The following is a 276,952-nucleotide window of genomic DNA, read 5'->3' on the forward strand; positions in this document are numbered from 1 at the left end:
CGCTCTGCTCCTCTCATGCCAGCTGACATAAAGAGCGGCTTAAAAGAATAACTTCTCTGTCTCTCCATGTCTTTCTCATTTCCCCCCCCCCGCTCCCTTGGTTTGCATCTCTCCCCCCTCCCCCACACGTCTACATTGCTTGACTTTGGACACAGTGCTCATGTGTGCATGTTTGGGGAGGTGTAGGATGGTGTTGGTGGGGTAGGGGGGGTGGGGGGGTGGGGGGGGGGTTACATCCCATAATCACCAATCAGAACGATAGTGGGGGCAGTTGTCATAGAAACCTCGTGCACGGCTCATGACGCCCCTCCCACCCCCCTCCACACTTGCTGAACAGCATATCACATAATGAAAATAATATCATTTCTGAGTCAAAAAGGAAAAAGGAGGGGGTGTTGGGAAGGGAGATGGGGGGTGGGGGGGAGACTACAGACCATAATAGTGCTACTGTGCTGTTGGTTGCCATGGAGATGTTGGTGGTGGCGGTGGAGGGAGGAGGGTTACAGCCTGGGTCAGATTACAGTGTAAGTTAAAATACATACCATAATATTTCTTGTAGCCCCCCCCCCCCCCCCCCCCCCCCCCCCCCCCCCACCCACCCCCCACACACACACACACACAGTCTACGTTCCACCTTTCCCGGCCTGCACTTTGAAGCTGCTCCAGAGAACAAAGTGCAAATGGATTTGATCAGACCCAACATGTCTGCCACATGAGATAACACACGGCGGCAGCGGAGGTAAAACAAAGAAAACAGAATAAATTAGATCAGGGCGTCGTGCTTGTCCACATGTCCCAGATGCACCAGATGCTGGGTGATGTTGCAGAGTTAAAATCTGCACCCTGACCTTTTTATCCACTGTCATGTTTCCTGTGTTATTCCACATTGAGAGTTGTGCAAATAACTAATAATACATCTAGCGACAGAAAGATAATAACGAGGATTTTGTTAATTGGATGGCTGAACAGTTTGTGCGGGTTTCAGCTATTTTATTTTCTTCTTCTACATCTTCCACTGTTTCAGCCACTTTTTATGCGAGCTTGCAAGTGCAAGTCTATATTGCTACCAGAATCCAACCAGGTATTGTTAGGTCCTGAATGCTTCCAAATCAGTGATGACCTACACGCTGCACTGTCCCTGAACGCCTCCCACGTGGAGCACCAGCACAGACTGGCTGCTCTCACTACTGTACATCTTCCCAATGTAGACACGATGTTCAATTCTCAGTGTTAAGCCTGTGCACAAAGACAAATCATAGGTCCCTTTAGGATGAGAAGACATGTCCAGGGAAAGGGGGACATTTTTACTGCCTTCCCCCTGCTCTCTACAGCCCATCCAGGGTGGGATCATTGCCCCAGTTTGCTGTCTTACTGTTCCATATAAAAGTAGTGAACCTGGCAGCAGGTAATATTGTTGCATTAGTGCTGGCTCACGGTAAGAATAGAGGCAGTTTTATTTCTGAGACCAGTAACCTCCTGGGACACTTTTCCTCAAACGCTGGCGAAGAAGCAGCATCTACAACCTGATTTAGACTCAAAGCCGCTGTGCAAAATGGTCACCTTTTGATTCCTGCAAGCAACGTATTCGTGTGATTAGATGAGCAGGTTGAAGTGCAAGCATGAAGAGTCGCAAGGGGAGGTGCGATGGGAATTAGTTATGCGGGTATTTGATCATAAAACCAAAGTGAATGTCGATGTCAGTGTCACTAGTTTAATAAATTATGGAGATGGCTGCACATTTTCAGTCTTTCTGGTCGCTCAGGCTTCTCCGTAAGAGCTTCTGAAACCTGGAACATGTTACCAAACATCATCAGACAGAGCTCGGCCTTGGAACAATCTCCCTTCTCCTCCTTTTTTTAATTTTCGATGTTAATATTGGGGTTTGTGTGAAGTTTAAATCCTTTTCCCCAGAGACAATATCCAATTGTGGGTTTTCAGAAACTCAGAGAAAGAGTTTGGGATGGGTTTGCAAAGAGTTTGACGATTTGCAGTTTTTCCTCTTCTTTATTTAATGAAACACCGAACATCTGCAGATTGGACCAGCAGGTAGTTGTTGCTTAATTGCCCAGAGATGGAAGCTTTCTTTTATACTCCTCGCCGCACTTTTGCCTGGTTCCAGCAGAACCTGCCGTGAGAGCAGCGGTCAGCTGAGGCAAAAGCCAAACTCCAGTTGTGACACTGACTGGAAATGAGATTTCTTGCCACATCGCCGACCAACAAAGTGCAGCTTTCATTTTCCGTTACGTAAAGTGTAAAGTGATTACGGTCAACTGCGTTGATGAATTCAAAAATGAGCTGAGATTTTTATCAGCACAGGCAGACGCTCTAAAGGATGCAGTTTGGGCAGTAAACAAGCAAACTGCTCCTCAGTAATTTACATTACAGGGGACAAAGAGAGTATTGTGCTCGCTGTGCCGCTCAGAGAGTTTGCCAGTGAAGTTTTTTTTTTTTTTTTTTTTTAATGATTTCCCAGCAGCCTCCTCTCTCGGGACTCGCTATACCTTCTTGTATGTGAGTCACTTCTGCACCTGAAGATATGCACTGTTTCCCTGACATACATAGGCTGTGCACGGCGAGCTGTGATGGCGACGCACGCGCGCACAGACACAAAGCCTGCACGGAGTGGGGGAGGGAGGAGGGGAACCGCTGCACACAAAAACAGGCATAGGCCAGACCATAATACTCCCCCCCACCCCGCCCCTCCGCCTCCATATTTCACTGCCTCTGCCCCTCCCCCCTGCTTGACAACACAACATCCCATAATATCCCTGCCACCTACTCCTTTCTTTGCTGCTCGGCCTGCCACTCCATAATGATCACACTGCTAATTCACCACCTCTCCGTCTCTCTCTCTCTCTTAGACCCCCACCACCTCCACCACCAGCAGCATCGTTTCCTGTCTTATAGGTTCCTGAAGCACAGACTACAGTATATATCTCTCCAAAAAAGAAACCACTTAAAGAGGCTCAAAATACCCAGCCTTCCTATGTGTGACGTCCTCGCCAGCTTGGGGTTCCTCTCTCGCTCGCTCTCTCTCTCTCCCTCACCACAGATTACCACAAACAGATATGAGATACAGCTTGTTTATTTCATCTGAACCACACAGAAAGTTCACAGTGATGCATTTTTCGTCGCTTGTTTAGTACAAAATCAAACTGAAGCCTAGAGACACAAAACAAAACGGCTTCTGTAAAAAATATTTTTTAATAGTTTTTGTAGGCCGTCAATCTTTAATTGAGGGCAAAGCCTGAGCGTGATTACTGTTTCTTTTTTTTTCTTATATTAACAAAACACGACTTCCAAAAATGTCCCACGATGAGCATGAGGGATAAAAAAAGAAAAAGTCAAAATGCCAAGAAAGTTCATTCTTGACCTCGGGAGGAAGAGATGGGAAAACTGGAGCTCTTGGTCATATCGCACAATCATCCAAGGGTTCATCCACTAGTCATAAAATGTTTGCAAGAGCAAATACGTAATGTGTGCATGTTTTTGCTCATAACTCATGACAAACAGTGCAGAAACAATATGCATTAATGGGAAGAAAATACGCCAGATTAAAGAGAGTGAATATTCACTTCCCATTGTTTTCTCCTAAGACACAGACTCTGGAAGTGAATCAGCAGTACAGTCGTTTGACCGGATTTATGGCCAATAAGTAAATAAGTGTTTGGCTGAACTCTTTCTTCACTGAACACATGCCCTTTCTTTAAAACAAAAACACAGCAGTATTTGGAACCTTGCACGTCTTTGTTTTTTCCTGATATTAAACCCACATCAGACCTGCACGTATTCTCCAGCTGCAGTCACCGTGTATTGTTCATGTTTGCAGCTGCGTCACAATGTCAAAGTCGCGGTGGAAGGACATACGGAGCTGTGCGTGCTGATCGGTGAACAAATCGATGACAACCAGAGGCTGATGGGGCGTGAAGCAGTGACGTGGACAAGAGAGCTGACAAGACTCTCGTGTGTTGTGATTCGCGGACACCATCTAATCACATTTTGACTAATTGCAACCAAATTCGATTTTAGTCTCATTGATTTGTCACACACACAATCAACAGCCTGTCACCTGCCAGCTACACGCGTATGTCTTCCGTCACGTCACTTTCACCTTTTCCTTATCGTAGGGTTTCTGGGCCTCACGTGCAGAGTTAACCCCGACCCGTCTCACGCCATCACGAAGGGGGTTTTACAAATCCATGGCTTATATTGGCAGCAGAGAACTGCTATAATGGATTAGTAAACATGGTTTGTCAAATATTAAATTTTTTGTCATATACTAAAAGGATGCACTGCCATGAAAACATAACAATTCAGAATTCAGACAGTATTATAGATACTATAACACGTCCACGTGTCTCCATCCTGGTTACTGTTTATCTGCCTCTGTTTACCGCTCGGTTTAATTATTAGTTTATCATTATTAGTGTATTAGTGTATGTGTCCCGTTTCCCTCTTTCTCCAGCTCAGATGTGGTTTAGTTTTAGTTGTCCTCACTCCTGTGTTTAGGTTCATGTTTTCATTCTTAGATTTGGTTTACTTCTCACCTTTTACTGCCTGTGTTTTCCTGTCGTCTGAGTGGAGTGATTCTCTGTTGTTTTCTCTCCCAACTCCCCACAGGAAAACCCCCTTTAGTTTGAACCCTCCTCTTGCCGTCTCCTTCCTCGGGTCCTCAAAAAGCTCGTGACACCACGAGCTGCCAAAATTAAAATCAATCACAAACACGAACCAAATTTTAAGCCCTGAAAAGTCGGGTGCCCACAAAATCTCACCAAAACACATCACATCAGATAATGACGCTTGTGACTGAAAGTAGCAATTCAGCTTGTTTGTCTACAGATAACAACTCCATGAGATAAAGAACATACTGTATGTGGGCGGCTGTACAGGCATGCACCAGTAGCAGGGAGGCACAATATGCAAGATTTATCTGTGTTAGAATAAATAATGCACATTATTGCTCTTAATTTGTCAATGCATAATGCAAATTTCGGGGTTTTTGAAGATACTGTGTCCGTTTTACCAGCTTGAAAAACTTTAATACCACAGTCCTGCACTCAAGTGTTATGTAAGTACTTAAAGCTATACTTTGTAACTTTTATTTATTCTAGTAGCAATGTTTTCCAAAACGTATCATGGTTGACAGTTACTCTGCATTTGACATACATTAAAAAACATGGAGGTGAGTCAAACTGTTTGACTCTTCTCTCCAAATTTTGCATTACTTTGTGCATTAGTTTTGCATGTTGCAATGTAAAATTTGACTTGTCTCATGGACTTTAACTGGCGCCAGTATTCAGCTGACTGATTTTCACTTAATGCAGAAATATAAATGGACAGTAATTGGTGGCTGATAAGCGTGAAAAAAACAAAAAAACAAGTGTATTTATTTTGTTTAGTAAATCGTCTAAAAAGTACAAAACCACTAGTAGCAAGGAACTTTGCAGTCAATTACTCGCTTTAATGCCAGAGTGATGTGATGTATACAGACTGATGTATACAGTAGGAGCAGGTTGGAGTATTACGTTTAGTGCTGTTTGTGTTACCATAACGACACCATTTATTCTTATTTATGTCGACTCTTGCATGTGGTCCAATTGAAGTGAAGAACAAATGTGACAGTAAATCAAAATTCTAAACAACAACACACACTTAAAAACGTCCAGTTTGTGTGTTTTGACTTTTTTCACCTTAGAGGCCTGCGCACACGCACACACACACACACACACACACACACATGAGCCGCCATTTTATCTTACCCTGTTACCTTCTTAAAAGCACATATCCATGCACTCGCTCACTCTCGCTCATGCACACATTAAATGCTCGCACGTCTGCGCAGACACGCACACCCAGCCCCCAGCCAATCCTCTACACACACATGTAAATATGCACACACCCTTTCCAGCACATACACATATACCTCCTCCTTACACGCACTTGTGCACGCTAGCACACACACACACACACACTCTGTTCCCCTCCCCCACCAATTCCATACCAGGGCACGTTGTGACAAAACAAAGAACACCCCATAATACTCAGCGTAGCACAGTATGCATGGTAACCAGTTATGTTGGAGATGAAGCCACTGTGTGTATAAACACACATACACACATTTATGTCTGCAGCTAATGCTCTGTTCATACAGAAATAAACACAATAAATGTACACACAATTACACAAAAACATTCTACAAACCCACATATACACACACACCTCCCACACAAACACACACATACACACGCAGAAGAAAACACCCAGACACACAAAATTACAAGCTAAAGGGTACAAGTCCACACGCACAGGCAGCCACATGTATACACCCCAGAAACACGCACGGACACACAAAAGTACACGTCCATTTCGTACTAATGAGGAGGTATAACTGTATGAACAACAACACTGAGGGACAAAGACGCACAATCAATAGACAAAAAAGTATACACTCCAAACATTTGGATGGACGGACACACATATTAGCATAAAGTGTGTGAACACAAAACGATGGGATGGACACACGACACTCAAAAACAGACAAATCTAGAGTGAGACAAACACACACACACACAAAACACACTCCATTTTAAAGATAACAAAAGGCATCAGACGCACGGACAACAAGGTACACACAAAAACTACAACACGCACGCACAATAACACGACAGTTTACACTAAGCCCAAGTTAAACAGAGACACAAAATTACACACACATGCAGTAATTAAACGTGTGGTATGATTACAAAGACAAAGAGACATTTCACACACAGAGACACACACACACACTGAGAGAAGGACACACAATTCTTTCCACGTTACAGGAAAACCACACAATTCATCATACAAACAGAAACACACAAAACTGAATAACAACTGGACAAACAAAACTACACACAAAGCGTGCGAAGTGATAATAACTACTCTGACAGAAAGAGACAAAGGAAAACACACAATGGATTTAGGAAATGTACCCAGAAAGGGGGTTAAAACATATTCAAATGCTTAGTTTTAGTTTTATATTTTACTTTTTTTTTTTGTCACAAAAAGCCAAATTGTGGTTGAAGGATGTAATAAAACAAAAGTACAGGTACTGTAAATACACAATTCATGATACGACTACAAAAACAGACACAATTGAGACAATAAACTGAACTTAGAGCAGAGACACACACGATGAACTCACAATGATCAAAACCAAACAAAACACTATAATATAGAAGCTTATAGATACTTTTGAGAGATTTGGCAACGAAGGGAAGTAGAAATATTTGGCATTGTGATTTTTAGGTCAAATGCACATTTGTGGCGCTGGCCATGTGTGACTCCGTCGTAGAAAAGCTCAGATCTCCTTGGGTTTCATCCGGTGGAGCTCATGTTCAGGTGAGAACTCAGATGACACGCTGCGCCTCAGGTTTCCAGCAGAACACCGCTGACCAAGCGGCACCGTGACAGCGGAAAACATGGCGTCCGAACTCAAGTCAACATGTTGTTCTAAGTAAAGAAGATCTTTGTCATTGTCACGTTATGACTGGAGTCAAGGTCTGTAAGGTGGCAGTGTGTGACACTCTCAGGCAGCTTTGTGGAGTCCAAAACACAGCATCAGCTGCACCCACTGAAATATGCAATAGCAACTTCATCACATTTTCTAAATTAAATAAAAAGTTTCATCAGTTAGCGCACTGATCAAAAGGAAGCTTTCTTTTAGTGCTCTGAGAGTCTCTGAACTAGTTCTGAAGCAGAGAAACAAGAAGGCTGCATAGATGGATGTGAAAACATAGCAGCGTGGACGAAACAAGACATCTAGAAACATCCTCTTGAGCTATGGGAAGTTATTATTTGCTAAAATATTATAAACTACATGATAAATACAGGCAAAAAAATAATTCACATTTTAAATGTTTGTCATTCTTTTGTTTTATAAACCTGTATCTGAACCTTGTGCTTGAAAATATGATGAGGCATGAAATATAAATAAATATGCTTTTCTTGTTTTTTTAAAGCCATAAACAAAAGTAGTGTGTTGAGTCAGAATAAAGAGGCTCAACAATCTCTGTCATGTTTCCTTGCTTAGGCGAACTAAGTGTGCACGTATATGTGCACGTGTGCGTCCTCTGAGAGAAGAGCGAAGAGAAAATAGGAAGAGGGAGGAAAAAAAAGAGAGAGGGAGGTCAGATTTCCATCTCCCCTCCTTCTTCTCCAAGCTGGTTGCCCACGGCAACACACTTATAATGAGGTCAGGTGGGCATCCAATAATATTCACCAGCCAAACCAGTGAGAGAATGAGGCACATTGGGACAGACAGCCGTCAAAGTGTCAAAGACGGAATCAGCAGGAAGACAAGATGGCCGCCGCACGAAGGCTATAAATTCATCAAGTGACACAAAGCAAAACTGAAACTGATCTGGAGTCAGTCACTTCAAAGCATTTATTTAATCAATTACCCAGTGGTGAGGTACATTTGGACGGTTTAGTGACACTTAACAAAAAATAAAGTTATAAAATGGTTAGAAAGTGGAGTAAGAAAGTTAAAAATTTGAAGAGCTGTGCACATGAGCATGATTAGGAAAAATCGAAGACATTCTGGATCCTGATTCCAGTTTCATAAGACATGTTCACAGCATTCACACTGACAATGAACAGCATTGACATCCTTTTTGGACTTTTATAACTAAGTTCGCTGTGGGACAAATCATTATTCATTTTAAATGTCTCCATGCTTGACTGGAGGGGACATTTAACCCAGCTGAACTCACTGTGTACTTTTGTGTACGAGGAACATGATTTTCTTGGTTGCTCATGTGTCACATGCGGGAATGGAAGAAGTATTTTTAGCCATCATTTGGGTAAAACTACTAATCATGGTAATGATGTCATGAAATATGTACAAAAAGTACAGATATAATTACTGATACATTAACACAGTAAAACTTTATTGTAACCGGTTGACGTATCGCTTTAATTTATGGGTTTTAAATGATCAACTAAAAGCAGGACGGTAAAAGTACAATATATATAATTACTATTTCTTTTCAAATAGTTATGCAAATGTACTTTAAACCTGTATTTCTAGTATTTTTACATACTCAATTTCAACCACTGATGTCATGGTGACATACAAAAGTTCCATCAGTGTTACAGATAAAATCGTAACGCAGTGTTTGCAGGTCGGTTTCCTCTAAACGAAAAGCAAAATATGAGGCCAAGAAACATAGATCACTGAAACGGTGGGGAAACCTCTGTGGTGTGTTTCAAATATCAGGTGTGTGAAAATGGAATTTTTCTAAAAAAACAAATCAGTGCAGACTAAATAAATGGAAACCAAATGATGACGGAGGAGGAAAATACGCCTAAAAGTCCCAAACTGGGATACTGTAAATGTTGGCCAAACAAAGCTCAGCTTGTACAATGATCATGACATGGCAGTTGAATGTAGTCTGTTTTTAAATGTACTTTATTTTTTTAATTTTTATTTTTTACAGCGTAGCTGCCACTGAACATGTAGCAGCTTAAAGAGCAACTTCAATGAAGCTCTAAAGTCCTAACGTTCTAGTTGGATGAGAAAAAACTTACATCTGCCTTCCCTACATTTAAATATCTCCGCTTCTGCCTAAAAACAAAATATAACTGATGATGAAGATGATCATGATAAACTCCTCCAAATTATAGTTAAAAAAAACAAAAAACTCCTGAAAGGGTTTTTTTCAGATGATGTCCTCTCAGTATTCGTACTACAGAAGTTGCAGTTTTGGTTACCCTCCTCTTTCAGAACTCCTCCTGATGACAGTTGCAGATAACATCATCTGGAGGAGTTTTTGCAGTTTAGATTCCATCTTCTAACTGAAACTACTGGTCGACATGATTTTCCAAAACCCCTCTATACGGTACATTCTGAGCTACTGAGAAACTCCTCAAGGTGACAAAATGTCAAAGCCGACAAGTGCAACATTTTTGACTGTATAATATCTTAAAACTGATTATAGGTATAAAAAAAAGAAAGAAATCAAAATGATATACTGTGATAAACTGTAGTGCTTTTAAACATAATTACACATCGGAAAACACAGAAACGGGTTTTAAACAACCTTTAGGTTCTGACGTGGAGAGATTAAATGTGGGGGAAATGCAGTTGCACGTTAAAGAAAACCAAAAAAATGACCCCACTTTTGCCAGATTAACACACAACACTGGAAAAAGTTGTTAATTTTCATAATGCAAAACAGGGATATCATCTTTATCTTCCATTTTATAAACCTTGTTTTTGTGAGTATTTCAAATACTAAAGTAAATATTTCCAAAGTGATTCTTAGCAAGTTTTAGGAAGCAGCTTTCAGTGGTTCAGGATGTGGAGTTTGTTAATAATATTATTGATAGTTTTTGTTTTTTTGTGTGTGAAGGCTTTGGATGATGATTGTTTTGTTTTTAATCTAATAAATCTTTATGCCTTGTTTGATTACATTTTACTCGGTGGGAAGGTCAGTGGTATAAGCGGCCTCTGCAGTCACATTTGTTCAGTTTTAGTGTCTCCCCCCCCCCCTGCTTTTATGCAGTTTTTAATGCGTTTAAACTAGACAAAGCCAAGAAGTTCAACATGTCGGTTCAATATGACGTACGAATTATAGGAATAACAGTGGTCAGAAAGTGTTGTGAAATGATGAGTCATGATGACACAAACCCAAACACCTCAAAGATTTACCCCAAGTGATGAAGAGGAGGATGATTTGGGGGGGAAGCTGAAGAAATAATCAGGTATTGGTGCTATCGTCAGTCCTTTGAGCAGACAAAGGATCGAGTGGCTCTGATCCTCCATGCCATGTCGGCATGAAGGATCCATCTTAGACTGCCAATCAAGATGAACACAGCTCATTTACATACTGTATCCACTCAGGCCTATTATAACCAATGGAACAGCTCCCCCTAATGTTCACTGCGGGGAACTGCAGGGACTCTCCAGCGTTGGTATGAAGGCTCTTTACGTTTATGATACTAAAAGTTAGCCGCTTACATATTTCCTTGTTTTGAAGGAAAAGCAAACTTCATAACATGAAATTAATATGAAAGTCTTGTTGAAACAAGTTAAGGTTGTAAATGAATGTCGCAGCTTGAAACTCTCATCAGCAAATCTGAAGGTCAACGAGTTTTCTTCTACTTAGAAGAATCTGGTTGGATGAGTAACGAAATATTTCGAGCAAGGACGAAAAAAGTCCAGTTGACATGGCACAACCTTCACATAATCAAACCTGAATGACTTAGAATCTTCCCATTTTTAATGACAGAAAACATGAAAATGCTTTTATAGGAAACATCATTTTGATGTTATTCAGCCCTGTATTTCTTTACTGTACTTTCCATTTTTTTAGAATATAGTCATCAGTTTCATTTGGCTTCCTGACATACAAGACAAAACAATGAAGTTATGAAATTCCTTTAAAGTTTTGTTACTGTAGTTAAAAATGTGTTGTCCTTGTCATTTCTACCAGTACAAGTAGCTTGTATCATTTTCATCTTCCTTTTAACTACTTTTATCAAAATATCAAAACTAAAAATATGACAAGTCAAAAAGTTAAAATGGAACTATAGAGTAAATTACCTTTTTTGCAAAGGCAGTCTGACTCAAAACCACAGCATAATTTAGTATGGACCCAGGAAAGAGGAGGAAAAAAAAATGTGGCTCAAATAAAGGTTCAAAAGAATAAATTGAGTCAGGCTGAAACAACATTCAAGTAATGATTTTATTTCCCAGCACCCAACAGTTCCAACATTCATCTTTCAATACGGAGTTTTCGGAGTATTGCTTCAGCATCGTTATTGTGCTGTCTTTCTGCCATAGAAGCTTATTATCAGTAATGTTTCAGTTTGACAAACCAGGCCATGATTATCACTCAACCGTCAAGTAAAAATATCAAAGGAAAAGGAAAATAAAAACTCAAAAAACCTACAATAATGTCCCCCAAGAAACAATAAGGAGCAAAAAAAATATATAATACTTGTAATCATCCACACATTATCAGAATAAACCATCATCTCTACAATAATTGAGGAATTTTAGTTTGTTTGAAGGAAGAATACGCTCAGTTTAAGGACGTAAAATGTTATCTTGTTGGCCCAGAACAACCAGTGTCACAGGACATGAAAGATTCCCCAACTTTGAAAGCAGCCTATATATATATATATATAACCTATAATGATTTTTGATCATTCTTCTATTGTTTCATTTTGCTGGAACACATGACCTCTTAATCATAAACAAAGCTCATTTGTTTGCTGGTAAAAAAAAACAAAAAAAAACACCATTAATCATCACCATCATCTATGTCGGGGTTCGCTCACGTCCACAAACACGGATTAGCCTGAAACGACACAGATGAGCGTCTCTAACCTGAGCGCTATTCGCCTTTACAGGCCTCCAGGAGGTGATAACAGACCAACGAGCACTTGAGGTTCCAGTCAGACCAGGAAGGGAGAGAAGCAGGAGTGGACGAGGACGTCGCGTTGTGAAATGTTTGCTCTTTAGGCACATGCACTACATCATTAGCCGTGACAGTGGGTGACATTGGGGTCACTGTATCGAAGACATTGCCCCTGCAACCCGGCGTCACTGTGCCATCTTTAAAAGATTCCCCCGTTAGGATTTGCCACATTTTTAAGCACTAAGGCAACACAGTTCTTGAGCAGATAAAGAAATACTTTAAGGCATTTACAGTGAATTATGGTGGCAGCTGGAAATTTCAAAGCACAAACCTGATTAACCACGTGGAAGTCTGGCACTGACGGTTTTTGTTTAGCTGGGTGCGTTTGTTTACAGCTCTGCCATCCCTGTCTGAGCCCGCTGCCGGGTACATTTTTGCCACATTAAACCTGCTGGACTTTTAGCTCCAGCTAAAAAAAAAAGGTTTGACTAAGTTCTTGACTTCATTGTCACTTGTTCAATCGTTGCATTACTAAGTACTACATGCAAAGTCAGAAAAGCAGTAAAGAAACCGTTTGATTCTCTTTCTGCGGATTTGGATGAAGTCAGGTTACAGTCACCACCGGTTTGCAGAATACATTCAGCAACAGCGCTGTTACAGGATTGTTGCTCCCCCCCGATGGTCCACTGAGGTGCAGGGGGTGGCATTTAGCTGGCTCACATTTGTAAAATGACACTGTTTCCTGAGGACTATGGTCTTTTTGTTTCACCGGCTCCAGTTTTTGTTATTTCAGTCAGACTAGCAGGCTGGTAACAACAAGTTTTCTCCGTGGAATAGATATTATTTCTCAAGGCAAGCTGATGTAATCCAAATTTGGATAATAATATAATTATATATTTTTTTAAAAAGTACTTGTTGAAGGACAGACACTGATTTTACATTTCATATTACTGCACTGCAAGCAATGTTATCAGCTTCCCAAGAACCTAGTTCCATGACCCAACAATTCAACAGCAAAGAACTAGCGGTGACGAAGCCTGACTGTCGCAGCGCTTCAATGCACTTTTTGTCGGGGCCAACAATCAGCATTTGAACACTCTGCGTGAGCGTGAGGTACAGTAGAAGACCTAGGACTGCAGATACACATGACCAATGCTACCATGTTCTCTTCTCATGCACCGATTTGCTAAATTGAACAGCCAATAAGAGCGGCCTCTCTTGCCAACCATACAGGTGTCTAGTTAACATACTGAATGTGCTAAAAAGCCAACAACTGGGGTCCAACTAGCGCGGTGCAGGATACAACCCGAAAAACCAGGACAACAGAAGCTCACAGATGGCTGCTGGTCTCTTTGATGCATCATGGCCCTTAATGACACTGGTTTGATCTTAGTTTGTCTAAAGAAGTGTAATCCTGCCCCTTAAATCAGATGTGGAAAGACATTTATCTACTCAGGTACTTAAGTACTATTTTGAAGTACTTCAGTACTTACTTGAGTATTTCTATTTTATATTATGTTTAGTTACTCCCCTACAATTCAGAGGAAAATACTGTATTTCTACTCCACTAATAACGTGAAAGCTTTGGTTACCATTCGCAAATGTATATTCTTAACAGTTGTCATCAACTAATAAAAGGTGATGTATCACTAGGGGTGAAGCAGCTGTCCGTAAATAAAGTGTCGGTAGTAACACGCAGTTTCATGTTAGGTTTTAATAAAAACTAAAAACCATATTTTACATCTTGGAAAGAATGTTTCAAAAAAATAAAAAATAAAAAAAAAATCTGGATTAGACTCGTAAAAACAAATTTAAAATTTATCCAAACTAGACCAACTTCCACGCGTATTTCCAGCCTTCCCAAACATGTGTAGCAGACCAAGTTCTGTACAGGCTTGTTCCTCCACATCATTTTGGGCACATTGGGGAACAGTTTCTGTAACCGCGAATCCATCCACCGCTTGGATCTTTAAAGCCTTTCTATTGCGCAACCTGCCTCCTCGTATTATGAAACCCTGTTTCCTGGTTAGTGAGGAGTGTTGTTCTGATGTGTTAGTCATATTTTAGCAACGCGTATCTACGATGAAAATAAAGCCTGTCAAGAGCCCGTCCGTTCCAACACCACACCCACGTTAAGTCACTACGGCTGAAGGCACTGTTTAAACATGTGTCTACCTCGCCCACATTCACACCCCCCCTCCCCTCGAGACTCCCCGTCCCCAGTCTGGGTTCATCTCTTCCCCCGGCCACCTGCAATTCCTCCTGCTCTTGTGGCGTCTATAGCAGGGTGCAGCGCTTCTTGGGTTTGTTGTCTGGAGGCTCCAGAGCCGCCAGGATGGCCTCGTCAAAAACATTCTTTAGTCCCCTCTAAGAAAGACACAGAAAGATGGAGACAGACCGAAAAGTTACATTGACAGTGTAATAATTCAAGCTTCAAGCCTACTTTTGTGACCATCTCTGAGAGCTTTGTTAATTCATTAACACCGTTGGTATTTACTGTTACTTTTTGATCTTTTTATATTCATGTTATCAACAGTTTTTAAAACACGTTTTTTTTTTTTTTCCTATTAGTAACTCAGTTGGATTGATGCCCAGGGGAATCAGTCATAGTGGAGTTCTGAGGCCAAGCTGGAGGCGACAGTTAAAACTGGGAGGATACAAACCTTTCTTCAACAGTTGCTTAAAAGCCAAAGATCTAAAAAGGAGTTTGGATGATGTTCTAGGGTTGTGTGTGAATTTGTGTTGTTGAATCTCACAAACAGTGCACCTGGACACCTACACCATCATCAGCTTAACTGAGTTCCCTGACTAATTACCGGACACACCTGCTTTGTTTTGAAGCTGTTGTTTCTTTGTTACCTATGCATTTTCCCCATGTGATGCTTTCAAAATAAAAAGGAAAAGCCTGAAGATTTGCGATTCATCTCCTTTTTCCTAGAGCTTAATTAAGACCGTTTTATTATTCGTTTATGTTGCCAGCAGATTTTTACGGACACCTCTGTTCGTATTCCAGCACAGCGCACGCCGCCAATAGCCTAAATGAATGGCATTCTCTGCAGCAACAAAACCACTGGTGTGTGCGTCAGTGAAGTCGGTGACGCACATTTGTGGTACAGGACGGCGTTTACGTGCACAACAAGAAGAGCAGGTCCCAGCACGAACTGGGCTGGCACACGAAGCTGCATTCACAAACGCCCAGTGCCATTTGCAACAGCGTTTTAGGCACCTGGAGGCAACAGAAAAAGGAGACAAATCGTGACGTCTTTGGCGTTGTCCTCTTCCGATGCACCTTTACTCAAATGTGTTGACTACAGGTGCATTTACTGGGCTTTCTCTCGTGTACACCACAATTCAAGGCAGTTTCAGGTGTCAAAACACCACCTTAGTGGGCGTTTAGCTTGAAAACACTCGTGTTAAACAAACCAAAAAGGGTTAATCACAGGCCAAAGACATTTCACAGTGGTTTACTGAAGTATAATTTTACCGCCTCACTGCAATGAACGGAGATGGCTGCTTTTTTTTTTTCCATGCCCGCACAACAAGTTTAATTATATAAATACCACATCATTTCTTCTCCAAATACCTGTGTAAGAGCTGAACACTCCACATATTTGACAGCCTTGAGCTCTCGAGCTAGTTTCTCTCCACTCTCACAGGACAGGGCGCGCTGTTTGTTCTTGGCCAGTTTCTCCAGGGTGTTGGTGTCATCTCTGAGATCCACCTGAGTCCCGACCAACAGGAAGGGGGTCCGCGGGCAGTGATGTGAAATTTCTGGCACCCACTGTGAAGAGACAATCAATTTTTTGGGGGGGTCAAACTTGAACCTAACTTCAAACACAATTGCTTTTGTCCTGTACTGGAAAAGTCAAAGTTCTCTGCCACTTGCTATGTACGTCTTAGAATGTGGACAGTCCTTATAACAGATAAATATATACAATAAACCTGAATCTGTTTTTAAAGAGCTGGAAGAGGAAGGTGGTTGAAGTCCATCTTTGTTTGAACACCACTGAAAAAAGACTGGCTCAAAATACCTTTAAGCTATTAAAGGACAAACACAGGAAGACACTTTAACAAACCTTCTCTCTGACGTTTTCAAAGGAGGAAGGCGATACGACAGAGAAACAGACGAGGAAGACGTCGGTCTGAGGGTAGCTGAGGGGTCGCAGTCTGTCGTAGTCCTCCTGACCTGCAGGGGAAGACCAAGAACGATTCAATAAATAAAACCGTGATTAACAGCCAACAACAACCAACCTGGTGAAAAGAAACTAAAATACAACAAGTCCTTTACCACTGTAACAGAAGCTGATGAAGGTGAGAAATCCCTGTGCCATTTAAAAAGCCTTTCTAGCCAGCAGCTCTGAATACTACAACAAATACTGCTATACTGCTAGATTACTGTGTTTTTACTCCTGCTGCTACAAATGCCAATACAAACCCAAAGAGACATAAGAAAACTGCATTCTTACCCGCAGTGTCAAACAGTCCCAGAGTGTAGGGCTCCCCACCGATCATCACCGTTACTGCATAGTTATCAAACACCTGAAGGAGAGAAAGACAAGAGAGGGTGAGAAAGGGGGGAAAGAAACGGTTGAGGGAAGGAGAAATATTCAAGACTCAAAGAACTTTATTGATCCCACAGGGAAATTACGTTGCCTTTTTTCAGCTGATCTCCACAAGAAAAGTAGCATAAAGCACCTCAAACAAAGCACATAGACAAACAACCAAATACAAACTACTGAAATACAACCCAAAATAAGATAGATGAGGTAAATAACAATTTACCTTAAAATAAAGTAAATAATAAATTGTCCATTTAGACCTGTCAGGATAAGTTCAACAGTTTAATGGCCACTGGGAGTAATAATCTCCTTGACAGGGATCAGTGCTCCTCTGTGCAGCCAGCACACGGTGGAGTGGGTGGGAGGGATTGTCTGGGATTGAGAGGAGTGTGGACAACATTCTCCTCTCAGCCACAGCATAGAAGATGGAGCTGGCTACCACAGACTCAGAAAACAGCTGAAGCATGGAGCTGCAGATGTTGAAGGAGCTAAGTCACCTGCAGCCTGCTCTGTGTTTTCCTGTAGAGTGATGCTGCATTATCTGACCAGTCCAGTTTATTGTCCAGGTGGACACCCAGGTATTTGTACTCTGAAACTACGTCCACCCCCTCTCCCAGTATGGCGAGAGGATTGACAGGAGTCATGAAGTCCACCACCAGTTCATTGTTTTTACTAATGTTGAGCTGGAGAATAATTGTGCTCGCACCAGTTAACAAAACAAAAAATTAAAAAGGAAGGAAAAATGTGAAACAGACATAGCTTCAGAAAACCAAAGAGTGAGCACATTTCAACATGCACGGCCCGAATTACAGTACAGTAAATTCAACCAGGCCTCTGAAGAAGCGAAGACCAGACTAAAGGTTTTCACTTTAAAAAAAATAATAATAACTGACTGCAATAATCTGAAACTCGTGCTTTTGGGAACATGTAAGAACAACATGTACATACACGATTCTAAGATGTGTTTCCTCTTTGTTTGCCCTCAAGCTCAAACCAAGATTACAAACAGGAAAACTTGTAAAATGAAATCACGATAAATTTGTCAGTTATTTTATTAATTTATACTTATAAAAGTTTCCAAAATGGCCTGGATATAGTACAAAATTTAAATAAAAGCAGAAAGAGATCATTTATAAATCATTTAAAACATTGGTTTGGAAGTATCACCAAGCCAACACATCAGGTATTCATTGCACTCTCTAATTCAAACTGAGGAAAATATTTTTTCCACATTTCTCAGTTTTAACATTTGATATGTTGTCTTTGTACTATTTACAATGATACACATGTGTAGATTTTAAATAGTTTGGAAATCATTGTGTGCTGCTTTTTCACTATATTTGATTTAGCATCAAAACCTTTTTAGATATAATTTTGTTATTACAAAACTGGGGCACAAGTGTTTTAATATCAGCACTCTCTCTTTTCTGGCCCTGGATGTGAAAAGTCAATGGGGGAAATAAAAAAACAAGATATACACAGACGTTGAAATGTGCAAAAATTAAGAACCTACAATTTCCTCTGAAACAATTAAAAAAGTATATTAAAAAAAGAAAAATGTTAAGAAATAAAAACTATGAATATGACTTTACTTTTGATTGTGTTGATTTTTGACAACAGGATATTTTACATGACCAGATCACAAATAAATTGACTACAGTAACATTTAGACGGTTTCCTCAAAAGTCTTCCATCTTAATTTTAAATGAGATATTTAGCCAATTTTAATTGGGGAAAAGTATCAACTCCTTGGTTTGGTTTTGGCCTTTTAACATCTACTTGTTCAGTATCCTGGTAATGACTGAACTGCCAGTTCGTTTAACATTAATCTTACATAATAATCACATTATTCTGAGTTTTATAGCGGGAATTAGGCTTTTTTATTGGGCTTGCAGCATCAGTATTGAGGGGCATAGCTGTCAAGCCATTGTCAATATTAAGTCATCACAGAGCTGTATGCACAGACATGTTCCCCGTAAACAACAGGACGCAGCTTATAGGAGAGGAAAGTACTGTACGTCAAACATCAGACACACGGAGACAAGCTGGTATCACTTTCATTTTTAGTCAACTAGTAGGTGCCAGGAAACATAGGCTTTCAGCATCCTATGTCTAGGCCACAGAGGTTGTTTGGGTATAGACCTAAACGTGTCTGTAGGAAATACTTTCTGATGGCTTACAGGTTGAGAACAAGTAAAAAAAACTGTGAGCGTTGCTGGAGTTTTGTTTCCTTCATCTGAATACCTTCTTGGTGAATCAAGCTGGGCCAGACATTTGTGGTTTCTATAGGACAGCATGATACGCTCAATTACTGAAAACAGGCATAACTCGCCTGGCCACATTCACGGTCTTGTGGCGTTATTCTTCAATCAGATCAGTTTATGATTTAAATAATAATTTTACCAGATTTCACATTGCTTACTTTAGACCACAGTGTATTTGGGGAACACACAAATTCAGCTTTAATGCCAGAGTTCAAAGAGAAAGGACAACACAAAGACACCAGCAAATAACTCTCAGGGCAGCTGAACAACATGCAAACAGTGGTGACAACAGATGAAAGGTTGTTGGAAATTAATCATCGGGACAATATGAATATGTACAATACATCCAACAACTGTACGGACAATTCACTATGAACGACAACTGACAGCCAGGTCAGAGCATCACCAAAGTGAATGGGGTTCATCCTCTGGCAACCATGAGTGTCTGGAACCAAATATCAGAGCATACATCCACTACAGTTTTATTTAATTCTGGCCCAAAGCCCTGGGAGGACTAATTAGTATTTAATTTAGGCTAAAATGGCTCTAATTATGACATAGTTTTGTTTTTTCCACATTAAGAGACAAGAGAGATCAAGTTATAACACATACACAGGCACAGAGCCCAGTATATTACTGATCTGTTCAACTTCAGACAGAACAATTGTGCGGTATGTTGAGGCATGCCACACACACACACACACACACACACACACACACACACACACACACACACACACACACACACACACACACACACACACACACACACACACACACACACACACACACACACACACACACACACACACACACACACACACACACACACACACACACACACACACACACACACACACACACTTATATTTCAGTAAAATACAAACTACACAGACCTGCTTGTGTTCATACACACATCCAAATTCAGTTTGTGACAATGTGTTTTGGACAAAGCTCGGACAACAGAAGCTGCAACACATCTGATCAAAAGTGCTTCTGTTACTTTACATTACAATTGTCCAGAGAAAATGTTCTGGATGTAGCATTAGATTATGGTAAGGAAATAACACAATGCAACAGTGATGTGAAACACAAACAGTGAAGTTAGACAGAAAGTTTGTGCATGTGTATTTCTGCAAAAGCTGTTTTTCACACTTGAGGAGACAGTAACATCTTCCTCTAAGGTGGGGAAGGAGGCCCTGAACTGTACAAGTACCAGCAAAGGAAATACATATGAGGATTACGGCACAAAAACACCTAATCTAACTAAATACATTCAGATTGTTCCAAGTGTGGGTAGTTTAAGGTCAAACTGGCCGTTCTTTTAACGTAGACTTAGGTTGAAAGGTCAAAGGCATGTTGTGATGTGGCTGTTACCGAGCACAGAACAAAACAGACAGGAACAGGATGCAATAAAAACCTAAAACAATAGAACCATGCTAAACCCCAATTGCTCAGTAGAAGGTAGGTAATATTAGATTGTAGGTCATGAAATATTAAGACATTTTTCATTCATTGTTACAGTAAGTGTTAAATGTAAAAGTTGTATTCTTGAAAAACAGTATATTATGGATTTTCTCGTTGATATCAAGTATTTTATGGTCAATGATAACTGTGCTGTGTTTAAAGTTCCACATCCACTAAAGCCAAATGTAAATCAACATGTCTATTACATACATGGATCCATAAGGACAGTGTCAGGCAAGTTTTAGTACAAGACAGAATGAACTAAGACCTTACCAGGGGTATGTCCTAACGAGGAATCGGATTTTCCTATATTAAGCTGATCTTCAAACACCTTCTAAATATAATTTGTATAGTTATAAATGTGAATATTATTTATTAAATATTGTTTTTTAATTGCTGGGACATTGGGTCTACCTATCCTTGGACAGACAAAAGTGAGACTTCATGGAGTCTGAACTGAGTTCAGGTTTGAGTTTCTTTTCCCCAGGGTCTGTTACAGATCTCTACTGCGACTGGTGTGAGACAGTTGCTTCCTGCTAAGTAAATGAAACAGCCGACTAGAAATGTATTGTGCGTTTGTCCTAAGTGAGCTTACATTAAGACGGTAAAACCGCACAGCGTCTGCCCTGCTTCTTTCAAAAGCTGATGCTCTGACCATATAGAGTGGAAGTCATTTGTGTTTCAAATAGCTAAATGCTCTTTTACATTCAGAAACAAAAACAAACAAACAAATAAAATCTAATACCCACCAAATGAACAACTAGCCAAATATTTGAAAATAATCCATTAGTGACAGTCTCATATGAATTTATTATTAACGAAAATTAAACACTATGGGTATTAGGACCAAATGGTTAAAAATGGTGGTGGGGATGGAGATGTGAGAAACACACGGACAGAAACGGGAAAGGAAGTTAAAGCTAAGTCAGCACAGTTCGTTCTGCAATCCTTTCATCAAACTGTGCTGACTGTTGGGCAGAGATGGGGTACACGTAGAAAACAGGAGAAAATTACTCATCAGTTTGCAGCCACTGGTCGGTGAAGCTGCCGATCAATGGAGGGATCTCAGATGTTTCCACCTAATTGCTCCTCATCAGACGGCCGATCGGTCTCGTCAGCTTTTGTCTGATTGAGTTTGCAGGCTAATGTGACACGCCTGGAGCATGCGTTACATAAATTGCAGAACTATTGGGGACGCTTCCTCATCATACAGATTCAGTATGATTCAATTTAAGAGTAAAAATCGAAACAAGGAGTGTAGGATGAGACTCCGAAGGATCTTTTCTCTTACTTGCATGTCTGAAAGTAGGCTAACCACACTTCCTGTCCATCTCACAGTACCATCGTGGACTAATTTGATCCATCACTAACTTTATATTTTTAGCAATGACAACAAACCCAAACATAAAGGAACTATACTCAGAAAAAAAAAGGAAGTCCTGCACCAGAATGTTGCGGTGGAGGTCTGATCTCAAAATAATGTTTGTTACATTTACATGTAGTCATTTTCATACACATACACATTTGGTGTTTAATGTCTTCCTCAAGGTAATTTCCACATGTGAATGAGGAGCTGGGGACTGTTCCACTTCCTGAGCCACAGCTTACTGCACTCGGAGTGAATGTACCTTTTAGAAAGCATCCTCACTTTAACTTCAGTGCCTCCTATTGTGTAAAACCCACCGTAACACACATAGCAGGTACCAATCGTAATAATTTACCCCGACAGAGAGAACCAGAACGTTTGATGTTATACTGGCTTAAAAAGAGATCACCAACAACCCCACGAGCATATAAAAACCTTCAAAACTTCATTTATTTAAGTCTTTATGCTGGGCTAAGCTTAGCTGCCTTATATTAGAAAACTCTGATGAGTAAGAGTGCAAGGCACCGTTGGATCCGAACACAAGGGCAACAGCACTTTTTATCTCGGAAATCTTCTTACCAAAAGTTAATAGTGGCTTTTTTAAAATACTTATATATGTGTGACACCCTGGCTTCTAAAAATATACTTGAGAAACTGTGCAGGAAATTCTTTAATTGTGCATCTGTGCAAACATCAAATAAAGAATTTGACTTTACATTTACACAGGAAGTCTATAAGCAGGCTGCAAGTACGGTTTTGGTACTGGGGTGTTTTTGTACTTTGAAAAAGTCTCTTTAGTTTTTAGTCAGTCAGATTAGTGCTAAGGTAAACTAGCATCTCTATTCAGTCTCGACTAATTATGAACAAGGGTCACTTCCTGTGAGACAGAACAGTAGCGTTGGGTGTTAACAGTAAATGGGAAATCCTGCCTAATGCTGGTTTTGTAGAATGTCAGTATCATGACGATTTTGATCCGTTTGCTGCAGTTGTTTGTCCGGTAATGAGCTACTCACCGTGGGGACGTATTCAGAGGGAAACTTGTTGGTAGTGTAGGAAATGAGCAGGCAGGTCTTCCCCACTGCGCCATCACCCACCACCACACACTTTATGGTCTGCATCTGGGGAGGGGGAAGAAGGCAGGGAGTAGAGGAGAAATGTTGGATGGAGAGGAAAAGAGAGCGGTTGAGAAATAAGAAATTGCTTAAGTTAAGACTGATGTCCGGGTTAATAACTTTTCATTATCGTGTCATTAGTGCTACAAAGTGCTTGGTTAGACTTGTTGACAATTCAATATTGTTTGTTCATTTTAGACATCGAGTACTTGTGCAGGTGCCCTGTGCTACTAAATATGATATAATCTAAAAATGTGTTATTTGCTACATAAGGTTAAATTTAAAAAATAAAATAAAATAAAATACAATCTCCTGCCTAATACATACAATGACTGAACCAATACGCGTTTTATTTTCTGATCTACTCTGCCGTATTTATAAGCTTCAGCAGTTCAGATGAGAGAGATTATCTACATACGACAACTGTTCCCTGGGTTCTTCACATAGTTTAAAAGGTCTTAAAGCTCAGTTTTGGTCTCATCAGACCAACCAACCTTCTTCACTTGCCTTCTGGCACATTTTAGCTGAGATATTCGTGATAGATTTGACTGGTGAGGAACCCCAGCAACAGTTCTTTTACATACAGTCTTTTCCACCTCAGCAGCAGGGGAGTCAGACATAGTATTGATGGCATCTCTCTGTAGGTTCTCGCACAGTTACTTCGTTTTTTAAAGCCAGCCTGCCTAGGAAAATTTATTCTTGTGCCATATTCCTCAGTTTCTTAATGATGGATCTAACTGTATTACTTAAGACATTCAATGGCTTGTAAATTTTCTTTTGTATCCACCCCCTGACTAGAGATAAGGATTCCTATTGTTTTCATGATCGTGTTTTTCTGTGGCACATATTTGTCTGTCAACCACTTTGATTAAGGAAGTGATCAATTACTAATGCGAATTATGGACATGGCAAACATAGAGTATGATTTGAGATCTGTAGACAAATATAGAAATGAATTTGTGTTCTTTGTCATGCACGTCTCAGTAGCAGCTAAATAACCGTAACCTTCCGTCCTTTGGCAGTTTGGTTAGGACAGCGTGACGGCTGGTGAAAAGACTAAGTGTGAGACGGCTGATGGAATCAGAGGTGAATATGTAGCCCAGTGTTTAGTACACACTGTCTGCAGGTCCTGTGACACTGAGCAGGCCACATTTTCAGCGGCTGCTTCATTAAGGGAGACATTGGTAAATGGGTATATGATGGCACCTTATCACTGACCCCTTGTTTGGCCGATTTGGCAAAGCTCAGCGGAACTCTGACGAGTCAAGAATAAGTTAAGTGGTCGTCTGGAGGGATGATGACACCAGTTATGTCTATTCTTTGTCATTCTTTAGGCATTTTACATTGGCATGCAGATTATTTGGCAAATTACTGGGAACCACACATTTCAAATGCACTATTGTTTCTTAATTTGCATGGAACAAATCCTGTTTCTTAAGAAACAGGTGATTCCCGTTATTGGTTCACCCTTAATTTTTAATGAATAAACTACACATTAACACGAACACCGAGTAATAAGCAAAAGTTCTTCAACTCCATGGAGTCTCACTTTTTCAACAGGCACTAAATGATATAAAAGTAAAGGTTAACAGATGATTGCAGCTAAAAAAAAAAAAAAAAAAAAGTTAATGAATGCGTCCAAAGTTAGAAAATCCAGTGTCATCAAAAATAATTACTACAAGCAGTGTGACAAATGTCATATTCGCCATGTATTAGTCAACGAAAGGTGACACTATTTTAAAAGTAAACCACAAAACATAGAAGCTAAATGCAGAGATTTTATGTGAACCGACTAATTGCTTATTCGACTAATCTCAGGCGTCGCTTCAACACTGCTGCCAACCGACAGGTAAAATATCACATAAGACGTTCATTATTTTTTTAATTTAGTGAACAACACAATGTATCATATCCAAGATTACGGTCTTATAGTCACTTCCGCATAGAAAACTGTCATAGTAACTTACATAAGCACAATTAAAAGGTCTTTGTAACCGGGGGGTTGATTAACGTTGCGCATTCAAAGTCATAAAAGGATTTATTCCGATCGCTGTTGACAGCGTTTGTACGCAAATCACAATCAAATCAAAGTCCAAAAACAGTCCGAACTACTACGAAGCTAACGCTTGCTAACGTTAGCTCGGTTCTTTGGTAGCTAGTGTAAAGTTACATCCGCGACACCCACACCCACAAGTGAAAAAACAACGGCTGTTTGAAAAACAAAAAATAGAAACTTCACAATGAAACAATAAAACTAAAAGTTTCACGGCAACATTATTAAGTAGCCTTGTAAGTTGTTTAAAAGAAAAAAAAAGACAAATGTTAGCCATTAACTTTGAGCAGAGATTTAAAAGCCACGCTAGCCAAAGTTAGCTACGGGGAAATCGTTTGTTTTGACAGCTGGCGGTTAGAACTGGCAGTTAGCTGTCGGCCGGCGACAGTTGCTGTTTTTACAGTGAGAAGAGTGACTCTAAAGAAGATCGTAGCATCAAACTGGTGGAATTTAGGGTTAGAAAGAACTTATTGAGAGCAGCTCTTACCGCTTGTGTTCTCGGCCACTGGAGTGTTGGTGAAATGATGCAACGTTCAAGTGCTTGCTGTAAATTACCAACTTTCCTCCCGTGCGGAAGTCGGACGACAAGTGGTGAGTTCACTTCCCTCTGTATTTATTGTTGTTACAGTGTGTCACGTCTTACCTCCGAAACGCAACTGGGTACACGCCCCCCATTGTCTACAAACAAACAATTCCTAACCCGCTAAACAGCGTACGGGAGACGAAAGTTGCAATAACAACAACAACAGCAATAATAATAATAATAATAATAATAATAATAATAATAATAATAATAATAGTAATAATAAAGATTAGGATATCATTACTGTGAATGCACAGTATTTTAAAACCTTCATTTTATGCAACTGAATCTTCTGACTTGTTTTAAAAGTTAAAATATCTCCTTTATTTGTAAAAATCAGTTCCCACCATTTGCTTCTTCTTTTGGTCCACGTTAATTAGACAACTTTTAATGGACTATGGGAACATATTACGATAGGTCCCAATATTTAGCATTTATAAGCAGCATAATATTTAATTAATGGCTCATTACACAATTAAACGTGGCTCTAAACAGGTGAACATTGTTTAATTATGAACAAGTGTTCATCTCCAATTTGGATAATTAATCGATAGTTAGTTAATGATTGTTTTATCATTGAGTATAAACTAAAAATGCCAAATCTACTTTTTCATTTCATATTTTAAAGTTTTATCTTTTGCAGAGCTGCAATGATTAGTGAATTGATTTTTTTCTGTTGATCTTTTCTGATTTGTAAAAACGAATTTCTCCTGTAGGCAGCCAAAAGCGGGGACTAGTATAATAACTGAGATTATTTGACATTATTGAATGCATACATTTAGATTTGTCACTAAAATAATCTTGAACTTATCATCACGAACGTTACAGCTTTTCTACAATCTCTCTGACTCAGTGTCTAGTCGACCACCACAGACGAATAAATGAAGAAATGAAGAGCTGGTTTCTCAGTGACCACCAGAGGGGGATGAATCATCCTGTGTTTTTGATGGGTTTACTGAAACGATTGATTTTGGATGCCTAACACAACCCAAGGCTGAATGTGGGTTTGCCTTTAAGTTTCAGGTTGGATTCTCATCATGCAGCATATATCTTTTAATTTTTGACCTTGATGTTTTAGTTTCAGGTGACAATATAGCTAGTAGTGTGTCAGCATCCCTTTTAAACATGCACACAAACTATACTGTAATTTGTTTTTCTTTTTTTTTTTCAGAATAAAATTTGTTTGCCAAGGGGCCAAATGAAGGAATTCAGTTTGGTCCAGGTGTCAACGGAAACCCCGTAACACAAAGATTAAAAGATTAGCAGAAGCATAACCATAAAGGTGTCAATGGGGGGATAGTGAATATCCAAGATTGTGTGTAGTGGGAAACAACAACATTCATGCATAGAAACATGGCAAACTATAGATGCAGAAATTATAGTGAACAAACTAAGTGAATAAAATGAGTGGCCGGTTGTCCACTGGGCACTGGGTCAGCTGTTCAATCCCCAGCTCTTCCAGTCCAAACGTCAAAGTGTCCTTAAGGAAAACACTGACCCCCAAGTTGCTCCTCTGTTTGTGTGTTGTCCCTCACTTGTAAAAATATAAGTGCACTGTCAACTGCTTCATCTGTGATAGTAACTTAACCATCATTTTTATACTATTTAGCATTTTCTCAAGAATCTAAATCTGCAAAGTCACTAAAGCTGTCAAATCAATGTCGGGACTAAAAAGTATATAATTTTGCTGTAAATTGTAGCAGTAAAAAGCAGCATCACATTTAAGCACAGTAAGAGAGGGAGGGACAGGGCAGGCGACCTTCACTGGTAATGCAGCAGATAATGAGATAATTATAATGCAAGGTAATTCTCCATCCCCCTTGACCCCTGATTGGCTTCATAAGCATTTTATCAAACTTTGAACTCCTCATTGTTCTTTTTCCCTCTTGTCTTTGTTTCCACCTCCTGCTTTGTCTCTCATCTCACTCCATCTTCACCTCCCGTTCTCTCCCTCTCTCCCTGTATTTGTGTCTCCATCAGTCGCTCAACCGTGGATAAGTGGGAAGATGGATGTCAAGGACGTTGTGCTGCTTGTCTCCCAAAGATAATCCCATTGAACTCAAGAATTTAATTATAGATTATCTCACATTCACACACACAAACACACACACACACAAACATGCACACAGGTGAACTTCTGCTCCTCCCTGTGCACAAAACATACCCCCCAAAATATAGTAATTGGTATACACCAAGATAATACTCACTGATGCGGGGACATTTGGACTGCACAGCACAAAGACATGCAGCCTCACACACCAACACACACACTGGCTCCACTCTGTCACTGTGCATCAGTGTCACCCTCCAGTCGGCATTAACAGCTTCACCAGTCTGGTTTTCGAGCAGCAGGCAAGCAGCACAACATGATTTGCTGTAACTACAACAGGATCCTTGTGCAGGAATTTTCAGTCACACTGACTGTTTTAGTTACTTGGCTTAAATGGCTTAAATCGCCTGAACACCCATTGTTGTAATGACCTTACATAATATAAGTTAATGTTGACAACAAATTACTGCGTTTGCACTGCCACCCAGTAAAATAGAAGTTTACCATGGCCACAGAACATGCAGGTTTCTGACACCCTTTCTATGAAGGTTGACCTATTTCAAGTCAGTACATAAGATATGATAACGTTGGGTAACCATAGCAACAATGTGAAAGCACAGGTCAGACATCGGCTTCCCACTTTGAAAGTAGATTTATTTGAACGTTTATTTTCTTCTCATGTTTTTGTGCTTGAACCTACGTTATCTAGTCAATTTTGGACCTAATCCTACCAAGATCTGGGTCTGTGTTTTTTTTTAATTCATGATAAGAACCTACTGAACCTACTAGAAGGTGGAAGGTTTCCTACTTAACTCTAATCATGGGTTGATGAGGACTGAATACCTTCCAGATCAGGTGAAACCTTGAAACATACTGATCATACAAAAAATAACAAATTCTAATTTAAACTTTCTGGCATTTTTATCCATTGTATTGCATTTTCATCTGTTGCATTCACACAATGCTTAGCTAACTAAATCAACTATACTATTCTATAAGCTACCAATTTCTGATCGTCACCATTTGTAAACACACAGCCGCTTTAGGTGTGTGCAACCTGTTATGTTGACACTTGTGCAGTTTTGTGAAAATGACTGCTGCAGAAAATGTCATTTGAACCGGATCCACTATGGGCAGAACAGCATCTTTACAAGTCACAGCGGGAAAAAAAAAAAAAAACATGTTTCTGGATGTGACAGTTCTGTGGTTTGGTCGGCTAAGACACAAAAACAACCGCTTGTGCTTTGGGTTAAAATACCTACTTCACTGAGGCCTGATGACTGGTGGTTACATGGTTACAGTGATAATTACTTATCCCCAAAGGTTAGAAACAGATCGCAGTGCTGGTTACAAGAAACCAGTGTAAGCTGTTGGAAATGGGAAACAAGCAGCAGTCTCTGGTGTAAAAGTGTGACGTTTTGTTAAACCTGCCATCCACCCCAACGTCCTCTCTCTGCAGAATCTGTCGCTGCAAAATCTAACTGCACTTTCTCCGCCTTTTCTCCTCATAAACAAGAATCATTGTTTATTTATTGGCTTATTGTTTCCTGCGGCCGATTTACTGCCGGTTTCTGTCGTGATACTCAGTGTGTTTTTTTGGCACTTGATGCTGTCGCTGTTCCTGGGAGGACAGTCTTCTGTCAATCCCGATTCGCAGTCTCTGTGAATATTTATCTCTCTGCAAACCAGCAAGTGTGACCTGCACTTGCTTACACTGATCCCCATTGTTTCTCCCAGTAGACTACGTCTCTATTTTTATTCAACTTAAGTTCATCTTGAATACTGAGATTTAATCATTTTAGAGTTATAAAATTACAACTACATTTAGAAGCATATCGATGTAAATAAATGATAGTAGTTACATTATGGCGACACAGTTATTACTATAGGGAGCAATTTTAAGACATGGACACCTTCTAAAAATAGTCACGTAAATATTGTGGTAAAACATGATGTAACTTGGCTTTGCTGATTACTTATGCATTAGCTAACAAAGGTTATTTTAGTTAGAGAGAGACACTGATGAGACACTGAGCAGCAGAGACAGAAGCGACTCACAGTTAGAACGTGGCTCTTATGCTACAATGAGCTTGATTCCCAGAAGTTACATATTGTGGCTTTGGGTAACATTTTGAACACTGGGCCAATTACACCGAATTTCTGTTGATTGGATTTGATAACACTGCAGAAATTCAGGTGCCACAGCGTAAGGCCCAAAAAAAAAAAATAATAAAAAAATGACAGCAAAAGTCATAAATAGCAGAACTAAATAAACCTGGAATAAATATACAGAGAGGAAACGGCGACAGCACATTGACTCCTTACGTCAGTGCATGTGCACAGAGTCTGCTGTGACCCCTGTGGACTCGGGCAGGTAATAAAATGTATGTCACGCATATATTTGTGGACACAAGGACACGAAGAGCGTGAACTGGCCTCGACCCTGGTATGAAAGCCACTGTTCATGTGCATAAAAGCCCAAGTAACACGTTTCTGTGTAAATTTGAAGAAACATTGTTACGGCTTGTCGTTCTTCCTCGACCGCTTGATCTCCCAGCTGACAAGTCAAAATCCGATTGATTTGTTATGGCTCATTATCTTGTCTGCTTTCAAAGACATTGCTGCTGCTGCTGCACTGCTTTCGGTGCATGTGTGGCTAAATGCTCGGACACACACAGAGCATCATCATGTCGGAGTGTGGTGGAGTAGGATGGATTATGTAACTGTATATATGTCGACTGAACCCCACTGCAGCACCACAGCAAGACAGGGACACACACACACACATAGTGAAGCAGTCCTCTCTTCATCTATTTTTACCTCCTCTGTCAGCAACAAGCCTCTGCACCCTGTCCTTATCCCTTCATCCCACCCCTACATCCATCTCCTCCTTGTTAATTAACCCTCCTCTTCTTCTCCTCTTGCTCTCTTCATCTCCCTCTGAGTCATCTCCCCTCCCCCCCCACCACTACACATCGCACCCCCTCCTCCTCGCCTCCTGTTTTCCTCTCCCTCTCTCTTGCCTCTCTCGCTCTCTCTCCCGCTGCCTCTCCGGTATTTTCTTGCAGTTGCCGTGAAGGGCAGAGCATACACACAGACAGGCAGCAGGTAAAGGCAGGAAATCCTCTCTCTCTTTTCCTCACTTCATCCGCTCAAGTGGTTTTTGCGTTTCCTTTTGTTGTCTTCGTATTCTTTGATGCCACGTTGCTGCTCAGTGCAGAACGAATGCAGGAGGATGCAGCTTGTGTGTTCGTGGGTGATAGAAATGTATAAGTTAGGGTGCTTGTGTGTGTGTGTGTGTGTGTGTGCAATTATGCTTCATGCAGATTTTGTGGTGTCTTTGAAAATGTATGTGTCAAGAAATAGAGAAAGCTTGTGTGTGTGCATATACAGTACCATGTGTCAGGTCCAGGTGGTTCTGTGTGTGTATGAATGTGATGATGTATCTATGCCTGTAAAATGTGTGTATGTGTGTTTTTGTGTGTGGACATATTGGGGCTTGAAACTATGAAGTTTATACATTAAGATTATGGAGAACACTGATGACTGATTAGAATAAGCTTTAGCTGTGGAAGAACCAGTTGTGGGTTAGTTTGTGGGTTTTTTAGCTGTTGAGATATGACGTGTGTGTGAGGGGTCCACATTTGAGTCCCTGATATATCACGTGTCAGTGCATTTATTACAGCTGTAGGTGGCTGATGTGTTTTAATATGGCAGCCAACATAATATGTGTGCATGTGTGTGTGTTTGCGTGTTTGATTTCTTGCCAATGTGTGTATTTTTGTGTTGCTTGGCTGCAGGAACACGTAGTGTGTCTGTGGGTGTATGTGATGGGATGCTGCAGTCAATTAAGGATGAGTCCTTGTTATATCGAATGTGTGTATGTGTTAGCTGTTAGGTGACTATTAATATGGCAGCCGTAGGAATGTGTGTGTGTGTGTGTGAGAGGGTGGCTCAGTTGTAGTATTTTTACAGTGTGTGTGTTTATGTAATTCCTTTTGGGAATATGACAAATATGGTTGCATCCTTGGTATGTCCAGTGTGTGTGGACGCGATGCTTGATGATACAGCGAGCACAGCGAAGTGTTGAGCGTGCGTGTGAGGAAGGGAGAGAGAGTTTTGTATGAGAGTAACTGTGTGTGTGTGTGTGTGTGTGTGTGTGTGTGTGTGTGTGTGTGTGTGTGTGTGATATTGCTACGTGCAGTTTCTCCTTATATCCTAACTATTTTAGTTTGTGGATTTGTGAGACGATTAAGGTCATTTGAGTGTACGTGTGTGTTGTTTTGGTTCATGCATTTCTCATACTTCTTGGAAAACAGTTGTTAAATGTGTGTATGTGTGTGAGCACACACACCCGTGTTTCAGCAGCAGGGACACTATGTGGGATCTTTCAACTTTAATATTTTAAAGGCAAAGCATTCTGTACACACTGCATGTGTTTTGGCAGCGAGGATATAACGCTGAGGTTCTTGGTGTATGTGTGTATGTGTGTGTGTCACATGTGCGAGTGTGTTAAATGGCAGATTTGATATCGGAATCTTTGGCAACGCTGTGTGATGAGTGGGCGAATGTGTCTTGTGTGTATGTTTGTGTGAGAGTACGTGTGATAATCATGAGACGATGCTGTGTTTAATGTGTGTGGAAATGTGGACACGTTATATGTGTGAGACTGCTCCACTTCCCGTATGTGTGTGTGTGTGTGTGTGTGTGTCTCCCATACACTACATGCAACCATCAGCCTTCTGTTTCCTCTCCTCCTCTTCCCTCACGTCATCCCCCCATTTCTCCTCTCCTCTCCACCCAAAAGGGTAATTTAATTATTTATCTCTCTCTCTCCTCCCCTCCCTGTTCATTTTGTCTTCCATCACTCCCTCTCTTTCCCCTTATGTTTTACATACAATACTTATTTATTTCCAATTCTCTCTTTTCCTTGTGTCTACATACGTTCACTAGGACATGGGCTAAAACAAAAGCTGATTTTATTTTTCATCTTTCTGTTAGTCTTTTTATCAGCATGGACAATTGTAATTTACTGTAAAAAAAAAAAGATGATTGGGTTTGTTTGTTTTTTGAGTTGCTTTTGAGTTTGTGAGGTGGATATTGAGATGGTTATTTCAGGCTTGTTCGACCTAGTGGAATTTTCTAGTTGTTGACTGACAGTTTCCGCGCTTGAAACCTCAGCAGGACACGAAACTGTTAAAGCTGAATCATCATCACAAAAGATAAAGAAAGAAGAAGTGAATAAACCATGTTTTTTTTTGGTTTGGATTTCTGTGATGATGGATAATGAAGATTATATTGAGTGGAGTTGGGAGGAAAGATTTATTGTTATCATTTTGGAGAAGCCCCATTTGTATGTATGCAGTAAAATGGGTCTTCAATAATTGAGTCAAACCAAGTTTCAGCATTTCCCACTTCTCTCTCTTTACATGTACTGTATTTTTATGTCCTTCCCGCTTCGTCTTCTTTCCCCCTCACCCCTCCATCCTCTTGACCTTATTTCCCCATACACAGATAGATCCAATCATACATGTTGTTCTCCCTGCTCTCTCTCCTGGTGTTCCCCCCTCTCTCTCTCTCTCTCTCTTCCTTATTCACTTTCTGCACGGCTCGCCCACTCACACGCTTCAGTTCTTCACTGCTGGTGTATTTTCTGCTTAGCACTGCAGTCTCTGATAGGTGTGGTGTGGTGCGTTCATGGGTGTCCTACCTCTCTCTGCTGCTGCCGCTGCTGCTGCCGCCGCCGCTGCTGTAGAGCTTACGTAACACGCAGCAACGTGCACAAACAGCACCGGGCCAAAGACACAGACAGAGACGGAGAAGCAAGATGAGAGAGAAACAGAGATGGTGGCCGATTGGAAAAGCCTTTTCTTTTTCAGGAGAAATTAATTTACTATAATAAATTACATGTACAAAGTAACATGAAATTATATTGAAATGAAATTCGTCAACCTGCAGTCAGATTTCCGGAGAGTTCATGTAAATTCTGGAGAAATCTTTTGGTAAATGGAGCGAATTAGTTTTCAGTGACATTAGTTTGATTACAATATTTATTACAATAACATCACTTGAATCATTTGGAGCTTGACCTGATTGTGTGTTGAGTTGAAATCTCTGACCTTAAGAGGTGCGTTTACTGATTTCCAACATGCATCTAGCTTGGAGACTTCATGTATATCCCTTCCTTTATATTTCGCTTCAGCTTGCCTGTGATACAATAATGCGGTTTTCATTAGATGACATCACCTGAAGTAGTTGTAGTTGCACTACTGATGATGTCATCTGGGTGACTTTTTTTCCATAGTTTTTCTCTTCACATGATACGTATAGAGGGCTTCTTCACTACAGACAATGTCAACTGAAGGACCTTTAGTCCCGATGATGTGATTTTGGACGTCATCTGGTTGGTGTCAGAGGTTTACCACCACTTAAATACAAGTACTCCTCAAACTAGAACCACAGGAAGCTCTTATAGGAAACTGTATGAAACACGCAATTCTGTTAGAAAAGTTTGAGGTAATCTGGTAAACGAGTAGCTTGAATGCATCTCGACAGAAACTCTTTATAGTGGCCGTGTTGTAAAGCATAAAAATGTGGACGTTGACTGTGTGTGAAGCTCCACAGAGGTATTTGGAGCAGAATATAATGTAGAAATTAGTTGAGAGTCTTGCATCCTTTCTTAACTAGTGAGCATATAAATGTATGTGTTTAAACTGCTTGCTCTGACACAAGACGCAAGCCAAGAGCAGAAGCAAAAGAGCAGAAATAGCCCAGTTTCTGATGTAACACTGTTGGCATGTGTGCTGCTGGACTCAGGGGGGACTGTTTGGAAAAGTGCAGTACTGCAGGGTGGGGCTTCAAAACAGCATCAAAGAGAGAGAGACTGAGAGAGAGAGACACAGAGAGAGAATGTCAGTCAAACAGCAATCCCCTGATTTTGAGTGGGAGGACGTTTCTCTGTTTGAGTCAGTCACCTTATCTGCTTTTTCTCAACCTACACAATTTGCTGGCACTTATTATGAATGTCAGAGCTGACTAAGCACAAACTGGTAGGTAGCTGATGTAGAGCAACGCTATGAAGCAGGTTCAGTGCTACACAAGGGGAAATTTATGTCCCGGTGGAAGAGAAGAGTGATGACTGGGCGGCTATAAAAGAAAGATCAGGTAGCATTTTATGTCTTCTGGAGTTTTTGAATCAGAGAAACACGAGCTAAGAAAGGACAAACAGCAACATATGTATATGTCTGTGTTGTTAATGTTACACTGACCGAAAACATCTAAGACATCGACGCTAAATTTGGCTCCTCGGAGATCAATAGTATCCTACAGTACAGAGAAGAGGTCGACATAAAAGGCCCATTTGTTGCAGTGCTGCATGTCGGGATCAGTGACAAGGAGGGAAAACACCCACAGAGTAGATTAGTATCGGTGTGGTAACAGTGAGGATGGAGAACATTAAAATGGCAAATAATGGGGATGGTCATCATCAGAAGAGTGTGTTAACAAAGTCGTGGCAGAATAATGAAAATTATATCAGTGCAAAGGTTTGTATCTGCCTAGAGAAATAAAATTAAAACAACTTCATTTCTGATGAAGGAACATTTGTATCAGCTACTGGAAATACGATGTTTCCGGCGTTTCAAAGTGAAGGGGGCAGAAGTAGCTCTGTCATTTGTTAAAAGAGCATTTGTTGTTCAATCTGCACCAAATGGGCAGATGCCTTCTCTTACGTTGGCGCCACAAATGTGCAGATGGTGTAACACTATGGTTTGCTCTAAACAGCCTAAAACACTGAATTACTCCTGTACGAATGTAACTGGAGACCAAACGAACTGCGGTCTGCTGTAGGACAGTCCTGTGTTTCCTTGACCCATCCCTCCTCCTTACAAACGTCTGTGTGACAGTCTTATGTCCAAAGCAGCCTCGAGATCAGGGGAAATCAATCCAATACATCATATTTTTACAGAGGTGGCGTCATTTTGCCCTTTTGTCTTTCGTGACAAAAAGTCAGATAAAACCACGTCAGTACTGCAAAGCTGACACTAAAGCCTCTAAAGGTTTTCATTTCAAACAACAGAGCTCTTGTGATAAATTCTGTTGCTGTCCACTGGCCTATTTAGGCAAACGCTCGTGTGATTGAGCTGTTTGAATTGCACCCAGAGATGCATCTTTCCTCCATTAGTTCTGCGGGATCAATCTGTGTTTCCTGAGAGATGCGGGGGAGGAGGAGCAGCAGCAAACAGCAAGAAGTAGAGCGAAGACCCCACTGTACTTTAACTGTGAAGCACTTTTACTGCGGGGTCGTGACAACCCAACTGAGCCAATCAAGGACTCCCATCACCCTTACATTCATTTTATGAATCACTTTTATTTGGCTGTGTTTTGCTTATTCAAAATCGCTAATGTATTAGGCTGGAAGGAGGCCAAAGAGGATGACGTGTCACTTTGAAGCATTTCAGTGAAAAGCAGCAGCATGGATCCTCCACAATATGGCAGAGTGTCCTGAACGAGTCATATTAAATGTACTTGACTAATTATTTTAATATTTTTTTTTAATAGTAGCCCCGTTGTCTCTTTGGGCTGCAGCCGGTCTTTCTCATTAGTGTTCAGTTTTTCATTCGTTTAATTTAGCTCCTCTTTGCCACACTGCTCTTTTGAATGCACTTTTTAGATTTTGCAGCCATGGTAAATGTCGCTGTGAAGCCTCTTTGACTGAGATCTTCCAGGATTTACTGTCCCTGGCATTTTGTTTGCAAATGGTCCGGGCAGTTTTACCAAATATTTGCCAGTGGCAGCTCCCAGTCAGCTTGAAAGCAGTGGCACGGGGATCTATAATTTACAAAACCCTGTGGCGGAAGATTTCTACTGCAGTGTGCCTCCAGAAACTGCAACCTCATCGCGTATGCGTGTGTGTTTAATGTAAAAATAGGTCTTTTCACCCATGAGGTCGCAGTTATTGTCTCTGCACCTGTTTCTGTTCAAAGTGAAGCTGACATAAACAGCATAAATGTCAACCACGTTTCCAACGGAGTTCACGATGAACGTATTAAAAGATACATCACTTTTTTTCACAGTCTCCTTTCCTCTTTGCGTCTCTCAGGATGTCGATCGTCAGCATTGTTGCCAGAGAGATCTTGGACTCTCGGGGAAACCCCACTGTGGAAGTGGACCTTCGCACAGATAAAGGTGAGTGCTGACAGGCCTGTCTGCAAATTTCCGAGTCCAAAAACAAAAGCAAAACTGTGTGAACCGGTAGGACATCAGCTCAGTTTAATCTAATCAGAAATCTTGGCAGTGCATCGGCATCTCTGGTTCAAATTTAAACATGCTGTGACACCTAACAACATTCATTTGACCTCTGTTTGAATCAGTCACGTCTTAGTTACAGTTGAGTGTGAAAATAAAAATTTTGTCATACAAATAAAAATTAATCATTAATCATCTTAGTGAGTTTTAAGGTGGAGAAAAATACCTTTTAAGCACTAAAAACAACTTTGTTTTTATGAGTCTGATAAGTAATAAACAGAATTACAAACATTTAAAAAAAATATGTACATAAGCATTGATTAATAGGTGTAAATATCAGAACTATCAGTGTTAGAAATGTGTGAAACTTTGCCTTGTCGTCAAACTAATAGCTCAACATTTCTCTTTCTGGTGGAAAGACAAACGAGGTATTTAGTATTATTCTAGATCCAAACAAGTGTATTGATCCCAAAGGGAAATTGCGTCTCGTCTGTCTGATTAAAGCTAGTTTAACTCATCTTAGCACAAAGATTGGAAACAGTGGGAATGACTTCACTTCTACCAGTGTATCTAAACCCCACTGGGTGACGTCCTCTTTGTCTGGTTTTTTTTGTAATCTCTTAGGTCTGTTCAGGGCTGCAGTTCCCAGCGGGGCGTCCACAGGGATCTATGAAGCTCTGGAGCTCCGAGATGGAGACAAGAGTCGCTACAAGGGCAAAGGTGCGTTCAGCGTGCATGTACTGTATGTTAATATGCGTTGAATAGTTCTTCACAAAACGCAACTCAGTGACGACAACAAGACAGAATGATTCAAAAATGCACAGATGGAAACAGAGCTGTAAAAAGCTCTAATAATGATATCTAATAATATTAATGCTAAGTTTCCAAAACACACAAAAAACATATTAAAAACATAAAGTGGCAAAATTAAATTAAACATTAAAATGACACAATGAAAATGTGCCAGACCCACCTACATAAATCACAAAGATCTACACATTGTGTTTGTTCTCACATACTTGGTACATAGTAAGTAGTAATCTCAGAAATACTTTATAACGCAGGTTTAGGACAACAGAAATATTTCTTTTTACTTCAAGTCACCAGCTTTGACTTTGCTTCTTCTTGCTGAGAGTTTACTCATAATTTCCCTGATTCCTTTTTCTTTTTGCTCTGCTTCAGGTGTTTTGAAGGCAGTCGGGCACATCAATGACACTCTGAGTCCTGCTCTCATCGCTTCTGTAAGTCACACAAACATCACTGCAATTATTCAGTGGCTGTGTTTAAAGTTACAGCGTCTGGAGCCAAGACATAAACCATGAAGCTATGGATTTGGGGAGTCAGGTGCCTTGAAACTGTAGATAGTGGGTTTTGATTTTAGGAGGGGAAATGTTTTTTCCCCCATTGTAGCATTTAGTCGAGCTGAAAAAGTCGAGTTTGTACTGGAATGTGAACAACATGACTTTGTGCAGATTCAGTTGATCGATCTGCAGATGACTATCACATCTGGATGCGCAGGCAAGAAGCTGTGAGAATATGATAAAATCCACGCAGCTATCGCTGTAGAAAGCTGTGCGTGTGTGTGCGGGTGTGTTAAGAGGCTGTGAAGGAAAGATGATAATGTGTCTGTACGAGAAAAAAGTGTGAGCAAGTGAAAAGTGAATGAAGTGTGTGTTAGCGCCTGTGTTCCTGGGTGTTTGTAAGACATTTTGCAAGTGTGTGTGTGTGTGTGTGTGTGTGTGTGTGAGTACAATAGTAATGATTCAGATATCCGGAGCAGTTCAGCATGGGTAATTTCCTTCAGTAGCAACAGATGCTTAGCTGGGAAATGAATCTTGTTGATCACTCCAGCAGGAGAAATCAGATCCACGCTCCTGGACATCGCATCAGAGCACGTCAGCAAGGCAGATCTGCACCGGAGAGAGAATGGAGTGACGATAGTATCTGATGAAAAAAAAAAAAAGGACTGAGGACAGAAATTGTTACATGTTATTAGTGATTGTGATATTGGAATGTATAAGTAAACTTTGAATATTTTTAAAATTAAAAAATTACAGTGTTTGTTGTATCTGAATGACTCTCAGAACTGGCTTGAAGTGTCTGGACTTTATAAAGATTCAAAGAAAAACAGGAATCATATGGAAAATCCAAACCACCACCATCATCAGCAACACAGTTTGTTTAAAATGGGCTTATGTATCACTCCTCCTGTCACACTGTACTCAGAAACATTTTATTTTATATTTTCTACCTAAACAAAGTTTGAGTTTGGTTTCTACAGCCGCCTGTAATAAAATGCACGTTTAAAATATGTCATTCCTGTGGATTGAACGTGATATATGTTTGGTTAGTTTGCAATTTTCAAAAAACTTGTAAATTTGGAGAAAACACAACATGAATTGCGGCCTTGTGACTGTAGGGATGCTACAGTTTACATCCACACGTGTTCAGACCCACAGTCTAATCAGTTAATCTAGGAATCGAATTAGAAGTTTGCGTCACATGAAGGGAAATTCTCTCCAGGAATTGTGTTAATGAGAAGTTAGGACAGACGGTCAAGTGACCTTGATCTTTGACATCCAAAATCTAATCAGTTCATCCATGAGTCCACCGTGGCAGAAGCATACAAATGATGGGATTTAGCTACATTTAACAAATTAGACGTCTGGCAAATAGTTATCAAGAATGAAGAACTCATTTTTACTGTAGCATGTGCTACTAAAAGGAGAACTGACTTAATACTGATGCAGTATATTTCTCCACGTCCGTGTGCACATATCGTTACAGTGTGTTACTCTATTTGTGTGTCTGTAGGGCATCAGCGTGGTGGAGCAGGAGCAGTTGGACAACATGATGATTGAGATGGACGGCACAGAAAACAAATGTGAGTCACAACAAAGATGTGATGACTAACACTACATCATCGGGTCCACGCGTCTGCATTTCATCAGCTCAGGCTAAAAAAAAAACAAAAAACAAATCCTTATTCCAACAACATGTTCGAATAGCATAAATACAAAGCTAATATATGGCTGTTCCAAAGCTGAATAAATAAATGCACTGGTCATTTATTTAAATCTACAACCATGCCAATTAATCTTTCCCAGCAGCAGCTGTGGAGGTAATGGTGCCGGGGGGAAATTCATTTCAAGCAGTACAGGAAACCTGTCAGACTAAACTGCAGCTACATGTGTTGTGAAAAGATTTGATCCACTTTCTGTCCACATAAAAATGTGTGCAATCACTGCATAGTCCAGGGAGAAAGGCCTAGATATATGTAGATATGGAGATATGCAGCTTTTGTTTTAATTTAGCTGAGTACAGTTCATAGTGAACACTTGTCAATTAAAACATTTATTGTAAATCATCAGACATTTACATGTCTGCGTAACTGAGGCAAAGACAAAAATCTACTTTGACCTTGTTACCTACGACTCTTGTATGAAGTCGTGCTGCTACAGAAGTTCACAAACTAGACCTGAGTTAACGTGATTAAAATGATTTGTTTCGCGCTTCCCGTGTTCTGTCAAACAGCTCAGTTCGGGGCCAACGCCCTCCTGGGAGTGTCTCTAGCCATCTGCAAAGCGGGTGCAGCAGAGAAAGACGTCCCCTTGTACCGCCACATAGCCGACCTGGCGGGCAACACAGAGCTGGTGCTGCCGGTTCCTGTAAGTCCCAAAGTCACCACACACACAGTGATGGGAAGATCTGCGTTTTTGTTCCAAATCTGCCATTTTATCTTTATGATGATAAACCCTCACCAGTTTCCTCAAATTTGCATTTCTGTACAACTAAACAGCAACTAATGTAATGATCAGAAATGGTTGCATGTTGCAAATATGTTGATGCTGAACATAAAATTTTTTTTTTCTTTTCCACCAAAATGTTTGATCTTGCAGAAGAGCAATCAACTGTGAGTTTATTAACTTTTAAACAAAACCCCCGAACTTTCTCTAACCTTAACCAAAGTTTTTTTCCCGACAATCAAACCTGACTGTGGCGTGTTACATGCACGTAGTTGGGTTTGTTTTAATCACGACCTATTTGTACTGTAGTTAATACAGTAGCTTGCATCACAACATAAATAATATATTTTTTATAACATGTGTTGCATCAGGATCAAATAAGGAACACACTGACTGCAGTGCTCTTTTTTAAAATAAAAACACAATGTTTTCATTGTCTTGAATATTTGTTTCACCAAACATCAAGGAAAATATTAAAAAGACACGTTTTTAAAAAGATTTCAAATGCACATACAGTTAAACAGCAACTTCAACAATTTTCAACTTGCTTCCTATGTAAATGTATATTAATGGTTTTAAACTTTCCTCTGATTTCGCTATATCAAAACATTTCTCTGCTTCAACATAATCGTAACAGAAGGTTGCTCCAAGTGATGTCATCTGGAGGCTACTTTTCAGTTGAAAGTAGAGAAATATTTTAATATAGGGAAGTCAGAGGGACGTTTAATGATATTTATTTACATGTTCTACCCAAACTGGAACCAAAAGAACAAAGTAAAATATAAATGAATGCATCTTTGATACTTTTCTGAAGTTTTCATGACCCTTAACTTGTGCTGCAACGTAATCTAGAAGAATGAAAGGTGCATTTTGGGATTAACTTAACATTTTTGGTGATGATTCACAAAACAAATGCCCTCTCTGCCTGTCAGGCCTTTAATGTGATAAATGGAGGATCTCATGCTGGAAACAAACTGGCCATGCAGGAGTTCATGGTTCTTCCTGTCGGAGCCGAGTCTTTCAAGTAAGAATTCGTCTCCTAAGGATGTGAAATGTTTAAATTTTTTCTTCAATTAATATTTAAATTACAGGAAACTTGTTCAGTTTCTTTGTATGGCTCAGTATGCCTTCCCTCTGTCTTTCAGGGAGGCACTAAGGATAGGATCAGAGCTGTACCACACACTGAAGGGGGTGATTCAAGAGAAGTATGGCCAGGATGCCACCAATGTGGGGGACGAGGGAGGATTCGCTCCCAACATCCTGGAAAACAGCGAGGGTGAGGAAACACTATCTGCACATCTTCTTCTTCGTCTGCATTCACACAGAGAAACTGAAATTTATGTTGTAGTAGACAGATGTGTCCAGAGAAGAAGCTTTGGGTTTGGATTGATTAGCAATAAAATCTGACATGAGATTTCACTAATGTGAAATGAAATGTTTGCATCTTTACTGCATTATCTTTGACTGATGTTCAGGGGCTGGATCTTGTTGAAGCAATAATAAAATTATACCTCATTGTCTTTGAATGATGGTAGTTGGTTTTCAGGCTGTACAGCACCAACCAGCTCCACAAATTGGGAGGGTTAGGGACGTCTGAAAAGTCCAGGGAAAGCAGCTACTACATTACACCTAAAATCCTTATCTCTGCTCTCTATTCTCTGACTCCTTAGCTCTGGATCTGCTGCAGACGGCCATAGAAAAAGCCGGCTTCACGGACAAAGTGGTGGTTGGGATGGATGTGGCCGCCTCAGAGTTTTACCGCGAGGGGAAGTACGACCTGGACTTCAAATCGCCACCTGATCCTGAGAGACACATCACTGCGGAGGAGCTGGCTGACATCTACCAGGGCTTCGTCAACAACTACCCAGGTGGTAGTTTTTGTCGGTCTATGGCCAGAGACAAACTGTCCTTCATCAAAATATTGTTTAGTAACTTAAGTCATCCCTCCTTCCCAGTGGTGTCCATTGAGGACCCGTTTGATCAGGACGACTGGGAGGCCTGGTCCCGGCTGACAGCCCAAGTGGGGATCCAGGTTGTTGGAGACGACCTGACGGTGACCAACCCTAAGAGGATAGAGAAAGCTGCCGAGGAGCGAGCCTGCAACTGCCTGCTGCTCAAAGTCAACCAGATTGGTACCGTCACTGAGGCCATTCAGGCGTAAGTTTACATTTGTTTACAGTTTTAAAAACAGTTAAAAGTTCTTTATCATCAGGAAACATCCAACTAGTCTCCGAGTGTCTGGGAGACAGTGGGACACGTATTATTTTTGTGCAGCCAATCTGAGGAGGAAATGAGGGAAATGTTATGAAGCCCGAGCAGGTCAGCTGGTGACTGGCCCAGGAAGGTCATCCATCTTAGATGAGGTGACACAGACGCTTGCAGAGAGACCTGCTGCTTTTATAATCACACACTCACAAACACACACACACACACCTATAACCACACATACACACACCAGGCGATCACTTCTCACCTCCCTGTCAACCATGTCCACCTTGTTGCAGACATGAGGAGCAACAAAACAGACCTTTACAGGAGATAAATAAAGGACAGGAAATGAAAGGTCTTTCACATGAAGTTCAGCTGTTAATCAAATGATTTCCTTGCAGTTGGGTGTGGTTGTTGTGTACATGTACAATTTACTTGTGGATGTTTCTGTGTACTCTTACTCTTTTGAGGCTTTGAATGGTGACAGTGTGGCTGGGTTATCGCACACTCGAGTAAGAAAGATTAAATGATACTAAAGTTCACATGAAAAACCTTTCACTGCTCCCTGGGCTTGATGAATTTTTAAAACCTCAAATTTGACTCTAGGCATCAACGCTTGCCTTAATTTCTATGTTAGCAGCAGGTTCATGTGTCAGACGAGCCTCAGTTGCTAATAAGTCATCATCCGATTAATGAACCGTGGTCCAGCCAGCTGGAAACAAATGGACACTTGCACGTCGTAGTTATTCTTTGAGTGGCTCCTTGTTCCCGCTCCATGGACATGATGCCCAGCTTTGCTTAAGGGTGAATCATGTCAGAAAATCTGTTCGTCCTCCAGCGTACAGCACACAGTGGAGTCTCCGAGGAGAAACGCCCGCAGTAGCTGTTCACATTCAACACCTAATCAAGATCTTACACCTCACAGATTTGTGCAATAGTCCTCCGTGGAAAAAGCTGTGTATTGTTTCAGCTCCTGACATCATAAGGTTTTATTTCATTTCTAATTTGATTTGAAAAGAAACTGTCTCTGATTGTCAGATGTAAACTGGCTCAGGCAAACGGTTGGGGTGTGATGGTCAGCCACCGCTCAGGGGAGACAGAGGACACCTTCATCGCTGACCTGGTGGTGGGGCTCTGCACTGGACAGGTACACACACACACACACACACACACACACACACACACACACACATTATAACGTCTTGGCAGAATAAGAGTTCCTTCTGCATTGGGATTCTTCTCCGTCTCCCTCTATGTTGCAGATTAAGACCGGTGCTCCCTGCAGATCTGAGAGACTGGCCAAGTACAACCAGCTCATGAGGTCAGTCAGTGAGCCGCCCATATAATCTTCCTCTCTCTCTGTGTGTAGACCTCACACACTTCTCAGAGCTCCTCAGTTCACTTCAACTGTTTTTTTGGGGGGGGGATTATGTTTAAAACAGAGTAAATAAGACGGCAGAGCACATGGACACAACGGCTCAGTGTTTCTCCTTTAGGCGCTTTTATTCTCTAAAGTCTAAAAAAACATCGAAGGTTGTAAGATACAGTATATTAGTACGTGATGCACTTTTCCATCTAATGTCAGAATTGCAGAAATCATAGCTTCACATCAGGAAATCGTAATGGCACAAGGTCACAAGGGTTAAAGCACAAGTTTGGTAATTTTACAAAAGTAATGCTATTATCGTTAATAATGGGATGTGATCGCCACACTGGTTCAGAGGTTTCTTCATACCGATTCTATAATAACGATCTACTGTATAATTCACGATGTGTAAATTTAGAAGAAAATGACCCCGACAGATTTTTTTCTTTTCCATCTTTGGGTAACCTTTTTAAAAAAGTGGACCTCTGTCTCACCTTTTGGTGGTTTCCAGTCTCTTTAGTTTGTGTTTGTTCTGACTGAACTTTGACTTGCAAATGTTTCGCAGCACACTCTAGAATAATAAGAGAAAAAGAAAGAAAAGACCAAATACAGCTCCCCTTTTGAAAAGAAATTTTGGAAAATGGTTGCTTCCATTCCTCAGATGCAAGCGGTTGACTTGACGACACACAGAGGACAAGCGCATGTAGACGACAAGTCATAAAGACTAAAGAATCCAAAAAATACATGTCAATTAAAATATCTAACAATATTGGAAAAGGTCCCACATTAAAAATTGTGCTGATTTCTAACTACTTTAATTTGGGACTTTTATAAGAAAACTGATTTAAACTGATGTTTTATTTTCTTTTTCTGATCACGTTTTTTTTTTATCACATTTTTATCTCCGTTCTTACTTTAGCTTGACATTTTTCTGCTATAACAAGACTTCATACAAACTTTAGAGTGTAAACTTTGTCCTACACCCACTTTGAATCTGTCTCCTCCTCTGGCTTCAGATCTGAGGGCAGGTGCCCCTCAGGTGCCTCCTCTGACTTAGCTTAGCATCACGGGGCTAATTGACGTGACAGGCATCAGCAGTGCTGGTGTCACCCCATGTGTCCGAGCCAGTCAGCGGCAGAGGGAGGGAAGAGTTTTGATCGGCTCAGCGGTGTAATCCCATCGGACTGCTGAGGAGACGCAGGAGGGGTGGAGGGTGGAGAGATTTACACCGGCATTAAGCAGCGATAAATGCTAATCAGTGCAGTCAAGCATGCAGCAACACACATGCAAGCAGAAAGAAACAAGATGTCATACAGTGACAACTCTGTGAGCACTTTAAAAACCTCCTAATAGGGGCAGTGGAATTAAATACATTTAACCACAAGGGGCACAAACTCGGGACCATGCTGGTGGTGGTGAAAGATTAGAGGTTGGTTTTGTGGTTCAATAGCAGCTTTAAACGGTCAGAAGCTCCTTTGAGAAAAGCAGATAAATTCAAGTTTAACAGCAGTGGTGGAACAAAAGTGACGGCAGGATTCCATCTCATTTAGAGCAAAGAAAAAGGAGCATCATCGCCACCATCACAGCGAGCGACGCCTCACCATGACACCAGCACATTGCGACCTCAGCAAAAACGAATGTTGACAATGCGGTTTGAGAATATTCCAAGCGGCGTTTATGTTTCTTTTTGGTTTGGAGCAGCTAGTGTGATAAAATAAGATGCAAACAGGGGCCCTGTAGGTAGAAACCTTAGAAAGGCTGCTACAGTGACTGTGGTGTGAACATATCCACCACTCTTGAGCCTTTAAAGTGCCACATCACTGATTTTCAATCCAGGGGATGTAAAAATTGTTGCCCATACTACAGCATCCCAGTTGTGTTCATCCACCTGCTCCTCCAGATGATGTCATTGATCTTGGACAGAAATGTCTTCACATAACAATTTCTCTTTACAAACTTGGTCTGTCTTCCTTTATTTTTTGCAGGATTGAGGAGGAGCTGGGGGACCAGGCTCGCTTCGCAGGGCATAACTTCAGGAACCCCAGCGCCCTGTGAAACTGACATGACTCACACACTCGCACACACACACACACACACACAGACACACACACGCAAACGGACAAACACGGATTGAGCCATGTACAAAGAAAGAAAACACTTATTCATCAAAAACAAAAAAGCCAAGCCAAAAAAATAAAAACATAAAATATGCACTGACAGATACTGTATGCACACACACAAGAGTATGCAGACACTCGCTCATGCACATGCAGGGCAATACTCTAAAAGTTTAACATTTCTAAGCCAGACATGCACTGTTACTGTAGTTTTAAAGAATTAGCTCATGTACAGCCAGAGGACAGAAGTGCAGAAAGATTATTATTCTTATTGTAAAAAAAATAAAATAAAAAGAGACGAGAGATATAAACATCTAGGCCGAAAGAAATCCGAAAAGTATCTTTCAACGGCAGAAGAACCAGAAGTTTCAGGGACTGGATGAAGAAACGTATAAAACTACACAAACACCTGAACACTAACACACTCAGCTGGATCACGCTCACTGCACTGCACCCATTTCTGTCTTCTCTCTCTTTCTCTTTTCGTCTCACGTTTCTTCTTGCCATGTGTGTTTCTCACTTTTAATCCCCCTTTTTTTCTCCCTGCCCTGATGTGACTCTTATTATTTGTCCTTCATAACGAAAGTATGAATCTTTGTCCTAAGCTGAAAAAGAAAACAACCTAAATCCCTGAATCCCTTTCGCTCCTTCGGTTCCTCCTTAATGTCCACACAATAGCTGTGATGAAAAAGAAGAAAGAGAATTTAAAAACATAGTAAACACCAAGCTTGTCAATGAAAATAATGTGAAATTATGTGAAATAAAAGATGGGAATTTACAATTTCAATCACAAAGTTTTTTTTCTGTGTTTTTGTTTGTCTGTGTTGTTCATGAACCTGCTTTACACTATGTACATCCACTCGTAGCTCTGCAAAATCTGCATCAGTGCATCCAGACACTTTTATTGTGCAAATAAATGAATTTGCAGCCACATTTCTCTCAGGTTAGGTGTTTTCTGCAAGCTGCAACTGAGGGCCTGGTGACTCAGTGGTAGAGCATTTCGTTGGGATACAGAAGGCTGCGGCTTGGGATCCCACCTCACCAGGTGTGGCCCCACCCAGCCACCAAGGGAGACTTTGCTGCTGTCCCGAGCACGGATAATATGGGAGGGTTGCGGCAGTAAGGGCGGCCGGCGTAAAGACACATACTTAATCAACGTGCGGAAGACGGTCCACAGTGTTGACCCCTGAAGGGACAAGGCGAACGCCGTGGATTTGTTCAAAAAACTGCAACTGCAAGGATGATGCAATGCAGTGTGTAATGCAATAAGCTGCAGGGAGAGAAAAGGATATTTAAGAGTTGGGAGGGACCACCTGAGCAAACCATGGGATGGTTAAAGTGCTGCAAATTGCTTCCTGAACAGAGTCAAAAACGGAAGGGTTGGACATTTAGAGTCAGTCCACAAACAGACCGATTGGCTTTTAACAGTCCTGTACTTTAGCTGAGTCTAGGTTTGTGTTCATTTGCTAACTTCTCGATTCGTAATAATTCTCGATTTGAACCCATCAGCTGGCTGCGTGTCCAGCTCCACTTTACGCATTGAGATCTCTGCAAGGATCTGCAGCTTCCTAAGTCCTAACAGGTGAACAAAGGTTGCAAGTTGATTCATTTTACTAAGTCTCTGCGGATTAAACCTGTCAGTATCATCTGAATGTGAGCTTCAAGGGATAAAAGTAAAGGAGTTCACGCAATCTGAGCCAAACATTTACCTATATCTGATTTCTGACCTAGACATAATGCACAATCTTACATGTGCCTTCATTTTCATGTCAAAACTTATTGCAGGAAAAATCTCACAATGTGGTATCAGACATTTGGAACTCGAATAAAAGGATAAATATTTTTTTTAAAGAGTGTGTAATTATGAGAAAGTGAGTCAAAATGATATAATGGGATAAATGCAATGTGTTCCTTTAAAGGATCGACAAGAAAACACAACATTAATTTGTATTTTTTCCACCTCATTTAAATTTTATTTGTTCATCTCTTACATTGGTCACATACCCTAAGCAAAGATCAGCCAGTGCTAAACATACAGCAGCAAAGTGAAGTATTAATACATATCCCAGCTACTGGTGATGACTTCACTTTAACAGTCCCTGACTCTTCTAAACAACCAGCAGCAAGTCAGACTTTGTATGCATATTTATTTTTTTTTATATTTAGGTATATTCTGTCTATAGCTTTGATTCTGTTAAGTGATAGAATCCATCAGTGATAGGCTTTAACATTACAACAACATTAATAGACGCACAACAACCGGGGCTGAGCAGTTACCTCAAATTGACAGCAGATAACAAGAAGACACTGAAAGGAAACTGTGCTGATGCCGAAGTTTTGAATAATTCACAAGTTTGTCCCAGTAATCTGAAAAATGCACATTATACACCTTTGAATGTGGATTAATTCCAGTGGTAAATAAGAAGAAATTAATTAGTTAGCTCTCAAATTATTGCTAAAAAATTATTATTGCCAACCTTCAACAACACTGCTTAAAATTGTGCTAATAGTGAAAACTAAATATTTGACGACACAATCTGAGATATACAGTAAATGACAGAAACACAAGGGGAAAAAAAAAGTTCAGCAGTACCACACAATCACTTGGATCAGCTTGTGTTTTGCAGAATTAAGGTGTTGGTCTGTGGGTGAGTCAGCCCAGGCTGCAGACACGGTGACACACGTGTGGACCTAAAGCCCACCGGGGTTGTTCCCCCTATTGGTTACGCTGAAGCCGTTTGCGTTTGTTAGGCTTGTGCATTGATGATGTCGACAAACTCCGGCTTCAGAGAAGCTCCACCGACCAGGAAGCCGTCCACGTCCTCCTGAGAGGCCAGCTCTCTGCAGTTCGCTCCAGTTACTGAACCTGCAGGACAGAGAGGGATGAAGCGTAGGACATTAAGACAGTGCAACACCATGTATGCTAAACTAAAAATGTGATTTTAATTAGGCATGAGCCATTTGCTACTGTGACAGACACATGATACGGCCACAAGGAGTCACTAAAGGCACCTTTAATTATATTCTGGACTTGAAAGGTGCAGATCCCTGAAAAACGTACTTAAGTGTATTTAGTTATGTCTACTTTGACTTTTGCTCAACTACATTCCAGAGCAAATGTATATAATTTTTCCTCTGCTACATTTCTAATCAAAGTTGCCTTACAATCACATTTTTTTAAAATTGAAAATTAATCAACAGTGAGATTGATGAACTGAGGAAATTTGTGTTCTTGGCTTTTGAAGGAAACAGCCACATGCACTAGCGAACGTCCACTGTGTTTACTTGGATTAAATCAAGTGCTAAAAAATTAAAAAAAAAAAAAAAAAGTTTAATGAGAACCACAGACCTTTAAACTCAATTTCTGGGGCTTTTTAATTGTGCATGTCTTCGCCTTATTTCCAGCTCTCTGGACATTTTCTCAGTGGTTGTATCGGTGTTTTATTCTTGAAATTACAGTGCGAAGTTTAGAAATAAAACTGGAAAAGCTTCAGATCATCAAACAGCTTTAACCCATGAGTTAGTTCATGTCCACTCCACCAAAATCGAACAGGACTGGTCCACAGAAAAGGACATGGGGGGGGAAAAAAAAGTCAAGGACTTTTACTTCTAATAATTTAAGTAAAATCTAACTCATGTATTTTACCTACTGTTACTAGAGTAAATTTTTGTTTGTGTATTTGTACTTTGAGTACTTCTTCCAGCTTGCTGTCTTCTGCTCCTCTTACACGTCACTCACACACAAACACATTATTTCAAAAACTCGTCTTTCAAGTAGGTTCTTGTCTGAGGGGAGTTCCCACATTTATCATCCAGGGTGGTTTTTGCACCTCAACTGTACCAAATGACAACAAAGAAGGTGAAGGTAGAGGGAGGGTCGCTGGGATGTAACCATCAGGACCCTACAACCCCTCGTTTCTGCATCAAGGGGGATGTTTGTTGTGGATTCACAACATTCAGATATGTCGCAGTTTATGTCCGAAAACAGATTACGATGAAAACCGATCACTGACCTCCGTAGATGATGCGAACAGAGTCGGCCACGTCGTCCGAGATGTTCGCTCTGAGCCACGCTCTCAGCTTCTCGTGAACCTCCTGAGCCTGAACACACACTTCCATCACTTCCAAGGAAATTATATTGGCAGACTGTACATTCATTTCTCAGAGAATTTTAAAAATTAAGCCTTGACCTTATTTACACGTTTAAAGCTTGAAATACACATAGTTCCATCAAACTACGTAAAAAATAAGTGCAATTTGAGGTGGGAATGTAAAAATGGACAAATATGGGACAGGAGATGTTTGGATGTGTCTGCACAGGGTGGAGGAAATCCAGACAGCCCAACATTTCTACTGGAGAAAAAGATTAGGGGTAATTTCTACAATGCCCCAAAATGTATATTGGGGTAAATGTTTGCAAGTCTTTCTTTCTATATTTCAGTTGTCTCACAAACAATAAAGGAGGCAGATGTTCTTATTTTGTTTTTCTAAAACCAGACTACAGCCATGTTACCGTAATAGTAAAGTTTGCCTAGCTAAACGTACACTTACCTGTTCAGGTGTGGCTGTCTTGCCAGTTCCGATGGCCCACACGGGTTCATAAGCCAGCACCACTTTCCCCCAGTCCCTCACATTCTCTGCAACAGAACGTCCAACCGTCAGAATATCATTTTGAAACTGTAGGTTCTGATTTCAAAGCCACATTTATAACTTGTCTAATATTCTACATCGCAGTCAAATCAATGAGCTCACAACTCACTGAAAAATAGAAAATAAATAATCATGAGCTGAATATTAAATCGAGCCTATCTTTCTGCGGTTGTCTCCTCTACAGAGTTTGAGACATAACAAGGAAAAGTAGGTTGTAGTACAGTACAAATGTCTTTTGATTAAGGCAGAGCAGCTCTGCAGAGATCGGTTTTACTTGTTTCTGTGGCCTCTGAGAGCTGATGGTGATGGCTGATTTCTTTAGTGGCAGAGACCACTGACCCATTTGCATTTACAAATCAGCGTGTAGCCTACTTTCAGTAAAAAAAAAAAAAAAAGTAGGTCGGTGTGACCAGGGAAAAGAGCCAATATACAAAGGCCGAGGAACTGGCTACAAAAAAAATAAATGAAGATAAATTTAACCCAATCTTTAAATGATTGTTTTCTGGCCAATTGTGAATAAATCAAAAGATATTAGAGGCAATAGAACCAGGACAACATATCAGATTTGTCATTTTATTCACAACCCCAAACCTAAAAAAGGTTGAGAAGAGGTGAAAACAACCCATATTTTATGCATAATAGAACCCGGACAACATATCAGAGGTTTTACCATTTCATGGAAAATATGAGCTCATTTTGAGTTTGATGGCAGCAACACAAAACACAAAGCTGGAAAAAGTAATTGCCACAAATGAAAAACAAATGGAGGAGCTTTGACAAATAATTAGGTTGATTGGCTACAACTGTAGAAAACCGTTCAACGTAAAATTGCTTAAAAAATCCCACCATCTACATTATACTATAATATCATCAAAAGATTCAGAGAATCAAAACGCACAAGGTCAAAACTGGATGCGCGTGATCTTCGCGCCCTCGGGCGACACTGCATTTAATAACAAGCAGGATTCTCTACTGGACATCACCGCACGTGCTCTATCGTGCATGGACATCACAATTGTAAACGTCACGCTGTTCCAACTGTTTCGACATATGTCGCTGCTATCAAATTCAAAATGAGCTCATATTTTCCATGACATTGTAAAATATTGGTTTCAACATCTGACATGTTGTTTACGTTCTATTGTGAATAAAATATGGTTTGATGGAATTTGTAATTCGTAGCATTTTGTTTTCGTCCACATTTTACACATTGTCCCAACTTTTCTGGAATTGCGGTTGTAAAATTGGACTTCACCGTGTTTTAAACAAACATCAGTGCTGATTAATTTTCTTCAACTAACAAATGCTTTAGTTACGTCAAAACAATGGTGCAATAATTCAGAAAAAAATTAATTCTTGTTAACAATAAAAACATCAACTTCTAACTAATGGACGAACGAGTCCATTACAAGCACACGCGCCCACGAAACAAGAAAAGGAAAGTAAACATTTATAAGTGAGACCAAAAAAAAAAACAAAAAACTAAACTTCTATTGTTTTTTGTACCTGCAATGACCTGCGTCTGAGTGTAGACGACTTCTTCTGTGGTGCCGGCCTCGCGCTCCTCCAGCTTCTCCCCGATGCACGCGATCACACCCAGATCGCTCTCGAGAGCGTGAGCCACCTGAAAAACCAACAGCTCAGAAATGTATCCGATGAGCGAAGGCTGTGACGATTCACAGGGAAAATAAAATATACACTTCAACACATTAAAGTAACAGCATTACACAGAGAAAACACAGGAAAAATAACTGTATACACTTCGGTGGGATACAGTTACAAATTCGCAAGATCCTGGAAGCTTGTGGACAAATCTGTCTTCATACCTTCTGACTGTGTGGTCGAGGCTGGAAAACAAAGAAGCTACAGGCTCTGAACCATTTGTTTATTTCCCGTTTACAGAGTCGCGACATCATCATCATCGACCACCAACTGCTCTGTCTTGCACCTCTTGAAACAAACCCCCTTTTTCTGATACGACTTTGCTTTGAGGTTTTCTCCTCGACTTAGATTTTTGCTGCCTCTTGTATCTCACTTTGAATTAAAGCGTCTACTGAATGAAGCGCACACATCGGACAAACATCTCGGGAAGTTGTTTCAAAATTTAAATTTTTGCCGTATTTGATTTAAAGTATAAGAAATTCTGACCAACGTTTAAGCTTCGACTTTGAAACAAACTCCACATCGCTTCTAATTAGCACTTTTAGCAGTTTCTCATTATCCAGCCACAGACCTTCAGTGAATGTCTGCTTGATTTGTAGCTTTGTGAGCTTCTGGTTTAATGTCATTTATTGGCGGTGCAGCGCAGACAGTAGAACAGCACAGCGGATGGACTTCAAGTCTCATACTAGACAGATTAAATTGCAAGTGGCTCGATTTGTTATTGTCTCACCTTCTGGCCGATCAACTCATCACTTTCCCCAAAGACATGACGGCGCTCAGAGTGTCCCAGGATCACCCAGTCCGCACCACAGTCCTTTATCATAGCTGGGCTGCCGGGACGGGAAGCAAGTTAAAATCAGCTGCTCACAAAAAAAAAAAAAAAAAAAAAAAAAGCCTTATATTTCAAACTGAACCGAGATACCTGATCTCCCCTGTAAACGCTCCCTTGGCCACCTTGTAACAGTTCTGGGCCGCAACACCGATCTTGGGGTCCAGGCTGGACCGAGCGTAGTCCAGGTAGATGGAGGGAGCAGCACACACCACCTCTGAGAACCAGACAAATGCCCGTATGTGCAACTGTAACTTCAAATGTGTTTCCCTGTTGGGATTTTTTAAAAGCCGGCAGGTCCCAATGCAGCGTCTCCAACCCTCACAAGTTTAAATAAGTTTTTTTTTTTTGCATCTTAAATACTAATTAGCTTTAAGGAAAAAAAATAAAAATCCCAAACATCTTGAATGAATGCAGCCATAAAGTTGTATTTATTTTTCCACATTATAAGTCGAAATCAATTCATAGTCCATTAGCCCCCCTCCCCTCCCCTCCCCTCCCCCCCTCGATCATCTAGTTATAAGTTGGCTCTTGGCTTCACATTTGTGGCTCCACCTTATTTGAATAACCGTTCACCTAAAGTTTACCTGTGACATCCTGTCCCGGTTTACCGGATGTTCCTATTAAACTGAATTCACACTACAGACAGTAATTGGTCAGACATCGAATGAAAACAACTGCAAACGAGCTGACACGGTGGGGCTTACATGGGTCACTTGTGTTTGCAGAAGTCCCGTTTCATCATAGTCTGACCGTGTCCTCCAATAAAGTACAGATACCAAGCCTTACTGAAGTAAATCTGGATGGGGCCTGTACGCGACTTATCCGGATCACGTGGCTCCCAATGTCACCGTGTCACCCGATGGATCAGCATCCATCTGAATCCTGCCTTATCACGGACTTTTCTGTACCTGCGGACTCTTGACATCCCTGCCTTACCGGTGTCGTCGGGCAGGCTGGCGCTGTTCAGGGTGCCCATCAGCTCTCCCAGACTCTCCTTGGTGCCGTTCATCTTCCAGTTTCCGCCAACGAAAAACCTCCTGGACGCCATGGCCGCCTGATGGTGACTGATACGCGGTGAGAAGCGATGGAGGAGGCCCGGAGAATCAGCTGCTGCGGAATGACTGTGTGTGGTGGTGGTGGTGGGGGTGGGGGGTGGGGGGGGTGAACGTCATCCCTCTCCTTCTCCTCTGGGTTTACAGAGCCCATCGGGGAACTTTGTGGCGCGTTACCGCCACCTGCTGCTCACACGCTGATGGATGAAGGCAGGAGAAGCGCTGTAGGTCTTCACCCAATTACAAGAAAATAAATGTGCATGAAAAAGAAAAATATGCCTCAGATTGATAAGTGCAACAAATAATTTTAAATAAAATTAAATTGAAGTTAGACTGACCCATAATATATTAAGAAAGACAAATAAATAGAAAACACACATGTATTGTATGTCCTGTATGTACAAGTAGTATTTTGCTCTTATTATTATTGTTATTATTGTTAGTAATTATGCTTAAGTTATTTTGTCATTTTATGTTTTTAAGTTTTTTTAGGTTTTTTGCCTCCACTCATGTGGATTTAGGCAATTTTCGTATTTGTTCTGTATGTAAATGATCTGCTGTTGAAGGCCTGTTCTTTATTTCCCCTTTTGGACGTATGCAGATGTACATATACGTAGAAACACCGATATATGACAAAGATAACACACAACTCTACAAGAAAAGCGCCTATCTTAAAAAAATGATGATTTTGTGTCTAATAGTTGATGCTTTGTGTCTGTTTTCCGTCATTTTGTCCAACATTTGGGGCTTTGTCTCAGTTTCAGCTCATTTTGCATTTCTCTTCATGGTCTCAGGTCGGTCGTAGATTGTTTGTGATCTTGCAGGTATTTTTACTTATTGGGCATCACTTTCTAGACGTCTTTTAACTTTCTAACTTTAAAAAAAAAAGAAATATGGTACAGAACAGTAACTTCAGACCTTTTGTCCCCGTCAGGACTGTTCAGTAATCAATCCGTGCCCATAATTATTATTCGCCACCATATAAACCAAAACATTGTTTTCAAAGCTTTGTCCTTCGGAAGAATCTGTTATTAAACTATTGTTTTCCTGATCATGTTGTTGCTATATACAGATGTGACTCATGCTGCTCGTGTGTGTTGCTAATGTTCCTCATGTTCAGGGACACATTTGGAAATTCCTGTTGTATTGTGCATGGACAAGTAATGATACTGATGAACATCATTTATTACACAGGGTGACGCTTTACAATCACACACGCACAGAATTTAACATGGTGTTAATGCAGAATTCTATGTTTATTAGAAAGATTTTCAACCCACATGTTGTTTTTACAGAGGTGAAGTGTAAAAGCACTACAAATTGCAGCTGCTCCCAGGGGAGAAAAGAAAAGTTTTTAGGTCATTACAGCGTTTCACAGCTCAGACTATCACCCAGTCTCGCGTCTCACCGGCCTGGATTCATTTTTCAACCTTCATTCGTCAGATTTTCTCAGTGAGACAGGGAAACAGCAGCAGCCCTACCAACATATTCTGTGGATATGTGCATCCCCCCCTTCCCCTCCCCCCCAAAAAGACACTGTACATTACCTCATCACCCTAATGTGTCAGGCTATAAATTACAAATGTACATAACCATTTCTCTTCTAAGTAAGTGAGGGGCTCCATTCCACATCAATGATCTCAAAGACAATAAAAATAAATCCTATAGTCTTCAATATTCACCTGTTCTTTCTGTTATTGTCAAAAATCTAAGTGTGTATTATTGAAACTCTCAATAGGAGCTTAATTTCTGCCCCTTGATAAATGTGCTATTTTTAGGTTTTTATCATTTTAATTTTCATTGTTCCAGTAGCAATACAACTCTCACATGCAGGACGAAGCATCATGCTCAGTTTACCTGATGTAATTTATGCGATGCAAGTTCTCGTTGTTTGAATACACAAATAAAGAAGCGGTGGGAAGATGAGAAAGAGAGGAAGATCAGCGTCAGCTCTCAAATTTGTTCCTGCCTCATTGTCTCCTAGTTTTATCTCCTCTTCTCTTTCCCTATCTTCAAACTTTTCCTCCCTTACTCGTCCTCCTCCTCCTCTTCTCCTGGAGCTTCTCGTCTGCAGGGGCGACTCAGTTCCACAGTTTGAGGAAGCTGTCCCAGGATCCTGTGCACACGCCCATTCCGTCAGCGGGGACGCCAGTGCAGCTCACCCTGTTGTCGTGGCCGGACAGCACACCTGGGGGAGGAGAGGAGAAATCAACCAGTCAGACGAGGACTGAGGCTCAAATTAGGGAAACTCCGTCCTCTTGCACATTTCAACTGCAACTTTGCTCACTTTGTTTTATTTGAGCCATCATCCCACACACAGGTGCATCAGAAAGGAATGATTTAAACAATAAAACATTAAAAAATAGTCACTCAAACATCATTTAAATAACTTAAATAACCATTTACTACGTTTTTCTCTTGCCTACAGTCTTGGATTCACTAATTCCTCTGTTGTACCGTAGGCCTCTGTTGTGGCTCGACCATAACTAAGAACACTTCACAGATACACTGCTACACTGGCTGACATGTTTCTTTTTTCGAAAAGTCTCAATCGCTGTATTTTTCTCTAGCAGACATTAACCCACTCGCTCCAAATCTGCTTTTCTTTGCCCGACATGTGAAGAAGAATTACCGCGACTCTAATCGGTTTGGAGAGTATTTATTAATGATCACAGCTTTTGGAATGAAATATATATGTCACCCAGAGGAGCAGTGTGTCTGGCTGATGTGCTTTCTGTAGTTTTTGGACAACAACAAAGGTCCACAGCACAGACGAGCAAGCAAGTCTAGTTGCAGTATACTTGTCTTAAATGTCATTATTTTCTCATTGATCATGTCCTTGGTAAACTTTTGGAAACGCAGCTTTTCCCTTTAAAAAATCATTTATTGTTTTAAAAATAGATTTACAGCAGGCGACTCAAGGTTAAATCAACACACTGTTGATTTCCTTTGTACAGCCCAATGGCTGGTGCACGTTCCAAATGCTTGTGTGATTAACCACCACTCACCAACTTTTTCTCCCTTCAGGGAGTCCCAGATGTGGCAGTTGAAGTCATCATAGCCGGCAAAAATAAGGCGGCCGGAGTTGGAGAGAGCCACAGACGTGACGCCAGCGTTCAGGCTGGTATCCTGGTAGCCGATCACCTCCTGGTCGGAGCGCAGGTCGTACATCTTGCAGGAGCAGTCATCGGAGCCTGTGATGATTGTGTGTCCGTTGGGCAAGTACTGATGGAGCGAAGGGAGACGAGACATATGTGGTGACGTTTTAGGCCAAAGATATAAAAGGTGATAGATACTGTTGTCTTTCATAATCATTTAACAGCAACAATCTGCAGACTTTTTTTAAGCCAAACCTGTTTCCTTACAGGCACCTTTCTTTAGTTTTGACGACCTTCTACCTACTAGTAGGTCCACTTGTTGTTATCCTGTCCTATGTTTCACCTGATCATTGCTGTCATGGTTATACTAATAAATATGGCATCTTAGTAGACCCATAATAAACACGGTTTAGGTACAAGACCAGTCTGAGTTGGGTTTAGGAAAATATCTGAGTGATGATGATGTTAGTGTTAAGCAGGAAACCTACCCCTGCACCCTGTCCTAGACCCTCTATACCTCCTCTCTCTTTAAACGACATCATCACCAGTCACTCCTGCTTCTGTTTTATTTACAACAATCTCATTATCATTTTCAGATGACTTCACTTGGTGGTAGAAGGTGGCCCACTGATAATTAAGGGCTGATAACAACTAATAACAGCCCATTGAAGGGTGTCTTATTCTAAATTAGCTCTATAGGTGCTATAGATTAGAACCTTTGACCCCAGGTATGAAGGTACTATCATGTCTGATGTGTACTGGTTTGTAGAATCCTTACAGCGATGGCATTGATGTCGCTGGTGTGTCCGCTGAAGGTCTGCTTGCAGGCCCCTTCCCTTAGGTCCCACAGCTTGGCCAGAGAGTCGCAGGCTCCAGAGATGAAGGTGTTCATGTCGGAAGAAAGAGCCAGCGTCATGCAGTCGCCAATGTGGTTGGTGAAGACGATTTTCTGTTTGCCAGTTTCTACGTCCCACAGACAGCTGCAGAAGGGGTGGGGGGATAAGTCATGATGGTGATTGATTGACAATTGGGTCGAGTTTTGTTTTTTTCCCGCTTTGAATTTTGAGACATATCGGCCTGAATGAAAAGGCTTTAGCACATGTCTCCACACTCACCAGGTGGTGTCACCAGAAGCTGTCAGGATCTCAGTGTCACTAAGGAAACGGCAGCAGGACAGGTAACCTGGATTGGAGAGAAAATTGTTTTTTAATTTTTTTCAGTGACGTTGACATCAACTGCTCTTTTGGAGGCGAAATGGCGACAGCGAGTGACTCCACCCCCTCACCTGTGTGTGCATCCAGTTCCCGGAGAGTCTTGGGGCTGGCAGCCTTGATGTTATAGACTGTGCAGATATTGTCCAGACCACCGCTGGCCACTAGGTTACCAGAGGGTGCAAAGGCAACGCTCATCACCCAGGCTGACTTTAGCGGCACAGCAACCAGCTGGGAAGTGGAAATTTAGTTCAGTTGATTTCCCACCTGCTGCACATAAGGTTTAACCTTACATCAGCTGACTGAACCTAGTGTTCATGGGCTGTACATGCAAAATGTACAATCAAACAATTTTATCACCGTCATTTATTTCTTTTCACTGAATGTCAAACCATAACTGAATACTTAGCTCAGCACTGAAATCCAGATGGATCTAAGGGGCGAAAATCTCAAACTAATCACAGATTCAAGAGAAATCGAACAACCACTAAAACACATAGAGTTAAATACACACTGTTGTCTAATACCAGAGGGAGTCTTTCATAAACCTGACATCTGTTTTGATTGTATTAGAAAATATATTTCAGCACCACAAAGAAAGAACTTTTACTCTTCGAGGGCAGAAGGGAACTCGATCTTACCTTGTTCCCTGTGAAGGTGTCCCAGATAAGAAGCTTGCCATCCTGTGATGCACTGACCATTTGTCTGTGATGGAAATGAGAGAGCCACGGTGTTTAAAGAGCACTTCAATGTTCTTTATTTTTATTATAGAGACTAAGGGAAAAAAAAGAGCTAAATTATCACTTGTTTTGCTTTGCTCAGTCAATATGTTGATTTTCTGTCTGTTTAGTAGCTGACGTGCTTGTAAAGAACAAATCTCTCGACATGACCTGGAGCATTAAAACTGCTAAATAAATTCCAGCACTTCACTGAACCAAAGATAATCTTGCTGGCTCAGTGTCACGACACGACAGTTTAACGAAGCCTCACCTGGAGTCAGCTGCCCAGTGCATGGCATAGATTTTGGCCAGGTGACCCTTGAGGTTCTTCCTGAGCTTCAGTTGGACTCGGCCCACAGAGGCAACGCCGCCCGCTGCTGCTGCCATGTTGGTGTCATTTACAGCCTTACGGGCTGCCTGGAAATCAAAATTATGATGGAATTCAAAGCCAGTTTCCTTTCAGCTCACTGGTTTCACGATTTTGATGTTTAAGCAGTTAACAGATTTAGAGCTACACAGATTTCGGCTTCGTAGTTTTTTGCTGAACACTGCATATATCAAATGATAAAAAGAATCTGTGTGTCTCTTTATGGGTAAAGCAAGCTCACCTACTTCATTTATTAAAGCCCCAGTAGATCATCGGAAAATCGTCTGTTACAAAACTGTGAACGGCTTTTTCACGCTTCCATCTACAACAGAAAGTACTGCAGGAAGTGCTCACCTCAATCTGTGCACGGAGGGAGTCACACTCCTTTTTGAGGGCATCCATTTCAGCCTTCTCAGCTGCCATGGCAACAGTTGTTGGGGGATGTTACAGATGGAAAATGAAAGTTTCAGTCTAAAGAAAAAAAAGGAAAAAAGGAAGAGGGGTGGGATTGAGTTGTTTTGCACCTATAGGAGTTATTTGCACAAACAGCAGAACTGACAAACTGAGTAAACACATCTTATCATTGTTCTTGCACCAGTCACTCATCATTCTTTAATTCATGGGTGTTGCATCAGAATTCACACCCCCAAGGAACCTGTGGGCATCTCATCTTCATTTTCTGCTATTTTTCACAGCATAGTGTTGTGTTTTAGGATGTGTCACAGATTTGTTTTTTACCATCACATTGTAGTGACTGGCTCACACTGTAATCATCTTCAGCTGTGTGACATCAGCTTTATTGGAGGGTGGTTATGTGCAAGGACGTAATACAGCCCAATATAGCGAGTTCCCAGACTCCAACAGCAACAATCAGACATAATTTGGTTTTCTAACAGTCCTGTGTGCAGCAGTTCAGTGTGTGTTCCTAATACTCTGTAATTGGATACTGACGTCTGACTAATTTAATGCTCATTAGCTTCTTGCTGGATAACAACCTTTTAAAGCCAAAACTTTACAATTCCGCACATGAGGATACTACGTTTTAAAGCCCCAGAACATCACTTTAAGCTTGGACCAAGACTAGAAAAATTGTGTTTCACTGAAAATGAACAAGGACTTAAAAATCCTGGTATTCAGGTCTTTTCAAAAGTTGCAGCTCTGACTCCTGTTATTATACGTGTACTGTGTGTGGAATTAGTCTGCAATATTTGAGGCAACGCCACTGTTTGTAACAGGACAGGAGCTTTGCAGAACAATTAATAAAAAACGTTCTTAATATGATGAAATGTTTAGCAAATTTCAGCTCCTTAAATGAAATGATTTGTAACTTTTTGCAGTTTTATATAGTTTTCCAAATTTACTACACAACACTATAAATTCCTCTCACGCATTCCCTCTATTTTGTGATTCTGATTGGTTAAAAGAAAAAATTCTGCAAAAGGGGAAAACCTGTAGCTGCAGTCCGACGTATACAGTAGATTCTGGACAACGAGGTTAAAAGAGCATTAATCAGGAGAAAGGTTCAGCACAGGTAGCAGCTTAAACCTGTGACAGGATGAAGGATGGAGGGTGGAGGATACAGGGGAGATGGTATCTGCAGGAATGACAGCACTGTGGTCACTGCACGGCTTAAAATCCTGACAGAAGATCTTAAGGGAAGCTTTACCGGCCAAATCTTCTGTCATCCGATTAGAGAGGGTGAAGAGGAGGATCTGTTAAAGTCAAAACATCAGGAATCTCCCTCATGTACTGCGCTGTTCTTATGTGAAGGAGACTTTAGTGCACTCGTGAAAAACTGTGCAATGTTTTTCACAAGTCAAAGCACAACTGCAGCAGAGAAACCTGCAACATGGGCTGGATGAGGTCTTGCATTTAGCCTACTGCTGCCACATGTGAGAAATCAATCCTGTAAATCTAAAGATCACCTCCAAAGGGTTTAAGACATCAAGATGTGGTCCTACATGAGAGTGATTTTTGCAACCCCCCCCCTAAAAAAGGTAAACTCAAATAGCGTTAAGTGACTTCTGGATGTAGAGCTTAGAAATCAGTGATAAAACAGGGCTTGCTTCTCCAAAAATGCCTATAAATGTCCAAATGTTCATGGCTTGCAGTCTTGCAGTTGTCCACAAGTTTCCTTTTAAAATAAAAAAAAAATAAAGCAAATAAAAAAATCCACTTTGGTTTTGTAAAAAATGTCCCACAATGAGATGATGCAACTGACCGTAGCTCCAGGAATCACCTGCAGAAAGAGCAATTAACGACACGCAAAAGATGAAACTCACCTTTCCGCACACAAGGTGGGCCCTTCTCTTCCTCTGTGCTCCCCGCGTTTGAATCCCAGGGTGCACGACAGGCTCACTGGTCCTCTGACGCTCTTCCCCCGACGGACTGCCAGTAGCTCACTGGTGAAAAACTATCTCTTTGTGTCTTCCCTTTCCTCCACAGTGAAGGACAGATGAGGATTGGTGGGGATGAAGGAGATAAGGGATGATGGGATAAAGCTCAAAGATGGAAATAGAGAGGTGAAGGAGACAGAGAGAGAGAAGGGAGAGAGGGAGCTTGCTGAGGGGAGGTGAGTAAACCGATTGGAGCGAGAAAAACAGGTTATGAGGTGGGAAGCGAAAGGGAACAGATGGAGATGAAATGTGAGAAAATGAAGAGGAGTTTCAGGGGCAGTGAAAAGAAGCTACAGGTTGTACATGTGTGAATGCAGCAGCACACTGTTTCTCCAGTGAATCCCGATTCCTGTCATGGCAGTGGGTTTTTAAAATTGTTTTTATGAGCCTGCAGGGACCGGGTGGGATGGTCTGGGGGCGCAGGGCATCGGGGTGAATTGGTTTGGCCGAGCTAATGAGCTGAGCCCAGTTAATCAGGGCCTAATGGGATATCCGGGAAGGGCCAATCTCGTTAGGGAATCAGAGCAGGTCAGGCTAAACGTGCGTCACACATGACACACAGCGAAATCAGTGACGGAAAGTGGATCAAGAGTCAAACGCAGAGTTTCTCCTTAAAAAAAAAAAAAAAAAAAAAAAAACGAGAGGAAGAAAGCACGAAGAAAGAAGCCTGAAGAAAACATGAATATAACATTTTGAAGGGACCCAGAAAATGTCAAATCAAACATAGAGACAGAGACAGAGAGAGAGAGGACACATGCAGGAGGTCACAGGTACAGTAATTGGATGCCGATGGAGGAAAGCGACAGGACAGAGAACAGGTATTGGTCTTCGGTGAGAGGGGATCTCGTCTGATCCGCCCCCCTTAATATCTGGTAGTTGCAATTTCAGGCTTGTGGAATAATAAGACAATAATTTTGTTTTGTGTTACGCTGTTTGGTTTCGGTGTGGACTGTTTGCATTTTCATCTTTTTGTACATGATTTGGGTTTTGTTGTGTAGGTTTATGGTTGGTTGATTTAGTAATGGTCCATGGTTCCTGCTAATGTAATGGAGAAAACACACACACACACACACACACACACACACACCTGAAAACAGGTGCTCTACTAAACAGGAGACACAAAGACAACAAGCAGCACTACTCTCAGCTCACTGAAGAAGATCTGATTATGCAAAGTCATATTGTTCTGCTTGCACAACCGTGACCCTAAAACATGCAGAGGGAGGATTCGGGGTCAAAGCAGCGTCGTGAACAGCTCATGTAACAGCTCCTAATTGAGTTGTTTAGCAGGAGATAATGAGAGCAGGCCAGTAAACATCTCACGGACAGGGGTGAACTCATGCAGCACAGCAGGAAAGTTTAGTGTTGGACAAACTAAAAATAATTAGAAAGTTTAACTCAAGAGGTTATGATGATATCAGCTGAGTCATCGAATGTCTTCTCTTTGATTCACATCTTTTTTCTTGCCTTGTTCCTCACTTGTAATTCGCTTTTGTCATCGTCAGTTTCACTTCTTGTTCCAGACTATTTTGTAGTCCTCGCTTCCCAATTGTGGTCCGTAACTTCACCACAATGAGTCCTGATCACTTTCATCTGTGCCTCCCTCAGTCCCCACATACGCCTCCATGTTTTGTGCACTAATTTGACAGTGATTCTCCAGCAGACCTGCCTGCTCTGCCTAAACACCTGGACCCCCTGAAATGCCCGAACCCCTGTTACCCTGACTAATTCTGTATTCTTGGACTCTGAATTCTGTCTCTGGGCCTCATTGGGAACCTCCGATTCCATTTGGCTTCCGACTTTTTGACAAGTACATTTCTGGAAATTGAGATTTGGATTGTGTTGAACTCTTTGATGTTTGGATTTGGACCTTGTTAATGTCTTGGGTCATTGGATTGCTATTCTGAATCACTCTGGATGTTTTGGACTAATTCTGGAATTTTGGACACTGTTATTAAATTTGGATTCTGTGACCTGAACTTGTTCCCACTGACTCATCCCAGCTCTTCTCCACCCACTATTATTGGTTGTCCTGCTGTCTTTCTCGCTGTCACTCTTCCTTTTTTTGACAAGCCACATGGACACCGCCCACATGGAGGGAAGTCATGCACCAACCATTCTCCTCCCCTGCTACCTGAGAGCCACACACACCTTCCAGGCCCAGACCTGCGATACTTTGTAAGCCTCATATCTTCATTAAACTACTTACCTGTAAATCCATTTGGAAACTCACCCTTTATCTCTCCTGTAGATCAGGGCTACGGCGCTATCTAGTGAGCCGGAGGAATCCCTGCAAGCTCTCGCCACATTCATCCTGTTGCCCGTTGGTCAACTTTATCCCCATTAAACCTTTTATGCACTGAGCGATTTGTGTCTGACCATCTTTCAGTCCTCATTATTTGACTAATCCTCACAGTTTTGGATTAAAGCATCGGCCAGATGAATAAATGTGGGATCTATGGTTCCCCTGACCCCTAAGAACTCTGAACATCATGCCTTTTTAAAAAATAAATAAATCTAAGAGCAGTATAGATACTTTTAAAAGGTTTAGACCTCAAGACATGTCAGTTTGCGTTAACGCATGATCAACATTTTCAAGTAAAAATTATCAATTTTGTTTGATTATAAAAACTACATTTGATAAACGAAGAAGCCAATTCAGACTTGAAATGTTGGATTTCTTCTTACGGAATTAAATGGAAATCCCAAAGATAAATAGCGAAATTGAAATGCTCGCAGAGTGAGTCTGAGTCTTCGTGCAGAGTAGAAAATGGTGCATGCATGCAGTGCAAATACAGCCTTAACAGTACTTTCTGCAACATGTTGGCAGATATAAAAATGAATTCTGCTCCTAATGTGTGTTTAGAAATCACCTGTATTCCAGCAGCTTTAGAGGACATGAGTCTGATGACATTTACAGAACACTTGTCTGATGGGGAAATTTAAAGCCAAGTGGTGCCAACGGTGAGTTGGTACCATGCAATGAGCATTGGATAATAGTTTCCTGTTGACGGTTGGCTGGTTCTGGCACTGCCACACTACCTCTGTGCACAGGCCTTGTTACTGTACTGCAGCTCTAGCTCAAGTCTCGTCATCACTGGTTGCATATTGTGCTGATCCACTCTTTGCCCGCATGCATCATGGGTCGTACGCTGAGAGCATCAGTGGAGTTTGATGGACTCCAACAGGGACATTTAGATTAGGACTGGGACCATTGTCAGTAACTGATGCAACAGGTTTTGGCTCAGGACTAGCGACACAGCCATGCAGTCATAACTGGTCGCGTGGTTCACACATTAGGTCAAACACACAGATTTAAAGCCCCACAGAGTCTATGATGAAGCATGTGTTCAGTGTTTAAGCGAGATATCGAATTCTTCACTGCAGCTCATGTTTCACTTTTATATACACAGAAGTTAATGCGTCTACTTTTTATGGACTCTTGTAAAGGTTTTACTTTATGTTTAGCGAGTTCCCCTTTTTGTTTGAGTGCAAAAACACATGCACATCCGAAAAGATGCTACTGTAATCTACTTAGGAGAAATGTAAAAACATGTCAAATTATTTTTCAGTTTTTGTTAGTACAAGTATCACGGGCCTACATTTCTTTTGGTTCATAATGACCATGAGGGGTCCGTCCACCTACCCGTCATCTATAATCTTCATCATAATCTTCTGATTAATTGGGTTGGGTTGCCATGGCAGTAGCATTAGTCCAGACATTTACCAGCCCCTTCAGTGGGCTCCTGATGTATTCCCAGACCAGATCTTTAGCATGTTCTGGGTCCACCCCAGGATCTTCCCCTTACATAGGATGTTAGTCTGGAGTTTTCCCTTTGAGCATATATTTAAATGGAAATTCGTTGTTTGTGTTTCCGTGCTGTGCTGCAGATTAAAACACCAAATTATCTTTTGACTTAGAGAAACTAACCATTGAACTGTGTGTGGATCTGTGAGTTTATTATGGTGTGAAAACATGAATTTTTAATACATAGAAACACATTAAAGAGGCAAAGCAAGGAAGCAACCAGGAGACTAAATTGACATTAAAGTCACTACATAGGTAAATGATTGGAGCACAATGAATAACGAGCTTTGCACACCAGAACGACAGACCCCAGACTTTGATCTGAGCGACCAAAAGAGACGTGGACTGAACTATCAACCCTGCAGTTTCGTGGATGACCTGCTTTAACCACCTGAGGCACAGGCTACAAGTGGACAAACCAGCAGAGAACAGGTTCAGGGACTGTTTTTCAAAGCTGCTGGTTTTTCCGGGTCACTGTCACTGATTCCTGTCCCGACATTTTCTGCCTCTAAAGGTTCAACCTTCTAAAAACTCAAACCTCTCGTCTGTGGTCTTTGGTTCACTGTTGGATTTGTTGCTGGGACAGTATTTCATCGAGTTATTAAAGATCCTGGTGTTGTCCTCTCTCTCTCTCTCTCTCTCTCTCTCATTAAGTCTCAGCCTGTAATCCAGTCTAATGAAGTGTGACAGATGAGAGCTAGCTGACTTCCTGATAACTCCCTCCTGGTAACAAGCTCAGGAGGAAAGCAGGAGTATGAACCATGCACTCAACATAACTCTGTGGTCTTGCTTCTTCATTCAGGGATGCTGACTTTCCAAGACGTGACATGGAAGACTGAACGTAGGTCTTTCAGCTCCAAGACAAAGAAGTGGCAGGTCAGGTGGAGATTTGACGTTAAATCACAAATGCAAACTCATTTAATTTCCTCATTAGAATAATTACTTTATAGTACATAAAATTTCAACTGGACGAAATTAAAGTGAAAAACATGTTTAATTAAAATGACAAAAAAATCCCATTATAAGCTAATGTAAAATATTTTCTGCCTCAAAACCTAATTCAATGACAATAATACTGAGAAAAAGATGAGTCATTTTGTGATTGTGAAATAATGTCACGCATATACACAGATTGGGTCACATCCTTCTGTATTTGCTACATGATGATTAGAAATGCGTTTGATTCAGGTCTTCATTTTGTAGTTTCAGGTGATCGTAAGATAAGTAAAAAGTAACGTGCAAAGATGTGCAAATACATAAACACAAGCAAAGGAAAGAAAAATCAACAATTCGATCTGGATTATGTAAAGGTTTAGTGCTGCAAACGCTTTTGCAAGTATTGCATCAGTTTCTATGCAAAGTTATTAAAATAGGACTGTACTGTTTTAACAGTTTAGGCTGGTGTAGGTTTTTTACAAACAGTTGTATTGTTGGTGTATTTGTTTGACATAAAATGAGTAGAGATGCTCTTGCACAAGAATAGTTATTGGGCCAAATGAGTCATATTAGGCCTGTTTTCACAGCAGGAACCTTCTCCCAGGACCAAGGAACAGGTCATCTCTTACACATTCTGCATTTTTAAAAAACCTACTAAAAAGTCGAGCGTCACACTCTGCTGCGCAACTCTCAAGTGGAAACTGCACTTTTTTAAAGGATTAAATACTGTGCAGGTGTTTGCAGTTCACTCTCCTTCACAGCAAAACTATACCGTATACAGCAGGTTGTCATTTTTTTTTTTTTTCAGTTTACTAGCAGCATTTATAATATGAGATTAGGTTTTTGGCTTATTGAAGCTAAAGATTGGTGGTGATGGAAGGTATTTTAGTAAGACACACCGCTGTACAACCACAGTTGGACTGGGTGTTAATGGGTTAGATATAGCGTTTGTGTTAAAACCCACCGAACCCCAGGTTGCTCAGGTGGGTCAGGTGAGCAGCTCGTATGGGAGAAGCTGTCATTGGGGTGTTTGTGTGAAATTAATTTAACTATTCACTTGGAGTTTTGGTGTTACATATGATCAACAGAGGAATATTTTTTTTACCCTAAAGGAGAACGGGATCGGGTGGGACCAACTGTGTGAACATATGAATTTACATTGGAGATATGGAGGTATTGAAATTTCAGCCTTTTCAACCTTATGTTTCAAGCAGAAAAACTGCTGTTCATGCAACGACAGGCTGGTTAAACATCTTCCCTTTGTCCTGAGGATTTCAGAGCGTTGGTGACAATCACTGCGTGGTGCTCATCTCTTTCTCGCAGATAAATGGCCGGTACATTGAGCAGGGGGCGTCATACCAGCTTCGAATCGGCACTCGCTCCAATACAAGTGTTTTCACAATGTAGCCGCAGTCCTCGTCGATGTGATTGTTGGGCTCGCCGACCTCCCAAAAACTACAGGAAGAGAGAGAGTATTTAAAGCACATACTCTGTACATCAAAACAATGGTCTATAGTGCAGCCCCAAAGTTACAGGAACAAATCTCAACATATCCTGCATCTGTGCACAAAAGCAGCCTGTAGACAAACACAGAAGATGCAGAGGTTCCAAAATTGAAGAGTGGTTAATGGTTGGATATTGCAATATGCTCCATAACATCTGTGTGTTGCTGGAAAGTCAGAACCACATGATGGCAAAATAAAAAACAACAATCTCTGTGGGGAAGTAATGAGTAAAACTGAAAAAAGTAAAGATAGTCATCAATGCATATCTTCAAAATGAGGAAGAGAAATCAGATGATTCTGTCAAACTGGCATATGACTGATAGGAAAGATTGGACAAATGTCACTAGAATTAGTACTGTGAGCTGTTGAAATTTGCCACGATTTGTGCTCCTTTCAGTTCCCTTTTGTCTTGTCATATCATCATATTCTTGACAAACTTATATTGTATCATCATATAACTCTACTGTGCCACTTTGTTTGTACATGACAAATACTGCATGCAAAGTTTTTCCTTTTTAGATTCAAGGGTCTCAGGACAGAGGGTGTTGAATGTTACGCAGAACATTCCTTTATACTCAAAAGAAAATTGTCAAAAATGTGCAGCACATTCAAGACAGAACTTCCTGATTCAAAACAAAGACAATCTGGAAGATGAGCACGAATTTACAGAACTAAAAGAGAAAATCTGACTTTTCAGCAATGCCCTGTTAGCCGTTTGTTTTTGGTGGGAGGCCAGAGGTCGGGGTCACCTGCAGTGCAGTGCCCTGCAGTAGTTTAACAGCAGTCACATAACACTGGTCAGAGCTGCTGTTTGCAGTGACCACCTGATCCCGGCCTCCCAGTGGTTCTTATCTCCCCTTAGAACCTTTAACTGTTTAGTGACGACTCGTTGTCTTTGAGCATGTGTACTTCAGGATTTACTGCGAACTTCAGTTATTTATATTATTTATCAGTGTACTTAAACAGCTAAATGTACGAGAGGAAATCACGACAAAATATAAAACACAAGTGTGTTTTTAAATAATATAAATAACTGAAGTTCACCTAAAAAAATTAATTAATCAACAATCAGTATGACCATAAAAGGAATTCATGTATCATGTCTAACTATCAGTTAGAAACTTAAAGGACACATTCACTGATTTTGGTTCTAGTTCGGTTAGTACATGTAAATGAATGCCATGTAACATCCCTCTGACATCCCTATATTAAAGCATATCTCTCTTTTTCTGATATCTGAATATCTGAAAAAAATCCTCCAGCTGACATCACTTGGAGGAACCTTTAGTTGTGGTCATTTAATCTCGTTGCCTGTGTTATAGAGCTTGGAATCATCGTTGACCCGCTTTTCCAGAGCTCACCCAGATGACATCATCTGAACTCCTAATGATAAAAGTTTAAAAGCGTGAATGTACATTTACACCCTAAACTAAAACTATAGAAAGCAAGTTGAAAATTGGTGGAGTTGCCCTTTAAATAATTGGTAACAACTCTTGCTCTAGACTGATTGACTAATTAATTGGCTAATCTCCGGCAGAGGATTCAGGATGTTTAAGACAGTTTTTAAAGTTTTAAAATTTTAATGGCTGCCTCATTATGTTAAAGCAATTTAACACGTTACAAAGTGACAAGTCAAAGCCATTTGCAGCTCTGTGAGATTAAAAATGTGAGGCTAAATACTAACAAACACAAGTGATATAGTGCTGATCTTAAACTGCATCCTATTTCCTATTAACTTTATTCTTCTGCGGCCGCAAACACATTTCATAAACACTTAATCAGCACACGTTTCTTTTTAAATGAATGAACAGTAACGGACATGATGCATATGTAAAGCATAAGACTGTGAGTCACAGGACAGACAGAAGTCCAGAGTTAGCAAAGTCCTTTGGTTAAGGTTAGAGACAGATTGTGGTTTTGCTGAACTGCAAAAATACTCTGAAACAGAACATGAAAGTCTGTCCCAAGTTTATTAACAATCCATTTAATCCATTGTGCTGCTTGTGTGGCTACAAATAAGGGCCATGCAGACTTTTCGAAAGTATCCAGGTACCCTATCTATCTATCTATCTATCTGTCTATCTGTTTATCTGTCTATCGATCTATCTATCTATTTATCTATAGATATATAGATATCTATATATAAATAGATATCTATATCTATATCTATCTATATCTATCTATATCTATCTATCTATATATATATATATATATATATATATATATATATATATATATATATATATATATATATATAAAAAGAATAAAGGAAATTTTGTTACTATTCCGGTTCCTTGCCTTTTGCAAAATCCTGCTACGTGGAAAAACTCTCCTGTTGAACAGGAAGTACTGGGTTAAACTGGAAATTGTTCATTGGCAAACTCACTGTTTTCCGACTAAGACCAACAACTGCCACTGTGCAGCTACAGACTGTGCTGCAGCCTGTAGGTGTGTGAGAGGTCAGTGTTCAGCTGAGGTACAGGTCATCCACTGTGAGTATGTGTACTTTGAGTGTGTGTATTATTGACAGTCTGGAGCCACAGGAGGACAGTTAATATCCCGACAGAATTCCTGTCCTTTATATATTCGGAGGCCTTAGCTAAACTTCTTTAAACCTTTTATATCAAATCAGTCTCTTTGCGTTACATAGTGAACTAGACACTTACGTTTATGGTTCGCGTTTGTTATGTTGTGTAACCGAATGATTTTGAGGCAGTTAAGTCGTACGCAAGTGAACCTACCCTCCGACCAACGGAGTGCCATCCACCCATTTCCACTGGTCCTCTGTGTGTTCATCGGTGATCCCAAACCAGTAAGCGTTCCAGTGACCTCTGGGAAGAAGATTCCACACGAACGTCTGAGAACACGGGAATAAAGGAAATGTAATGATTGTTAGCTTTAGTATATTTGGACTGAGAGTCAACTAATGGCATGAAAAGACTAAAACCAACCATAAAACCTACTATAAGCAAATGCAGCACTGTGCAGTGACCTGTATAACATCAGGTCCGGCCGAGTCCCAGTAACTTCAGTAACTTAATGCTCTCATTTCACATTTTAAGTCAGTCTTTGTAGGAAATCATGTTAACAGTATTTCTTTCCATATTCTTAGACAAATAACAAACCACTACAGTCCTGGGCATACGAAGCTAAAAACCCTCATGACTTTAACAACTTGGGTCAATAGTTGATAGCTGAAGGGTCAAACTATCGACACAACTCTGTAAAGGTGTGTCAAAGCTCAAAGAAAGGTTGCTGAAGACCTTAGAAGAAAAGTTGAGGCTCACCAGGCTGAAAAGGGTTACGTAACATTTGGACCCTAACAGTCCACCATCGGACAGATTGTGTAGAAATTGGTCCCTCCAGGAAGTTGCAGTGATGTTGCAATGTGTTTCTGCTTTTTTAAAATGGTAAGAACTTGCGAAAATCATGGCTGATTGATTCAGTTAACTGTTGCGGTGATCGTGACATCGCGACTTCCTGGAGGGACTGACAAATGGAGAACATGTCACACCGTGGTTACCCCCCCAGTAAGTGATTGACCTTCAAAGATCACACCAAGAGCAAGCTGTGTAGTATTTCAGGAGGACACAACAGGTCAGGGACCCCAAGGTAAAGTCTAGGAAACTAGTGTTCATGAGTCCACCACCAGGAGAACATTGAACAACACTCAACAAAAAGAACAAATTGAATTGTCTTGTTTTCTCAAGTCCATGTGGATAAGCCAGAAGGCTGTTGGTGGCAGTATTGTGATTTAAGCCTGTTTTGCTGCCTCTGGACCAGGGAGACTTGGCATCATTGATGGAGCTATGCAGTTTCACAGGGTAAGGCCTGTGGAAGGACCTGGATCAGCCCGTTCATGCAATGAAGCCCACTAACACTGTTGAGTTGAAGCTGTTCTATCAGTCCTCAGTCATGCAGTTGCTCGTACTTTACCTGCTCCTCGGCCGTGTGGATTATAGCCAGGTGAGCTCCTTGTGTCTGGCAGAAATTCTGGCTCTCTGGCCAGTTGTTCGAGACTGTGGAAATGAAGTAACAGCTGTTGCTGAAGAGATTCCAGCCTAAGGGGCAGGTGATAGGGGCCGGTGTCGGTTTGATCACCTCAGGGGCTGATAAATGACAGAAACACACAAACAAAAGACTGGAGAAATTATTATTATTACAAAAATAATAAATTATAATGTGGACACAGCTCTATACAAATTAGTCTGTCTGTACCTTTGGTGGCAGCAAGTTTGGCCAGCAGCTCCTCCTTCTCTTTCTGCAGCTTTGCTTTCTCCTGCCGCAGTTTAAGGATGGTGCCGGTCTGAGCCGTCACGTTTGCTTCCAGCGTCTGCTTCTGCGCCTCTAAAGTCGCTTTCTCCTGCTGCAGTTTATGGATGGTGCCGGTCTGAGCCGTCACGTTTGCTTCCAGCGTCTGCTTCTGCGCCTCTAAAGTCGCTTTCTCCTGCTGCAGTTTATGGATGGTGGCGGTCAGAGCCGTCATGTTTGCGTCAAGCGTCTGCTTCTGCGCCTCTAAAGTCGCTTCGCCACCCGATTGAGGCTTGGTCTTATCTGTGGAGCATATTCACATAGAGCCAAATCATCGGCAGGGACTGAAATATGGGACGATGGACTTTTGTTTGTTTTGTTGTACATGTGCAGCTCTGTTGGCCATGAGAGCTCCACATGCTGAGACTTCCTAAACTCATGGAAATAGACAATATGAAAAACTAAAACGCTCCAAATAACACAGACAGCTGTTGTTGATGTTCTCTTAAAAGGAAATTCTTTTTCTAGTGTAAAAAATCCCCTATTTACATAGAAAATAACTTTTTCACGGTAAAAGCAGAAGCAGCTTTTCAGGATTCTGACTCAAACCACTAGATCCTTTTTTTCTGAAAAAGGATCTGCTGAAACTGTTCACTCAGCTTATTAATATTATTTTGGTGTATTTCTTTGCACAGGGTCATTGTGTTTGCTCCAGATGAAGTGATTACGCTTTTACAGTAGTAAACACTTTGACTTTAGCAGCATTTCATGTACCAATATTTTCAATATTTTCTTACGGTATTTTTAAAAGGACATTTTGTGTAGTTACTGTATTTTCTACACCATAATGGTAGTTTTAACTTTGTTCAGCAGTTTGAAATAAACCAGTCTAGCAGAGCCTTCATTACAATGTGACTGCTGGAGCAGATGATGTTAGAGTTCTGCTTTCTCGTAACATTGAGGCAATTCTGAGCATTTGTGGTGACTTTTTCTTCTTTGAGACATTGCTGCCACCAAGCAGCATAAATGTTTCACTTCCTTATTCTCTACTCACCGCGTGCAGCCACGGCTATGATGGAGATCAGCAGGACGGCGCAGAGCACAGCCAGGCAGACGGTGGCGAGTCGGTAAGGCCCGGGTCCACTCAGTCGGACTGGGAGGAAAGCATGAGCTGAAGAAAGAAAGATTTTGGTCATTTCTGACAAATCAATGTACTTTATCACACAGGTGTAAAAATAAAAATGCAGTAGTGCTGTGAGTCAGTCCTGTTCATTCATTCACAACAGTTGGCCAGTAATGGCCTCATGTCACATGAGTAGGCTGATACTCATAGAATCTGGGGTTACAATACGTAACCAACTAGGCAAAGTAACAACATTTAATAGTATCCTCCTGTACTATTCAACCTTAGTCAATTAGATTCTCGCCAAATATTTTGATTGTTGAATTTTCATAGTTTTTGCTTTTTTTCTCTTTATTGTCAGCCAAGTGGTTTTTTTTTACCTGTTGATTGTACAAATAAATAAATAAATAAATCGTGTGAAGGTGTCACTTTTCATGTTTAAACATTTTTCAGTTTTCTGAAATATCATAGACCAAATGTTTAGCTGTAAAATGATCCCCAATTGGCAGTAAAAACAATTGACAATATGTATCCACAGCCCCAGATTTAGCTAAAGACCAAATTACAGTTCACAGAAATTTGCCACCTGGGAAAAGTCCCATATGATTAATATGTGATTAATGCTGCAGAGGAACTGAAACTGCTGAGTTACACGATAAAAAAAAACAACTAAAATCAGCACGTACTTTCTGAAAAATAAAAAATATGTGCAATTACATTACAAGACCTCACTTGCTTTCTTCTGTTTGGATGTGTCAAGTCAACACGTTTTTTTTTTTTTAATGTTGCAATGAAATCTAAAATGACACACTGGCAAAACCTTTCACCCATATTTGTGCACTGTTTGTGGTGTGTGTGTGCATAAGTGTATTTAAGTTTGTATGTGTGTTAATCACCCCCGTGCTCAAGTTGGTGCATAGAGACAGAAAAGAAGGACTAAACTAACATGTTGTGAGGGAGGAGGTTGCAAAATCCACTTGTTTTTAGCAGAAAGACTTGAAACAGGAGGAATCAGCCTGACTCTCCCCAACATTCAGCCCAACTAATACTGGATTTTTATCATCAATACTGATATTGATGATTGGGATTAAAAATGCCTCATAACCTCATACCAATCTTATTCCATAAGTTCATTTGCAGGGTTTTGTTACTTTGATGTTTGTGCTAAGATAAGCAGTAGCTTCATAGCTGTATTAGCTTCAGGACGGTGGACGACCACCTTATCTGCTGCGCCACAGTTGCACCAATGTGTTTTTTTAATTGTTGTACAAGCTTTGTAAGCCTTATTTTTTAAATCTTTTACGAGCATCTGGTACGTGAACCGGGAGAACACAAACAGCTGAATGATTTAAAAAAAAAAACATTTGCACATGAGTTGATGAAATTACAGTACAGAAATTACAAATTACAGTAATTGTTGAAAATACTGCAATTTACATTTGCAGCCCTAATAAATATTATCATAAAAAATACATTAAAAATATGAATTGCATCCCTAATATTTATTCTACATTATGATGAAAGTGGTGTCAAAACCCAAACCATGAAAACAGGAGCACAGAACAAACACTGTCATAACGTAGCCTGAACAGTGTGAAGTGATTTGTAAGAGTGGTTTTGTGTCTTAGTGCATTAGAATAACAAAGATTAGCTGGACAAAAAAAGAATATTTGCTAAAACATAGAAAGAGACTGAGAGAAAACCAGCAAGTGTTTTTTTGGTTTCTCTGTGAAGACCCTAACTGGGGTGAGTCCTTACCTCTCTGGGCCACATCTGGCCTGTGGCCAGACACGTCACGTGTGCCCTCATCGTCTATCAGTTTGGAGTACATGCCCTCGCTGGTCGGGGGGCTCCCGGGGGTCGACATGTCAGTGGCAGAAGAAGAAAAACAAAGCCGAAATGACAAGTCTGGAAAGTTTCAGTGACGAGTTAAAGTGGAAAACAAACTTCCAGTGCAGCACTGAAGTGATGCTCTCCTCCCCCTTTTCAGCCATTTATAAAGTGGCCCCTGGACTGGGGTCAAGTACCACAGAGTAAGTAAGAGACCAGTTTCAAAATAAAAGCCCTGGAAATGCACAGGTTCTGCAAAGGTTTATAAGAACTGCAAAAAACCCAAAACAAAACAAAACAAAAAACTACACACAATGTTAGACACACACTAAAAAGTCAGTGAAGCCTGACTCATAAAATACTAAATTATTCACTTAATGTCCAGACATGTGAAAAAAAGTGGTAATAGTGTTGGCTTGTTTTCAGACAATTAGCAAAGTTGCACTAATGCTCAGTTTTCACGTGACCTTTAAGGAACACACATCCATTATATTCTGTAGAAAACAAGCATTTAACATTCTGATTGCATTTGAAGGGAAAAAACTTATTATGCAACTTGCTGGTGGCTTTTGTGGCTCTGTGTCGCCCTCCTGAGGGTAAAAGATCACCATGCAAATGTTGATCACATATCAATTCCACAGAACACGTTTCTCAAAGAAGATAGAGGACGGCCTAAGATCACAGTAGGCACTTTGTTGTTACAAGGCCCAAAGCAATGTAGTAGATAGAGGGTCCTGGGGTCACAAGATCTACAAGAAGGTGCAATATAAGGGTTTTATTGCTTCACAACTGACATTGACAGATAATCTAATAAGGAACAAGAATGATGACTGTCAACTACATGCACCTGGTTTCTTCAGTCATGTTTTGTGAGGGTGGTAACTTCTTGGGTTTAAGTATAAATAGAAGGGGTTTGAGAGATACAAGCCAGAAGACACCAACATCCATGTGTTCTTCTCCATGCCGGCATGTGTTAAACTGAGGAAACCCTGGTTGGCTCACAGACTGGAGACCTGTCCAGGGCCTGCTCCACTTCTCGCCTAATGACAGCGGGGATAGACTCCAGCCGCCACAGGTACGGTGGAGCTCATAGCACTGCCCATCAAGAAAACACATGCAAATAAAAAAAAAATAAAATAAAAAAACGTTATTAATTTGACAACAGAACGTTTCATCTTTTCTTTGACTTGTTTCAGTCAGATTATGCATTTATTACAGCTACATTTAAACAGGTAGGTTAAACTGTTCCATACAGTCATATTTCAAAATAAAACAGGTTTTGCTATTGCATATTCTTACCATAACAGGCAAAACGTCTTTTTCAGTGAAACCTCTGAAAGTCGATCTTCTTTAAATATGCTGTGCAGGACAGGATCTTCTGCCAGTTGGTGTATTGTAGAATTGTAGAAAAATGGAAACCTTGATTGATCTCACACATGGCTTCATTACATTTGTCTGTGTGCTTCCATCATCATCATCATCATCATCATCATCATCACCCAAACTGGGCAGACTGTGGCTGAAGCATTGTGGTGGAACCGGATTAATGGTTTTCTTGACTCTGAAGAAAGTGGAGGCGAGGGACAGGGGGTCAAACGTCTGGAGTTATATGTTATACTTTTGTTTTTCAAACTTCCTGTTATTAGCAGACTGCTGAACAAATAAGCCAATGCTTCTTTAGAATATTCATCCAGTACAAACAATAATTCACACAGATCACATATACTGCTGCTCAATCCCGTTTCTGGCAACACCTACTGATGTTACCAAACTGCAAAAGACTACAATTCTAGGCTACTGTCTGTGGAGCCAGTCTCATATGTGACCATCAGGGCCCAGTGTGTCTGAGGCAGTGGAATCTAACAGCATTGGGTTCTCACCTGCTCTGCCAAGGGGCTCATACCTCCGATTTTCCCGGACCAGTGGCAGCACACTCATGACGGTAGATGGCTCAAGACTCATCGCTAAAGACGCGAGACTCCATGTGTGAGGCGGAGAAGGGGACCCCCTTTAGTCTGCCCCTGTGGAAATGGATCCAATGAACATACATAACTTGCAAAGATTGTAATATAAAAGGATCTATATGTTTTTCTTTAGCAGGTACCGTTCCATGATGCTGACAGTCAGTTTGCTTTGGCAAGTTTATGGTTAGTTTTTTGATCAGTAGTTGTCTCATCTGTTACGTTTGCCAGGGTGCAAATGGGTGACAGAAGGACAAAATGTGACTCTTACAAGTGACACATCCTGCAAAATGTACAGTGTTGGCCGACTCATATTGTCGGGTTTAGAAATGATTGTCCAAGCTGACTGTAATTCTGTGTATCAGCTCTGCCATGAATTCTACTTTTACAAGGTTATAATTTCACAGTGTTTAAATTTGAACTTATCAACACCCTGTTTGAAGGGAATGAGGTGGCCAAAACATTAGAACCATCTCTTTTATTAAATTAAATATGTAATAAAATGTCCAGTGACTGTATATTAATGAGACCCATATAGATTTAAAGTTGTTTTCAAAGAGGCCTTTAAAATAAAATCAAAAACTACGGTGGGAAAGACTATTACATTTACGTTTACTGGATGTTCCCAATCAATACATCATGTGTCGATCTGATGTCTTTTAAATCGACAGACAAATAAGATAAAATAAATATAATTCATTGTTATTTTAATGTCTGTGTTAGGTTTGTTGAAACCATGATTACTTTAGAAAATGACAGAAGTTATCCTTTAAAAGAATGGAAAGAACCATTGATAGAAATGAATTAATTAAATCACAAATCAAAACGTATTCACATGCTGCATATTGCACTTTTATGTATTTAAATTATATTTATAATATTGTGTATTTGTGAGTTGGACTAAAAACTATATGTGTAGTAATGGTTGCTAGGTAACACTCAGTTGCTATGGTCCCTTATGATGTCACATTTCTTTGATCCTAAAATGTTTGACAAGCATTTACTTGTGTCCATGTTAATTTCATTTTACATTTCAACACTGCACTTTTGTGGGAGCCATCTGTACGTGCACTACGTGGCTAAGCCCAGAATTCAATCACCGATGGAGGGAACAGCAACAACGCCGGAGCAGATTACAGCGTCTGCTGTTCGTCCGCTTATCGAATCCTTCGTTGCAAACGTGATGCCAGAAAAGTGGACTTTGTTAAGATCAGGTGAGCTTGATGAAGACACTCATTTTGTTCTAGCATTGCTGCTTCTGAAGTGCATATCATACATTTCCAAAGACTTGGTGGAGAGTCTTCAGAGCTCACAACTACAGTCAGATGAGTATGTGCTGGGCAGTGATCTGAGGAACTCGATCTCACAGACATTTTCTGAAGTTATGAACATAAAGTGTGTCATTTCAGAAGAACTGACAACACTGATTGTTAAGGAGGTAACAGAAACGATCAGTTCTGCTCTCTCCAGTCGTGAGGGCTCTGAGGAGCCTGTAATAGCTAGAAAGCCTCCTAACACCAGACTCAATATTATGGTCTATTACGCCTCCAAAATGTTTCAAGCATATGCAAACACTCCACTACCGTGTCCGAAGAGAGATGTAAACATAGTCCTAGAATTGGAAGTGGAGAGTGATGAGTTTCAGCAAGACAGTGAGCCACCAACCCAATCTGTGGAACCGGGAATCTCACTAACTGCACTAAGTCAAGCATTTCAGGCCGCAATCAACAAACAAGTGAATGTAATCAAACAATCGGTTTTGTTCAGTTTGACTGACTCTGAGCAAACATTGCTGCAGGCTGAATCTTCTCTGGACATTCAGTTTGCTGCTGCTGATGTTGCTCGGTTAATTGTTCAGAGTTTGAAAGGCAGAGATTCTGCAGCTCCAACTCCAAAAACCAAGAGAAGGAGCCGAGTCTGCAAAGACCGAGTGCTGTTAAAGTTAAAGACCTTCCTTCTGAAGTATTTACTAAAATCATCTATGCTTTATGCACTGATCCAACTAAAGGCCCGACTTATCGAACCGTCCACAGCAGAAAGCAAGGACTCAATGTGTTCCTTCATGGACAGTGTTGAGTTTCTGGTTCTGAGAGACATTGATGAAAACAACAAAGGTGCAAATGAAGAGTCTGTGTTTTCAAAACTGGAGGAAATGTTCAGTGGGGAAAGAGAAACACTCAGTAAAGAACTAACAGATCTCCTGTACACAGACTTAAAGATTAGGAGCATGCAAAGTTCATCTGAAGTTCTATTGGATGATACTTTGTATGCAGCAATTGGAGCCAAGGTGGAGTGTTGCCTGGACCTGACAAAGTGGTGGCTAAACACGAGAGCTGCCCCACAGAGTGAAGATGTGATACATGCTGTGATGGCAAATCATCCACTGGAAGAAACACTGCTGCTGCTGCATTCAACTTCAGAGACAAACGATAGTGAAACACAGCTCAGGACACTTATTATAATGCTGGTCCAAAGGACATACAAGAAGGCACAGGTTCCCCACAGGATGGGAAAACCAGAAGACATCGTCGACCATCTGCTGGAGAAAACAAGGGCTCAACTTGAAAATATCGACCTTGATATGAGTGAAAAAACATTTAAACAACTCAGCAAAGTCATTTTCAAGCATCTACATAAGAAAACCGGATGTCCATCAAGGTTACTGTTGTTGATGGAATTAAGGGATCCACAGATTGAAGAATCCCTGGTATCATTTTTGAAACAACATGTGACACAACCACCAGAACAGCAGAGCACGTGGTCCCGCTTCTTCTCCAACTTCGGTAAAGCCGTCACATCTGTCTTCAGACAGAAAAACACACAGTCACATGAACTTTGAGAGTTGTCTGTATTCAGAGTTAGTTATGCCTCATGTCACCTCCTGGTCCACTGGTTTCTGTCCTTCACTGGTTTTTGAGGGACAGAGACCAGCGGATCTTAGGCAGGACTCGAACTTACAGGGTCACCTGAGTGATCAGCAGTGTCTACTGGGACTAGCATAGGTTTTCTCCAGGTGCTCTGATTTGCCCCACATCGCCTCGAATTTTCCCACAAATTAGAAATTAAATACAACTTGTTTTATTCTGTTGTTATTTCCTTTTCAATAAATGTGAGGAGAAAATATGACCTCTATGAAAAAATGTCACGTCCCGAACACCAACTTTAAAAGTGTACAAAATAATTTTTAATCTTATCAGGGCGAAGCTTCAAGGTAACCTTGTAGAGGCATGTTTCTAACTCTCAGCCTCTTTACCGGTGTGCCGCAGGGTTCAGTTCTTGGTCCTCTTCTTTTTTCAGTCTATACTACATCCTTGTGTTCTATCATCCGCTCACATGGCCTTTCCTTTCACCCCTATGCTGATGACACAGCTCTTCCTGTTCTTTCCACCAGACAACTCCACTGTCTCATCACGCATTTCTGCCTGTCTCTCTGACAGCTCTGCCTGGATGAGAGCGAGACATCTTCAGCTGAGTCTCTCCAAGACCTAAGTTCTTGTCTTCCCAGCCAGACCTTGGATGCAACACGCCGTCAGCATCAACACTGAATCTGCAGTGATTGTCCCCATTAAGTCGGCCAGAAATCTGGGGGTCATCATCGAAGACCGACTGAGCTTTAGGAATCCTCCTGCTTACCTCAACTCCCTCATTCAGGTCAACAATCCCTCACGTTTGCTGCACTCAACCGATGAACGACGTCTGGTGGTCCTGGACGTATATTGTCTGCTCTTTCTTGCACTTGCATCTCATGAAATGTAAATACTTTTCTGATAGGACTTTGCATTGATGTTTTCACCTTGACTTAGATTTTTGCTGCCTTGTACGTCACTTGTAAGTCGTTTTGGATAAAAGCATCAGCTAGATGACTAAATGGAAATCAAATAAGTTGCATACTGAAGCTGTACGCTAACACGTTTTAATACTCCTTTGTATGATTTAATCCCATTACACCAAGTTTTACTGTGAACTGTTTTAACGTTTGTGACTTCACTGTTTGAAAAATCAATAACAGTCAAACTGTTTTACGAGTTAAATTTCAATTCCATAAACCTGCGTGCACACAGGCACAAATCTCCTTACTCTGACTTGAGGAAATGTTTAATAAAATGTAGACAAACAAACATTTTAAGTTGCACAAAGCTGTGCAAACGTCACACATTGAACTACAAATGTCTTTACTGTAGCTGTTTTTGGTTTTGTGTATGCAGTACTGAATATAAGTATTTCATGAAGGATGTACTAATACAAACCTAGTACAAGTACCATCATCATATCAGTTAGTTATCCAGCCTAAATACTAGGTATTTAAAGGTGACGTTTTGGTCATGTAGCAGAGCACAGAATGGGCTGGGCTCCTTCTGTCAAACTAAAAACTATAATAAACAAGCATTTAGAAGCATTGGTTCAAAGTATTATGTTACATTTCTGTTAACACTACGTGATTTTGTGTTACTAATCTTGTTAATACTACATATTTATACTTCATTAAATACTTAACTGTACAGTTTCTTAATTTATCGCAGGTTGATTGACATGCAGTAAATCCTGTAAGTGATTGTTATACTGGACGTTCGATGGGACAAGGTTGACTGTCCAGACTCATTTTAATTTTTACAAGCACCAAATGGAATAAAATTCAGTCAAGGTGGTCCAGAGATATTATGTTCACAAGCATGGGATGGACGTGAGGTCACAGTAATTTTCACCTTTGACATCCAAGACCTAATGGCTTTATCCTCGACGCTTAATGGACGTTTGTGCTAATTTGGAAAAAAATAAATTAATAAATAAACAACAACAGAGAGTTTTTCAGTGCCATTTATTCAGGTGCTTTTAGGCTTTCAGGTTTCATTCATTCAAACACACAGTTCTCCCCACTGACTGAAACCTCCTGAGACCAAAAATCATTTATTTTCCTCGGGAACAAGGACAGAGCTCAGACCTCGTCACGGTTTACTATTATTTGTTAACAACTTCTAGCCAGAAAACCGTCAGCAGATGAGTTTGTCCTACTACTACTTTTAGTCACAGGCTCCTTCATAAGCTCTATCATCGGTCTTATGAGGCCTTTGCCATATTTATGTTCATGTCCCGCTTGGTTTATTTCTGTTTTCTTCTCTCTAGAGATAATATTTACATTCTGCTGATATTCATCTCCCTGGTTGAAGCAACTTCTGTACAGTTTCATTAATATACATTGTACACATAAAGGAGCAGTTTGAAGTTTTTTCCCTTTCTTCTGTGAGCATGTGAAAAGTGTCAAATTATGATACTGTATAGTTCACGGACCTGAGCTTTTTCAGGTTTTAGCCTTGTTCCAGAATGAGTGGAAGTGCGCTCCGGTAAGAAAACAAAAAAAGGTTCCTTTAGTGTTTTCTGTGGCGGCAAGTTATTGAATAAATGGATAATTATTTAATCAGTGTGACAGTTTGATGAGTGAGAACTAAAACCTGCAGCATGTGAACAAAGACAATACAACAAGCACAAACGTAGTTTTGGGGACTTGTTTAAACTGTTTTTCCGTCCCCTGGAAAACAGCATTTTCACATACACGTCCCCAAACTAGACATTAACATATAAACTCAAGTCAAAACACTTCAAATTTGAACTTTTCTGGGGCTGTATTCGCACGGGAAAACACAAGTAAACCACTGTGAACTATGCTAATGCCCATTTTGCTGCTATGATATTACTAATACTTCAACCAGCTGCTATATTGACGCGGAAACCCAAAGAAATCATACACTCGTGAAGCTTGCAGCAGTATTACTTCAACATTATACATAAGCTAAATATGTACATTACATACAATATTTATACTTTACAAACTGTACATTTGTGAGAATTTCTTAAAATTAGTTTTTACTTTCATTAAAGGAAAATAAAAGGGTCTTAAATGTCTTTAAAGCCAACTGTCTTAAAATCTAAGACAAATCCTTTTGACTGGTGTTTGTGCAGTAGAAATGTGTGGAACTGGATGCACCGAATTTGGAGAGAAATTATTTGTTTTGGTCAAATCTAAATGTTTTTTGGGCTTAGAGGAAAATTCCACTGCAAACTATGAGATGGACACTAAACACAATAAATGTAACTGGAATAAATAAATAAATAAAAGTTTTGTTTAAGCAAAACTCATTCTAGCATCGAGTTATTGTCAGGAATGTGTCAGGAAAAGACGAGTCATTTAAATGATTTGTTAATTAATAAAATGAGCAGTAAATCTAGTAATTGTGAGCAATAATAATAATCATGTTTATAGCTTATTTTCTTTGCTTTCCATCATAGATTTGTAATCTTTTGGTGAGTTATATTGTTTTACATATGTAATTTTCACACATTTTCTACTGTGACAAAACCCTTCTGCAGTCAGATAAGATGACATGATTTCCAGTAACATGAGTGGCCATGATAGCAGCTTTGGAGCTGAGTGTGATGGTTCACATCCAGACGTAGCCTTTCTGCAACTTTTTCAAGCCTTTTTTAAAAATACGGTTACACAGTTCAGAGCTAGAAAAATGAATAGTACCAGGAATCTCGCATGTTGTATCCAAGTATCAAATACTTGTTTCTATTAAAGGCAAGTTTTTTTTTTAATAATAACTATGAAGTGTATCTTTACCTACAGAAAGTGATATGTAGGAATCAAACTATTAGCAGTATTTTAAAACTGCTGCACATGACGTCATTGGAAATAAAAGAAAAACATCACAAGCACTTGATGATAAATTAAACTGGCCATGTAAGTCCTCTGAAAAACCTACACTAAACAGTTCATGTGTGAACTTTCTTTGTGCGTCGCCGCTGCAGCTGACAGGCCTTTTTATAGACACTGTGCAAATAATTAGCTTCACGATCAGTGTGCAAAGTAACAAGTGTCCTGATTATCTCGCATGAAAAGAAACAGAAAGCAAAGTGCAGGTTCATTCTTTCTGACCTTCACACAGCTGTAGTTACAGGTGGCGACCACAGGAGGGAGCAGCACAAACTGCCTTGAAAGATTGATTAAAGCCTTGCAGCCTGGTTCTTGAGGAGGTTGTCACCTGCCACCTGAAACACACTTCTCCAGCTGTAGTGTTGTGACCAGAAATAATGACAACACAAGCTTAAAGACAAAAAAACCCCCACCTCTATGGTGGTCTATGGTGGTCTACCTTAGGTCACCATAAACCACAGAGACACACCTTAGATGGGTTTTACACAATGACAGGACTAGAAGAAGAAAAGAGCATAAAGGTGACATTAGTTCAGAAAGTCTGGTGTCAGGGTTTCCTCCAGGACACAGGAGGGATGGAGCCGTTGGCTTCGCAGCAAGAGTCGCTGCTCTCAGAGTCGGCAGGCAGAGCCGGCTTCTGCCTGTCCTTCTCCTCGCTGTCCGAGTCGTCCACAGTCAGCGTGATGAGAGAGGTGGACTTCCTGTTAGACAGGAGACAGAGATGAAGAGCCAAAAGACAATGCAGCATTGTTCTGTGTGGTACATCTTTGTCTGTGTCTGTCTCTCGCTAATGATGCGTCACAGAGTGAAGCATTAGTTTGTCTGAATAATAAATGGCTGCATTCACACTTCGTGTACGTGTGGAGCTGCATATGAACAGAAGTTGCTCAAGTGCCCAGAAAAAGTTTAATGTGCAGTTTAATGTCCACTGGGTGAGAAAGAACATATGACGTGAATGTGATGTGTTTTCACAACTGTATCTTTTGAAAAAGTAAAAAAAAAAAAAGTCTAAAGACTCTTCTGACCATTTGCAGAGGAAAACTGACTTTCAAAGCTGTGACTAATTTAAACATTGTCCAGCAATTGTTTTTGTTGAACCTGCTATTTTAGAAATAGCTTAAAAATATTAAGCCAAGTTAAAATATTCTCTGCTTCTGAAAAATCACCACGGGGGTTTCATTATCAGAAGGAAAAAGAGGATTGACTCTCTGACTCCACTGTAAAAACCACAAGACGTCCCTTCAAATGCTGCACGCTTCTGTGCTGAGCAGCGTCTCACTGGTGCCTGCGTCTCCAAGGTGAGACTGCACACAGAGGATGAATTTGAAGTCCGATAAGAAACGTCAATACCCTCGACTGAACTCGTCAGGGCCGCTTCACTTTAAGAACGTAGCGCTTATCTTGTTGCTGTTGTAATTGGACCGTTTCCACTTCACGTTACCCGACATGACTTTTGGGTTCGGGTTGCTGAGTGGGCAGAAAGGCAACATAAAAAGTGCCACATCACTGTCCATACCTGCCAAAATATCTGGAGCTGTAACTTTCCATCAGTTAAATTAGTTTGTTGGCACAGAAGAAACTGTTACCTGACACGTCGATTGAAAGTCTCAAGATATTTTGGCTCAGCATTTTATTAACCTTTTACGATATGTTTCCACTCCACTGTTTGCCGTTTAAAGCCAAACCTCCTGTTCTTCAAGGTGATATTTCAATGCGTAATGGAAGAGGAAACGTTTCAGACACAAACGTGACTCATGTATTTTCCCTCCTGACTGGTTTACAGATATAGTAAAAAGTGATCAGACAGATTTACCAGATGTTGATAACCCTGATATGTACAGTTCCTTGCAAAAGTATTGACACCCCTTGGGCATGTTGACCAGCTGTGTGTTGTACGTTAGCAAAAGTGACCCAGCAGCAACAATATGTGGTCTGCTGGACACCTCAGAGACACATAGCCCAGGTGTACACAGACGTGTGTCTCGGCCGTCCACGTGTGTTACAATCCAAATGCAGCACACAAATTGTAAAAACACAACTCAACAGGGTCTCGGAGCATCTTTACTCTCACATGTGTGAAGGATCAGTGGATCTGCTGAACAACATTCGACTGCATCAGTTTTTGTTGGTGTAATAAACTGGCCCTGAGCGTACAGTATGTTAAAAACTGTACCAACCCTGAAGTGACAGTCATTGTGTGTGTGTGTGTGTGTGTTTGAGCTACCTGTCTCCGCTCTGTGTGATCAGTCTCCTGCAGGTCTCCATCTGGACGTCCAGCCCTCTCTTCATTGAACACATCTCCATGTACTCGTGCAGGTGACGGTTCATGTCGCTCTTCGCTGTGGCCAGTTCCATCTGACAGCAAACAATTGAGCAACACAAGACATTCAGTCATTCAGACACTGCACTGGACCACGTCAGCTGTTTGAGCCCATGATGTCATGAAGACGAGTCTCACCTCTATCTGGTCGATGGTGTCCTGGTATTCCTTCTCTCTGGATTTGAACAGTGACTCGGTGTCTTTAATCACTTTCTCGATGGACTCCTCCTGTGCCTGGACACAGTGAGTGGGGAATGAAAACACCAGTAGCTCCTATCGACAAACTTAAATGAGTGGACAAAATAATGGAGAAAGGCACATAGGTGACCGCAATGTACAGTGATTCTACTTCCTGTCACTCAATTCATCGAAACACAGCCTGAGCTCTCGTATCATCATGTCCACGCAGCAGTTTGGAGTTATTATGGATGATCAGAGCTGAGCTGGAGATTAAATGGTAACATCACCTAATTAATGTGCATTTAAAACAACTAAGGTATAAATGATTAAACAGGGTAAATGCACATTAAGTTTTACTGCTAATACTATAAGTAGTGTCAACAGAATTGGTACATCTCCCAAAACTAGTCCATAAAAAAGTCATTTAATTGGAACTGAACAATTTATTATATAGACATCAATTAAGTTTAAGAGTTTATATTTTCATATACACTGTTGCCCATAAAGGTGCAATAATTTTGTTTTCAGACACCATCCTACTTTTTTGCAAAGGTTAATTGTGGTTTACTTTTTACTGTGATATGTGGGGGAGAGACTGATGATTAAAGGTTTGAGAAGATACACACGTTATCTATCAAGAATAAATCACACGCTGCTACAATAGTAATACAAATAATAATAATAATAATACATTTCATTTATAGGCGCCTTTCATGACACTCAAGGTCGCTGTACAGATAAAACCAAAGAAGAATAAAATACAATAAAAGTCAAATAAATAATATCATGATCTTTTCATAATAAAATGAAATCCTCTGAGAAGTGGACACAAATGCAAACATTTAAATTACAAGTAGAAAAGTTGACGCCTTTCTGCTTTGAATCCGTGCAGACATGTTAAAAAGGCTTCATCTGGTCACAAAGGTTCACAAAGGGCTGCACACAAACACTGGCTTTAACATTATTTCTTGCATCTTCATTTCACAAGCTTTCATCTTATGATTTGTTCTTCTGCTCACGTCAACCCCAGAACACTGCAGCCAGCTCAGTTCTACCAACCAACAAAGCTTTGAGACTGAATGTGCTCAGCTCATAATGCCCGAATACTGTTGCTACTGATGGAAACATCAGATTATAAAGGCAAAGTTAAACAATAACAATATATTTTTGATTCATTTATTAGAAAACAATTTAGATGAACTGAGAAAATAATAATTATTTGCAACCAAACATTTAAATGTTGGTTTTTGCACATTACAAGATTAACCGCATGTCTCTCGCCTTTCCTGCAGACAAATATGCTTTCTGTGAAAATTACCGTCTGAGAAAATATTTGTGTTTGTGTGTGTGTATGAGCGAACCTCTGCTTGAGTTTCCACTCCAAGTGTGTATCCAGGAAAATCTTCCCACAGCAGAAGAGTTTCCTCTGTTTCCTCCCAGGCGAGACTGTCACAGTCATCTTCAAACTCACACTCCCGTCTGGAAGACACACACAAACACACACACACAAATTAGATGTGTGTACACGATGATTTGATGTTAGGATTTTTAAGCATCACTGGCCAAAAAAACACCTACAGCTGGTTCAGCATCTTCTGCATCTGCTCATTGATCTGATTGGCCGATGTGGAGCACGACTCCTCGTCTTTAGCCCCACCTCCCTCGCTCTCAGACATGCTCTGTTCATCTCCGTCCCCGCCTTTCGCCTGCTGGCCGCTGTGCTTCCTTGCCCGTCTGTTGAGAGTGGAGGGGGGAGTGGGCACCTGCTGAGGGCCGGGGGAGAAGAGTTAATCGAAAGCGAAGGACGACGTGGATGATGATGTCGTTGGAGATGTTCACTGTCTCAAACGTACCTGGAAGATGTGAATCATGTCCTCGCAGTTCCTCTGCTGGGCGACATCACAGAGGCGGGCGGTGATGTCAATACGGCGGCAGATGTCCATGTCCACCTTCATGGCCTTCTCCTGGATCTTACAGTCCAGATCTGATAGGTTCTGTAGAGATTGGAAACCAACAATGCTCAGTTTGTTTTTTTCTTTATTGTAACGACTATCCTCCATTTCTTCAGCTCATCCATTTCACACGCGCATCACACAAAAACATTTGGTGACAACAGGTTGAAGCGCACTTACGTTGCTGACGAGTCCTTTGAAGAGAACCAGCTCTGCCTTCAGCTGCTTCACCCGAAGAGCCAGCTCATCCTGACACACCTCGCTCTCCTGCAGGTCCTGCAGAACGCAAAGCCACACAGTAAGAAGCCAAGTCTCAGATAGATAAGATCAATTTTCCTGATTAAAAAAAATCTGCGTGGTCAGCGACATCCTCAGAACGCTTATCCTCAAGTCAATATTATTGTCCTGCTTTATTAATAAAGCTACACAAACACCTCACTTGTGTCTCATCATTTATTTTGCATAAACACTATGAGACAAAGACGATGTAGCTGCCATCTTGTGATCTCTCACATTAGTTGATATGTTGGACAGTACTAGATTAGTACAGTTTCAGCCTTTTCCCTGAAGTTCATGTGTGCACAGCATGTGGGAATTTTACTTTACCTCCTCCAGTTCTGCCACTTTCTCCTGCAGGTCCATTCTGGCTGCGTACTCGTCCTCCCATCTGGAAAACACACAACAGTTTAACAAAATAAGCAGTTTTATTAGGCTGTTTATACATATGCAGAATTATATTTTTTAAAAGGCGACTTCAAAAATGTTCAATTTTCTTTCTGTAGTTTTAGTTTAGGGTGTAAATGTACATTAATGCTTTTAAACTTTCCTCTGACTTCCCTATATTAAAATATTTCTCTGCTTCTGGCTGAAAAACTCCTCTAGATGACATCACCCGGAGGTGTGTTCAGTTCAGATGATGTCATGTGGGGGAGCTCTGGAAAAGCAGCTTGACATACAAACTCTACAGTATGAGCAACAAGATGACATAATCTGTACTGAAGAATCCTCCAAGCGATGTCACCTGGAGGCATTTTTTTCAGCTAGAAGTAGATAAATATTTTAATATTGGGAAGTCAAAGGGAGGTTTAATGGCATTTATGTACATGTAGTACTCAAACTGGAACCAAAAGAAGGCTTCCTTTAACATGTCTGTGTGAAGAAGCAGCTGCAAATTATCAGCATAATCTCTACAAAGCTTGGGATTTTTAACTTCTCTGCCAGATACTGTTGCCTGTATTTGACCTGCAAACATTTCCGCTGCAGTTTATGTTACTGCACATTTCTCTCAGCTACTACATTGCTGTTACAAGTAATTCCACTCCTACTCTTGTTAGTGTTGCATGACCAGTACCAATTTTTGTATTTTTTTGTTTTTTGTATCACGCAGCATGTGTTACATAAGGAGGCTGCTGAGTGTGCATGTAGAGAATGAACCGCACGAAGAGGATGCAGCAACACTCTCACAGTCCCTGTGAAGAGAAGTCAGAAATAAACAAGAGGAGTGAACAAACACAGAAAGAGACGCTGGAGCTACCAGGAGGTTTCTCAGTGGAAATTTACATCTTTTTTTTTTTCCATCTTAAAAAACAAAAACATGCTGAAGAGACCGGCGATTTTGCGGTTGCGGTTTGTGTTAGCGTCAGAGGTTGAGAGGGGCAGAAAAAATTTTAACAAGTGATGGATGGATCCAGTACCTCAGACTCCATAACTCAGTGCATGAAACTATGTGGGATAACTCAAAGTCAGAGAACTAACACCTGAATGAAGAGAAGTTATGGTCATTTACATTAAAAGTAGAGGTCACTGATCATGGCTGATAACGACTGTGCTGAATGATAAAATTTATCCTTTGCATTAACAAGTCAGAATTTGTCCAATTTAATTTAAAACAATTCTCATGCAACTTTTATGCTAGAAACTTGAATTCTGCTCAAAGCAAAGCTGAGCAGAACTTTGACCTTTCTTCTAACATCACTCAGCCAAGCTGCGCTGACGTAAGATGCCTCTGGTGAATGACCTTGGGTAAAATTACCCTTATGTCCACAGAGACAATTTGCAATTTCAGATTATTGTGTTACATGAACTAAGTGACTATCTGCACATTTCCTGCACGTGTCATATGTGAGGGGAAAAACAATTTCTGGCAGGGCCAGAAAGACAGAGACAAATAGATATGATTCTTAGAGAGACAGCTGATGTCCTTGTAGCTCTAATGTGCTTGTCAGTCTCGACATGTTGCCCGGCAGGGAGGCTGCTGTGTGTCTCTGTGTCTGGACAATCGGCAGCTGGTTTATCTTTGTAACTCATGACGTCGTCCCGCGCAACAAACGACTTCACACAGTTACATTAGAGATGAGAATTATCATATGGAAGTGAGATGCTGTGACGTCAGTCAAGTAGGACATCATGGAGCAGATGACCGGAATTTTAACTGTCATCTGCAGAAACGAAGTACCAACCTACACCGACTCAGTCTTTCTTTTAAGAGGCACAGTGATGTTTCCTAATCCAAAGCAAGTTGTTTAAGTTGCCCATTATTGCTTATATACGAGTACTTTTGTGAATCTAGTCATTTTTGTATTAAGTGAACAAGTTCATACATTTTGATAGTCGCCTTCTGAAGTTGAGGGTAAAAAAAGAGGGTAAAAATAACACTTACTAATGACCAGATATCTGACTTGATTTAATACTAAAAGGCAGCAGGAGGTAGGAGTGTGTTACCCTCTGGCTCTAGCTCCATGTTTATGGTAGACACAGTGAGGGGCGAATAGATGGAAAATGGCTAAAATTCTTTTTTATTTTACAAAACAAAAAGAAAAGTTAGCAAAACAACTTCATGTAAAGTGACAAAATATATCTACTGTGTTAAGAGCAGGACTCCGAAATTAAATGAACCTACTGGCCTCCTGGAGGCACAAAGAGGTCAAAACTCCAGCAACACTTGCAATATAAGAAACAACTGCAGACACTTTATGAGACTGAGGTGCCCAGCGTCCTCTTCTATGCTGTGGGCTGCGGGGGCAGCAGCATGAAGGTGGCTGACACTTAACAAACTTGACTAATTAATCAGGAGGGCTTGTTCAGTTCTGGGGGCCGAGCTGGATCCTTTATGTCTTGCAGCTAATAGGAGGTGATGTCTAAGCTCCTCTTTGTCCTGAGACAAAAACTGTGAGCCAGAACTTCATGTGCTCTTGCTTTGGCTAAAATATTCACAACCAATCTTGACTGACCAGAACAGTACTGAGAAACAAATGCAATGAGCATTTTTGCAAACTTGTTAATTGAGGATAAAGATGCTAGCGGTGATGTCGGCACCTGTCTGACACCACAGAGTCTCACGTGGGAAAGAGGAGAGGGGGGGTTAAATAAGACGTGTGCAGACAGAAGGGCAGAGATGGAGCAAACTATGTCACAGTAAACAGAAAGACAGAATGTGAGAAGGGATTTAAAGGGAATGTAAGGAGATATATAAATACAGAGAGAGAGAAAACAGGGAGAGTCAAGTAAGAGGGAGCCAGAGGATAAATGGTAACATGGGGAGGAGGCAGAGATGACAGACTGGGTGACATCACTGTTGCCAGTCACAGGCCAGTGCTGCATTGCAGGTACCGGGACAAAACCCAGCAGGAAGGGGGAGGAGGAGGGAGAGCAAGAGTGGAAACAAGCTCGAGGAAGAGAGGAGGGGATCATAGGAGGCAACAGTGCACGGCAGGAAGCCCCGAGAGACAGAATAACAGCTCTGCTTCCACGTGTCCCCAGACAGTTCTTCCCGTTAGACAAACAGGCAACCAAACATTTGGAGTCACAGCACAAAGAAAGCAGTGGTTCAGTGAATCACTGCAGGTTAAACACACCTCCCACAAATGAAACTTTGCACAAATCAGCGCAAATTCAGAACGAAATTTCATCCAAAACAAACTGAAATTGAACTTGAACTTGAATTTTACTTCAGCCTCCAAGAAGAGTTGTACAGTATGCAACACAATCCTGAGCTGTAATGTGTCTTATTGGGGGAGCAATGGTTGACATCTTTCTTCTTCAGTTTTTTATTTAAACAACTAAAACCTGAAAGAGAATTCGATCAATTCAATCAGTAACCTAACACTGTCTCTGAAGCAAAATGAATAGCCTCCTCGCTGGGCGCGCTGGTTTAACAAATATGAAGTGGTAACTTGTGCGTCACCTCGGTCGGCGATCACATTAAAAGCGCAGGATGCTCTTCAAATACTGCGTGAGTTGTTTCGGAAATCGATGACTGAAGGTTTTGCATCCTGCCTCAGCAGCCAAAAGCACTAACAGCATCCTGTAAAAGTCAAATCGTGCCATAAAGCACCGCAGCTCATTGACTTGCAATTATGGCCTGGATGACTCAACACAAGCAGAGACCTTTAAACAGGAGCGCCCTCTGTGCATGTGCTTGGCCAAATCCTGATCGTCCGATCAGTCAAGGTGTCAGCCTCTCAATGAGATCACTGGATGTGGCCGTCAGTGCCAAAATACAATGTGTAACAGTCAATAGCTTTGCACCAGGGGGAAATGTATTTACTGCTGCGCAACAGACTTTCATCGTTTAGAAAATAAAATTTAATTTAAAAAATGACAATGATGCATCTGTTTTCCGAATTTCTCTTGCTATGGTGACACCTAAACTTCTAGCATGGAGCCAAAAACATGCAGATGCTTGCCATTAGTTACTTTTAAATAAGTGAACAACAGTGGTGTGTTGTTGGTTTGGGAGACGAAGATGTGCATTGACACAACACAACACAACACAACACAACACAACACAACACAACACAACACAACACAACACCTCTGCAAAAAGTTACCTTAGTGCAACAGATTGGGAAGCAATCGGACACCTTGATTTTGCTTGTTTGGTTGCGAGTGGACTCGTTTAAAAACTCAAGGACGAAAGATTCTTCAGTTCTAAACCAAGGCGGGAAGTCACCACGATTTAAAATCCCCATGCTGAATTTGAACTGAGGATTTGATTTATTTATTTATTTATTTTGGATGAAAAGGTGAAATATTTTCAAGAATTGTTACTTTTATGTCCAGCGGCCACCAAAGAGGCACCTTTGGAATAATCATGACCTGGATGATTGAGAATCTCCACAGACATTCAACACTTTGATTAGTTGATGTTTTTCTGCGGAAAATCCAGTCTCACATCTTTCTGACATGTCACAAATATGTTCAACCAAGGCATAAGTAGCCTTGTGTGTACTGAATGTATTAAATATTAATACTATGATGACGGACAGTCCCCAATCGTGGCGACAGGAAGACCAATACTTCCTCTCATCTGTAGTTTCCTGCTGGCTCCTTCTTAACAACGATTTACAGTTACGATCCTTTTAGGTGTGATTTTGCTTTTCCACATCATTACGTATACAAAATCTGACATTTATTTGCTCAACTAACTGGTCTGAGAACATCTCAGAACCATTCATTAGTTTTACAAATACATGCAAATGAGCCTTGGTCCATCAGTGGAAGGTGTGAAGCTATATTGTTACTGCCTCTCTAACTACTGTAGTTCCCCCATATCACACAGTCCCTGGACATCACAAGTTACTGGCTCTTGCAGAATGAGGCACTGAACATTCCTCACCACCCTGACAAATATAAAACACAAAATACTGCATCTCTAATCTCTAAAATATCATCCAAAATGCCCACAAACGTACTGATGGAACCACTCAATCAAAAACTTCAGCCAAGTTAAATAAAAACCGTTTTCACCTTCTCTTGTACTCGTCTCTTTCCCTCTTCACTTTGGCCAGAACGTTGTACAGAGCCCTGATCTCCGGTGTGATGGTGTCGATCTGCACACCCACACCGTCCGGGTGCGTCCAAGAGACCCCGGGCCCCGTGACGCACGACTCCCTGCCGGTGCCAAACCTGCGGGTGTGGTTGAAGGACCAGATCGTCCCAGGAAGGAATCGGGGCGGAGGAGGGGGGACGGTGTTGGTGTTTGTCCCGGTGCTAGAGGCGTATTTCTCGTTGATGTTGGTGGCGGATTTGGAGGGGCCGTTGGGACTCAGAGCAGGACTGATGGAGAATCCGGATGTGGTGAGGTTAGAGTTTGAGTCCGTGGAGACTGTGATCGGGTTGAGGTTGTTCCCCAGCAAATATTTGTTGTCAAAGAGAGGAGGGGGGTTTAGGGTTGGGGAGAGGAGGCCACCGGGCAGGTAGGGCGAGTTGTTAGCGTTGTGGAGCGAGATAAAGCCCGGTCTGGCTGGAATAGGCCCAATAAATCCAGTCTGGACCCCCACCTCTTTGGTCATGGGCCTCTGGTGTCCATCCCCTCCGCAGTTATCTTCTAAGGCCTGCTGTAGCTGCTTCTCCAACACCTTGTTCCTGCGCTCCAGCTCATGCACTTTAGCCAAAAAGCAGCGGAAACGCAGGTTCAGGGTCTTGAGCACGCTGATGTTGGACCCCAGGTCGTTCCGCAGCGCCGTGGCCGCCGGGGGAACTCGGTGCAGGGGACTGCTCAGGTGCAGGTAGGCGAATCCTGATGGTGGAAGGGCGCCCAGGTCCAGCCCGGACAACCCATCAGGTCCAAACCCGCCGTGGTCCCCTAGGAAGTAGCCAGGCTCCGGGATGGCGGAATCGGCTTGGCCCGTCATCTGGTTATGGTGCTGCTGCGGGGCCAGGATCCCGCTCTCCCCCAGGACCGGATTCATGCTAGAGTAGGAAAATCTGAAGTGCTCGAAATCCGGCATGAACCCAGACTTGAGTATTCGGTTCGTGTAAAATTAGACCGTTGTTCAAAACCAGTACCAGGGCCAACAACTTCCTTCTTTGAGTCCTTCACCTGATTTCACCTCCCGATCCCCTTAATGCGGAGGAGCTGTGGGCATAAAGTCAGATGATGCATTTTAAATGGATGCAGCAGTATGACAAAATATACCAGCAATTACGTCCCGACACAGTGTAAAAAAACAGAAACCACGAATCACAGACCCACGGCTGGTTCCAAAAAACACATCACCGAGTTTTACGCAGCACAAATTTCTAGTTCACAGGCGCACGTCATAAACTGCTATTATTAACCTTTTAATCAAGGCTAATGGTTGTGTTTTGCAGCTGAAATGACATTTTTAAGCACAATACCTGGCAGCAGGACGGGAAGACACTGACTTTGGCATCGGATAATGATGTAAAATGCCAGTGTCGAGCAGCGCTGCAGCAGAACTGTGAAATAAACACAAGTGAATGACTGCGGCTGTAGCTTACCCTAAGGACACTAAAAGAGGAGCACGAGGCAATTTTAGCTGCCGTAATAACCATAAAAACTGTGCACTCTGAGCCACACAAAATCCGTCGAAATAAAGAAAGTTAAACCGCGTTAGATTATCCTACACACACAGTCGAAAACACTTAAGAGACGTCGGTAAATGTGACATTTTAGTAGCCTCTGACTCCAAAAACGATCAGAAAAATGTGTCCTGCCTCAACCACACGGAGGTTATAGAAAATGATCCTCAGCAGCTGCACTGGTAGAAACGAGTTTGAAGCAGATCGCATGTGGAGATTGTTAAAATAACATCTGCACAAAGCAACAATGGAACAAAACAAGAATGAGAATTGTTTGCTTTTTTTTTCTCCAGGTGTATTTTGACTGACTGTCTTTGCATTTACGTAGTTGGATTTTAAATTTGGCACATAAATTATAGACAGCAGCAAACTGATAAAACTGCACAATTATAATGATATTCGTGTAAAAATATAAAATGAACAATAAACACCTGTGTTGCGTTTCACGTGTCTGTCGCAATAGAAAAAAATATGAATTTTGACTTGGACCACACAGTTTGATGCTTGAACCTTGGGAAGATGATAGAAGTTCAGTGTGTCTGTCGGCCAAAGCACATAAATACATAAACCAGACGTATGTTCAGAAAGTTTATAGAGAATTCTGATCAAGCTGAAGGTGGTGGAAATGGATTTCAGCGTCATAGTAAATAGTTTGTTGTAGGTATTTGTGAGATAGATATTTACCGTTCAACAGGTGCATATCATTTAAAATAACATGATTTAACATCTTATTGATGTGTTGGACCATTACGTAGTTAAAGGGTCATTACGTTGTCTTAATAACCAACTTACCTACTGTAAACCCCGCCTCTCCTTAAAAAAAGGGCAGACCGGAAATTTTTGGTTTCACTTCACGAACCTGATCAGCTGACTCAAACTCTCGAGCTCCACTCGTCAAAACAGAACAACATGGCGATGTTATATTATCTGCTGCTTCTCTGTCAGGTTGCATCTACAGGTTAGATCCCACTGCAACTCTGCTGTGATTTTTGCAACTGTGAAACTTGTTTGACATTGTCACTATAATGTGTAGCACAAGAGCTTTAGTTTCATTTTCACCTTTAAAGTAACATTGAAATCACAATAATGTTCTCATTTGACATATCTTAATTATTATTATTGGTTGTATAAATACGCTCTGATTCGAATCAGTGAACCCGTTTTTGAACTTGGTCTTGTTTCCCCCTTGGTTCGATTTGCTTTCACACTGGAAAACTTCCTAGCAAACTAAATGCATCAGTAGAAGTCACGCGAGAATTGTCCTGTCCGCGCATTGGTTAAACGAATCCTTGGCGGGAAAACGATATCAAATACAGGAAGTAGAGCCTGTTGTGTACGGTTAATAATGGGAAAAGAATGTTATGGAACGTGGGGCAGCTGCAAATGTACTATTTGTTCACACATAAACATAAAACGCCAATTAACACTTTATAAAGATGACTAGCTGTCAAACGAGATATAAAATCAACATAGTTCCTGTTGAACCGAACAAAGACCACAACGAATTAAGCGCACGCGAACAATACCCAGGAGCGGATCCAGAGGTGTATTGTTGGGTTGGGCGGACGGGTGCGCAATCCCAAAATAGGGTAACACATTTGGAAAATTAAATAAACTGTGCACGCTTTAGTGTTCAATGTGTGTAATATGTATTTGAGTTAATTGACTAAAAAAACGTAATTAAATTTATTTATTTTGCTTGGTAATTATTTATAGTTAAACTATTAACATTTAAACTGTTGGTAATTTACAAATTTACAATTAGAATTTAGATGTATCAACTGAATCTACTGTGGTTTTTGGATCATTTTGCATTTGCCTCAGTCTAAGTGGTTGTAGTTTCTGATTGGTTGATACATGTCACGTGAGAGAGTGGAACTAGGAAGTGAGGCTTTTCTGAAGTCGGGAAGACAGTAAAAGAACTGTGGAAGAAAGTTGCCCATCTCCATCTAGCTCTTTGTTAAACACCACACATTAAACCCACTCATTACAATTTTATATCAATAGGCTATTAGTGTGTTTATAAGGTGGGGAAAACAAACCAGAGTCTGATTCAGATGGACTAAAAGTGTAAAAAAATACCCTAAGTGTTCAAGGCATATAAAAGACTAAAAGTTAATGTTGTACAAATTTCCTTAACTACAATCATGTCTGAGAAAATTTGAAGATGAGACACAAACCTCATGCACAGCGTTGTGGAGGTGGTTTTAAGATTTTATTAGTCAAATACACAATAATCCTTGTCGGTGTCATTTGTTGTTTAATTTAGTATGTTACATTCACGTAAAAAAAAAATTGAGTAAGGTTTAATTGTTGATTAATTTTTAAAGCTAAACATCTCCTTTGTTCTGCAGCAAAACACTCCTTGAAATATTTCCTCACTGCAACCTCCGGAGTGCCAGACTTTCCAGAATTTGTGGGTGCTGCAGTGGTTGACGAAGTCCAGGTGGGTTATTGTGATAGCACAATCAAGGCAGCTGAACCCAAACAAGACTGGATGAAAAAATTAATCAAGGACGACCCACAGCACCTAGAGTGGTATTCTCTAAAGTGCTCAGGAAATCAGCAGGTCTTTAGAGCCAACATCAACAGCTTGAAGCAACGCTTAAACCATACTGACGGTATGTAATTCACAGTAATTCATGTCAGTGTGCACGTTTAACTCTACATCTGTAAGATGTTTTTCTCCTGGGGCCAATTGAAACACACACACTGCCTCTAAGGTAGGGTAACAGGACTGTTGGACTGCCCAGCCTGTATCTTGTCCCCTTGTCCCCCTTGGATTCTTCGCCATAAAGTTGAATTAATCTCTGTAAAAAGAGAAACACTTGTCAGGTGATGATTCAGATTATCCAAAAACAGTAGTGGGTGCTATAGTCTTTGTGGATTAGTGTGTCTCTGTGGCAAACATTTAATGGTTTGCATCTCTCTTTGTCTTAGGTGTCCACATTTTACAGAGAATGAATGGCTGTGAATGGGATGATGAGACTGGTGACATCACAGGTTTTAACCAGTACGGTTACGACGGTGAAGACTTCATTGCACTAGACCTGAAGACGCTGACATGGACTGCTCCAAAACCACAGGCATTCATCACTAAACTGAGATGGGACTCTGAAAAGGCGAGATTAGAATATAATAAGAACTATTACATCTACAAATGCCCAGACTGGCTGAAGAAGTATGTGCACTATGGGAAGCGCTATCTGCAAAAAACAGGTAGAATTCCATGATGCAACACTCATCTCCCTTTTCTGTTTTTAATGTACAATAACATTCCATTGGAAATGCGGCTGCATCCCAAACCCTTCATCAGTCAATCAGTAAAGACTTATCTCTCTGTCTCTCTGCAGTTCCTCCCTCAGTGTCTCTCCTCCAGAAGTCTCCGTCCTCTCCAGTCAGCTGCCACGCTACAGGTTTCTACCATGACAGAGCCACAATGTTCTGGAGGAAAGATGGACAGGAGCTTCATGAGGACGTGGAATATGGAGAGATCCTCCCCAACCATGATGGAACCTTCCAGATGACTGTTGAATTGCACCTTTCATCAGTCAAACCTGAAGACTGGAGGAGATACGACTGTGTGTTTCAGTTCTCTGATGTTCAGGACATGAACGTCACCAGACTGAAGCAAACAACCCTCAGGACCAACTGGGGTAAGAATGAGATCAGAGGTGCTGAATGCAGAGTTTTTGTGAACATTTAAATTGGTCCAGGTCTTGTTTATTTTTGTATTAAATTAATGTGCTGATATATTTATATTCAACTCAAGCCAATTGTTGTGTTTATAAAATGTCAGAAAGTATATCGAGGAAAAACCTGTGTATTCAGATTGTATTGGGCTAACTTTTTAAAAAATAAAAATAATTTGGGATAAATGTTTAACATACCTTTTATTAGCAAGAGTGTTGGAAAATAAGAGAAGCAGATGCATAAAGTTTCCTGATCAGACTCTAGGGATGTGGTGGTAATGTGGACATTACCAGTGGTTCAGAACGAGGCAAATCATTTTTCTATCTGCTTCAAAACAGATCTAAAGAATATGTTGTTTGACTTGCTTAGATTCCTTTCAGTGAACAGCTACAGTTATAATAAAAGACTTGCTGTAGAAGGTGTTCATGTCTGTGTCTGAACTAAAAATGTTGTTTCTAAAGAATTGCTTTTTCACTAATAACTGCCAGAAAAAGAAAAGCTTTAGAGATGAATATTTGGAGCTACGACATTACCAGTAGCTCTGAACTACACAGCATGAAATGAAGAAATTAAGTCAAAGTGTAAATGTTCTGTTCTGGTTCCAGTTCCTCCCTCACAGGTTCCTGTTGGTGCTGTCGTTGGAGTTGTTGTAGGACTGATGCTGCTGTCAGTCTGCATCACTGGACTCTTCATCTGGAGAATGAAGAAGACGACTGGTAAGGAAATCGTTTTACTTCCATAATTTCGAAGGACCTCCACATGTTATATTGTATGTCTGATAAGTGATAGTAGACCATAAAGGACATTTTTTATCTTTTTCTTCTCCCATAAACTTTAGAGTGTTAATCATTTTGTAAAATGGTTGTCTTTCATCTGTATTTCAGGTTTCCAGCTCGCTAATAGTAACTAATGGTAAATGCTCTGCACTTATATAGAACTTTTCTACCTATTGGCACTCAAAGCGCTTTACACTGCTTCACGTTCACCTATTCGCACACACAATCACTCACACCGATGGGGGAGCTGCTATGCAGCTGGCCAACAATCACCGGGAACAACTAAATTGGGGTTTAGTGTCTTACTCAAGGACATTGCAACGTGTGACCGGAGGAGCCGGGGACTGAACCAACAACTGGGGGATTGGTGGACGACCGCTCTACTTTCCTTTCCCAGCATCTATTATCTTTTCACTAGAAGAAATTATCAGGTATTTACTATTTATCCTGACAGAGAATAGTGAAGACATCAACTGAGTGAGGAGTCAACAGAACAACTACATTTTCCCAGACAGGATTTTCTCCTTAAGAAACGCATTTGAATAGTACTGTGGTTGAATGGAGATCCTGGACAAGTGAGGTCAAGCAGTTGACAGTAATACAAATGGCATACAGCACATTACAGTAGATTTTAATTGACAGAGCTGCTGCTTGTCTCTGATGTCTCAGCAAACAGTCTGTGATAGAAGGCACAAATCACTTGCGGCTAAGTGTTTGGCCGTCATTGCCAGCCAGTGGTTACTCTGGCCCACCAGTGTCTTGGTGGTACCTGGGACAGCTCCACGATCAGAACTCCGGACAGTGGTGATGGGAGTGAACTTCAAACACATCACCTGTCCTAAAGGAAAAACAACTAGAGAACACACGGGTTAGTTTTCTGTGATTGTTTTCCATATATACTTGTCTAGAAAATGCCCAAGCTGGATGTGTTTGTGTGTATGGATAAAAAAAAAAAATATATATATATATATATATATATATATATATATATATATATATATATATATATATATATATATATATATATATATATATATATATATATATATATATATATATATATATATATATATATAGGTGTAGCAGGTTTGCTCTTTAAAACCAAAACCAGTTGTGTGCTCACAGTGATGTGTGGCCAGTACCAGCATAACTAAAAGGGATGCAGTATGGTTTGGTAGGGAATTGATTAAAAGTCAGTAATTATGTAATTTAACAGTGAAAGTCATTCGATCTAACCTATATTAATATTTTTAACATTATGTGGTTGTTTGACCCAAATTGTTGATTCGTGTGTGAATAGTTTGAATTGTGATGCCACTTTTTCCACAGGAACAGTTAAGCTCAGTGATTTTATGTGCATCGCTTTGGGCACATGGTTACATCTGCACACCACGTGTTAACCACAGGGCACAGAAAATGAGAAAATGAAATCAGTGCTGTTAAAAGCACTTGCTGCACTAGTTCTGGAAACTCTGCGAGCACACAAACCACTGTGAAGGAAATGATCTGTGTGAACAAGTAGCTGGTTCACACAAGAGAAAGTAAAACATCATTCAGGATTTAAATGATGTTTATTGTTGCTCTTCTTAATTGACATTTATTATTGAGCATTGAATGTAATTAAATTATATATGAACAAAACTCAAACAAGCTTATGGTTCCATAAGTAGATATTGCATGTATGCATACAATAAAGTAATAGTTTAAAAGCGAATTGTCTGTTTTTGCAAGTGAGTTTTACATTTCCTTCTACTGCTTATTAATGCACACATTTATAAAGGGGCTGCAGGGCATGATTTGGTTTTGTGATTTTGGTTTACCTCAAATTTATTTGGATTCTTTAAATCAGCAGAATCATTGTTTGGGGAAATAACAGGAGTCGCTAGATTGGAATTTTTAATAAAACAATATTTTTTATGATATTTTAATACACCAACTTAACAATGTTGTTCTGTCAAAATAACTGATGCTGTTGTCTGCGACGACTAAAGGGTTTGAGCTGTTTTCCCACCACCACCTCATATCCTCTCTGCCTCCTCCACACCTCACCTACTGTGTGGGCAGAGGGCAAAACCAAAGCTGCTTGTTTTCTATATTACTAACCCCAGTACAAACATTGGTACTGTTGCTACTGATGTAAACATGTGTATAAGTACATGTTTCTGTAACAGAACTGAATATCCTAAATCAATCTGCTGGTACATCAGAAATGTGTAGTTTTGCATTAAGACCCAACGTAACTGAAGAAGTTGTACGTTAATAACATTTCCATCATGTCTTTGTGGAAGATGATCGAGAGGTAGTGGAAGAAGGATGGAAGGGAATGTTATGAGAATGTAAATCACTTTCTTTTCCAACCATGATTAAATTTAGTTTTATTTTGTTTTATTCTATTGGTGCCAAATCACATGAAAGTCATCTCAGTTCACTTTAAAAAGTAGGGCCAAGACTCAGCAAGTAAACCCAACAAATCCCCCTTGAACATCACTAAGGAGACAGTGGCGAGGAAAAACTCCCTTTAGCGTAAGGAACCTCTAAGAGAACCAGGCTCGGGGTGGGCGGGCACATGCCTTGACTGCTTCAGGTGAGAGGAGAATGGAGAGAGAAAAATATAATGAGTATCACATCATTTTAGTATCATCATTATTTCTGTTAAATTCATGATTCATTCTGAAACTCAGGCTTTAACTTGTCACATGTCAGCATAGCCCACTGCTTTGTTTTAGCACTGTTTAAATTCAGCTGTGCACCAGGAGGCAACTTAACGTCCTCTAATCTCAGGGTCAGTGGTTTGATTCCCAGCTCCTCCTGGCTACATGTTGAAGTGTCCTTGGGCAAGACGCTGAACCCCATGTTGCTCCTGCTGGGTCAGGCGAGCTGATTGGAGTTGGAAGATGCCATTGTGCTTGTCTTTATTCAACCCACCTGAAGATGGTATCTTCCAGCTTCTGATTGAGTTAACTGATCCAGGTAATCGGCAGTGAGCAGGCTGGAAGACAAGCAGGTCGCTGTTCTCTGAAGATCAGCGCTAGAAATTTCTGTGTTAGTGCGAGTGGCCCAGAGGCAGAAATCTTTCACAGTCTAAAGCAGCAATGGACAAAAACAAAAACTCATTTGTCCATGGTACCCACAGGAGGACAGATTTCGAGCTCAGGAATCTGTTGGTTGTTGTAAGCACATTTTTGTTAATTCAGTGATCCCTATTTAAAGGCCGTAACACGAGTAAGTCTCCGTGTGATCTTCTTTGCGGTGACGGCAAGCTCTCAGCAGAAAGGTCAAACGCGGTGGTAACTGCCAGAAAAAAAAAGAAAAAGCTTTCAGGTGTTGTCTGTTGGCTGTTGGCCTCTGGCGCCTGGTCACTTATTTTGCTCTCATGTTAATCTGACTGCTATCAGGACAAAATGCCGCCTGCCGACCACAAACATTTTTTCAAACTTCGCTCAATTCGCCTGGTGGGCTGTGCATCCTGTGTCTGGCTACTTACTGAGCCCACAGTGTGCATCTTGTCTCAGGTCAACCTGCTTCTTACTGGGGGAGTTTAGAGACTTTCATTTTGTATATAGCTGAAGTAAAAACCCTCTATTTGAAGTGCTTGCAAAGTATTTAAGGCTTTGAATTAGTTACAAGGCCGACATGATGTGTTGTACAGTTCAGTGAGTATGAATCAAGATTGTGAATGATGCTGTGTCTGCAAGAGCATAAACTGTGATATTTTTACTGGGGTGTGTTGATTTACTTCTTTAGGACTTTAGAAACTGTCCTCCTGCGAGAACTGATCTTCAGTATTCAGGAGCATTCTGAGGCACAAGACGACGCAGACCACAAGAAAACACGATTTCCTGTAAAGTGGGGTTACTGTAGAAGATAAACCTTTTTAAACGTGTGGGAACATGCTATCTGGGTTTTTTTTGGGGGGGGGGGGGTGGGGGGTGGACCTACTACTTACTCCTGCACTATCTCAGCTGCTTGAGCTTGAGAATGTGAATCAGTCACTTGGATGTGAGCAGGCAACCGACTTTCAGGTCGAGAAACATGAAGACGATATTGTTTTTGTTAATCCTCTTCTGTCCCGCTGCGTCTCCAGGTGAGTTCACGTTGTTTAAACATTCTGTCGTGACAGCAAATTGACTTCGGAGATAATTTATTAGAACGTGAAGCCAAAAGCAAGGAAATTTAAATTCATCAGCATCTTAAGTTTTAGATTGTGTGTAATATCATGGCGTGTTATTTAGAAAATGGATATTTAACTAGGAGAAACTAAATTTATGGCATAAACTTTAAAGCTAATTTACCATTTATCGAACTTTTATTTCTTCGTGAAGTGGATGGTGTTGTTGCAGCAGGATCTAATTGAATGAGGTTAAATGTGTCTAAACGTGATACGTGGATGGGAATTTTTGTTTTGTGTAATATGTGTTACTTTGTAGTTAATAAATGTTCTTTACCTCAGGGACACTGGACAAAGTAGAGGACACCACAGAGCTCAGTGCCAGCAGGGGACAAGATGATGAAGGTGAACTGGATTTTAAAAGTCTCATTGCTTGTGCTGGAATATGAGTAATTTGATTTAACAAATGCACATTCCTTTACCCCAGGATCCCAGGATGAGACTGTGAGCACAACCAGCAGGGGCTACAGTAAAGGTGAGAAACGTGTGTGTGTGTGTGTGTGTCCAACCTCAAATTGCACTTGGCAAATAATATGTGCTGTGTTCTGCGCCTACATGGTCCCTTCTGCACTGTGTATTGCAGCAGTGGTGATTCTTTACCATACGGTGCTTAAACCAGGACCTCGACTTGCCACGTTGTGGGTCATGTGGTCTTTGGTTTTGATCATTAGATAATTAACAGAGCCGGACAACGAAACATGTTCTGTTAATGCGTTTGTGTTATTTCCTCCTTGCAGCCGATTGGCTCAGGCCTCCTACCTGCATTAATATTAATATTGAGAGATTTCGGTTTCCACACTACAGTAGACAGTGAGAGAAACGATACAAATCAAAGCTTCTTCCATTGCCTGTGTTTTTAAAATTGCACAGATGCTTTTTAATGGGCTGTAATGATGAGCTCCTCCATCGAGGAGCAGAGTGCTGCCATTTGACTCCGACCCTCTTCGCTGACAGCTAATCATTTCCATTCATATGTTGGCATCTGAGGAACATTCTGTCCCCATGTAGAAGCTGCGTGACCGTAAATGATTTGTTGATGGCTTTGGATGATAAGTAGGTGAACTTCACACCTTCAGAGTTTAAATCACACTTTGTTTTGCAGTCACAGATGTTTTCTGTCAAACATAGGAACCAAATTTACCCTGAGACCAAAAGAATGAATGAGCAATTTAAATATTTAATGTGACACATACTGGACACGATTCTAATGGTTTTGGGATGAATTATTCAATAATAAAAATCTCACCAGCAGCAGTATCACGACATCCCATCATTTCATTACACAGCAGAACAAAGTAAATAAAAGTTGACCAAGATGTAATAAACGTACTGTAGCAACTGTTTGCTCCTGACATTTGTCTTGGTTGGAAAAGTGAGAAACATATGAACAAAGAAACCTGCACTTTGTGCTTTTGCGACAGTGGCAGTTCTACTGTCTTAGACCTACAATGGAGTTTCAGTAACACAAAACTAGAGTTGGGAATGAACAAAAACTTCAGAAACACACAGGCTGATGAATTTGCTCTTAACAATGTGAGACCAATGCGTAAATGTTCCTTTGTTTCAGGTTCAGGTTCAGATACTACTCGTCTAATATTAAAAGTCAGTGCTGTAACGATGGCACTATGCGCCTTATGTAGACACTGCATGTGCAGACACAATGAAGGTGAGGAACAGTTTCATTTTCACTACTGATTAACGTCCGTACGCCTGCGTAGGTTTAGTTTCCGCTTTGACAGGGACATGTGTGAAGCTGGTGAGTAAGAAAAGTTATAAATACATGGACTTGTTTTTGAAACACTTCTTCATTTAGCAGCTTATTGCCACCGTGTGTCGTCAGCTGATTCTGTAGCTCTGAGCTCTCTGGGCCTGGAATTTAGATGTTCAGTTGACTCTGCTACTGTCAGTGCAGCATACACTCCACAATGTGTGTTAGTAGGGGTTATGAATACGGGTGCCTGTGATGATCTTAACTCTTTATTCATTTATTTTTTATTACATTTATGTTATGCAGTAGAAATTATTTTATGCTGTCATTTGTACTTCAGAGGACCAAGCAGGTTTGCCAGATGTCTTTTTCTTTTATACTTCATTAAAAAGCCCACGTTTAATACTTTTAATAGGACAAAGTCATTTTAATTTGTCTGTTTTTTAATTACAACTGTATTGATGTCAGCCTGACGATAGTATTTTATTTTTGTTTTTTTTTCTTACAGATGCCCAACCCGTTCATGGTAAACTTCTTTTCCTTCAACACTAAGACAAAAATTCCTTGCATAATTTGTGCAATAATCAAATCGTGTATTTTTTTCTTATTGTCTATTTGTCCTGTCTTTAGCTGCTCTGCTGGTGAATGTGCCGCACTGAAGAGATAATATCTAAAAAAATTTCTCAAAGTCCTCATTTATATTTTAGTTGCAAAAGTCTTTTCAAAAAGACTTTTTATTCCTTCACTTTAGAGTATTTAATTTCAGTGTTGTTGGAGACAAAAAGCCACAAAACTGACAGTAGTAGTTTCAGTAATTTCACAAAATCATGTTTTGGCGTTTATTTTAATTTAATTTGAATTATTTAAATGTATGTAACTGATCTACAAATGCTTGGTAAGAAGTCACCCAGTTTTTTTTTTTTTTTACAAAGGGTGACTTGGTTTAAACATTCTCCCATTTTCTCCAAAACTGATATTTTTACTTCAACTCCTAGTTTTTCCTGTTTCAGACATTTTTGTTTTTCTGTCCTAAATATTTTTACTTTTCATTTCTTTTTAGTTTAGTTTTTATTTAGTAATAATCTTGGTTTAAAGACAATACTTCTGGATCCTACTAATAAAGTTGGAAAAATCACTTGGATTTTGTTTTTGATACACACTTATTATAACTTCAAACAAACTAAATGTAGGAAATAATTACAAAATACTGAACGGTTGTGCAAGTGGATGATTGTTGGAATTTCTTTTGAATAAATAAAGAAAATGCTCTTCTTGTATCTGTAGGGGAACCTCAAAATAATTTTAATATTTCAAAAATTTGAAACGTATGCAAAAACTATTCTGTTGCCGTTTTCAAGCTTCAAGAAATGTAAAATAGTGACTTTGGTGTAGTTAGCATTATATTCTCTGGGAGGTATAATTCGTTTTACAAACTGTTGGTTCATGCATCTTCACCCTCACATGCACAAGAGATGTTTTTTTTTTTCTTTCCTCTAAATAGAAGTCAAAAAACCCAAAAAATGTCTGAAGTTTTTCATTCTCAATTAAAGTCAATCATGTTGTATACTGACCTCTAATGTCAAATAACGTCCCCAACACTCATGAACAGGATTTGTTTTTGGAGAACATTTAAAGCAATGACTTTGTCAGCACTAATATTAGAGATGAGGGCCACATGGTTTTTTTACAACCCCAATTAAAAAGAAGCTGAGACGATGTAAAAAGTAAATAAGAGCTGAATGCAAGGATTTGCAAAACTCACCAACCCATATTTTATTCACAATAGAACCTAAACAACATATCAGATGTTGACACTGAGACATTTCACCATTTCATGGAAAATATTAACTCATTTTGAATTTGATGGCAACAACACTTGAGGCATTTAATAGTTGAAGTTGTTATTTTAAGGAGAAACGAGAAGGAATAAGAAATTAAAAAACACAAGAGAGGACATTTTCCCCCGTCTTCCTAAGTTGCCACTGAGCTTTAGTACATTGTCATTTTTCTAAATTTTTTTCCAGTTATTAAAAAACTCTGGTGACGTGTTTCATTTCTGTTTGCATGGCTCACTTTCTTATCAGGACAGCGCAGCGGCAGAGTGGTTTGCCCTGCTGCGTCATGGGGTTGAATATGATTGTTGCTGTTCTGTGTCGAGTTTGTTCTTTGTTCCTCGCTTTCATTTTTATTGCACAGGCAGCATCCACAGATGCAGATTGGCCAGCTAGAGCAATTTTAACAGTTCTCTGAAAGTGTTCACATCACTGACCGCTTAGAGGTGGCTATTCATCGCTGCCTGACCCTAAAATATTTTGCCCATATCTACATCCTATCTTACCTCTTTCTGCTGTTTGATGTCGTTAAATGTTTTTTCTTTACTTTTTGGGGGAATAATTGCATCGTAATATGATGTGTTTTTCTGTGTTGCATGTTGCACATATTGAATTGTGTCTGGGCAAAGCTAGTTCCTGTCTCCTCTGGCTTTAAAGGAAATGATGTCTGGGGCTGTGAAGCTCACTGGTTTTACTATTTCAGTATGTTGGTGAACCCGCGACCTACTTACAGTTTTACCTCCGGCTGAGATGGACTACAAAAGTCTACACGTGAGAATTAAACCTGTGTACTCTAACTGTGATGTATTTGAACAAAGTGGGGGGGGGGTTTTCTTGCATACAACAGGTGCTGTCACTTGACCTGAAGGCTGGGACGTCTGTTTTTAAAAGAATAGCTATTTAATAATAGATATCTCCTTTAGTCCCATTAACTTTTTCACACACTAACTTAAAAAAACGCATCTAGCCGGTCTAATCTCTTGTCTATGGGTTTTTAGCAGTTCCGCCCCAAATAGTTCAAATAGACATTTTTAAAATAAGTGATTTTGGCTGCAGTTTGTTTCCACTGAACTAAAGCTTCTAATTAAATCAAGTTGGTTTTGAATGTTTGATAATTATTTCTGATAGAGTTGAGGTATATCTCTGATGTCGTGCATGGTTTGGCTGATCACAGACACATTGAATTACCTAAACTTAAAAATACACTGTAGCTCAGTGTCCCACTTTATCAGACCATCAGTCCCACTGAACCTGAAAAACCTCTGAAGATAAACAGGGTCTTGTTGGGTCTGAGAATACAAACACTTCCTCCCTGCCGTCACATCACCCCAGCTTGTGCTCTCAGCCTGTTCCAATTCGACTCAACAACTCTGCAAACAATTATGATGAGAACTTTGCTTTTGTTGATCTTCTGTCCCGTGGGATCTTCAGGTAAGATCCCAGTTCATTTCAGCTTTTTGTCGCAACAGCAGATTGATGCAGGATTTTAACATGGAACAGCAAACGGGGCCAGATGCATGAAAATCTGAGTATGATCAATGCAAACCAATGCAGCAGCTCTGCCATGAATTCTACAATTCTTCTTTAAGTTGAAACTGTCAGATAGGAGATCGTTCTACTATGTCCTTATTATTGAGGTTCACTACGTCCTAAAATTTAGCCTTTGATCCAAATCTAGATTTCAAGGCAATAAGAATGAAAAAAATTGATAAAACACCTAAACAGTCTTATTGGATTACACGTCTCATATTGCTGAGCACTTTATTTATGTTGCTTCTAGAAAGTATGTATGAGGTGCACAAGTTTTTTTTCCACATTTAATGTTTATACACACCAGTTTCTGTACATGTGGAACAAGACATGTTTTACCTCTGGCCTGGGCTTTTGCTTTCAGGTTTTGGTGCAGAATCTGGAGTTTCTCTATCTGTTATAATAGCGCTGGCAGTGGGAGCCTTCATCTTTGCATCGTGCATTTGTATATGTTGCTGCAAGTGCAATAAAGGTGAGGAACAAATCTTTAAGCTTTATTATAATCATTTCACTTCAATATGACTTCCACTAAAGGGTGGAGTTTAAGTTCTCTAAGTCTTAGATGTGGATGTGGTCATACCTACACACACCTGAGTCTGAAACAGTTCTTCTGATTTTACTTTTATTTCATTAATATACATCTGATAATTAAATACAGTAGAGTTGTAGAATACAATAGAAAAAAATAGCCCGATGATAATGTGCTGATTTGTCGGAAGCAACTATCTACAGGATTTATATTTACTTTTAACCAGTGTATATTTAAGTTTTTTTTAATCATCTCCCTGCAGCGTCAGAGCTCATACAGTTGCTATTTACAGGATTTTACCGATAAAGCGATGCATAATGTTAACAAATGTATGAGTCGGACAACTTGCGGCTAAGGCTGTTCTCCACCACACGGTGCCACGCAGCTTATTACAGCCCATAGTGATGCTTTTATTAACCAACACCCAGCAGAAATATGTGACAACACGCACATATTTCTTTTAGCAAATGCCCCAAAACATCATGCTCACAGGTCACAGTCACATCCCTCTAGTGGGCAGAGTAATTATGATGGTGTGATCACCAAAGTAGGTTTGTATGGTTGTTCATATTGGTTAAGGGAATGTTAATGTGCTTATATTTAACTTATTTTATTTTTTTGGACTTTGTACGTGCGATTTATGAAAAGCCAGTTTTTGAAATGCCCACAATAAAGTTAAAACAGACAGGAAACCAAGCAAATTTAAGCAAAGTTGCTAATTCATACAAAGTTATTATAACATCCTGGTTTAGAGTATAATAACTCAGTAAGATTAATTAACAAATGCAAGTGGGTTTGTTTTTTAAATCTTTAGTTTTCAGGACAAATTCCTCTAACTAGGTTTAATTTGCTTTTTAAACTTGACCTCACTGTAAAATTGCTACAAACTTTTCTGTCGCTTGACCCAAAATCAGCAATTTCCCTCAGTTCTTTATTTAACATGAAAAACTTATGGCTGCAGCAGTTACGTTACCTTCGTAACAAAGTCAGCACAAAGACTGAAAAAGTATCTGGGTTGGGGGCCACAGCACCTTATTTATTCATCCAGTCATTTCCAGTTGAAAGGGGTTTGATCAGAATCAGACGTCAGAAACAGAAATGTTTCCACTAGTGTCAGTGCAAACAGTGGTAGAATCCAGCCACCATCCCACAAGCTGGGGATGGTGCTAAACTGGTTTTGTACATTTTATTTTGCCATTAATACATTTCTTCAAAAATTCATATTTCAGGAAACCAACGATCTAACGGTAAGTTCGCTTCTCATGCTGTGTTAACTATTGTGTCAAAAACACACAACCAAAGAGCACGCAGCAGAGGGGTTTTGTGTTTTTTCTAGATTTCACCAAATATTCTAAAACATTAAACCGTTTGACATGGGCTAAAAACATGGGTAGCAACAGTTCATCAGTACAGTGATATGATGGACATGCTGCCATTGCATAAAACTATGCCTATGAATGTCTGCAATTTTTTGGAGGGATTTACTTGCATTTTTTTATACAATGTTGACAATAATAATCTGTCACTTTGTATTTCAGAGAACCAATCAGAGGCCGAGGGTAAGCTGTCCATGCCCAAACCTACACGTACTATATGTACATCTATATTATTTTAGGTTTGTTTGTGTCCTTTTTATACAGTTTTGATAACAACAGCATTTGTATTTCAGAGGCTCAGTGTGCTGATGGTAAGAGTTTCTTCTTTTTTATAACACTTAAATAGACATGACATGACAATCTGGCAACTCACACCTTAGCCACATGGTCGTATTGCATTTCAGAGGCGCCACTTGCCTATGGTAAGTTATCAGACACAACTTTTGGACAGTAGAGACAGGATTTAAATAGTGCCCTATTCGTACTTTACACAACACCTACGCATTGTTTGTCTTATGTTCTTTTAAACTGTTTCGATAATGAAGTCATTTGCTTTTCAGAGGAGCAACCTGCCTATGGTGAGTTTTGTTGTATTATAACACAATAACACACGTTGCCTCGTGCAATCTTAGTAACATAATGAGCTATTTGAACAAGTGAATAGACTAAATTCAGCCCAGATTAATTTTATACCCCTTTGCATTTTCATTTGCTTTTCAGAGGAGCAACCAGTTTTTGGTAGGTTTTTTTTTTTTTTTTTTTTTGGTCAAACCTTGTACAACCTGAACTGTGACCTCAATAATTTACCGTCTGCTCCTTGTCTTGTCTGTTCTTGTTCATGCGTGTTTCTTTTGACAGAATATGAGTACACATATGAGTACGACTACCAGTGTGATTCTAATTTTGGGGAATTCTGAAAACCACTCCCTAAAGGGTCGATAAAATCAAGCATTCTTTCAGACAATGCTCAACTCTATGGGAAATACTCCGACATTTAACAGGATGAAGTTACCAAAGTAAAAAAGTACCTTGGGCTGTTTGACACTTTGTGAAAAATAAACCCAAATGTATAGGACACAATCACATAGTGAGTCTTTTAAGCGAAGCTGTGATTGATGCTGGTTCTTTAAACTCCCTGAGTGACTGTGGGAGGGAATCTTCCTATCTAAATAAAAAGTTGAACATATTATTTGGAACTTTTCTTTTTCACCAATGAAACTTTTAGTACCACAAGACGATTCAAACCATTGAAACATGTGGTCGCTGTCTCCAATATGTTTTCTCTGAAATAATGACTGTTTCAAAATGCTCTGGGGTATCAAAAGGTGGAAGTGCAGACTATTTACCGTGTACATCCAAGTACTCTTTCAGATACCATATTTTGCTATTGTAATTTATATTCTCATAGGGCCCCTGTCCTCCCTCTTCGTCTCTTCCATGGATTCCTTCTTATTTTGTGACAATGACGAACCAAATTACCAAGCTGCAATGCAAATGGAGGTGTTGAGAGATCAGAGCGTCCGGCTTGGTGAGAAGGTCCTGAAGACTTGGAGGAGGCTCACGTTGTTTCATAACTCACGAATCAAAATTGCAGCAGCGACATAATTGGCTCCTGGATCCTACAGATGGTTATTCTGCACTGTGGAGGCCAACATTAGCACTTAGGAGCGTGGTTACACAGGGCAGTGATGCATCGAACCATTTGAAACGTTGTGAATGAGAGCAGACCATCTCAGGTGTGTTTTTGTTGCCTTTACACTCTTGATAGTCTAAAATCCATGGACAGGTGCATGCACATTTGATGGGGTTATAAGATCAGCACTGAATTATTTCAATGTAAGTTCTGCACAACGTGCTTCACAGTGGCTCCTCATAGCCCGTGAATGTTTTACAGAGTCAAGTCTCAGGTCTCTTTATTATCTGTGTTATGCATTGGGGGGATAACTCGTAAGATGTCAAGAAAGCTGGTAATGGGGAAATGACGCAAAGAAATTCCATAATTAATGAGGAAGCATAAAGGCATGTTGGTGTCTTGTGTGGATGATCGCGCGTAATCCCGCTGCGCACTGGCGCATGTGGCTGCTGCCTCAGGAAGGAGCGCGTCAGTCAATAGATCATATTAATGCAGTCAGCGCCACTTTATATCCTCTTCCCCGGAGAGGTGCAGTTCAATAGTTCCCATTTTAGGACACATATTACTATGAATTCAAAATAAATGAGCGGGTTTCGCTTTAGCTGTGTGCGAGCAGAGAGTGAAAGCACTGCGGACCAGCCCACTTGGAGTTTCACAGCCCGCGCCTGCCTCTCGCCCAGCTGGGATTGGCTGCAGCTCCCCGTGACCCTGAGCAGGATTTCATGGACTGATGGATTTCGTGGATGAGGTCTCCAGGTGGCATAGTTGCTCACTTTCCTCCCTTCAGACGCTACCTTCCAAACGGGAGCCAGTCTTTCTCATGCGATTTGGTCGCTGCACGGAGAAGCAGAGTTCAGTACTTTAACAATGGAACTTGTTTTTCTCTTCTTCTTTGTTCCTGCAGCATATTCAGGTAAAGTCCAAATGAATACGATTTAAAAATCAAGATCCGGATTAGTTCTTATTATTATGTCATTGTTTGAGTTTGAGATTGTGTGTATTTATTATTATAAGACGAACTTACTATTGGTGTTTCTCAATTTATTTATATTTGGTAGTTTGGGTTTTTAAAGCAACAGATAAAAAAACATCTGTTCCCCAAATACCATTATTATTCTGATCGTAAATGTGTTTGTCAAATTTTCTGGCCAAACCTGTAAACCCACTGTAAAAAAACCAACTGATTTCACTTGTCACCATGCCACCAAAAACTGGTTTGTTCTGCATCGTTACATCGACTAATTGTTTATTTCTTTGTCCAACGGCCAGTCAGACATTTCTGCAGGTTTTGTTTCTCAAAACACTGAAAACGTCTTCTTGTCCTGCAGTGAAACACTCCCTGACATACACCGTCACTACATCGTCTGGGCTCCGAACCTTCCCAGAGTTTGTGCTTGTTTCAACGGTGGATGGACTTCAGATCAGCCACTTTGACAGCATCAATCAGACAGTGGTGTTCAAACAGGACTGGATGAAAAAACTAGAGGAAGATGAACCTCAGAACATGGACGGTTACACCTTTTCCTGTGTCTTATACTATTATGAGCAAAAAGATTTACTCAGCGATGTCACTCAACACTTTAACCAAACGGAAGGTACTGATTTGTATTTATTTATACTACGTCAATGTTCATTGACAGGTTTTGATTATTTTTATATTCAATTTGTATCTGTATTATGACCTATTTGAAAAAAATATATATATTGCTCTGGCCACTTTGTTAGGTACACCCGTACAATCTAATCCATCCAAAACAGTAGCTCTGCCATGAATTCTACCTTAAGGTCATTTTTCAGGTTTATTATTGAGGTCACAGTGGGTAGTGGAGTCGTACTGGAGTGCAGTAAATGTTTTGTCCACCTTATTTAAAATTGATGCTGTTCCTTATTTTGTCATTTCAAAATAAGTGACGCAAACCTTTTTAAACAACTTTCTTAGGAAAAAACTGAGTGAGGAAAAAATAAGTAGCAAACAAGTGCAAACTCGCTCACACACACGCACACACACGGTTACTCCTCTACTAGTTGCTGCATGCTGATGCATCATAAGTCCAGCATTAAACAAAGGACGTGTCGGGAATCCTGTGCACTCGTTTCAGTTTCAGATAGTTGTGGGATTTCCCAGAATGCAAAAATGAATCTTGCAGAAGGCATCACCGGATGTCTGCAAAGGAAATGTTAAAATATTAAAGAAATATTCAAATATTAAATTAAATATTAAAGTAAACCTTTGTTATGCGTTAGTATGTAACTTCCTAAAGGTGAAGATGCACAGTTTTCAGGGTCTTACTTACCACATATCACACAATATAAAACTATAAATCAATCCAGTAAATAACTGTAGTTCCCACTGAATCATGGAAATATTTGGTCACACAGTGTTTACGATGGTTTACTATATATATATTTTATACGGCTGCCTCTGTGCTTTTTAGGATTTTTATTTTATTATCTTTTTAGCGTTTTTCACTTCTTAATTTTCAAAGTCGTGGATATCAGGTCATGAAAGGTTTACACAAGGTTCTACCAGGCATTTACTGGATACAGCCAATGAAGACATGTCCGAAAAGAGGATTTAAAAAAAACATAATTTTAAGGTAACGTATGAATTTGCTTCTTCTCTGTTTTAAATGTGTGCAATATTTTTTTTTCAAATTTTATTTTAGTTCTCACTGACACAAAGTGGATGGTCTGCATTGAGGGAAAGGACTTTGGACTTTGGAAATCCTGGACTTTGCAGCCCATGTAAAAAGTTTGCACAGTCAAAGATTGAATGTTTTTTTGTTAGAGGATCACTGTCAGTGAATCAGCTGTCACTGATGGACAAGAAAGAAGTGAGCTGCAGGTTGAAAAGTGTTTTTGATATTCAGAGATGATCAGGCCCTTTGACACTGGCTACATAGCTACATTTGTACTTTTGCATAGTAAGTTGTGGACATTTGATGTTGATATTTAATTCAATTATGCAGCTGCAGACAATGTAAAGTAGAATGTTTTATAATAAAAATATGCACTTAATATTGATTTTTAAATAAACATTTTTTTCTGTAATGTAACAAATGTACTTTTCTGAAATGTAACTGATGTTGAAGGCCATGATGAATAGTGTTTACTATCCAGTGAATGAACTCAACTCAACACTGCTTCACGTGTAAATTCATCCATTGCTTTGTGTTATTTTCAACGTCTCTTTGACCCTGAATGATTTAATTAAAATGTTTTAAATGAAATTCACATCATTCTGTCAAAACTAATTTAAATAAGTGATTTGCAATTTTTAAAATAAATATAGTTTTGCAGTAACTGTCGGATTAGATTGAATAGTAACATAAGATAAATAGTGAAAATTGATTACAGTAATGTACAGTTAACCTATGTGTTTACAGTAATTTTACTGTAAAGTACAATTACAGTAACACCTAGTTACTGTATTTTGAATTTACAGTACAATTACCACACTTTTGCAGTAACTAACAGGGGAAAAGTGTTGGCAGTTACTGTAAAAACCAATTGAAATGTCTAACAGTGCTGGCTTCCTAATGTCTCCGTCTTATTTCAGGTGTTCACATTTTACAAAACTTCTATGGCTGTGAATGGGATGATGAGACTGAAGAGATTAATGGATATAATCAGTTTGGTTATGATGGAGAAGACTTTGTGTCATTGGACCCAAAGAACCTGAGGTGGCTGTTCTCAGAACAGGCTGCCACCTACAAAGACAAGTGGGATCCAGATGAAAATCGATTATCTGACAGTAATAGGACTCTGAACGATAATTTAATTGACTGGTTGAAGAAGATATTGGCCTATGAGAAGCACTCACTGCCAACAAAAGGTAGAAGCACATGCTTCATGTAACAGTGATGTATACAAGAATATTTTAAAGTCTCACCCTCCTCTCTCTCCTCCAGTTCCTCCCTCAGTGTCTCTCCTCCAGAAGTCTCCGTCCTCTCCAGTCAGCTGCCACGCTACAGGTTTCTACCCTGACAGAGCCACAGTGTTCTGGAGGAAAGATGGACAGGAGCTTCATGAGGACGTGGACCATGGAGAGATCCTCCCCAACCATGATGGAACTTTCCAGATGAGAGTTGATCTGAAACTTTCATCAGTCAAACCTGAAGACTGGAGGATATACGACTGTGTGTTTCAGCTTTATGGTGTAAAGGACAACATCATTACCAAACTGGACAAAACTGTGATTAGAAGCAACTGGGAAAACACTGGGACTAGAAACAATGAAGGTGAGACGCACACAGTTAATCAGACTGGAAATTGTCCCCTGTTGTCCCAGGAAGTATTTGTCATGTTATACAATCTGAAATTCCCAGCCAATATTCAATGTGTGACTCAAACACAGAGGCTTCAAGAAAGAGGCCACAACAACCAGTGTGGGTTAATGACCGTAACTGATATTTAATAAAAACAGACAAAACTAAATCTAAAATTAGAGGGAACGGAAGAAGAAGACCAGTACTACAGCTGGGAGACCAAGCACCCACTGATAGGAGGCTGGGAGTTTCCTAAATGTGCATTAACCAAATAATAAAGCATAAACCATACAAACAAACAACCACACCCCTGTCTGCAGGCCACAAACTGCCACAGTACCAGGAACAAAAAGACTTAAAAGTAAACCAAACCAAAACCACCTACAATCAGCCTTCAAACAAGTAAAGCTCTGTTACAATAAATGTAATTGAATGAACAGAATTTTCTTCTTTTGGTCAAACAACAAACCTTACAACAGGCACTAAGCCCACTTATAATGCTGACCTCTAAAAGTTATGGCAGATCCATTTGAAATATTTCAAAATCAATAGCTCAGTGTGTTTCCACCCCTACATTTCTCACAGACATTAAAATGCAACGCACAGGAGTAAAACTAATTTAGACAGCAGACAAATCTCAGCACAGTCACAGCACAATGAGGAGCAGTCAGCAACAGTCATTTTCTTAGGGTTAGGGTCTAAGCAAAAGGGAGAAAACAATCATTGTACCATCACTGGACAAAGCCAAGACGACAATTGCGAATGTCCTGAAAAAGAAAGAAACCACTGGTTCCCTGAACAACAATCACAGAACAGGTCATCAAAGTGAAACAACAGCTGATGACAGAAGCATTGTGAGATCGTCTGTAAAGAAAAACAACAGTCAGTGACACCATCAGCAACCTCCACAGTGCAGAGGTGAAGCTATATATCAATCATCTCACATTTTTGCAGAAGCTGTAACTTATTACGTTAGAAGCAGAATAAATTTAGAGTCTGAGTCAAACACAAGTGGGATCCAAACAAAACTCCATTATACAACAATAACATCTCTATAAAAACAATTTGGACATGAGAAGACCTGTCTGCTTACAAAATGGTAAAAACACATGGACTTGATGTGACAGTAATGTACACAAGAATATTACATTTCTAAAGTCTCACCCTCCTTTCTCTCCTCCAGGTCCCCCTTCAGTGAAGAAAAGTGTGAACTGGACCAAATGGGAAAACACTGGGACTAGAAACAATGAAAGTGAGACGCACACAGTTATTCAGACTGGAAATTGTCCCCTGTTGTGGCAAGAAGTATTTGTCATGTTATACAATATGCAGAAAAGATCCTCACCCATGGCTGAAGGTCACAAACTGCCACAGTACTGGCAACAAAAAGAAAGACTTAACACCAGACCAAACCAAGCTGACCTGAAACCAATAAACAACATAATTGTGTAGAGTAATAGTGGAATAAACAGCAGTGAGCGCTTTGCCTGCAAACATAGAAAGCACTGTTCCAATGTATGTAAGGAAATAAACATAGCACAACAAAGCTGACAACAGGCACTGAGACTGTACTAAGACCTGTTGACCTATAAAAGTTATGGCAGATTCATTTAAAATATTTTCAAAAGAATTCCCCAGGTTGTTTACACCTTTACTTTTATTTATTGTCATTTACTTTAAACCTGTCTGTTCCATTAGTTTTGCTCAATCTAAATGTGCCTCATCTGATACAAAAGGTGCTATATGCAAATCTTGTTTAATGTGTCAAGGTGTAAAAACCATCAAAACCAAAACTCTCATATCATTTTTTATTTTAAATCCAAATGTCTTTAAGGGCAGCAACACCACATTAGCCTTTCAGACGTAATTGCACTTCCATGAACTGTGTACTGAGCGTCATTGTGTGGTTGCTATAAACTGTAAATGTTCTGTTCTAGTTCCAGCTCCTCGCTCACGGGTTCCTGTGGTTGCTGTCATTGGAGTTGCTGTAGGACTGATGCTGCTGACAGCCTGCATCACTGGACTCTTCATCTGGAGGAAGAACAATGGTGGGAGACCATTTGCATTCTACGTTTTTAGACCACTTTTAAATGCAGAACATGCAGGTTGAACTCAAAATTAATATACAGAAAATGTATGAATAATGAACTACTTTAAGGGATAACTTCAGTCATTTTCTAAATGAGACATATTTATTCCATACAGACACTAAAACCAACAAGATTTGTCCAGAGGAGATTGAAGATTTTTGAAAATATGATTCATTAAAAAAATGATGCTATGAAGGAATTAACAAATGAAGTTACCCTTTAATCAAAAATGTATATAGTTTAGTGATACTTTTCCTACTTTTTTATTCAAAACAAAAATATGTGAAATGTGTGGTTGACTTCTTCCCACCACATTTTCGTGTCTTTGCCTGCATAAAGTTTCATGAATCTCTTTTTTGTATTTCAGGATTCCAACCTGCAAACAGTAAGCTTTCCATATGATACCTTATTATTATTATTATTATTATTATTATTATTATTATTATTATTATTATTATTATTATTATTATTATTATTATTATTATTATTATTATTATTATTATATATTTTTGTTAATTATTTCTGTTTTGCTTCATTTTCTGTTTGTAACTTCAGGCTCAAACACAAATTCAGGTCCTACAGTCATTGATCTCAGTGAGTACTTTAGTATTATTTGACTTGTATAATGTACAAAGTTCATCCTGTATTTTACATGCAGCTGTGTCATAATTTACATCCTACATATTCATTTGTTCACAAATTATCAGCAATATCTACTTAATCAAAAGTATAAAGTGAAAATGTGATATTGGCACAGATTTTTGTCTGTGTTTCATGCAAACGGTTCTTTACCATAAATAGTCAAAGATGTCTAGAAGGAAAATGTGTTGCCCTCAGCTGCTAAGTTCCACATGGCCACAATCCAAATGTAGTTGACAACCACTACTTTAATTTGTAATCTTATTTTGTAACCTTATAAACATTTTTTATGGAAAATATTTAACTGAAAAGTAGAACTACAAGTACAAGGTATGATTTTTTCCCCCCTGTGTAGTTGAGTAAAAAGCATTAAATGAAAATGTTTAGTACAGTTGCTTCTATTTTGCACCAAAGAACTTGAAAAAAATCTGAATTTACTAACGAGCAACTAGGCCTCACTGAATAATCACTGCGGTGATTAAAATGTCTCAGCAGGCAAAGTTTAACCCTAACTCCTGCAATGAGTAGCTTCCCATTTCTTAATTGACCAGGTTGGAAGACACTTCCCATGGTTGTGTAAAAGTGACTCGTTTTAAGAAGGTTCCAATTACTGAGCTGCATCAAGCAAAGAAACTACCAAGGAGACTTTTGAAATAACACAAATCAGGCTGACAACTGTCCGTTACCATCATGTTCCTCATCTGGTTTTTCTTTTGGTTCTTTGCTGTCTCTGTGTGGCCAAACAATGAGCTCCTCTAACTCCCGGAACAGTTTCCTTCTATGGCTGCCAGACACAGTGCATCCAATCATTTTAATTATTTAACCACTTAGTAACTTAACCAATGAATCAATTATCTCTTTAATATTCTGTCTTCACAGGCTCCATATGAGGATTAGAGGAGATGAAGTTGCTGTGGCTTGAAAACAATAATTCTTTGGAGAAGCGCTGGTCGAGGGCTGGCTTCACAGAGAAAATTGACATTGAAATGAAAGTAGCTTCTGTCATTAAAAGTACCTGACATGGATCAGGTTTTGACACTAAATAAACATGCTGATTTTTGTGAAAATGTAAAATGTTGCTTCTTTCCATAATGTTACTTAGTGTGCATCACGTCATCATGGTTTCCTTTCACAAACAAAAGTCTGATAGCAATACAATTCTGATTTTAAAAAGTTTCTTTGTTTTTTAAGTTCATAGTCATTCTATTATATGTGTGTTTAGACATTTGTAACGTGATGTAAAAGATGTAAAAAACAAACAAACAATGAAACACAGGGCTGGAACGTGCACAGATGTTGATGCTCAAACAGCAAATCCCACTCTAAACCTGCATCCCAGCTGCCTCCCTCTCTGCTGAAAGCAGTACATCCTGAAGGTCACAGTCTGATGAAGCCAACAAAACCGCATCATCTGCCAAAAGCAAATAAGGAATTTCCTGCTCCCAGCTGCAGCTTGACATCCTGTTCATGGAAATCACAAACAAAGGTCCCCGACCTTCCTTACCTGTCCCTCGGTTTGGACTCTGATATCTGTTCCTTCAGGTAGATGTTATTTCTTCAGGTTGTACCCGTGGATGTTGTGGGAGTTTTTACTCTGATTGAGCTTTGATGTTCATGAGAGAAGATGAAGAACAGCTTTTTATTTTTGTCCGTTCACAAATGCCAATATCATGGTTTGGCCACAAGATGTCATCTGTTGATTTTAGCACCATGCTCCTGTTACTGATGAGAGACTGAGGACCTGCTGAAAGATTAACAGACACGTGACTACAGGGGATGTCTCTGTGGGTAGGACAGGCTGTGCAAAGACAGAACAGCGAGGACTCTTTCAGGATAACTCCTAGTCCATTTGTCTTCCTATCTGACCCATGGTATAACAACTTGAACCCTGCTCCTAAGCATCGATCCTTGCTACCTTTCCACCTGGTCTCCTGGACACACAGTAACTCTGTAGCCTTCCCCATCATAGTCCCAACATTCAAAGTCCTTACTGTCAGTGCTACACTCCTAGCTTCCCTCTTCTCTCTCTACAAGTAATGAGACACTCAAACATTTAAAACGAAGGATATAAACTGTGCAGTTAGTTGATTGCTGTTAGTTAGAGTAAGGGGCATAAGAAACAGGGTTATGTTATTAGGGTATGGCCAAATTAAGAAAAGGATTTTCTAAGAGGATTTCCTTCAAGCTCAGTACGTAGTAAGCATGTGTCTCATATGAAGACTATTACGTACCATGGATTGCATCAACAAGGAAAAAATGGAGTGGGTCCACATTTATCACCTTACCTGTCATTTTGTCAGGATCAGGTGTCTTTTTTCAGTGGATTAAAGAATATTTATATAGATACATGTACATAAGAGGAAATACATCCATTTCAATCTCAACAAAAAAAGTATTGAGTCTAACAGTGTCATTCAAAGCATGTTTGCTGACACAGATGGTAGCTGCAGTTGTTTAGAAAGAAAATTTGAGAGACGTGAGTTAAAGGGGAAAACTGAGTTTATACAAATAATTCAATTGTAGTAAACATAACAATTGTGGTAAAGTAAGACTACAATTAAAATTAAATATCCAGACACATGAGATCCGGTAGAAGGACTGCGTGTCACCATTACTGCATCAGTATGAGGAAATGAAGAAAATAATTCCCTAAAAGCAGATTTGGACAGATTTGTTTGTTCCAAAGTCAACTCAGAGAGACTCCGACTGAGCCAAATGCCAGAGCAAGTTTCTGCAAACTAGTTTTATAGAAACAAAACAAAGAGAAACCGAAGTTTGTGCATATTAATATTATATTGTGCTGCCAGAATCGAGCTTCAGTGGAAACAAATCAGGCAGAAACAAATTAAAATATTGCAGTACAGTGCATTAACTGCTAAACATACTGTAGACTTCACAAAGAACATAATGATAATCAAAATTATGATAGTTGTAGTGCTGGACTGTGTACATGTTGTTACCATTCCTGGTGACACACCTACTTTATAAAACAATTCACTGAAGCAGGAAATAGCATTTGACTGAAGAACAATTTTAAACTAACTGGCTCTGCTTAGTAATACTTAGTTTATATTAAAAATCGACTCATCTAACATCTGAAAAAATACAAAATGTACACGTAATATTGACATTAGTCCAACAATGATCACAGATGAACAGGATGTCTTGTGTTGGGAGCTTTATTGAAAAGTGAAAAGTGGAAAAAATAGTACATTTTTACATCAGTTTAAGTCAAAATAAGGTTCCAACTGACCTATAGGCCCCACAGTTAGTATGGACAGTCATACATCTACTGGGTCATTTAAGCTGCTTTTAGATCTGACAATCATGTAAGAATAAGCAGATACAGTTGATGGTGGCTTGCCTCTACCCTCAGTGTTTGGCAAGCCCAGACTCTAGGGAACTTCAAATAATGGCACCTTCAGTAGCCCTAACACCATCACTGCCACCTGTTTACAGCAATAACAATATAGCAATATATGTGATTATGACCTTTCTCTCCAACGCTTCCATTCATTTCAGGTAGTTTTGTTGTGCTATTAAGGGTGTCAGCATGTTGGCAATCTAGAATGTTTGTTAATCAAGTTATTATAAATATATATTAAATATGTTTAAAAAGTGCAAAATGATAAAACAATGATTAAAGAAACCAAGTGGATTATAAAAAGTGCAATAAAATAATCTCATTGAACATTTACATTTAAAGGGCATTTGTTTTTCTGTGTGCATCGAAAGTTGAACACGTTGCCCCACGAGGTCTATCAGTTGTCTGGATTCAGACTCTCCAAGAGCCCAACGCTGTCCTCAGATCTCCTGTAAAATCACAAACACTGTTAGTGTGAAAATGTTCAAAGTTGACTCATCCTGCATTGAAGTTTTAATAATAATACAGATGTTTAGAACACACTGCGATTTGAACCTCATTCAATCTACAGAACCACCTGTTTGTTAGAGCGAGGTTAAGTTTCTACTTACAGTACGAGGTAGAAGGCATTTGGCTGAAACATAAACAAAACATACATTATTTTAAAATCCAACTAAAGAATATGTTGGTCCATTGAATATGATCATCTATTGAATATGATATGATAAAGGATTCCAACTGAAAAAAATATACCCTTCTGTTTTGTTCTTAACTATTTTACTCATCTGAATATGAATTCACTTTGAAATAAAAATCATTCACTGCGTCAATAAAACAATCGATTGCATCACTTCTCTTCTTCCACTATCACTTCATGTAATCATGATCCTTTGGCTCAGAGCCCTACACCACTAGCTGGTTGCTGGATTTGAACTGTAGGGTTTGGACAGAAGCATAAATTTAAAGATAAAATGTGCAAAAATGAAAAGGTTAAACAAGTAAATATTCTTTCTACCTTTCACTATTATGTAAGGAATGGTCCCAGTGACAACCATGAGTACAGTTGGATGATGAAGATGATAAAGTGAATGCGTCCCTCTGTTAGGCAAAAACACAACACCAAGCAGTGAGTGTAAGACCAGTACAGATAAAGCAGAAATTTCAACAAATTTATACTGGGAATGTTTCAGAGACAGATATCTCAGATTAAATCTATTTCAACAGCCAAATACTGGAAACTTAAAATACAATTTATGTTAAAAGTAGAAGATATAAGACTACAAAAATACACTACCAGCAAATAAAATAAAAAAGACACAGGCTGATTTTCTCTGGAATTATTCAAAGAAAAAACGAAACTATAATTGACGAAGAATTTAAAAATATTATCCAGTAATCTCTTCTCACTATACATAAATTGATTTTGGTGAAGCTGAATATTATTCAACCATATCCAGTTGAATCAGAAGCACAAGCTTAAATACTGAACAAATTGTAGATATTTTGAGCATCATCTGATGTCACTCTTACCTCTGTTTCTTTTGATCACAGCTTTGTCCTGTCTGACAGTGCTGTTCTCAGCACCATGGAGCTGGAACACACAGTCGTGTCTCCGCCAGTCTTTAGATTTGACTGATGAAATGTTATGGTCAACTCTCATCTGGAAGGTTCCATCATGGTTGGGGAGGATCTCTCCATGGTCCACGTCCTCATGAAGCTCCTGTCCATCTTTCCTCCAGTACATTGTGGCTCTGTCAGGGTAGAAACCTGTAGCATGGCAGCTGACTGGAGAGGACGGAGACTTCTGGAGGAGAGACACTGAGGGACGAACTGGAGGAGAGAGAGAGAGAAAGGAGAAACAGGAAATGAGAGCATGAGGGAAAGTGGAATAGAAATAGTGGAGATAGAGGCAAAGGAGGTTTAGGTTGTGTCTGTCCTTGTGTCCTGACACCAAAGTGGGACACAAACATACACAGAACTCAGCTGGACCTAAGCTTAGAGGAGAGACGTCCTTAGTGTCCACAGGGAAACCGTGGAGCCTTTAGTGTCTCTTCCTCACATAGTGGGTTTTGGACCTAAATCTTCAGTGAAGACCAGATAGTTTGGGGCTGCTGAAACCATAAACAGTCAGATGTTGTGTCAGGGGTGAACTCATGTGGTTCAGAGACTGAAGGTTTGGTGGCAGCTGGTCTGAAAATTGAACTTTTTCCACTTTGTCCTGTGGTCTGGTCTCTGTCGGGGATTTGACAGGTTTGTGTTGACTGAGGGAAGACGCTTCACTGGTTCTGATGTTGTGACCCAGTCTTGTTGAAGTGTGTGTGTGGGTGGAGCTTCTGTGATGTTTCAGGGTCAAAGTATTTCAGATTTATTGTTGTGTTTATGAGTTTTTATAAATTTTCTCTCTGTGTCTCAGTGCATGCTGGGAGTGGAGGACGGTGAGAGTGTCTGTGAGTACGTTTTCTATCTCTTCTGTGGAAACCTGTAGTTTGATGTTCAGAAAGAATTTTCGGTCTGAATCTACAAAGAACAACGTTGTCGTTGTTTAGTCTGAACAGTCTTGATAAAGTCAGTGTGGTTGTTACACAAGTTAATTTAGGAAACCATTGTCCAGGTGGTAACGCTGGTTCATCTGGACTAAGGTTGTTTTGTCCAAAGTTCCTCAGGTTGTTAGTGAGAACTGGGAGAAACAGACAGTTAATGATTAATGTGGAGCTGCAATGATAGAAAATGAAACAACATTAAAAGAACAGTTTAATCTAATAAAAACCAGAATAAACTGAATGGAATCGAATCTTAAGTGAGTTTGTTTTTGTCTGAACTCAAAATGATGTTATTTACTGTGAAGAAGACAAAAGACGGAATCCACTTCAGGTCATTATGTTCTCAGCATTTTTATCACATAAAACAATGGTGAATTATTACGTTGTTAACTTTGATTACTTGTTTTTTACATTCTGTGCAGTTATTACTTTATAAGTTTGTCACTGCTTTCTGAAAAAAAGGGAAACAGATGGGAAACGAGCAGCTGCAGTTATTGTGTTTCCACAAAACTGAACGTTGACAGGATCTTCAGGTGTCTTCACCCACTTCTGTCTAAAATCGACCATCAGCTCTTTACTTTTTCTGACATGGAGCAGCAGTTGGTTCTCTGTGAAGCAGCCTGTCAAATGTCTGGATTTGTCCTCCATGTGAAGTCTCCTGGTTGTTATTGGGGCTCATCATAGTGCTGTGGTCTCAAACAGGATGTTAAAGTCAGAAGTAAAATCATCAACAGCCTGTCTGAGCTTCATACAAACCAGCTACTAAACAAAGTCCAGTCCATCCTGTCTAACAGCTCAAGCACCTCTATACAGAGTTCAGTGTCTTCTGTCTATGTCTTTAGAATCCATGAAGCAGATCCAACAGATACAAACACAGTTTCTACCCTCTCTCATCACTATGGTTAATTTAGAGAGGATACACTGATATAGGTTCAATGCAACCGCAAGGGGGCACAAGCCAGAGTCTTCTTGTGCCAGTCCCAAATCTGGATAAATGCAGAGGGTTGTGGCAGGAAGGGCATCCAACGTAAAACACATGCCAAATCAAACATGCGAATCGTGACAAAGACTTCCATACCGGATCGGTCGGGGCCCGGGTTAACAACGACCGCCACCGGTGCTGTTGACCTACAGGGTACCGGTGGAAATTGGACTACTGTTGGTCGAAGACGAAGAAGAAGAGGAGGAAGGTGTGTTCGTAGGCAGAGAGAGAAGAGGAAAGCTAAGATTGTAGGACTGACAGCAGGGACTTTGAATGTTGGTACTATGACAGGGAAGGCTAGGGAGTTGATCGACATGATGCAGAGAAGGAAGGTGGACATACTGTGTGTCCAGGAGACCAGGTGGAAAGGTAGCAAGGCTAGAAGCTTAGGAGCAGGGTTCAAGTTGTTTTACCATGGGTCAGATAGGAAGAGAAATGGAGTAGGAGTTATATTGAAAGAGGATTTTGTGAGGAATATTCTAGAGGTGAAAAGAGTATCAGACAGGTTGATGAGTCTGAAGCTGGAAGTTGAAGGGGTGATGTTCAATGTTGTGAGTGGTTATGCCCCACAGGTAGGATGTGAGTTAGAAGAGAAGGAGAAATTCTGGAGTGAGTTAGATGAAGTGATGCAGAGCATCCCCAGAGGTGAGAGAGTTGTCATTGGTGCAGATTTCAATGGGCATGTAGGTGAAGGGAACAGAGGTGATGAGACTGTTATGGGCAGGTTTGGTGTTCAGGACAGGAACAAAGAAGGACAGATGGTGGTTGACTTTGCAAAGAGAATGGAAATGGCTGTAGTGAACACTTTTTTCAAGAAGTGGCAGGAACATAGGGTGACGTACAAGAGCGGAGGGAGAAGCACTCAGGTAGACTACATCTTGTGTAGACGTTGTAATCTGAAAGAGATCAGTGACTGTAAAGTATTGGTAGGGGAGAGTGTAGCCAGACAACACAGGATGGTGGTGTGTAAAATGATGCTGGTGGTGAGGAAGATGAAGAGGACTAAGGCAGAGCAGAGGACGAAGTGGTGGAAGTTGAAAAAGGAAGAATGTCGTTTAGTTTTCAGGGAGGAGCTGAGACAGACTCTGGGTGGTTTGGAGGTGCTTCCAGATGACTGGACTACTACAGCTAATTTGATCAGGGAGACAGGTAGGAGGGTACTCGGTGTGTCATCTGGAAAGAGGAAAGCGGACAAGGAGACTTGGTGGTGGAACGAGGAAGTTCAGGAGTGTATACAGAGAAAGAGGTTAGCTAAGAAGAAGTGGGACACTGAGAGGACTGAAGAGAGTAGACAGGAGTACAGGGAGATACAGCGTAAGGTGAAGGTGGCAAAGGCCAAACAAAGAGCATATGAGGACTTGTATGTTAGGTTGGACACTAAAGAGGGAGAGGTGGATTTGTACAGGTTGGCCAGACAAAGAGATAGAGATGGAAAGGATGTGCAGCAGGTTAGTGTGATTAAAGATAAGGATGGAAATGTATTGACAGGTGCCAGGAGTGTGATGGGAAGATGGAAGGAGAACTTTGAAGAGTTGATGAACGAGGAAAATGAAAGGGAACGAAGGGTAGAAGAGGTGACTGGTGTGGAGCAGGAAGTAGCAAAGATTAGTAAGAGTGAAGTGAGGAGGATGTTGAAGAGGATGAAGAATGGAAAGGCTGTTGGTCCTGATGACAAACCTGTGGAGGTATGGAAGTGTCTAGGAGAGGTGGCAGTAGAGTTTCTGACTAGTTTGTTTAACAAGATCTTGGAGAGTGAGAGGATGCTGAGGACTGGAGGAGAAGTGTACTGGTACCAATTTTTAAGAACAAGGGAGATGTGCAGAGCTGTGGCAACTACAGAGGAATAAAGCTGATGAGCCAAACAATGAAGTTGTGGGAAAGAGTAGTGGAAGCTCGGTTAAGGGCAGAGGTGAACATTTGTGAGCAGCAATATGGTTTCATGCCTAGAAAGAGTACAACAGATGCAGTATTTGCTTTGAGGACGCTGATGGAGAAGTACAGAGAGGGTCAGAGGGAGTTGCATTGTGTCTTCGTAGATTTAGAAAAAGTGTATGACAGGGTGCAGAGAGAGGAGCTGTGGTATTGTATGAGGACGTCTGGAGTGGCAGAGAAGTATGTTAGAGTGGTGCAGGACATGTATGAGAGCTGTAAGACAGTGGTGAGGTGCTGTAGGTGTGACAGAGGAGTTCAAGGTGGAGGTGGGTCTGCATCAAGGATCGGCTTTGAGCCCCTTCTTGTTTGCTCTGGTGATGGACAGGCTGACAGATGAGGTTAGACAAGAATCTCCCTGGACTATGATGTTTGCAGATGACATTGTTATTTGTAGTGAGAGCAGGGAGCAGGTGGAGGAAAATCTAGAGAGGTGGAGGTCTGCTCTGGAAAACAGAGGAATGAAGCTTAGCCGCAGCAAGACAGAATACATGTGTGTCAATGAGAGGGACCCAGGTGGAATGGTGAGGTTACAGGGAGCAGAGGTGAAGAAGGTGCAGGACTTTAAGTACTTAGGGTCAATGGTTCAAAGTAACGGTGAGTGTGGAAAAGAGGTGAAGAGGCGAGTGCAGGCAGGTTGGAACGGGTGGAGAAAAGTATCAGGTGTGTTGTGTGATAAAAGAGTATCAGCGAGAATGAAAGGAAAGATGTTCAAGACGGTGGTGAGACCAGAGATAATGTTCAGGTTAGAGACAGTGGCACTAAAGAAAAGACAGGAGGCAGAGCTGGAGGTAGCAGAGCTTAAGATGTTGAGGTTTGGGAGTGATGAGGATGGACAGGATCAGGAATGAGGACATCAGAGGGACAGTTCATGTTAGATGTTTTGGAGATAAAGTCAGAGAGGCCAGATTGAGGTGGTTTGGACATGTTCAGAGGAGAAACTGTGAATATATCGGTAGAAGGATGCTGAGGCTGGAGCTGCCAGGCAGGAGGTCTAGAGGAAGACCAAAGAGGAGATTTATGGATGTAGTGAGAGAGGACATGAAGTTAGTTGGTGTGAGTGAAGAGGATGCAGAGGACAGAGTTAGATGGAGGCACATGATTCGCTGTGGCGACCCCTGAAAGGGAGCAGCCGAAAGGAAAAGAAGACACTGATATAGGTTCAAACTTTCCTCCTTTCTGTCTCTGTGTTGGATGTTGACCTGTATTGTCTGTGTATCTGTGTTACTCTACTGCTGCACAAACAACAGCAGCATCTACTCTCTGTGTTTCCAGCTGAAGCTTCAAAGTCTCTGTGACTGGATGTGAATTCAGCAGCTGAGCAGCTTCAAGGGAACATTGTCAGTGTTGTTGCTGTAAAGACTGAGCTCAGCTCTCCAGCAGGTGTGGACTCTGCTATGAATCAGTGTGAGGACAGAGAGGAGGGAGTCCCTCCCTCTAAGACCACTCTGTATGGGCGACATGAGAGAGAGACCAAAGACCAGAGGTGAGATGAGGATTTCTAACTGTCCATGACTCTTGTCCATGTCAAATCAGTCCACCATCATTATTCCCACTCACTGTCACATCTGCCACTCAGCTCCTCAATAACAGCTTAGAAGAACTGATCATGAACTACTAACTGTCTTAGTTAACAAAGAGCCAACCACTGATTAGTCCACTAACCAACTAAAATGAGACAGCATCTTTCATCAGATTCCATGTTGATGAACAGGAGAACGTTCCTCATCCACTGTCTTCTTACCGACTTTCTAACTGCTTCTAACATTTCAGCTGCTGACAGTCTGATCACAATTCATCAGCTTTCAGCTTCAAACTACTTTTCATTTGTATCTTGTTTGTGTGGATCAGGTTGAAGAAGCAGAGACCAGACTCTGCTGAACCCAGCTGGGTCTCTATGAAGAGTGACCAGTCTATAAGGGGCCTAATTAACTTTAAAGATGGAAAAGCTGTTGATCAAAGGTAACAAATAAAATTGAGATTTATTTTCTGATTCATCTGAGAAGAGAAGTAATTTTTTAGTCCAGAGCTTCACAGTCTGAATAGAACTGAACTTCTTGCTTTGGTAGCTGCTGATCTCTGTCATAATCAACACCACAGTTGTTGTTGTGACCAGAGTTCAGACAAAACCCTGACAGGACAATGTACATGTTTGTTTTAGTAAACTGAAGACTTAGACTTTATACAGTGTCTTATTGGTGTCATATAAAATCTGCAATGTATAGAGGATGATAAAAAAAAATTATCAGTTATTATCACAGTTCACATCATCTACAGATTGTCTGGATTCAAGTGTCAGCAAAATACTGAAAACAGGAAAACTGCAAATGAAAGTTTGTCAAATCATCTGTTTTTTAGCTTCACAATATTCTGTCGCTGTTTGTATCAGGATGAAGAAGCAGAGACCAAAACACAGCTATGTGTCTATGAAGAGTGACCGGTCTATGAGACAAGGCATTAACTTTAAAGATGAACAAGCTGCTGATCAAAGGTAAGAATTTAAAACAGTGTCTTGATGCTCAGAAGTACATGCAACTGACCTGTACAGCAAACATAGAAGCTGATTTGTCCTTCAATTTCCACCTCCAGCAGAGGGTTTATAAGGAAAATTGGTTAATATTTGAAGAGTAATGAATCTACAATCTGTCCACATTCAGCCACTGTACTGCAATTTTCAGTGTTTCCCATTTGTTCTGAAGTGAAGGTGTCCACCAGGTGTCCACACGAACACTTAATTTTGACTCACTTTGTTCATGAGTCTTTACATTTCTTTAAAGTTTCTATTTTCTCCCCAGAGTTGAGCAGCAGAGCTCAGAGGTTCTCAGTGATCAGTTTGCCCAGCAGCATCAACCAGACCTGGACTCCATATTTATGGTCTGTACATGTCCAATCACACTTTGACTATGAACTACATAAAACCCAGACTGAATGTTCAACAACCATTCAGGTCCTAACAGAGTCCATGCTGCTGTGTTCAGACCAGCAGGTCTTCAGACTGACAGATGAATCACATGTTGTCTTCTACCAGTTTAAATGAAATGTTCACTTCTCATTCTGTTCCAGCTGCTGGAGGACAACATTGTCACTTTTGTGAAGAACCAGCTGAAAGAGATCCAGAGGGTCCTGAGACCAGATTACCCAGAATGCTCCGAGAGTCAGAGGGAGGATGAGGAGGTGTTGGACAGTGAGGATGAAGAGCAGAGGAGGAGCAGCAGAGATTCATTTGTGAAGATCACAGTGAACTTCCTGAGGAGAATGAAGCAGGAGGAGCTGGCTGACTGTCTGCAGAGCGGTAAGAGGTTTTGATCACGTGATGGAAAGAGGAAATGGAAACAGCAGGAGAGAGGTTTCCATTTCCAAACTCTGCTGTAAATATGCTGCACACATCTGTATCAGATCAGAGGCTGTTTGTCCTCCACTGATGATAAAACTGATGGAGGAAGAAAAACTCTACAGACACTTAAATGTTTAGATTCTCTGATTTTCTGAAGGATCCAATCACTGATTTCATTTCTCCTTGGTTCATTCAGGATTTGATGCTGCAGTGTGTGGACATAAACTCAAGTCTAACCTGAAGAAGAAGTTCCAGTGTGTGTTTGAGGGCATCGCTAAAGCAGGAAACCCAACCCTTCTGAATCAGATCTACACAGAGCTCTACATCACAGAGGGAGGGACTGGAGAGGTCAATGATCAACATGAGGTCAGACAGATTGAAACAGCATCCAGGAAACCAGACAGACCAGAAACAACAATCAGACAAGAAGACATCTTTAAAGCCTCACCTGGAAGAGATGAACCAATCAGAAGAGTGATGACAAAGGGAGTGGCTGGCATTGGGAAAACAGTCTTAACACAGAAGTTCACTCTGGACTGGGCTGAAGACAAAGCCAACCAGGACATACAGTTCACATTTCCATTGACTTTCAGAGAGCTGAATGTGCTGAAAGAGAAAAAGTTCAGTTTGGTGGAACTTGTTCACCAGTTCTTTCCTGAAACCAAAGAAGCAGGAATCAGCAGGTTTGAAGAGTTCCAGGTTGTGTTCATCTTTGACGGTCTGGATGAGTGTCGACTTCCTCTGGACTTCCACAACAATGAGATCCTGACTGATGTTACTGAGTCCACCTCAGTGGATGTGCTGTTGACAAACCTCATCAGGGGGAACCTGCTTCCCTCTGCTCGCCTCTGGATAACCACTCGACCTGCAGCAGCCAATCAGATCCCTCCTGAGTGTGTAAACATGGTGACAGAGGTCAGAGGGTTCACTGACCCACAGAAGGAGGAGTACTTCAGGAAGAGATTCAGAGATGAGGAGCAGGCCAGCAGAATCATCTCCCACATCAAGACATCACGAAGCCTCCACATCATGTGCCACATCCCAGTCTTCTGCTGGATCACTGCTACAGTTCTGGAGGATGTGTTGAAAACCAGAGAGGGAGGAGAGCTGCCCAAGACCCTGACTGAGATGTACATCCACTTCCTGGTGGTTCAGTCCAAACTGAAGAACATCAAGTATGATGGAGGAGCTGAGACAGATCCACACTGGAATAAAAAGAGCAGGAAGATGATTGAGTCTCTGGGAAAACTGGCTTTTGAGCAGCTGCAGAAAGGAAACCTGATCTTCTATGAATCAGACCTGACAGAGTGTAACATCGATATCAGAGCAGCCTCAGTGTACTCAGGAGTGTTCACACAGATCTTTAAAGAGGAGAGAGGACTGTACCAGGACAAGGTGTTCTGCTTCGTCCATCTGAGTGTTCAGGAGTTTCTGGCTGCTCTTCATGTCCATCTGACATTCAGCAACTCTGGAGTTAATCTGCTGTCAGAACAAAAATCAACATCTCTGTGGTCTAAATTGTTTATTCCTGATCTAAAATTTCTCTACCAGAGTGCTGTGGACAAGACTTTACAGAGTCCAAATGGCCACCTGGACTTGTTCCTCCGCTTCCTCCTTGGTCTTTCTCTGCAGGACAATCATACTCTCCTACGAGGCCTGCTGACCCGGACAGGAAGTGGATCACAGACGAATCAGGAAACAGTCCAGTACATCAAGAAGAAGATCAGTGAGAATCTGTCTCCAGAGAAAAGCATCAACCTGTTCCACTGTCTGAATGAACTGAATGATGGTTCTCTAGTGGAGGAAATCCAACAGTCCCTGAGATCAGGACGTCTCTCCACAGATAAACTGTCTCCTGCTCAGTGGTCAGCTCTGGTCTTCATCTTACTGTCATCAGAAAAAGATCTGAATGCGTTTGACCTGAAGAAATACTCTGCTTCAGAGGAGGCTCTTCTGAGGCTGCTGCCAGTGGTCAAAGCCTCCAACAAAGCTCTGTATGTGCACATAGACTATTTCAGATTAAGTGGATTGTTGTTGGCATGACACAAAACTAATGTTTGTAACTGGCTTCTTTTGTTTTACTGGATTATTTTTAGACTCATTGGCTGTAACCTCTCAGAAAGAAGCTGTGAAGCTCTGTCCTCAGTTCTCAGCTCTCAGTCCTCTAGTCTGAGAGAACTGAACCTGAGTCACAATGACCTGCAGGATTCAGGAGTGAAGCTGTTGTGTGCTGGACTGAAGCAACATCACTGCAGACTGGAAACTCTCAGGTCAGTTTACAGCTATTTTTTACAACTTTACCCATTAAATTGTTAGTGTTTTATAACAAACCTTGATTTAACTCACTAAAAATCTACTTCAGACTCAGTGGCTGTAACCTCTCAGAAAGAAGCTGTGAAGCTTTGTCCTCAGTTCTCAGCTCCCAGTCCTCGAGTCTGAGAGAACTGGACCTGAGTAACAATGACCTGCAGGATTCAGGAGTGAAGCTGTTGTGTGCTGGACTGAAGCAACAACCTTGCAGACTGGAAACTCTCAGGTCAGTTTACAGCTATTATTTACAAGTTTACCCATTAAATTTTTAGTGTTTCTATAACGAACCTTGATTTAACTGACTAAAAATCTACTTCAGACTCAGTGGCTGTAACCTCTCAGAGAGAAGCTGTGAAGCTCTGTCCTCAGTTCTCAGCTCCCAGTCCTCTAGTCTGAGAGAACTGGACCTGAGTTACAATGACCTGCAGGATTCAGGAGTGAAGCTGTTGTGTGCTGGACTGAAGCAACATCACTGCAGACTGGAAACTCTCAGGTCAGGATTCAGATTTTTGTAAACAGTCATTTGACAAGCTATCGTGATGAAGAGGTTTGCTGACTCAGCAGATTGTCAGCTTTGTTCTAACCACAGAAACTTGACTTGTTTATAAAAAACTGATTGAGTAAAGTTGCTCAACTATATTCAGTTGGACTCCAACATGTTTGGTCTGAAGAGAATAATCCCCACAACCAATACAATATCAATAATTGAAGTGTACACAGATGAACTAATGCAGAGCGTTTACTTCACACTAACTACAAGGCTCCAATGTCATTGTATTATTGTCAGAAATGAAAGGAACAAATGATGGACATTAGCTACTATAACACACATGAGGTTTTGCAGATCATAAGCAGGAAAATGTGTTTTCACTTGTGTAGCAAACTCCTCTGACCTCTCCAGTGTCCTTGCAAAGGCAAAGAGCAGGTCCACAACCTGACATGGTTCCATCATCCACATTAATTCTAGTTTGTACAGTTGGCTGTTTAGTTGGTAAAAAGGTGGAGCATGCAATGTTGTTTCCGTGCAAATGAATGAAGTCTTGTCCTGTTATAGAAACGTGTGTGTGTGTGTGTATCTGTGTTTGTGTGTGTGTGTGTGTGTGTGTGTGTGTGTTTAGTCTGTCAGGTTGTCTGATCACAGAGGAAGGTTGTGCTTCTCTGGCCTCAGCTCTGAGCTCCAACCCCTCCCATCTGAGAGAGCTGGACCTGAGCTACAATTATCCAGGAGACTCAGGAGTGAAGTTGCTCTCTGCTGGACTTGATGATCCACACTGGAGACTGGACACTCTCAGGTATGGACAGATGGACAACAGCAGCTCTCACACTGTTTCTCTTGGTCTCTGACTAACTGAGGAACTCTGGTTCATCTTCAATGGTGGAGATGAGTGAAGGTGGATGAAGCTGATTCTGACTTTGTCTCTGTCTCCAGGGTGGACCATGGTGGACCACAGAGACTGAAACCTGGTGTGAGGAAGTGTGAGTGTGTTTTAAGTTTAATTCCTGAGAACACAGCTGCACATGTTCCACTAGATTTGAAGCTTTTCTTGACTAAAGAACAAAGATGAATTTCTCCAGAGTTTTATTCAGGATTTAGCTTCTGTTTCTTGTCAGTGTGGCTGGAAAGATGTTAGAATTCAATCAATCAATTTCAAATCCACAAACACAACAAAGTGAACACAGTGATCCAACAAAACTAAGAAATACATTTTATTAACAGTGGAGCCAACAGAAAGTGAACTTTTTTTCTTCTGGGTCGTTTGACTGTTACTGAAGAGTTTTGTTACATTCAGGTGCTGCTCGGTAACTAGTACTTCACAGGTTTGACCAATGGAAGTTGTGTCCAAGGACACCTCACTTTCTTCTCTGTGTTTAATAAATCAGTGTTCAGAAACTGAAATTACTGTACAAAGCATTCAAATAATGGAAATAGTTTCTTTCTTCAGCTGGCTGGAAGTTCAAAGTTAGTCTTAGATTGATAGGTTGGTTCTTCCTAGTTTGGTTAGAAAACTGTGCTCTTAAGCCTGATTGTCTCCCACTCAGTTAAGGCTCACAGATCACATGTCTTGGAGTCATTTTTTATAGTGACTTGTATCAAACAAAGCTCACTCCCAGGTCTGTCTAGTTTAATGTTCTGCATGATGACATGTCTTATCGTACGTTTGGCTTTGGTGCTCTGCCCCTTTATCCAGACATTGTGAAAAGCAGCATAATCTGGTATCAGGGCCACATCCCCTTATTGGAGGTTCCACCCTGATCTTGTCCACTCCTGCCAACTTTGTGGTGCAGAAAAGACTGTTCAGAAATGCTGTCTCTGTGCAGCAGGAAGGTGCAAAGCTGTTAAAGTTGGAGATGAATCCTGTCATTGGTAAAAACAGGGTCTTTGAAGGAGCCAAGGTGGCTTGTAGCAGAGTAGGTGGTGGAGAGCATGAGGACAGAATCCTCATTAGTCACATTCAGACCAAGTTGATTCTGTCAAAGACTGAAGAGGTGAGTTTTTAGCTGCTCGCTGATTGGGTGCAGTTCATTTGGTCTATAAAGGAAGGAGGTTTAACTTCAGGCTCTGTGAGGAGGACACATGAATGTTTGGGTCATTTGATTGAAAGCACTGGCGATGACCTGTGAGTATATTAAAACTTTATCAAATATTCAGTATAGACATGTATTGATAAATCAATACTATTGACAACACTAATACAGACACCAGGAAAAAGTTTGCAACAGCTTAAAAAACACATTGAAACACGTGTCTTTAAAGATGAAGCTGCACTAAACACCAGGAGGAGAAAAATAGACTGCAAGTGAAAAAAAACAGACGTTCCAGAGTTGGATTGTGTCTAATGTGTGTATGATGTGGATTTCATTGATCCATTTGATAAAATGCAATTCTATGTGCTCCGTGAGATGCTCAAGTGGATTGTTGTTGTAACTGGATTGTTGAATTTCACTTGAAATGATAAACTGCAGCTGTTTGTGTCTTGTTCTCTCCATCAGATGCTTGTGAACTGGAACTGGACCCAAACACAGTAAACAGAAACCTACAACTGTCTGACAACAACAGGAAGGTGACATGTGTGTGGGAGGATCAGTCATATCCTGATCATCCAGACAGATTTAACTTGTGTCCTCAGCTGCTGTGTAGAAATGTTCTGACTGGTCGCTGTTACTTGGAGGTCGAGTGGAGAGGAAGAGTTGATATATCAGTGAGTTACAGAGGAATCAGAAGGAAAGGAAATAGTTATGACAGTGTGTTTGGATTGAACGATCAGTCCTGGAGTCTGTACTGCTCTGATCGTTGTTACTCTGTCATGCACAATGAGATAAAAACACCCATCTCCTCGTCCTCTGTCTCTCACAGAGTAGCAGTGTATGTGGACTGTCCTGGTTGCTCTCTGTCCTTCTACAGTGTCTCCTCTGACAAACTGATCCACCTCCACACCTTCAACACCACATTCACTGAACCTATGTATCCTGGGTTCAGTATCTATCCTGGTTCCTCGTTGTCTCTGTGCAGTGTGTAGGTGTGAGAGTGTCTCCTGTGGACAGAAACTGTGCTGACTGAAGATCAGCTGCTGGAATCAAAGTTCCCTCTGTTCACCATCTCACACACTCTGCACCATTGATACTTGAACTTAAGAGAAACATTTGGATGGTTCTTTCATTACTGCCAATCATTTAGGTTGCTGTCAGGTTTGTGTTGATGATGTTCACTCTTGCACCAAGTCATCCACACTGTCCACCCTGAGTATTTGTGTTTTCCTAATTAGAACATGACAAATGTCATTGTTTTAAGGCCTTAGAATATTTGCATCTATCACATTTCCACAGAACTTCAGCACTAACAGCAAAGAAAGAGAAAAAGAATGAGCAGGATGCACAGACTGTGATCCTGCCTCTGGTATAAGTAGGAGAATAATGAAAACTCTGATGTGGACGCTCGACTTGTGTGGTTAGTGTGGAGCAGAGTTCATCTTTGTGTCTCAGAAACTGTAAATGTCAGAGTAATGACACTTTGGTTCACCACTACATCATGATGTACTGCTTCAAGATGGTACCCACCACACCACCAACTGGCCATTTGTGGATCTGCATTTGGGAATGCAACCGCAAGGGGGCACAAGCCAGTGTCTTCTTGTGCCAGTCCCAAGTCTGGATAAATGCAGAGGGTTGTGGCAGGAAGGGCATCCGACGTAAAACACATGCCAAATCAAACATGCGAATCGTGACGTACAAGAGCGGAGGCAGAAGCACTCAGGTAGACTACATCTTGTGTAGACGTTGTAATCTGAAAGAGATCAGTGACTGTAAAGTATTGGTAGGGGAGAGTGTAGCCAGACAACACAGGATGGTGGTGTGTAAAATGATGCTGGTGGTGAGGAAGATGAAGAGGACTAAGGCAGAGCAGAGGACGAAGTGGTGGAAGTTGAAAAAGGAAGAATGTCGTTTAGTTTTCAGGGAGGAGCTGAGACAGACTCTGGGTGGTTTGGAGGTGCTTCCAGATGACTGGACTACTACAGCTAATTTGATCAGGGAGACAGGTAGGAGGGTACTCGGTGTGTCATCTGGAAAGAGGAAAGCGGACAAGGAGACTTGGTGGTGGAACGAGGAAGTTCAGGAGTGTATACAGAGAAAGAGGTTAGCTAAGAAGAAGTGGGACACTGAGAGGACTGAAGAGAGTAGACAGGAGCACAGGGAGATGGAGTGTAAGGTGAAGGTAGAGGTGGCAAAGGCCAAACAAAGAGCATATGAGGACTTGTATGTTAGGTTGGACACTAAAGAGGGAGAGGTGGATTTGTACAGGTTGGCCAGACAAAGAGATAGAGATGGAAAGGATGTGCAGCAGGTTAGGGTGGTTAAAGATAAGGATGGAAATGTATTGACAGGTGCCAGGAGTGTGATAGGAAGATGGAAGGAAAACTTTGAAGAGTTGATGAACGAGGAAAATGAAAGGGAACGAAGAGTAGAAGAGGTGACTGGTGTGGAGCAGGAAGTAGCAAAGATTAGTAAGAGTGAAGTGAGGAGGACATTGAAGAGGATGAAGAGCAGAAAGGCAGTTGGTCCTAATGACAAACCTGTGGAGGTATGGAAGTGTCTAGGAGAGGTGGCAGTAGAGTTTTTGACTAGTTTGTTTAACAAGATCTTGGAGAGTGAGAGGATGCTGAGGACTGGAGGAGAAGTGTACTGGTGCCAATTTTTAAGAACAAGGGAGATGAGCAGAGCTGTGGCAACTACAGAGGAATAAAGCTGATGAGTCACACAATGAAGTTGTGGGAAAGAGTAGTGGAAGCTCGGCTAAGGGCAGAGGTGAGTATTTGTGAGCAGCAATATGGTTTCATGCCTAGAAAGAGTCCAACAGATGCAGTATTTGCTTTGAGGATGCTGATGGAGAAGTACAGAGAAGGTCAGAGGGAGTTGCATTGTGTCTTCGTAGATTTAGAAAAAGTGTATGACAGGGTGCCGAGAGAGGAGCTGTGGTATTGTATGAGGACGTCTGGAGTGGCAGAGAAGTATGTTAGAGTGGTGCAGGACATGTATGAGAGCTGTAAGACAGTGGTGAGGTGCTGTAGGTGTGACAGAGGAGTTCAAGGTGGAGGTGGGTCTGCATCAAGGATCGGCTCTGAGCCCCTTCTTGTTTGCTCTGGTGATGGACAGGCTGACAGATGAGGTTAGACAGGAATCTCCATGGACTATGATGTTTGCAGATGACATTGTTATTTGTAGTGGAGGAAAATCTAGAGAGGTGGAGGTCTGCTCTGGAAAACAGAGGAATGAAGCTTAGCCACAGTAAGACAGAATACATGTGTGTGAATGAGAGGGACCCAGGTGGAACAGTGAGGTTACAGGGAGCAGAGGTGAAGAAGGTGCAGGACTTTAAGTACTTAGGTTCAACGGTTCAAAGTAACGGTGAGTGTGGAAAAGAGGTGAAGAGGCAAGTGCAGGCAGGTTGGAACGGGTGGAGAAAAGTGTCAGGTGTGTTGTGTGATAAAAGAGTATCAGCGAGAATGAAAGGAAAGATGTTCAAGACGGTGGTGAGACCAGCAATGTTGTTCGGCTTAGAGACAGTGGCACTGAAGAAAAGACAGGAGGCAGAGCTGGAGGTAGCAGAGCTTAAGATGTTGAGGTTTGGGAGTGATGAGGATGGACAGGATCAGGAATGAGGACATCAGAGGGACAGTTCATGTTAGATGTTTTGGAGATAAAGTCAGAGAGGCCAGATTGAGGTGGTTTGGACATGTTCAGAGGAGAAACTGTGAATATATCGGTAGAAGGATGCTGAGGCTGGAGCTGCCAGGCAGGAGGTCTAGAGGAAGACCAAAGAGGAGATTTATGGATGTAGTGAGGGAGGACATGACGTTAGTTGGTGTGAGAGAAGAGGATGCAGAGGACAGAGTTAGATGGAGGCACATGATTCGCTGTGGCGACCCCTGAAAGGGAGCAGCCGAAAGGAAAAGAAGAAGATTTTGGGGAAATATTTTTCTTGCATCTGTTTTTACTTTTACATTTTTCAGTGCTTTCAGTCTCACAGTGACGATGGCTGTAAGCAACAGCAGCTTGGCTTCAGCCATCACAAGCTTTTTCTTCAGGAAATGTTCTACTACTTCATTTGAATTCATGCAGATGTCATAGGTACTTATACTTATCATCAGGTCTGATTCCTCCACCAAAAGTCCACCACAGTGATAAAAAGTGACCGAGCTGAGACACGACTGACAAACTCAACAAAGAACATTTCCTGATTTTCTAAAAAACTATTTTTTTATTAGAAATTTCAAACAGTTCTTGAATTGTTTTAATAATTTTTAAAAACATCTTTCCATTATATGAACTGCTTTTCTTGTCACAGGGGTGTTGGAGGAAACTGATCTCTTTAATTAAATCAGATAAAAAAGGAAACGGCTGATATTCCTGAGATTTTTACTGGAATACACAATGTGTTCATATATTTTTGAAATAAAACTGTTAACATTGATAACAATTGTAGCAATATGCATTTTTTTTAAGTATAAATAAAAGGAGTTTGAGAAATACAAGCCAGAAGACACTAACATCCATGTGTTCTTCTCCATGCCGGCATGTGTTAAACTGAGATGGTTCATCACGCTGAGTTCTGTCAAGATTTAGTAAAACTTGACTAAGGAATTGGGAAAATTTCTATTACACTTTGGCGACGAGGATGGGAAGACAAACTGGTCTTCAGTGTTTTACTTCCCTCTGTGAGCTCAGCAACCATGGCAAAAGACAAATTCTGTGCGAAGAAAAACTAAAATTACACCAATGTCCTGCCATAAACCAGTCAAATAGCATTGTCTCTTCATGTCTGTCCAGATGCAAATTCTAATTAGTTCTTTCAAGATTTCACGTGGAGTGAGTGTTTGTGCCCGATGAAATGAAATTCCCTCCAAATGTTCCTGAGACACTGCATTGGCTTAAAGGAGAAAGACATGAAGTTACAGTGACTTTGGCTTCTGAACATTGAGCACCAAAATCTAATCAGTTCCCTCTTTTAATGCAGGTGAAAGTTTGTCCAAAATTTGAAGAGGTTCCTGAGATAGAGATGTTATTGTTGTATAATCGAATTTTGTCTGGATCCCACTTGTGTTTGTAGGTGGCAGACTCTAAATTTATTCTGCTTCTAACGTAATAAGTTACAACTTCTGCAAAAATGGTGAGATGATTGATATATAGCTTCACCTCTGCTCTGTGGAGGTCGCTGATGGTGTCACTGACTGTTGTTTTCGGGCTTTTTCTTTTTCTTACAATGCTTCTGTCATCAGTTGTTGTTTCACTTTGATGACCTGTTCTGTGAGTGTTGTTCAGGGAACCAGTGGTTTCTTTCTTTTTCAGGACATTCGCAATTGTCGTCTTGGCTTTGTCCAGTGATGGTGCAACGATTGTTTTCCCCCTTTTGCTTAGACCCTAACCCTAAGAAAATGACTGTTGCTGACTGCTCACTACTTAGAGAACTGTGGAGTGCACAGTTCATAGGGAGGAGGGGATGAGTGAGGAGGGGGGGGTGGGGATTTTAGACATAACATGCAGGGACGGTGGACGGAGAGGAATGTGAGAGAATGTGCAGCAGGCGTGTGATGCTGACTGCTCCTCATTGTGCTGTGACTGTGCTGAGATTTGTCTGCTGTCTAATTTAGTCCAAGTTTTACTTCTGTGCGTTGCATTTTAATGTCTGTGAGAAATGTAGGGGTGGAAACACACTGAGCTATTGATTTTGAAATATTTTAAAGGGATCTGCCATAACTTTTAGAGGTCTGCATTATAAGTGGGCTTACTGCCTGTTGTAAAGTTTGTTGTTTGACCAAAAGAAGAAAATTCTGTTCATTCAATTACATTTATTGTAACAGAGCTTTACTTGTTTGCAGGCTGATTGTAGGTGGTTTTGGTTTGGTTTACTTTTAAGTGTTTTTGTTCCTGGTACTGTGGCAGTTTGTGGCCTGCAGACATGAGTGTGGTCGGTTCACTGGGAGTCCACTCACTTTTATATTGCATGTTTTGTGTTTGTATGGTTTATGCTTTATTATTTGGTTAATGCACATTTAGGAAACTCCCAGCCTCCTATCAGTGGGTGCTTGGTCTCCCAGCTGTAGTACCGGTCTTCTTCTTCCGTTCCTTCAATTTAGTTTTGTCTGTTTTTATTAAATAGCAGTTATGGTCATTAACCCACACTGGTTGTTGTGGCCTCTTTCTTGAAGCCTCTGTGTTTGAGTCACACATTGAATATTGGCCAGGAAATTTAGGATGCCCAAGGTTACATTAACATCTTTTCTGCAGATTGTATAACATGACAAATACTTTCTGGGACAACAGGGGACAATTTCCAGTCTGATTAACTGTGTGCATCTCACCTTCATTGTTTCTAGTCCCAGTGTTTTCCCAGTTGGTTCTAATCACAGTTTTGTCCAGTTTGTTCAAGATGGGCACAACACCAGAGAGCTGAAACACACAGTCGTATCTCCTCCAGTCTTCAGGTTTGACTGATTTCTGCAGATTCACATGTTCAGATCAACTGTCATCTGGAAGGTTCCATCATGGTTGGGGAGGATCTCTCCATGGTCCACGTCCTCATGAAGCTCCTGTTCTACTTTCCTCCAGAACATTGTGGCTCTGTCAGGGTAGAAACCTGTAGCGTGGCAGCTGACTGGAGAGGACGGAGACTTCTGGAGGAGAGACACTGAGGGACGATCTGGAGGAGAGGGAGAGAAAGGAGAACCAGGACATGAGAGTGTGAGGGAGGATATGGTGGGAATGTGGAATAGAAATAGTGGAGATAGAGACAAAGGAGGTTGAGAAACACACAGCCCCATATGCAGTCAAATGTGATACTGTGTGTGCAGAAGTGGTAGAAGTACACAAAGTCCATACTGAAGTAAACATGTTTATTTAAAGTAACACTTAAATAATTTATGCAAATAAAAGTACTGAACAGATTATTTTCATTTTAGTTACAAAGGGACAAGTGCTCTATTAGAAAAACCATGTGTTTAAACAATACTGATCACGTCATGTGCTGACAGGTGGTTAACCCATAATTATACATCAGCATTTATTAGTTCATCATATTTTATTTAAAAACCACCAGGCCGTGTTCCAGTTATGTTGTGGCTGGTCAGTTAATGTAAGGTGAAAATCTCTAGCTACCTTCATGGTAATCACAGGTCTATTCTCAATATTTTTTATTCTGAATCACAGTGTTTCACAGCAAAGCCGTCAAAGCAGGAAGTACAACCTCTAAGTACTACTGTACTTACTGCTCGGAGACAAATCAAACCTTACAAATTCACTTCTCTACAGTTCATCAAACATGACCTGATGATGGTCACGATGATTTTACCTGTTGTAGGTGTGGAGCTGCTCCCCTTCACGTACTTCTTCAGCCACTCAGGACAAATCTGAGTAAAAAACAGCTCTTTTTCTTTGATTAAATCTTTTTTACCATCCCATTTCAGTTTGGTGATGACAGCTTGTGGTTTGGGGGCAAATCATATCTGTCTCTTCAGGTCCAAAACTATGAAGTCTTCTCCATCATAACCACATTGTAAAAATCCAATGAGCTCATTAGTCTCTTCATCCCATTCACAGCCACTCATTGTCTGTAAAACATGGACATCTGAAAGACAAAGGCCGACAACAGACATTGGAATTAACAGTGATGTATGGATATCTCCTGTATAATGTGGCTACATTATTGCTGATGAACATGATGGGCTGTTATTCCTTCAGAGCTGCCGTGCACGGTGCTGGCTTGATCCACTTGGTCTAACTGGGGGTTCAGATTGGGTTGTGTAATACATATATACTTTGTAGGAAGCACTTCATTAAAATGTGCACAAAGAAATATTAAGTTACATTTGAAGAACGTTACAAGTGATGATAGATGGTAGCAGATGCATTAGTTGACATGAAACACAGCAGCCCTTTGAAAAACAATTAGCTCTATAAGACCAATTGTAGTTTATGTGTGTCAGGATCTGACACCCTGACATTTACTTCCTGCCCTGTTTGTGTGTGTTTTCTTCTTTTCTTTTTTTCTAGTCAACTTTGGTTTAGTTTCATGAATGTGTAGTTTTTCCAGTGTTCGGTTATTTCTCTGGATCATTGTTTTAGTTCTTGTTTAGTTCATTTTTGGATTTACTTCGCTGGTTTATGTTTAGGTTTCTGTGTTTATGTTCAACGGGTTATGATCGTTAGTTCTTTGTCTCTAGTTTTTGGTTACCACCTGTTTCTTCCATGTTTGTCTCCCATTCCACCCTCTAGTTTTGTTTATTCGTCCCTTGTTAAATTCCTAGTGCTTCAGTCGGAGTTTATTCCTTGTTTTCTCGTTTTTTGACAGAAACAGTCAGATGTTGTGTCAGGGTTGAACTCATGTGGTTCAGAGACTGAAGGTTTGGTGGCAGCTGGTCTGAAAATTGAACTTTTTCCACTTTGTCCTGTGGTCTCTGTCGGGGATTTGACAGGTTTGTGTTGACTGAGGGAAGAGACTTGTGACCAAGTATTGTTGAAGTGTGTGCGTGTGTGTGGGTGGAGCTGCTGTGATGTTTCAGGGTCAAAGTATTTCAGGTTTATTGTTGTGCTTATGAGTTTATGTCATATCTCTGTGTCTCAGTGCATGCTGGGAGTGGAGGACGGTGAGAGTGTCTGTGAGTACGTTTTCTCTCTTCTGTGGAAACCTGTAGTTTGATGTTCAGAAAGAATTTTCGGTCTGAATCTACAAAGAACAACGGTGTCATGTTTAGTCTGAACAGTCTTGATAAAGTCCGTGTGGTTGTTAAACAAGTTAATTCAGGAAAACCGTTGTCCAGGTGGTAACGCTGGTTCATCTGGACTAAGGTTGTTTTGTCCAAAGTTCCTCAGGTTGTTAGTGAGAACTGGGAGAAACAGACAGTTAATGATTAATGTGGAGCTGAAATGATACAAAATGAAAAAAAAAAACATTAAAAGAACAGTTTGATCTAATAAAAACCAGAATAAACTGAATGGAATTGAATCTTAAGTGAGTTTGTTTTTGTCTGGACTCAAAATGATGTCATTTACTGTGAAGAAGACAAAAGACTGAATCCACTTCAGCTCATTATGTTCTCAGCATTTTTATCACATAAAACAATGGTGGATTATTACGTTGTAAACTTTGATTACTTGTTTTTTACATTCTGTGCAGGAATAGACAGATGGGAATAAAACTTTAGTTTTGCTGACATGGAGCAGCAGCTGGTTCTCTGTGCAGCAGCCTGTCAAATGTCTGGATTTGTCGTCCATGTGAAGTCTCCTGGTTGTTATAGGAGCTCATCATAGTGCTGTGGTCTCAAACAGGATGTTAAAGTCAGAAGTAAAATCATCAACAGCCTGTCAGAGCTTCATACAAACCAGCTACTAAACAAAGTCCAGTCCATCCTGTCTGACAGCTCAAGCCCCTCTATACAGAGTTCAGTGTCTTCTGTCTATGAAATCGATGAAGCAGATCCAACAGATACAAGCACAGTTTCTACCCTCTCTCATAACTATGGTTAATTTGGTTAACTCTCCAGCAGGTGTGGACTCTGCTATGAATCAGTGTGAGGACAGAGAGGAGGGAGTCCCTCCCTCTAAAACCACTCTGTGTGGGGGACATGAGAGCCAGACCAAAGACCAGAGGTGAGATGAGGATCTCTAACTGTCCATGACTCTTGTCCATGTCAAATCAGTCCACCATCATTATTCCCACTCACTGTCACATCTTCCACTCAGCTCCTCAATAACAGCTTAGAAGAACTAATCATGAACTACTAACTGTCTTAGTTAACAAAGAGCCAACCACTGATTAGTCCACTAACCAACTAAGATGAGACAGCATCTTTCATCAGATTCCATGTGGATGAACAGGAGAACGTTTCCTCATCCACTGTCTTCTTACTGACTTTCTATCTGCTTCTAACATTTCAGCTGCTGACAGTCTGCTCACAATTCATCTGCTTTCAGCTTCAAACTACTTTTCATTTGTCTCTTGTTTGTTTGGATCAGGATGAAGAAGCAGAGACCTGACTCTGCTGAACCTAGCTGGGTCTCTATGAAAAGTGACTCTATGAGTCAACTTTTTCACTTTAAAGATGAACAACCTGCTCATGGAAGGTAAGAAATAAAAACTGAGTTTTATTTTCTGATTCATCTGAGAAGAGAAGTCATTTCTTTGTCCAGAGCTTCACAGTCTGAGTAGAACTGAACTTCTTGCTTTGGTAGCTGCTGATCTCTGTCACAGTCAACTCCACAGTTGTTGTTGTGACCAGAGTTTAGACAAAACCCTGACAGGACAATGTACATGTTTGCTTTAGTGAACTGAAGACTTAGACTTTATCCAGTGTCTTATTGGTGTCATATAATATCTGCAATGTATAGACGATGATAAAAAATTCAATTATTATCACAGTTCACATCATCTACAGTTTGTCTGGAGTCAAGTGTCAGCAACATACTGAAAACAGGAAAACTGCAATTGAGAGTTTTTCGAATTGCCTGTTTTTTAGCTTCACAATATTCTGTTACTATTTGTATCAGGATGAAGAAGCAGAGACCAAAACACAGCCATGTGTCTATGAAGAGTGACCGGTCTATGGGTAAAGGCATTAACTTTAAAGATGAACAACCTGCTGATCAAAGGTAAGAATTTAAAACAGTATCTTGATGCTTAAAGTCCATGCAACTCACCTGTACAGCAAACATAGAAGCTGATTTGTCCTTCAAATTCCACCTCCATCAGAGGGTTTATAAGGAAAATTGGTTAATATTTGAAGAGTAATGACTCTACAATCTGTCCACATTCAGCCACTGTACTGTAACTTTTACTCAGTGTTTCCCATTTCTCCTGAAGTGAAGGTGTTCACCAGGTGTCCACATAAACACTTAATTTTTACTCACTTTGTTTATGAGTCATTACATTTCCTTAAAGTTTCTATTTTCTCCACAGAGTTGAGCAGCTCAGCTCAGAGGTTCACAGTGATCAGTTTGCCCAGCAGCATCAACCAGACCTTGACTCCATATTTATGGTCTGTACATGTCCAATCACACTTTGACTATGAACTACATAAAACCCAGACTGAATGTTCAACAACCATTCAGGTCCTAACAGAGTCCATGCTGCTGTGTTCAGACCAGCAGGTCTTCAGACTGACAGATGAATCACATGTTGTCTTCTACCAGTTTAAATGAAATGTTCACTTCTCATTCTGTTCCAGCTGCTGGAGGACAACATTGTCACTTTTGTGAAGAACCAGCTGAAGGAGATCCAGAGGGTCCTGAGACCAGATTACCCAGAATGCTCAGATAGTCAGAGGGAGGATGAGGAGGTGTTGGACAGTGAGGATGAAGAGCGGAGGAGGAGCAGCAGAGAGTCATTTGTGAAGATCACAGCAAACTTCCTGAGGAGAATGAAGCAGGAGGAGCTGGCTGACTGTCTGCAGAGCAGTAAGAGGATTTGAACAGATTTAACATGATGGAAAGAGGAAATAGAAACAGCAGGAGAGAGGTTTCCATTTCCAAACTCTGCTGTAAATATGCTGCACACATCTGTATCAGATCAGAGGCTGTTTGTCCTCCACTGATGATAAAACTGATGGAGGAAGAAAAACTCTACAGACACTTAAATGTCCAGATTCTCTAAATTTTTTAGGATCCACTCACGGATTTCATTTCTTCTTTGTTCATTTAGGATTTCATGCCCCTTTATGTCGACGCAAACTCAAGTCTAAACTGAAGAAGAAGTTCCAGTGTCTGTTTGAGGGGATCGCTAAAGCAGGAAACCCAACCCTTCTGAATCAGATCTACACAGAGCTCTACATCACAGAGGGAGGGACTGGAGAGGTCAATGATGAACATGAGGTCAGACAGATTGAAACAGCATCCAGGAAACCAGACAGACCAGAAACAACAATCAGACAAGAAGACATCTTTAAAGCCTCACCTGGAAGAGATGAACCAATCAGAACAGTGATGACAAAGGGAGTGGCTGGAATTGGGAAAACAGTCTTAACACAGAAGTTCACTCTGGACTGGGCTGAAGACAAAGCCAACCAGGACATACAGTTCACATTTCCATTGACTTTCAGAGAGCTGAATGTGCTGAAAGAGAAAAAGTTCAGTTTGGTGGAACTTGTTCACCAGTTCTTTCCTGAAACCAAAGAAGCAGGAATCAGCAGGTTTGAAGAGTTCCAGGTTGTGTTCATCTTTGACGGTCTGGATGAGTGTCGACTTCCTCTGGACTTCCACAACAATGAGATCCTGACTGATGTTACTGAGTCCACCTCAGTGGATGTGCTGCTGACAAACCTTATCAGGGGGAACCTGCTTCCCTCTGCTCGCCTCTGGATAACCACTCGACCTGCAGCAGCCAATCAGATCCCTCCTGAGTGTGTTGATATGGTGACAGAGGTCAGAGGGTTCACTGACCCACAGAAGGAGGAGTACTTCAGGAAGAGATTCAGAGATGAGGAGCAGGCCAGCAGAATCATCTCCCACATCAAGACATCACGAAGCCTCCACATCATGTGCCACATCCCAGTCTTCTGCTGGATCACTGCTACAGTTCTGGAGGATTTGTTGAAAACCAGAGATGAAGAAGAGCTGCCCAAGACCCTGACTGAGATGTACATCCACTTCCTGGTGGTTCAGTCCAAACTGAAGAACATCAAGTATGATGGAGGAGCTGAGACAGATCCACCCTGGAGTCCAGAGAGCTGGAAGATGATTGAGTCTCTGGGAAAACTGGCTTTTGAGCAGCTGCAGAAAGGAAACCTGATCTTTTATGAATCAGACCTGACAGAGTGTGACATCAATATCAGAGCAGCCTCAGTGTACTCAGGAGTGTTCACACAGATCTTTAAAGAGGAGAGAGGACTGTACCAGGACAAGGTGTTCTGCTTCGTCCATCTGAGTGTGCAGGAGTTTCTGGCTGCTCTTCATGTCCATCTGACATTCAGCAACTCTGGAATCAATCTGTTGTCAGAATCAACATCTAACTCATCTAAAAAAGACAAACATAAACTAAAAGATCTCTACCAGACTGCTGTGGACAAGGCTTTACAAAGTCCAAATGGACACCTGGACTTGTTCCTCCGCTTCCTCGTTGGGTTTTCAGTGCTGAACAATCAGACTCTCCTACGAGGCCTGCTGACCCAGACAGGAAGTGGATCACAGACCAATCAGGAAACAGTCCAGTACATCAAGGAGAAGATCAGTGAGAATCTGTCTGCAGAGAAAAGCATCAACCTGTTCCACTGTCTGAATGAACTGAATGATGGTTCTCTAGTGGAGGAGATCCAACAGTCCCTGAGATCAGGACGTCTCTCCACAGATAAACTGTCTCCTGCTCAGTGGTCAGCTCTGGTCTTCATCTTACTGTCATCAGAAAAAGATCTGGACATGTTTGAACTGAAGAACTACTCTGCTTCAGAGGAGGCTCTTCTGAGGCTGCTGCCAGTGGTCAAAGCCTCCAACAAAGCTCTGTATGTGCACATAGACTATTTCAGATTAAGTGGATTGTTGTTGGCATGACAGAAAACTAATGTTTGTAACTTGTTTGTTTTACTGGATAATTTTTAGACTGAGTGGCTGTAACCTCTCAGAGAGAAGCTGTGAAGCTCTGTCCTCAGTTCTCAGCTCCCAGTCCTCTAGTCTGAGAGAACTGGACCTGAGTAACAATGACCTGCAGGATTCAGGATTAAAGCTGTTGTGTGATGAACTGAAGCAACATCACTGTAGACTGGAAACTCTCAGGTCACTTAACAGCTATTTTTTTCAAGTTTACACATTCAATTGTTTGTGTTTCTATATCTGAACTTTGTTTTAACTGACTAAAAATCTATTTCAGGCTGAGTGACTGTAAACTCTCAGAGATAAGTTGTGAAGCTCTGTCCTCAGTTCTCAGCTCCCAGTCCTCTAGTCTGAGAGAACTGGACCTGAGTAACAATGACCTGCAGGATTCAGGAGTGAAGCTGCTGTGTGCTGGACTGAAGCAACATCACTGCAGACTGGAAACTCTCAGGTCAAGATTCAGATTTTTGTAAACATTCATTTGACAAACTATCCTGATGAAGAGGTTTAGTGACTCAGCAGATTGTTAGCTTTGTTCTAACCACAGAAACTTGACTTGTTTATAAAAAACTGATTGAGTAAAGTTGCTAAACTATATTCAGTTGGACTTCAACATGTTTGATCTGAAGAATAAATAAAATTCAATTCAATTTCAATTCAACTTTATTTATATAGCACCAATTCACAACAAAGTCATCTCAGGGCACTTTACAGAATAAAGTCAAGATTATAAAGATGTATAGAGAGAACCCAACAATTCCCCCTGGAGCAAGCTATAGGCAACAGTGGAGAGGAAAAACTTCCTTTAACGGAAGAAACCTCCAGCAGAACCAGGCTCAGGGTGGACGGCCATCTGCCTCGACCGGTTGGGGTGAGTGGAAAGTGGAGAGAGAAAAGAACAGAGCAACAAAAAGCAACAACAAAACATCGGGCAGATTGGTAGGACCAGTAGCTGCACGCTGGAAGACACACAGCTTCAAAGCCAGGGGACACCTGCAGAAAGGGACAGAGAGAAAGGGACAGAGGAGGACAAAGACAACTACGGGAGAGAACACACAGAGTTAATGACATACAGTGGTGACAATTGCGGGGTGAGAGGAGAGGAGAGATGGTCAAGAGGAGGAAAGGAGCTCAGTGCATTGGGGGGTGGGTCCCCCAGCAGTCTAAGCCTATGGCAGCATAACTATAACTAACTATATGCTTTATTAAAAAGGAAGGTTTTAAGCCTAGACTTAAAAGTAGAGAGTGTGTCTGCTTCCCGAATCTGAACTTGGAGCTGGTTCCACAGGAGAGGAGCTTGATAGCTAAAGGCTCTGCCTCCCATTCTACCTTTGGAAATTCTGGGAACCACAAGTAGGCCTGCATTCTGAGAGCGAAGTGGTCTACTGGGATGATATGGTGCTATGAGGTCTTCTATATATGATGGAGCCTGACCATTCAGAGCTTTATATGTAAGAAGAAGGGTTTAAATTCTATTCTAGATTTAATGGGAAGCCAATGGAGAGAAGCTAGTGAAGGTGAAATATGATCTCTCTTGCTAGTTCCAGTCAGCACTCTTGCTGCAGCATTTTGGATTAATTGCAGGCTCTTTAGGGAGTTACTGGGGCATCCTGAAAATAGGGAATTACAGTAGTCCAACCTAGAGGTAACAAATGCATGGACCAGTTTTTCGGCATCACTTTGAGACAGGATGCTCCTAATTTTGGCAATGTTCTGTAGGTGGAAGAAGGCTGTTCTAGAGATTTGTTTTATATGTGAGTTAAAGGACAGATCCTGATCAAAAATAACTCCAGGGTTCCTTGCAGTAGTACTGGAGGCCAGACTTATGCCATCTAGTGTAACAATATGGTTGGACATCATATCTCTGAGATTTTTGGGCGCAAATACTATGACGTCATTCAGTTTTGTCTGAGTTTAAAAGTAAAAAACTGTGGGACATCCAGGCCTTTATGTCTTGTAGGCTTGAAGCTTTATTAACTGATTATTTTCATCTGGTTCCATAGATAAATATAGCTGGGTATCATCAGCATAACAGTGGAAATTTATGGAATGTTTTCTAATAATGTTGCCTAAAGGAGACATATATAAAGTAAAAAGTATTGGTCCTAACACAGAGCCTTGTGGAACTCCATAGCTAACCTTTGTGTGCATGGAGGATTCATCATTAACATTAACACATTGGAATCTATCAGATAGATAAGATTTAAACCAACCTAGTGCAGTTCCTGTAATTCCAATTTCATGTTCCAGTCTCTGTAATAAAATGTTATGATCAATGGTATCAAATGCAGCACTAAGATCTAACAGAACAAGTATAGAGATGAGTCCAGTATCTGAGGCCATGAGAAAATTGTTGGTGACTTTGACCAGTGCTGTTTCTGTACTATGATGAACTCTAAATCCTGACTGAAAGTCTTCATACAAATTATTCCTATGAAGGTGATCACATAATTGTTTTGCGACTACTTTTTCAATTATTTTAGAAATAAAGGGGAGATTAGATATTGGTCTGTAATTGGCTAAAACACCTGGGTCAAGACAGGGTTTTTTAAGTAATGGTTTAATTACAGCTACCTTATAGGCCTGTGGTACATAGCCTGTTTCTAAAGATAGATTGATGATATCTAATATGAACGTATCTATTAAGGGTAAAGCTTCCTTGAGCAGCTTAGTTGGAATAGGGTCTAGCAGACAGGTTGTTGGTTTAGATGAGGTAATAATTGAAGTTAGCTCAGAGTGATCTATGGGTAAAAAGCAGTCTAACAGGGATTGAAGCCTTATCGATGATTCTAGCACTGCTGTACATGAAGATCTATCTGTAATTTTTGGGGGGAGGATCTGGTGAATTCTTTCTGTAATATCTACAATTTTATTCATAAAGAAAGTCATGAAGTCATTGCTGCTCAGATTTAAGGGAAAACTAGGCTCAACAGAACTATGGCTCTTAGTCAGCCTGGCTACAGTGCTGAACAGAAACCGGGGGTTGTTCTTGTTTTCTTCTATTAATGATGAATAATATGCTGTTCTGGCATCACGGAGCTTTTTTGTACATTTTTAAACTATTTTTCCAGGCTAAATGAGATTCTTCTAAATTTCTGGAACACTTCCTTTCTAACTTTCGTGTTTTCTGTTTTAAATTGCGTGTTTGTGAACTATACCATGGAGATCGCCTCTTCTGGTTTACTGCCTTCTTTTTCAGAGGGGCAACACTATCGAGTATTGTACGTAGTGAGGCTGCAGAATTGTCAACAAGATAATCTACTTGTGCAGGAGTAACATTAAGGAGACTACTTTCCATTGTATTAACATATGGTGAAGCAAATGATGAAGAAATAATTTCTTTAAATTTGTTGACAGCTTTTTCATGTAAGCATCTGCTATGTTGGAATTTTTCCCTAACTGCTGTATAGTCCGTTATTGTAAATTCAAATGTTATTAAAAAATGGTCAGACAGAAGAGAGTTGTGAGGACATATTGTTAAATTATCCGTTTCAATTCCATACGTAAGGACAAGGTCTAACGTGTGACTAAAACAGTGAGTGGGTTTATTTACATTTTGGGAAAAACCAATTGAATCTAATAAAGAATTAAACGCAGTGCTCAGGCAGTTACTGTCAGCATCTACATGAATGTTAAAGTCACCCACTATAATGACTTTATCTGTACTAATACGCTTACCGCACGAGGAGCCCAACAGGTTCAATCAGACTTGGCACCTAATCCAGAGAATAGTCAATCTAACATCAAACCATCATTGCTCCAAGACACTGAATTTGATCATCTCATGATGATATAAATAATATAAAATAATCCCCACAACCGATAAAATATCAATAATTGAAGTGTACACAGATGAACTAATGCAGAGCGTTTACTTCACACTAACTACAAGGCTGCAATGTCATTGTTTTATTGCCAGAAATGAAAGGAACAAATGATGAACATTAGTTACTATAACACACAGGAGATTCTGCAGATCATAAGCAGGAAAATATGTTTTCACTTGTGTAGCAAACTCCTCTGACCTCTCCAGTGTCCTTGCAAAGGCAAAGAGCAGGTCCACAACCTGACTTGGTTCCACGATCCACCTTAATTCTAGTTTGTACAGTTGGCTGTTTAGTTGGTAAAAAGGTGGAGCATTAATTTAAACTAGAAAAGGCAATTTCCAAGGAAATTACGTGGGAGAGCTGTTAAGTCGCCCGGTAGAGGCCGACCGCTCAGAAGCTGCTGAGAGCAGAGGCGTTTGTACATTCAAAGCCGCAAACGCTGAAGAGAGATAAATACAAACAAAAAGAGAAAGAAGAAGATGACAAGAAAAGGAAAAAATCCAAAATCCCAGGAAAAGTTGAATTCAGAAAAGAAAAAAAGTAGAAAGTAACAATGGAGGAAGTAAATAAGTAAAAAGTTGATATTTAAAGTGTAAAGAAACAGAAAAAGAAGCAAAATGAAAAGTTGCTATTGAAAGTGTAAAGAAAAAAGTAAGAAGTGAAAAAGCAACAACTTGATTAACAAAAGTGGAAAGAAGTAGTAAGAAACAAAGGAAAAGGTAAATATTCCCAAAGTTAAAAGAAACAAAGAAAGAAGCAAAGTAAAAAAGTTGCTATTAAAAGTGTAAAGGAAGAAGTGAAAAAGCAACAACTTGATTAACAAAAGTGGAAAGAAGTAGTAAGAAACAAAGGAAAAGGTAAATATTCCCAAAGTTAAAAGAAACAAAAAAAGAAGCAAAGTAAAAAAGTTGCTATTAAAGTGTAAAGAAAAAAGCTAGAAGTAACTACTTAGAAATGAAGGAACCATTTTAATGCTGAAAAACTGTTGAAAAAAAAAAAAGTTGAAAAGAGCTTTTAATTTGAAAGTGTGTTTCCTGTCTGTGTCTGTGTGGTAGTTTGTGTGTCCACTGTAGGGAGACTTCAAAACAAACTCATTTTAGCATTTAAATGCTAAATAATTAAAATAAGAATGATAAAAGGCTTTTGTTTTGAAAGTGTGTTTCCTGTCTGTGAGGGTGTGTGTGTAGGGAAACTTCACCACAAAGTCATTTTAGCATTTAAATGCTAAAAAGTGGATAAAATATTATGAAAGGCTTTTATTTTGAAAGTGTTTCCTGTCTTTGAGGGTGTGTGTGTGTGTCTGTCTCCACTGTGTATGTTGAGGGAGAAAAACTCAGGTAAAGTGTGTGGACACAGCTCTGAGGCTGATCACATGATCTCATGCAGCTGTGTCCGTTACCATGACAATGACCGCTGCCTGCCTGCTGAGTCATGTGAGCCAAATGCAAAGGCAGGCTGGAAAAGTGCTGAGACTATGCCTCGCAAAATGCTCAAAATATGAAAAGGTATTAGTCCTATCGAAACAATCCAAAAACTGTGAGTGACAAAAGGCTTCAATGAACACACTGATGTACTTTATTTGAAGATACTCCATAAAATGAAGGCGTGGTGGCGATTTTAAAACAGCCCCCCGTTTGTGATTTGATTAGAATTTAAGAACCTCTGTTATAATGGGCTCCAATGGGAGTTTCAGACGGCACTCTCTCTGCTTCTGGACACTTGGTGAAAGAACCGTCAGTCCTGTCACTATGAGAGTTACATTTACTGAAAGAAGACAAAAATACCTACATTCTGATGTATAGTTTGTTTATGTAAGATTAAAGTTGACTGAAGGAAAGAAGGAAAAGAAGGAAAAAAGTTGCTAAAAGTGGAAGCTGAAAAGTTAGAGTGCGTGTGATGTCACCCACTCTAGCTGCTCCAACATTCCGCAATACACACTAATGGAAAAGTTGAAAAAGCTCCAAAAGTTGCCTAAAACTAAAACTGCGATTATTCAAAAAGTATAAAAGATACAAAGAAGCTGATCAACACAGAAAAAGTTGAAAGGGACTAGACCCGTATAAACTTTAAATGAAGTTTCTACTCCAAAGTATGACGACACAAGAGGCAGATGAAAAGTGGCAAGTTGAAGGGAAGTTTTAAGTGGCTTCCATTCATTTTCAATGGGAAGAAAAGTTGATAAAAAGTGAAATATAATAAAAAGTATAAAAGTTATTAATGAGAAAAGTAATAGCCCACATGTCCTAAAAGAGACCTACGATTAGGAAGTGGAACGGAGTTTCTACGACAAACCGTCTAGGAGGAGATAGTGACCGAAAAACGGCGAAATAAAAATAATAATAATAACTAGAAAAGGCAATTTCCAAGGAAATTACGTGGGAGAGCTGTTAAGTCGCCCGGTAGAGGCCGACCGCTCAGAAGCTGCTGAGAGCAGAGGCGTTTGCACGTTCAAAGCCGCAAACGCTGAAGAGAGATAAATACAAACAAAAAGAGAAAGAAAGAAGATGACAATAAAAGAAAAAATCCAAAATACCAAGAAAAGTTGAATTCAGAAAAGAAAAAAAGTAGAAAGTAACAATGGAAGTAAATAGCTAAAAAGGTGATATTTAAAGTGTAAAGAAACAGAAAAAGAAGCAAAGTAAAAAGTTGCTATTGAAAGTGTAAAGAAAAAAGTAAGAAGTGAAAAAGCAACAACTTGATTAACAAAAGTGGAAAGAAGTAGTAAGAAACAAAGGAAAAGGTTAATATTCCCAAAGTTAAAAGAAACAAAGAAAGAAGCAAAGTAAAAAAGTTGCTATTAAAAGTGTAAAGGAAGAAGTGAAAAAGCAACAACTTGATTAACAAAAGTGGAAAGAAGTAGTAAGAAACAAAGAAAAAAGGTTAATATTCCCAAAGTTAAAAGAAAGAAAAAAAGAAGCAAAGTAAAAAAGTTGCTATTAAAGTGTAAAGAAAAAAGCTAGAAGTAACTACTTAGAAATGAAGGAACCATTTTAATGCTGAAAAACTGTTGAAAAAAAAAAGTTGAAAAGAGCTTTTAATTTGAAAGTGTGTTTCCTGTCTGTGTCTGTGTGGTAGTTTGTGTGTCCACTGTAGGGAGACTTCAAATCAAACTCATTTTAGCATTTAAATGCTAAATAATTAAAATAAGAATGATAAAAGGCTTTTATTTTGAAAGTGTGTTTCCTGTCTGTGAGGGTGTGTGTGTAGGGAAACTTCACCACAAAGTCATTTTAGCATTTAAATGCTAAAAAGTGGATAAAATATTATGAAAGGCTTTTATTTTGAAAGTGTTTTTCCTATCTGTGAGGGTGTGTGTGTAGGGAAACTTCACCACAAAGTCATTTTAGCATTTAAATGCTAAAAAGTGGATAAAGTATTATGAAAGGCTTTTATTTTGAAAGGGTATTTCCTGTCTGTGAGGGTGTGTGTCTGTGTGTGTCTCCACTGTGTCTGTTGAGGGAGAAAAACTCAGGTAAAGTGTGTGGACACAGCTCTGAGGCTGATTACATGACGTCATGCAGCTGTGTCCGTTACCATGACAATGACTGCTGCCCGCTGCCTGCCTGCTGAGTCATGTGAGCCAAATGCAAAGGCAGGCTGGAAAAGTGCTGAGACTATGCCTCGCAAAATGCTCAAAATATGAAAAAGTATTAGTCCTATCGAAACAATTCAAAAACTGTGAGTGACAAAAGGCTTCAATGAACACACTGATGTACTTTATTTGAAGATACTCCATAAAATGAAGGCGTGGTGGCGATTTTAAAACAGCCCCCCGTTTGTGATTTGATTAGAATTTAAGAACCTCTGTTATAATGGGCTCCAATGGGAGTTTTGACGGCACTCTCTCTGCTTCTGGACACTTGGAGAAAGAACCGTCAGTCCTGTCACTATGAGAGTTACATTTACTGAAAGAAGACAAAAATACCTACATTCTGATGTATAGTTTGTTTATGTAAGATTAAAGTTGACTGAAGGAAAGAAGGAAAAGAAGGAAAAAAGTTCCTAAAAGTGGAAGCTGAAAAGTTAGAGTGCGTGTGATGTCACCCACTCTAGCTGCTCCAACATTCCGCAATACACACTAATGGAAAAGTTGAAAAAGCTCCAAAAGTTGCCTAAAAGTAAAACTGCGATTATTCAAAAAGTATAAAAGATAGAAAGAAGCTGATCCACCCAGAAAAAGTTGAAAGGGACTAGACCCGTATAAAGTTTAAATGAAGTTTCTACTCCAAAGTATGACGACACAAGAGGCAGATGAAAAGTGGCAAGTTGAAGGGAAATTTTAAGTGCCTTCCATTCATTTTCTATGGGAAAAAAAGTTCATAAAAAGTGAAATATAATAAAAAGTATAAAAGTTATTAATGAGAAAAGTAATAGCATAGATCTCCTAAAAGAGACCTACGTTTAGGAAGTGGAACGAAGTTTCTACGACAAACCGTCTAGGAGGAGATAGTGACCGAAAAACGGCGAAATAATAATAATAATAAAGAAAAGGATCTCATAAGTGTGAGAGCTGTGCTTACAGCTCTCCCACTAATAATAACTAGAAAAGGCAATTTCCAAGGAAATTACGTGGGAGAGCTGTTAAGTCGCCCGGTAGAGGCCGACCGCTCAGAAGCTGCTGAGAGCAGAGGCGTTTGTACATTCAAAGCCGCAAACGCTGAAGAGAGATAAATACAAACAAAAAGAGAAAGAAGAAGATGACAAGAAAAGGAAAAAATCCAAAATCCCAGGAAAAGTTGAATTCAGAAAAGAAAAAAAGTAGAAAGTAACAATGGAGGAAGTAAATAAGTAAAAAGTTGATATTTAAAGTGTAAAGAAACAGAAAAAGAAGCAAAATGAAAAGTTGCTATTGAAAGTGTAAAGAAAAAAGTAAGAAGTGAAAAAGCAACAACTTGATTAACAAAAGTGGAAAGAAGTAGTAAGAAACAAAGGAAAAGGTAAATATTCCCAAAGTTAAAAGAAACAAAGAAAGAAGCAAAGTAAAAAAGTTGCTATTAAAAGTGTAAAGGAAGAAGTGAAAAAGCAACAACTTGATTAACAAAAGTGGAAAGAAGTAGTAAGAAACAAAGGAAAAGGTTAATATTCCCAAAGTTAAAAGAAACAAAGAAAGAAGCAAAGTAAAAAAGTTGCTATTAAAGTGTAAAGAAAAAAGCTAGAAGTAACTACTTAGAAATGAAGGAACCATTTTAATGCTGAAAAACTGTTGAAAAAAAAAAGTTGAAAAGAGCTTTTAATTTGAAAGTGTGTTTCCTGTCTGTGTCTGTGTGGTAGTTTGTGTGTCCACTGTAGGGAGACTTCAAATCAAACTCATTTTAGCATTTAAATGCTAAATAATTAAAATAAGAATGATAAAAGGCTTTTATTTTGAAAGTGTGTTTCCTGTCTGTGAGGGTGTGTGTGTAGGGAAACTTCACCACAAAGTCATTTTAGCATTTAAATGCTAAAAAGTGGATAAAATATTATGAAAGGCTTTTATTTTGAAAGTGTTTTTCCTATCTGTGAGGGTGTGTGTGTAGGGAAACTTCACCACAAAGTCATTTTAGCATTTAAATGCTAAAAAGTGGATAAAGTATTATGAAAGGCTTTTATTTTGAAAGGGTATTTCCTGTCTGTGAGGGTGTGTGTCTGTGTGTGTCTCCACTGTGTCTGTTGAGGGAGAAAAACTCAGGTAAAGTGTGTGGACACAGCTCTGAGGCTGATTACATGACGTCATGCAGCTGTGTCCGTTACCATGACAATGACTGCTGCCCGCTGCCTGCCTGCTGAGTCATGTGAGCCAAATGCAAAGGCAGGCTGGAAAAGTGCTGAGACTATGCCTCGCAAAATGCTCAAAATATGAAAAAGTATTAGTCCTATCGAAACAATTCAAAAACTGTGAGTGACAAAAGGCTTCAATGAACACACTGATGTACTTTATTTGAAGATACTCCATAAAATGAAGGCGTGGTGGCGATTTTAAAACAGCCCCCCGTTTGTGATTTGATTAGAATTTAAGAACCTCTGTTATAATGGGCTCCAATGGGAGTTTTGACGGCACTCTCTCTGCTTCTGGACACTTGGAGAAAGAACCGTCAGTCCTGTCACTATGAGAGTTACATTTACTGAAAGAAGACAAAAATACCTACATTCTGATGTATAGTTTGTTTATGTAAGATTAAAGTTGACTGAAGGAAAGAAGGAAAAGAAGGAAAAAAGTTCCTAAAAGTGGAAGCTGAAAAGTTAGAGTGCGTGTGATGTCACCCACTCTAGCTGCTCCAACATTCCGCAATACACACTAATGGAAAAGTTGAAAAAGCTCCAAAAGTTGCCTAAAAGTAAAACTGCGATTATTCAAAAAGTATAAAAGATAGAAAGAAGCTGATCCACCCAGAAAAAGTTGAAAGGGACTAGACCCGTATAAAGTTTAAATGAAGTTTCTACTCCAAAGTATGACGACACAAGAGGCAGATGAAAAGTGGCAAGTTGAAGGGAAATTTTAAGTGCCTTCCATTCATTTTCTATGGGAAAAAAAGTTCATAAAAAGTGAAATATAATAAAAAGTATAAAAGTTATTAATGAGAAAAGTAATAGCATAGATCTCCTAAAAGAGACCTACGTTTAGGAAGTGGAACGAAGTTTCTACGACAAACCGTCTAGGAGGAGATAGTGACCGAAAAACGGCGAAATAATAATAATAATAAAGAAAAGGATCTCATAAGTGTGAGAGCTGTGCTTACAGCTCTCCCACTAATGAGAGCTGTGCTTACAGCTCTCCCACTAATAATAAAGAAAAGGATCTCATAAGTGTGAGAGCTGTGCTTACAGCTCTCCCACTAATTATGACATTTTATAGCCTAGATTTAGTTTATGGTTATGTCTCCAGCAAATTAATAAAGTCTTGTCCTGTTATAGAAACGTGTGTGTGTGTGTGTGTGTGTGTGTGTGTTTAGTCTGTCAGGTTGTCTGATCACAGAGGAAGGTTGTGCTTCTCTGGCCTCAGCTCTGAGCTCCAACCCCTCCCATCTGAGAGAGCTGGACCTGAGCTACAATCATCCAGGAGACTCAGGAGCAAAGCTGCTCTCTGCTGGACTGAAGGATCAACACTGGAGACTGGACACTCTCAGGTATGGACAGATGGACAGACAACAGCAGCTCTCACACTGTTTCTCTGTGTCTGTGACTAACCGATGAACTCTGGTTCATGTTTAATGGTGGAGATGAGTGAAGGTGGATGAAGCTGATTCTGACTTTGTCTCTGTCTCCAGGTTGGACCATGGTGGACCACAGAGACTGAAACCTCGTCTGAGGAAGTGTGAGTGTGTTTTAAGTTTGATTCCTGAGAACACAGCTGCACATGTTCCACTAGATTTGAAGCTTTTCTTGACTGAAGAACAAAGATGAATTTCTCCACAGTTTAATTCTGGATTTAGCTTCTGTATTTTGTCAGTGTGGCTGGAAAGATGTTAGAATTCAATCAATCAATTTCAAATCCACAAACACAACAAAGTGAACACAGTGATCCAACAAAACTAAGAAATACATTTTATTAACAGTGGAGCCAACAGAAAGTGAACTTTTTTTCTTCTGGGTCGTTTGACAGTTACTGAAGAGTTTTGTTACATTCAGGTGCTGCTCGGTAACTAGTACTTCACAGGTTTGACCAATGGAAGTTGTGTTCAAGGACCCCTCACTTTCTTCTCAGTGTGTTTAATAAATCAGTGTTCAGAAACTGGATTTACTGTACAAAGCATTCAAATAATGGAAATAGTTTCTTTCTTCAGCTGGCTGGAAGCTCAAAGTTAGTCTTAGATTGATAGGTTGGTTCTTCCTGGTTTGGTTAGAAAACTGTGCTCTTAAGCCTGATTGTCTCCCACTCAGTTAAGGCTCACAGATCACATGTCTTGGACTCTTTTATAGTGACTTGTATCAAACAAAGCTCACTCCCAGGTCTGTCTAGTTTAATGTTCTGCATGATGACATGTCTTACTGTACGTTTGGCTTTGGTGCTCTGCCCCTTTATCCAGACATTGTGATAATCTGGTATCAGGGCCACATCCCCTTATTGGAGGTTCCATCCTGATCTTGTCCACTTCTGACAACTTTGTGGTGCAGAAAAGACTGTTCAGAAATGCTGTCTCTGTGCAGCAGGAAGGTGTAGAGCACTAAAAGTTGGAGATGAATCCCTGTCATTGGTAAAAACAGGGTCTTTGAAGGAGCTAAGGTGGCTTGTAGCAGAGTATGTGGTGGAGAGCATGAGGACAGAATCCTCATTAGCCACATTCAGACCAAGTTGATTCAGTCAAAGACTGAAGAGGTGAGTTTTTAGCTGCTCGCTGATTGGGTGCAGTTCATTTGGTCTATAAAGGAAGGAGGTTTAACTTCAGGCTCTGTGAGGAGGACACATGAATGTTCTGGGTCATTTGTGTGAAAGCACTGGCGATGATCTGTGTGTATATTAAAACTTTTTCAAATATTCAGTATAGACATGTATTGATTGTATCAATACTATTGACAACACATACAGACACTAGGAAAAGTTTGCAACAGCTTTAAAACACATTGAAACACGTGTCTTTAAAGATGAAGCTTCACTAAACACCAGGAGGAGAAAAATAGACTTCAAGTGGAAGAAAACAGATGTTCCAGAGTTGACTTGTGTCTAATATGTGTATGATGTGGATTTCATTGATACATTTCATAACATGCAATTCTATCTGCTCTGTGAGATGCTCAAGTGGATTGTTGTTGTAACTGGATTGTTGAATTTCATTTGAAATGGAGTCAAACATTCTTCACAGTTGAAGATGAAATGGAAGTTGGAACGATTTACTTTCAGTCATTGTCAGTAAAGTTGGTGATAATTCAACAGATGATAAACTGCAGCTGTTTGTGTCTTGTTCTCTCCATCAGATGCCTGTGAACTGGAACTGGACCCAAACACAGTAAACCGAAAACTACAACTGTCTGACAACAACAGGAAGGTGACACGTGTGACGGAGGATCAGTCATATCCTGATCATCCAGACAGATTTGACTTCTGTCCTCAGCTGCTGTGTAGAAATGTTGTGACTGGTCGCTGTTACTGGGAGGTCGAGTGGAGAGGAAGAGTTTATATATCAGTGAGTTACAGAGGAATCAGAAGAAAAGGAAATAGTTATGACTGTTTGTTTGGATGGAACGATCAGTCCTGGAGTCTGAGCTGCTCTGATCATAGTTACTCTGTCATCCATAATAAGATAAAAACACCCATCTCCTCGTTCTCAGTCTCTCACAGAGTAGCAGTGTATGTGGACTGTCCTGCTGGCTCTCTGTCCTTCTACAGTGTCTCCTCTGACAAACTGATCCACCTCCACACCTTCAACACCACATTCACTGAACCTCTGTGTCCGGGGTTCTTGATCTATCCTAGTTCCTCGTTGTCTCTGTGCAGTGTGTAGGTGTGAGAGTGTCTCCTGTGGACAAAAACTGTGCTGACTGAAGATCAGCTGCTGAAATCAAAGTTCCCTCTGTTCACCATCACACACACTCTGCACCATTGATACTTGGACTTAAGAGAAACATTTGGATGGTTCTTTCATTACTGCCAATCATTTAGGTTGCTGTCAGGTTTGTGTTGATGATGTTCACTCTTGCACCAAGTCATCCACACTGTCCACCCTGAGTCTTTATGTTTTCCTAATTAGAACATGACAAATGTCATTGTTTTAAGGCCTTAGAATATTTGCATCTATCACATTTCCACAGAACTTCAGCACTAACAGCAAAGAAAGAGAAAAAGAATGAGCAGGATGCACAGACTGTGATCCTGCCTCCGGTATAAGTAGGAGAATAATGAAAACTCTGATGTGGACGCTCGACTTGTGTGGTTAGTGTGGAGCAGAGTTCATATTTGTGTCTCAGAAACTGTAAATGTCATAGTAATGACACTTGGTTCACCACTACATCATGATGTACTGCTTCACATACAAGATGGTAGCCACCACACCACCAACTGGCCATTTATGGATCTGCATTTGGGGAAATATTTTTCTTGCATCTGTTTTTACTTTTACATTTTTCAGTGCTTTCAGTCTCACAGTGACGATGGCTGTAAGCAACAGCAGCTTGGCTTCAGCCATCACAAGCATTTTCTTCAGGAAATGTCTGTTCTACTACTTCATTGGAATTCATGCAGATGTCATAGGTACTTAGATAGATAGATACTTATCATCTGGTCTGATTCCTCCACCAAAAGTCCACCACAGTAATAAAAAGTGACCGAGCTGAGACACGACTGACAAACTCAACAAAGAACATTTCCTGATTTTCAAAAAAACTATTTTTTATTAGAAATTTCAAATAGTTGTTTTTTAATTGAAACGGCTGATTTTCTTGACATTTTTACTGGAATACACAATGTGTTCATATACTTTTGACATAAAACTGTTAACATTGATAACAATTGTAGCAATATGCATTTTATTTTCATAATCTTTGTTAAGCAAATTGTACAAATGATGTGTTGTTGCTGTGGATTCTGCTCTCAACTGAACTTAGAAAATACAATATTAGTGAATAATAGGATCAAGTTTATTAATTATTAGGAAACTTTGTTAGAAAATTGTATTGTTTCTTCTGCCATCTTGGACAGTTTTGTAAGACACCACCACATCACAAACCACAGTAGAAATGACCTCCACCCACATTAAGACACTGTTACATTGACTATTGCAATACATATGCATATAATTTATATAATCTTTCTTCAGTGAAAGTATAGGATCTTTAGGTTATTTGTTATCTGGTCTTCAGTGTTTCACTTCCCTCTCTGAGCTCAGCAACCATGGCAAAAGACAAATTCTGTACGAAGAAAAACTTAATGCTTGCACAAAGAAAACCATCCCCATCTTTTTCTTTAGAACATTCTTTGCCATTTCTGTCACCATTTGCATTTATTGATCCAAACACTGTATTTGATTAAAAATATCTTATGATGGAATTAAATAGGCCAATATAAGGAACGTTTGACACGATGGCGACCTGGAGTCTGCTCTTCACGACTGTTCAGTCTAAACATTTATCAGCTGATAAATATCAGCATCAAACCAGCAGAGCTTCCTCATGTGCCACCTGCAGTACATTCAAAAGGACGTCCACACAGTTAGTGCTATGTAACAAGCAGCACACAGCCACACAGAAAGAAACATGTATTTTATGCAGATGTAGAGTCAAATGTTGGATTTTATTTAATGCTTTTACTGTGCTTTGAGTCAGGAGGTGGTGCATCACCATTTCACCATCATAATCTCCATGTTTGTTATGAAATTAAAAATTATAAATGGTGCTTTATTAACTGTGTCGTCTGCATGAGCAAATTCATAATCTGTTTCTCTTTGCTACGATAATAAACTTGAGTTGATCTGAATTTTGGCTCAAACTTCAGTTCAAGTTCAAACATCAATGACGCTGAAGCCACTGCTCAGGATAATGAACTTGCAGTTTACTGCTTTACCAGGTGAAACACTAATCATGACCAAAAACTTCCTAAATTCACTGCTGGAAATTTGACTATTCTACTATATTCAACTACAGGCTTGTTTGTACTAATGGAAACATCAGAGTCTGACCACAACCATTTTCATTGCAGCCTGCTCTGCATTAGTGACACTATGATGTTGTTAAATCATTGACAGACTGATGGTCTGATACTTTGTTCCAGAGCAAAGACATTAGTTTATCATTTATTGTCTTTAATGTTTCTGTTCATTTGTAAGAAAGAAAGAATAATTTCCTGTTTCATTTAATTATTTCCTGTTAATCTGCTGTGATGTGTGTGTGTGTGGGTGTGTGTGTGTGTGTGTGTGTGCTGGAGATCAGAAACTGAAAACAATATTTAAAAATAAAATGTTTTCAGTTTTGTAGCCAGGTTGTTCTACTTTAAATAGTTTCATAAATCCAAAAACAGAAAATCACAGTTTCCTGACTGGAGTAAATGAAACAACAAACTATTCTTTTTTTATCCACCAGACAAATGAATAAAAAGGTGTGAACACATTTACTTTCTTGTTACTTCCTGAACCAGACAGAAGGTTGAACCCTGACAGCAGCATCAGTAAAGTCGATCATGTTACTTTCTATCTGCCACAGAAAGTAGTTTATACTACAGTATAACTTTAACTGTTTTACTGCAGCACAGTAACAGTCAGTGAAGTTCAGCTACTGTCCGTCTGTCTCAGTCGTCTCAAGATGTCTTCAGATATTTACACCAAACCAGATTTTTCCAAGAAGGTGAGATACAACAGAAAGGTGGAGGAAGATGGAGGAGAGTGGGAGGAAAGAGAGGTGGATATCTACGAGAGTAGAGATTTTATCAGAGATGATGTCACTGATATTCAGGCACAGGAAGAAGGTAAGTGATTGGACACAGGTGTAAATCTGCTTTGTTGCTCTGTTCTGTCCACACAGCATCTACTGCACATCTGTTCATCTTGTTGCTCTGCCTGAATTTTGTTTACATTATTCTAATTCTTTATTATTAAAGGTGTTTTGAGCTGGGACACATTTCCTAATATGATCCGAGTGTTTACTAAAGGATCATTGTTGTTGCAGATCATAAAGATACTTTAGGCAAATTCCTTATTTTGGAATATAAAACTCATCTCTGTATTTTTGTTCCTACATGTTTCAGTTAGTTGGATGATGTTCTGTTACCAAAATGTACAGTAACACTGAGTCTCCACAGAAAACTCAATTTCAGGGGTTTTGTTGCTGAATGTGTTCAGTTTTTGGCATCAGTCCTACTGGTCACCGTTTAACATTGAATCAGTTTTTAGATCTGTAGAAGCATCAGCTCTGGTAAAGAGAGTTTCACCACACAGTGGAACAAACACACAACAGGAAGAAGTGTGAGGTGTAAAGTGACTGTTCACTTTCAGCATCTGTACGGAGACAAAAGACACTCAGCAACAATGGACAATTCTGTGGACATTTTGTACAGATGTCACCACAACCACAGACCTGAACCACGATGCTTGTGGGTAAACCACCATGATTAAAGCTGAAGCTGATCAGTAACAACCAGCTGCCATGTTGCCACAGTGTCTCTCAGTTACAGTTGTATGGACATTCAGTTATATAACTACTGGACCATATGAACTGATTAGTCAGAAACAGAAATCAGTTGCCTTTTGTCCCTTAGTCAGTGAGCAAGACAGAAAGACAGAGTGGTCAAGTGTTGTAGAGATGGAATGAAGAGAGTAAGTGGTGGTAACAAGAACAAAGCAGTAAATCTGAGGAATCTGATGGTTTCACTGTGATTATGTTCTAAAGCACAATTCAACAGGGACACACCTCCACCTCTGCTCTGCTGATGTGTGGAGCCCACGGTCAAACACAAATTCACTGGATCAGTCACAGAATGAGGTGAAGGAGCTTCAGGGTCAAATTACAGGTGAGAAAAACCTCTAAAAATCCTCCTGCAGCAATATTTCTGTCTTTCTTTGTTTTACTGATTGTTTCTCTCCAGACTTCTTGGTTATCAACAGTCATCTACACGATGAAGTAAAGAAACCGCAGGTCAAAAGTTTTGACAGTTTAGTTTTATGTGATAGTACAAAAATGTGCCTTTACTTCATATTTTAAACTGTTTTCCTCTGTGTTCATTTAAAAATACAGAAATATCAGAGAACAAAGTGACACTTGTTTGGTCAGAATGTTGTGAAGGATGGAATAGATTTGGATCCAGCTGTTATGGGGCGACTGTGGCGCAGGAAGGTAGAGCGGTTGTCCACCAATCTCACAGTTGTTGGTTCAATCCCTGGCTCCTCCGGTCACATGTCGAAGTGTCCTTGAGCAAGACACTGAACCCCAACTTAGTTGCTCCTGGTGAGTGTTGGCCAGCTGCAGAGCAGCTCCCCCACCAGTGTATGAATGTGTGTGTGATTGTGAGTGCGAATGGGTGAATAAGAAGCAGTGTAAAGTGCTTTGAGTGCCAATAGGTAGAAAAGTGGTATATAAGTGCAGACCATTTGTTACTTTAAATCCACTAAAAAGAAAACTTGGTCTGAGAACAGAACAGAGGTGAACATCTGGTGATCATCACCAGCAAAGAGGAACAGGTGAGTGTTTGTTACTGTGTGTGTGACCAGTGTACAGTGTTTTAGAACTTCTTCAGAATCAGAATATATAGGGGTCAAAGCCCTGAAAATGGAGGCTTCTCTTTTGTTGGAAATGGTTAAAGTTGTGTGAACTGTGACAATAGTTGGTGGATGTGTGACACGGAGAAAAGAAATGTAACAGATTTAACAGATTTTACTCCCAACAGAAAGAAGAACTGAAATATAAATAGTAAAATGATCATCTCTTGTTAATTATCAGGAATTTGTCACTGAGCTGAATATAAATGAGGAGTCTTGGATTGGTTTAATGACTCAGTACACTTTTTATCAAGGGGATGTCAGTGGGAATGGGTGGATGGATCAGTGCTGTCAGTAACGTGAGACAGTTTTTATTTTTATTACACTGCCACTAGTCATTGTTAGAAAATACTAGATGTTAAAATGTAGAACGGAGACAGATGTGACACAGCCTCCAGATGTGGAATCACGTAAAAGTCATTGTTTGATTGAACATGTGTCAGGGTTGAAACATGGTTTAAAGTTCTGGTCACAGTTCAGAGGATTGAATGTGTGTGCTGCTCTCTGTATCCTCACACAGAACAAACATGGTGGAAGAAAGCTTCAACATTTAGAGTCAAACTTTCTTGAACTTGATCTCAGCATGAAGGAGCAGCTGCCTCTTCTCTGCTCTTTAGAAAGTGAAGAACAGACGAAGGAAAAAGCTGAATATGATCATTAGTCCCAGGGATGGATTCAGAGAGCAGCTTTCCAACCACTTTTTCCTGCTGCTGTCTTTTCCTCAGAGACAAAGCTGAAAGTGATGTGAGGAAACCTGTTGACAAAGTGAAAAGTCTAACAGACAGTGACTGGGCTCAGAAACTAAAGGAAGGACGGAAGAAACTAAATGCTGCTGGAGTCTGAGCAGAGTCACTGATCAAAAACTGCAAATCTGCCAGAAACTTGTGGATTTAAACTCTCAGTCAGTTTTAATGTTTTTATAATGAGGTGTTTGAACTGAGTTCAACACTAACATTGTCCACAGGTTCTGGGCAAGAGCAGAGCTGCATGACACAAAATGGTCCTATGCTGCATATTGTGATCAACAAGGAAAATGGAGAACGAAATATGTTTCTGATGATAAGAATAATCAAAACTGGATCTGTAAAAAATTTATTTAATTTTCTTTTTATCAAGGGGGTTGTAAACCTTTGACCTAACAATGTTCATTGTCTTACTAAATTATCTTTTTTTTTTACAGCAAACTGATGAAGCAACACTGAAAGTCCAAGAAACGCCTTTAAAACATAACACCTGGAATGTGATCTCACCTGGAGATGCAAGGTGAAGTATCGACAGCAGAAAAAGCAGCCTGACTAGTTTTAAACATGGAAAAAAGAAAGGAAAAGCAGCAAAGCATCAGCTGGAGCTCGTCGACATTTAAATGTAAATGTCGTCTGTGCTGCAGAAAATTCGGACCAATAGAAATTCAGAAAAGCCAAACACGTCACGGTTACTACGTTAATTTTAAGACCTGAGGTTTTTGCTTTTAACAATTGTTACATTTTAATTTAGTCCCAGGGTCTGTTTCATTAGTTAATGTGAACAGTAACAGTCTAAACATTAGGCCTCAACCAGTACAACAACTGTATCTGACCTCTGTCATTCAGCCTGTTAATAGTGAGTTTCATCAACACTGAGCCCAAAAACTGCCCAGATATCAGAGTTACCATCACGATTCAGCCACTAGAGGGCGTCCAAACCAAGAGACTGCTTCAGGAATCTGTGTCTGAAATCTGCTTATATCAGTGACATATTAGAGTGAGAGAAGTGAGCTGGTGATTGGAAGGTCCCTGCTTCAGTCACCAGCCCCAGCAGGATGAGTGGGGCAAGAGAAAAAGACCCCTCATCCTCCCCCATCACCAACACTGTGGTGTCCTCGAGCAAGACGCTTAATCCCAACTGCTCCAGTCCAGAACAGATCATCCATGTTTCAGAAACCCAGTAAAGCCCAGTAATCTGTTTCTATCTCCCACCTTCCAACAGAAGAGGGAGAAAACACAAAGATTACAAAGATCATCAATAATTTAAATAAATTAACAAACAGCCCAGTTGATAAAAAAATATAATATATGTCCTGAGAATGTATGTAAAGTCATAGTAATTAAAATAATGGTTTATGCTTCAAAGATATAAAAATAATTAGTAGTAATTAGTAGTATAATTAGTAGTAATTAAAGTCCTGTTTCCAACTGTTGCACTGAGAATAAAAGACAAAGATCATTATTCTGATCTGTTTCATATCAACAGCAGAAAAATCACGTGAACTAATCTTTCTTCTTCTGTCAGAACAAAGCTGAGCTGTGAACTTCTTCATGCTCCTCTCACCTTAAACCCACCTGACACCTCACACACCGAGGTCCAATCAGATCCACTCAGGTGTTAAACATGCTGACACACAGACCAGACACCTGCAGCAGTAAAATTAGACTCAGCCTCTGTCCTCAAGAGTGGACCTGTGGAAACGTCCACCACATGTTGCCTGCTTCATTTGCAGAGCTACAGAATCCCCGTCATGTTTTAGGTGGTCAGGTGGGATTGACGCGAGTGGAGATGAGGGGTCTCCTCCGACAGGGGTGATTAGAAGCAGGACAGCTGGCTGAAGCACCGGGCACATGTGAAGCACCAGTACGGCCTCTCGCCGGTCTGCGTCCTCAGGTGAACCGTCAGGTTGCCCTTCTCCACGAAGGCCCGGCCACAGTACGTGCAGGTGAATGGTTTTTCAAAAAGCAGCAAATCTGATGCTATGGGACACAAACCGACCTGCTGCCCGGTTCCACTTGCCCTACATGGACCTCAGGCTGTCCAGCTGTCGCTGCTCCCGGTACCGGACCAGAGTTTTCCCGAACACCCCCAGGATGTCCTCCACCGCCACCGTCAGTCGCTCGTTAACTTACAGCCGCAGAGTCTCCATCTCTGACAGCGTCCACACCGCCGAAACCCTCCACCGCTCCGGGAGTGAAGCACAGGAACATGTTAGTTTGACTTTAGTTTATCTGCTTACACATTAGTTTTACACATGAAAACACCAAATAAAAGACAAGATAAACGTCCGAACGGGGAATAAACTTAAAATGAAACTCATTCAAAGTGACATGTTGTGTTTAACAGACAAACTGACTGATGGAGCAGGAGAAGGAAACGAAGCAGCGGAGCTCCGACACATAAAGATGTCGGAGGAAAACAACAGCTCGTCCGAGCTTCCGGGAAAACAGCGTTTACTGCTTCATAGTTATGGATGAAATACTCAGATCGTGTATTTATACACAGGTAAAACTGTCACAGCGTACAAATAAGTAAAGTTCTTGTGTGAGGGTAAATGGTCTACATACGTGGTAAAAGGACTTAATTTCTTTACTGCAGTGATGTTTAAAAGAACAAGTCATGGTAAAAAAGAACTATTCTACTTTATCTGGGCAGTGATTTATCAACATAAAGTTTGAAGTTAGAACACGTCAGTGACACTGGGCCTGAACTTTACTAATAAGATAAATTCATATTTCATGTCAGCTTTTATTATTCATATTTTACTGTAAAATACTGTACAAAACCTACATTTACTACATTACAATCTGAAATACATTTACGCTTTAAAAAGTTGCTGTGTGCTTTGACTGGAACCTTGAAACTTCAAACCTTTTTCAGCCTAACCAGAAAAAAACATCTCTGAGGACAGAAACCCTGTAATTAACTGCGCCGAGTTCACTTTCGATTAGTGTCGAAGTGTTTTGTCAGACGAAAAGACGATATAGTCCACTAAATATTTAATATCCTATATAGTCAGTAGGTCAGTTGGTAAAGCGGTCACTTCGATATGTCCAAGTGTCTCTGGACAAGACACTGAACCCCAACAGCCCATTCCCCTCCCCTGCTATGCAGGTCCTGGTCCAAGAAATTGGGAAGGGATCTGGCGTAAAAACTGTGCCACATCAACATGCGGACAATGATCCGCTTATCCTGTTCTTGCTCCGAACAAGCTTCCTGCTTACGTCCCGTTTCCAGTTGTAGTTTTTACTTTTTCTTTGTCCGTGTTGTGGCGCAGATCTTTTCTCCGTGTGAATCTTTGGTAAGTGATAATTTCAGTGTGTAAAAGATTCTCAGCTGCAGTTTGATGGACTTTAAAAATGTTTGTGATCACGATCCGTGTTTTAAAGTGTAGTTATTTAAAAAGCTTTGTTCCAGCAGATTGCTCACAGGGAAATGACAGTTTTTCCTCATTCCACCTTTTCTTGTTGTTGTTTACTAAATATTTCAAACCAATTTCATAATCATTTGAGGCTACACATTACATACAGATGACTTTAGGTTTGGATAAAAACATGCGACATGTACTGATAAGGTGTTACACATTTTTATTCCAATAGCTTCCTCAAATTTTGTTGGACACACTTCAAAGCAATTTTAGTGACATCTGATCCTCCTCCCACTACATGTACAACCTCTGCATTTTGATTAAGAGTTTTTCAGTCTAGCCTGTTTTTTTGTTTGCTAATATCCTGTATTTATAATACATCAACAATCTGCTACAATTCTCTATAGTAACACTGATCTTTGTTCTTACTTTTAAATTCTTTTTAGAATTTTTATTTTTTTTGTACTTAATTTGTCGTAGTTTGTTGAACATATCTGGACTAAACTTGTACATTTATCTTAAAATAAAAGTCTTTATGTTCACTATCTGTGATCAGATTTATTACATCCTGTTTGTAGAAAAACGGTGACATCCCATCTCCAACAGTCATCAATAGTTTCTTTTAACCATGAATAAAACACGTTAAGGTTCCTAAACTCGACATACTTGAACCATATGTAATACAGGTCTTTGTCCTTTTTTCATTCATTGCTATGATTTTCTTCTTCTTCTTTTCCTTTCAGTTGTTCCCTTTCAGGAGTCACCACAGTGAATCATCTATTCAATTCAATTCAATTCAATTCAACTTTATTTATATAGCGCCAATTCACAACAAAGTCATCTCAGGGCACTTTTGTAGTGATCTGCCTCCATCCTCTTCTCTCACACCAACGACCTTCATGTCCTCTTCTCACTACATCCATAAATCTCCTCTTTGGTCTTCCTCTAGACCTCCTGCCTCGCAGCTCCAACCTCAGCATCCTTCTACCGATATATTCACAGTTTCTCCTCTGAACGTGTCCAAACCACCTCAATCTGGCCTCTGTGACTTTATCTCCCACACATCTAACATGATCTGTCCCTCTGATGTCCTCATTCCTGATCCTGTCCATCCTCGTCACTCCCAAAGAGAACCTCAACATATTAAGCTCTGCTACCTCCAGCTCTGCCTCCTGTCTTTTCTTTAGTGCCACTAAGCCGAACTACATCTCTGGTCTCACCACCATCTTGAACATGTTTCCTTTCATTCTCGCTGATGCTCTTTTATCACACAACACACCTGACACTTTTCTCCACCTGTTCCAACCTGCCTGCACTCGTCTCTTCACCTCTTTTCCACACTCTCCGTTGCTCTGAACCGTTGACCCTAAGTACTTAAAGTCCTGCACTTTCTTCACCTCTGCTCCCTGTAACCTCACTGTTCCACCTGGGTCCCTCTCATTCACACACATGTATTCTGTCTTGCTGTGGCTAAGCTTCATTCCTCTGTTTTCCAGAGCAGACCTCCACCTCTCTAGATTTTCCTCCAACTGCTCCCTGCTCTCACTACAAATCAAAATGTCATCTGCAAACACCATAGTCCATGGAGATTCCTGTCTAACCTCATCTGTCAGCCTGTCCATCACCAGAGCAAACAAGAAGGGGCTCAGAGCTGATCCTTGATGCAGACCCACCTCCACCTTGAACTCCTCTGTCACACCTACAGCACCTCACCACTGTCTTACAGCTCTCATACATGTCCTGCACCACTCTAACATACTTCTCTGCCGCTCCAGACGTCCTCGTACAAAACCACAGCTCCTCTCTCGGCACCCTGTCATACGCTTTCTCTAAATCTACGAAGACACAATGCAACTCCCTATGACCCTTTCTGTACTTCTCCATCAGCATCATCAAAGCAAATACTGCATCTGTTGGACTCTTTCTAGACTTGAAACCATATTGCTGCTCACAAATGTTCACCTCTGCCCTTAGCTGAGCTTCCACTACTCTTTCCCACAACTTCATTGTTTGGCTCATCAGCTTTATTCCTCTGTAGCTGCCACAGCTCTGCACATCTCCCTTGTTCTTAAAAATTGGTACCAGTACACTTCTCCTCCAGTCCTCAGCATCCTCTCACTCTCCAAGATCTTGTTAAACAAACTAGTCAGAAACTCTACTGCCACCTCTCCTAGACACTTCCATACCTCCACAGGTTTGTCATCAGGACCAACTGCCTTTCCACTCTTCATCCTCTTCAATGTCCTCCTCACTTCACTCTTACTAATCTTTGCTACTTCCTGCTCCACACCAGTCATCACTTCTTCTCTTTGTTCCCTTTCATTTTCCTCATTCATCAACTCTTCAAAGTTCTCCTTCCATCTTCCCATCACACTCCTGGTACCTGTCAATACATTTCCATCCTTATCTTTAATCACACTAACCTGCTGCATATCCTTCCCATCTCTATGTCTTTGTCTCACCAACCTGTACAAATCCACCTCTCCCTCTTTAGTGTCCAACCTAACATACAAGTCCTCATATGCTCTTTGTTTGGCCTTTGCCACCTCTACCTTCACCTTACGCTGTATCTCCCTGTGCTCCTGTCTACTCTCTTCAGTCCTCTCAGTGTCCCACTTCTTCTTAGCTAACCTTTTTCTCTGTATACACTCCTGAACTTCGTTCCATCACCAAGTCTCCTTGTCCGCTTTCCTCTTTCCAGATGACACACCGAGTACCCTCCTACCTGTCTCCCTGATCAAATTAGCTGTAGTGGTCCAGTCATCTGGAAGCACCTCCAAACCACCCAGAGTCTGTCTCAGCTCCTCCCTGAAAACTACACAAGATTCTTCCTTTTACAACTTCCACCACTTCGTCCTGCTTCTACCTCCGCTCTTGTACGTCACCCTATGTTCCTGCCTCTTCTGGAAGAAAGTGTTCACTACAGCCATCCTCCATCCTCTTTGCAAAGTCTACCACCATCTGTCCTTCTTTGTTCCTGTCCTGAAGACCAAACCTGCCCATCACAGTCTCATCACCTCTGTTCCCTTTAACTACATGCCCATTGAAAGCCCATTTCAACCACTCTCTCACCTCTGGGGATCCTCTGCATCACTTCATCTAACTCACTCCAGAATTTCTCCTCCTCTTCTAACTCACATCCTACCTGTGGGGCAGAACCACTCACAACATTGAACATCACCCCTTCAATTTCCAGCTTCAGACTCATCAACCTGTCTGATACTCTAATCTCTAGAACATTCCTCACCAACTCCTCTTTCAGGATAACTCCTACTCCATTTCTCCTCCTATCTGACCCATTGTAGAACAACTTGAACCTAAAGTAATAGTTTATACAATTGAAAATGGATTGAAAAGTTGACGCTGATCACATCATCATACTCCATAAAGATAATATTAAATACACGCAGTCTATAAAGCAGCGCAAAAGTAAAAGTGAAACAACAGCGTCGCAGAAGCAAAATGCGGAAAATATAATCTTACCCGAAAATGAATGGTGACATAAGAGAAGCAATATAAATAACGTGCTCATGATGCTAAAGACTGATATGTTTACTTTTCTTCCATCAAAGTATTTTTCCCCACCATAGGAGAGATGTAGATAGTGTGTGAGGTTTGTACCAAATGTGCCCAAGTCACGTGTTCAATGGGCCAGTGGAGGAAAGGTGCGTTTGTATAGATAAACTGAAATTCATTCCGCTGGTGCAAATGTTTTTTCACAATTAAAAGTAGGAAAAATGGCCAAGGAGTCATGTAAAAAGTTACAGTAAATGATTGAACTTTAAATTAGTGCGAGGATGTGTCTCCTCCTAGTTAAAACAAACTACATTTTTAATGAAGGAAGTTATCCTGTCTAAGGTTTCAGTTTTATTGAAGGCTATGTACAGAAATAAAGTGCAAAACGTCTTGACCTTGTATATACAGCAACCTGTAGTGTCAATGAATCTATTAATCCTAGAGATGAAGCAACAGGTCTGATCAGCTCTAAACTACTTTACACTTGCTCAGTGTCCCACTTTATCAGACCAGCTGTCCCACTAAACCCAAACCCCCCTGTTAACAGAAACAGGGTCTGGTTGGCTTTTAGCTCAGAGTTGACTCTCATTTAAAACTGAAGTTAAACTTGACATCATCTCTGCTGAAACATGATGAGAACTTTATTGTTGTTCTTCCTCCTCTGTCACACTGGATCTTCAGGTAAAATTAACTTTCCTTTTTTTTAGCCAACAGCAGGTTGATTTAGGATTTTAACATATGACATCTGGAATTTTTTAACATCCCTCCAACTTTTAGATTTAGTCTCCTGAAGTTTACATTAAATGCTGTAAATGCCATTTTGTAAATGAAGCCATTTCCCAGGTTGGTGAGTTCTTGGGAATAAATCTGAAAAGACATTGTGCAGCTCACTCAGCCAGTGGACTTTTACTACATACATTTAAATACAAAATACTAAAACCACAAGCAGAGAAATGTCAACAGTAACAGCAGAATGAGCAGCAGCCAGCCTCCTACACCTGCTTCACATTTCTCTCATAATCAGTTTGCTGCTCCTCTCTTGCCACCACCCTACCTGAGACCTGCCACATGAAGGACGGAATTGTGATGGAAAATCATGTATTATTACACTTTATCTTAGTATTTGACCTAGTTGTAATGGTAACTTGTACTCAGGGCCCATCAACAGAAACATATAAAACTAATGTGTGATGTCTGAAGTTTAGAACTGCAGGATGGAGACTTGAAACTCTGTTGATGTTCTTCTGTCTTGTAAGATAATCAAACCCTAAAATACATCCTGGATGTTGAAGCTTCTTTACTGGTTACACTTGAGGTGTCTAAGACCAGATATTATCACTTGTGCCATGACAACCACAACCAGCTTTAAAGTATTTTCAACATTTATTAAAATAAGATCTTCTCTCTTCCCCTAGTTTTAAACACTGGTCCACAGATCACCAGTGACGAACTACACAGATGCTCCGGTGAAAATTCTGTGCACTGTATCACATTGTGTGTAAATAATGTTGAATGTTAAGTGAATTACTTGGATTAGTTTTTAATTCATCATGGTCTAGGGTCATGTTTTACGGTGCATGGTTTTGGTGTTAGAACCAGCAGGTTCCAGTAATTCCCAGGTAAAACCAGTTTTTACTTGAGAATCAAAATTATGCAAATGATTTAAACTGAACACATACACAGTGATACAGTGATACAACACCACATATAAGCCTCATTTTTCTCTCATGGGAAGAGGCTTTAAAAAAAAACAGTCAAGTGCACATAGTCTTGAGTCTCACACCTGGAAGCAGGTGTCATGTCTTAACAGTAATTATCTGTGTGATCGCTTGATAAAGTCAAATTAACTACAACATATTCAGGTTCCTTGAAACTTCATGTTTGGGAAAAGTTTGCTGTTCTCATGCCTCTTGAGTAATACTGCATATATCATCTACTCCAGTACCTTGCTTGTGTATAAATACAGTAATACTTGTACAGTATGTTGTTGTAGGGACTATGATGTGCACATACACTCTGAGTGTATGCTGAGCGCCACCTACAGACCATATACTGTCATCAGATGACATTCAGGACAGGAGATGAGCAATCGATGTAATAGTGACAAACTCTCACACTTTTCATACAGAGGATGAGAATCGAAATTATTTCTGCAGAAAATTCAGTTTAACTCTGATCAGGTTAACTGTGAACATTATAACACCAGAAAAGTGCAACTCACACTCCCCGACTCTGACAGTGTATGAAACACATACGAGTAGTTTCATTGATTCATCTGATTTATCACAGTTTGCTGATCAGTTTCCAGGTTCCCTTGTGCTGTGAACTCTATTACTCTGTTGTTCAGAAACGTCACAGCGTAATGAAGCGAAGTTATTATGGTAAACTAACCTTACAGGCCGTGTTACTGCTTACAGCTTAGCATTAGCTGGGTCACAGTAGGTACAGTGTTCTTTTCTTGGTATGAGTCATTTTTGTGTCTGTGAACATAGAGCTGATGTAATTTTCCAAAAAGGTCCAGTTTTGTCTCACCTGTCTAAAAGACTTTCTCCCAGAAGCTTTGTGACTCATCAATTTGGATTTTCAACTCGCTTTTAATGATTCTATTTTGAGGAGTGCATGTATATTAATGCTCATGTCAGCCTTCCCTATATTAAAACATCTTTGCTTCTAGCTAAAAGAAAACACTCCTCCAGATGACATCATTCGGAGGAATGCTTCATCATCATGAGTTTCAAGCATATTTACTCCCCAAACTAGACTAATAGAAAACAAGTTGAAAATCAGTGATATTGTCCTTTAAGTCCAGTTTGGCTCGAACAGCAACAGATGGTTCGATCCGACACTGATGTACCTTGACCTTGGAGTTCACCTCTAATTTCTTTGGAATTTGTTCTGGGCTCTTTGGTTACCATTCGTATTATTCATTTCTTCAATTTGTCATCAGTTTTCCTCTTGCAGCCATGTCCAGGCAGGTTGGGTACAGGTCCATGGACAATAAACATCTGAATAATATGTGCAACTATAGTCACAGGAACATTAAGCTGCTTGGTTGTGGTCTTATAGCCTCTAAAAATCAGCACCATAAAAAAACTATAAATAAATAATTTAAAACATTATCAATAAACTATCTAGTAAACTGAAACAGTGTCACAGTTACGCCTCAATGTGATCAGCTCCTAAAAACATCATATACAATATAAAATACGGGACATTACTATTTTGACCATATGGCAAAAATTTTCAAAACGTGTAAAATTTGACTATGAACTAAATCATTTTACTATGAATAACCAGCAAACACAGGTTTATCTGCACCTGTTGGTTCATCGTGTAAGAGACCGTCTGCTATTTACCGATTCTGTAACAATGGAAAATCAGCAAATAATCAGCAAAATGAATTTTCTGTTCCTGTGCAAATTGTCACTGTCACAGTGTGGGCTCCATATAATTTATGTAATAAACAAATAAAAAATAAACCTCCTGTCTGGATCTTATTCATTATTCAACTCACATGAAAAACATATTTGTGAATCAGACCCTTCAGTATTTGGATAAATGATCTTAAATATCAGCAGTAAAGTCTGACCACAGATGTTATGTTAATGTGTCAGATACACATTTAATCAACATTTTTTTCTGCTGATCATCTCATTCTCTGGTTTTATCCTGACCTGCGATCAGTATTTATGCTTCTCTAGAACACTGTAGTATTTCTGCCTGTCGCTCAACAAAAATACAGATTCATACATTTTATGATGCTGATATTAGTGGACAAGTCTTTCTACCAGCTGAGCCACAGTTGCAGCAATTTAGGGGCAACTGTTATTTTGAAAATATAGATATATATAATATATATTATTGTTAACTCTTAACTTTATGTTTTCTATAATAGGGAGGAGTGTTGTAAAAATGATTAATTTTCTATTAATAGTGTGTTAAAAGTTTTGTGTCCTTCTGGAGAGACAGATATATGTCTGACCATGGAGGGACAGATATGTGACTCTGACCATGTAGCAAAAAAAAGGATGGTGGTGTATAGTTGAGCTAGAAAGGGACAGAGACATCAAACAGATACATGTCCATGTAACCGATGGTTCTTTGTTCATCTTGCTGAACCCTCTCATGAGAGTAGTGCTGTAGAACTCAGTCCTTTTTCCTTCTTTGTACTTTTTTATTCTTGATTCTCTGTAATAAAACCACTCAAAGACAATTTTGAAAGAAATTCTGTTTATTTCATTGGGAAAACAGGACTTTAGGACGTCAGTTCCACCTTTGTCCCCCATCACGATTTATTACTTTGTTTGTTGTCTCACTGACCTCAGTCTGGATTCTGGTTTTCCTTGTCGTGTTTGACTCTGGGTAAGACTGTTAACTTGTTTTTCTGTCTGTCTGGTTCTCTGTGCAGCAGCCTGTCAAATGTCTGGATTTGTCGTCCATGTGAAGTCTCCTGGTTGTTATTGGGGCTCATCATAGTGCTGTGGTCTCAAACAGGACGTTAAAGTCAGAAGTAAAATCATCAACAGCCTGTCTGAGCTTCATACAAACCAGCTACTAAACAAAGTCCAGTCCATCCTGTCTGACAGCTCAAGCCCCTCTATACAGAGTTCAGTGTCTTCTGTCTATGTCTTTAGAATCCATGAAGCAGATCCAACAGATACAAACACAGTTTCTACCCTCTCTCATCACTATGGTTAATTTAGAGAGGATACACTGATATAGGTTTAAACTTTCCTCCTTTCTGTCTCTGTGTTGGATGTTGTCCTGTAATGTCTGTGTATTTGTGTTACTCTACTACTGCACAAACAACAGCAGCGTCTTCTCTCTGTGTTTCCAGCTGAAGCTCCAAAGTCTCTGTGACTGGATGTGAATTCAGCAGCTGAGCAGCTTCAAGGGAACATTGTCAGTGTTGTTGCTGTAAAGACTGAGCTCAGCTCTCCAGCAGGTGTGGACTCTGCTATGAATCAGTGTGAGGACAGAGAGGAGGGAGTCCCTCCCTCTAAAACCACTCTGTGTGGGGGACATGAGAGTCAGACCAAAGACCAGAGGTGAGATGAGGATCTCTAACTGTCCATGACTCTTGTCCATGTCAAATCAGTCCACCATCATTATTCCCACTCACTGTCACATCTGCCACTCAGCTCCTCAATAACAGCTTAGAAGAACTAATCATGAACTACTAACTGTCTTAGTTAACAAAGAGCCAACCACTGATTAGTCCACTAACCAACTAAGATGAGACAGCATCTTTCATCAGATTCCATGTTGATGAACAGGAGAACGTTCCTCATCCACTGTCTTCTTACTGACTTTCTATCTGCTTCTAACATTTCAGCTGCTGACAGTCTGCTCACAATTCATCTGCTTTCAGCTTCAAACTACTTTTCATTTGCTTTGCTACTTCTTTGTTTGGATAAGGATGAAGAAGCAGAGACCAGACTCTGCTGAACACAGCTGGGTCTCTATGAAGAGTGACTGGTCTGTTGATCGCAATATCAACTTTAAACAACTTTAAAGGTGGACAGCCTGCCGATAGAAGGTAAGAAATGAAATATAGGAAATAAGGAAATTAGTCCCTCTGAGTCTATCCAACCTCATTGATCACAGTTGGCCGTCCATCAAGGCAAACCGAAAGCAGAGACACTATCAAAGGAACATCTACTTGTTGCACATTCATGACTTTCACATTCACATTCACACATGTCTACTAAGCTTATTCATTTAACAAACTAACACTATGTGGCACCTGGTCTCCTCTTCATCAGGTAAAAACCATGTTGACTTGGATTAAGGTCTGCTGATTGACTCAGTCACTCTAAAAACTTCCACTTTTTCAATCTTTAGTTGTTTGTCGAGTTAAAACTGTGTTTTGGATCATTGTCATGCTGCCTGATGAAGTTCCTCCACATTAGTTTTGTTTAACTTCTCTGTAAATGTTTCTCTTCACCTCTGAATTCATTCTGCTGTTTTCTTCCTAAGTTCTATAATCAATAGTCTATCATCTGGATTTTTTAGTAGTTTTAGTTTTACTGATGGTAAAAACCATCAAATGAAAGCTACATTTCTGAACGTTTGTCTCATATCCATCTTTTGTTGTTAGTATTTTCCGAGGCAACTGTAGTTAATTGTGGTACTGATTCATGTAATGAAGATACTCAGAGCCTGGGTGAGATGGCAGTACAACAGCTTTTCCTTGATATAACAAACTACAGTGACACTTGGTGGATCACTTGATGTTAAACAATGTAACATATATTACTGTCACTGGTTTAGCCTCTCAGCTGTCATTTTGCTTGAAGCTATTATTTTCTCTCCAGAGTTGAGCACCAGAGCTCAGAGGTTCACAGTGATCAGTTTGCCCAGCAGCATCAACCAGACCTGGACTCCATATTTTTGGTCTGTACATGTACAATCACACTTTGACTATGAACATAAAACCCAGACTGAATGTTCAACAACCATTCAGGTCCTAACAGAGTCCATGCTGCTGTGTTCAGACCAGCAGGTCTTCAGACTGACAGATGAATCACATGTTGTCTTCTACCAGTTTAAATGAAATGTTCACTTCTCATTCTGTTCCAGCTGCTGGAGGACAACATTGTCACTTTTGTGAAGAACCAGCTGAAGGAGATCCAGAGGTTCCTGAGACCAGATTACCCAGAATGCTCAGAGAGTCAGAGGGAGGATGAGGAGGTGTTGGACAGTGAGGATGAAGAGCAGAGGAGGAGCAGCAGAGAGTCATTTGTGAAGATCACAGTGAACTTCCTGAGGAGAATGAAGCAGGAGGAGCTGGCTGACTGTCTGCAGAGCGGTAAGAGGTTTTGATCACGTGATGGAAAGAGGAAATAGAAACAGCAGGAGAGAGGTTTCCATTTCCAAACTCTGCTGTAAATATGCTGCACACATCTGTATCAGATCAGAGGCTGTTTGTCCTCCACTGATGATAAAACTGATGGAGGAAGAAAAACTCTACAGACACTTAAATGATAAGATTCTCTGATTTTCTGAAGGATCCACTCACTGGTTTCATTTCTTCTTTCTTCATTCAGGATTTGATGCTGCATGGTGTCGACGTAAACTCAAGTCTAACCTGAAGAAGAAGTTCCAGTGTGTGTTTGAGGGCATCGCTAAAGCAGGAAACCCAACCCTTCTGAATCAGATCTACACAGAGCTCTACATCACAGAGGGAGGGACTGGAGAGGTCAATGATGAACATGAGGTCAGACAGATTGAAACAGCATCCAGGAAACCAGACAGACCAGAAACAACAATCACACAAGAAGACATCTTTAAAGCCTCACCTGGAAGAGATGAACCAATCAGAACAGTGATGACAAAGGGAGTGGCTGGCATTGGGAAAACAGTCTTAACGCAGACGTTTCCCTCTGGACTGGGCTGAAGACAAAGCCAACCAGGACATACAGTTCACATTTCCATTGACTTTCAGAGAGCTGAATGTGCTGAAAGAGAAAAAGTTAAGTTTGGTGAAACTTGTTCATCAGTTCTTTCCTGAAACCAAAGAAGCAGGAATCAGCAGGTTTGAAGATTTCCAGGTTGTGTTCATCTTTGACGGTCTGGATGAGTGTCGACTTCCTCTGGACTTCCACAACAATGAGATCCTGACTGATGTAACAGAGTCCACCTCAGTAGATGTGCTGTTGACAAACCTCATCAGGGGGAACCTGCTTCCCTCTGTTCGCCTCTGGATAACCACTCGACCTGCAGCAGCCAATCAGATCCCTCCTGAGTGTGTAGACATGGTGACAGAGGTCAGAGGGTTCACTGACTCACAGAAGGAGGAGTACTTCAGGAAGAGATTCAGAGATGAGGAGCAGGCCAGCAGAATCATCTCCCACATCAAGACATCACTTTTAAGTCTGAGCTCAAAACCTTCCTCTTTAATAAAGCATATAGTTAGTTATAGTTATGCTGCCATAGGCTTAGACTGCTGGGGGACCCACCCCCGATGCACTGAGCTCCATTCCGCCTCTTGACCATCTCTCCTCTCAGCCCGCAATTGTCACCACCGTATGTCATTAACTCTGTGTGTTCTCTCCCGTAGTTGTCTTTGTCCTTCTCTGTCCCCCTCTCTCTGTCCCTTTCTGCAGGTGTCTCTGGCTTTGAAGCTGTGTGTCTTCCAGCGTGCAGCTACTGGTCCTACCAATCTGCCCGATGTTTTGTTGTTGCTTTTTGTTGCTCTGTTCTTTTTCTCTCTCCCCTTTCCACTCACCCCAACCGGTCAAGGCAGATGGTCGTCCACCCTGAGCCTGGTTCTGCTGGAGGTTTCTTCCGTTAAAGGGAGTTTTTTTCTCTCCACTGTTGCCTATGGCTTGCTCCAGGGGGAATTGTTGGGTTCTCTTTATACATCTTTATAATCTTGATTTTATTCTGTAAAGTGCCCTGAGATGACTTTGTTGTGAATTGGCGCTATATAAATAAAGTTGAATTGAATTTAATTGAATGGACAGGATGCACAGACTGTGATCCTGCCTCCGGTAGAAGTAGGAGAATAATGAAAACTCTGATGTGGACACTCGACTTGTGTGGTTAGTGTGGAGCAGAGTTCATCTTTGTGTCTCAGAAACTGTAAATGTCAGAGTAATGACACTTGGTTCACCACTACATCATGATGTACTGCTTCACATACAAGATGGTAGCCACCACACCACCAACTGGCCATTTATGGATCTGCATTTGGGGAAATATTTTTCTTGCATCTGGTTTTACTTTTACATTTTTCAGTGTTTTCAGTCTCACAGTGACGATGGCTGTAAGCAACAGCATCTTGGCTTCAGCCATCACAAGCATTTTCTTCAGGAAATGTTCTACTACTTCATTTGAATTCATGAAGATGTCATAGGTACTTATACTTATCATCAGGTCTGATTCCTCCACCAAAAGTCCACCACAGTGATAAAAAGTCACTGAGCTGAGAGACGACTGACAAACTCAACAAAGAACGTTTCCTGATTTTCTAAAAAACTATTTTTTTATTAGAAATTTAAAATAGTGCTTGAATTGTTTTATTAATTTTTAAAAACATCTTTCCATTATATGAACTGCTTTTCTTGTCACAGGGGAGTTGGAGGCAACTGATCGCTTTAATTAAATCAGATAAAAAAGGAAACTGGAGTATACAATGTGTTTATATATTTTTGTCATAAAACTGTTAACATTGATAACAATTGTAGCAATATGCATTTTATTTTCACTTTTAACTTTGTTCAGCAAATGATGTGTTGTTGCTGTGGATGCTGCTCTCAACTGAACTTGGAAAATACAGTGTTAGTGAATTAATAGGATCAAAATTATTAGGAAATTTTGTAAGAAAATTGAAATGTTTCTTCTGCCATCTTGGACAGTTATGTATGACACCACCACATGACAAACCACAGTAGAAATGGCCTGCACCCACATTAAGACACTGTTACATTGACTATTGCAAGACATATGCATATTATGTATATAATCTTTCTTCAGTGAAAGTATAGGATCTTTAGTTTATTAGTTATTACACATTTATCAGAGCATTGTATGAAGGTAACTTAGTCAATCTGTGGTTGCCTTTACTCAATACATCAATAATCCAATGAAAGAAAAAGAAAATAATCTCTTTATTGAATTTATCTCCGTCCAACAGTTTTAATAATTTCTACTTCTTTTTTGGTTGTGGTCTTCCACTGCTTCAGCTCCTCACTGGAGGGGGTGCTGGGGAATAGAGTAGATTTAGTCATATTGTTAGATAATTAGCAAACAGGCAAACAAGATGGGCGTATTGAAGAGGTCACAAATAGGACAAGAAGTCACAGGATGTGTCATATTTAGAGGACGGCTTAAGATCACAATAGGCACTTTGTTTGTTATAAGGCTTGAAAGAATGTAGTAGATAGAGGGTCCTGGGGTCACAAGATCTACAAGAAAGTGAAATAAAAAGGTTTTATTGCTTCACAACTGACATTAACAGATAATCTAATAAAGAACAAGAATGATGACTGTCAATTGTGTGCACCTGGTTTCTTCAGTCATGTTTTGTGAGGGTGGTAACTTCTTGGGTTTGAGTATAAATAGAAAGAGTTTGAGAGATACAAGCCAGAAGACACCAACATCCATGTGTTCTTCTCAATGCCGGCATTTATTAAACTGAGATGGTTCATCACGCTGAGTCTCTGTCTTCTGTTTAAAATTCTTCCAAGATCTAGTAACACTTGACTAAGGAATTGGGAAAATTTCTATTAGGTTTTGGCGACGAGGATGGGAAGACAAACTGGTCTTCAGTGTTTCACTTCCCTCTCTGAGCTCAGCAACCAGGGCAAAACAAAAATTCTGTACGAAGAAAAACTAAAATTACATCATTGTATCCTGCTGCCAACCAGGCAAATAGCATTGTCTCTTTATGTCTGTCCAGATGCAAATTCTAATTAGTTTTTTCAAGATTTCACGTGGAGTATGTGTTTGTGCACGATGAAATGAAATTCCCTCCAAATGTTCCTGAGACACTGCATTGGCTTAAATGAGAAAGACATGAAGTTACAGTGACTTTGGCTTCTGAACATTGAGCACCAAAATCTAATCAGTTCCCTCTTTGAATGCAAATGAATGTTTTTTTTTTTGGCCACAAGATGTCACCTGTTGATTGCAGCACAACTGCTCCTGGTTACTGATGAGAGACTGAGGACCTGCTGAGAGCTTAATGGACAGGTGATAACAGGGGATGTCTCAGCAGGTAGGAATTGCTGTGCAAAGACAGGACAGTGAGGATGATGGGAGCTGTCTGAGAAGGAGGGTGTGGACTTTACAGGAGACTTTGCCACCACAATATGAGCTGAATGTAATTTAATAAAGTTTAGTGTCAATGAATCTATTAATCCTAGAGATGAAGCGACAGGTCTGATCATCTGACTGATATGTGTATTTGCTTTAAACCACTTTACACTTGCTCAGTGTCCCACTATATCAGACCAGCTGTCTCCTTCTGGAGAGACAGATATGTGACTCTGACCATGTAGCAAAATAAGAGATGGTGGTGTATAGTTCAGCTAGAAAGGGACAGAGACATAAGACAGATACATGTCCATGTAACAGGTGGTTCTTTGTTCATCTTGCTGAACCCTCTCATGAGAGTAGTGCTGTAGAACTCAGTCCTTTTTCCTTCTTTGTACTTTTTTATTCTTGATTCTCTGTAATAAAACCACTCTCAGACTATTTTGACAGAAATTCTGTTTATTTCACCATCTGCTACTGATGAGGTTGAGCTCCAGTGGAGGAGGACACATGGAGCAAGAGACACAATTCTGTCCTCAGTCTGTCTCTTTGTCTCCTGTCCTTCACTCTCCAGCCAATAGATGTCCCTGTCATCTCCTTTGTCCTCTAGATCTCCTGCTCACCTGAACTCTCTGTCTCCGCCCCCTCACTTGTTCCCACTCAGCAGTGGACTTCCCAGTAAATGTTCTGGTCCATTTCCAGTCAAGTTCCTTGCCACTAACCACAGTCTTCTAGCTCCTACTGCTCTTTGTTCTTTGTGTTTCTTCTTTTTTCTCTTTGAATGGACTACTCACCTGCTCTGGATCTCTTTTTTGGACTTTAGGACATCAGCTCCACCTTTGTCCCCCATCATGATTTATTACTTTGTTTGTTGTCTCACTGACCTCAGTCTGGATTCTGGTTTTCCTTGTCTGGTTTAACTCTGGGTAAGACTGTTAACTTGTTTTGCTGTCTGTCTGTGAATGTGTGTCTGTCCTTGTGTCCTGACACCAAAGTGGGACACAAACATACACAGAGCTAAGCTGGACCTAAGCTTAGAGGAGAGACGTCCATAGTGGACACATAGTGGGTTTTGGACCTAAATCTTCATTAAAGACCAGATAGTTTGGGGCTGCTGAGCTGTGATCTGGAAACCAGAAACAGTCAGATGTTGTGTCAGGGTTGAACTCATGTGGTTCAGAGACTGAAAGTTTTTCCACTTTGTCCTGTGGTCTGGTCTCTGTCAGGGATTTGACAGTGTGTGCGTGTTTGTGGGTGGAGCTGCTGTGATGTTTCAGGGTCAAAGTATTTCAGATTTATTGTTGTGTTTATGAGTTTATGTCATATCTCTGTGTCTCAGTTCATGCTGGGAGTGGAGGACGGTGAGACTGTCTGTGAGTATGTTTTCTATCTCTTCTGTGGAAACCTGTAGTTTGACGTTCAGAAAGAATTTTCGGTCTGAATCTACAAAGAACAACGGTGTCATGTTTAGTCTGAACAGTCTTGATAAAGTCAGTGTGGTTGTTAAACAAGTTAATTCAGGAAACAGTTGTCCAGGTGGTAACGCTGGTTCATCTCGACAAAGGTGGTTTGGTCCAAAGTTCCTCAGGTTGTTAGTGAGAACTGGGAGAAACAGACAGTTAATGATTAATGTGGAGCTGCAATGATACAAAATGAAACAACATTAAAAGAACAGTTTGATCTAATAAAAACCAGAATAAACTGAATGGAATCGAATCTTAAGTGAGTTTGTTTTTGTCTGAACTCAAAATGATGATGTCATTTACTGTGAAGAAGACAAAAGACTGAATCCACTTCAGCTCATTATGTTCTCAGCATTTTTATCACATAAAACAATGGTGGATTATTACGTTGTAAACTTTGATTACTTGTTTTTTACATTCTCTGCAGTTATTACTTTATAAGTTTGTCACTGCTTTCTGAAACAAAGGGAAACAGATGGGAAACGAGCAGCTGCAGTTATCGTTTTCCACAAAACTGAACGTTGACAGGATCTTCAGGTGTCTTAACCTACTTCTGTCTAAAATCAAAAATCAGCTCTTTAGTTTTGCTGACATGGAGCAGCAGCTGGTTTTCTGTGCAGCAGCCTGTCAAATGTCTGGATTTGTCGTCCATGTGAAGTCTCCTGGTTGTCATTGGGGCTCATCATAGTGCTGTGCTCTCAAACAGGATGTTAAAGTCAGAAGTAAAATCATCAACAACCTGTCTGAGCTTCATACAAACCAGCCACTAAACAAAGTCCAGTCCATCCTGTCTGACAGCTCAAGCCCCTCTATACAGAGTTCAGTGTCTTCTGTCTATGTCTTTAGAAATCCATGAAGCAGATCCAACAGATACAAACACAGTTTCTACCCTCTCTCATCACTATGGTTAATTTAGAGAGGATACACTGATATAGGTTCAAACTTTCCTCCTTTCTGTCTCTGTGTTGGATGTTGTCTTGTAATGTCTGTGTATTTGTGTTACTCTACTACTGCACAAACAACAGCAGCATCTTCTCTCTGTGTTTCCAGCTGAAGCTCCAAAGTCTCTGTGACTGGATGTGAATTCAGCAGCTGAGCAGCTTCAAGGGAACATTGTCAGTGTTGTTGCTGTAAAGACTGAGCTCAGCTCTCCAGCAGGTGTGGACTCTGCTATGAATCAGTGTGAGGACAGAGAGGAGGGAGTCCCTCCCTGTAAAACTACTCTGTGTGGGGGACATGAGAGTCAGACCAAAGACCAGAGGTGAGATGAGGATGTCTAACTGTCCATGACTCTTGTCCATGTCAAATCAGTCCACCATCATTATTCCCACTCACTGTCACATCTGCCACTCAGCTCCTCAATAACAGCTTAGAAGAACTAATCATCAACTACTAACTGTCTTAGTTAACAAAGAGCCAACCACTGATTAGTCCACTAACCAACTAAGATGAGACATCTTTCATCAGATTCCATGTTGATGAACAGGAGAACGTTTCCTCATCCACTGTCTTCTTACTGACTTTCTATCTGCTTCTAACATTTCAGCTGCTGACAGTCTGCTCACAATTCATCTGCTTTCAGCTTCAAACTACTTTTCATTTAACTTTTGTTTGTTTGGATCAGGATGAAGAAGCAAAGACCAGACTCTGCTGAACCCAGCTGGGTCTCTATGAAGAGTGACCGGTCTGTTGGTCGCAATATTGACTTTAAAGGTGGACAACCTGCTGAGGGAAGGTAAGAAATATGTTTTTGTTTTACTCACAGCACATTGTACATACACTGACATCAAATAAATTACATTTTTATGCTAAATTCACAAGTCACACAGATGATACATTTGTTAAAGATTGACTCAGCAGCACATTAGCTGTAGTATTCCCTGAGGTCCCGCTAGTATTTGTTAACTACATTTTGTTTACTGTTACAAGAATAGCTACTTGCTCTATATTGAAGTCTGGGGTATGTTCATTAATACAGATGTCAGTGGGTTTACAAGTAAGCAACGAGTAACTTGAGTAAACAAAGTATAGACAGGGCAGGGGTTTCATTAGGGCTTATGTTAAAAGCACCTCCAGTTAATGCTAAAGTCGTTCTCTCTGACAGCCAGTGCTGACAATGTTCCTCTAAAACCTGTCTTTGAGTTTTGTTAGTTGAGATTGGTTCAAACAAAATAATAATGCTGTGAACAGCTTCACAGTTCACTCCAGAAAAATAGCACGTCAGTTCACAAAGACACTTAAGTCCAACATCCTTTTGATGCATGTAGGTTCAGTTATAGCGGCTGGTCAGGAATTATCTGGTTTTAGCTTCAAACTACTTTTCATTTGTCTCTTGTTTGTTTGGATCAGGATGAAGAAGCGGAGACCAGACTCTGCTGAACTCAGCTGGGTCTCCATGAAGAGTGTTGGTCGCAATATTGACTTTAAACATGCCGATAGAAGGTAAGAAAGGAAAACCGAAGTTTTTGTTTATTGGAGTCTCTTTGGAAGACAACTACTAACTGTCTTAGTTAACAAAGAGCCAACCCCTTAATAATCAACTAACCAACTAAGATGAGACAGCGTCTTTCATCAGATTCCATGTTGACGAACAGGAGAACGTTCCTCATCCACTGTCTTCTTACTGACTTTCTATCTGCTTCTAACATTTCAGCTGCTGACAGTCTGCTCACAATTCATCTGCTTTCAGCTTCAAACTGCTTTTCATTTGTCTCTTGTTTGTTTGGATCAGGATGAAGAAGCGGAGACCAGACTCTGCTGAACTCAGCTGGGTCTCCATGAAGAGTGTTGGTCGCAATATTGACTTTAAAGGTGGACAACCTGCTGATAGAAGGTAAGAAGTTTAATTGTAGTTTTTTTTTTTTTTTTTTATTGGAGTCTCTTTGGAAGATGAATGTGTGAATGTTCTCACTATGGTCCAGAGCTCCATATTCGGTTTTAGGTCTGAACCAGTGGTTGAAAGTTGAGAAATTAGATCATTAACTGAATATTTAATATTCAGTTCATCTGCTGTTAAAATACTGTATTAAATAAAATGGCTCCATATAATTTATGAATGGGCAATAAGAAGCTCAGAAAATGATAGTGTTGCTGCTGTAGGTTTGACTTAACTGCTGGCCGAGTTTGGATATTGGACAATGGAGGTTGGATATGTCCAGAAGGACAGCTTAGTGCAGAGTATGCACAGTGTTTGTATTAAATCTTTATAACCTTATCATTGAACAGTACAGACACTAAAACAATTGTATTATTTGACTTTTTTTGTATAACTGGGTTTATTACTCTTTCTAATACAAATCCTGTAAAATTGCTCACACTCTGCCAAACAGTGTTCCTGCTGATTGTAGATAATTCCCAGCTGCTATTACAACACAGAGGCCCATGTCTGCGAACCTGAACGCTGCACTCACCAGTCACACTGCTGGCCAGAGTCAGGAGGTTTGCTAAAGAAAAAATAAGGAAATTAGTCCCTCGGAGTCTATCCAACCTCATTGATCACAGTTGGCCGTCCATCAAGGCAAACTGAAAGGAGAGACACAATCATGGGAACATCTACTTGTTGCACATTCATGACTTTCACATTCACACATGTCTACTAAGCTTATTAATTTAACAAACTAACACTAGCTGGCACCTGGTCTCCTCTTCATCAGGTAAAATCCATGCTGAGTTGGGTTAAGGTCTGCACTATAAAATATTATGCTGTAAGCTTACAGTAAATTACTGGCTACTGGTTGCATTACTTTCACAGTATGTAGTTGTGTGTAAATTTACAGCTCTGTACTGTGACTTCACACTAAGTTTGACATTTCATTACTGTGAGTTAACAGTGTGCTACTGTGAAAATACTGTATAATGTTGTGATTGTAGAATAAATTTATCAAATGTTACTGTGATATTACAGTATGTTGTTGTACAAATAATATATTAAATTGTTATTTCACAGTAAATGTTTTATGACATTGCTGTGAGGTCACAGTATGCAATTTAGAATGACAGTAGATACTGTAAAAGTAATTCAGGTCAGTAGCCAGTAATTAACTGTAAATTTAAATTCAAATTACTACAATAACAGCATCAATTTTGCTAATTTATTTAGCCAATAATACAGTAGGAGTTGCTGCAGTCATGTAAATGTATATAAACCTGAAACAGGGTTGTGTAAGACTCAATGTAGGGAAATAGATTTTTAAGACGGACATTCTGATTGGAAAAATCAATAAACTGTAGTACATATAATCAACTATAAGACAAACTGCACTACCTCACTTTATTGCCTTATTGCTCTTATTTTGTTTGCTGTTATTTTTTATTTTATTTGTATTTTATTTTATTTCTATTTTTTTGTCTGTTCTCATTTTACTTACTGTGTGACATTTAGAGTGGAGGGCAAAGTAAGAATTTCATTGTACAGGGAAACATGCTTTCTATCTGTGCATATGACAAGAAACACTTTGAATCTTTGAATCTTGAAAACATTTGGACATTTCTTTAACTTCCTTGAGCTTTTTAAAACACTAATGACAATTGTCATATGTAGAACAACACATTTCGGTGACTTTTCAAAACAGACTGACATTAACACTCATTTCCTGTATCAACTGGGAACTATTTATGGCACTTTTAACATGAAAAACCAGGTGCCAAGTTATGAGTGTTCCTCCACCCGTTCTCTGTTTGCCAACCTTTCACACAATCCTGTCACATGTGTCTTTGACATCCACTCAAAGTCAATGAGTTTTCTGATAAAAGTACAGACTTGCTGATTGATGTGTCCACGCTGCCTGTTTGACTTGGACCCCATCTGTGGATTAATGCCCAAGAAGCATAAGACCAAGAGCAAAGTTGTTAGTTTTCGATGAGAAACTACAGGAGGATAATAAAAGGTATGCAATAAAGAAAAATAAAGATAACATTACCTTTGGATAAATTCCAGGGTGCAGCAGGCATCTTCAGCATACTGCAGGTTAAAATTGTAGTAGCTCGCGAAAAGAGCAGCCAAACTCCTTGTAAAGTCATGGTGAGGTCCCATGACCACCTGTTCCTCAGTAGCTCCAATATGTCACCTGAAACAAACAAGACAAATTGACTATACCCCAAAGAATAGAGCCCAGGATGGAGTGTATGTGAGAACGCTAATGTCCAAGTAAGATGCTTCCGAGATTATTCTGAAATTACCGCCAGTAACGAACAACTTCTAGGACTTTCTAGAATAAGAGAAAAAGCATTAAGAAAACATACAGCATACAAAACCAGGCTACAGCTTTCAATTAACGATGCTACAAACCAAAACGGGGCTTGCAAAGGCACTGAACCGTCCGACATAAACGGTGCATATGAGGCTTTTTAAAAATGAGCGGGCTCATTTAATCTAACGTTGAACTTGTAAACTCTCATTCTAACTTCAGGCTCTTGATAGAAAAACACCATATTGTCCAGTGTTACTGCAGTAACTATTACAGACATTCGTATCAAAACGCTCCTTGACAAAAAATGTATATATATTATTTACCAGACTGCAGACAGCGAACCAATATTAAAATGTCAATCAACCCTTTGCAATCCAGGTGGAATCCAAATACACTGCAACTTCCTGTGTAAAAGTCCCGCATGCAGTGATTTCACAATAAAAATTCCTAATATGGTATTATACTGCGTAAAGCACAATTAAAGCCTGTAAAGTGACAATAATGTAATTTATTGTGAAATATTACTGTCAAATGTTGTGAAATCACAGAAATAAATTACAGTGTGCTGATTGACTCAATCACTCTAAAAACCCACTTTTTTAATCTTTAGTTCTTTTTCGAATTGAAACTGTGTTTTGGATCATTGTCTTGCTGTTTGCCGTTTGTCTGATATCAATCTTTTATTCATAATATTGTTGGAGGTAACTGTAGATAATTGATGTACTGATTCATGTAATGAAGATACTCAGGGCCTGGGTTAGATGGCAGTACAACAGCTTCTCCTTGATATAGCAAACTACAGTGATCACTTGATGTTAAACAATGTAACATATATTAATGTCACTGGTTTAGCCTCTCAGCTGTCATTTTGCTTGAAGTTAATATTTTCTCCACAGAGTTGAGCAGCAGAGCTCAGAGGTTCACAGTGATCAGTTTGCCCAGCAGCATCAACCGGACCTGGACTCCATATTTATGGTCTGTACATGTACAATCACACTTTGACTATGAACTACATAAAACCCAGACTGAATGTTCAACAACCATTCAGGTCCTAACAGAGTCCATGCTGCTGTGTTCAGACCAGCAGGTCTTCAGACTGACAGATGAATCACATGTTGTCTTCTACCAGTTTAAATGAAATGTTCACTTCTCATTCTGTTCCAGCTGCTGGAGGACAACATTGCCACTTTTGTGAAGAACCAGCTGAAGGAGATCCAGAGGGTCCTGAGACCAGATTACCCAGAATGCTCAGAGAGTCAGAGGGAGGATGAGGAGGTGTTGGACAGTGAGGTTGAAAAGCAGAGGAGGAGCAGCAGAGATTCATTTGTGAAGATCACAGTGAACTTCCTGAGGAGAATGAAGCAGGAGGAGCTGGCTGACTGTCTGCAGAGCAGTAAGAGGATTTGAACAGATTTAACATGATGGAAAGAGGAAATGGAAACAGCAGGAGAGAGGTTTCCATTTCCAAACTCTGCTGTAAATATGCTGCACACATCTGTATCAGATCAGAGGCTGTTTGTCCTCCACTGATGATAAAACTGATGGAGGAAGAAAAACTCTATAGACACTTAAATGATAAGATTCTCTGATTTTCTGAAGGATCCACTCACTGGTTTCATTTTTTCTTTGTTCATTCAGGAATTATTGCTCCAATGTGTGGACGTACACTCAAGTGTAACCTAAAGAAGAAGTTCCAGTGTGTGTTTGAGGGGATCATTAAAGCAGGAAACCCAACCCTTCTGAATCAGATCTACACAGAGCTCTACATCACAGAGGGAGGGACTGGAGAGGTCAATGATGAACATGAGGTCAGACAGATTGAAACAGCATCCAGGATACCAGACAGACCAGAAACAACAATCAAACAAGAAGACATCTTTAAAGCCTCACCTGGAAGAGATGAACCAATCAGAACAGTGATGACAAAGGGAGTGGCTGGCATTGGGAAAACAGTCTTAACACAGAAGTTCACTCTGGACTGGGCTGAAGACAAAGCCAACCAGGACATACAGTTCACATTTCCATTGACTTTCAGAGAGCTGAATGTCCTGAAAGAGAAAAAGTTCAGCTTGGTGGAACTTGTTCATCACTTCTTTCCTGAAACCAAAGAAGCAGGAATCAGCAGGTTTGAAGAGTTCCAGGTTGTGTTCATCTTTGACGGTCTGGATGAGTGTCGACTTCCTCTGGACTTCCACAACAATGAGATCCTGACTGATGTTACAGAGTCCACCTCAGTAGATGTGCTGCTGACAAACCTCATCAGGGGGAACCTGCTTCCCTCTGCTCGCCTCTGGATAACCACACGACCTGCAGCAGCCAATCAGATCCCTCCTGAGTGTGTTGATATGGTGACAGAGGTCAGAGGGTTCACTGACCCACAGAAGGAGGAGTACTTCAGGAAGAGATTCAGAGATGAGGAGCAGGCCAGCAGAATCATCTCCCACATCAAGACATCACGAAGCCTCCACATCATGTGCCACATCCCAGTCTTCTGCTGGATCACTGCTACAGTTCTGGAGGATGTGTTGAAAACCAGAGATGGAGGAGAGCTGCCCAAGACCCTGACTGAGATGTACATCCACTTCCTGGTGGTTCAGTCCAAACTGAAGAACATCAAGTATGATGGAGGAGCTGAGACAGATCCACACTGGAATAAAAAGAGCAGGAAGATGATAGAGTCTTTGGGAAAACTGGCTTTTGAGCAGCTGCAGAAAGGAAACCTGATCTTCTATGAATCAGACCTGACAGAGTGTGGCATCGATACCAGAGCAGCCTCAGTGTACTCAGGAGTGTTCACACAGATCTTTAAAGAGGAGAGAGGACTGTACCAGGACAAGGTGTTCTGCTTCGTCCATCTGAGTGTTCAGGAGTTTCTGGCTGCTCTTCATGTCCATCTGACATTCAGCAACTCTGGAGTCAATCTGCTATCAGAAAAACAATCCCCTCTGTGGTCTAAAGGGTTTACAGATAAACCTGAACCACCACATTTCTACCAGAATGCTGTGGACACGGTCCTACAGAGTCCAAATGGACAACTGGACTTGTTCCTCCGCTTCCTCCTCGGTCTTTCTCTGCAGAACAATCTCTCTCTCCTACGAGGCCTGCTGACCCAGACAGGAAGTGGATCACAGACCAATCAGGAAACAGTCCAGTACATCAAGAAGAAGATCAGTGAGAATCTGTCTGCAGAGAAACACATCAACCTGTTCCACTGTCTGAATGAACTGAATGATGGTTCTCTAGTGGAGGAGATCCAACAGTCCCTGAGATCAGGAAGTCTCTCCACAAATAAACTGTCTCCTGCTCAGTGGTCAGCTCTGGGCTTCATCTTACTGTCATCAGAAAAAGATCTGAATGCGTTTGACCTGAAGAAATACTCTGCTTCAGAGGAGGCTCTTCTGAGGCTGCTGCCAGTGGTCAAAGCCTCCAACAAAGCTCTGTATGTGCACATAGAACTGTTTAGTTTAAGTGTATCAACATTTGATTGTTTGTAAATGATTTTTTTTTTTTCTGGTTTCTCTTCAGACTGAGTAACTGTAACCTCTCAGAGAGAAGTTGTGAAGCTCTGTCCTCAGTTCTCAGCTTCCAGTCCTGTGGTCTGAGAGAACTGGACCTGAGTAACAATGATCTGCAGGATTCAGGAGTGAAGCTTCTATCTGCTGGACTGAAGCAACAACAATGCAGACTGGAAACTCTCAGGTCAGGATTTTCGTTCATTTTTCTGTGGTATCCCTATCGTACTGAAGAGTTTTGCTGATTCCAGAGATTGAACTTTGATTGGACTATAGAATTTGAGTTAAAAAATAAGGAAACAGTGTTAATTTCATTTATTTACCATTTTCATCTAAACTTAAATATGTGGTCTAATGAGAATAATGCCCACTAATAATTAAATGATCATTGACACATAGCTCAACCAATTAATAGTTTTTACATCAGACTAACCACAAGACTCCGGTGTACTTTTGTGCTTTATTACCAGATATTAAGGAGTCAAAATACATGTACATTAGTTATTAGAACAGCTTAACACAGAGGAGATTCATAATCATCAAAACATTGATGACCGCTCTAGTATATTTGCAAAGTTAAACATCTGGTCCACAGTTCCATGACTTAAATTACTCTGCTTTGCCCGACCTGAATTACAGTTGTAACAGCTGGATGTTTAGTTAGTGCAAGAGGTGGAGGATGAACATCGGTCATTATATTTTAGGGTGTAGATTTTGTTTATGATTATGAAGAATCTCCAACAAATAAATGTAAGTCAGTGTATTGTCCTCTGAAGTGATGGAAACATGACTGTTTGTGTTTAGTCTGTCAGGTTGTCTGATCACAGAGGAAGGCTGTGCTTCTCTGGCCTCAGCGCTGAGCTCCAACCCCTCCCATCTGAGAGAGCTGGACCTGAGCTACAATCATCCAGGAGATTCAGGAGTGAAGCTGCTGTCTGCTGGACTGGAGGATCCGCACTGGAGACTGGACACTCTCAGGTATGGACAGATGGACAGACAACAGCAGCTCTCACACTGTTTCTCTGTGTCTCTGACTAACTGAAGAACTCTGGTTAATGTTGAATGGCAGAGATAATTGAAGGTGGATGAAGCTGATTCTGACTTTGTCTCTTCCTCCAGGGTGGACCATGGTGGACTGGAGAGAGTGAAAAGGAAGTGTGAGTGTGTTTTACGTTTGATTCCTGAGAACACATCTGCACATGTTCCACTAGATTTGAAGCTTTTCTTGACTGAAGAACAAAGATGAATTTCTCCAGAGTTTCATTCAGGATTTAGCTTCTGTTTTTTGTCAGTGTGGCTGGAAAGATGGTAGAATTCAATCAATCAATTTCAAATCCACAAACACAACAGAGTGAAGCACAGCTATCCAACAAAACTAAGAAATACATTTTATTAACAGTGGAATGTCGGTGAAGATTCTCAGTCATCCAGGTTTGGTTATCCGAAGATTGAATTATGTCAAGTGGACTTCTTTTTCTTGGTTGGAAATAAATCGCTACTTATCCAAGCAGCTTCTTTAGTCTGAATAAAGTGGCTGGGGAACCCACTAATATCCGCCAGAGTAGCCTTTGTTCCACCCTGCCCTGAAAAGGCTCATTAAGGTGGGAGTTGGGGACAGAGTGGAGTCATCAAGTTATAACGATTATGACCCTGACCCCCTAAACCTTAAGATTGTGGTCATTAGGTGTGGATCTCTTAGTGGATGTGTAAAATGTCTTAATCTTCCTGGGGATCGATAAAAGGGCAGCATGAAAAATGGGAGACCGGTTGTGCCTCCTCTTTTGAGATAAGGATTCTACATGTGAACATAAATGGCTTCATGTACTCCTTCTTGTCTGAAGTCAAACCGTAGGTATTGGTCTGAGTCTTTGGGTTTCCTGTAGATTTCTATTTCTAGGTCACCACAAGTCCCAACGTTGACTGCCCAGTCCAGGAAGGCCAGTCTGTTGTCATTGGTGTCGTCCCTGGTGAAATTGATGTTGATGTCACATGCATTTAGGTGGGCTGTGAAAGTCTGTACCTTCTGGATCTTGAGCTTCACCCAGGTGTCATCTCAATAGCTGAACCAGTGGGTTGGTGCTGGCTGCAGAATCCTATGAGTTTTGTAAGTGGTGATCGGTTTGTCCAACAAGCGGTGATAGGATGGTGGCCAAGTAGTATGTCGCAATGTCATAAGTTACTGAGATCATGCTGCTGACAATGGGTCTAAAGGGAAGCTCCTTCTTTGTGTATCTTGGGAAGTCCATACATTCAAAGGGTTGCTTCTCCTGGATAAAGGCAGTGGTAGGTCACCTTATTGATGGCATGGTCTCTTTCCAGCAGTTTTTAGCAGTCTATAAGCTTTTTCTCGTAGTTGCTGGTGGGATCTCCTTTCCGCTTCTCAAATTTGTGATGGCTGTCTTAGAGTGAAGTGTCTTTATTGTGGTAATTCTCAGTGTTCAGGACAGCTTGAACACATGCATCTTCCTTTGTTGGCAGGCCGAATGGTGAGGTTCTCATCCCTGCTGAGAGCTGTCAGGGCCAGTCTCTTCTGCGCAATGAGGTTGGGTGGTGGTGGTTGAGCATTGGAGACTTTCAACCGGAATTGTTCTGCCTCTGAAACTGTCAGATTGTTTTTCCGGATGGCGGATTCTGTTGCTGTAATAAAACCCACAACTGGAACCTGCTTGGGTGTAATTGCAAAGTTTAGGCCTCTGGCCAACAAACTGTTTTGTTATTTAGTACATATACATGTTGCAGTAAAATTTGTTTTCATTTAACAAATCTCATCCAACTGAGCAACTGGGCTGCTAGAGAAGGCGCTGAGAATACTTCATTCACACTACACTTCATTCAGTCCATGTGTTTGATGTGGACCTCCATTCGCTTCATCCTTGGGTCAACAGCAGAAACAAAGAAGAATATTGTTGCCATCTTGACTCTCATGTTCAGTAACTGTTCATGTTGTTCTAACTGGATTGTTGAATTCAATCTAAAATGGAGTCAAACATTATTCCCAGTTGAAGATGAAATGGAAGTTGGAATGATTTACTTTCAGTCATTGTCAGTAAAGTTGGTGATAAATCAACATATGATAAACTGCAGCTGTTTGTGTCTTGTTCTCTCCATCAGTTGCCTGTGAACTGGAACTGGACCCAAACACAGTAAACAGAAAACTACAACTGTCTGACAACAACAGGAAGGTGACACATGTGGAGGACGATCAGTCGTATCCTGATCATCCAGACAGATTCAGAAGTTTTCCCCAGCTGCTGTGTAGAAATGTTCTGACTGGTCGCTGTTACTGGGAGGTCGAGTGGAGAGGAAGAGTTTCTATATCAGTGAGTTACAGAGGAATCAGAAGGAAAGGAGACAGTGAATATTGTTTGTTTGGAAGGAACAATCAGTCCTGGAGTCTGTACTGCTCTGATCATGGTTTCTATCTCAGACATGATAACAGAGTAACAACCATCTCCTCCTCCTCGTCCTCTGTCTCTCACAGAGTAGCAGTGTATGTGGACTGTCCTGCTGGCTCTCTGTCATTCTACAGCGTTTCCTCTGACAAACTGATCCACCTTCACACCTTTAACACCACATTCACTGAGCCTCTGTATTCTGGGTTCTGGATCAGTTCTGGTTCCTCGTTGACTCTGTGCAGTGTGTAGGTGTGATTTGTCTGATTTCATCACTTTGATCATCAACATTTCTACTGTTTTGTTATATAATTTTCCTTTTCTATGATTAATTTTGTCTCAGTTCACTCTGTTGTAACTATAATGATCCAATCAGCAGAATCCAGCTCTGGTCAGGTTTCAATAGAAAATATCAAATTTTTAAACAGATCGGTCAGGGCCTGGATTTACAACGACCCCCACAGGGTTCAAGTTGTTCTACCATGGGTCAGATAGGAAGAGAAATGGAGTAGGAGTTATCCTGAAAGAGGAGTTTGTGAGGAATGTTCTAGAGGTGAAAAGAGTATCAGACAGGTTGATGAGTCTGAAGCTGGAAATTGTAGGGGTGATGTTCAACATTGTTAGCAGTTATGCTCCACAGGTAGGATGTGAGTTAGAAGAAAAGAAAAAATTCTGGAGTGAGTTAGATGAAGTGATGCAGAGCATCCCCAGAGGTGAGAGAGTGGTGATTGGTGCAGATTTCAATGGACATGTAGGTGAAGGGAACAGAGGTGATGAGAATGTGATGGGCAGGTTTGGTCTTTAGGACAGGAACACAGAAGGACAGACGGAGGTAGACTTTGGAAAGAGGATGGAAATGGCTGTGGTGAACACTTTCTTCCAGAAGAGGCAGGAACATAGGGTGACGTATAAGAGCAGAGTTAGAAACCCTCAGGTGGACGACATCTTGTGTAGACATTGTAATCTGAAAGAGATCAGTGACTGTAAAGTATTGGTAGGGGAGAGTGTAGCCAGACGACACAGGATGGTGGTGTGTAAAATGACGCTGGTGGTGAGGAAGATGAAGAGGACGAAGGCAGAGCAGAGGACGAAGTGGTGGAAGTTGAAAAAGGAAGAATGTCGTGTAGTTTTCAGGGAGGAACTGAGACTGAGACTGAGACTCTGGGTGGTCAGAGGTTAGCTAAGAAGAAGTGGGACACTGAGAGGACTGAAGAGAGTAGACAGGCGTACAGGGATAAATGTATTGACAGGTGCCAGGAAAGTGATGGGAAGATTGAAGGAGAACTTTGAAGAGTTGATGAATGAGGAAAATGAAAGAGAACGAAGAGTAGAAGAGGTGACTGGTGTGGAGCAGGAAGTAGCAAAGATTAGTTAGAGTGAAGTGAGGAGGACGTTGAAGAGGATGAAGAGCGGAAAGGCAGTTGGTCCTGATGACAAACCTGTGGAGGTATGGAAGTGTCTAGGAGAGGTGGCAGTAGAGTTTTTGACTAGTTTGTTTAACAAGATCTTGGAGAGTGAGAGGAGGTAAGGATTTGTGAGCAGCAATATGGTTTCATGCCTAGAAAGAGTACAACAGATGCAGTATTTGCTTTGAGGATGCTGTCAATAAAGTCAATAAAATCGACTGGTTTTGAATAGATGCAACACTCTCCTCCCTTGCTCTTTGACCCTTTTCTCTGTCTTTGCATTGTTGTTGTCCCTATGTTGTATTTATGCTACTCCTGGCTTTTATTGATGTGGACTCTGCAGGTCAGTCAAGTTTCTTCCAGAACAAACAGGTAAAGCTGTTTCTTTATGGAGTCAAAACAGGAATGAAACTGGAAGTAAAAACTGTTAACATGTTTACAACAGTGTGTCATCTAAAAGTAATAGAGTAAAAGTAATGTAAAACGATTAAAAAGCATATTTTTTGCCATATAGTGTAACTGGTGTTGCATAAATTAAACTGTTGTCTAATGTAAAAAGTGACTGGCAGATTCCTTCTTTTCAAATGGACAGTAGAGTTATGACATCATCAGTTGCTATAGCGACAGCTACAGCACACTCAGATGCAGTGCAATGTGGGTCCACAAAGGAGAAGATTTATCTGTCAGCTGCCCATAGAACTGACTTCAAGAATAAGAGGTTGACGTCACTTCAGAGTCACAGAGGGTGCAGCCTGCAGTATGTATATGTGTGATTATCAATAATTCATAGGCACTTTATAGTGAGGTTACACAGCTGTAACCTCAGGCTGCAACGTTAATATTTTAAGGTGATCTAAGACACTCTGCTTGGAGACACGCTGGGCTGAGGTCATTTCTTCTCCTCTACCTCTCAACTTGCTCGCCCCACTAGTTCTGTTTCAGATAATCTTGATGCTAATTAATTTTTAGGTATCCCAGTTAGAATCACTAATAGGACTGAAACATATAAGTATGAACTCACGAAATTGCAATAATAATCTCACAAAGTTTGTGATTAAAGGTCCAGGACAAGCACCTACATTAGTGCAACTAAGGAAGCTGAACATGGCTTTGACTAATGTTTGATTAATTAATGACTTCATCACCTCTATAGATTTCTTGTTATCACAGAGTCCTGGCTACGACCGGGTGAGCACAGTCAGCTGGCTGAGCTGTGCTCACCCGATTATGATTACTTCAGTTTCCCCAGAGCCAGTGGATGAGGTGGTGGACTTGTTTCTACTTACAGGAAATTCTTAAAATGTAAACAGTTATCATCTAGTGAATTCTCTTCCTTTTGATGTGCTCCTGTTTAAATTTAGTGGCCCATCCCCGGTTTTCTTTGCCGTCTTTTATCGCCCCCCCCCAGGAAAAACTAGTTCCTTCTTGTGGGAAATATAAGATTTTTTATCTGGTCTTATTTTAAAGTAGTATAGAGTTGTTCTATGTGGTGACTTCAATATTCACGTTGACAATTCTTCTAATAATCATGCTACAGAATTCTGAAATATAATGAGCTCTTTTAATTCTCAGCAACATGTAGCTGGTGAAACTCTATACGTCCCAAGTGTTCACGTACGTTCAATGAGCATTGTGCCCTTAAGTTTTGTACTGTTTTTAATTCTGCGGATGTGACATTCCTTGACTCCACCTGCACTAAGGAAATGGTTGATTCTTTTCACTCACTTTGCGTATCAACCTTAGAGCGTATAGCTCCTTTAAGAAACAGACCTGATCCACTGACCAGGAAGCAACCATGGATTAATGAGAACATATGAAATTGTAAATGAGCATATAGAAAAGCTGGGCGTAAATGGAAGAAATCTGGTCTTACTGTACATTTTATTATAATGAAATAAAACTTGAAGGATGCCAGAGCCTCTTACTTCTCTCAACTCATCTATGCCAATCGTCAAAATCCCAGATTTCTATTTCATACCGTTGATAGGCTGGTTAACCCTCTACCCCCTCATGCGTCTGCCAATTGTGTTGCTGATTGCAATAAGTTTTTATCACACATTGTTTCCAAAGTTGAGAAAATTAGGGGTGGTATCATTCAAAATCCTTTATTTCTGGATGTGGTCTGTCCTTGTCGGAGCTCCCTGAATGATTCTCTCCCGTTATACTGTCTAACTTAATTGATGCAATATCTCATATGAAAGCATCAACTAGTCCACTTTATTACTCTTTATGACTATTATTCCAACAAAAGTTTGTACTGGAAGTAGTTTTTACTGGAAGTGTTAGACTGTAAAGCATCATACCTGCTTATCATATTAAACAAATCACTGAGTATTGGTTGTGTCCCTGATTATTTCAAAGTTGCCTGCATACTGCCCGTTTTCAAAAAAACCTGGTCTTCATCCTTCTATCCTGGACAGCTACCTCCCCATTTCAAAATTGCCATTTATCTCTAAAATTCTAGAAAAGTTGGTCACACAGCAGTTGCTGACAGTTTTGTAAACAAATAACAGTTTCAAAAAGTTCCAATCAGGTTTTTGCAAAAACCACAGCACAGAGACAGCTCTTCTACGTGTCACAAATGACCTTCTAGTTAATGCTGACTAAGGCTTGTGCTCTATCTTAGTGCTGTTGGATTTAAGTGCTGCATTTGATACAGTAAATCATAATATTCTGTTGGACAGACTGAGGCACTGGGTGGGTATATCAGGCACAGCATTAAACTGGTTTGTTTCATATTTGTCTAATAAGAAATCTTGTGTCTCTATTGACAATTATATGTCTTCCCCCTCCCCCTCTGAGTGTGGTGTTCCCCAAGGATCCATACTTGGCCCAATTCTGTTCTCAATCTACATGCTTCCACTGGGTGATGTTATACGCAGACATAGTATTTCATTTCACTGTTATGCCGATGACACTCAGCTGTATCTCCCTATAACTCCTATGGACCATAGTAGGCTGAGTTCTCTACAAGACTGTGGTTTCACTATTAGATTTTCTCCAGTTAAATTCAAATAAATCAGAAATTCTCTTAATTGGACCTCAAAATATTTCCAGTAATATAATCCCAGCCTTAGGGCTTTTATCAAAATTTGTTAAGCCAGTTGCCAGTGTTTTATTTGACTGCAACTTGAGTTTTGAGCATTAAATCACTAAACTAGTTCAGTCCTGCTTTTATCATCTTAGGAACATTGCAAAAATCTGACCTATATTTAATTTTAATGATTATTCATGCTTGTATCTCCTCTCATCTCGATTATTGCAATAGCCTATTTTCTTCACTTCACCAAAAAAACTTGAAAAACCTACAAATTGTTCAGAACTCAGCAGCTCAGCTCCTGACTAAACCCAGGAAGTTCAGCTACATTGCTCCTTGTCTTGCATCTCTACATTGGCTCCCTGTTTATTTTAGGATAAATTTTAAGATTTTACTGATTACTTATAAATCACTGCATGATTTAGCCCCGTCCTATATTTCTGATCTTTTAATTCCATATGTGCCACTACGAAACTGAAGATAAATAGTTGCTTATATAGCGCTTTACAATGTTGATTCCCATTCACCTATACACACACACCGATGGCTGTGGCTGCCATGCAAGGTGCTCACCTGGACCATCGGGAGCAACTTGGGGTTCAGTGTCTTGCCCAAGGACCATGGTCCATGGTCAACTGCCTTACCAAGTCAGTTGTTGTCTGTTCCAACTTCCTGGTTAAACATAAACAGAATTTTCAGCTGTAAGTGAAGGCTGAGAATTTCTGATGGATGTTAATTTATTAATTTTAACATCTAATAGACTTACATGTATTTGACTAATTACCTCAATCAGCAAAGTAATAATTCTATTTATCTAATGTGAAAAAGAAACTGCTGATTAATTTCTGAATGACAATAGTGGTTAGTTGGTGTTGAGATTATCTAACAAATTAATCTATTCTAATTTAATCTAGATTCACGAATTTCTATGGTTACAGTTCACAGCTCATGAAAATACAAAACCCAGCATCTTAAAATATTAGAATATTTCATTTCCAATTAGAGTAAATTATAATTCATACAGTATTAAGACTGTATCCCTGTGTGGCTCAGTGAACACAACCAAAATCATGGTGAAGACTGATGACTTGGCCGTTGTCCAGAGGACGATCGTGGACACCGTGCACAAGGAGGGTGAGATTCTGGAGTTTTCTTTTTCCTGAGATGTAAGCAGGCTAATGCTTCAGCAGGGTGCTGCCCCACTCAGACGTGGCTGAGCACATTTGGATCAGATGTGAGCAGTGCCCTAAACCACAAACCAAAAGCTCTAAGAAAAACTCTACCTCACCTTACCTGCTTGTGCTGCTGTGTGTTTTCACATCCTGCCACCCTGAACCTTCCACAATTACTTCTAAAACCTCTCTTCAATGGTGGGTCTCAGCTTTTTATTTTTTTTTGTCAGCTTTTTCAAACCGAAGACACCACAATGAATTAAAGCTAAAATTCTTTAGTGTGCAGCAGAAACAACTGACATAGATTTTGGTGATTCAATACTTTTGTGTGAACTTTGGTGCTCAGTGGTTCGATCTACGTGTCGAAGTGTCCTTAGGCAAGAAACTGAACCCCAAGTTGCTCCCAGGTGTTGCTCCCAGGAAGTAGATGTGAAAAGTATAATACTATGCAAATACCTTACCTTAATACAAATATTATGCAAATACAAATAAACTCAAAGTTTTTCCAGGGACTGTAAAACGATGTAAAACTTTATTATATAATAAAGTATAACAATTGCTTTTAACTACCCACCAACCAGAAGCCTATAAATCACTAGATTTGAACTTGCATTTCCAAATAATTTGCATTTTATTATAATAAAATCTAAGCAAAATCTATGTCAGTCATCAGTCTGAAGCACTGATGCTGTGGTTACTTACAGGTCACCACCTACTTCTGTGCCAGGTACTACAATACGTCACTTCCGTAGTTTCCAGATGGCGGTCTGTTCAAACTGTGTACACGTTTTCACGCAGTTGCAAGAAACCATCAAACCTTTGAAAAACGAACGAAGCAAAAAAAATGAACTTATCTTGGGGTTTTCCAACGTTGCTACCACACAGGCGAAGCACCTCGCACCTCTTAATATCTCGAGCTACATGGAACAAACCATTTCTATCTACCCAGCTGTTTGTTCAGTGACCCAGGACCCCGATGTCACGCTGCCGTGGTCTAGCCCTGTTGCTTCCGCTGGAAACACGTTGCCAACCTGCTGTCTCCCCTGTCTTGACGACCAATGGCCTGTCCCGACACGGGCCTGCTCCTCGCCGCTGACACAGGAGGCCTGGATCCTGGCTAAAAGGAGACATCGGACGACACCTGCTGCAGCTAATCTTGTTAACAAGTCCATTGGACCACCTTCCCCGGTCCAGACGGATAACCGTTTCACTGTTCTTGAGGAGCTCGAAAGGCCGACTTCCCCGGCGGCGGTCCCGCGGGCAGCGCGGTCGGGGCACTCTGCCAGGGCCTCGCCAGACCAGACGTGCCACCGCCACCAACACCATGCCTCCAGAGAGGAATCCACATGCTGCTCCTCGGCGCACCTCTCCACCGCACCGTCCTCCCGGTCCGACCATGCTAATTATTGGCGACTCCATCGTTAGAGAAGTCCGCTTAAAATCAGCTAAAACGTTTTGCTTTCCTGGAGCCACAGTCACTGACATAGCGGAGAAAATTCCAAACCTGATTGAAAGACATCCTACAGCAACAAAAGTAGTGACACACGTTGGCACAAATGACACCAAACGCCAACAGTCTGAGTTATTGAAACGTGACTTCATGTCATTTTTCAACTCACTGGAGAGTTTCCATGACAGACGGTTCTTCATTTTCAGTTCCCACGCTGGATCGCGGTGTTGGCTGGTTCTCCAGACTCCTCAGCCTGCACACATGGCTTCAACCACAAGTCTCCGCACACGGACTCTTTTACGTGGACAATTTCAATCTTTTCTGGGATCGTCCTCAGTACTTCAAACAAGATGGACTGCACCCGAACTTTCTGGGATCACGGATGTTGACTGAGAACATTGTCCACAGCGTCTCAGTCTCCGGAGACTGACTGACCATTGAAAACACCTGTGGCTCTGATGTGCTCACCTGTCCTGCATCCTCCAACACCCGACAACATCCACAGGTATAAACAGTCCGAGATATTTATAGAATCTGACGTTACCAACAGACAAAATGCAGCTCTTATGGATTCTAATTTTCACCCAGAGAATTTTATTATTTTGTTCAATGTTATGATCTTAACCACACTGATCTTTGCCCCATAGAGACTATGTCTGTTCCACGACCACCTAAACTTTTTAAACCAAAAATGAATAAAAGGTGAGTTGTTGAGCGGAGGAACACTTCGTTCATGCTGCGTGTAGAGATAAAGTAAAAATCATTCTGGTCTCTTTGGTCACACGATGAAACATTTATTTAGCAAAAGAACAGCTTTGTCGGCTCTGTCCATCCGACACAGGTCAGTCATAACGTGACAACAGTTTTCTTCTTCTCATCCCTAAAAGGTGTTTACCGTAATACAGGTAATGAGAAGGTACAGAACATTTTGGGTGTAACACTACCGTATACAATGAGTAAAGAGCTTATATGATGTACAGACCTCAACAGGAATTAATCATAAAAATCTAATACAAGTTAAGACTACTGCTCATACTGAACCCAAAACTATTAAATGTGGATTATTAAATATCAGATCTCTCTCTTCTAAATCTCTGTTAGTAAATTACTTGATAAATGATCAATTCGATTTATTTTGTCTTACTGAAACTTGGTTGAAGCAGGAAGAATATGTCAGTTTAAATGAGTCAACTCCCCCAAGTCATATTAATTATCATGTTCCTAGATGCACAGGCCGAGGTGGAGGAGTTGCAGCAATTTTTCACTCTAGCTTATGAATAATTCCTAGACCTAAACATATTTATAACTTATTTGAGAGCCTTACTCTTAAACCTTTCACACCCAATGTAGTTACTCTAGATGGCATAAGTCTGGCCTCCAGTACTACTGCAAGGAACCTTGGAGTTATTTTTGACCAGGATTTGTCCTTTACCTCACATATAAAACAAATCTCTAGATCAGCCTTCTTCCACCTACAGAACATTGCCAAAATTAGGAGCATCCTGTCTCAAAGTGATGCCGAAAAACTGGTCCATGCATTTGTTACCTCTAGGTTGGACTACTGTAATTCCCTACTTTCAGGATGCCCCAGTAACTCCCTAAAGAGCCTGCAATTAATCCAAAATGCTGCAGCAAGAATGCTGACTGGAACTAGCAAGAGAGATCATATTTCACCTTCACTAGCTTCTCTCCATTGGCTTCCCATTAAATTTAGAATAGAATTTAAAACCCTGCTTCTTACATATAAAGCTCTGAATCCTCAGGCTCCATCATATATAGAAGATCTCATAGCACCATATCATCCCAGTAGACCACTTCACTCTCAGAATGCAGGCCTGTTCACTACCACACAGGCTTTACAAGAATATTACAGTTGCTATCACACACATTTTATGGAACCTCGGTGGCTATTACTAAAAATAAATTATTCAAAACACTGTACTCACTTATTGTTTGAATGGAGCATCTGCCTGCCACCACTTGTCCCTGACATCAGATGTGATCCAATGTGATAGATGCAAATATTCTAAGGCCTAATTAGGAAAACACAAAGACTCAGGGTGGACAGTGTGGATGACTTGGTGCAAGAGTGAACATCATCAACACAAACCTGACAGCAACCTAAATGATTGGCAGTAATGAAAGAACCATCCAAATGTTTCTCTTAAGTTCAAGTATCAATGGTGCAGAGTGTGTGTGATGGTGAACAGAGGGAACTTTGATTTCAGCAGCTGATCTTCAGTCAGCACAGTTTCTGTCCACAGGAGACACTCTCACACCTACACACTGCACAGAGACAACGAGGAACCAGGACTCATCCAGAACCCAGGATACAAAGGTTCAGTGAATGTGGTGTTAAAGGTGTGGAGGTGGATCAGTTTGTCAGAGGAGACACTGTAGAAGGACAGAGAGCCAGCAGGACAGTCCACATACACTGCTACTCTCTGAGAGACTGAGGACGAGGAGATGGGTGTGTTTATGTTATTGTGCCAGACAGAGTAACCACCATCAGAGCAGATCAGACTCCAGGACTGATTGTTCCATCCAAACATACAGTCATTACTGTCTCCTTTCCTTCTGATTCCTCTGTAACTCACTGATATAAAAACTGTTCTTCTCCACTCGACCTCCCAGTAACAGCGACCAGTCAGAACATTTCTACACAGCAGCTGAGACCAGAAGTCAAATCTGTCTGGATGATCAGGATATGACTGATCCTCCCACACACATGTCACCTTCCTGTTGTTGTCAGACAGTTGTAGGTTTCTGTTTACTGTGTTTGGGTCCAGTTCCAGTTCACAAGCATCTGATGGAGAGAACAAGACATAAACAGCTGCAGTTTATCATTTCAAGTGAAATTCAACAATCCAGTTAGAACAACAATCCACATGAGCATCTCACGGAGCAGATAGAATTGCATTTTATCAAATGGATCAATGAAATCCACATCATACACACATTAGACACAAGTCAACTCTGGAACACTTGTGTTTTTTCACTTGAAGTCTATTTTTCTCCTCCTGGTGTTTAGTAAAGCTTCATCTTTAAAGACAGGTGTTTCAATGTGTTTTAAAGCTGTTGCAAACTTTTTCCTGGTGTCTGTATTAGTGTTGTCAATAGTATTGATTTATCAATACATGTCTATACTGAATATTTGAAAAAGTTTTAATATACACACAGGTCATCGCTAGTGCTTTCACACAAATGACCCAAACATTCATGTGTCCTCCTCACAGAGCCTGAAGTTAAACCTCCTTCCTTTATAGACCAAATGAACTGCACCCAATCGGCAAGCAGCTAAAAACTCACCTCTTCAGTCTTTGACTGAATCAACTTGGTCTGAATGTGGCTAATGAGGATTCTGTCCTCATTCTCTCCACCACATACTCTGCTACAAGCCACCTTAGCTCCTTCAAAGACCCTGTTTTTACCAATGACAGGGATTCATCTCCAACTTTTACTGCTTTGCACCTTCCTGCTGCACAGAGACAGCATTTCTGAACAGTCTTTTCTGCTCTCCAAAGTTGGCAGGAGTGGACAAGATCATGGTGGAACCTCCAATAAGGGGATGTGGCCCTGATACCAGATTATGCTGCTTCTCACGATGCCTGGATAAAGGGGCAGAGCACCAAAGCCAAATGTACAGTAAGACATGTCATCATGCAGAACATTAAACTAGACAGACCTGGGAGTGAGCTTTGTTTGATACAAGTCACTATAAAAGATGACTCCAAGACATGTGATCTGTGAGCCTTAACTGAGTGGGAGACAATCAGGCTTAAGAGCACAGTTTTCTAACCAAACTAGGAAGAACCAACCTATCAATCTAAGACTAACTTTGAGCTTCCAGCCAGCTGAAGAAAGAAACTATTTCCATTATTTGAATGCTTTGTACAGGAAATTCAGTTTCTGAACACTGATTTATTAAACACACAGAAGAAAGTGAGGGGTCCTTGAACACAACTTCCATTGGTCAAACCTGTGAAGTACTAGTTACCGAGCAGCAGCTGAAGGTGACAAAACTCTTCAGTCACAGTCAAAAGACCCAGAAGAAACAAAGTTCAGTTTCTGTTGGCTCCACTGTTAATAAAATGTATTTCTTAGTTTTGTTGGATCACTGTGTTCACGGATTTGAAATTGATTGATTGAATTCTAACATCTTTCCAGCCACACTGACAAAATACAGAAGCTAAATCCTGAATGAAACTCTGGAGAAATTCATCTTTGTTCTTTAGTCAAGAAAAGCTTCAAATCTAGTGGAACATGTGCAGCTGTGTTCTCAGGAATCAAACATAAAACACACTCACACTTTCTTATTACTCTCTCCAGTCCACAGTGGTCCATCCTGGAGACAGAGACAAAGTCAGAATAAGCTTCATCCACCTTCAGTCATCTCCACCATTAAACATGAAGCAGAGTTCCTCAGTTAGTCAGAGACACAGAGAAACAGTGTGAAAGCTGCTTTTGTCTGTCCATCTGTCCATACCTGAGAGTGTCCAGTCTCCAGTGTGGCTCCTCCAGTCCAGCAGACAGCAGCTTCACTCCTGAGTCTCCTGGATGATTGTAGCTCAGGTCTAGCTCTCTCAGATGGGAGGGGTTGGAGCTCAGAGCTGAGGCCAGAGAAGCACAACCTTCCTCTGTGATCAGACAACCTGACAGACTAAACACACACACACACACACACTTCCATAATAGGACAAAACATTGACTTTATTCATTTGCTGGAGACATAACCATAAACTAAATCTAGGCTATAAAATGTCATAATTCAAATTCATCCTCCACCTTTTTACCAACTAAACAGCCAACTGTATAAACTAGAATTAAGGTGGATCGTGGAACCAAGTCAGGTTGTGGACCTGCTCTTTGCCTTTGCAAGGATACTGGAGAGGTCAGAGGAGTTTGCTACACAAGTGAAAACATATTTTCCTGCTTATGATCTGCAGAACCTCATGTGTGTTATAGTAACTAATGTTCATCATTTGTTATTTTCATTTCTGGCAATAATACAATGACATTGGAGCCTTGTAGTTAGTGTGAAGTAAACGTTCTGCATTAGTTCATCTGTGTACACTTCAATTATTGATATTTTATTGGTTGTGGGGATTATTCTCTTCAGACCAAACATGTTGGAGTCCAACTGAATATAGTTCAGCAACTTTACTCAATCAATTTTTATTAACAAGTCAAGTTTCTGTTGTTAGAACAAAGTTGATAATCTGCTGAGTCAGCAAACCTCTTCATCACGATAGCTTGTCAAATGACTGTTTACAAAAATCTGAATCCTGACCTGAGAGTTTCCAGTGTGCAGTGATGTTGCTTCAGTCCAGCACACAACAGCTTCACTCCTGAATCCTGCAGGTCATTGTTACTCAGGTCCAGTTCTCTCAGACTAGAGGACTGGGAGCTGAGAACTGAGGACAGAGCTTCACAGCTTCTGTCCGAGAGGTTACAGTCACTCAGTCTAAAAATAATCCAGTAAAACAAAAGAAACCAGTTACAAACATTAGTTTTGTGTCATGCCAACAACAATCCACTTAATCTGAAATAGTCTATGTGCACATACAGAGCTTTGTTGGAGGCTTTGACCACTGGCAGCAGCCTCAGAAGAGCCTCCTCTGAAGCAGAGTATTTCTTCAGGTCAAACACGTCCAGATCTTTTTCTGATGACAGTAAGATGAAGACCAGAGCTGACCACTGAGCAGGAGACAGTTTATCTGTGGAGAGACGTCCTGATCTCAGGGACTGTTGGATCTCCTCCACTAGAGAACCATCATTCAGTTCATTCAGACAGTGGAACAGGTTGATGTGTTTCTCTGCAGACAGATTCTCACTGATCTTCTTCTTGATGTACTGGACTGTTTTCTGATTGGTCTTTGATCTGCTTCCTGTCTGGGTCAGCAGGCCTCGTAGGAGAGTCTGATTGTTCTGCAGTGAAAGACCAAGGAGGAAGCGGAGGAACAAGTCCAGGTGTCCATTTGGACTCTGTAAAGCCTTGTCCACAGCATTTTGGTAGAGAAGATTTAGATCAGGTTTTGACATTTTAAACCAACAGGATGTTGATTCTTTCTCTGACAGCAGATTGATTCCAGAGTTGCTGAATGTCAGATGGACATGAAGAGCAGCCAGAAACTCCTGAACACTCAGATGGACGAAGCAGAACACCTTGTCCTGGTACAGTCCTCTCTCCTCTTTAAAGATCTGTGTGAACACTCCTGAGTACACTGAGGCTGCTCTTATGTTGATGTCACACTCTGTCAGGTCTGATTCATAGAAGATCAGGTTTCCTTTCTGCAGCTGCTCAAAAGCCAGTTTTCCCAGAGACTCAATCATCTTCCTGCTTTTTTTATTCCAGAGTGAATCTGTCTCAGCTCCTCCATCATACTTGATGTTCTTCAGTTTGGATTGAACCACCAGGAAGTGGATGTACATCTCAGTCAGGGTCTTTGGCAGCTCTCTTCCCTCTCTGGTTTTCAACACATCCTCCAGAACTGTAGCCGTGATCCAGCAGAAGACTGGGATGTGGCACATGATGTGGAGGCTTCGTGATGTCTTGATGTGAGAGATGATTCTGCTGGCCTGCTCCTCATCTCTGAATCTCTTCCTGAAGTACTCTTCCTTCTGTGAGTCAGTGAACCCTCTGACCTCTGTCACCATGTCCACACACTCAGGAGGGATCTGATTGGCTGCTGCAGGTCGAGTGGTTATCCAGAGGCGAGCAGAGGGAAGCAGGTTCCCTCTGATGAGGTTTGTCAGCAGCACATCTACTGAGGTGGACTCTGTAACATCAGTCAGGATCTCATTGTTGTGGAAGTCCAGAGGAAGTCGACACTCATCCAGACCGTCAAAGATGAACACAACCTGGAACTCTTCAAACCTGCTGATTCCTGCTTCTTTGGTTTCAGGAAAGAAGTGATGAACAAGTTTCACCAAGCTGAACCTTTTCTCTTTCAGCACATTCAGCTCTCTGAAAGTCAAGGGAAATGTGAACTGTATGTCCTGGTTGGCTTTGTCTTCAGCCCAGTCCAGAGTGAACTTCTGCGTTAAGACTGTTTTTCCAATGCCAGCCACTCCCTTTGTCATCACTGTTCTGATTGGTCCATTTCTTCCAGGTGAGGCTTTAAAGATGTCTTCTTGTCTGATTGTTGTTTCTGGTTTGTCTGGTTTCCTGGATGCTGCTTCAATCTGTCTGACCTCATGTTCATCATTGACCTCTCCAGTCCCTCCCTCTTTGATGTAGAGCTCTGTGTAGATCTGATTCAGAAGGGTTGGGTTTCCTGCTTTAGCGATCCCCTCAAACACACACTGGAACTTCTTCAGGTTAGACTTGAGTTTACGTCGACACAAAGGAGCATGAAATCCTAAATGAACAAAGAAGAAATGAAATCAGTGAGTGGATCCTTCAGAAAATCAGAGAATCTAAACATTTATGTGTCTGTAGAGTTTTTCTTCCTCCATCACTTTTATCATCAGTGGAGGACAAACAGCCTCTGATCTGATACAGATGTGTGCAGCATATTTACAGCAGAGTTTGGAAATGGAAACCTCTCTCCTGCTGTTTCCATTTCCTCTTTCCATCATGTTAAATCTGTTCAAATCCTCTTACTGCTCTGCAGACAGTCAGCCAGCTCCTCCTGCTTCATTCTCCTCAGGAAGTTCACTGTGATCTTCACAAATGACTCTCCGCTGCTCCTCTTCTGCTCTTCATCCTCACTGTCCAACACCTCCTCATCCTTCCTCTGACTCTCTGAGCATTTTGAGTAATCTGGCATCAGGACCCTCTGGATCTCCTTCAGCTGGTTCTTCACAAAGGTGACAATGTTGTCCTTCAGCAGCTGGAACAGAGAAGTGAACATTTCATTTAAACTGGTAGAAGACAACATGTGATTCATCTGTCAGTCTGAAGACCTGCTGGTCTGAACACAGCAGCATGGACTCTGTTAGGACCTGAATGGTTGTTGAACATTCAGTCTGGGTTTTATGTAGTTCATAGTCAAAGTGTGATTGGACATATACAGACCATAAATATGGAGTCCAGGTCTGGTTGATGCTGCTGGGCAAACTGATCACTGTGAACCTCTGAGCTCTGCTGCTCAACTCTGGGGAGAAAATAGTAACTTTAAGGAAATGTAATGACTCATGAACAAAGTGAATAAAAATTAAGTGTACATGTGGACACCTGGTGGACACCTTCACTTCAGGACAAATGGGAAACATTGAGTAAAAGTTGCAGTACAGTGGCTGAATGTGGACAGGGTGTAAAACTGTATGTCTTGCACATAATAAAAGACGTTTCTTTTCTTTTAAGACTGAAATTGGTAATTGAAGGCCAAAAATGTCCTGTTTGCTTTACAGGTCAGTTGCATGGACTTCTGAATGTCAGGATTCAGTTTGAAATTCTTACCTTCCATCAGCAGGTTGTTCATCTCTAAGTCAATAGAATGAATCTTAAACCTGACAGTCTTCATGGAGACCGAGCTGTGTATGATCCTGATATAAACAAGTGACAAAGTATTTTAAAGCTAAAAAATAGATGATTTTTGACTGAATCTCATTTGCAGTTTTCCTGTTTTTGGTTTGTTGCTGACTCAATACAAAGTGTTTGTGCTGTAAACGTCTGAACTGTGATAACAGTATTTTGAATCAACCTTAATAAACTGCTGATGTTATGTGACACAAACAAGACACTGGATAAAGTCTAAGTCTTCTATTCACTAAGCTCACATGGACATTGTCCTGTCAGGGTTGTGACTAAAGTCATGTTGCCACCAACAACTGTGAAGGTGATAGAAAGGGAGATGAGCAGCTGGTCAGACAAGATCAGGCTGATCACTATGAACCTCTGAGCTCTGTTGCTGAACTCTGGAGAGAAAATAGAAACTTTAAAGGACGACTTCACTGATTTTGAACTGGCTTCTTTTGGTTCTAGTTTGGATAGTACAAAGGAAATTATTTTAACATAAGGAAGTCAGATAGAAGTTTAAAATCAGTAATGCATATTTACACCCTGAACTAATAACTATAAATACAAATTTTAGTTTAAACTTCTTACCTTTGACCAGGAGCAACTTTAAAGTTAAGTGGCTCCTTTATAGACTGGTCACTCTTCATAGAGACCCAGCTGAGTTCAGCAGAGTCTGGTCTCTGCTTCTTCATCCTGATCCAAACAAACAAGAGACAAATGAAAAGTAGTTTGAAGCTGAAAGCAGATGAATTGTGATCAGACTGTCAGCAGCTGAAATGTTAGAAGCAGATAGAAAGTCAGTAAGAAGACAGTGGATGAGGAACGTTCTCCTGTTCATCCACATGGAATCTGATGAAAGATGCTGTCTCATCTTAGTTGGTTAGTGGACTAATCAGTGGTTGGCTCTTTGTTAACTAAGACAGTTAGTAGTTCATGATTAGTTCTTCTAAGCTGTTATTGAGGAGCTGAGTGGCAGATGTGACAGTGAGTGGGAATAATGATGGTGGACTGATTTGACATGGACAGTTAGAGATCCTCATCTCACCTCTGGTCTTTGGTCTGATTCTCATGTCCCCCACACAGAGTGGTTTTAGAGGGAGGGACTCCCTCCTCTCTGTCCTCACACTGATTCATAGCAGAGTCCACACCTGCTGGAGAGCTGAGCTCAGTCTTTACAGCAACAACACTGACAATGTTCCCTTGAAGCAGCTCAGCTGCTGAATTCACATCCAGTCACAGAGACTTTGGAGCTTCAGCTGGAAACACAGAGAAGATCACAGAGAAATGAAACATATAAAATTTTATTGAACATCCTTCACTGCAAATTAGACTTTTTTTTTTTATTTCTCAAGGCTTGTTGACTATTTTCCTGTTCCTGTTCCTGTCAGGTTAGAGGAGTCAGAGAGACCGGGGGATGGGAAAGAGGGGGAATCAGACAGCATCTCAGAGGAGGAAATAAACCACTGATGCCTTCCATTTTGATTATCCATATATGCTTCTCTAAGGGGAAAAGTTCTGCTATAAATAATGTGATTCATGTGTCATTGTTTTCACCGAAATTTTGCCTAATCAGTCTATTCCAGATTTGTGAGGTAGAAGTTTGGACTGGACAGATGACTCAGGCAAAGTTAGAGGAGGTGGAGTGGGGATCTATCTGAATGACAGGTGGCGCTGACAACATACGGTAAGAGAGACACTGTGCAGACTGGACACTGAATTGCTGAGCCTGAGTTTAAGACCAGTTTATGTGACAGTGACATCACTTTAATTGACAATTGTCACATAAAGAAACTATTTTTTTCTTTGTTTTTTTTGTCCTTTCAGTTTATCTCGTCAGTTCAGGGTCGCCACAGCGGATCATTGTCCGCATGTTTACTTGGCACAGTTTTTACGCCTTCCTGACGCAAACCTCCCCAATTTGTACCAGGTTTGGACAGGCACTGCACAGCTGGGGTGGGGAATGGGCTGTTAGGGGTTCAGTGTCTTCAAGACACTTCAACATATAGCCAGGACCGGGGATCGAACCACTGACCCTGTCGTCCGTTGATGACATTTTTTGCCAACTGAGCTACAGCCGCCCCTGTTGCAGAAACTATTACGAAAGGAACAAATAACATGTTATCCAAATAATAAATCATATGTAACCAAAGAGAAGAAAGTATAAATAGGAAAAAGCTGGCTTTTATAAAGCAGGACAGACGACTGTAGAAAAGCCTACAAATAGAACTAAATGACTTGCTACAAGAAGCAAGAAGAGAAAAAAAGACATCATGGAACAATCAATTTCTACTGGGAATTCTAAGAACATCTGGGATAAGATGAAAGCCATCGCAAACATGAACCCACCCAGGAAGACTATGTATGACTCCAGTGACTTGGCTGAAGTCACTGAGCTGAATTTCATGACTTTTTTTGTTGCTTTAATAAACAGGCTCTTGTTGTTGCTGTTGAATTTATGATGGCTGATTTGTAGTTATGGGCCATACTGCAAAAGTTTGTATCGATCCGATACCAAGTAAATACCAATACTTCTTTATTTTTAGCACACAATATAAATTACATTTACTTTCTTGCATAGAGGATATCACTGTATCACAATTTATGAAGTGATTGCATAATTTTGCTAAATCTGAATACATCCGTGATTTGTGATGTGATTTGCTCTGTGCCTGTAAGTAGTCATGTGTGAGGTTAACAAAAAACAGGACATTTTCAAATATGAAAAAAATATAATAAACTCAATATGCAAACATGAAACTGCATGAAAATTACAAGAATAGTAATAAAATTAAGAACTGAAAAACAAAACAGATCTGATTTGCCTCCTCTCTTTCTTTTTGTAGTTCCGAGCTCCTTGTCATGTTGTTTTATGCGTTTGTGTAAGTTGGTGTTGTTACCACAGTAGCAAATAACCTTTTTACAGACGTCTCAATTCGTTGTGTTTTCATTCACAGCAGTAAAATACTTCCACACAGTGCTGTTTTTTTATCTGCCAGCTCCATGATACCAAGGCAGGACCACCTCACTCTCACTCTCTCTGCAGCTGCTTGCTGTTGGTGCTGCTGAGTCATATGATAGTAGGGCAACAAAACATAGCAGAGCAGGGAGGGGTGACCCATGTGCGTGACGTGTGAAAGGAGCTGCATAAGAGAAAGCGTTATATACAAGCTCACTTTAAATATTGTATTTCATGCAAAATAAATAAAATCCCTGGTTTAAAAAAAGCCCTTAATGGTCAATCCAAAAGTCAAAATATTGATATTTTCAATACAACCCCTATATCAAAAGTATCGATATTAAGGATCGATCCAACATCCATTTATAAAATCACTGATTTGGTAAATGGAAACCATATTGCTGCTCACAAATGTTCACCTCTGCCCTTAGCCGAGCTTCCACTACTCTTTCCCACAACTTCATTGTTTGGCTCATCAGCTTTATTCCTCTGTAGTTGCCACAGCTCTGCACATCTCCCTTGTTCTTAAAAATGGGCACCAGTACACTTCTCCTCCAGGGTGGAGAATGTTCTGCCCAGCAACAGAAGGTTAGAAAACTAATGTGTGATGTATGAAGTTTAGAACTGCATAGGATGGAGACTCTGTTGTTCTCTCTTGCAAGATAATAAAACCCTAAAAGACGTCCTGGATGTTGAAGCTTCTTTAATAATTACACTTGAGGTGTCTAAGACCAGATATTGTCATTTTTGTCATGACAACACTTCTCCTCCAGTCCTCAGCATCCTCTCACTCTCCAAGATCTTGATAAACAAACTAGTCAGAAACTCTACTGCCACCTCTCTCCTAACAACATCGAACATCACAACTTCAATTTCCAGCTTCAGACTCAACAACCTGTCTAATTCTCTTTTCCCCTCCAGAACCCCTCAACAACTTGAACCCTGCTCCTAAGCTTCTAGCCTTTCCACCTGGTCTCCTGGACACACAGTATGTCCACCTTCCTTCTCTGCATGATGTCAATCAAATCTCTTACCTTCCCCGTCATAGTCCCAACATTCAAAGTCCCTACTGTCAGTCCTACATTCTTGACTTTCCTCTTCTCTCTCTGCCTACAAACACACCTTCATCCTCTTCTTATTTATTCAGAGTAACAGGCCTAAACATTTTATTAATTGACAAGTAGCTGATTTTCATTTGCCTATTTTAGCATTAAAACTGGAGGCAGAGATAAATTAATATCTCTTTCTTCTCCTTCGTGGATTCAATATTTTAAATAATGAATTAGATGCTGTTTATAATATAAATGTACAAATCTAGTCAAACCTTGTTCAACAAACTTTTAAAAGGGAAAGTTATGTGGACGAAAAGTCATAGCAATGAATGAAAAAAGGACAAAGATCTGTATTACATATGGTTTAAGTATGTTGAGTTTAGGAACCTTAACAGGTTTTATTCAAGATTAAAAGAAACCAATGATGACTGTTGGCGATGGGATGTCAGTTTTTCTACAGATTTGTGCAAACAGGATGTTGAGACAAATTTGTTCACAGATAGTGAACATTAAGACTTGTATTTTAAGATCAATGTACAAGTTTAGTCCAGATATGTTCAACAAACTATGACAAATTAAGTGCAAATACATTTTCTAAAAATAATTTCCACCTGAGAAGGAAGATCAGTGTTACTATAGAGACTTTGTGTGGAACAAGAACAGGAACAGCTGTAAGTGGAGCCACTTTTAATGACTTTGAAATACTTTCCGCAGCTACATGTGTAATAATACATCAGCATTAGTGGAACTAAAGTATCTGTGAACCAAAAGCTCAAATAAAAAAATCTATTCCGACCATCAAACGTGAAAACACACACCAATAATTAGCAGCAATAACACATGGGAAATATGAAGAATCATTAACAGCGAGCTAAACAACCCTCACATAGTTAAGCAGATAATGTCGACCTTCGTTCACATTAGACTCTAGTGCTAAATATAGAAGAGTAGTGGTACATGTCGCTTCGTTCTTCCCTTTGCTGCCACTTCAATCAAATCTGGGGGACAAATGTACAGTTTACCTGCTTCTGCAGACACCAATAAGCCGCTGGTTAGAGTCCGCAGAGTTCCTGACAACTTTCTGCTACTGGCTCCTCTACTGAAACTGCGTCGCCGTCGTTTGTTGGAACACGGTCCATCCAGCCGGCGCTATAGTTTGTTGCGCATTTCCCCTGTACTTACGGTACGAGTAGGAGGAAAAGCTGAGGCTGGGGGATTGTTTGGATGCTCAGAAAGTATCAGGTAACCTTCATAGGTTACCTCAAAGCTTCAATGTATTCTTGTTCACACTCATGTCTACTATAACACTCATTTTGGACTCATTTTACTGGACAGTTTGAGTAAAATAAAGGGAAAGTTTCTCCCCCAACATCATTAGAAATAAAATGGCATGATGAGGATACACATCACTCTAAAAGAGAATGCATTGAAAGTGTCTTGTAACCTCTAAAGAACAGCTTTTTATGAAAGTTCAAAGGTAAAGAGTGTGAGTTACTTTGCTGTTAGGGGAGAATTTCGCTTTAATTTTTTCAAAACCTGTACAGTAGAATTGGCTCAAAATGAATATAGTTAGACATCACTCTTAACGAGAATGCTTTGAAATATTGTGGTAACCTCTGAAGAAAAACTTTTTATAAGAATCCAAACGTGAGAACCCTGTTAGTTAAAATGGTGACTTGGGGGATTTTCCCGTTACTTTATTAAAACAACTAAAAGAATGTAACTAAAGAGACTAAAGAAGGTATGAATAGGAAAAAGCTGGCTTTTATAAAGCAGGACAGACGACCGCAGAATAGCCTACAAATACAACTAAATGACTTGCTACAAGAAACATAGAAGAGACAAAAAGACATCATGGAACAATCAATTTCTACTGGGAATTTCAAGAACATCTGGGATAAGATGACAAATTAGGTGCAAACCTTTTGCTTCTAAAAATAATTTCCAACTAAGAAGGAAGTGTACAGAATTTGTTACTTTCTAAGTTTGACACATTTTCACTATATATTGGAAAATACCCTATTTAACATATCAGAATTTTTACTGGTTTTATTGGTTCTGTTATGATTTATATTTGTCATATTCCAATGAAGTGTTAATTAATACAGTCTATCAACTACGTGTAAAATATATTGCAATTTGTCTGATTGCAACACTCTCCGTGTCAGGATTTTGGTTTGGACCCAAGCGAAGAGAGAAGAACTGAAACAGGTTTTATTGAAAAAGGCTAAAGGGTTAACAAACTCACTCCTGAGAGAAGGACACGAAAGAAAACAAGCCAGGTAGCAAACATGAAACACGAGGATATACAGCAGGGATAATTAAACTGAATCATAAACCGAGCAAACCAAAACCTCGGATAGGGAACAGAGTTCAAAAACCAGAGTCCGGAATCCAAAGACAGAAGACAAGAAAACCATACTAAATCTGAATGGATAGACGGGGAAAACTAAAGTAACAAACACCAAATAAAATACAGGGATGAGAAACATAAACCACTAAAATAGAATGAACACATGGATATGACAAAGAAAACTAATAAACGGGAGCTCAGAGACTAACACAGGAACTCAGGGGAGGCAGACATGAACAAATTAAACATTAAGTACTTTCAAATAGAAAAACACAGAAGCAAAACCTGAAATAACCAGGGCCAAACAAGAGGAAAATAACAAGAGGCTAAATCAAATCACTAAATCAAACAAAAGGCAAACCTCAGACCAAAGGGGAAAGCTGCACAGGGTCCCGAATACAAAAGTCCAAAAAGAAGCAAGAGTCCAGAATAGAAGTGTTCAGCTTTAGTCTAATTGTGGGGTTGGTGACGGTAATAATGACGGCAGGGGAGTGAGGGGAAGACTGAACTTAAATAGAGGAGGGAACAGGTGCAAACCATCAGGGACAAATGAAAGCAAAGCTGGGGAAAAGAACCAAGGCACAGGAAGTGGGGAGAAGGGGCCACAAAATAAAGGTCCAGGAACAGTAAGTGCACTTAGATCCTGACAGTCTGAGCTTCTACGCTCCTTTTTTTAGCCTATACCGTAAGTACGGAAAGAAAGGGGCAACTAAACTTTAGCGGCGACGGGTGTGTCGGAGCTTTTACTTCTCCTGCTCCATCAGTCAGTTTGTCTGTTAAACACAAAATGTCACTTTGAATGAGTTTCATTTCAAGTTTATTCCCCTTTCGGACGTTTATCTTGTCTTTTAATTGGTGTTTTCGGGGGTAAAACTAATGTGAAAGCAGATAAACTAAAGTCAAACCAACATGTTCCTGTGCTTCACTCCCGGAGCGGTGGAGGGTTTCGGCGGTGTGGAAGAAGTATTCAGGTTTTTTGAGAAGTAAAAATATCAATACCAGAGTAAAAGTACTGCATTACCTGTTAAAGTCCTACTCTGAAAAGTACTGACTGTCTGTTTGGACCCAGTAGTTGTTGCCGCCTTAATGATCAACATCTAAAATAGTATTTAAAAAATCCGGAGGCTAAAAGTAGCTGCTCGGTTTTTTCATAAGAAAATTCAAAAGAAAATGAGCAACAATTGTTTGTAATTGTTTTATCATTTCATCATTTCAGTCAGATTTCTGTCAGAAATGCTAAATGTTCTCTGGTTCCAGCTCTTCAGATGTGAGGATTTGCTGCTTTTTGAAAAACCATTCACCTGCACGTACTGTGGCCGGGCCTTCGTGGAGAAGGGCAACCTGACGGTTCACCTGAGGACGCAGACCGGCGAGAGACTGGTGCTTCACATGTGACCGGTGCTTCAGCCAGCTGTCCTGCTTCTAAACACCCCTGTCGGAGGAGACACCTCATCTCCACTCGCGTCAATCCCACCTGACCACCTAAAAACATGACGGGGATTCTGTAGCTCTGCAAATGAAACAGTCAACATGTGGTGGACGTTTCCACAGGTCCACTCTTGAGGACAGAGGCTGAGTCTAATTTTACTGCTGCAGGTGTCTGGTCTGTGTGTCAGCATGTTTAACACCTGAGTGGATCTGATTGGACCTCGGTGTGTGAGGTGTCAGGTGGGTTTAAGGTGAGAGGAGCATGAAGAAGTTCACAGCTCAGCTTTGTTCTGACAGAAGAAGAAAGATTAGTTCACGTGATTTTTCTGCTGTTGATATGAAACCGATCAGAATATTGATCTTTCTCTTTTATTCTCAGTGCAACAGTTGGAAACAGGACTTGAAATTATTCTTATATCTTTGAAGTATAAACAATTATTTTAATTACTATGACTTTACATACATTCTCAGGACATATATTATATTTTTTTATCAACTGGGCTGTTTGTTAATTTATTTAAATGATTGATGATTCTTGTAATCTTTGTGTTTTCTCCCTCTTCTGTTGGAAGGTGGGAGATAGAAACATATTACTGGGCTTTACTGGGTTTCTGAAACATGGATGATCTGTTCTGGACTGAAGCAGTTGGGATTAAGCGTCTTGCTCGAGGACACCACAGTGTTGGTGATGGGGGAGGATGAGGGGTCTTTTTCTCTTACCCCACTCATCCTGCTGGGGCTGGTGACTCAACCAGGGACCTTCCAATCACCAGCTCACTTCTCTCACTCTAATATGTCACTGATATAAGCAGATTTCAGACACAGATTCCTGAAGCAGTCTCTTGGTTTGGACGCCCTCTAGTGGCTGAATCGTGATGGTAACTCTGATATCTGGGCAGTTTTTGGGCTCAGTGTTGATGAAACTCACTATTAACAGGCTGAATGACAGAGGTCAGATACAGTTGTTGTACTGGCTGAGGCCTAATGTTTAGACTGTTACTGTTCACACTAACTAATGAAACAGACCCTGGGACTAAATGAAAATGTAACAATTGTTAAAAGTTAAAACCTCAGGTCTTAAAATCAACGTAGTAACAGTGACGTGTTTGGCTTTTCAGAATTTCTATTGGTCAGAATTTTCTGCAGCACAGACATTTACATTTAAATGTCGATGAGCTCCAGCTGATGCTTTGCTGCTTTTTCTTTCTTTTTTCCATGTTTAAAACTAGTCAGGCTGCTTTTTCTGCTGTCGATACTTCACCTTGCATCTCCAGGTGAGATCACATTCCAGGTGTTATGTTTTAAAGACGTTTCTTGGACTTTGAGTGTTGCTTCATCAGTTTGCTGTACAACAACAGATAATCCTGCATGTTCAGACAGTACAAAGCTTCTTTCACCGTCAGAAATAACAACAAATGATCAAAAAAAGGTTTAGTAAGATAATGAACATTGTTAGGTCAAAGGTTTACATCCCCCTTGATAAAAAGAAAATTAAATCCATTTCTCACAGATCCAGTTCTGAAAATATTGATTATTATTATCATCAGAAACATATTTCTTTCTCCATTTTCCTTGTTGATCACAATATGCAGCATAGGACCATTTTGTGTCATGCAGCTCTGCTGTGGACAATGTTAGTGTTGAACTCAGTTCAAACACCTCATTACAAAAACATTAAAACTGACTGAGAGTTTAAATCCATGAGTTTCTGGCAGATTTGTAGTTTTTGATCAGTGACTCTGCTCAGACTCCAGCAGCATTTAGTGTCTTCCTGCTCTGATTCCTGCTTTTTAAAGCCACTGCACATGTTCAGTAGTGTTTCTCTCTCTGAGCCCAGTAACTGTCTGTTAGACTTTTCACTTTGTCAACAGGTTTCCTCACATCACTTTCAGCTTTGTCTCTGAGGAAAAGACAGCAGCAGGAAAAAGTGGTTGGAAAGCTGCTCTCTGAATCCATCCCTGGGACTAATGATCATATTCAGCTTTTTCCTTCATCTGTTCTTCACTTTCTAAAGAGCAGAGAAGAGGCAGCTGCTCCTTCATGCTGAGATCAAGTTCAAGAAAGTTTGACTCTAAATGTTGAAGCTAGTTTTTCTTCCACCATGTTTATTCTGTGTAAGGATACAGAGAGCAGCACACACATTCAATCCTCTGAACTGTGACCAGAGCTTTGAACAATGTTTCAATCCTGACAGATGTTCAATCAAACAATGACTTTTGCGTGATTCCACATCTGGAGGCTGTGTCACATCTATCACCGTTCTACATTTTAACACCTAATATTTTCTAACAATGACTAGTGGCAGTGTAATAAAAATAAAAACTGTCTCACATTACTGTCAGCACTGATCCATCCACCCATTCCCACTGACATCCTCCTGAAGTGTATTGAGTCATTAAACCAATCCAAGACTCCTCATTTATATTCAGCTCAGTGACAAATTCCTAATAATTAACAAGAGAGGATCATTTTACTATTTATATTTCAGTTTTTCTTTCTGTTGGGAGTAAAATCTGTTAAATCTGTTTCTTTTTCTCTGTGTCGCACATCCACCAACTATTGTCACAGTTCACACAACTTTACCCATTTCCAACAAAAGAGAAGCCTCCATTTTCAGGGCTTTGACCCCTTTATATTCTGATTCTGAAGAAGTTCTAAAACACTGTACACTGGTCACACACACAGTAACAAACACTCACCTGTTCCTCTTTGCTGGTGATGATCACCAGATGTTCACCTCTGTTCTGTTCTCAGACCAAGTTTTCTTTTTAGTGGATTTAAAGTAACAGCTGGATCCAAATCTCTTCCATCCTTCACAACATTCTGATCAAACGAGTTTAAAAGTTAGATTCATGTCAGTCAAATGCACTTTCACTTAATAGTTTAGTGTCACTTTGTTCTCTGACTATATTTCTATATTTTTAAAGGACCACAGAGGAAAACAGTTTAAAATATGAAGTAAAGGCACATTTTTGTACTATCACATAAAACTAAACTGTCAAACTTCTCTCACCTTTAGTTTTGACCTGCTGTTTCTTTACTTCATCGTGTAGATGACTGTTGATGACCAACAAGTCTGGAGAGAAACAATCAGTAAAACAAAGAAAGACAGAAATATTGCTGCAGGAGGATTTTTAGAGGATTTTCTCACCTGTAATTTGACCCTGAAGCTGCTTCACCTCATTCTGTGACTGATCCAGTGAATTTGTGTCTGACCGTGGGCTCCACACATCAGCAGAGCAGAGGTGGAGGTGTGTCCCTGTTGAATTGTGCTTTAGAACATAATCACAGTGAAACCATCAGATTCCTCAGATTTACTGCTTTGTTCTTGTTACCACCACTTACTCTCTTCATTCCATCTCTACAACACTTGACCACTCTGTCTTTCTGTCTTGCTCACTGACTTCACACCTTTTTATTTGTCTGGTGGATAAAAAAAAACTGCAGCTGCATTTTGTTGTTTCATTTACTCCAATCAGGAAACTGATTTTCAGTTTTTGGATTTATGAAACTATTTAAAGTAGAACAACCTGGCTACAAAACTGACATTTTAAAATATATAGTTTTCTGTTTCAGATCAACTCAAGTTTATTATCGTAGCAAAGAGAAACTTACTATGTTGTCTGTGTGACAATGTGCATAATATGTTACTGTTTAACTTTAGTTAGTTAATATTAGAGTAAATATAACATATGGATGTGGCTCCAGCAGCAGCTTGGCCTCCTTCCTTTAGCAGGACCTTTTTACTTTGACCATTGATTCTGACTGATTGTGCTGTTCTCTATCTGCCCACCAGATGTCATCAGACTTCACTCACCTGCCTCTTTAACCCATTTGTGATCCTCAAACTGTTGCCTTCTATCCTCAATAACAATCAGTGAATTTAAATTGTATCTTCCTACAAATACTTGGGTTTCATATAGACATCAAATTGTTCATAGTACTTAAAAGGCAAAATGCATCTTTTCATTGCTTTTTACTCACATTTCATCTGTTCAAAACAAACCATCTCAACAAAATGTCTTCACACAATTCTACAAACAATTTAAACTACATACAAGTGAAATAATATATAAACACACACACTTGAATTAAAATACACAGCATGTTGACTTTTTACTCCCCCAGATTTGACGTACTCTACATCCCTCTTTGTCTCAGATATAAAATGAATTATTATTATTATTACCATTTATCCAATATCTTCCAGGTATCTGGATCGTGGTGGCAGCAGGTTTAGTAGGCTTTCCAGATGTCCCTTTTCCTAGCAACTATTTACATTTCCTCCATGTACACAAAGGTTAGCTATAGAGTTCCATAAGGCTCTGTGTTAGGACCAATACTTTTTACTTTATATATATATATATATATATCCTTTAGGCAACATTATTAGAAAACACTCATAACACATATAAATTGCCACTGCTATGCTGATGATACCCAGCTATATCTATCTATGGAAGCAGATGAAAAAAATCAGTTAATAAAGCTTCAAGCCTACAAGACACAAAGACCTCGATGTCCCACAATTTTCTACTTCTAAACTCAGACAAAACTGAAGTCATAGTATTTGGGCCCAAAAATCTCAGAGATATGATGTCCAACCATATTGTTACTCTAGATGGCATAAGTCTGGCCTCCAGTACTACTGCAAGGAACCTTGGAGTTATTCTTGACCAGGATTTGTCCTTTACCTCACATATAAAACAAATCTCTAGAACAGCCTTCTTCCACCTACAGTTTTGCCAAAATTAGGAGCATCCTGTCTCAAAGTGATGCCGAAAAACTGGTCCATGCATTTGTTACTTCTAGGTTGGACTACTGTAATTCCCTACTTTCAGGATGCCCCAGTAACTCCCTAAAGAGCCTGCAATTAATCCAAAATGCTGCAGCAAGAGTGCTGACTGGAACTAGCAAGAGAGACATATTTCACCTTCACTAGCTTCTCTCCATTGGCTTCCCATTAAATCTAGAATAGAATTTAAATTCCTGCTTCTTACATATAAAGCTCTGAATAGTCAGGCCCCATCATATATAGAAGACCTCATAGCACCATATCATCCCAGTAGACCACTTCAATGCCAGAATACAAGCCTACTTGTGGTTCCCAGAATTTCCAAAGGTAGAATAGGAGGCAGAGCCTTTAGCTATCAAGCTCCTCTCTTGTGGAACCAGCTCCCAGTTCAGATTCAGGAATTGCCGATTATGTGAGATCACTGACTGGATTAATGAGGTGTCACAGTGTGACACTCAATTAATTTTTCATTGCAGGTTTGAAATGCAATAAATAGACAATAATGTTTTCTCACATTTCAAAATACAACGTGAAGAAGCAAATTTAAGATTAAGATTAAATTAAATTAAACCAGCCCTACTACAGGAGAAATTGTTAAATTACCAACAATATGAAAACCAACCACAAATATGAACATTCAGAAGCATTAAATCTCATGTCTGCCTGCCACTGCTTTAATCACATCTGACTGTTGTGTTTGTGCCTGTTACAGTACATTACTTTTCAATTTTCCTTTGTCCTTCTTTTAAATTGTTTTTTTTTTTGACATTGAAACTTAAATGTGATGTGATTGTATTTAAACTTGATGCACAATCTGATATAGTTGATATATTTGATCGACAAATTTGATCCTCTGCTGCTCAAGTGCTCATTGCTAAGTCTATAATTGTATTAGTTTGAGTCCATATGTCAGTGAGCTTAGTTTTAATTGTATTGACTGTGTCTTCATTGTTGGCTTTCTCATCTTTTAATTCATCCTATTGTTGAATAAATGTTAAAATGCACATTGGCAACTGATGTGTAACTGCAAACCTTTTGTTAACTGTAAAATCAGTGCTAAGGAAACCAAAGCTGACTGCGCCTGGATAATTTAACACATGTGGAGTTAAAAGGACAGAGTTGGTAAAATTTGGCTGTTGATCCTCCAATACAAGAGGTTGTGCTGTCGTCAGTCACCATCACCCACACTATATAATGCAAATGTTAGATTTATTATAATTCCAGACAACTTGAAATTTGTGGTTAAATACTGGCTCATCTCTCTGCCAAGTTTATTTCCAAGGGCAAACTTGAGTAAGATGTTTGAGGCCTGCTGTGCTAGTCAGGGGTTTTGTATGCTATTGTTCTCAAAACATGGGAGGACTCCCAGCACGAGAATTTAATCCAAAAAACTCCTCACTCATCAGTTGCAGAACAGCATCAGAAAGATCTTCTATGCAACACTGCCCTATCAACATAGATGGATTTAAAAAATAAATAAATTCAAATAGTGACACAAATGGCAAAGAATGTTCTAAAGAAAAAGATGGGGACGGTTTTCTTTGTGCAAGCATTAAGGGAAACATTAGAGCTGCATTATCTGTTCCTTCCTGGTTAAATGACGAATTCTGAAATACCATTTTAACTGTCACTGTATATAATGTTCTGACAGAATCTGCTAGATCAACAGCAATTTTCTTTTTCTCAAAAGGTTTTTAGCACAATTCTTGACAACTTGGCTTTACGAATCAGATCTGGAGGTTTTCACACTACAGAAAATAGTGGTATTGTTAAATGCTGATTCTCTCAAAGTTACATATTTACTGGTACATACATATAGGGAACAGGAATATACCTGTAGTTAAAGGTTCTGTTTTGTTATAAAGGGGTTGAAGTGGGGGTAACGAGTATGATAAGATTTTAATGCTTCTGTTTTATCTTGTTGTAACTGTAAACCATCTGACAGAAACTCCTTACACAGTGAAGGTGTCCAACTGTCTGCTGCTGTCCTCTAAGCTGATTGGTGTCTTCTAGGTGATGCCCGACCCACCCTGACTGTCCTGCCCCCCTCCAGTGAGGAGATGAAGTAGGACAAGGTCACACATGTGACTGGCCAACAAGGGCTTCCCCTCAGACTGGACTCTGTCCTGGAAGGTGGATGACAGCAGCGGCGGCAGCAGCTGGGAGCAGACCAGGAGTCCCGAAGTGCTGGAGACGGACAGACACTACAGCTGGAGCAGCACCCTGAGGATCCCTGCAGACCAGTGGAGGAATGCAGGCTCTGTGACCTGTGAGGCCAAACAGGTCTCACAGTCTCCAGTCATAGAGACACTGAGGAGAGACCAGTGTCCTTAGTCCTGATCTGACTCACTGGGCCTCTGTTAATGATTTGTCTCTGATATGTCTCTGTCTGCTCTCTGTAACTCTCTCTGTCCCATTTTCTATTGATTAGTCATTTTTATGAGTTTGTCATAATGTTTTTAATTCCAATATTTCCAGACAATAAAGATCAGATCCTCAAATACAATCTGTTATTGGTTTTTAAAGAAACAGATGATTTTAAGATGTTTTCAGTGATTTCAATTCAGCTGGATTAATTCTTCTCTCTGGTTCACCTTGAACACTGGTATATTGTGCTTTTTAAACCATAATATAGCAGTTTAAAAAGAAACGTGTAAGAATTTAATTCATTTTGTAAAGTGTACAGAGGTTGATTAGTGTCATAAACTGAGCTGTTAGAGTTTTTAAACTGCTATACAATGTTTAATGTCCAGAACGGGGGACAATTTGCTGTAAAAACCTGGGTGTTATACTGTAGGTCATGGTGCAGGCTATAGACCCACTGTCAACCAGAAGTAAGAAGGTCCCAGGTTCAATCCCCGGACCAGGCAGGTCCTTTCTGTGTGGAGTTAGCATGTTCTCCCCCTGTTTGCTTAGGTTTCCTCCGGGTTTCCTCCCAATTCCTTACTCAACTGTTACTAGATCTTGGAAGAATTTTAAACAGAAGACAGAGACTCAACTTGAATAACCATCTCAGTTTAACACATGCCGGCATTGAGAAGAACACATGGATGTTGGTGTCTTCTGACTTGTATCTCTCAAACTCCTTCTATTTATACTTGAACCCAAGAAGTTACCACCCTCACAAAACATGACTGACGAAACCATTTGCACACAATTGACAGTCATCATTCTTGTCCCTTATTAGATTATCTGTTAATGTCAGTTGTGAAGCAATAAAACCTTTTTATTGCACTTTCTTGTAGATCTTGTGACCCCAGGACCCTCTATCTACTACATTCTTTCAGGCCTTATAACAAAAAAGTGCCTCCTGTGATCTTAAGCCGTCCTCTAAACATGACACATCCTGTGACGTCTTGTCCTATTTGTGACCTCTTCAATACGCCCATCTTGTTTGAATGTTTGCTAATTATCTAACAATATGACTAAATCTACTCTATTCCCCTGCACCCCCTCCAGTGAGGAGCTTTTTAATCTGATTTAATTAAAGAGATCAGTTTCCTCCAACACCCCTGTGACAAGAAAAACAGTTCATATAATGGAAGGATGCTTTTAAAAATAAAACAATTCAAGCAGTATTTGAAATTTCTAATAAAAAAACTAGTCTTGTAGAAAATCAGGAAATGTTCTTTGTTGAGTTTGTCAGTCATGTCTCAGCTCAGTGACTTTTTATAATTGTGGTGGACTTTTGGTGGAGGAATTAGACCGGATTATAAGTATAAGTACGTATGACATCTGCATGAATTCAAATGAAGTAGTAGAACCTTTCCTGAAGAATATGCTTGTGATGGCTGAAGCCAAGCTGCTGTTGCTTACAGCCATCGTCACTGTGAGACACAAAGATGAACTCTGCTCCACACTAACCACACAAGTCGAGCATCCACATCAGAGTTTTCATTATTCTCCTACTTATAACGGAGGCAGGATCACAGTCTGTGCATCCTGCTCATTCTTTTTCTCTTTCTTTGCTGTTAGTGCTGAAGTTATATGATAGTTATGTGATAGATGCAAATATTCTAAGGCCTTAAAACAATGACATTTGTCATGTTCTAATTAGGAAAACACAAACACTCAGGGTGGACAGTGTGGATGACTTGGTGCAAGAGTGAACATCATCAACACAAACCTGACAGCAACCTAAATGATTGGCAGTAATGAAAGAACCATCCAAATGTTTCTCTTAAGTCCAAGTATCAATGGTGCAGAGTGTGTGTGATGGTGAACAGAGGGAACTTTGATTTCAGCAGCTGATCTTCAGTCAGCACAGTTTCTGTCCACAGGAGACACTCTCACACCTACACACTGCACAGAGACAATGAGGAACCAGGATAGATACTGAACCCAGGATACAGAGGTTCCGTGAATGTGGTGTTGAAGGTGTGGAGGTGGATAAGTTTGTCAGAGGAGACACTGTAGAAAGACAGAGAGCCAGCAGGACAGTCCACATACACTGCTACTCTGTGAGAGACAGAGGACGAGGAGATGGGTTTTTTTATCTTATTGTGCCTGACAGAGTAACCATGATTAGAGCAGATCAGACTCCAGGACTGATCGTTCCATCCAAACACACAGTCATAACTATTTCCTTTCCTTGTGATTCCTCTGTAACTCACTGATATATCAACTCTTCCTCTCCACTCGACCTCCCAGTAACAGCGACCAGTCACAACATTTCTACACAGCAGCTGAGGCCAGAAGTCAAATCTGTCTGGATGAACAGGATATGATTGATTCTCCTCCACATGTGTCACCTTCCTGTTGTTGTCAGACAGTTGTAGGTGTCTGTGTTCTGTGTTTGGGTCCAGTTCCAGTTCACAGGCATCTGATGGACAGAACAAGACACAAACAGCTGCAGTTTATCATCTGTTGATTTATCACCAACTTTACTGACAATGACTGAAAGTAAATCTTTCCAACTTCCATTTCATCTTCAACAGGGCAGAATGTTTCAAGTGAAATTCAACAATCCAGTTAGAACAACAATCCACTTGAGCATCTCACAGAGCAGATAGAATTGCATTTTATCAAATGGATCAATGAAATCCACATCATACACACATTAGACACAAGTCAACTCTGGAAAACCTGTTTTTTTCACTTGAAGTCTCTTTTTTCTCCTCCTGGTGTTTAGTGAAGCTTCATCTTTAAAGACACGTGTTTCAATGTGTTTTAAAGCTGTTGCAAACTTTTTCCTGGTGTCTTTATTAGTGTTGTCAATAGTATTGATTTATCAATACATGTCTATACTGAATATTTGAAAAAGTTTTAATATACACACAGATCATCGCCAGTGTTTTCACACAAATGACCCAAACATTCATGTGTCCTCCTCACAGAGCCTGAAGTTAAACCTCCTTCCTTTATAGACCAAATGAACTGCACCCAATCAGCAAGCAGCTAAAAACTCACCTCTTCAGTATTTGACTGAATCAACTTGGTCTGAATGTGGCTAATGAGGATTCTGTCCTCATGCTCTCCACCACATACTCTGCTACAAGCCACCTTAGCTCCTTCAAAGACCCTGTTTTTACCAATGACAGGATTCATCTCCAACTTTTACTGCTTTGCACTTTCCTGCTGCACAGAGGCAGCATTTCTGAAGTCTTTTCTGCTCTCCAAAGTTGGCAGGAGTGGACAAGATCTGGGTGGAACCTCCAATAAGGGGATGTGGCCCTGATACCAGATTATGCTGCTTCTCACAATGTCTGTATAAAGGGGCAGAGCACCAAAGCCAAACGTACGGTAAGACATGTCATCATGCAGAACATTAAACTAGACAGACCTGGGAGTGAGCTTTGTTTGATACAAGTCACTATAAAAGATGACTCCAAGACATGTGATCTGTGAGCCTTAACTGAGTGGGAGACAATCAGGCTTAAGAGCACAGTTTTCTAACCAAACTAGGAAGAACCAACCTATCAATCTAAGACTAACTTTGAGCTTCCAGCCAGCTGAAGAAAGAAACTATTTCCATTATTTGAATGCTTTGTACAGTAAATTCAGTTTCTGAACACTGATTTATTAAACGCACAGAAGAAAGTGAGGGGTCCTTGAAGTCAACATCCATTGGTCAAACGTGTAAAGTACTAGTTACCGAGCAGCACCTGAAGGTAACAAAACTCTTCAGATACAGTCAAACGACCCAGAAGAAAGAAAGTTCACTTTCTGTTGGCTCCATTGTTAATAAAATGTATTTCTTAGTTTTGCTGGATCACTGTGTTCACTTTGTTGTGTTTGGGGATTTGAAATTGATTGATTAAATTCTAACATCTTTCCAGACACACTGACAAAAAACAGAAGCTAAATCCTGAATGAAACTCTGGAGAAATTCATCTTTGTTCTTCAGTTAAGAAAAGCTTCAAATCTAGTGGAACATGTGCAGCTGTGTTCTCAGGAATCAAACTTAAAACACATTCACACTTCCTCAGACACAGAGAAACAGTGTGAGAGCTGCTGTTGTCTGTCCATCTGTCCATACCTGAGAGTGTCCAGTCTCCAATGTGGACCCTCCAGTAGAGCAGACAGCAGCTTCACTCCCGAGTCTCCTGGATGATTGTAGCTCAGGTCCAGCTCTCTCAGATGGGAGGGGTTGGAGCTCAGAGCTGAGGCCAGAGAAGCACAACCTTCCTCTGTGATCAGACAACCTGACAGACTAAACACACACACACACACACACACACACACACACACACACACACACACACACACACACGTTTCCTTAACAGGACAAGACATTGACTTTATTCATTTCCTGGAGACATAACCATAAACTAAATCTAAGGTATAAAATGTCATAATTCAAATTCATGCTCCACCTTTTTACCAACTAAACAGCCAACTGTACAAACTAGAATTAAGGTAGATCATGGAACCAAGTCAGGTTGTGGACCTGCTCTTTGCCTTTGCAAGGACACTGGAGAGGTCAGAGGAGTTTGCTACACAAGTGAAAACATATTTTCCTGCTTATGATCTGCAGAATCTCATATGTGTTATAGTAACTAATGTCCAATGACTGTTTAAAAAAATCTGAATCCTGACCTGAGAGTTTCCAGTCTGCACTGATCTTGCTTCAGTCCACCACACAACAGCTTCACTCCTGAATCCTGCAGGTCATTGTGACTCAGGTCCAGTTCTCTCAGACTATAGGACTGGGAGCTGAGAACTGAGGACAGAGCTTCAAAGCTTCTCTCTGAGAGGTTACAGCCACTAAGTCTAAAAATAATCCAGTAAAACAAAAGAAACCAGTTACAAACATTAGTTTTCTGTCATGCCAACAACAATCCACCTAATCTGAAATAGTCTATGTGCACATACAGAGCTTTGTTGGAGGCTTTGACCACTGGCAGCAGCCTCAGAAGAGCCTCCTCTGAAGCAGAGTATTTCTTCAGGTCAAACACGTCCATATCTTTTTCTGATGACAGTAAGATGAAGACCAGAGCTGACCACTGAGCAGGAGACAGTTTATCTGTGGAGAGACATCCTGATCTCAGGGACTGTTGGATCTCCTCCACTAGAGAACCATCATTCAGTTCATTCAGACAGTGGAACAGGTTGATGCTTTTCTCTGCAGACAGATTCTCACTGATCTTCTTCTTGATGTACTGGACTGTTTCCTGATTGGTCTGTGATCCACTTCCTGTCTGGGTCAGCAGGCCTCGTAGGAGAGAGAGATTGTTCTGCAGAGAAAGACCGAGGAGGAAGCGGAGGAACAAATCCAGATGTCAATTTGGACTCTGTAAAGCCTTGTCCACAGCAGTCTGGTAGAGATGTTTTAGTTTATGTTTATCTCTAAATTTTTTAGTTGATGTTGATTCTGACAACAGATTGACTCCAGAGTTGCTGAATGTCAGATGGACATGAAGAGCAGCCAGAAACTCCTGAACACTCAGATGGACGAAGCAGAACACCTTGTCCTGGTACAGTCCTCTCTCCTCTATAAAGATCTGTGTGAACACTCCTGAGTACACTGAGGCTGCTGTGATATCGATGCCACACTCTGTCAGGTCTGTTTCATAGAAGATCAGGTTTCCTTTCTGCAGCTGCTCAAAAGCCAGTTTTCCCAGAGACTCAATCATTTTCCTGCTCTCTGGACTCCAGTGTGGATCTGTCTCAGCTCCTCCATCATACTTGATGTTCTTCAGTTTGGAGTGAACCACCAGGAAGTGGATGTACATCTCAGTCAGGTTCTTGGGGCAGCTCTCTTTCCTCTCTGGGTTTTAATACATCCTCCAGAACTGCAGCAGTGATGCAGCAGAAGACTGGGATGTGGCACATGATGTGGAGGCTTCGTGATGTCTTGATGTGAGACATGATTCTTCTGGCCTGCTCCTCATCTCTAAATCTCTTCCTGAAGTATTCCTCCTTCTGTGGGTCAGTGAACCCTCTGACCTCTGTCACCATGTCAACACACTCAGGAGGGATCTGATTGGCTGCTGCAGGTCGTGTGGTTATCCAGAGGCGAGCAGAGGGAAGCAGGTTCCCTCTGATGAGGTTTGTCAGCAGCACATCCACTGAGGTGGACTCTGTAACATCAGTCAGGATCTCATTGTTGTGGAAGTCCAGAGGAAGTCGACACTCATCCAGACCATCAAAGATGAACACAACCTGGAACTCTTCAAACCTGCAGATTCCTGCGTCTTTGGTTTCAGGAAAGAAGTGATGAACAAGTTCCACCAAGCTGAACTTTTTCTCTTTCAGCACATTCAGCTCTCTGAAAGTCAATGTAAATGTGAACTGTATGTCCTGGTTGGCTTTGTCTTCAGCCCAGTCCAGAGTGAACTTCTGTGTTAAGACTGTTTTCCCAATGCCAGCCACTCCCTTTGTCATCACTGTTCTGATTGGTCCATCTCTTCCAGGTGAGGCTTTAAAGATGTCTTCATGTCTGATTGATGTTTCTGGTTTGTCTGGTTTCCTGGATGCTGTTTCAATCTGTCGGACCTCATGTTCATCATTGACCTCTCCAGTCCCTCCCTCTGTGATGTAGAGCTCTGTGTAGATCTGATTCAGAAGGGTTGGGTTTCCTGCTTTAGCGATGCCCTCAAACACACACTGGAACTTCTTCTTCAGGTTAGACTTGAGTTTATGTCGACACGCTGCAGCATCAAATCCTGAATGAAGAAAGAAGAAGTGAAATCAGTGAGTGGATCCTTCAGAAAATCAGAGAATCTAAACATTTAAGTGTCTGTAGAGTTTTTTTCCTCCATCAGTTTTATCATCAGTGGAGGACAAACAGCCTCTGATCTGATACAGATGTGTGCAGCATATTTACAGCAGAGTTTGGAAATGGAAACCTCTCTCCTGCTGTTTCCATTTCCTCTTTCCACCATGTTAAATCTGTTCAAATCCTCTTACTGCTCTGCAGACAGTCAGCCAGCTCCTCCTGCTTCATTCTCCTCAGGAAGTTTGCTGTGATCTTCACAAATGACTCTCTGCTGCTCCTCCTCTGTTCTTCATCCTCACTGTCCAACACCTCCTCAACCTTCCTCTGACTCTCTGAACATTCTGGGCAAGTTGGTCTCAGGACCCTCTGGATCTCCTTCAGCTGGTTCTTCACAAAGGTGACAATGTTGTCCTCCAGCAGCTGGAACAGAATGAGAAGTCAACATTTCATTTAAACTGGTAGAAGACAACATGTGATTCATCTGTCAGTCTGAAGAAGTCCTGGTGGACACCTTCATTTCAGGACAAATGGGAAACAATGAGTAAAAGTTGCAGTACAGTGGCTGAATGTAGACAGGGTGTCAACCTGTATGTCCTGCACATATTTTAATATGTTTCTTTTTTTTAAGCCTGAAATTGGTAATTGAAGGCCGAAAATGTTTTCTTGTTTGCTTTCAGTTCACTAAAGCTCACATGCACATTGTCCTGTCAGGGTTATGACTAAAGTTGTGTTGCCACCAACAACAGTGAAGGTGATAGAAAGGGAGATGAGCAGCTGGTCAGACAAGATCAAGGCTGATCACTGTGAACTTCTGAGCTCTGTTGCTGAACTCTGGAGAGAAAAGAGAAACTTTAAAGGACGACTTCACTGATTTTGAACTGGCTTCTTTAGTTCTAGTTTGGGTAGTACATGCACATAAAGGCCATTAGGCTTCCCATTGACTTCCCTATATCAAAATATTTCTCTACTTCTAGCTGGAAAATGCCTCCCCATGACATCACTTAGAGGAACCTTCAGTTCAGATTATGTCATCTTGTTGCTCAAACTATGGAATTTGTAATCATGGTTGACCTGCTTCTCCAGAGCTCCTCCAGATGACATCATCTGAATTGCTAATAATAAAAAAACATCTGGGTGAAGTCATCTGGAAGAGTTTTCAGCTAGAAGCAGAGAAATACTTTGATTTGAGGAAGTCAGATGGAAGTTTAAGAGTATTAATATACATTTGCACACTAAACTAAACCCATAGAGAGCAAGTTGAAAATTGAAGTCGTCCTTTAAGTGAAATTACAATTAGTTATTTGTTAGATGCTTTTATCCAAAGCGACTGCTTGGGATCTTTTGTGTAGTGATGGGACCAGCAGACCCTGTTCATTGGCAGAGAGCAGTAGACCCCAATAAAAATAAGTAAGGAGCACACATCAAGGACAACTTGGGGATTCAGTGTCTTGCCCAACGACACTTTGACATGTACCCAGAAGGAACCTTGGACTGAAATACTCTATTTTCAGGATAGTTACATAAAACCACAGTTATCATCTAATTTGTAGTTGTTGTTGTTTTGTATGTTGCTGACATTTGACTCAATACATAATCTGTGAACTTGTGAACTGTGAGATCATAATAATCATCATCCTTACGTCATCATTTCAACAATAATTGTAACTTTTTGCATGCTGCACATATGTACCATAAATACAGCTGCACCTAACGATTATTTCTTTTCGGGTGGTGGTGTAGCTTTACTTGGTTCACTCCATTTGGCTGTGCTAGTACGCTGGTTATGCAGTAGTGAGGAAAGGTCTTTTAAACAAGTGCAGGTGGCAGGTGACAACTGATGAGAACTTAGAAAAAGTGATGGAAGACGTCCTTGTTTATCATACCTTTCCTTTTGAGTTACACAAAGGGAGTAGATTCAATATTATTTTTAGTAAATAGTCTCAAAGATCACTAGGCCATCACCATGTTAAATGTGATTCTATTGGCAATTTATTCCATCCTGATTTTAGTTAATATAAAGTGAATTAGATGCTCTGCACTTATATAGGGCTTCTCTATCTACTGGGACCCAAAGCACTTTACACTGCTGCTTATTCACCCATTCACACACATAATCACACACTGATAGGGGAGCTGCTATGCAGCTGACCTGAACTCACCAGGAGCAACTAAGTTAGGGGTCAGTGCCTTGCTAAAGGACACTTCAACATGTGAAAGGAGGAGCTGGGAATCAAACCAACAACCCTGGGATTGTTGGACAACTGCTCTACCTCCTGTGCCACAGTCGCCTTAGCTCAGCAGAATATTTCTATTTAATTATGTCTTATGTCACAGGTTATGTTTATTATATTTTGCTTGCATGTCTCTCAGATTTCTGGTGTTCTTGTATTGACTTTGACATGGACTCAGGTTGGCAAAAGCAGCATGTGCTGTTTCATGTGCTGCTGTATTTAAGAAACGTTAACAAAAACTATGAAGCTCGGGACCAAGAGAAGTCTTCTAATCTTAGAGTCTTGAGTCTGACAATAACTAAAACATTTCTTACCTTCCATGAGCAGGTTGTTCACCTTTAAAGTCAATTAGGCCACGTATAGACTGGTCACTCATAGAGACCCAGCTGGGTTCAGTAGAGTCTTGTCTCTGCAGCTTCATCCTGATCCAAACAAACAAGAGACAAATGAAAAGTAGCAGTGAAACTATATGAATTCTAATCATCTTATTTTAAATTTTGCTGGTTTGTTATGTTTTTTATTTGGGTTGCAGGGGGGCTGGAGCCTATCCCAGCTGTCATTGGGGGAGAGGTGAGGTAGACCCTGGCCAGGTCTCCAGTCTATCTAAGGGCCACACAGTGAGACATACACAGACAGTCAAACCATTTGCACTCACATTTACACCTACGGTCAATTTTAAACTGTGATAATAATAATTCTAAACATTTTTTCAACCTTCACAGACTGAAGATATGCAACATGAAAAAGACACTGGATGAACTGTAAACCTTCAGTTCACTGAAGGAAATATGTACATTATGCTGTCAGGGTCATGTCCAAACTCTCAGAGACCAGCAGCTCCCACAGTTCAGTCTTACTCAGACTATGAAGGTCTGGACTAAGAAATGATTTTTCTTATCAGACAAAACATAAAACAAAGCTCGGTTTTTATTTCTTACCTTCCATGAGCAGGTTGTTCAACTTTAAAGTTAATAAAACGTTTCATAGACCCGTCACTCTTCATAGAGACCCGGCTGGGTTCAGCAGAGTCTGGTCTCTGCTTCTTCATCCTGATCCAAACAAACAAGAGACAAATGAAAAGTAGTTTGAAGCTGAAAGCAGATGAATTGTGAGCAGACTGTCAGCAGCTGAAATGTTAGAATGTTAGAAGCAGATAGAAAGTCAGTGGATGAGGAACGTTCTCCTGTTCATCAACATGGAATCTGATGAAAGATGCTGTCTCATCTTAGTTGGTTAGTTGACTAATCAGTGGTTGGCTCTTTGTTAACTAAGACAGTTAGTAGTTCATGATTAGTTCTTCTAAGCTGTTTTTGAGGAGCTGAGTGGCAGATGTGACAGTGAGTGGGAATAATGATGGTGGACTGATTTGACATGGACAAGAGTCATGGACAGTTAGAGATCCTCTTCTCAGCTCTGGTCTTTGGTCTGGCTCTCATGTCCCCCACACAGAGTGGTTTTAGAGGGAGGGACTCCCTCCTCTCTGTCCTCACACTGATTCACACCTGCGGGGAGAGCTCAGTCTTTACAACAAGGTTTCATCACAGGACACATTAGTCGTCCTTCCTCTCTCTATGCAGATGCAGTAGAAAACAGTGAAGCAGCTGATCTTTCCATCAGACCCACTGAGCAGGTCCATCTAAGGAGTCTGCAACCTCTGGGACAGACCACACATGGACTGTGTTAAAGAGCTTTCAGTGAAACCAAGTCTATCTCAGTGTTTGAAGATGGTTGTGTTTTGGATAAAATGCAGCTCAGCCAGTTTGATCCAAGCCGTCCGACCAGTTCTGACACTCTGAGCTCAGATTATAATCAAACTGCTGTTGGTTCTACCTGAGAACCACTGACAGTAAAACCTGCAAATCATTCTCAATCCACTCTCCTTTAACTCAGATAGAAACTCTTGAAGAATCAAAATCTGAAGGATTCAACAGATCTTAGGAAACAGACCATCATCATCCAGAAACATTTCTACAGTCCAGTCAAACAGTGATACAACACAATGTGATCCCAGTGATCCTGTTCATCACACATTTACACATTTACACATTTCTCTGGTACGTTTCTCACCTGCTGAACTCACTTCAGTTCCACTTCCAGACACTTTCCACCTTCATGTGTAGAGAAGAAGCTGCTCGTTGTCCCTCCTCAGTCCTGGTGTCTGTGAGCATCTGATCTAAGGACGCCGTCACATCCTCATAACTTCAGAGTCCAAGTCTAAAAAAACAACAGAGTGACGTCAAAACCAGTGGAACCTGTTTCAGAAACCCAGTGTCAAAGAACCTGAATGATGTGCAGTCTGTGTCACATTAATCAGAGAAGCAGCCAAGAGGCCCATGGTAACTCTGGAGGAGCTGCAGAGATCCACAGCTCAGGTGGGAGAATCTGTCCACAGGACATCTATTAGTCGTGCACTCCACAAATGTGGCGTTTATGGGAGAGTAGCAAGAAGAAAGCCATTGTTGAAAGAAAGCCATAAGAAGTCCCCACCAAACCATGTAGGAGACACAGCAAACCTGTGGAAGAAGGTTCTCTGGTTAGATAAGACCATAATTGAACTTTTGGCCTAAATGCAAAATGCATGGTGGTGGCAGCATCATGTTGTGGGGATGCTTTTCTTCAGCAGGGACAGGGAAGCTGGTCAGAGTTGATGGGAAGATGGATGGAGCCAAATACAGGACAATCCTAAAAGAAAACCTGTCGGAGTCTGCAAAAGAATTGAGACTGGGGAGGAGGTTCACATTCCAGCAGGACAACAACCCTAAACATACAGTCAGAGCTACAGTGGAATGGTTTAGATTCAAAGCATATTCATGTGTTAGAATGACCCAGTCACAGTCCAGACCTAAGACCAACTGAGAATCTGTGGCAAGACTTGAAAATTGCTGTTCACAGCTGCTCTCCATCCAATCTGACTGAGCTTGAGCTGCTTTGCAAAGAAGAATGTGCAAAAGTTTAATTCTCTAGATGTGCAAAGCTGGTAGAGACAAACCCCAACAGACAACAGACAGTGCTGGAAATACTGTTTTTACAGCAGTGTGAAGTCACCAAGAGTTTACTGCACATGCACAAGATCTCTGTGCAGCAGCTGTTGTGTTTAGACTCTGCTTTGTGAGCTCTTCATGCTACACAGCTTGACTTTAGGTTACAGTCTTAGACATGAACAATGTCTGGTGAAGCAGAAGAAACTGTTGGATATGATGAACTTATGGAGCCATTTTTTGATCAAACTTTGCTTCTTATTGACTTGTGCTGCATTTGCCTGTGACATTAGGGTTAGGGGAAGGGGCGGGGCTGCCTCTGGACTATGTTCGGGATACAAAGATGCACCGGATGGTCCTGACCTTGTTCCTTCCTTGTTTGTATGATATAATCAATGTTGAATAGAAACATTCTCCATTTTGACTGTAATATTGCACATGTCAATCAGGATTCCTGCTCTAAATCCTGAACACAAATATATTTGTAGAGCAAAGTACTGCATCCAGCCAGAAATACATTATCTTTGAAACCTAGATCTGTGTTGCTGTATCATCTCAGCCTTACACACAAGAAGTGATGTCAGTGATTGGTTAACAACCCTCACCAATTTCTACCGGGCTTGGACCGGCACTGCACAGCTGGGGCTGTTAGGGGTTCAGTGTCTTGCCCAGAGACACTTCGACATATAGCCGAGGGCGGGGATCAAACCCCTGACCCTGTGGTCCGTGGATGACTGCCTTTACCAACTGAGCTGCAGCCGCCCCCTATCATGAGTATAAAGTAAAATGTAAAAAATGTGCAGTATTAGTACAGGTCAGAAATAGAGTTTCTCTATTGTTATTTTTAAACTTTAAAATTTTAACAATGAGTGTAACAAGTGAAAGGCAAAAGCTTCTATAGAGGCATAAAATGAAAATGCTTTAGCAGAGAATAATTCATTCAATTTTGCACTAAAGGATTTGAGATAATAAACAGAGTTATTTTCTAAGTCTTCCAATAACACAGTAGTATTTCAATAAGTGTTTAAATACTTGTATCTAATTGTCTATGAATCTGTTTGACAGGCTCACAGTGAAGATTAGAAGAAGACTTCAGCGATGTCACTGTGGCATCAAAATCATTATTTCTTGGAGAACAAAAAATACTAGCGTGTGTATATGTATATATGTATATATATATATACATATACACACACTGAATAAATATATATATATATTAAATGTGTGTCTGAACAAATATATATATATATATATATATATATATATATATATATATATAAATTAAATGACATTTGAGGATACTAAAATAATGATTTCTTTCCTTAGACATTGTGTAGTCATTTACTGTAAAGACTAGGGTTTGGGGATGACGTCCATTAAATACACAAAATAATTTGTGTATGTAAATGTAATGTAACTGTGTCATGTCCTGCAGCTGCTATATGTCACACTTTTACTGAGCTGTGATTCCACTGTATTTGTAAAGTTTCCAGTTAAAATTGCTTTAACAAATGCTGCTCTACCTTTTAATGAGCATGTTTGGTTGCTGTTACATTTTCTTAATTTAGTTTTTCAATGTTTTTCCATTTTCCGTGGTTTTGCCTCTCTCCCCTTACACAGTAGCTTTACTTTTCACAAAATAAAAATCTGATCAAAAACAGATTTGACATGTGTTATTTGTTCTGTTCATAGTCATATCATTGTATGTTAATATTTGTTCAGACATTTTTAATGTGATAAAAAAAGATGTAAAAAACAAACACAAAAACACACACAGGGCTGGAATGCACACAGACATTAGTTGTATTTTTTGTGTGTCATAAATATGTGTTTTAACTTTTATACAAAATCAAAAACATATTCAAAAAGCAAATATGACCAAAACTTTTACCATCACATCTTTTAAATGACCCTTTATGATTCTTTTTTTTACAACTCTCTTTGTTTTAAAGCAATTTAAACAAAATAATACCAAAATAGTAATGGGTGATGTGTATCTTCCAATAAGTATTTTGGGAGTACATTTGTATTTTGGACTTTCACAAAAATGTTGCTGCATATTTTGGTTAAGGAGAGAAACCTGTTTGTACAGTATGAAACTGGATCTTGATCCAGTGTTAAAGTCCTTAAATCAACTACATGAACAGACATGCAGTGTGTTTTCACAGTGTGACAAAAAGGGAGTTTCACTGGTTAGATATGTCACTGATATGTTTGTATTTAACAAGAGTATAGGGATGAGAAAAAGTTACTTGATAACAACACTGTCAGGCCATGTTACAGAGCAAGACAAACCCCAAAGATTCACCCTAACAGACTGCTGAGGCTGTTTTCTCAAATTGTAAGGTTACTGTGCAACAAATCTTCAGAGGAAATGCTGGGAAGTATTCATTGCAATAAATGGAAATAAAATAACATGATGGTCTCTATTTATAAAGGTCAGTTAAACTACAGTAGTGAAAGACTTGCTGCAGGTGCTTTTAGGGTTAAACAACAATGTGCGTCTGTTGTGTTTGTTGAGTCTGGAAAGCATGAGGAAGTGACGACTTGCAAAACAAGTTTGCAAAAACACAACACATAATTAAGTTTCACTAAGTGAATTAGAGGAATAAAAATAAACTGTAATTACCTTGAATTACCAAATCTGACGAGTGATTCGAGCCTTTACCAACGACAGCACTGTAAAGTTGAAGTCACAATGTAAACGATCAGTGTAAATCTATTTTTTCACGTCCATTTGCTTGTGTAGTTGTATTTTTGATCCTATCAACAAGACTGTTGGACTTAAAATGCACAATATAGAGATTCAGCTTCACAAATGTATTTACCAGAAGTTTCTGTTCTGTTGTTGTATGGATGAATAGTTAAAAAAAATGCAGTTGTTGTCTTTTTATAAAAAATTTAGTCTATTTTTTGTTTAGAATAGTTTTTCTTCAGTCTCTTAGAGGTCCACCTTACAAACAGTAAGTTGTCCTCCCATTACATTTTTATTATTTTACTATCAAATGCTGTTGATGATGTTTTGCATCATTTATTTGTAATTCATCAATTCTGTTTGATCAGTCTGATCTGGTCACAATTATAGTTTTAAATTGAAGCATTTCACATTTCTCTCAGCTCATTACTGATCATAGTACTAGTAAGTAAGTACTGCAAGGAAATAAATAACAGGGAGGGCTGTTCCCTGTCCTCCCTGTCCTCCCTGTCCTCCCTTGCCTCCCTGTCCTCCCTGTCCTGTGGGTTTCTGTAATCTGTATCTTGGTCTGAGGTTTGGTTTGATTTTTATTTAAGTGTCTTAGTTTTTTTTTTGTGAGCATGTTTTCTGGTTCATGTTCACCTTGTTAACAGTGCTATGTTGATGTTTAGTTTGTTCCTTTTCTTGTAGTGTCCGGGGTTTTTTGTTCAATCCTCATAAACTCATCCACCCCTTAGTTCGTTAACGAGCTTTAATCTTATCAGTTCTATGTTCACTCCCCTTATTTAGACTCTTAGTTCACATAGCCCTTGTTTAAGGTTAGTTTCTAGATCATGGTTATTGTTGGCCTGACTCTGCCTGCCACTCTGGTTCAGAGACTATATATATTACGCTAAGGATTATGACTACCGCTAAGTTCCCGTGAGGCATCAAGGTTACAAGGACTCTTGTAACCATGTGATCGTAAAGAGAATGTTTTTCACGCCATCCATAAGTATTTACCAGTCCATGTGATTATCTGCTTATCAGAGCCTAGACGAATGTTTAACTACATGCTCATGAATTACACTGATTATTGAATGTAGCATCACGGACTTCATTCTAACAAAGTATGTATATCCACTGAGAAGGACTGTCATGTATACCAAGGTTATGAACCAAGTTAAAGTCGTAGAGGGAAATTATGGAACCCAGAGTTAAGGGATCATTCTTGGCCTAGCGCATTTGTGTCTTGGACATTGTGTCACCAAAGGGATTTTGTGTGGTTATGAAATCGTGTCAGATCCTTGTCCTTCTTTGGGAACGAATTTATGTTCAGTGTTCATTTCATCGTTTTTTTTTTTTGTTTTTTTTTACTATAGTCGTAAATAAAGCTATTTTCTCCTTACACCTCCCTCTCTCCTTGCTGCACTTGGGTCCACCCTAAGAACCATCCCTGACAAGTCAGCAATGTTGAAATCTAAAATGTGTTTATACCCATTTTATTAATGCTGCTGTTTTGTGGAAACTGTCTTGTCTTAACATTTTTGAGGACAAGCCTGGAAGACTGAGGACCTGAAGACAGTATTTGTGGGTACTTAGCTGGCAGATCTTCAACATCTCCATGTGTCAAACAAAGGTCGGCACTGATTTCACCTTTTGTTAACATACCATCAGTAACTGGTTTGGGGAGTTGTCAATAGTCCATAAACCACAGGAATTTAAACTCTGTTCATTTCCTTGACTGCTGTTGTAGGTGCCAAGTTTGCTTAGATTCACTTTCTGTTTGTGTGTGCGGGAGTGTGTTTGTAGGGGGGTGGGTGTGTGTGTTTAATGTTTTGTTGTTCACATATGTCAGTAACAGTTGGTCAATGGAAGGTATAATTTCTGATGACTTGCTGTTTCACCAGAATGCAGTATCATATTAATCTCTGTGTGTTGCTTATTAAATTTCATAATAAATATGATAAACAGAGCTGTGATGAATATGAGAGATTGAAGAATGTGTTGGACAGAATCACAATCTCCTGCCTCCGCTTTAATTACATTGAATTGTCTTTTTAAATGTATTTTGAAGGAGTGATGTACACAGGAAATTGCTGTTAAACACATTTACCACACAATATTTTTTTTGTCCCATGATCAACTTTTATACAAAATAAAAAACTTGACCAAAAACCAAATATGACCAAAAACTTTTACAATAACATTTTTTTAATGATCTTGTATGATTCTCGTTTTACAACTTTCTTTTATTAAATGCAGTTTAAACAACATAATAACAAAATGGTAGTGAATGACACATATCTTCTGATAAGTATTTCAGTTAGTACATTTGTATTCTGGCCTTTTATGACAATGTTGCTGCGTAATTTGTTTGAGGAGATGAGGCTGTTTGCACAGTTTGAAACTGGATCTTGGTCCAGTGTTAAAGTCCTTAAATCAACCACATGAACAGACATGCTGTCAGGGTCTTGTTGCACTTCCTGTCCCTGGACTTTTATTTTGTGGCCCCTTCTCCTTACTTTCTGTCCCTGGTTATGTTTACCCAGCTTTACCCTCGTTGTCCCTCATTGTTTGCACCTGTTCCCCCTTGTATTTAAGTTCAGTCTTCCCTTCACTCCCCTGCCAGATCCTCGTCATTGTTAATGTGGTCTCTGCCATCGTGGTTACTGTCTTCCTCATTGCCGTTATTATCCTCACCAACCCCACAGTAGACTCTGGACTTTTGGTAAAGCCTGAAACTTATGTTTCTTGAACTCTTGGGAAATCTGGACTCCAGCATCTTGGACTTTGGTATCCTGGACTCTGTGTTTCCTGTGTGGTTTTGGTCTGAGGTTTGCCTTTTGTTTAATTCAGTATTTTGGTCTAGTCTCTAGTTTTCTCCGCTTGTTTTATCCTGGTTTTTTCATGTTTAAGTTTGCTTGTGTGCTCTTCAGTTTGCCAGTGCTTTATGTTGAGTTTTTGTGACTCCCTCCCCTTAGTCCTTGTGTTTATGTGCTCCCCCAACTCTGTTACTTTGGTATTGTTACCTTCCAGTGTGTTTTAAGTTGTGCTCCATTTTACTTTATTCATTATTACGTGTTATCCTTTGTTCAGTAGTTTGTTCTTTGATATTTCTTAGTCTCCTTAGCCTTACCCTTGTGTTTACCCGCTTTAGGGGTTTAACGTTTATCTGTGCCTTATTTATTCAGTAGCCTCTGTTAGTAGTTTTTCTAACTTGTCCGCTGAGCCTTAGCTGTGTTTATTCTGGTAATTCGGTTCCCCTCTTGTTTTCAAGTTAACTCCTTTCGTGTGCTGGTCCTGTTCATCACTTGCATCTCTTTCAATAAAAGCCTCTTATTTTGCAAACCCTCGCTCTCTCTTCTCTTGGGTCCATCCCTTAACCAAGACCGTGACACATGCAGTGTGTTTTCATACGGTGCCTGTCAAAGATAAAACCAGTTCAGTCTGGTTCAGTTCTGTTTGATATCGGTAAAATTTGTTCACAGAAAGTTAAAGATGATCAGTCAGTATAGTTATGAAAAATTATCTCACTCTGAAATCAGGCAAATGTTGACTTCATGCACATAACAACTGATAGTAGATGTTTTCACATATTAAACAAATGATGTAATAATATCTTTCAGTAAACTCACACATCTAAAGTGTAGCTGTTGTTGAAAAGTTCAGATTACTGGTTTTGGAAACCAAAAAAATTTTTATACTTTTGAAATTTCAAAGCCCACTTTATTCTGTCATTAAGCACAATAAACATTGTTAATTTCTGTAACAAAATTAAAATTCATGTTTTTGAGAGCTAGGAGAGATCCTCCACAACCACGATTAGATGTTTAATTAGTGTGTTTTTAATCAGACTGGCTATTGCAGGTTGTTAATATAGGTGTCTGTAAACTGCAATGCAATAAATAACCAGTAATGTTTTATCACATTTTAATTTACAACGTGAGGATGTAAAATTAGGATTAAAATGAAATTATACCAGCCCTGCTACAGGAGAAATTATTAAATTACCACTTGGAACAATATGAAAACCAACCACAAATATGAACATTCAGAAGCATTAAATCTCATGTCTGCCTGCCACTGCTTTAATCACCTCTGACTGTTGCGTTTGTGCCTGTTACAGTACATTACTTTTCAATTTTCCTTTGTCCTATGATCAAACTGAATTTTATTACACACTGACATCTCTGCAGTAAACAAAGTAAAAAGCTGTTTCTCAAAAACCCAAAAACAGTTTCTTGTCCTACAGTGAAACATTCCCTGATACATGTTCCCACTATGTCCTCTGGACAAACAGTGACAGAGTTTCAAAAACTGTGATCAGGACAAACTTGGGTAAGACTGGAGTCACACAGACAGTAATTTAAACATAAAAGTTCTACAGACATTTGAAATGTTTAACACTTTTAAAGAACAGGGGACCCACCTACTAGCATCTGAGCCCTTCTAGAAGTGACATCTGGATGTGATTTAAAGTTTTTGAAACTTTAAGTCACTCAACTTAAACTTGAACACTTTGTTTAGGGGCCAAACAATATAAAGCTAATGTTTTGCTTTGCAGGTTGTAAAAGCATCATGGTGAGTCTGAGGAAAACCAGCAGCACTGTCTGACTCAACAGCAACACTATATCATCTGTCTCTTTGTCAAACTGGAAGTTTTCTCAATTTCATGAAAGAAGAGGTTTTAGAGAAAATTCCAGGATGTGAAAACACAGCACCACAAGTCTGTAGTGAGACACTTTTAAAGAATGTTGGCATCATTGTGATGATCTGAGCTGTTTGTGTAAAATAAGGAATTCACTAATTATTGAAGTCAAATCTCTGTAAAGCAGTTGTGGATAATGTTCACTTCCAAGGCCTCACTGAGCACAGATCTCACAATGGAATCTGACTTGACCAAATGCCTAAATGATCCAACACACACACTAGTCCTGTCAGGTATCAGATCACAGGGTAACAATGAGGAGTTGTGGTCTTCAAGCAGCTGGAATCAGCAGAGACAATCATAACCCAAGTTGATAAAATGTGCATGTAGAAGTAATGAGTGTGTGGAATCTTTCTCTCCAGCAGAATCAATGCATCAGTGAGAAAACCAACATGGAGTTTTCTTCTTCCTGAAATCTTTATGTTGGCTCCCAATCCAGAGTTTTACAGCTGAGGACAAAGGACTGCAGGTGCGTTCAGGGTTAAACAACAAGGTGCGTCTGCTGTGTCTGTTGGGTCTGGAAAGCATGAGGAAGTGACGACTTGCAAAACAAGTTCTGCAACAACACAACACACCATGAAGTTTCATTAAGTTAATTAGAGGAATAAGTATAAACCTTAGTTATCTTAAAAAACAGGGAAAGTGAAGGTTCCCAAGTCCCACTCCCCTAACCATTCTTAAACCCTTCAAGTAAAAAGTCCCAAAAATATTCACCATAACCAAGACTGTGAGCTGCCTCCTGCCTCCTAAAGTTGCTTTATAATTTTTGCCGCTGCAGTGACAGAAGTGGATCACTTAACCCTAATTCTATAACAATGAAGAGTTCAGCAGTTGCCTTTTTGAACAGAATCTGTAAAGTCAGTCGGTCGTTGAACACGTAATATTCTGGTTACACCAACTTAAACACCCACTTTAAGATGGTGTAAACTGATTCATTCGACATGTCCACACTAAGCTGTGTAGCCCGTGTATCAAAGATACTTTGTCTGATTCTCTGTACAACAATTTAAAGTTATTTAATTATTCTTGTCATTCTCACTCCATCCTTCAAGCTGCCACTTTATGCATTTCTGTCATTTTGTCTGTGTCATTTGTTTTGTCTCCATGTCTATTTGTCTTTATGTAAGCAGCTGTTAGAGTTAATTCTTTTGTTTTTTTCGTCTTGACCACAACCTGTATTATTGAGTTTCCTTTTTTCTTCTTTTCATTATTTTGGGTTTTACAGCTTCTACCCCTCAGACTTTTAGTTTTTCCTTTTGAGTCCTTTTCTTTTGGGCTTTGTCTTGCAGAATCGGTCATACATGCTTTTTGAAAGTTGAGAGAAATCTTTTTATTTAGTATTAATCATCTTTGTATTTATGGCCTATTTCTCTGTTTGCTTTTAGACTTAAACTTCTCAGATTCTTGTTTTTTTTATTGCTCACACACTTGCTGTTTATTGTGTCGTGTTAGCTCATGTGTTTGAATGTGCTGTTGACTATGATTTCTTTTAATTTTTTTGTTTTTTTGACATTGCAACTTAAATGTGATGTGATTGTATTCAAAGTTGTTGCACAATCTGATATAGTCAATATATTTGAACTACAAATTTGATCTGCTGCTCAAGTGCTCATTGCTAAGTCTATAATTGTATTAGTTTGAGTCCAGATGTTGTCGCTGAACTTAGTTTTAATTGTATTGACTGTGTCTTCATTGTTGGCTTTCTCATCTTTTAATTCATCCCATTGTTGAATAAATGTTAAAATGCACGTTGGCAACTGATGTGTAACTGCAAACCTTTTGTTAACTGTAAAATCAGTGCTAAGGAAACCAAAGCTGACTGCGCCTGGATAATTTATCACATGTGGAGTTAAAAGGACAGAGTTGGTAAAATTTGGCTGTTGATCCTCCAATACAAGAGGTTGTGCTGTCGTCAGTCACCATCACCCACACTATATAATGCAAATGTTAGATTTATTATAATTCCAGACAACTTGAAATTTGTTGTTAAATAATGGCTCATCTCTGTGCCAAGTTTATTTCCAAGGGGAAACTCGAGTAAGATAAAATTTGGCTTTTTGGTATTTGGTATAATTTGGTCATCTGAAATACCATTTCAACTGTTACTGAATATAATGTCCTGACAGAAACAACTAGATCAACAGCAATTTTCTTTTTCTCAAAAGGTTTTTAGTACAATTCTTGACAACTTGGCTTTACAAATCAGATCTGGAGGTTTTCACACTACAAAAAATAGTAGTATTGTTGAATGCTGATTCTCTCAAAGTTACATGTTTACTGGTACATACATACAGGGAACAGGAATATACCTGTAGTTAAAGGTTCTGTTTTGTTATAAAGGGGTTGAAGTGGGTGTAACGAGTATGATAAGATTTCAATGCTTGTGTTTTATCTTGTTGTAATTGTAAACCCTCTGACAGAACATCCACAGTGAAGATGTCCAACTGTCTGCTGCTGTCCTCTAAGCTGATTGGTGATGCCCAACCCACCTGACTCTGTCCTGCCCCCCTCCAGTGAGGAGATGAAGCAGGACAAAGTCACACATGTGACCGGCCAACAAGGGCTTCCCCTTAGACTTGACTCTGTCCTGGAAGGTGGACGGCAGCAGCAGCGGCAGCAGTTGGGAGCAGACCAGGAGTTCCGGGGTGTTGGAGGAGCACGGACACTACAGCTGGAGCAGCACCCTGAGGATCCCTGCAGACCAGTGGAGGAATGCAGGCTCTGTGACCTGTGAGGGCTAACAGGTCTCACATACTCCAGTCTTACAGACACTGAGGAGAGACCAGTGTCCTTAGTCTTGATCTGACTCACTGGGCCTCTTAATGATTTGTCTGTGATATGTCTCTGTCTTCTCTCTGTAACTCTCTCTGTCCAATTTTTCCATTGATTAGTCTGTCATTTTTTTAGTTTGTCAAAATGTTGATAATTCCAATATTTCCAGACAATAAAGATCAGTTCATCAAATACAATCTGTTTTTGGTTTTTAAATAAACAGATGATTTTTAAGATGTGTCAGTGATTTTGATTCTGCTGGATTAATTTTTCTGTCTGGTTCACTTTGAACACTGGTATATTGTGCTTTTTAAACCATAGTATAGCATTTTAAGAAGAAAAGTGTAAGAATTTAATCCATTTTGTAAAGTGTACAGTGTCATAAACTGAGCTGTTAGAGTTTTCAAGCTGTTATACAATGTTTAATGTCCAGAACGGGGGCCTTTACCACAATTTGCTGTAAAAACCTGTGCATTATACTGGAGGTCATGGTGCAGGCTATAGACCCACTGTCAAACATAACCAAGAAGGTCCCAGGTCCAATCCCCGGACCAGGCAGGGCCTTTCTGTGTAGAGTTTGCATGTTCTCCCCATGTTTGCTTAGATTTCGTTTTTGGGGACAAAAAAATATGTGAATGTCTGATCCTGAAGGATGCCAGTAGGGAGCAGACCCATTCAACTACTGACCAATAACCTGCCTTTGCACAAGATGGAAGCACCTGTCAGGCATCATAGCGGTTAAGATGAGCAGGCACTTGGATCAATATGTGAGCAGAGCCCAGATAGGAAACACCAGAGGAGCAAAGCACCAGCTTCTTGAAGACAAGAAAGCCTATGATTCATCGTCTCACACAGGGACTGCTTGAAAATGTACAAGATCAAAACGACTGTAAGAAAGAGCCTTCATCAAGAACTTAATGGGAAGTGGAAAACAACCCTTGAGGCCAACTTCAAGCCAATTGCACAGGTCAAAATCAAGTGCAGCATTCACCAAGCAGATGCTCTGTCCCTGCTGCTGTTCTGGACAGGCCTGAACCCCTCAGCCAGATCATCACCAAGCGTGGTTACGGATATCGACTATGGAGTGGAGCGACCATCAGCCACCTCCTCTACATGGATGACATCAAGCTGTATGCCAGGAGTGAACGAGACATTGACTCATTGGGCCACACCACCAGGATATACAGCCTGGACATTGGGACGTCATTCAGACTGGAGGGACATCTAAATTTAAATGTTGATGAAAAGTTGATGCTGCTGATGCTAAGTGGCTCTATGGAAATGATCACACTGACTCCAAATGGGACATGGATCATTCTGATTAGGCTATGAAAAATGTCATCATCCAGCTGAGCCTGTTTTCACACTATAGTTATGAGATGAAGGGCCGGGATTCATGTTTTCAGGTTTTCCTTCCATCTTATTCTTGTGATCTCAGGAACCTCTTCAAATTTTGGACAAACATTCACTTGCATTCAAAGAGGGAACTGATTAGATTTTGGTGCTCAATGTTCAGAAGCCAAAGTCACTGTAACTTCATGTCTTTCTCATTTAAGCCAATGCAGTGTCTCAGGAACATTTGGAGGGAATTTCATTTCATCGTGCACAAACACATACTCCACGTGAAATCTTGAAAGAACAGATTAGAATTCCCATCTGGACAGACATGAAGAGACAATGCTATTTGACTGGTTGGCGGCAAGATACACTGCTGTAATTTTAGTTTTTCTTTGTACAGAAATTGTCTTTTGCCCTGGTTACTGAGCTCAGAGAGGGAGTGAAACACTGAAGACCAGTTTGTCTTCCCATCCTCGTCGCCAAAATGTAATCGAAATTTGCCCAATTCCTTAGTCAAGTGTTACTAGATCTTGGAAGAATTTTAAAACAGAAGACAGAACTAAGCGTGATGAACCATCTCAGTTTAATAAATGCCGGCATGAAAAAGAACACATGGATGTTACCACCCTCAAAAAACATGACTGAAGAAACCAGGTGCACACAATTGACAGTCATCACTCTTGTTCCTTTTTAGATTATCTGTTAATGTCAGCTGTGAAGCAATAAAACCTTTTTATTATTATTATTTTATTATTATTATCTTAAGCCGTCCTCTAAACATGACACATCCTGTGACTTCTCGTCCTATTTGTGACCTCTTCAATACGCCCATGTTGTTTGCCTGTTTGCTAATCCAACTATATGACTAAATCTACTCTATTCCCCAGAACCCCCTCCAGTGAGGAGCTGAAGCAGTGGAAGACCACAACCAAAAAAGAAGTAGAAATTATTAAAACTGTTGGACGGAGATAAATTCAATGAAGAGATTATTTTTCTTTTACTGGATTATTGACGTATTGAGTAAATAATATGCATATATCTTGCAATAGTCAATGCAACAGTGTCTTAATGTGGGTGCAGGTCATTTCTACTGTGGTTTGTCATGTGGTGGTGTCATACATAACTGTCCAAGATGGCAGAAGAAACATTACAAATTTCAAACAAAATGTCCTAATAATTAATAAACTTGATCCTATTAATTCACTAACATTGTATTTTCTAAGTTCAGTTGAGAGCAGCATCCACAGCAACAACACAGCATTCGTACAATTTGCTGAACAAAGATTCTGAAAATAAAATGCATATTGCTACAATTAATTATCGATGTTAACAGTTTTATGTCAAAAGTATATTAACACATTGTGTATTCCAGTAAAAATATCAGGAATATCAGCTGTTTCTTTGCAGTTAGTGCTGAAGTTCTGTGGAAATGTGATAGATGCAAATATTCTAAGGCCTTAAAACAACAACATTTGTCATGTTCTAATTAGGAAAACACAAACACTCAGGGTGGACAGTGTGGATGACTTGGTGCAAGAGTGAACATCATCAACACAAACCTGACAGCAACCTAAATGATTGGCAGTAATGAAAGAACCATCCAAATGTTTCTCTTAAGTCCAAGTATCAATGGTGCAGAGTGTGTGTGATGGTGAACAGAGGGAACTTTGATTTCAGCAGCTGATCTTCAGTCAGCACAGTTTCTGTCCTCAGGAGACACTCTCACACCTACACACTGCACAGAGACAACGAACAACCAGACCTGATCAAGAACCCAGGATACAGAGGTTCAGTGAACGTGGTGTTGAAGGTGTGGAGGTGGATCAGTTTGTCAGAGGAGACACTGTAGAAGGACAGAGAGCCAGCAGGACAGTCCACATACACTGCTACTCTGTGAGAGACTGAGGACGAGGAGATGGGTATTTTTTGGTTATTGTGCCTGACAGAGTAACTATGATCAGAGCAGATCAGACTCCAGGACTAATTGTTCCATCCAAACAAACAATCATTAGTGACTCCTTTCCTTCTGATTCCTCTGTAACTCACTGATATATCAACTCTTTCTCTCCACTCGACCTCCCAGTAACAGCGACCAGTCAGAACATTTCTACACAGCAGCTGAGGATAGAAATTAAATCTGTCTGGATGATCAGGATATGACTGATCCTCCTCCACATGTGTCACCTTCCTGTTGTTGTCAGACAGTTGTAGGTTTTTGTTTACTGTGTTTAGGTCCAGTTCCAGTTCACAGGCATCTGATGGAGAGAACAAGACACAAACAACTGCAGTTTATCATCTGTTGAATTATCACCAACTTTACTGACAGTGACTGAAAGTAAATCGTTCCAACTTCCATTTCATCTTCAACTGTTAAGAATGTTTGACTCCATTTCAAGTGAAATTCAACAATCCAGTTAGAACAACAATCTACTTGAGCATCTTACGGAGCAGATAGAATTGCATTTTATGAAATGGATCAATGAAATCCACATCATACACATATTAGACACAAGTCAACTCTGGAAAACCTGTGTTTTTTTCCACTTGACGTCTATTTTTCTCCTCCTGGTGTTTAGTAAGGCTTCATCTTTAAAGACACGTGTTTACGGTTAAAGCTTTGCAAACTTTTTCCTGGTGTCTGTATTAGTGTTGTCAATAGCATTGATTTATCAATACATGTCAATACATGAAAAAGTTTCAATATACACTCAGGTCATCACCTTTAAATACATGCTTTAACCTGTTTTTGACACATTGTCACCACATGAATGTGTTTTTTCTAGAAGACACTACAACCTTGCTGCAGTCTCTTGTCTTTTCCAGGTGTCCACATTTTTCAGAGGATGAATGGCTGTGAATGGGAAGACAAGACCAGAGTCATAAAAGGCTTTAATCAATATGGCTACAATGGAGAAAACTACCTAACGTGTGACGTGGACACTCTGACATAGGTTGCTCTAGCGTCACAGGCTGTCCTCTCCAAACATGACTGGGACAGAGATAGACAAATAAATCTGTTTTGGAAGAATGCACTGGCCTTTGAATGCACGTATTTCCTTAAGAAGAAGAAGTGTGACGTATGGGAAGGACTCCCTGCTGTCAACTGGTCACATCATGTGACATGATGTAGTTAGAGACAAATAGTTTATGAATATAGGGACCAATGTAGATTATATCACATGTTAAGTACACTCACTGGACAAGGTACATATCTATAATTACTGAAATTCAAAATATAATGTCATGTTAATGTTCTGTTCTGTAATGTCCAGAAAAAATAAACCAAAACAAAAAACTATTCCACATAAGTTACCTATCCACTGACTACTTCTCTCCTCCAGCTCCTCCCTCAGTGTCTCTCCTCCAGAAGTCTCCGTCCTCTCCAGTCAGCTGCCACTCTACAGGTTTCTACCCTGACAGAGCCACAATGTTCTGGAGCAAAAATGGACAGGAGCTTCATGAGGACGTGGACCATGGAGAGATCCTCCCCAACCATGATGGAACCTTCCAGATGACAGTTGACCTGAAAATTTCATCAGTCAAACCTGAAGAATGGAAGAGATAAGACTCTGGCTCTCTGGTGTTGATGACATCATCACCAAACTGCACAAAATTAATGTCAGAACCAACACAGGTAAGACTGAAATCAAAAGCAATGGATGAGGGACATTTCAGAAGAATTGTTACACATTTTATCAAAATTTGAGAAGAAATTGAGAGTTGGTTATAGGCCTTGAACAAGTTGACAAGAATAGATAGGAGACAGACCATCACCACCATGTGGACATTTAAATAATCCTCACTTTTTTTTCCTCTCTGTCACATTCCCAAAGTCTTCACAGCCTCAAACATGTTTTATTAATATCAACAATGCTACAATGTTAATTCCATTTTCATCAATTTTATTATAAAAAAGTTATGCAATTCAACCAGGTTGTGGCTTATTTTACATAGATATTGGTATTAAAATCCAGTTACTTGGAATGTGACGTATAAACAAATATAGTGAATATGGTGAGTATAGTGTGTCTGCATTAGCATCACCTCCATAATCCAACTTCAGCCCCACAAATCTGCCCCAGAGAGCGACTTTAGTTGTTCTGATCAGGTTCCTCCTCAGGGCTGACTGTTGGTGCTCTCATTGGAGTAACGGCAGGACTGCTGCTCCTCACAGTCTATATCTCTGCACGCATCATCTGGAAACATAAAGGTATTTCTGAGTGTGACATCATGTGAGCCAAAGTATGGAAAATGAAAATATGATCATGATACTAATATACAAAGACGAGGCTGTTGATGGTGGATTATTAATCTCTCGTTACAGGATTCCAGCTCATTAACAGTAAGTATCCTCCAATGATGACGAAGACACATAACACGTCCACTACGTCACATTTACTGTCGGTTGTTGTCTTGACAGCAGTCGGTTGAGAATAGAAGAGGATGATCGACATCATCACTGAAGAAGGAGCAGTAATAATCATCCTGTGTTTGTACAATGAACCTGGAGTTTTTGTAGACATAAAGGGGGAAAAATGAATTCTGTCTTTTTTTACTGGGACCATGGTTAAAGGTTTTTGATCTGACAAGCATAAAACATTACACTAATAATACTGAACTGTATTTAGTATTGTGATAACGGAAGAGCACACTTGTTGATAAGGTGTTTAAAACCTAAGAAAAGACAGACAGACATTTCCCTTAGAGTCTGACTTTTTACCAAACACCTATTTCGAAGGCAACTGGGGCTCAGTTTGTTTCCATGCACCAGGGTTTGAACCCCGGTTCCTCTCCACCAACTGTCAAAGCGTCCATGAGCAAGACACCGGACTCTGTGTTGCCATAATGTCGCTTTGCCAAATGACTCATTATGATGCAGAACAACCAGATGTTGATTTGTTGCCAAACTTTCAAATTATGTGAAACAGAATCTTTAATATGAGGAAGGAAAATGTGACTTACAAATAGAAGCTGGTTCATTTATTTTCCAGTAAAACATTTTAAAGAGCCACACAAATAGAAATAAACACATGTACTTGAAATACAAACAAACCAGATCCTTTTCTCAGTCCTGGGAGTGTAAGGAGATGATTAAAGGTTATTTGTCTTAGAAGTACAGTTTGTCACCATTACTTTAGTTTTTTCATGTGCAATGTCCAAGTCAGTGTTACATCACCTGCTGTGTTTGTGGACACAGACAGGAACAGGACACAGAGACTCTGTCTGAAATGTTTATGTTGGTTTCATTACCAACAATCATCTTCATTGTAAAAGAACAAATTCTTTAAATCTAAAATAAGTTTGTCTGTGTTTGTACTTCTCTGATGCAAGTATTTCAGTCACTATATATATTTCTTACCTGTTTTTACTCAGTAATTATATTCTACTGTAGGTAAAACTCTGTTGATACTACAGAGTTGCAACTTCTGCTCATGAGTATCACAAACATGATCAGTGATATCAGGTTTCACATTCAACATGTTTGACTTTGAGCCAACAATGAAAGCAGGTTTTCAATTAATTAAAAAGCAGGCTTTTTATTAAATATGAGTATAAGAAAGCTTGTCCAGTGTGAAAAATACACTTTCCACTTTCCATAAAGTTCACTACTGCAGGTGAGACACTGCATTATGTGAAATGTGTCATATTGTGTGTGTTACATGACCTGTTGTGTTTTGGACTTTAGTAGCAGACAAGCTGAGGCAAAGAACTGTAGTGGAAACAGGTTAAAACAACTGAAGAGTTTATATTGAAAATGTGCTTTGGAAAGACACTGGAGTTCATTAAAAAATGATCTAATGCCTACATTGATAACTGCAGTGGTTATGATTTGAAAACTGGCTCACAGGTAAACACACTTCAAGCACTCAGAGAATGTAACACAACAAGGAAACATCTTTCAGCTGAATAAAAATGTACAACCCACTGAATTAGTTGCTCAGTTTTTCAGTCTAAACAAGATTATTTACACATGTTCCTGCTCATGTTGTGTGGAGACCTGTGAACTTTACACCAAAGTAAAAGTTACCTGTAAATGCAGAGAATCTGCTACAGCTACTTACCTGATACCTGCCATGATAAAAAGCAGCTAAGCTAAAGAAACTGCCTTGTTATGTATCTGTGCATGCTGAAAACCAGTCAAGCTATGTCATCCAGGTTTGATTATCTGAATCATGTCAACTGGACTAATTTCTGACAGCTCTCAATGCCTGTGGTTATGCTAAGTGGGCTCTAAACAAGATGGCGTCCAGATCCAGCAGAAGTGTCAGAAGCTAAGAGGGATCTTCAGAAATACCACATACCTGTTCACTTCATACCCACCAAACAGAGACTCGTCCACCCAAAAGACTTAAAACCCAAACATGAGAGCAGCAACATAGTGTATGATGTCCAGTGAAGTGTTCAGAGCTCTACACTGGAGAAACCAAACAGCATCTACACAGGAGGAGCAGTACTGTAGGACCAGAATCAGCATTGTACCTAAACCTGAAGGACAAAGTGGTGTTAAAGTCGTGATCATCACATCTTGATGAGTCCATCCTCTTCTCACCTCCCTACCTAATGAGCCTGTTCAGACCAGGTGTGAAACCAGGCCGACGCTGGAGGAGATAACTGGGCCCCCTACTCAACTTTCCCTCAGACGGCAGATGCTGTTTAGATGAGTAGCGAAACATTTCTAACACGGCATTGTTATCATGGATTTGTCTGTTTTGCTGTAAATATTTCTCAAATTGCTGTTAAACCCTGGGTCACAGCAGTGTGGAGGTTTTACTTTGTGTTGCACTTGGCTCCACAGTGAAAATGTTACACACAGGATGTTTGTTTAAGAAATGGAGCAGAAGCGTTTTACCAGTATATTTTTTAAGTGTATTGTGACTTGGTTCTCCCTCAGTTCCTCCTGGTGATGCTGTCATTGTTGTTGTTGACAGTCTGCATCCCTGGACTCCTTTGGAAGAGATGTGAGACTGATGCTCATAATTTGTGACTCAATCAGTAAAGACGGCTGCTTGTAATCAGCTGTAACGTACTTTCTATTATCTGAACATGCCAGGAGGTGACAGACCCTTCTTCTGCCGTAAATGTAGATCGACCTGTCTCCTCCTCGACGTTTTCTTCGACCATTTACCCCCTAGCGATGATGCTCCGTACGTTTTCACTGTAGCTACATTTGTCCAAAGAAATACTGCTCACGCATCATACAGGTGTCTTTTGAGTATTTATTTTCCGCTCTCTCTCTCTCTCTCTCTTCTCATCAGACACCGTGAAAACTACAAAAAATAAAAGGACATACAACTTTTGAAATGAAAACATGTTTTCCAGTCAAAATCTCTCAGGCTAGTGTTCGTACAAAACCACATCAACATTAATAGAGCACCGTTATCGTTTGCGCCTCTGGCCGCGTGTTTTTCCTCCCTATCAACGTTGGCTTGACCCATAATGACCCGTCCATCAAAATAAAAGCTTTTACAAGCCCATTCAACTTTTGACCAAACATTTTTGCATTTCACATACAGACCTAGTTACAAATACATTTTAACAGTTGTATGAAATAAAATAATTCTGAACTTATAACAGAACCATAATAATAAACATTTCAATAAACATGTCTTTCAGACAATTTCAGCCACTGTTTATCCACCTCTTTTCAGCACTCAGTTTGTCTGTTACTTTGTCCTTGTTTATCCATTTACTGTTCTGTCCAGTCCCTGACCCTCTCTGTATTTTAAAGTCTAGTTTAAATCCCGTCATTGTATATGTGCAAACCTATTTATTTTAAGTTCTTGCTGGTTTAATGTATTCACCTGTATGCATGTAGCCAGTTTCCCTGCTCCCCCCCCCCAGCAAGATCACAATTTTCCCTCTTCTTTAGTATTTAAATTTATGTCCTGATTTTGTTTCGTGTGGTTTGTAGTTCCTCCCCATTTCAGTGCTTAATTTCCTGTCCTTCTTGTGGTGTCATGGTCACAGTGTACTTCCTGGTTTTGGACCTTTGTGGCCCTTTACCTTCGTTGCTTTACCCTCGTTGTCCCTCATTGTTTGCACCTGTTCCCTCCTCTATTTAAGTTCAGTCTTCCCTTCACTCCCCTGCCAAATCCTCGTTGTTGTTAACGTGGTCACTGCTGTCATTGTTCCTGTCTTCATTGTTGTCATTACAATCACCAACCCCTCAGACTCTGGACTCTATGTAAGAGCTGAATGTGTGTTTCATGGACTCTTGTTTCTTTTGGACTTTTGTATTCTGGACCCTGTGCATCTTTCCCCTTTGGTCTGAGGTTTGGTCATATTCCTGTTTGCAGTTTTATTTTCCCGTGTCTTGTTAATTTAGTTTATCTGTTAGTTTCCTTGACTTCCCCGTGTGTTTACCTGTGTAGTGACTTTTATGTGTGTCTGTGCCTTATTTATCTGGTTTACCTCTGTTTATCAGTTTTCCTTAGTCCCCCTCCGTGTACTTACCTGTTAGTAGTTTTTATGTTTATCCAAGCCTTATTATTTCCTGAGCCTTTGTTGTCCTAAGTTATGTAAATCATGTTGCCATCTTATTTTCTATTAAGTTAATCCCCCTCATGTTCTGGTCCCTTTGGTTAGTTTGTCTGAGTCTTGTCTGTTCTGAATCCGGTTCCTAGTACCCTCCTGTTAGGAGCCACTTCTGTTCACTATTTACACCTGTCAATAAAGCCCCTTATTTGCAATAGCCTCTCACAGTCTCTTTACTTGGGTCCTCCCTTAACCAAAACTGTTACATGTGGAGCAAGTTTAAGTTGTGTTCACCCCCTCCAGTTCCCTACAATAAACTCACTTTAAAATTAAAACCTCTTCTTGCTGTCTCTCAACCCGTGACAGCACTGGAAAACACTGTATTCATCACCTGCTGGAAAGTGGCTGGGGCATTTCTCAATCCAAATTGGTATAACTGTATATTGGAGGAAATAATCTGGGAAATGGTTCACATTTCAAAATTTATTTGAAATGTGAACTGACTGATGGTGAACCTCGGGCATCTGTTTGGCATGAGACCTCTTACGAATCATAACCAAGCCGGACTGGCTTCCCGGCTGCTCGGGAACTGTCGAGGGACAGCAACAGGGACTACTGAGCCCTGACTAGCTGGATTATGTTGCATGGTGCGGAGCTGCAATTCTAATAGACACTGTACCAATGTCTGACCTGGCCGGTTCGGGTAAATTTGCCAGGCATGCTTTCAAGTTAATCAGGATTTCGGAGATGGAAAGGTGCACAGAGGGAGCAAAGCTATGTGTCATTTAAGCCATCATCTCTGGGATTGTATGGTGGTTGTGGTACAGGCACTGAGGACACAGAGACAACAAAAGCTATTGCAGGAGACGAAAATGCACCTTCCCGTTCGGCATAGTTTTTAAGCATGTTAATTTTGCATACAGGGTTTTTATTCTTGGGGTCAGAAGTTTGAATTACATAATTTAGATTCAGAGTTTATGCTCAGTGACATATGGAACAGAAAACTGAGCTTGAAGGCCAGAACCAGCAATGGGCAACAGAATTAAAATGCAGCAGTAGCCCCTAACCCACTAATGGTTGGAATCAGTGCGGAACATCTGAATCAAGCTTTTCAAAGTTTAGTGAAATTTTTCTAATGTGCCCTGACTCTCTGAATGAAATGTGCTGGAGATACCTTGGTCATTTTGAATGACTGTTTGGGAGGCCAAATGTAGAGAAAAACTTGACAAGAGTTTTCACAATGACACAAGCTTTCAATGAGCGTAGTGGCACAACCTCAGGATAACGGGTTGGAGCATACATTATTGTGAGCATGTACATTTTAATGGACCAACACAATCTGCAGCAGCGCATTAGAACACCATCATCCAGCAGGTAAGAGACAAACTTTTCACATCAGGGATTTTTCACTTGGGACAAGCAGTGAGGTACAGTTGGGTTAGTTTGCTGTGCTCTAATTCACTGATCTCTGTCTACTGAGAGAAACAGCACTTTATCGCAGGCTGTAAATCAATACATAGCGAATCATTAGAGTCTTTAATCTGATGCCAAACTTGTGGGATCAGAGGTGCTCATGAAAGGGTCACTTAGATCCAACATCTTTCCAAGCGTTCATGCTTATGCACGGGTAACAGCACACACAGGAAACACGGGGAGAGTTTAGCGCAGCGGAATCAGACACACACACAATTTTATCTTTTTTTTTCTCCTTTTGTCTTATCTCGTGAGTTCAGGGTCGCCACTGTGAATCATTGTCTGCATGTGGATTTGGCACAGTTTTTACGCTGGATAGCCTTCCTGACGCAACGTTCCCCAATTTCTACCTGCATTGGCACTGCAGTCACAAAATCACCTGAACAAAATGCAAAGGCCCTCACTCATTTTCACTCCCTAAGCAAAAATATCGGAACTGCAACAAATCTGGGACTATTTTGCACTGGTATCTCTCAAAATAGTGATCGGCGCTTAACTTTTATCTCCCAGCACAGAACCAGAACCGTGAGAGACAGAGTTTAAAATTTAACATGTTGCTATTTACAGGCAGCACTGAAGGTGTGGAGAGTGGCCTACTTTGAGAGCTATGGGTAATGAAGATTCTGTAATTTTGGACTCTTTTCTTTTTAAAATGGGACAGACAGCGATGAGGTGACCCTGCATCTGTTTGGGAATGATGAGCACTTTTTGGAGATTTTATTTTTCTTTTGGTACAGACCAAATCACGAGGAACTGGGGAAGTGAAAATGTTTTTTATGGGTTAACGCATACTCATCTGCTAAGACAGCAGCCGCAGAAAGAGAACTGACTTTTTGTTCATTAATTTAAGTCATTCGTTGTCAGGGAGCAGATTTTTAAACTCTTCTACACTCTCACAAAACACACAGGAGGAGAGAGAGACAGCAAAAACAATCCCAAATAATGGCCCAGGTCATAACAGCAGTAATCATCAAAGTTAAGATGAAAAAAGTTGAAACATTTGACTTTGCATCTAATGAATCTTAAACATGTGACACTCTCTGAGGTTTCCCTTCACTGGATTATCTGGAGACCAAACCTGGCCGGAGGTCAGGTGTTGTTGGTGTTATGATGGTTGATGAAGTCGAGGTGATTCACTGTGACAGTGATACCAGGAGACCAGAGCCCAAACAGGACTGGATGAAAAAAGTGATTGTTTTGTGTGTGTGTGTGTGTCTGTGTGTGTGCGCATCAGCGTTTTACTTTTTCTTTCTTAAACATGATTTTTTTCAGTTTTTTTCCAAAACCAGTGTACAGGTCGAAAACACAAACCAAAAACCTGTGTCACACTTTGTCATCATGTATTTGCAACTGTTGTTACTTCACTCTGTCTTTTCCTGTGGTACATACACTGCCCTGAAAAAGTTTGGAAACACCAACACACTTCAGTGTTTCTATTATGTTTTGTTGGTTCTATTCAATCACATGTTAATAATATTACAAAACACACACACAAAGAAAAAACAATTCATTTTTAAACCTATCCCAGCTGTCATACGGCAAGAGATGGGATTCACTCTGGACAGGTCTCCAGACACCTCAAACTTTGACTCCTTACTCTACAAGTCATCTAACGACCACTCTTGGTGTATCTTGACCCAATGCTATGAATTCTTCCAATTTGCCAACCTTCATAGGGTTTTACACTCTGCCCACGAGGCCAGATGACCTGAGTCACATACACAGTAAGTGCTTGTTCACACTGGTTTCTCTTGTTTTACTCAACAATGCAGCCAATTGAGGAGCAGTGTAACATCTGTTTCTCAAGAAAGACACTCACAAGTACTTGTCTTCTTGGGCAGATTTGCAGTTGGTCTTTCCACTGCACCTGATTGGATCAAGTTTGGTTTGTTGCTGCTCTTCTGTCATGTTGTATTCACAAGTAAGTTTTATTTATTTATTTATTATTTTCAGTCCAGTCTCATTCAAAATATTTTAAATGACTTCATTGTGAGGGTGACACAGGCGAGAATTGTCCTGACCACATGATTAAACAGATCCTGAGAGGGAAGACGAAAGTGAACATAGGAAGTAGTCCCTATTCTACACCTACACAACATTGTGATTCAAAGACTTGCAGAACATACTAATCTTTGAAGAACTAATACACGTTATAATTCTGCAAGTTTCTTATGTGGGGAGTGTTCTCACTGTTTCAGTCATTTTCAGAATAAAATTTTGTGTGAATAAATTGAATGAGGTACCAAACTCTGCACGCTCAGCAACCTCACTCCCAATATTTAAAAAAACTGCTGAAAACAGAACTTTTCTTCACCTTCCTATGCACCTAAATCTTGAAAAATCTTTCTTGCACTTGCACCTCTTGACATGGAAACACTCCTCATAGCACTTTGCTTTGATGTTTTCTCCTTGACTTAGATCTTTGATGCCTTGTAATTAGTTTTTGACTGATAAAATCTTAAAACTCTCTCCACACCTCTGTTAGTACATTATCAGCAAAATCTACTGAAAGTATCACAAGTATACAGTAAAAATCTGTAAACATATTAGTACACGTGAGGCTACTTTTAAGCCCTACCTATACAGAGTTTCTCTACTTCTCTTATATAACAAATTTTTTAAATGTAAAACATTAAAAAATATTTGCTTCTAATGACCAGCCTCAAACGTTACCTCGCATTCTGTCTGCGCAAACTGAACGTGGGCTTCTGCTGTTGTAAGAACTCAGAGTGGTTCCTGTTGATTTATATGCTGTATTGACACGATGTTCCGCTTCTGCTTCAGCTGCTTCTGAAACGTTTCTGACCCTGAAGGCAGCAGGGCACGTGCGCTGGTGAGCAGTGGGATTACGGTAACGCGCGACCACCCACCGTATTAACCTGGATTAAATCAGGTGCAAAGGAGACAAATTTGCCTTGTATAAGTTTTTCTGCGGTTTGTTAATTCTGTGGCTCCTGACCTTATTTCCAGCTCCCATGAGACTTTATCAGTGGTCCATGCTGCATTCTTACAGCCCTTACACTGACACGATGGGATGTTACATTAGTCAACTAAAAAAAGCATTGGATCATCGGATCTAAACAGCTTCGACAAATTTCTTATGTCTATTGGTGTTACGTGGATAAAGTGTCATGTTCGCCTGCCAACCTTCTTATCTGCATTAAATCCCGCCTCTCCCAAAAAAGAGGAATAATGGACATTTTTGAGTTTCACTTCAAGAACCGAATCAGTTGACTCCGGCTTTTGAGCTCCACTCATCAAAACAGAACAACATGGTGATGTTATATGTGCTGCTGCTCCTCTGTCAGGTTACATCTGCAGGTAACACCACACTTTACCTCTACTGTTATTTTTGTTGCTGTAAAACTTGTTTGATATTATCACTTTTACTTTTAGCACAACAGCTGTAGTTTCACTTTTAACTTTTAAATTACTCTGAACTCAGAATAATCATTCATTTGACATATGATAATTATTATTATTGGTTTTATGAACTCGCTGCATTGCAGAATTTGCTGTAAATCAAATAAATGAACGAGTTTGTTTTCTTGGTCTTGTTATCCCCTTGGTTAACACACTAGAAGTGTGTTATCATTGTTTCATGTCCTGTCACTTCTAAGTAGTTCAGGCCTTCCAATCTCACAGCATCAAACACCAATATATCAAAAACTATACATGGTAACATGATGAAACTTTGTGGACAGCTGCCCCATGATGAAGCGCTTCACATATTACAGTGTTGCCTCTATAGCTCCACTGGGGGCGAACTGCAAATGATTTCTTCTTTTGTTCAAGTGGTTTTACTTCTACAATGTTTAAGGCTTCAGATTTTGCGATGGCGATGGCTGCAAGCAGCTGCAGCAACTGGCTTTCAGCAATCACATGCATTTCCCTTGGAAATGCCAATTCTATGTATTATTATTGGTTTTTTAAACTCGCTGCATTGCGGCATTTGCTCTAAATCAAATAAATGAACCCGTTTGTTTATTTGGTCATGTTTGTCCCTTGGTTCACTTTCCTTTTACACATGCGTCAGTGACGCAGGGGAGAATTGTCCTGACCACTCTGTAAACAGATCTGGAGCGGGATGACGACAATAAACATAGGAAGTAGTCCCTATTCTACACCTGTGAATACTTCTTTGAGTAGTGATGGAGGAATCGAGGCTTTGTGAAGATTTGAAACAGTTGAAGCAATTGATTTAGAAAATGGTTCAGTGTTTTGAAACATTTAAATCACCATTTTGGTGACATCTGTGTTTGTTGTTATTTGGTGCTATATAAATAAAGTTGAATTGAATTGAATTGACTCTGCTGGAAAAATGTGTAGATCTTATGGAAACATGGTGATTCAAAGATTTGGAGAACATACTAATCTCTTTGCTGCCTTGTACCTTGCTGGTAAGTTGGTTTACATAAAAGTGTCGAAAATGAAAAAATGTGAATGTAAGTCCTGTATACATTATTTATACTTGTTATTTATATGCATGTGCTATACTTTGACTTGGGAATGAACTAAATATGTTAGAAAATATACTTAAGTAGCTTTACATTCTGGAATGAGAGTGGTCGTGTGGCTGGGGATTTATAGATAGATGAGGAATATTTTGTTCTCAGGAGTTTTATTAAGAACAGTGTTAATGTTTTTGGGTTTAATTGGTTTCTTCTTTTGCTGAAAACCTCTCCAGCTTTGAAAAATGTTCTCTCACAGGACACAGATGTTGCCCGGTTTGGAGAGATATTCCTTAGCAAGATTGTACAGATCTTAAATGATGCATTTCATTAAATTGGGTTGCACCAAATCAAACTGCTCCCACACAAGTGACCTCTTAATGCAAGAAGGTCGATTGCTTGTTTGTTTTTGCGTATGTATTTATTCGTTTTTTATCTTACACCCAACTTCCTGAATCCTTGATCACAGTTCGACCGGAAAAGCAAAATCACGGGTCATTCCACACTCCAAGATCAATATTGAACTCTATTTTAAAACAGGATGAATCAGCTTATTCTGTTTCTTCTCTTCTCTCAGCACCTACACAGTCAAGCAAGAGAACACACGTAGGCTAAATTGCCTATGTTCATTGGTACTGTTAAGTCCCCCATTAGCTGGTTGATAATCCACAAATAATTCAGAAACTACGCTGTTGTACCCCAGATGCCAGGTAAGCAAATCCTGTTGGCAATTTAAGGAAGAAACCCATATATGTTTCTATAAGCCTTAAACTTTCTTCAGGGAAAGCTTCCCCCCACTGTATCCCTGCAGGTTTTTAAAAAATATTGATCCCATGGAAAAAACGTTGAGCCTGACTGTCCTTCAAACCAATACTACTTTTAACATCACACATCAATATCTAAAAAGCCCCAAAGCTGTTAGAGTATATAAAAATGCTTCGCTTTTTATTTTTGGTAATTGTGTATCTGCATCATGAAAAGAATGATTTGAAAAAACAAGGCTTAAAATAGCTCAAATTTCAACAATGATGAAAAGAAGAATTAAAGATGGCCAACTAAAACTGTCCATAACAAGAATACAAAAACATTAACATCTAAGCAACAGCTTAGACCAAAGGGGCAATAAACCAGTTTTGAACCACGTTAGTAAAACAAGCTTATTGGCAAAACAGCAGTGGTTAGGGTCTGCAGGGGGATCTGCAGTGCTCCATTCTATTACAAACTTTTTTTAACATAACTACAATAACCACTTGGCCCTTTTATGTGTTCTCAATAGCTTCCAGGTGAGAAGGAAGACTCTGCAAAAAAGGGAGGAAGAGGTGAAACTACATACCTGGCTAGAAGGCTGCATTCAAGATACAAAACTATGAAGCCTAACTCAAAATGTCTTTCTTCTACAGCAAAACACTCCCTGAACTACATCTTTACTGCTACTTCCGGAATGCCAAACTTCCCAGAGTTTGTGGGTGTTGCAGTAGTGGATGATGTTGAGATGGGTTACTGTGACAGCTACAAGAAACATCCAGAGCCCAAAACAAAGTGGATGAAAAAAGTATTGGAAGATGATTCTGTGCAGCTGTCGTGGTACATTGCCAAGTGCTCAGATACGCATTATGACCTCCAAGCCAACATTGAGAGTTTGAAGCAACGCTTTAACAAATCTGGAGGTATGTAGAGTCTAAACATAGTTTTTTAAACACCTGCAGTTGGTGTGTTACTGCACCTGTGGATGCAAATGAAGTTAAATATTGCAAAACCATTGGCCAGATCGTGTATTACATCATGCGTGTACAAATGCACGGACACATTCAAATCAAATATGAAATGTACTTATATAATCATTCACACAATCTGTAGGGTGCAAAAGCTTCACTAGCTGTTGTGTGGAATCCTCACATTTTACAGGATGCAGCACATCACATCACTTTGTTTGATTAGAGAGTCAGTTCAGAGGATTGGTATCAGTGCCTGTAAAAGTATATTTTAAAAAATCTGTATTGACAAAAAAAAAAGCTTATCAAAATGTAAAACTTGAACTGAACTCGAACATGTTTTGCCTCAACCTGCTGGTGAGAGAATGAGAAAAATATATTGGGAACATTTTTTAAGGATTTTGATTCTCACTCATTCATATAAACATGTTAAGCTTTTTAAACATGCATTTTTTTAACATTTCTTTTTTCTGTGATATTTTACCTATGTTTAAGGCAAATAACTACATGTGCACATACTGTAGCATAAACACAATAATGTTTGTCACGGGAAAGGTTGTTGTTCATCTGTTAAAAATTACTTGTGACTTTCCCACTCTGTGCTGCAGTTTCAGACTCTATTTCTCTTCCAGGTGTTCACGTTTTTCAGAGGATGAATGGCTGTGAATGGGATGACAAGACTGGAGTCATTAAAGGTTTTGTTCAATATGGCTACAATGGAGAAGACTTCTTAACTTTTGACCTGAACACTCTGACGTGGGTTGCTTCAGCATCACAGGCTGTCCTCACTAAACATGACTGGGACAGAGATAGAGGCGAAAATTTGTTTTGGAAGACTGCAATGACCCAAAGATGCATTCATTATCTTAAGCAGTATGTGACCTATGGGAAGAACTCTCTGCTGTCAACAGGTAGAGTTACACAGCATGATGTAGTTGAATTTGGGGTCCCAGAGAAGTATAGGGTGGAATGTAGATTATGTTGTATATACTGTATAACAGCAGTCCAGTGGCCCACTGCAAGCCTGATGCTAATAAAGAGTGTTTTCTAGAATTACCTAAAGTTGTCACTATTTTATGATCTGTTCTGAGATTCTGTCTATTTAGATATGAATTATGAAAATCTACAAATCAAATAATTGACACACATCCTTTTTTTCTATGTACTAATTTCAAAACATAAGATAACATAGCCCCAAATCAATTTCTCTTCCTTGCTCTATGTCTTTCTGCAGTTCGTCCCTCAGTGTCTCTCCTCCAGAAGTCTCCGTCCTCTCCAGTCAGCTGCCACGCTACAGGTTTCTACCCTGACAGAGCCACAATGTTCTGGAAGAAAGATGGAGAGGATCTTCATGAGGACATGGACCATGGAGAGATCCTCCCCAACCATGATGGAACCTTCCAGATGAGAGTTGATCTGGACATTTCATCAGTCAAACCTGAAGACTGGAGGAGATACGACTGTGTGTTTCAGCTCTCTGACACTGACATCATCACCAAACTGAAACAAATGGCCATCAGGACCAACTGGGGTAAGAATGAGATCGGGTTGCTGATGGCTGGGTTTTTGTATTTGTTTTCACGTTAACTGCTGATAAGTCTCAAATATTTTGTGCAACCAAATTAGCAGCCAAATTTAAATCACAGTCCTAAGTGTCCTGTTATGACTGTACATTTAGCTAATAACTCATTTGTTGACCTGTGAGAACCAACCTGTGGTTATTTGTATCATGAACTCATAAGTGTAGAGGCAAATCATTTTTCTTTCTGCTTCAAAACAGATCTAAAGAATATGTTGTTTGACTTTCTTAGATTCCTAGTTCAGTGAACACCTACAGTTATAATAAAATACTTGCTGTAGGTCTGTCTGTAGGACTGTAGGTCTTCATGACTGTGTCTGAACTGAAATTTTAGTTACTAAGGAATTGATTTTTTTCAGTAATAACTGCCAGAAAAAACGACTGTCTAGAAAAGATTTAGAGATGAATATTTGGAGCTAGGACATTACCAGTAGTTCTAAACTACACGGCATGGAATGAAGGAATGAAGTCAAAGTGTAAATGTTGTGTTGTGGTTCCAGTTCCTCCCTCACAGGTTCCTGTTGGTGCTGTCATTGGAGTTGTTGTAGGACTGATGCTGCTGTCAGTCTGCATCACTGGACTCTTCATCTGGAGAACAAAGAAGAAGAAGACTGGTAAGGAAATCGTTTTACTTCCTTAATTTCGAAGGACCTCCACATCTTATATTGTATTTCTGAGAAGTGATAATGTAGCACAGCATTTCTTTCTTTTTCTCCTTCTGTGAACTTTACATTTTATTCATTTAGTAATTTTTAAATATTTAAAATTCATTTTGTTCTTTAGACAAACATCTAATACTTTTTCACTATAACAAGCAAAAGTGCCTTTATTATCAGGTATTTCCTATGTATTTTCACAGAGAATAGTGAAGAGTGAGGAGTCAACAAAATAACACGCCTTTCAGAGAAAACCCTCTGAATGTTACTGCTGTTGAATAGAGAGCTGGATCCACTAAGATCAAGAGGTCTAATTGTTCCCATTTCACCCCAACCAAATCATGAAGAAAAGCCTGTTCAGTGTTAAAGTTTTTAAAGCTTCTTTGTGTTGATGCAAGCAACTGTGCAGTGATCACTTATGTCATTTAAAAAAATACCAACTGAATCACATTTTTGAGGTGCATCTGTTTAAATTATATCAATTAAAGTATTTCCACCAGACGTGACAGATTCTTGTAGGAGTGTCACTAAGTTGAGTGAGATTCAGAGAGTCGCACATCTGTTCAGTTTTATCACTTAGCCAGTCTAGGTTTAAATCACCCATTAGAATAATTTCTGGGGATAACAAGTAAGAGAATATGTTAGTCAAGCTCCTGATTGAATCACTTGCAGCTTATGGGGTCTATTACAGCCAACAACAGTGATGGGTGTTTTTTTTCACAACCAATATTAGTGCTCAAGCTAACTTATGGTTCCCTACTTATACATATTGAATGGATACATACAATAAAAAGATTTTTTTAAAGTGAACGCTGTCTGTTTTTGCAAGTGAGTTCAAACATCTGCTATTAATTATAATGTACACATTTATAATGGGGCTGCAGGGCATGATTTGGTTTTGTGTTTTTGTTTTACCCTGCAAAAAATTTCCTTTCCAAACAAATCTGCAAATCAGGAGTTGGATTGAATGATATATTTAAGCAAACCACCAAAAGCCCAACGGGAATTTATAATAATTATTTAATGATATTTTAGTACAACAACTCTACAGTGTTTGTCTTTCAAATTAATCGATGCTGTCGTCAGAGACAACTTTCCGCTCACTATCTTTGGTTTGAGTGGTTTGACCTGTTGTCACACCGCCCTGCCCCTCATTTGCCGTCTGCCTCCTCCGCACCTCACACCTCACTGCTATGTGGGCAAAGGGCAAAATCGATGCTGCTTATTTCCTTTAAAATACTAACTACAAACATCAATTTTTATTAAAGAAAAACATGATGTTCTTTTTTTTGTTTTGTTTATCAGACTGTGTTTTCCAGTGTAGTGAACGGGGAAACGTGTGCTTTATATGCACAATAAGAGAAAATTTGTATATTCTCATTATATAATATTGATCCCAATGGGAAAATTGGCTTAAACTGAAATGTTGACTTAATTTAGAGTTTTTCTGTTAACGTTTCTGTAACAGAACTGAATATCAGAAGTCAATCTGCTGGTACATCGAAAATTTGTAGTCTTGTTTGAAGATCAAAGTGACCGAAGAAGAGTCATACAATAACAACATTTACATCATGCCTTAGTAGCAATATTGTAAAAGAAAGATGGAAAGGAATAAGATGAGGGTGTAATCCACAAAATGTTTTCCACTCAAGATTAAATCCAGTTTTAATCAGTTTTGTTATATGGTGTCAAATCACAACAAAGTCATCTCAGTTCACTTTAAAAAGTAGGACCCAGATTCAGCAAGTAAACCCAACAAATCCCCCTTGAAAAGCAAAAATGTGACAGTGGATTGGAAAAACTCCCTTTAACAGAAGGAACCTCTAAGAGAACCAGGGTCATGGTGGGTGTCCATCTGCCTCGACTGCTTCAGGCACTTTGATTCCCAGCTTCTCCTGGCTACATGTTGAAAGTGTCCTTGATTAAGACACTGGGGCCCAAGTTGCTCCTGCTGGGTCAGGTGTGGGGGAAGAAAGTAAATTTAGTCATATGGTTAGATAATTAGCAAACAGTCAACCAAGATGGGCTTATTGAAGAGGTCACAAAGAGGACAAGAGATCATAGGCTGGGTCGTGTTTGGAGGAATGTATGAGATCACAGCATTCACTTTGTTGTTACAAGGCCCAAAGCAATGTAGCAGATAGTGAGTCCTGGGGTCACAAGATCTAAAAAAGGGTGCAAGAAAAGGGTTTTATTTACTTCACAACTGACATCTTCAGATAACCTAGATAGGGACAAGAGTGATGACTGTCAACTGCATGCACCTGGTTTCTTCAGTCATGTTTTGTGAGGGTGGTTCCTTTCTTGGGTTTGAGTATAAATAGAAGGGGTTTGAGAGATACAAGTCAGAAACAACACTCAACATCCATGTGTTCTTCTCCATGCCGGCATGTATTAAACTGAGATGGTTCATCACGCTGATTTCTGTGTTAGAAATAGAGTTTGTCACCATTACTTTAGTTTTTTCAGGTGCAAGTCAAGTCATGTCCAAGTCAGTGATACATCACCTGTTGCGTTTGTGGACACAGACAGGAACAGGACACAGAGACTCTGTCTGAAATGTTTATGTTGGTTTCATTTCCAACAATCATCTTCAATGTAAAAGAACAAATTCTTTGAATCTAAAATAAGTTTCTCTATGTTTGTACTTTGTTCTTCTTTTGCCCTTTATCCCCTTTTTTCTCAAGTCCCTGATGCACATATTTCAGTCACTATATATATTTCTTACCTGTTTTTACTCAGTAGTTATATTCTACTGTAGGTAAAACTCTGTTGATACTACAGAGTTGCAACTCCTGCTCATGAGTATCACAAACACGATCAGTGACATCAGGTTTCACATTCAACATGTTTGACTTTGAGCCAACAATGAAAGCAGGTTTTCAATTAATTAAAAAGCAGGCTTTTTATTAAATATGAGTATAAGAAAGCTTGTCCAGTGTGAAAAATACACTTTCCACTTTCCATAAAGTTCACTAGTGCAGGTGAGACACTGCATTATGTGAAATGTGTCATATTGTGTGTGTTACATGACCTGTTGTGTTTTGGACTTTAGTAGCAGACAAGCTGAGGCAAAGAACTGTAGTGGAAACAGGCGAAAACAAGTGAAGAGATTATATTGAAAATGTGCTTTGGAAAAACACTGGAGTTCAATAAAAAATGATCTAATGCCTACATTGATAACTGGTTATGATTTGAAAACTGGCTCACAGGTAAACACACTTCAAACACTCAGAGAATGTAACACAACAAGGAAACATCTTTCAGCTGAATAAAGATGTACAACCTACTGAATTGGTTGCTCAGTTTTTCAGTCTAAACAAGACTATTTACACATGTTCCTGCTCATGTTGTGTGGACACCTGTGAACTTTACACCAAAGGAAATCTTACTTGTAAATGCAGATCTGCTACAGCTACTTACCTGATACCTGCCATGATAAAAAGCAGCTAAGCTAAAGAAACTGCCTTGTTATCTATCTGTGCATGCTGAAAACCAGTCAAGCTA

The 276,952-nt window shown here is 40.3% G+C and overlaps 15 protein-coding genes, 1 long non-coding RNA gene and 3 pseudogenes across 25 annotated transcripts in view; 9 read left to right on the top strand and 10 right to left on the bottom strand.

Annotated features, from left to right (window-relative positions):
• Positions 1 to 11,715: 11,715 nt before the first annotated feature.
• Positions 11,716 to 25,771, bottom strand: LOC137139736 (cell division control protein 42 homolog). The gene is made up of 6 exons (XM_067527454.1): positions 25,716 to 25,771; positions 23,077 to 23,181; positions 16,874 to 16,946; positions 16,484 to 16,593; positions 15,991 to 16,188; positions 11,716 to 14,774 (listed from the first exon to the last, which is right to left on the bottom strand). The coding sequence occupies exons 2-6, from the start codon at positions 23,179 to 23,181 to the stop codon at positions 14,685 to 14,687; spliced, it is 576 nt and encodes a 191-aa protein (XP_067383555.1). The 5' UTR covers positions 25,716 to 25,771; the 3' UTR covers positions 11,716 to 14,684.
• A 5,049-nt stretch (positions 25,772 to 30,820) lies between these two features.
• Positions 30,821 to 47,331, top strand: LOC137139794 (gamma-enolase). 2 transcript variants are annotated; one of them, XM_067527674.1, is made up of 13 exons: positions 30,821 to 30,969; positions 36,962 to 37,047; positions 37,732 to 37,827; positions 38,290 to 38,348; positions 39,922 to 39,991; positions 40,642 to 40,775; positions 41,786 to 41,877; positions 41,999 to 42,129; positions 42,524 to 42,721; positions 42,809 to 43,010; positions 44,100 to 44,208; positions 44,324 to 44,382; positions 46,413 to 47,331. In XM_067527674.1, exons 2-13 carry the CDS (start codon positions 36,963 to 36,965, stop codon positions 46,480 to 46,482), a joined length of 1,305 nt encoding a protein of 434 aa, XP_067383775.1. In that variant the 5' UTR covers positions 30,821 to 30,969; position 36,962; the 3' UTR covers positions 46,483 to 47,331. The 2 variants fall into 2 exon arrangements, with proteins under 2 accessions (XP_067383775.1, XP_067383687.1); XM_067527586.1 differs by lacking the exon at positions 30,821 to 30,969 and adding an exon at positions 31,082 to 31,113.
• Positions 47,332 to 48,542: 1,211 nt separating this feature from the next.
• Positions 48,543 to 54,835, bottom strand: tpi1a (triosephosphate isomerase 1a). The gene is made up of 7 exons (XM_067528115.1): positions 54,625 to 54,835; positions 53,779 to 53,902; positions 53,587 to 53,686; positions 52,701 to 52,818; positions 51,096 to 51,181; positions 50,558 to 50,645; positions 48,543 to 49,410 (listed from the first exon to the last, which is right to left on the bottom strand). Exons 1-7 carry the CDS (start codon positions 54,734 to 54,736, stop codon positions 49,292 to 49,294), a joined length of 747 nt encoding a protein of 248 aa, XP_067384216.1. The 5' UTR covers positions 54,737 to 54,835; the 3' UTR covers positions 48,543 to 49,291.
• A 10-nt stretch (positions 54,836 to 54,845) lies between these two features.
• On the bottom strand, positions 54,846 to 62,973 carry gnb3b (guanine nucleotide binding protein (G protein), beta polypeptide 3b). Of its 3 annotated transcripts, XM_067527808.1 has the most exons (9): positions 62,418 to 62,973; positions 60,490 to 60,606; positions 60,040 to 60,185; positions 59,691 to 59,754; positions 59,124 to 59,280; positions 58,954 to 59,020; positions 58,617 to 58,818; positions 57,749 to 57,965; positions 54,846 to 56,928 (listed from the first exon to the last, which is right to left on the bottom strand). In XM_067527808.1, the coding sequence occupies exons 2-9, from the start codon at positions 60,556 to 60,558 to the stop codon at positions 56,822 to 56,824; spliced, it is 1,029 nt and encodes a 342-aa protein (XP_067383909.1). In that variant the 5' UTR covers positions 60,559 to 60,606; positions 62,418 to 62,973; the 3' UTR covers positions 54,846 to 56,821. The 3 variants fall into 3 exon arrangements, with proteins under 3 accessions (XP_067383909.1, XP_067383998.1, XP_067384087.1); XM_067527897.1 differs by lacking the exon at positions 62,418 to 62,973 and having other exon boundaries at positions 60,381 to 60,500; XM_067527986.1 differs by lacking the exons at positions 60,490 to 60,606; positions 62,418 to 62,973 and having other exon boundaries at positions 59,124 to 59,482; positions 60,040 to 60,115.
• A 4,341-nt stretch (positions 62,974 to 67,314) lies between these two features.
• LOC137140098 (C-type lectin domain family 17, member A-like) lies at positions 67,315 to 76,139 on the bottom strand. Its single transcript, XM_067528242.1, has 6 exons — positions 75,913 to 76,139; positions 74,086 to 74,202; positions 72,999 to 73,334; positions 72,717 to 72,889; positions 71,522 to 71,637; positions 67,315 to 68,730 (listed from the first exon to the last, which is right to left on the bottom strand). The coding sequence occupies exons 1-6, from the start codon at positions 76,019 to 76,021 to the stop codon at positions 68,568 to 68,570; spliced, it is 1,014 nt and encodes a 337-aa protein (XP_067384343.1). The 5' UTR covers positions 76,022 to 76,139; the 3' UTR covers positions 67,315 to 68,567.
• A 6,605-nt stretch (positions 76,140 to 82,744) lies between these two features.
• iffo1a (intermediate filament family orphan 1a) lies at positions 82,745 to 96,591 on the bottom strand. 2 transcript variants are annotated; one of them, XM_067528366.1, is made up of 10 exons: positions 96,229 to 96,591; positions 94,855 to 95,965; positions 89,713 to 89,773; positions 89,287 to 89,382; positions 89,008 to 89,148; positions 88,733 to 88,920; positions 88,516 to 88,633; positions 87,113 to 87,208; positions 86,879 to 87,009; positions 82,745 to 85,355 (listed from the first exon to the last, which is right to left on the bottom strand). In XM_067528366.1, exons 2-10 carry the CDS (start codon positions 95,835 to 95,837, stop codon positions 85,202 to 85,204), a joined length of 1,968 nt encoding a protein of 655 aa, XP_067384467.1. In that variant the 5' UTR covers positions 95,838 to 95,965; positions 96,229 to 96,591; the 3' UTR covers positions 82,745 to 85,201. The 2 variants fall into 2 exon arrangements, with proteins under 2 accessions (XP_067384467.1, XP_067384553.1); XM_067528452.1 differs by having other exon boundaries at positions 88,733 to 88,917; positions 96,229 to 96,590.
• A 679-nt stretch (positions 96,592 to 97,270) lies between these two features.
• On the top strand, positions 97,271 to 108,222 carry LOC137140515 (major histocompatibility complex class I-related gene protein-like). 3 transcript variants are annotated; one of them, XM_067528754.1, is made up of 9 exons: positions 97,271 to 97,390; positions 98,787 to 99,053; positions 99,373 to 99,651; positions 99,786 to 100,088; positions 105,352 to 105,414; positions 105,497 to 105,544; positions 106,637 to 106,735; positions 107,286 to 107,303; positions 107,408 to 108,222. In XM_067528754.1, exons 1-9 carry the CDS (start codon positions 97,342 to 97,344, stop codon positions 107,434 to 107,436), a joined length of 1,155 nt encoding a protein of 384 aa, XP_067384855.1. In that variant the 5' UTR covers positions 97,271 to 97,341; the 3' UTR covers positions 107,437 to 108,222. The 3 variants fall into 3 exon arrangements, with proteins under 3 accessions (XP_067384855.1, XP_067384952.1, XP_067385037.1); XM_067528851.1 differs by lacking the exon at positions 106,637 to 106,735 and having other exon boundaries at positions 107,408 to 108,218; XM_067528936.1 differs by lacking the exons at positions 105,352 to 105,414; positions 105,497 to 105,544; positions 106,637 to 106,735; positions 107,286 to 107,303; positions 107,408 to 108,222 and adding exons at positions 100,731 to 100,841; positions 101,010 to 101,861.
• A 6,191-nt stretch (positions 108,223 to 114,413) lies between these two features.
• Positions 114,414 to 121,748, top strand: LOC137140277 (major histocompatibility complex class I-related gene protein-like). Of its 3 annotated transcripts, XM_067528575.1 has the most exons (9): positions 114,417 to 114,590; positions 115,006 to 115,272; positions 117,237 to 117,512; positions 117,589 to 117,918; positions 119,129 to 119,197; positions 119,883 to 119,993; positions 120,403 to 120,420; positions 120,591 to 120,629; positions 121,554 to 121,748. In XM_067528575.1, exons 1-9 carry the CDS (start codon positions 114,545 to 114,547, stop codon positions 121,562 to 121,564), a joined length of 1,167 nt encoding a protein of 388 aa, XP_067384676.1. In that variant the 5' UTR covers positions 114,417 to 114,544; the 3' UTR covers positions 121,565 to 121,748. The 3 variants fall into 3 exon arrangements, with proteins under 3 accessions (XP_067384767.1, XP_067384756.1, XP_067384676.1); XM_067528666.1 differs by lacking the exon at positions 119,129 to 119,197 and having other exon boundaries at positions 114,414 to 114,590; XM_067528655.1 differs by lacking the exon at positions 120,403 to 120,420 and having other exon boundaries at positions 114,416 to 114,590.
• Positions 121,749 to 124,435: 2,687 nt separating this feature from the next.
• Positions 124,436 to 145,293, bottom strand: LOC137102424 (major histocompatibility complex class I-related gene protein-like; annotated as a pseudogene).
• LOC137100354 (NACHT, LRR and PYD domains-containing protein 3-like) lies at positions 126,440 to 138,654 on the top strand. Its single transcript, XM_067478153.1, has 13 exons — positions 126,440 to 126,485; positions 130,765 to 130,975; positions 131,341 to 131,451; positions 131,879 to 131,980; positions 132,285 to 132,363; positions 132,553 to 132,781; positions 133,020 to 134,817; positions 134,920 to 135,093; positions 135,186 to 135,359; positions 135,453 to 135,626; positions 136,252 to 136,425; positions 136,563 to 136,609; positions 138,125 to 138,654. Exons 2-13 carry the CDS (start codon positions 130,887 to 130,889, stop codon positions 138,649 to 138,651), a joined length of 3,678 nt encoding a protein of 1,225 aa, XP_067334254.1. The 5' UTR covers positions 126,440 to 126,485; positions 130,765 to 130,886; the 3' UTR covers positions 138,652 to 138,654.
• Positions 145,294 to 146,798: 1,505 nt separating the features above from the next.
• Positions 146,799 to 166,336, top strand: LOC137100359 (protein NLRC3-like). Its single transcript, XM_067478167.1, has 11 exons — positions 146,799 to 147,271; positions 147,638 to 147,745; positions 148,169 to 148,270; positions 148,578 to 148,656; positions 148,846 to 149,074; positions 149,319 to 151,110; positions 151,208 to 151,381; positions 151,476 to 151,649; positions 161,955 to 162,128; positions 162,270 to 162,316; positions 163,915 to 166,336. The coding sequence occupies exons 1-11, from the start codon at positions 147,081 to 147,083 to the stop codon at positions 164,439 to 164,441; spliced, it is 3,597 nt and encodes a 1,198-aa protein (XP_067334268.1). The 5' UTR covers positions 146,799 to 147,080; the 3' UTR covers positions 164,442 to 166,336.
• Positions 166,337 to 182,220: 15,884 nt separating this feature from the next.
• On the top strand, positions 182,221 to 186,804 carry LOC137100339 (NACHT, LRR and PYD domains-containing protein 3). Its single transcript, XM_067478114.1, has 4 exons — positions 182,221 to 182,344; positions 183,123 to 183,201; positions 183,388 to 183,616; positions 183,855 to 186,804. The coding sequence occupies exons 3-4, from the start codon at positions 183,580 to 183,582 to the stop codon at positions 184,202 to 184,204; spliced, it is 387 nt and encodes a 128-aa protein (XP_067334215.1). The 5' UTR covers positions 182,221 to 182,344; positions 183,123 to 183,201; positions 183,388 to 183,579; the 3' UTR covers positions 184,205 to 186,804.
• A 1,546-nt stretch (positions 186,805 to 188,350) lies between these two features.
• Positions 188,351 to 202,950, top strand: LOC137100290 (NLR family CARD domain-containing protein 3-like). Its single transcript, XM_067478022.1, has 12 exons — positions 188,351 to 188,492; positions 190,080 to 190,290; positions 190,654 to 190,764; positions 191,379 to 191,471; positions 191,761 to 191,862; positions 195,115 to 195,193; positions 195,383 to 195,611; positions 195,857 to 197,657; positions 197,744 to 197,917; positions 198,535 to 198,708; positions 198,850 to 198,887; positions 200,842 to 202,950. Exons 2-12 carry the CDS (start codon positions 190,202 to 190,204, stop codon positions 201,372 to 201,374), a joined length of 3,423 nt encoding a protein of 1,140 aa, XP_067334123.1. The 5' UTR covers positions 188,351 to 188,492; positions 190,080 to 190,201; the 3' UTR covers positions 201,375 to 202,950.
• On the bottom strand, positions 188,933 to 195,103 carry LOC137100397 (uncharacterized). 2 transcript variants are annotated; one of them, XR_010910895.1, is made up of 4 exons: positions 193,949 to 195,103; positions 193,715 to 193,833; positions 192,440 to 192,551; positions 188,933 to 189,168 (listed from the first exon to the last, which is right to left on the bottom strand). It is a non-coding gene; the product is annotated as an uncharacterized lncRNA (long non-coding RNA). The 2 variants fall into 2 exon arrangements; XR_010910892.1 differs by having other exon boundaries at positions 192,440 to 193,833.
• Positions 202,951 to 208,973: 6,023 nt separating the features above from the next.
• Positions 208,974 to 223,631, bottom strand: LOC137100376 (NLR family CARD domain-containing protein 3-like). The gene is made up of 9 exons (XM_067478191.1): positions 221,682 to 223,631; positions 217,697 to 217,907; positions 216,208 to 216,286; positions 215,794 to 216,022; positions 213,754 to 215,548; positions 213,478 to 213,651; positions 212,674 to 212,847; positions 212,495 to 212,532; positions 208,974 to 210,993 (listed from the first exon to the last, which is right to left on the bottom strand). Exons 2-9 carry the CDS (start codon positions 217,783 to 217,785, stop codon positions 210,467 to 210,469), a joined length of 3,105 nt encoding a protein of 1,034 aa, XP_067334292.1. The 5' UTR covers positions 217,786 to 217,907; positions 221,682 to 223,631; the 3' UTR covers positions 208,974 to 210,466.
• Positions 223,632 to 228,212: 4,581 nt separating this feature from the next.
• LOC137102432 (NLR family CARD domain-containing protein 3-like) lies at positions 228,213 to 237,409 on the bottom strand (annotated as a pseudogene).
• Positions 237,410 to 256,167: 18,758 nt separating this feature from the next.
• LOC137102458 (stonustoxin subunit alpha-like) lies at positions 256,168 to 257,932 on the bottom strand (annotated as a pseudogene).
• Positions 257,933 to 257,942: 10 nt separating this feature from the next.
• On the top strand, positions 257,943 to 258,664 carry LOC137102477 (major histocompatibility complex class I-related gene protein-like). The gene is given in 3 exon segments (XM_067482051.1): positions 257,943 to 258,164; positions 258,166 to 258,205; positions 258,441 to 258,664. Coding segments are annotated over 3 exon segments (486 nt in total).
• A 9,605-nt stretch (positions 258,665 to 268,269) lies between these two features.
• Positions 268,270 to 276,952, top strand: part of LOC137102482 (uncharacterized) — a 21,522-nt gene continuing 12,839 nt past the window's right edge. The window contains exons 1-6 of the mRNA XM_067482064.1: positions 268,270 to 268,368; positions 270,899 to 271,165; positions 271,843 to 272,121; positions 272,445 to 272,741; positions 273,290 to 273,403; positions 273,649 to 273,661. Coding sequence (XP_067338165.1) covers positions 268,320 to 268,368; positions 270,899 to 271,165; positions 271,843 to 272,121; positions 272,445 to 272,741; positions 273,290 to 273,403; positions 273,649 to 273,661 — 1,019 coding nt within the window. The 5' untranslated portion in view covers positions 268,270 to 268,319. The remainder of the gene's footprint in view (positions 268,369 to 270,898; positions 271,166 to 271,842; positions 272,122 to 272,444; positions 272,742 to 273,289; positions 273,404 to 273,648; positions 273,662 to 276,952) is intronic.

The sequence above is a fragment of the Channa argus genome, chromosome 1, assembly GCF_033026475.1.
Source record: "Channa argus isolate prfri chromosome 1, Channa argus male v1.0, whole genome shotgun sequence".
Lineage (NCBI taxonomy): Eukaryota > Metazoa > Chordata > Actinopteri > Anabantiformes > Channidae > Channa > Channa argus.

Coding starts and splice junctions, on each gene's coding strand:
- LOC137100376 (XM_067478191.1), bottom strand. CDS start 217,785: ATGAATCAGTGTGAGGACAGAGAGGAGGGAGTCCCTCCCTCTAAAACC. Junction 216,023..216,207: donor ACCTGGACTCCATATTTATG/GTCTGTATATGT, acceptor TCTCTGTTCCAG/CTGCTGAAGGACAACATTGT. Junction 212,848..213,477: donor TGCACACTGGAAACTCTCAG/GTCAGGATTCAG, acceptor GTGTGTGTTTAG/TCTGTCAGGTTGTCTGATCA.
- LOC137139794 (XM_067527586.1), top strand. Junction 37,828..38,289: donor GAGTCGCTACAAGGGCAAAG/GTGCGTTCAGCG, acceptor GCTCTGCTTCAG/GTGTTTTGAAGGCAGTCGGG. Junction 40,776..41,785: donor AGCTGGTGCTGCCGGTTCCT/GTAAGTCCCAAA, acceptor TCTGCCTGTCAG/GCCTTTAATGTGATAAATGG.
- LOC137139736 (XM_067527454.1), bottom strand. CDS start 23,181: ATGCAGACCATAAAGTGTGTGGTGGTGGGTGATGGCGCAGTGGGGAAG. Junction 16,594..16,873: donor GGGACTGTTTGACACTGCGG/GTAAGAATGCAG, acceptor CTTCCCCTGCAG/GTCAGGAGGACTACGACAGA. Junction 16,189..16,483: donor TTGAAAACGTCAGAGAGAAG/GTTTGTTAAAGT, acceptor GTCTCTTCACAG/TGGGTGCCAGAAATTTCACA.
- LOC137140277 (XM_067528575.1), top strand. CDS start 114,545: ATGGAACTTGTTTTTCTCTTCTTCTTTGTTCCTGCAGCATATTCAG. Junction 117,513..117,588: donor GCACTCACTGCCAACAAAAG/GTAGAAGCACAT, acceptor TCTCTCCTCCAG/TTCCTCCCTCAGTGTCTCTC. Junction 119,198..119,882: donor TGGGACTAGAAACAATGAAA/GTGAGACGCACA, acceptor GTTCTGTTCTAG/TTCCAGCTCCTCGCTCACGG.
- LOC137100359 (XM_067478167.1), top strand. CDS start 147,081: ATGAAATCGATGAAGCAGATCCAACAGATACAAGCACAGTTTCTACCC. Junction 151,111..151,207: donor AAAGCCTCCAACAAAGCTCT/GTATGTGCACAT, acceptor GATAATTTTTAG/ACTGAGTGGCTGTAACCTCT. Junction 151,650..161,954: donor TGCAGACTGGAAACTCTCAG/GTCAAGATTCAG, acceptor GTGTGTGTTTAG/TCTGTCAGGTTGTCTGATCA.
- LOC137100290 (XM_067478022.1), top strand. CDS start 190,202: ATGAATCAGTGTGAGGACAGAGAGGAGGGAGTCCCTCCCTGTAAAACT. Junction 190,765..191,378: donor GGACAACCTGCTGAGGGAAG/GTAAGAAATATG, acceptor TGTTTGGATCAG/GATGAAGAAGCGGAGACCAG. Junction 197,918..198,534: donor TGCAGACTGGAAACTCTCAG/GTCAGGATTTTC, acceptor GTTTGTGTTTAG/TCTGTCAGGTTGTCTGATCA.
- iffo1a (XM_067528366.1), bottom strand. CDS start 95,837: ATGCCGGATTTCGAGCACTTCAGATTTTCCTACTCTAGCATGAATCCG. Junction 87,010..87,112: donor ACACCATCGACCAGATAGAG/GTGAGACTCGTC, acceptor GTTTGCTGTCAG/ATGGAACTGGCCACAGCGAA. Junction 85,356..86,878: donor ATCACACAGAGCGGAGACAG/GTAGCTCAAACA, acceptor CCTGTCTAACAG/GAAGTCCACCTCTCTCATCA.
- LOC137140515 (XM_067528754.1), top strand. CDS start 97,342: ATGGCGATGTTATATTATCTGCTGCTTCTCTGTCAGGTTGCATCTACA. Junction 100,089..105,351: donor AACCCTCAGGACCAACTGGG/GTAAGAATGAGA, acceptor TCTTTACCTCAG/GGACACTGGACAAAGTAGAG. Junction 105,545..106,636: donor CAGCAGGGGCTACAGTAAAG/GTGAGAAACGTG, acceptor CCTTTGTTTCAG/GTTCAGGTTCAGATACTACT.
- tpi1a (XM_067528115.1), bottom strand. CDS start 54,736: ATGGCGTCCAGGAGGTTTTTCGTTGGCGGAAACTGGAAGATGAACGGC. Junction 53,687..53,778: donor GCGTTTACAGGGGAGATCAG/GTATCTCGGTTC, acceptor CCGTCCCGGCAG/CCCAGCTATGATAAAGGACT. Junction 49,411..50,557: donor TGTTCGCATCATCTACGGAG/GTCAGTGATCGG, acceptor TCTGTCCTGCAG/GTTCAGTAACTGGAGCGAAC.
- LOC137100339 (XM_067478114.1), top strand. CDS start 183,580: ATGAAGCAGGAGGAGCTGGCTGACTGTCTGCAGAGCG. Junction 183,617..183,854: donor GGCTGACTGTCTGCAGAGCG/GTAAGAGGTTTT, acceptor TTCTTCATTCAG/GATTTGATGCTGCATGGTGT.
- gnb3b (XM_067527808.1), bottom strand. CDS start 60,558: ATGGCAGCTGAGAAGGCTGAAATGGATGCCCTCAAAAAGGAGTGTGAC. Junction 58,819..58,953: donor GCTTCTGGTGACACCACCTG/GTGAGTGTGGAG, acceptor CCCCTTCTGCAG/CTGTCTGTGGGACGTAGAAA. Junction 57,966..58,616: donor GCGACATCAATGCCATCGCT/GTAAGGATTCTA, acceptor TCGCTCCATCAG/TACTTGCCCAACGGACACAC.
- LOC137140098 (XM_067528242.1), bottom strand. CDS start 76,021: ATGTCGACCCCCGGGAGCCCCCCGACCAGCGAGGGCATGTACTCCAAA. Junction 72,890..72,998: donor CAAACTTGCTGCCACCAAAG/GTACAGACAGAC, acceptor GTCATTTATCAG/CCCCTGAGGTGATCAAACCG. Junction 71,638..72,716: donor TCCACACGGCCGAGGAGCAG/GTAAAGTACGAG, acceptor CCGTGTTCTCAG/ACGTTCGTGTGGAATCTTCT.
- LOC137100354 (XM_067478153.1), top strand. CDS start 130,887: ATGAATCAGTGTGAGGACAGAGAGGAGGGAGTCCCTCCCTCTAAGACC. Junction 130,976..131,340: donor AGAGAGACCAAAGACCAGAG/GTGAGATGAGGA, acceptor TGTGTGGATCAG/GTTGAAGAAGCAGAGACCAG. Junction 131,452..131,878: donor GGAAAAGCTGTTGATCAAAG/GTAACAAATAAA, acceptor TGTTTGTATCAG/GATGAAGAAGCAGAGACCAA.